The sequence below is a fragment of the Electrophorus electricus genome, chromosome 16 (assembly GCF_041902795.1).
Source record: "Electrophorus electricus isolate QZ-2024a chromosome 16, ASM4190279v1, whole genome shotgun sequence".
Lineage (NCBI taxonomy): Eukaryota > Metazoa > Chordata > Actinopteri > Gymnotiformes > Gymnotidae > Electrophorus > Electrophorus electricus.
In genome coordinates this window covers 2000894-2283874 of record NC_137512.1, presented here as the reverse complement: position 1 = coordinate 2283874, position 282981 = coordinate 2000894, and the positions used below count along the sequence as shown (strand labels likewise).

Genomic DNA, 282981 nt, shown 5'->3' with positions numbered 1-282981 from the left:
TTGATCTTCACCAGTTCTGTATTTTCATGAGATATTTTGATTTAACTATCCTAACTGGCAGACCCCACTCCTGGTAGCAGAATGTGTAAAGCAGTAAACGTAGCCAACACAAAATGAGAAATTAAAATTCTGCACTAAATCAGTCTAATCTGGATTCGATCTTAGCTCAATGCTATGTATATGGGAAAGTACAACAAAAAGGAACAGAATTTTAAATGAAATATAAAAAAAACAGCAGTAGCTATTACTGTATGTGACTGCAAACACTATGTACTATTCGCTCACCTGGTAGAAAGTTCTCCTAGAGCTGTTACTGCTTTACTGTAAGTATTTAGACATAGAATTCTCATAAAATAACATTTCTGAATGTTCCATTTTTGAACATTTTACATTATAACTGTCACTCTCAATACAATTCATCAGCACTCTGACCTAGACCTAAAACATGAGTAATATGTATCCATAGGTGCTTATGTGGATCTACTGTTGAAAATGTCAAGGTAAATCTTAATGTTCAAGAGAATAAACACAATTTGTCATCTGCTGCAGCAAAACGGCATCTTAGCCTCCCCTTCAATGTTCTATATGATAGGCACATGTATTTTATGAAGGAATTGCCTTATGCAGAAAAATCTAGTTTAACCATGTAAAGGACACTAAGATAAATTAAGAGTGTAGAGTGTTGGTTAAAACTTTGTTATATATGTGTAATATTTAGCAGGATATTAAGGGTTATACACATCGGTCTACTTTTGTACAACACTGTCTTCATTATGCATGTCTGTTGCATGCTGTAGATATTCACTACCACCATGGTGTGCTGGTCATTAGCATGGGTCTGGCACTGGCTGTGTCTGTAGTCTGGAATCTCACTGTTTGCTCCAGCAGCTGGACAAGGAAGTGCTGCAAATGTGAGTTAATTCAGGTCAACAAACCTGTCAGTGATTTATCACTTGGTAGAATATCTGACATCTGTTTCCCTTTTTCATGACTTTCAAGGCAAAACAACCCAGTCAGACAACATCAAAGAGGGAGAGAGACCACGAGGCCAGGTATGCTACTGTATGCTTGTTTCACTGTACCTGGATCAGTTTTCATTTAACCAAATTCACCCAGTTGAGTTGCACTTTTTTCTTTGCTACCTACTGGGCTGCAACACAACTTCCCTTGTTTGTGTGAAAAGGATCCTGGTACTAAAGAGGTCTGTTATGCTGCATTACAGGTCTCTGAGGACAAGATGCAGAAAACAGGGCATCAACAAAATGAGTACACCCATGTGAGATTCTGGCCTGTTTGAGTGCAGGCCAGTTATATCACAAAACAGGCAAACTCATTTGGTTCACTGATAAATCAGTCATTCTCAACTACACCATCATTCACAAAATCAAAGTTCTCAGATGGAGACACCTGTAATTCATCCTACAAAATCAGGCCCTGTTCAGACACACCACACTCTCCCGTCTGCTCTGTGAGAGAGAAAACATTGTCTGTCTGTACATGGCTCAGTTCAACAACAAACACAGACATATGTCCAGATAATTTGTGTTTACACTTGATGTATATGTGGATAATCCCTGTCTCTATTGTCATGCATGCCCAAGTGTACTTAGGTTGTACGACACAAGTGCCAACACAAGCCAACCCCTGACCCTTATGTTTCTATTCTGATAATAACATGGCCAAGTTTTCAGAGTAAAGGTTAAGGGCCTGTGAATTTGTAAATATTATTATTAATCTAAATTAACTTTATTTGAATAACTTGTGTGTCATTTTCTAAATTAATGAATATTATATGAACACACACACAAACACATGTATGAATGTGGGCATAAGGTAAGTTAGCAAATATGAATTAATTTAAAATAATAATTTATTAATGTAAATAGCCTTGGAGAGTTAGAGATCAAAATAGATTTTTATGAGAAAGGCTGTTCCTTTATAAAACACTTGTGGCTGTTATAGAAGAGAAAGCTTCTATGATGATCACTTTATTTAAAGCAAAGAGGCACAAAGATACTTGCTTGACTTGGCTGTTTTTGGGGTTCCTGACCCTTTTCCACTACTGGTAGGCTCTATTGGGTGGAACTCTCCATGTACAAAATTGCTCAGAAGGTTTCGTTTTATTATTATTATTATTCAGTTTTCTTTCTTTCTACAGCTCAGATTGTTAATGGTAGTGTTAGAGTGGAGTGGACCTTTTTATAGCCAGTAGCAGAGTCACTCAAAAACCAAACCATGCCAGATGGTATGTGATTGGCTAATGCTGTAACACAGTGGGGTTCACTATTTTATGGAACACTATTGAAAATATGACAACAGCCAGACTATCTTAAAAAGGTTTTATTGTGTATGTTGTCTCATATTTAATTTTAAAGTAAAAAACAAAACAACAAGAATAATATTCTGGGATTATGAACTATGGAAGTCTATGTTAGGATTATGAATTGTAGAAGTCTTTGTAAGATCTGTTTTGCTGGTCCCATCTGTAACTCCACAACATCTTTGTGGAATTTTGTTTTAGAATCTGTAAACTAGCGGCAGCTGTAAAGGAATTATCAGAAGTATCTGAAAGGACTAATCAGTGGTTGTGGATGAGGAGAGCAGGTTAGTTGGGGAAATAAATAAACGTGGAATGGCTGAGGCCTTACAGTGTTTAGAGCAACATTTTCCCAAAACTTAGCAGATACAATTGCTGTTTCAGAAACATATGCTGTGTAAAGTATTTAAAATCATATAAATAAATCAATCAGATCTACATTAATAACAGGGATGAGGAATTAAATATTACTAATTCAATATAAACAAAAATGATAAATTGAGTTCTTGAGGGAAAGAGGAAGGTGTCACGGTATGGCCCCTCCCCCCGAACGTCTCTTTGTGTGGGTGTGTGTTCGTCAATGTGGCCACGCCCTCCCAGTGTCTCACACCTGCTCCTCATTGTGTCATTAGTATACGTGTATAAATGGTTATCGTTTATATGTCTGTATTGTTTGAACCCAATAGTCTGCGTGATATGTCGAATGTGTTATATGTGCAAATAAAACGTGTATTCTTGTTTATGCGGCTCGTCTCCGTATCCTGTTGAACCACCTGGTCACAGAACTACCGACCGACGTAGGATGCCTGGGAGAGGAAGTAAACAAAGGAAGGGTAGGAAAGGACAGAAACGCCCTCCCACAGCCCTCGCAGGGAAGCCCTCCATATTCCTGGGAACACTCCTGACTCCCACAGCAGGGGAGATTGCCACTGGGGGAGTTGGGGGGTGCCCTGGGTGTGGTCCAGGTACAGACCTGATGGGGTCATACAGACTCACGTCGGCCTAACGGGACTGGTACAATGATGATCCCCCAATGGAGGTGGAGGAGGTCCTCTATGGGGATTCACTCACTGCATCTGACATTCAGTCTATTGTCTCTGGGAACGACGAGCCTCCGGCATCTATGATGCCGCCCAAGGCTCTGCCCAGGAGGTATCGCCTAGGCTCAAGCAAGCCAGCCCACGCAACATACCTGCAGGTGACCTCATTCGAGGAGGAAACTCCCTTCTGTAGGGCTCACAGCCCTGGAACCCGTGTACCCGTACCGAAACTGGGAGTGTATACATCCCTTTGAGTATTGGTTTCCTCTAAAGACTCTGCCTTTAATAAATTGTCACTGCCAAGCAGTGAGACTAAAACATTATATTGTGCTTTATGAGATGTACACTATTCACAACCTCTGGGCAAATAAAAAGAAACTATTAAAGAAAAACAATGTTGAACAACATCATAACTATGTGTATACTAATTATTAGATCTGAGCACCACTTCTAAATGTGATTGGGGCCTGATTTGCTGTTGGTTGTTCTTGCTACTCTATAGGAAATAGAAGTGCAGATAATGATCTCTCACCCGAAACAGGGTGGTGGAGGGGTGCTGGTTGGATTATATTTGGCCAGAGGTGCTCCACTCAAACCACTAAACCAGTTCTATCACCTTATTGCGAGAACGCAGTTTTAGACCTTGTGGTCACTGTGAATATAGACATAGGAAAAAACCCACAAGTTTAGACTGATAGTGTCTGATAATACACTTCCTATAGGCCAATACAGAGGTGAAACTTTTTTAACCAAAATATTCTAATGCTCAGTGTTATGAAATACATACAAAAAGAAAACAGTGCTACAATAATACATTTCCAGTAACATGGGAGCTCCTATATTAAGCTTGTACTAGCAGACACCAAAATGGCTGTAAATGACAGATACCAAAAAATTCTGCAAAAACACTATGACCCATAACAATAAAAAATAGTAAGCACACTTACAAGGAGATTGAAACACAGCAACATAATCTGCCTAAATAATCTTGTCTGTGTAATATAGATATTACATTATGAAGACACTTATACTCTGCTCCTGACAAATGTGTTATTAAATCTTGAGTGCTTCAGGCTCACAAACCTTAGAGCTGTCACAGCAAGAGAGTCATGCACATTTACTCACACACAGACACACACACACACACACACACACACACACATACAAGTAAGTATAAGTAAGTAACATGAGTCTCATCCACGTTTCTAGGAGTCCTACTCTGGGTTGGATGAGTGTAAGTGTGTTTAAAACCTATCTGGCACAGAAGCAAACCAGGAAAAGTCCCCCAGTCAGAATAGAGCTTCTCTTTCTTGGGAGGAGGGGCATAAAAGGGGAAGTGGTCAGGATGTGGGAGGAGCCACAGCCACCAAAAGTAACTGAGAAATACACTACTCTTTATGGAAAAGGTACGGCTTCTCAATGGTCAAAGGTTAACAGAGCCCAAATGACCTCTGGTGGCCAAACAGATTATAAAAGGGGAAAAAAAGACCTGGGCCTTTTGTTAGTTGTGTTCTAGCGATTATTCTGATTTCCAAGATATAACTTTTAATTTTTCACTGCCAGCTTCATCCTGGTTCCTTAGGTTATAATTCCACAACACATGTAAGTTATTTTCTTCAGCCACACCCAGCCCCACTGACACTATTAATGTGTGATCAGTGCCACCAGTTCCATGTGAGCTCTACACTCTAAACCTCCAGCAAACACAGTGTTACTCTACATACATTTACCCACTGTACTGCCCCCATGCAGCCAATCACTTCATAACCTATAAAATCCATCACTGGTCTCCCCAGAAACTAAAGTCATACCCAGCCACACTGACACTGTTAATGTCTATTCAGTGCTGACTGTTTCATATAGATGTGATGAACTACACCACCAAGTATTCCCAAACACAGCCGTTCCATGCTGGTCTCCACAGTGACTAAGGCCTTGTGCAGCCTCATTAATACATTTAATGCATGTTCAGTGGCACTGGTTCTATTTGCATTATGCATTTCCCTGTCTAGCCTGTACTCTCCTCACCCACAATCACTGACTAGTGTGATGGAAATTATTATTCGATCATGTATTATCATGTGATTCATATATAATCATGTTAATCCTTTCTCTATGTAATCCTATATGAATAGTTTAGTCTGCACATTCTGTCTTTGTATATTGTGTGAACAAAACGACTGCTGAATCAGCTGCTTCGTGATCTTGCATGTGTCGTGCGACTAATGCTGATAAAGAGGAACTAGCAAACTGTGTCCGTCCTGGTGCAACAGAGCATCCTGGTATGTGCAAAAGTGTTTAGCGCGATAAAGAGCAGGAAACGGGTAAATAGGATGAAAGGACATCCCTTCCGGGATGTGAAGTTTAGGTATAAGGAGCAGAGCCAGTCTACCCCTTTAGAGCCTTTGCTTTAGAGCATTAGCTCTCACACAGTTGTGTTTTGTATGTCTTATTCTCTTTATTAAATTACTCTTTTAATCACATCTGACTTGCTGTTTATTCAAAATTCCACCACACTAGTCCTTTCAGCTACTTCCTATAATTCCTTCACAGCTACATTTAGTTTAAAAACCCTAAAACCAAATTCCATAAGCAAAGATGTGGCAGTGAGATGTTGCAAACATCTGTGGTACAGCATTATCCAATCATGTTCCACCAGGTCCAAAAATGCCAAAAAGAATCTGCATTCAAATAATCTGAACTGTATAAAAAAGAAAAAAATAAATAATAATAATTAAAAAAAAGATTTAGAGCAAATTTAAATACTATAAACACTATTCTCAAATCACCCCTTTCTTTCAGTGGTGGTCTGTTACTTTAATTTATATAGACGTTGGGCTCAACATGTTTTAAAGAGATCAGACACTGCAGGTTGCCAAAAAAGGTTGTAAGAATACAGGACAGAACAGGACCACGTGACTTTCGCCAGCCAATGAGGTTTTGAGTCATGAGACCTGAAAGCTCATGAAGTTTAATTAGTTTGTCAGTTGCTTTTTTTCAAATCGTCTCTTCTGAGGTCTGAGCGTTACTCTGCAATAATGATACCAGTCTGGATACTTATATTTTTGAGCTACAAGACATGTACGGTTCCAAATCTTTACCAGTGTTTATAAATACATCTGTTACTGTACTTTATGATGTTGGATTAATAATCAATATACATTATTTGCTTTGGATGAACTTTTGTCCACATTTTTTTCATTATTGACTGGTTTTAATTTTATAGGTCCTATTCAAACTACAAACGCTGCTAAACAAGAAGTCATAAATTTACCTGGGAAAAATATCACTCTTAACTGTACATTGAAAATGATATCCAGTGATGCTGTTTACATTTGGTACAAGCGAAGACTGAACCAGGAGCCTCAGCAAGTAGGAAAAATGAAAACAAATAAACAGGCCATATTTTCCTCTTCATTCAACAACTCCAGATTTACTATCACATGGATTAATAGCACAAATGTTTTGACTATTCAAAATGCTACGACACATGATGAAGGAATTTATTTCTGTGGAATACCAAATGCAACAACGGTTCACTTTTCCTCTGCTACATTTGGCTGTGTAACAGGTAATTAAATGTTTTATTTTAAACTTCTTAACACTGGATTATAACTAAAGCACCAAGCACTTATTGTTTTAATATCAAAACTACAGATGTTTTATGAAGAAGCGAATTAAAATCCTGAATAAACACAAAGAAATTTCAGTCAATAAAGTGCAAAGTGATATAAGATACAAATTTTATAAAAGCACCTGCTAATTCTTTAGTTGTGAAGTTGTTCAAGCATGTGAAGGAACCCAAGATGAACTAAGAGCTGACACTGTTTGTGTTTTATTGATGAGGACAAAAAGCCAAACTAACAGAGTCTGATTGTGTAGGACACTGCAGGTTGGATTCCTCAAAAACAGACCAGTCAAGCAAGTATCTTTCTTTTGTCTTTTGTCTTTAAATAAAATGATTATCAATGTTTTTTTTTAATATCATTCAAGTTTCTGTACGATAGTCGCAAGTCACAAAAATCTAGTACAATCATCCGAATATCACCAAGAAAAACTAAGATTGTACAGTATTTGTATTATATTCATCAGCCTATCAAGAGTAATCCACATTAGTGTGTCAAATTTCAGCATTAGAGTCAGTTCCCCAAGGAATTGTCAACTCAAGGCTTATATTGGAGAATAATTATCTGAAAAAATAAAAAAAAACAAAATTATTATATATAACACTTTAATTTCACTTTAATTTTATATTCAACTTAATATTTATAAAAATTATTTTACAGTAAATCTTGTAGTGATCTGTCTTGGAGCAGTGCTGGGAGTGTGTGCGGCTGTTATCATTGCTCAAGCTATAATCATTTGTAAGATGAAAAACTCTGAACACGGCAATGGTAAGTGTTCATAAAGGGTAGGGGGCTCAGCCTATTCTAATTCATGACTTCATACTATTTTTATCTTTAAGAAATATTGAAATTATTGATAAGAATTTTGCAACAAACCTGGCATACAGGTAATGTTCTCTGATCCAATACCATTTAATTCTGTATTCTTTCCCTAACCACAGCGAGACCTCAACAAGGTAGTGTGATGGAGAAAACCACCAGTCAGGTACAACTTATGCAATTGTGTTTTCAAGCCATTAAATATATAAATATAATGCTTAGCAACTAGCCAATCATAGACATGACAACAGTAGATGTTACATTAGCTACTTTTTTTAATTAGCATAAAATGACATGCACCCCATATTAGAAAAGTCCAGATTTGAAAGTAAGGATTTCTATTTAGTGATGTGGGTCTACCGTGATAAAATATGCTGTATCTCACATTATGAATATTTGTTTAATTGCTTTGTTTCAGACAAAGCAGACAAAGCAGAATGATGAGCTACTATAATATTAGTCTAATCAAAAACAGTATTAAGATCTGTAAATCTTAAAAAGCAATTTACTGACTTTTATCAATTTAAATCTATGACATCTTTTACTAAGAATGTTTCTGGCTCAGCTCAGCTTCCTCTGTTTCATATCTGTGGAGCTGAAATAGTTTATAGCTGTAGTCTATTTATGGAATCACTGACACACATGCATGAAGTTATTGTGGTGGAGATGTATGAGACATGCAACACTGCACTGCTGTAGAGGAGGAGGAGAAGGCAACTCACTGTCTCTGTGTTTCAGACTAGTAGTCATATTCTAAATAAGGATACGAATGACAGTAATGTTCACTAAACAATGTTCATTTCCACAGCCACATGATACTGAAGAGCTTAATTATGCTGCCATTCATTTCAATGAGAGGAAAACCAAAAGAGGGCAGGTGAAGAGAGGACAGCCTGAATACATCATGTACTCTGAAGTGAAACGTTCAGGTCTTACTGACTATCATCTAGATTATTAGGTCTCTTCCCTTCTATAATCCTAAATGAAGTCTGGATACATTATCTCTTTACTGGCACATTCAGTGTTGTAAAGGAGGTGCTGTGTAACTCTGTAATCTCTAAATCTTTTCTCTCCATTCATCTGCTTTCTCATCTTTAAGGTATGTTGTGTTTCTGTTGGTTGTGCCACATTTGTCTTAGAGAACCACTGTGCTCAAAAGTGGGTGACAGATAAAGAATATCCACAATGTTATGAAGCCCCAGATTGCTGATGTAGAATTAAAAGAAGATTAGGTTGTGTGCCGTCTATGAAAATGTGTTGTTAGGATGTTTTAGTAAAGTAGCGAAAGGTCGTGATTTTTCATTCGTGATGCTTTGCATGTTCTATAGGCTGAACCGGACCTGTAAATTGGAACTGATTCAGATTAATAAAGAAAAAAAATGTGAACCAAATTTAGTCCAAAGCAAATAATCTAGAGATTAGTAATCAAGGTTTAGAAAGTACAGTAACAGTATTAGTAACAGTATAAAGTACAGTATTATCATTTATGCCTCTTTATGTTATAATATTATGGAATATTCTAAAGCATGCACGTTTTTAAAATGATCATGGTCCTTACATAAAATCCTGAATAAATACAAATAAATTTCAGTCTATAAAGTGCAAAGTGATATAAAATACACATTTTATAAAAGTACCTGCTAATTTTTCAGTAGTGAAGTTATTCAAGCAAGATGAACCCAAGATGAACTAAGAGCTGACACTGTGTTTTATTGACCAGGACAAAAACATGGTCAATAAATAAAGCCTAACAGGCTGTCAGGCTGACAGTGCAGGACAGTGCAGGTTGGATTCCTCAAAAACAGACCAGTCAAGAAAGTAGATTTTATTGTCTCTTTGCTTTAAAAAGTGATCACAGAAGCCTAGATTTCAAGAGTAATTTGCTTTTTAGTACAGATGCATATATATTTGTGTTTGTTTGTGCTGTTGTTTCATTTTCCCTAAAATCTCAGAGTGACACTTGTATCCTGCTTTGTATATTGCCCTGCGCAGTCACATAAGTTATGAATGATTATTTTGTCTGTAGTTTTTTCTTTAAAATGCCCTGTACCTTTGTACAACACTATCTTTGGACAACACTATGCATGTCTGTTACATGCTGTAACCTTGTTACCTTTGCTAGCATTGCAATGTTGTGACTTTGCTAGTATTGTTACCATCCAAGCATACACTCTGCTTTCTAGTTTTGACTGTCTCTCATCTTGCACTGTACTTCTGTGGTCTGTTGCCCGGTGAGGTGTCAGCTCCCCCTGTATCTCCTAGGAGGGAGGTCTGGGTAGAATGTGCACATACCTACATTTTCAGTTGTTGTTCTTTCTGTTGTTCCAGTCGAGTTAGGATAGCTGTTTAATATTTCAGTATAGGCGAGTCTACACCGCATTCCAGAGTATTATGCAAACTGGATTTATGTGTCATAAAGATTTAACTTTTTGTTTTTCACTTAAACTCATGGATGGTATTGTGTCTCAGGGCTCTTTGCATCAATGAAATCAATCTCAGACACCTGTGATAATTAGTTTGCCAGGTGAGCCCAATTAAAGGAAAACTACTTAAGAACGCCGTGCCACATTATTAAGCAGGCCACAGGTTTCAAGCAATATGGGAAAGCTAAAGGATCTCTCTGCTGCCAAAAAATGTCAAATAGTGCAGTGCTTTGAACAAGGTATGAAAACATTAGCTATTTCCCGAAAACTTAAGCATGATCATCGTATTGTGAAGAGATTTGTGGCTGATTCAGAGCACAGACGGGTTCATGCAGATAAAGGCATAATGAGGAAGGTTTCTGCCAGACAAATTCATGGGATTAAGAGAGCAGCTACTAAAATGCCATTACAACACAGCAAACAGGTATTTGAAGCTGTTGGTGCCTCTAGAGTCCTGCGAACCTCAAGAGACTTGCAGTTGTGCATAAACCTACTTTTCTGCTAGCCCTAACCAGTGCTCACAAGCAGAAACAGTTGCAGTGCGCCAAAACATACATGAAGAATAATTTTCAAACAGTCTTGTTTACCGATGAGTGCCGTGCAACCCTGGATGGTCCACATGGATGGAGTAGTGGATGGTTGGTGGATGGCCACCGTGTCCCAACAAGGCTGTGGCGTCAGCAAGAAGGTGGCAGAGTCATGTTTTGGGCCAGAATCATGGGGAGAGAGCTGGTAGGCCCTTTTAGGGTCCCTGAAGGTGTGAAAATGACCTCGGCAAAGTATATAGAGTTTATGACTGACCACTTTCTTCCATGGTACAAAAAGAAGAACCTTCCGTAGCAAACTTATCTTCATGCATGACAATATCATGCTGCAAAGAATACCTCTGTGTCATTGGCTGCTATGGGCATAAAAGGAGACAAACTCATGGTATGGCCACCATCCTCCCGTGACCTCAACCCTATTGAGAACCTTTGGAGTATCCTCAAGCAAAAGATCTATGAGGGTGGGAGGCAGTTCACATCAAAACAGCAGCTCTGGGAGGCTATTCTGACATCCTGCAAAGAAATTCAAGCAGAAACACTCCAAAAACTCAAGTATAATGGATGCAAGAAATGTGAAGATGATATCAAAGAAGGGATGTTATGTTAACATGTAACTTGGCCTGTTGTTTTTTATTGAAACGGCTTTTGATTTCAGTAAATGTGACCTCTGAATGCTGCAAGTTCAACAAATGACCATTTTCAGTTCTTTACAACCTATAAAATGTTTTGAAACTCTGTTGTGCATAATAATTTGGAACAGTGCATTTTGAGTTTCTTTATTTTTGAAAAAATACTGTTATCATTAGGAGGTTTGTTCAATAAAATTTGATTTAAACTAACGGTTAATGACTTGAAAATTATACTGACTGTCATTTGCATTGACCATTTATGAAAATCAGATAAAAATATAATTTGCATAATAATTCAGAAAGCGGTGTAAATTGTGTTGTTTTTTTTGTTTGTTTGTTTGTTTTTTCTTTGGTTCATAACCTTACTCCTAGGTCCGCAACAACCACCACCCACCCACCAAATAGAATAACAAACAGACAATTCAAAAGAATGATCTATGAAATAAATTTATTATTTTTATCGTGACATGAGCAGTTCCTCCATGTTTGAAAACAAGATAAGATTTATTAATAGTGTGGCCTCAGGGTGAGATTGTCATAAACAGAGCACAATTTGATTTTTGGATCCTACATTTACATTTCTTAGGATCAGTCATTTGCCCCTTATATCTGTACATACATTTTTCAGTAGAGTGTGCAGAAGGATCAGAAGCACAGATAAGAGCACATCATTAGCTTAAGCTCACTGAATGCTCGGGCATGTGTAAGCAGTCACATTATCACTTTACCATCATCTCACTACCAGCAAATAGAGCTTCATATTTAAGAATCCAGCACCGACTCTCAGTCTGTTTGTGCTGAACACTGTGATTGCAAAAGCCTGTGTTGATTAAGGAAAGGAATGCATGTGCATGTCATTGATGTCTGCATATTAAACAACCAAATTATCAAATTATAGACGTGGACGGAGACTATGCATGGGATTTAAATATTTCTAGTCAATATTTTCCCAAATAGAAATTAAAACATTTTACACACTGTGAAGCAGAACTGGTGCTGTGTAAAGGCAGTACTTGCTAAATTTGTAAATTATGCTCATCAGCAGGGCAAAGAGATTTAATCAAATAAGATTTGGTCAGTAACAGTAGGACATCTGATGTCAGAGTACATGTAGTCTTGAGTCTGTTCTTTCTCCCTGTGATTTCTTCCAGTTTTCCTCTTGTTAAAACGCAGGGCAGCATAACTCAGCTCCACACTATTATGGTCCTATTGCAATGAACACAAACAGACTTAGGTTGTGCCTTCATTGGGACGTTTCACCAATCTGTGCCTTTGCTGTTACCTGAAGCAGGGTCTGGAGGGCATATCTACAAGTCATTTTAAAGGTCTGTTCACATACAAGCAGGCTTATCCATCCATGTGCACTCCAGCCATATGATCTGGGTGAAAGAGCTAGATGAAATAGCTGGGTGTTGTCCTTCATTAATATGCTTAATCAGCTCAGTAAGCAGAATGGTGCATCACAAAAATGGCACATATGTCTGTTGTTTTATTACTTGCATGCTACAGAGCATGAACGTTGTGAGGTTCCCACTTCACCTAACACCCTTATATATTTTCCTTCATTACAAAGGGGACTACAACTAGATTCAGCTGTACTATAAAAAATTTAGTTCTACAATTAAACTTTCTCCTGCCATATAAATATTGTAACTGTAATTATAAATGCATGTTTCCTTTACTCACTGTAATTGTTGCTGTCAGTTTGAACATGCATTGTGTTTTTCTGGGATTAGAACTTGCAGAGAGTGGAGTTGAGCTCCTCAAGGTTCCTTTCTATTTTTTTCACAAAAATATTTCACTTTTGACCTACCACTTTTATCTCCATGCTACCTCTGAAACTTGAGCAAAACAAGTTTCACATAGCATAACATTACTGCTTTTAAATGCTTTTAAAGTGATAAGAGCAGACCAGAGCATTCGCACACATTTCCACAAAAAAATATTACAAAATATGAAATTACAATGTATAAGATATACCTGATTGATTTTTCTCACTGTAGCAGTGCTTTGTTTCTCTGGAGGAAAAAACAAAAAAACAAACAAACATCTATCTGGTTTCACTATGTGTAGTGAATATATATTTTACCTTATTGAATAAAACATTGCACATTGTTTTTTATTGACATATTTAAATATATGGTTCTTAAAATACATATAATTCTAAAATGTCACATATCATTTTTTTTTTCAAACGGAGAAGGCATATTCAGTTATTTTAATGAACACTTACCACTGCTGGGTCGACAATTTCTCCATTTACAAATTAAAATGGCTTGAACAAAGATCACAATTACACAAACTCCCAAAGCTGCTCCCAGCCAGATCACTGCAGGACTCACAGTCTTGGCTGTAGAAAAGGAATGATCACAAAACAGCATGAAGTGTTACTATTCTTGTGGTAGTGTCAAGGTAAAAAGCTGAGATAGCTCTAACACATTAATCATAAATAATCTGCAAACACACAAATAGGCCACACGTGATCTTAATCTGTTTGTAAATATCAAACCAATTGAACAAAATAGTCTTTGGTGTCACTGAACAGCTCAGTGCTGCTAATTAACAGAATGATGGATTTAACGACTTCAGTTTGCACAACACTGCATTAATGTTAGCCTTATATTTAATACTGTGACTGTATTTCATCACATGACCAATGAATATAGAATTTTAAGAATTTCATACAATAACAAAAAGTATTTAGATGCTTACTCAAATCTACTGTCGTCCCATTTCCAAGAAGGATCTTGCCACAGGTGGCCACAGCGCAGTAGTAAGTGCCAGTATCAGAGAGGCTGAGGACACTCTTGGAGAAGTTGTACACACAGCTGTGTGGAGAAGAGCTGATCTCACACTGATGGCTGCTGTTGTGATGAGTGTAAATGATTTCAGGATGGGAGTCTCCTGCAGCAGCTCTGAACCAGAGCACTCGGAGTTCTGCTGTTCTCCTCTCAGAGAGGACGGTGCACTGCAGAAACACTGACTCTCCTGGGGGAACCCTCCCCAACACTGGACTTTGGACCGCCGATATGTTTAAATGAGCACAACCTAGTTGAAAGGATGTAAATAATTTTATACATATTTGGACCATTAAGGTACATCAGAGCATGCCATCAACTCTGCATGTATTTACTGAAGATGAATATTTTATACATAACAAAATGTAGATAAAAATAATAAGCAAAACAGTCTTATTGCAGAACTAATATCATCAAAATTAAAATGTCTTTTGTAAAATCACATTTTTCTAAGAATAATAGAAAATTCTCCAGTTAAAATTTCTACCTGCATGGCTTTAAACACATTGAATTAGGGGTTTGTGTTGTTTTACCTTTCACAGTTAAGAATGTTCCCATGGAAAATGTAACTTTTTTCCAGGTAGACATTCCATAGAAGTACATTCCTTCATCACTGATTTTCATATGAGGAATTGTAAGTGAAATGCCACTCGAGATTCTCTCCAGTTTGATCCTGGAACTGTGGAACTCAGGTGCGACTTTAGCCTCATTTGTTAATATATTTACCACCTCCTGAGGCATCGCTCCCATTCTTTGTTTGTACCAAACCATTAAACTGCTGTGGTCATTGTCTGAAAATGTGCAGTTAAGCGTAACAGCTTCTCCTGCCGTCACTGAGACAAATGATGGTTGGTAAGACCCGACAGATTGAGCCAGAGCTTCAAAATAAATGTAAGTTAGATGAGCACAATGGGAAAAATTAAAAAGTTCAAATAGCTAAATATCTAATAGCAATTACTCTAAAGAACAGCTTCTATAAAGCTTTTAAGTAAACATGCCTTCAGAACTTACATATTTTGTAGACAGGTATAATAAAAATCCAGAGTGGAGTCATTCTTAGATTGACACTTGGTCAGACTGCTTGGAAGTGGTTAGATGTTAAAAGCTCTAAATAGGCTTTGCTTGTTGGACTCACGTCATTGGTCTCCACATGTCATGAGACCTCTTTCCTCCTGCATGTTTGTAACACAGCTTGGCCACCAGAAGTCAATGGTGAAAAGTGAAAAAAGCTACTCTGGTAGAAGTCTTGTCTTGATGTCACGGAACGCTTGCCTCCCCCAAGTCACGTGGTTGGGCCTGCCATGTACAGTGGGAGGGCTGTTCTATTCATCACCACACCTGCAAACACCTACACCTCTTCTGTCTAAATGTATATAAACCCATGGCAAAGAGTGTAAAGTGTTGGTTATTGTTGATGTAGCGTGTGGATGTAACGTGTTGATGTTTCATGGTAATGATCCATGGTAATGTTATAAGTTTTCGATATTGTTAACTGTGTTCATGTTAGTTTACTGTCAACCATTTCATGTTCGTATTAACATTTGTAATGCTTGTGAGTGCCGTTATCGTTCCATGTGCATCTGTAAATAAATGTATGTCCCAGTCGCAGGAGTCTGTGGGTCCTGCCCCTCGCCTCGGGCCACCACACGTTACACTTGAACATAGGAGGTTTATTACAATAATTTTATCAAAAGAAAGAATTAGATGCAATTGAACTGGGATAGAAAAATACACATATAATAAATAAAATAACACATGATTGACTTAAGAAATCTATAAATATTGTAGAAACTGAAAAAAATCTGTTTTCATGTCACTTGAGAAATTGTCTGGTTTAAAGATGCCATACAGAAATATCAACTGTTTCCCGAGCTTAACTTTGTATTTATGGATGTTTACCATTCTTAAATAGTCACACTGTGAATCACTTTATCTTGGCAAGTAAAATCTTTGTGGCCATTTCAAGCTTTCAAGTTTTTCTCAGGACGGATATATTCTGTGGCACTTTACATGTACATCATCAACTGGAAATATGAATCTTGTAGTTTGTTTGTTAATGGAGTCAGCAAGTTTAAAACAGCAGGAAGACTACACAAGCATGTATGATAAAGACAGGAGCATGTAGGATAAAGTCAAGGTTACACATTTACAGTGCTAGGTGCTCAGCAAATATAGCCAGAAGCACACCACTGACTAAAACCATGTCTCTGAAAAATCACTTTAGCCATTGGTCCAAATATTTAGACTGTACAAGAATGGATGAGTGTCTACAAAATTAATGCAATTCCAAAATGGTAAAAAGCCAAGCACTCTCATAAATAAAGAGTTGTATTCTGTTCAAAACTTCTCTATATAGTAAACTTCTCAAATTTTTGCTATATAGTAACATAGCAAATACTGCAAACTTTTACATCAAAACTTTGTTCCCTTAGAGACTTAGGTGACCACTCAGTGATAAAAACTTCTCATTCATTTTGAAATGAATGATACATCTGTTTATCGAAAAAATGATTTAATGATCAGAAAGCCAAACAATTGCCTTTTGTAGCCAGATGTTATCTTGTAATGAAATCAGACACTGGGAGAAAACTGTGAGAGAAATTTGCTTAAATGTAGGTGGGAACATAAACATATTTGGGTGGGGACAAACTGAGTTTTAAATTTGTAAACTAAACCAACACCTCATAAAAGAAGTGCTCAAAATAGGGATGTTGACTGAAACAGTCAGATAGACTGACATTTGTTTCAGCTGCTTGTTTGTTTTTTGTAGCTCTGTCACACCTCCAGCAGAACTTTAGCATGTGTGCATATAGGTCTTGTGTTTGAGTCTTTGTGGGTCGATGTTTGAACCCAATAGCCTGCATGCTATGCTTGTATAAACGTATGTGTTTGTTCGACGAATTCGTCCCCGCATCCTGCTCAGCCTCTTCAGCACAACTACATACAGTGACAGGAGGGAATTTTAGGCAAGTTTAGAGGAAAGCCTGTGGACCTCACCTTGTCTGTGGGAGACATTTTTGCAGTGAACTTACAACACATCATTAAATGTCTCCAGGCGTGTACTCTTGTTACGTCTGTTTCTATGAGATTATAAAAGCCTACCACTCACTTCCCTCTAACTTCTCCACAAGGTACAGGGTCTTAAACTGTACTCTTGCTGCACTCCTTCAGAGATAAGCTTCATATAACACTCGCTCTCCAGTACAGAATGTCCCAGTAATGATGTACATAGTATTGAAGGTTTCCAAATTATGTTTACTTAAGGTACAGCTAGTAGAGAGCTATTAGTTCATTGGTCAGTAACAGTGGAGTACACACAGTCTTCAGGCTGTCCTCTTTTTTCTCTGCCTCTTGTGGTTTTCCTCTCATTGAAATGTAATGCAGCATAATTCAGCTCTGAGGATTGAGGGTCCTGTGGGATGGGCATAGGAGGTCAAACAGAACCAGTGACACTGCAGTGTAACTGTGACCTTGATTCTTTCATATATAAAGACATGGCATGTATGTACGGCTGTGTGACTCATACCTCTCTCACCTTTTTCCTTATTATAGCAGCTTGCTTAATTCTCACTGTAATAAAAAAAGTGCAATTCAATGGCTAGATTAGGATATGTTGTCTCCTTTATCCCTTATAGCAATTATCTATTTAGTAATTATGTATAATGTGTCACGGGAACCCCCCCCCCCCCAAGTCACGTGGTATGGCCTGCCGCATGCAGAGGGGTTCACCCATGTTTGTAGCCACACCCCCGTGAAGACACGCACCTGTACCATGTGTGTTTGTCTATTTAAACCCCCATCAGTGCATGGTCATTGTTTGTCTGCTGATGTATGTAAAATACATAAGTGGTCATTTATTAGATGTGATTGTAGCCTCTGTTTAGTTAAATGTATAAGTCATGTCTGTCGTTAATGTTGTGTGTGAGTGCCACTGTTCTACATGTTTTATGTCAATAAATGTTTCACATCGAGGGAGTCTGTGCGTCCTGCTCCATGCCCATCGCCACTCGGGCCAGCGACAACGTTACATAATGAATATGAATATGAGATACATATGACCACATACAAATGTAATTTAATCTAATTTAAGGTGTCGTATAAGGTTTAGCTACATGTTAATAAACACTCACCACTACAGTGTTCACAGTTTCTCCTTTTGCAGATTAAAACTGCTTGAGCAGAAATGACAAGCACACACACTCCCAGAGCTGCTCCCAGGAAGATCATTACTGGATCCACAGGCTTTGCTGCAAGACATTAATTCTGAAAAAACTATACACAAAAGAACTTGGGATAAGGTCAGACACATAAAAAAACTGATATATTGGTGGTTTTAACAACATGTACTTTATCCACAAGGCTCTGCACTGTGTGATTTAACCAGATATTCTTATTATTCAGTACAAATAAAAGGGATGTCAATGGATTCTGTAAAGAATTCTAAAGACACTGTGCATGTTTGTATATTGATGCGGCACGGCTCCCTCCCCCCAGACGTCTCGCTGTTTGTGTGTGTGTGTGTGTTCATTTGCATAGACACGCCCTTCCCGTGTATCACGCCTGTTCCTCGTTTTATGTCGTTACTGTGCATGTATATAAAGTTTTGTTCTGTCGTTGATATTTGTCCGTGTTTGACCTTACGTTAGCCTTTGTGCTGCACTGTCTTCCTGTTGTGTGTTAAATAAACGTCACCATGTTCTACACGGTTCGTTTGTACATCCTTCCAAGCCTCCCGGGTTACATGTATGAAGATTGTTTTAAAAAATACATATTAATTATAATATGTTTATTTAATTATAATCATTTTTATTTAATTATTATAATTAATATTGTAATTAATATTTTAACAAATATCACATCAGCTTCACTGCCCAAAACAAAAGCAATTAAAGTGTATTAGTGGTAATAGTAGTGAAAATCATTATCATCATCATCATCATCATCATCATCATCATCATTATTTGAAATAGGTAAAGTAAAATTTAATGTTGCATTTACATATAAAAAACGGAAAACCTAATTGGCAAATGTACAATACCAACATCTCAAAATGTACTTCTCATGCACATGTAATGCATGGCCCTGTTGTACATGTAGTTTAACTCACAAATAAAGGAGCTGTATATTTTATCTAAGAGCTTAGGCGTTCTCAATTTTTCAACAACAGAATAACTGGTTTTGCCTGTCCACATGTGTTTATAATGTCTGGTTTTGCCTGTTCACATGTGTCTATAATGTCTGGGTTGTGTTTGTAATGTCTGGCTTCTTCTGTACATGTTATTGACATTAATGTTTCATTTACTTGATGTGCTGTTCTAAACTTTCTTAATGATTCCATCAGCTTGTCTTACTGCCAAATACTGATACTACAGCAACACATCTGATGATATTTGTGGAAAATCCTTCAAGATCACATTCACATGTCAGTAATAAATGTGACTTACTAACATATTTAAACACTTACTCAGACTCACTGTCGACCCATTTCCAAGAAGGATCTTGCCACAGGTGGCCACAGCGCAGTAGTAAGTGCCAGTATCAGAGAGGCTGAGGACACTCTTGGAGAGGTTGTACACACAGCTGTGTGGAGAAGAGCTGATCTCACACTGACGGCTGCTGTTGTGATGAGTGTAAATGATTTCAGGATGGGAGTCTCCTGCAGCAGCTCTGAACCAGAGCACTCGGAGGTCTGCTGTTCTCCTCTCAGAGAGGACGGTGCACTGGAGAGACACTGACTCTCCTGGGGGAACCCTCCCCAACACTGGACTTTGGACCACTGATATATTTAATTCTGCATGATCTGTTCAATATATTAAATGTTTATAATTAAATGTTTATTGGTCTAATGAACATGGAAACAAAAATACTGGACTTTGGTCCACTGACATTGTTAATTCTAGATTCCCTTTTTGAAATAACACAGACTATTTAAGATCCCTTAGACATATACAAGATAATATACAAGAAATTACCAATAACAGTACCTTTTTATAATATTTTAATTGTAGTATTTTAATAATTTCGTTACTTATAAATCTTATAATAGTCTTATATTTGAATAGGAGTAAACTACATCAGACAGTGTAGTCAGTAGTCCTTACATGCACAAATCACATAGTCGCAATATAAAAAAACACAAAATTTGATATATATAATAGAGCACAATCTATATGTACCTGTGTAATACAACAGACTTGAGATAAATTTATTAGGCGATATCATTCAGAAAGAGCAGAGAATGCATGAAATTCTACTATTAAAGACATAGAAGAATTTGTTTATTACCTGTCACAGCTAAAAATGTTCCAGTGGAAAATGTGACTGTATTCCAGGTAGACATTGCACAGAAGTGCATTCCTTCATCTTCAGCTTTTATATGTGGAATTGTCAGAGAAATGCCATTCAAGATACCTTCCAATTTTAATCCTGAACTGAGAAATTCAGGTGAAATTTCAGCATCTCTCTTTTCTAACATTTTTCCAACCTCCTGAGGTATCTCTCCTGATCTTTGTTTGTACCAAATTACAAGATTAATACGAGAGTCATGTGGAAATGTGCAGTTAAGTGTAAGAGCTTGTCCGGATTTCACTGAGACAAACGATGTTTGGTAAAACCCCACAGCTTGAGCCAGAGCTTAAAAAAAAAAGTCACATGCAAAGTCAGATGAAGTCCAACAAGGGAAGAAATAACAAAGGTTTACTGAACTCATAGACTCATCAAATGTGTTCATTTATGATGACTAAAAACATCTGACAATCTGTAGCCCTCTTGTAAAACATCAGTTAAGTTTAAACTTACGTGTTTTGCAAAGAGATAAAATAAGAATCCAGACTGGAGTCATTCTCATAAAGGACATTACTGTTAATGAGGAGACAGCACTGACATTGTTGGCACTTGCTGCAAGATGTTCAAGATGTTCACCTCACTGGGCTCCACAAGTCACGAGATCTCTTAACATTTTCTTTCCACCTACCTGTTTGTAACCCAGTTTGGCCACAAGAAGTCAGTGGTGAAAAGATGTCAAAAAAGCACTCCAGGAGATGTATTGTCTTGTGTTGTCTTGTGTCATTTATACAATGATTACAATTGTAATATGATTAAAATTACAATTACAATGTATTACAATTTATTACAAATTACAATTTAGTTAAATTAAAGAAATTGTAAGAAAATGCAATTGAATCATGATAACTAATTACATATATATTACATATGTAAAGTATTTTTATCCTATCACATTACAGATCTTTAAATAGGCCAAATATATAAATATCAGAGGCAAAAGCAGAGAATAGTAGCTTTTTTCCGGTAGCTACTTGTATATTCATGAATGTTTACTATTCTTGAATAAATACTTTTTGTTGTTGTTTTGTTGTTGTTGTTGTTGTTGTGTCCCCAGTTGTATGTAAACAAGATCATCAATACATTTAGTTTGCAAACTTTCCTTCAAGACCTCTGTGTCCTGGATCACTTAGCATGCTATATTGAGCTGATAGTGTGCTGATAGTGTTAGATTGACTGTCATTGGAGTTCATATGTTTAAATCAGCATAAACACTGCAGAACTGCCTATGATGGTAAACATGATATTATGAGATTATGAGATTAACCAACAATACAGATTTACATCTTGGGCTAAAGCAATAATATGTTTAGTACACAATACATTAAAAAACATTCTAGTTCAGCAGAAATACTTACAATATACAAAAACAAATATATAGCCACAATTTATTTTGATGTGGGTGGCATGAAGGAAGCAAGAGGTGAAGTTGAACTTTATTTTTCATAATCTTTAAAGTAGCAATGACGAGTCTAGGTAGTCTCCAGGATCGGAGCAGCGTTACACCAACAGACGATCGTGGTTCTGTCCACTAGTGCGCAGCGCTGTCCCTCCGAACCTGTAGGAGTGTAAATAGGGTGCAGTGTTAAATGAGCCACAGGTGTCTCCTGTCAGAGGACAGGTGATCGTGAGTGGGGAAGGCAAGTGGTACGGTCCTGGTCTGGAGGGGGTGTGTCTCTCCCAGTAGGGGACCCGTCTACCATGACCATTAGATAATTCCAAAATAGAAAAATCCCGTGTGGTCAAAAATGTTTTATATTCATGTTTTTGTTCATTTTCTTTTATTCTTTGTAACGATTGCACACCCACACACACAGAAGAAGATCCAATTGTACCAGGTTTTATTTTCAGAAATCAAACAGATCTGTGGAATCAGGCAGGTAAGCGAGGTCGGGTTGGTCCAGGGTCGAAACACGGGGCAGAGTCTGGGGGTCTCGGTATCCCACATAGTGTTCGCAATACTTCTCGATGTGAACGCGGGAGAGGGAAGCTTATAAAGGGAGGCAGTAAAGAGGCGAATGAGAATCAGGTGTGTGCTAGAACACTGGTGAGTCAGATCTGGGGTGAGTGGGCGTGGCTGTGCAGGGCTGAGAGTGGTTACTGGGGTTCATAACATTCTACACAACTTGACTATAATAAAAATATTGCTCCAACAGCAAGTCTTATTTGAGAGAAAAAAATAATTTCTGTCAGTTTCATTTCTATATATTACAGAAGCTTTTCAAATGTGAGTGCATTTAAACTACTAAGACATTTTTAATTATTGTAGACGATAATTAATTATGTCAAGTTTGAAAACCTAGTAGAGATACTGATGCATCTGTGTGTGTATTTTGGAGGTCCCACACTAGCAGTAGTGTCTTGGCAGCTACGGCAGCGTTCATGAGTGCTGTTATGGGCATTGAGCTCAGCCTCTCAGTTTCCTTATCCTGCTGCTCTCGACCACAAACCACAGAGGCCAAGTTACAACTCTCAGAGCAGCAAAAGCACACACATGACCTACAACAGTGTCATAAGTAGCATTACTACAATTCAGGATCGCCCACTTCCACATCAAACCTTCATTGTCTTAAAAATGTTGGCGAGAACATGAAGAATTCCAGAACTCTCATTTCATTCTGATTCGCTGCCTCTCTTTGTAGTACCATCTACTGATTGGCTGTTCTTATAAGAGCTTTCCTGTCACTTCCCATTCACGTGCTCCTCCTCTTTTCTCTGTTGAGGTCAGGGAAGAGCTTTCACTCCCTGAAGACTAACACAGAGAGACTGAGGAGGAGCTTCTTCCTGCAGGCCATTCAGGCTCTGAATCAGGGCAACTGATGGAACTGATGAGACTACTCTGTATATGATAACCATGATAACACCACAAGAAACTGTTAAAACTAAAAAAAGGGAAATTGTAAAAACTGTAAAATTGTAAATGGTAAAAACTGAAAAATTGTACATTGTTTATATGCATATTCATACATTCCCTCTTCATTCTTTATTCATCTGGGCATATTTATTTATTCATTAATCTGCATCTGTTGTCCTGTTCTGTGTATTTTATGTATCTCTCCTCAGCCACGGTCAGAGCAGTCACAAAAAAGCATTTCACTGCCAGTTATACTGTGTATGACTGTATGTGACAAATAAACTTTGAACTTTGAACTCCTCGTGTCATCTTCTAAACTGTCCTATAAGAGCTCTCCTTCAGAGAGGCCTCACATGCTGCTAATGATGTGCTGTACATGGGCGGCAGAATTTCCCCAAACTGTTCGTACCTGGGGAACGAGTGACAGAGAGCTAATGAACTAGTTTATGGCCAGTAACAGTCGAGTACAGCACTTCAGAGTACACGCTGTGTTCAGGCTGTCCTCTCTTCTCCTGCCCTCGTCTGGCTTTCCTCTCACTGAATTTTTTTGCCAGCATAATTCAGCTCCTCAACATCGTGGTCCTGTATGGAGTGCACATGAAAGGTTATGAAAGCACTGTTTGAGCCACAGGATTGCTGCTGTGACTGTGATCGCGACTCTTCATGTGTACAGGTGTGGCACATGTTCACCTGCCTGTGCATTACCTGACTGGTGGGTTTCTTTTTTGAAGTGTCTTGTTGAGGTCTCACTGTAGTGGGACAAAGGGAAATTCTTTGACTTCTCACTTCCTTTTTTCAATCTTTTTATTAAAACCACTTAATAAGGAATCATTTTGAGCAACAAATCCTTTCACTTTCAGGTGTTGTATAAGACTTAGGTGCAAAGCTTTAATAAACACTCATCACTACGGTATTCACAGTTTCTCCTTTTATGGTTTAAAACTGCTTGAGCAGAAATGACAAGCACACACACTCCCAGAGCTGCTCCCAGTAAGATCGCTAGAGGATCCAGAGGACTGGCTTTGATATAAAAATGAGCAAAACTGTAAGCAGAAGCACACATGTAAGATCTCAAATGTTCATCCAGGAAGCTCTTTGTGCAGCCAACCTCACCATCACAATCATCAAGTGTCACCAATAATCACAATCATTATTTACTATTGGATCACTACAGGATCCACAGGCTTTGCTGCAAGACATGAATTCTGAAAATACTGTTGCCTGAACAATAGATTTGGGTGAGCTGTTGTTAAGAGGTAATAATAATAATAATTATTATTATTATTATTATTTAATTTTGTTGTGGCTTTTTTAAATATGTGTGTAGTCATATAACAGAGACTGTGCAGCCTGGAGACAATTAATTTTAAGTGAACATCATCAACACTAAATAAGAAGTGTTTCTATGGTCTGTACTGAACACTACAGAACTGTCCATGACAGCAAGCAGAAGGGCATATAGGCTAATACCAGCAGCACTGATTTACAGCTCTTTGTGATGATCCAGCACGTGTCATATGACGGTCATAATCAAATGTCTGCGTCCCTCTATACCAATACCTCTTATCAATACTAATGTTCCATACCATAATTTCTCTGTAAAGAGCTGGTTCTAAAAGATACAAACAGTTAATCCTATTGCAGAAGTCTGAGATTATAGCATGTCTGCTGATGGTATACAATTCACATCATTTTGATCCAGAAATGATCAAACATTTGTGTAAAATATTCAAGACCACACATGTAATAATACTTAAAAAATATCAGAAAAAACCTTAGAAATTTTATTTCTTTGTGAATAACCCCAGTAAATGTAATTCTTACATTTAAGCATTTAGTTGATGTTGTATACCTTGAAGTTACTTGTGAAAACATCTTAGTAACATATTTAAACACTTACTCAGACTCAATGTTGTTCCATTTCCAAGAAGGATCTCACCACAGGTGGCCACAGTGCAGTAGTAAGCACTTAGAGTATCAGAGAGGATGAGGACACTCTTGGAGAGGTTGTACACACAGCTGTGTGGAGAAGAGCTGATCTAACACTGATGGCTGCTGTTGTGATGAGTGTAAATGATTTCAGGATGGGAGTCTCCTGCAGCAGCTCTGAACCAGAGCACTCGGAGTTCTGCTGTTCTCCTCTCAGAGAGGACGGTGCACTGCAGAGACACCGACTCTCCTGGGGGAACCCTCCCCAACACTGGACTTTGGACCACCGATATGGTTAATTTTGGATTGCCTTTTTGAAATAACAGAGATTCTGTAAGGTCCCTTATACACACATAATATACTAGCAATAGCCATGTACAGTACAGTAAGAGCCATAAACCAATTTATAGTAAAGCAATCTAACAGAGCTCTCTGGAGGTCTTAACTTATTTACTTGTTTTAAACGTTATTCAGCTTGTACTGCAGTCCAGACATAGTTTTGACAAATAAGTCATTGCGTAACTACAGAAAAGTTGCTATCCAACCGTTCAAAAGAGAATCCAACTCAACTTTAAATCAGTGTAAATAATACATAGGATGTACGATTCTCTGGTAATTTTGCCATCTTTAAAGCACCTTATAAAGAAAGGACTTTAACCCTAATCCACGATGCCATAAAGGCTGCCAAAGAGCTCTGGTAGAGATTACTGCACTGCACAGACACTGCATTTTGTGCTAACAGCAATAAATAGTATTAATAAATGCACTGTATCATATCTTTAGTAATTATAGCACTCTGTCAACTAAATCCTGAAGAGGGATTTAAAAACAGCAAGAGTCATCTGACTTTAGATGAAAAAATTAGATGACTACCTGTCACAGCTAAAAAGGTTCCAGTGGAAAACTCAGTGGTTTTCATCAGAACTACACCACAGAAGTAAAGTCCTCCGTCGTCTTTAGCAGCATGTAGAATAGAGAAGGAAATGTTGGTCTTAGTCCTCTCTAGCTTCAAGTGTGACTTATTGTACTCAGATGAAATGATGACTTCCATGAGTGGACTCTGTACCGCAATGTTGAGAATCTGCACCCCAGTCTGTTTGTACCAGACCATGGATTCTGCACTGTGCTTCTTTGCAACGGTGCACTGCAGAGACACTGACTCTCCTGGGGAAACCCTCCCCAACTGTGCACCACTGATATATTTAATTCTGCATGATCTGGTCAATATATTAAATGTTTATAATTAAATATTTATTGCCCTAATAAACATGGAAACATAAAATAAGCTATTTCTTTTCTGCAAATCATATTTGCAAAAAGGGTTCTATAATTACCTCTGATAACTTAGGGATTTTTTCTGTACAGAGTATTATTACAAATGTGTAAAAATTATCCTATAAGAAAAGCATCTAATAGTGGTTGGATAAAATTTATTTGCTTTATTACCTGATACAGTCAAAAAGGGTCCAGTGGAAAATGTAATTTTGTTGGACAGAAGCATTCCATAGTAGTATGTTCCTTCATCATCTGTAGTAGCATTTGGAATATGCAGAAAAATATTGCTCTTTGTCCTTTCCACTTTAAAGCCAAATTTGTTGAACGCAGGAAAAATAATAGTGGCATCCATCCATGCTCCCTGCATTCCAATATCCTGAGGCATTTGTCCTGGTATTTGCTTGTACCAAAGCATATCTTCCCCACTGTTTTTCTTTCCTGCAAATGGGCACTGCAGTGTGACAGATTCCCCAGGCTTAGCTGAGACATATGGAGGCTGATAAAGTGTCAGAGCATCTGACTGACCTAAAAATGAGGTTTGACCTGACTTAGCTGAGCAAGCATGACAAATCTCAAAGAAACAGATCTAATAGTAACTCTAAAAAGCAACAAAATATTTGCAATCTTTTTCTGTGAAAGGTTTGTAAAACTTACATATGTTGTGGAAAGCCAAACTCAGAATCCAGACTTGGGTCATAATTGTGGGAGAATCGATGGCTGCTCAAAGCAAAATGCACAGATTTAACCAGCTGACAAGAGTATCAAGGGCTTCTGTTGCTGGAGCCATTAAGGTATTGATCTCATTGGCTGACACAAGTTCCTGTAAATTTCCCATGTTCTTCTTGTTACCCACATTGCCAAGCAGAAGAATGGAAAAAAAAAACAGCAGTAGAGATGCTACTCTATGATGTGTTTTCTTAGTTAATTTCTATGTAAACATTCTCCTACATTAAATACAACCGTTGTGGATAAATGTTCTCCCCCTTAAAACTGTAGTAAAGGTTTAAAAAGGTTAATTTTAAAATAATAGTGTTTTATTATTTTTGTTCTCTTCCTTTTAACTCATCCTATCAATTATTTTTGATCATTAATTTTATTTATCTGACATAGCACAAAAGTATAATGATGACAGTGTAACACGGTGACAATTGCAGTGGTAATAGGAACAACCCTGAAGAACAGTCAAATGGAATTTTGTTTTTTGGGTTTTTTTTTTGCTTTGCTTTATTTTTGTATTAAATAAGAAATGTCAGAGATGACAAGGCCAAAGCCCCCAAAAAGCCCTAAAACAGGCTCTACTACCCAGGACTGTCTGTGAGAGAGACGGTTCTGCACCAGTTCTGCACAGGATGCCCCCTTGCAAGCTTCTTTCTGTAATATATGCAAGCTATGCACACTTATATAACATCTCCAGCCTAACATCTAATGATCATAAGCAAATTCACCTTGATGAAATTATTTTTGTCTATTTCACTCACTTTTCTACTAAATTATACTATTTCAATACTATTATACTTTTATTTCAGTTATTCCATTTGAGTATAGTAGTCTGTTGTAAGGAGGGTAGGTAAAGTAGGATGTGGGGACAAGTTTCATAAAGTGCAGACATACGTTTATTACCATACAAACCACCAAAGACGTAGAACACAGGCTATCATGGTGAAACACAGACACTCGTCACACATAAACAGCAGCCATGTATACACGCATACTAATGACACAACAAGGATCAGGTGTGGAACACAGGGAGGGTGTGGCCACATGGACGAACATATACACACACAAACAAACACACATGGGGAGACATTGTGAGAAGGGGCCATACCATGACATCTGTTTAATCCCTAAGAAAAGCAGCACTTTAGAACAATTGAGAAAAATAGCTGTTTGGCTTGTGTTTAGTTGTACTAGATTTGATGGCATGAGATTTTTTCATGTCAGTGCCCAGTGGGAGAGGGGTCAGTTACAATTTTACAAGTATGTTTCAAGACTCTGCTGTCCTGATTAATCCACTTTGCAGTCGTAAGGTTCGATTTGTTTCAGCTGCTTTAGTAAGAGGCATGCTTTGCTCTGCTCTCCTCGGGTCACTGGATGTAGTGGAGTCCTGGAACTCCATGGGTAGAAACCACAGAACCATTCATTTTAAGGAGGCATGGGTAGGGGGCAATCTATCTAAAGCCTACATCCACCTTACTTACCAACGTAAGGACTTTAGGGTGTTGAGCAGAAGGTTGTTGGAGCTGCATCATCACACAACACACCAACACACTACTTGACCTCCTTTACGTAGGCAGACGCATCACATCTGGTTCTCGGGCGAAACACTGCTGAGGGTGCAGTTGTTGGTATAGGGACTGAAAAGAGAAGGGGCCAGAAAACACAAAGTGCAGGTACATCAGTACTGAGGATCAGCAGACCTGATGTGTGTTTTCTGAGCCACACCAGCTGTCTTCATGTCTGTCAGGAAGCCTGGCATGGACAGATGAGTTTCAGAGTTTAAAAGTAGAAATGGAACTATTGCATGTATGCCTGGACTGTCAGCATGCTTTAACATGTAGTTCAGGCCCAGGGTAACGGCATTATAAACAGACTCTTGTCTTAAAAAAAAACAAGGGTTTAGGAGGAAAGCTGTAGTCAGTCCTGGAGGCCTCTATGTACTTTTCTTGTGTACTTAACAGTACATTGGTTTTCAATCTATAATAAATATTTTCTTTTAGCCTCTTTATTCCCCTTTACTAGCCTGTGTGTGGCTTCTTTGTAGTCTAGTCTTTCCTGTTTTTTCTTTGCCTGCATTCAAGAAAGTCATGGTTTGTCATTACTGTACCCATGTTCTAGTCAGCTTTTCTTCCATTTCCTCTGTCAGCTTGGTGTATTTGTACAGCCTGTTTATTCACACATGTGAAGACATGGTGTGGATTATAAGCAGTCCACTATCAGTAGGCCCTGGTTAAATTTTACTGCTGGGTTGCCAAAACCAGTGCACTACTGTAACATCTCTATGCCCACACATGTATTTCTTTTTCTTCTTTCTCTTTTCTTATATCGCCATCTATCCTTACTCATAGGTGGATTAAAGCATCACTCATGATGACATCACATGACATGACATGACCCAAATCATCTGGCCAATGCGCACACAGACTCCTGACATGACCCAGATCATCTGGCCAATGGGCACACAGAGTTATCAACAAAAAGGAAGCGCTCCACCTTTAATGGCAGTCTGGAGGGCTCTGTTAGGGGCCATGAGTGTCCTTCCTTAGACCCTCAACCCTTGAGTGTCCTTCCTTAGACCCTCAGCCCTTCACCTCTGCTTGTCCACTTGTCAGTATTATTGCCGCATTTTCTTTAGCTTTGTTTATTCATGTCAGCTTTGTTACATCTGTCATTTGATTAGTCTTGTTACCTTTACTAGCACTGCAGTGTTGTGACTTTCCTAGTTTTATTACCGTCCAAGCATACACTCTGCTTTCTAGTTTTGACTGTCTCTCACCTTGAACTGTACTTCTGTGGTCTGTTGCCCGGCGAGGTGTCAGCTCCCCCTGTATCTCCTAGGAGGGAGGTCTGGGTAGAATGTGCACATACCTACATTTTCAGTTGTTGTTCTTTCTGTTGTTCCAGTCTAGTTAGGATAGCTGTTTAATATTTCAGTATAGGCTAGTCTACACCGCATTCCACAGTATTACACAAATTGGATTTATGTGTCATAAAGATTTAAATTTTTGTTTAACTTTTGTTTTTAACTTTTTGTTTTTCACTTAAACTCATGGATGGTATTGTGTCTCAGGGCTCTTTGGATCATTGAAATCAATCTCAGACACCTGTGATAATTAGTTTGCCAGGTGAGCCCAATTAAAGGAAAACTACTTAAGAAGGACGCTCCACATTATTAAGGAGGCCACAGGTTTCAAGCAATATGGGAAAGAAAAAGGCTCTCTCTGCTGCCAAATAGTGCAGTGCCTTTAACAAGGTATGAAAACATTAGATATTTCACGAAAACTTAAGCATGATCATCGTACTGTGAAGAGATTTGTGGCTGATTCAGAGCACAGACGGGTTCATGCAGATAAAGGCATAATGAGGAATGTTTTTGCCAGACAAATTCATCGGATTAAGAGAGCAGCTGCTAAAATGCCATTACAAAACAGCAAACAGGTATTTGAAGCTGCTGGTGCCTCTGGAGTCCTGCGAACCTCAAGATGGTTGCAGTTGTGCATAAACCTACTTTTCTGCCAACCCTAACCAGTGCTCACAAGTAGAAACAGTTGCAGTACATAAAGAATAATTTTCAAACAGTCTTGTTTACTGATGAGTGCCGTGCAACCCTGGATGTTCCATATGGATGAAGTAGTGGATGGTTGGTGGATGGCCACCGTGTCCCAACAAAGCTGTGACGTCGGAGGTGGCGGAGCCATGTTTTAGGCCGGAATCATGGGGAGAAAGCTGGTAGGCCCCTTTAGGGTCCCTGAAGGTGTGAAAATGAACTCGGCAAAGTATATAGAGTTTATGACTGACCACTTTCTTCCATGGTGCAAAAAGAAGAACCGTACCTTCCGTAGCAAAATCATCTTCATGCATGACAATGCACCATCTCATGCTGTAAAGGATACCTCTGTGTCCTTGGCTGCTATGGGCATAAAAGGAGAGAAACTCCTGGTATGGCCACCATCCTCCCATGACCTCAACCCTATTGAGAACCTTTGGAGTATCCTCAAGCAAAAAATCTATGAGGGTGGGAAGCAGTTCACATCAAAACAGCAGCTCTGGGAGGCTATTCTGACATCCTGCAAAGAAATTCAAGCAGAAACTCTCCAAAAACTCACAAGTTCAATGGATGCAAGAATTGTGAAGGTGATATCAAAGAAGGGATGTTATGTTAACATGTAACTTGGCCTGTTGTTTTTTTATTGAAACAGCTTTTGATTTCAGTAAATGTGACCTCTGAATGCTGCAAATTCAACAAATGAGCATTTTCTGTTCTTTACAACCTATAAAATGTTTTGAATATTATGTTGTGCATAATAATTTGGAACAGTGCATTTTGAGTTCATTTTTCAAAAATACTGTTATCATTAGGAGGTTTGTTCAATAAAATTTGATTTAAACTCTAACGGTTGATGACTTGAAAATTATACTGACTGTCATTTGCATTGACCATTTAGGAAAATCAGATAAAAATAGCATTTGCATAATAATTCGGAACATGGTGTATATTTTGTTTTTTTTCTTTGCTTCATAGCCTTCCTCCTAGGTCCACAACAACCACCATCCACCCATCGAATATAATAACCAACAGACAATTGAAAAGAATGATTTATGAAATTAAAATAATAATTTTTGTGACATGAGCAGTTACACCACGTTTGAAAACAAGATAAAATGTATTAATACAGTGTTGCCGCAGGGTGAGATTATCATAATTATCTACAAAATGTACAAGCAGAAAAGGAATTAACAGAGCACAATTAGATTTCTGGATCCTACATTTACATTTCTTAGGACCAGTCATTCGCCCCTTATATCTGTACATTTTTCAGTAAAGTGTGCAGAAGGATCAGAAGCACAAATAAGAACACATCCTTAGCTTAAGCTTACTGAATTCATCTTTACCACTTTACCATCATCTCACTACCATCAAATAGAGCTTCATATTTAAGGATCCAGCACCGACTCTCAGTCTGTTTGTGCTGAACGCTGTGATTGCAAAAGCCTGTGTTGATAAAGGAAAGGAATGCATATGCATGTTGATGATGTCTGCATATTAAATAATCAAATTATCAAATTATAGACGTGGATGGGGACATTACATGGGACTTCAATATTTCTAGTCAATATTTTCCCAAATAGAAATTAAAACATTTTACACACTGTGAAGCAGAATTGGTGCTGTGTAAAAGGCAGTATTTGCTAAATTTGTAAATTATGCTCGTCAGCAGGGCAAAGAGATTTAATCAAACAAACTTTGGTCAGTAACAGTGGGACATCTGATATCAGAGTACACGCAGTCTTGAGGCCGTTCCTTCTCCCTGTGATTTCTTCCAGTTTTCCTCCCGTTAAAACGCAGGGCAGCATAACTCAGCTCCACACTATCATGGTCCTATTACAATGAACACAAACAGACTTAGGTTCTGCCTTCACTGGGACGTTTCACCAATCTGTGCCTTTGCTGTTACCTGAAGCAGGGTCTGGAGGGCATATCTACAAGTAATTTTAAAGGTCTGATCACATACAAGCAGGCTTATCCATCCATGTGCACTCCAGCCATATGATCTGGGTGAAAGAGCTAGATGAAATAGCTGGGTGTTGTCCTTCATTAATATGCTTAATCAGCTCAGTAAGCAGAATGGTGCATCACAAAAATGGCACATATGTCTGTTGTTTTATTACTTGCTACATGCTACAGAGCATGAGCGTTGTGAGGTTGCCGCTTCACCTAACATTCATTACAAAGGGGACTAAAGTTAAATTCAGCTCTACTATGAAAAATTTAGTTCTACACTGAAACGTTTTCCTGCCATACACATATCGTAACTGTAATTATTAATGCATGTTTCCTTTACTCACTGTAATTGTTGCTGTCAGTTTGAGCATGCATTGTGTTTTTCTGGGATTAGAACTTGCAGAGAGTGGAGTTGAGCTCCTCAAGGTTCCTGTCACTATTTTTAGGACTCGTATTTCACAAAAATATCTCACTTTTGACCGACCACTTTTATCTCTGAGAGCCATGATCTAAGCTTACCAGAATATTTGCACACATTTCCACAAAAAAATATACAAAATATGAAATTACAATGTATAAGATATACCTGATTGATTTTTTTCACTTTAGCAGTGCTTTGTTTCTCTGGAGGGAAAAACAAAAAAACAAAAAATATCTATCTGGATTCAATATGTCTAGTGAATATATGTTTTACCCTATTAAATAAAAGATTGCACATTGATTTTGTTATTGACATATTTAAGCATATGGTTCTTGAAATACATATCATAATTCTAAAATGTCACATATCATTTTTTTTTCAAATGGAGAAGACACATTCAGTTATTTTAATGAACACTTACCACTGCTGGGTCGAGAGCTTCTCCATTTACAAATTAAAATGGCTTGAGCAAAGATCACAATTACACAAGCTCCCAAAGCTGCTCCCAGCCAGATCACTGCAGGACTCACAGGCTTGGCTGTAGAAAAGGAATGATCACAAAACAACATGAAGTGTTACTATTCTTGTGGTAGTGTCATTAAACTTCAAGGCAAAAAGCTGAGATAGTTCAGACACATTAACCACAAATAAACCGCAAACACACAAATAGGCCATATGTGAGCTTTAATCTGTTTGTATCAAACACTATCAAACACTGTGAACAAAATAGTCTTTGGTTTCACTGTCATAGGACGCTCAACCCCCCCCCCCCCCCCAGTCACATGGTACAGCCTGCCATGTGCAGGGGGGAGGGTTGAGTCCAGTTTGTAGCCACACCCTGTGATGGCATGCACCTGTATGGGGTTAAGTGTTAGTGTGTGTCTGTCTATTTAAACCCCCATCAGTGTGTGCCTCACCATTGGTTATTCTTTGTTTCTTTTATGTTATATGTCATTAAATGTTTCACACGTTGGAAGAGTCTGTGCGTCCTGCTCCACGCCCTACAGTACCCAGGAAGCGTTAGTCACTGAGCAGCTCAGTGCTGCTAATTAACAAAATTATGGATTTAACGAGTTCAGTTTGCACAACACTGCAGTAATGTTAACCTTATATTTAATACTGTGACCGTATTTCAGTATATGACCAATGAATGTAGAATGTTAAGAATTTCATAGAATAACAAAAAGTATTTAGATGCTTACCCAACTCTACTATCGTCCCATTTCCAAGAAGGATCTTGCCACAGGTGGCCACAGCACAGTAGTAAGTGCCAGTATCAGAGAGGCTGAGGACACTCTTGGAGAAGTTGTACACACAGCTGTGTGGAGAAGAGCTGATCTCACACTGATGGCTGCTGTTGTGATGAGTGTAAATGATTTCAGGATGGGAGTCTCCTGCAGCAGCTCTGAACCAGAGCACTCCGAGTTCTGCTGTTGTCCTCTCAGAGAGGACGGTGCACTGCAGAGACACCGACTCTCCTGGGGGAACCCTCCCCAACACTGGACTTTGGACCACCGATATGGTTAATTCTGGATTGCCTTTTTGAAATAACAGAGATTCTGTAAGGTCCCTTATACACACATAATATACTAGCAATAGCCATGTACAGTACAGTAAGAGCCATAAACCAATTTATAGTAAAGCAATCTAACAGAGCTCTCTGGAGGTCTTAACTTATTTACTTGTTTTAAACGTTATTCAGCTTGTACTGCAGTCCAGACATAGTTTTGACAAATAAGTCATTGCGTAACTACAGAAAAGTTGCTATCCAACCGTTCAAAAGAGAATCCAACTCAACTTTAAATCAGTGTAAATAATACATAGAATGTACGATTCTCTGGTAATTTTGCCATCTTTAAAGCACCTTATAAAGAAAGGACTTTAACCCTAATCCACGATGCCATAAAGGCTGCCAAAGAGCTCTGGTAGAGATTACTGCACTGCACAGACACTGCATTTTGTGCTAACAGCAATAAATAGTATTAATAAATGCACTGTATCATATCTTTAGTAATTATAGCACTCTGTCAACTAAATCCTGAAGAGGGATTTAAAAACAGCAAGAGTCATCTGACTTTAGATGAAAAAATTAGATGACTACCTGTCACAGCTAAAAAGGTTCCAGTGGAAAACTCAGTGGTTTTCATCAGAACTACACCACAGAAGTAAAGTCCTCCGTCGTCTTTAGCAGCATGTAGAATAGAGAAGGAAATGTTGGTCTTAGTCCTCTCTAGCTTCAAGTGTGACTTATTGTACTCAGATGAAATGATGACTTCCATGAGTGGACTCTGTACCGCAATGTTGAGAATCTGCACCCCAGTCTGTTTGTACCAGACCATGGATTCTGCACTGTGCTTCTTTGCAAATGTGCAATGAAATGTAACAGTTTCACCCAATTTTGCTGAGATTAATGATGGCTTCTGGTAAAGATCCACAGCTTGAGCAAAGTCTAGAAAAAGAGTTGACGTTAGACTGAACTAAACATCAAAAAAGCTTTTGTGAATTTTGTTAAACATGAAAATCTAGAATCAACCTACAATGAAAAGGTGAACGTCTAGTACATTAAAAGGGCAGTAAAAATTACTTTAGAAGGGCAGTAAAACTTACTTATAAAGTTCCATAAAATAAAAATCCAGACTTGAGCCATTTATATTTTTTACTTGGTCCTTTACCTTTGCTTTAAGTAAATCTCCAAATATTTGAAGCCTGCTGCCCTCAGACAACACGTCCCATTGGCTGTCACAGGTCACATGCCAATGTCACATTTCCATGCTCTTTGGGCACCAGAGACCAGTGTTGAAAAGAGCTTAGATAGAGATATGCAGAATACGAGTTCTCTCACTTGAGGTTTTTTGTAAAAATGTACTCATCAGAATCCATTTGAGGAAGAATTTTAAAAAGTTTATTTAAATTAAAAATGTTGAATTGTGTTTTTAAATTATAATGTGGGCTAGAGTCCAATGTTCCATTGAATATTGATTTGAATATATTGTTCTAGGGCAGTTGCCCAATCCTGACAAATGGAAAATTAACACAATAACAATTTCACCCCCACCATTTCAACAGTTTAGGGTGTGTCATGCTTTAACTTACATATTTTGTTGATTACCAGATGACTGTCTTTGGGGTCTGTCTTTTGAGGCCAAACAGGCAGCTAACGATGGGAAAAGCATACTGTAATATTATCGGAATTAGAATGTAATACTGTATATAGAAAATTATATATTAATTACAATAAAAACATCTTGAATCTTGTGAGCTTTCACTTGTGTCTCATTTCATAGGGTCAGTGTTCCACAGACCCAGAGGAGGAGGTCTGAAACCATTTCAGGTAAAAGCTTTAGCTGAATGCATTACATCAGCATATCTTCAAATAGCTCAGATAAACATAAAAGTAGCTCATCAGAAAAATAACTTGAAAGGGAGGATAGAACGATCAGCTCTCATGTGCTGAAGTACTGATGCAGCCCACGTTAATGCAGTGTAATGTTTTAGCCCAGATGGCACCCACCTGCATAAGAGCTGACTTTTTTAAAAATGCTACTCTTTTTTTGTGAGGTGTTTGATCTAAAATAAAATATCACTACAAAATAAAAGGAATAACTCCGAACAGTAATCCACATGCTGTCCCAAACAGAACATGATGAAATTAAGATTACACACACACACACACACACACACACATTTATTAACATGAATAATTAAAAATGTACTTTCTTTTCCTTAAAAATATACTTCAGTATCAGTAAAAATATTAGGAATTGAAAATACTTAGGAAAGTACAAATTAAATGTTTAGCTTTCTAAGTCACTGTCACGTGGGCGGCATAGAGGAATTGTGAGTCGAAGTTGCACTAAGAGGTTCTTTATTTTCCATTTTCAATAAAATAGCGATGACAAGTCTAGGTGTTGTCCAGGATCGGAGCAGTGTTACACCAGTAGACGAGCGTGGTCTTGACCACTAATGTGCAGCGCTGTCCCTCCGAACCTGTGGGTTTATAAATACTGCGCAGGGTTAATAAGATGCAGGTGTCTCCTGTCAGAACACAGCTGATTATGAGCGGGGGAGGCAAGTGATACGGTCCTGGTCTGACAGAGGCGTGTCCCCCCCGGTAGGGGACTGGACTACCGTGACAGTCACTTGCTAATTGTTCTATCTTGCTCGCTTTCTTGCTTATCTAGTAGCTAAGGCAGCTAACTGTAACTAAGGAAAATTGCTATAATAAAATCTTAACTACAGCTAACAGAATTATCTACTAAACCAGTAATATTTGATTAATTATCACTTAAATTCTTAAGCGCTGTATGGGCAAAAAGTAATTTCCTAAATTAAGTCATCCTTATTTATTTATAATAAATGCTTATTTCTTATATAAGTAATCCTTATTTAGTCAGCTTTTTACCAAGTGTTTCCAGAAATTGAGTGTGCATAATGAGTGAGAAAACACATGGGAAATGTAAGTTAATGAACTCGTCACTATTTGAGAGTACAAGCTGTTTTGAAGTTGTTCCTTCTCTCCATGTTTTCTTTTCTTATTGGTTTGCCTCTCACCAAACAGTAAGGCAACAAAGTTCAGCTCCAGGACATCCCTGTTCTGTGGACGATAGCAGGACGGCTTATTTTAGACAAAATTGTCTGAACTGTAGGACCGTTATTGCACCTCATTGTGACTCTGCAGCCACAATCCTGATGCTAAAACATCTACCAATGATGTAAAATATATTTTGAGATAAATAATGGTACTTCATAGGCTGAATTTGTTACCATGGTATCTTCTGGAAGTCTTACTGAAACTGAGAATATCTTTATTTATGTCACGGTACGGCCCCTCTCCCCTCAAGCGTGTGCATGCCTGTGCGTGTCTGTGCGTGTCCGTATTGCCACGCCCTCTTTAACAATGGCTAGAAGAGCATTAACATCAACAATGACCAACAGCTCTGCACACAATGACGAGGGTTTAAGTACACAAAAACACACAAGGTGCAGGTGTGTGCAGGCATGGTTACAATCAAAAACCCTCCCACTGCACGTGGCGGGCCAAACCACGTGATCCGTGAGAGGCGAGCATTCCGTGACACCCACATAATCATACATATGTAATTAACCCGGAACTGAATAGTAAAATAGGAGTAGGAACATTACAATAATTAAAATGTCAAACATTTAGTTTACTTTGGGTATGATGTAAACAAACGAATAATAGATTTATTTTAAGTTTATAAAATAACTAAAGGCATAGATTTCATAAATATAATGAAATGATAAAACACTACCTGAAAATATATAATGGATTCAAATCCATACTCAGATCTATTGGTTTTCCATTGCTAAAAACAAAAGTGTTCACAAAATGTGTTCACATGTGATTCACATTTCTGGGCTCCTCTGCACTTCTACACATGATTTAATGTTGTTATGCCAACACAACAAAGACAAAATAATTATAAACATGAACAAGGAAGCACATTTGGTTTGTATTTTGTATATTAAGGTACAGTAATAGGTGATAAGAAACAATGATATGGTTGATGACTTTAAAAATAGTAGTATAGCATTGGGACAATTATGTCCATACACATACATCACAAGGCCCAGTAGTACACTTAGTTTAATACTTAATATTTACTACAATGATACAACAGAATAACTGGTCTTGCCTGTTCACATATGTCTATAATATCATGGTTGTAAACTTCCATGATACTTGTCTTGCTACCAAATCCTGATACTGCAGCAGCATATGTGATGATATTTGTGGAAAATCATTCAAGATCACATTCACATGTCTGTGATAAATGTTGCTTGCTAACATTTTCTAATATATTTAAACACTTACTCAGACTCAGTGTCATTCCATTTCCAAGAAGGATCTTGCCACAGGTGGCCACAGTGCAGTAGTAAGTGCCAGAAGTGCCAGTATCAAAGAGGCTGAGGACACTCTTGGAGAGGGCGTACACACAGTTGTGTGGAGAAGAGCTGATCTCACTCTGACGGCTGCTGTTGTGATGATATATTTAATTCTGCATGATCTAGCTGTGTCATGATATGCATGATCCAAGTCTGTTCCTGTGACTCAGATGTTGGACCAGCCTCCAAACCCACCACTGGATGCCACAGCCGTGCCTCCAGACCCCCCGGACCCGCTGCCGCTGATCACCACATCCGCACCCCCAGACCCACCACTGCTTATTGCCACAGTCGTGCCCCCAGACCCCCCTGACCCGCCGCCACTCACTGCCACAGCCGTGCCCCCGGACCTGCTAGTTCCTGTTCCTGGAGTGGAAGAAGCCACTTCACAAGTCCCTATACCTCATGCCAGGCCTGTTCCCATGGTTGCTCCTGGAAGTTCTGTAGAGACACGGACTCTCCTGAGACAACCCTCCCCAGCACTGAACTTTGGACCACTGATATATTTAATTCTGCATGATCTAGTCAAAATATATTAAATGTTTATAATTCAATATTTATTGCCCTAATGAACATGGAAACATAAAATAAGCTGTTTCTTTTCTGCAAATCATATTTGCAAAAAGGGGTCTTGTGACGTAAACAGCACAGAGGAAGCGAGAGGCGAGGTAGAACATACTTGTTCTTTATTTTCCATAAGTTCTCTATAATTACACAACCTGGATTAGGTTATAGGTGATAGGCAGATCTAGTTTAGTGAAAAACCTGGCTCCTCTCAGCTGTTCCAATGCTGCTGGAACCAGGGGGAGGGTATATGGGTACTGCACCAACAGTTTGTTGAGGCCCCAATAGTCCATGCAGGTTCTTAGGCCCCCGTCCTTCTTCTTTACAAAGAAGACTCTGGCTGAGGATGGAGAGGTAGAGGGATGATGTACCCTTGTTCCAGAGCCTCCGTGATGTACTGGTCCACCGCTTGTTCCTCCTCCTGGAAGAGGGAATAGAGTCTGCACCTGGGGGGTTTTGCCCCCTCCTTGAGGGTTATAGCACAGTCCCAGTCCCAATGGGATGGAAGCTGTGCTGCCTTCAAGGGTCTAAATACCTGCGCCAAGTCCTTGCGCTCTTGGGGAATGGAGATTGGTCTATCGGCTCCTGGGCTCTATATCGAAGTTGCTCGTAGCAACATCACCTTGTTCGCGAAGCACTTCAGGCTGCATAAGGGCGCCCACCGCAGGACTCGATTCTCCTTCTAAATCACCTGCAGGTTGTGAGTCATCAGCCATGGCAGCCCTAATGTGATAGAGTGGGAGAGGGATGGAAGGAGTGAAAAGCTGATGCACTCTGAGTGTCCATCTTGGGTGATGAGGAGTACACAGGGAGTGACATGTGTGATGTAGCCAGAACCTACCGGGCCCACATCCAGGGCTTGTACGCTTAGCAAAGAGGGTAAAGTGATTGCCTTAATCACCAACCTCTTAGCGAAGCCCCAGTCCATGACATTACTCGAGTCAGCTAGGGCAGATGCGGAAAGCAACCTAAACTTATATGACACCTCTCCCGGCAGTTTAAACATGGAGCGAGATGGGGAACAGCTCACCGTGTTGTTGCCTCTCCACTGATCTCCCCTCTTGGGCTGTACCCCTGCTGCATCCAGCTGCATGGGCCCCTCCGGGTTGTCGTTCAGCCTGGTGGGTCCGGTTACCTCGCATAGTGGGGAATTCCATTGTATACACTGACGTTTTTCTTGGAGGAGGCGGTCGTACCTAATGGCAAGGTGAACCACCTCGTTCAATGTACTAGCCTCCTGCTTGCAGGCTAGCTCAGGCTGTAGTTCTGCCATTAACCCATGTACAAAAGCGTCAGTCTACATGGGTTTGTTCCACCACGTCCCTGCTGCCAGAGTCTGGAACTCCATAGCGTACTCTGCTGCTCTGCTGATCTTAATCCCTGTTTTAAGCGTAGCAGCATTTGTCCACAGAGCCTCCCTTGGCATGGATGGTTAAACACCGCTCACATCTTTCCCATGAAACCCGCGTAATCATTCAGTAATGCCAAATTTTTAGTAACCAGATCCGCTTCCCAGACGTGAGCATTACCCGTGAGCCTGGAGATGATGTACGATGCTTTGGCACAATCGGATAACTACAGCTGATAACCGAAAAACAGTTTGCAATGCACTATGAACCCATCGCAGGTTTCTGGATCTCCTCCATATGCCTCTGAGGAGGCAATTAAGCCTCTTACCCCTTCAGGTATAGAAGGGCTGGCAGGGGAGGTAGTTCATCCCTCAGGGCTCAAGGCCAGGCGGTTAACAAACTGGCTGAGGGTCTGCACCATCGATCGAACTTCCCCGATTTCCTGCTTTTGAAGTGGCACCATCTGAACAACCAGCAGGGGAGTCCAGTCAGGACTGCTCGCTTCACTTCCTGAAGGCTGCACATTTTGTGATGTAGGTGGCGAGAGGCGAGGTAGAACTTACTTGTTCTTTATTTTCCATAAGTTCTCTATAATCACACAAAACAATTCCAGGTTGAGTATCCTTGTGGGTAGCATTTGCACCAATGGGCACTGAAGGTCTCGTCCGCTAATGCGCAGTGCTGTCTTTCTGAACCTGCAGGAATATATAGTGTATAGAGTATATTATTACAAATGTTTAGAAATTCTCCCATAAGACAAACATCTAATAGTATTTTGAATCAAATTTATTTGCTTTATTACCTGATACAGTCAAAAATGTTCCAGTGTTAAATGTAATTTTGTTGGACAGAAGCATTCCATAGTAGTATGTTCCTTCATCATCTGTAGTAGCCTTTGGAATATGCAGAAAAATACTGCTCTTTGTCCTTGTCACAATTAGTCCCTCCCATCTTCCGGGTTCCATGTTTTCCATGTTTTGTGTATTTTAGTTCCATGCCATAGTTTCATTTTATCCACGCCTTCTTTGATTGCTTACACCTGTCCCTCGTTTCCAACTTAAGTTCATATATTTAAACCCTGTCATATGCCCTGTGTTTTGGCTGTTCATGCTTAGGTTCATTATATATAAATGCTTGTATGTAAGTTTGTACTCCATGCCTTTGTGTTTCTTAGCCTTTGTTATAGCCTGTTTTCCCCTGTTAGCTTTCTTGTGTTTTTGTTGATCATGTATCCCCGTGCTCTCTGTGTTGTTAAAATGACCCTGGACTGCTACAATGACTCTGGTTGTGGATTTGCCCATAATAAATCTCCACACATGCATCCACCTCCTCACCACTCATGTTTACAGTCCTTTCCACTTTAAAGCCAAATTTGTTGAATACAGGGAAAACAATAGTGTCTATCCATGCTTCCTGCATTCCAATATCCTGAGGCAATTATCCTGGTGTTTGCTTGTACCAAACCATATCTAACCCCACTGTTTTTTGGGGTTTTTTTGGGGTTTTTTCTGTAAATGTGCACTACAATGTGACAGATTCCCCAGGCTTAGCTGAGACATAGGGAGGCTGATAAAGTGTCAGAACTTCTGGCTGGCCTAAAAATGAGGTTTGACCTGTCCTAGCTTAGCATACATGACAAATCTCAAATTAGATCTGTGTAGATCTAATAGTAACTCTAAAAGTTTCCAGCAACAACATATTGTTCCAGCAACAACATATCATAAGTCTGTGTGCCAATGGGCACACAGACTTATGAGATGACCCAGATCTCCTGGCCAATGGGCAACACAGAGTTATCAACAAAAGGAAGTGCTCCACCTTTAGCGGCAGTCTGGAGGGCTCCATTAGGGGCCGTGAGTGTCCTTCCTTAGACCCTCAGCCCTTCACCTCTGCTCACTTGAACACTTGAACACTATTATTGGCACATTTTGTTTAGCTTTGTTTATTCATGTCAGCTTTGTTATATCTGTCATTTGATTAGCCTTGTTATGTTTGCTAGCATTGCAGTGTTGTGACTTTGCTAGTATTGTTACCATCCAAGCATACACTCTGGTTTCTAGTCTCTCACCTTGCACTGTACTTCTATGGTCTGTTGCCCCACGAGGTGTCAGCTCCCCCTGTGTCTCCCCCTGTGTCTGGTTAGAATGTGCACATACCTACATTTTCATCAGCAGGTATTCTTATCGCCAAGATGGTCTATTATATAGGTGGACACCACAGCCTGGATGTTTTGTACAGTGTAGTGAAGGGTAGCGGGTAGATTTCTTTGTGTTTATCCAATCTAGTAAAGATAGCTGCTTAGTATCACAGTATAGGCTAGGCTGGATTGTTTGATTTTCTTTGGTTCATAACCTTCCTCTTAGGTCTGTAACACACACCCAATAGAACAACCATCAGACAATGCAAAATAATGATCTATGAAATAAATAATAATAATAATCATGTTGTGACATGAGCAGTTCTGAAAAATCTAAAATTTATTAGTACATTGTTGCCTCCAGGTGAGATTATCATAAACATTTACAAAATCTACAAGCAGAAAAGGAATTAACAGAGCACAATTAGATTTCTGGATCTTGAGAATGCTTTAGAGTATATTACATGAGAGGTTCAATGTGAAACCACTCATAACAAATCTTGACTGTCTACAGTACATCTATATTTCTTAGGACCAGTCATTCACCCCTTATATCTGTACATTCATTTTTCAGTAAAGTGTGCAGAAGGATCAGAAGCACAGATAAGAGCACATCCTTAGCTTAAGATCACTGAATGCTCAGGCATGTGTAACCAGTCACGTTACGTAGACATAGATGGGGACATTACATGGGACTTAAACATTTCTAATCAACATTTTCCCAAATAGAAATTAAAACATTTTACACACTGTGAAGCAGAACTGGTGCTGTGTAAAGGCAGTACTTGCTAAATTTGTAAATTATGCTCAACAGCAGGCCAAAGAGATTTAATCAAACAAGCTTTGGTCAGTAACAGTGGGACATCTGATGTCAGAGTACATGCAGTCTTGAGTCTGTTCTTTCTCCCTGTGATTTCTTCCAGTTTTCCTCCCGTTAAAACGCAGGGCAGCATAACTCAGCTCCACACTATCATGGTCCTATTGCAATGAACACAAACAGACTTAGGTTCTGCCTTCACTGGGACGTTTCACCAATCTGTGCCTTTGCTGTTACCTGTCACAGGGTCTGGAGGGCATATCTACAAGTCATTTTAAAGGTCTGTTCACATACAAGCAGGCTTATCCATCCATGTGCAGCCAAAAGAAAGAGCTGGATGAAATAGCTGGGTCCTTCATTAATATCTTTAATCAGCTCAATAAGACAAATGGTGCATCACAAATATAGCACATCTGTGTGTTGTATTATTACTTGCAGCTCTGAGAATGCTACAGAGCATGAGGGTTGTGAGTTTTCCATTTCACCTACCACCGTTATACACTACCTGGCCAAAAAAAAGGTTACCACCTGAATTTAACTAACCAAACAGGTAGGAGCCTCCCATTGGATAATTACTGCATGGGTGATTATGTTTCAGCTGGCAACAAGTTATTTAACCCTAACTAATGCAGTGAGTAGCTTCTCATTTGTTAAACAACCATGTCAAAAGACACATCCTGTGGTCGTGGAAAAGATGTTAATCTGTTTCAGAAGGGTCAAATTATTGGTATGCATCAAGCAGAGAAAACATCTAAGGACATTGCTGAAACTACTAAAATTGGGTTAAGAACTGTCCAATGCATTATTAAAAAGTGGAAGGACAGTGGGGAAACATCATCTTCGAGGAAGGAATGTGGTCAGAAAAAAATCTTGAATGATCGTGACTGGCGATCACTTAAACGCAAATCCTAGAAAAACAACAGTAGAACTGAGGGATATGTTTAATAGTAAAAGTAACAGAATTTACACACACACAATGTTAAGGTAACTCAAGGGATTGGGACTAAACAGCTGTGTAGCCTTCAGAAAACCACTTGTCAGTGAGGCTAACTGGCAAAAACAGCTTCAATTTGCTAGGGAGCATAAAGATTGGACACTGGAGCAATGGAAGAAGGTCATGTGGTCTGATGAGTCCAGATTTACCCTGCTCCAGAGTGATGGGCACATCAGGGTAAGAAGAGAGGCGGCTGAAGTGATGCACCCATCATGCCTAGTGCCTACCATACAAGCCTGTGGGGGCAGTGCTATGATCTGGGGTTGCTGCAGTTGGTCAGGTCTTGGTTCAGCAATGTTATGTGCCCAAAGAATGAGGTCAGCTGACTACCTGAATATACTGAACGACCAGGTTATTACATCAATGGATTTTTTCTTCCCTGATGGCACGGGCATATTCCAAGATGACAATACCAGGATTCACTGGGCTCAAATTGTGAAAGAGAGGATCAGGGAGCATGAGACATCATTTTCACACATGGACTGGCCACCACAGAGTCCAGACCTGAACCCCACTGAGAATCTTTGGGATGAGAAGACTTTGCGCAGTGGTCCAAATCTCCCATCATCAATACAAGATCTTGGGGAAAAATCAATGCAACTCTGGACAGAAATGCAAGTTGTGGCATTGCAGAAGCTTGTGGAAATGACGCCACAGTGAATGCGTGCTGTAATCAAAGCTAAAGGCAGTCCAACGAAATATTAGTGTGTGACCTTTTTTTTGGCCAGGCAGTGTATATGTTTTATTACAAAGAGGACTACAATTAAGTTCAGCTGTATTTATTTCTACACTGAAACGTTTTCCTGCCATACAAATATTGTAACTGTAATTATTAATGCATGTTTCCTTTACTCACTGTAATTGTTGCTGTCAGTTTGAGCATGCATTGTGTCTGGGATTAGACCTTGCACAGAGAGATCTGAGCTCCTCAGAGTTCCTGTCACTATTTTTAGGACACGTATTTCACAAAAATATCTCACTTTTGACCGACCACTTTTATCTCCATGCTACCTCTGAAACTTGAGCAAAACAAGTTTCACATAGCATAATATTACTGCTTTTAAATGCTTTTAAAGTGATAAGAGCAGACCAGAGCATTTGCACACATTTCCACAAAAAAATATACAAAATATGAAATTACAATGTATAAGATATACCTGATTGATTTTTCTCACTGTAGCAGTGCTTTGTTTCTCTGGAGGGAAAAACAAAAAAACAAACAAACATCCATCTGGTTTCACTATGTGTAGTGAATATATATTTTACCTTATTGAATAAAACATTGCACATTGTTTTTTATTGACATATTTAAACATATGGCTCTTAAAATACATATAATTCTAAAATGTCACATATCTTTTTTTTTTCAAATGGAGAAGGCACATTCAGTTATTTTAATGAACACTTACCACTGCTGGGTCGACAATTTCTCCATTTACAAATTAAAATGGCTTGAGCAAAGATCACAATTACACAAGCTCCCAAAGCTGCTCCCAGCCAGATCACTGCAGGACCAACAGTCTTGGCTGTAGAAAAGGAATGATCACAAAACAGCATGAAATGTTATTATTCTTGTGATAGTGTCAAGGTAAAAAGCTGAGATAGCTCAAACACATTAACCATAAATAATCTGCAAACACACAAATAGGCCACACGTGATCTTTAATCTGTTTGTAAATATCAAACCATTTGAATAAAATAGTCTTTGGTGTCACTGAACAACTCAGTGCTGCTAATTAACAGAATGATGGATTTAACGACTTCAGTTTGCACAACACTGCATTAATGTTAGCCTTATATTTAATACTGTGACTGTATTTCATCACATGACCAATGAATATAGAATTTTAAGAATTTCATACAATACCAAAAGGTATTTAGATGCTTACTCAAATCTACTGTCGTCCCATTTCCAAGAAGGATCTTGCCACAGGTGGCCACAGCGCAGTAGTAAGTGCCAGTATCAGAGAGGTTGAGGACACTCTTGGAGAGGTTGTACACACAGCTGTGTGGAGAAGAGCTGATCTCACACTGATGGCTGCTGTTGTGATGAGTGTAAATGATTTCAGGATGGGAGTCTCCTGCAGCAGCTCTGAACCAGAGCACTCGGAGTTCTGCTGTTCTCCTCTCAGAGAGGACGGTGCACTGCAGAGACACTGACTCTCCTGGGGAAACCACACCCAGCACTGGACTTTGGACCACTGATACTTGATAGTTATCATTTTTATTTAAATATCCTGTTAAGAATAAAATATATAGACATTAAGACACAGCTATATACTCTTTACTATATACACATTTAGATTTTCCTACCTTTGTAAACAGCATAAGTCATAAAAAGTAAACTTTCTGTCTTACATGCAACAAACTATAACATATTTCAACATTCTTTAACATATTTCATATAAGAAAATATACACTTGGTTCATAACATAATAATGCACAAAATGTGCAAGTTATTTGAAAATTATTTTGGTGTTAAAATGAATTAGGCCTTTAAGAAAAAAAAGGTTATAGTGGCCAAAAGGTATAACTTCTTACCTTTCACTGATAACAATGCTCCCTTTCCAAACACAATCTCAAACCTTCTAATGCCACAGTAATACATGGCTTCATCTGAAGGTTCAATGCTAGAAATGTTCAAATGACAGAACCCTCTTCCCTTCACAACAGTGAACTTTGGAGGTTTAAATTCACTGTAGTAAGAGGAAGTCTCTACTGATTTCTGAGTCATGGCCATTATACGAGGCTCCTGTCCTGTTTTTTGCTGGTACCAAACGATGGGATCGGTGTTGTCCTCTTCCAGCAGAAAGCACTGGAGAGTCACATTCTCTCCAAATGCAGCGGTGGTCACAGAGTTCAGCTGATTGACACCTTTTGCCCAAAGAATGAAACCTTGGTTCATGCCAAAGGTAACTCTATAAACCATGTGCAAAGGAACTTATTTGTGCAGCTGAAAAAGACATGTATCTTAGGAATGCATGTGCCTTCGGCTGAATAGGGCCTAAAACATTACTGAACGTGTAAATATTGCTGAGAGAAAAACTTTGAAAAATGTAGCATAATTACTGCAAAAGCAGATGGTACTCACCTATTTCACTAGAAAGAACCGCAGTGAGACACATCAGGACCATTCTCCAGATGCCCAGGTCCTGTTGCATGGTGTGTTTGCTTGATAAAATGCCGAAAGGTCAAACAGCTTCATAAGTTGACGTAACTTATTTACATCACATACTTCCTGTGTTTTTCCTCCAATTAGAAACTGTAACAAAAATGCTGTACAGTCCCCTTAAAAACATTTTTTTGTGTCATATGTTGTTTCAGTTCTTCAAGTTAAGTTTTTTATTATTTCACACATTCGTGGGATAAGAGCTCTTGGATAGTTTTGTATAATAATATTTATTAGTATTTCGGACAAATTTATTATACAGTGGCAAACTATCATCATTCCACTGAAAACAGAGCCTTTCTCAATACTTCCAGTAAAAAAATAAAACAAAAAAAAAAAAGAAAGAAAAAGATTCAGCTCATTTTTTCGACATCACAAAAATGGCTTTAACCTATCATGGTCCAATATGCTAATTAGGATGCAATGTAATGGGTAAAATATGCATAACATATTAATCACATGTCCCAGATCTTTAGGGATTACATAAAGTCCTATCCCATAACTCTCCCCATTTCTCTTCACTACCCATGAATGAAACTCACTTTGAAGCCCATCACATCACAAACATTCATCAATTAGACATTAGAAAGTATGAAACATTAACTGCTACCATAGTGACCTTCCTGGTGACCAACTGGTACTATATAGCACTACTGATACTATATAGCACTACTGATACTGCATGTTCAGTGTCACCAGTTGCACATAGTTTTACATGTAAGTTTTACTGTAATCATACAGCCAAATAAACACAGCCAAACTAACACAGCTGAAAATCAAATCAGATCTGACTTGGTCTCTCTGGTGACTAAGGCCAGCACAAACACCACTGGTACTGTTAATGCATGCTCAGTGTCCCTGGCTCCATCACTGCACTACTCACACTCAAACTCATTTACCCTGTACATACATTAAAACACACCAACAGTACCATACATGCATTAAGCAACACCACTGTTCACCTCCTACAACTAACACCACCTTTATAGTCCCACTCTACACAGCTATAACTTACTGCACTCATTTATATTTCACCCCCAACTTCAACCACAGCAACCAGCTAGCACTTTTATCTACATATCTACCATCTATTTTCATCTGAGAACTCCAACAGTACAGTTTTATCCAGCAGCCTCTCAAGCTAAACTCCAGCAGGGAAGGACTACATGCCTACTTGTCTTTATCGTTACTGGCATACTATGTGATCACCAGTCGTTATCAAATAATGCATATTTCATCTTGTTCATATTTTGTGCTCAAATGGAATCATTAATTCAATGAAATAAACTTTGCTCACCCTCTGAAAACAACACCATGTCCTCGGAGCAATAGGTCCAATACACAAAATTGCCTATCTACAGTCAGTTTCCAGTCTCACAGTTTATCCCACTACTGGCACTGCTAACTTGTACTTACACACTAATCCTCTTTCTTTCTCTCACAAACCTGATAGAGCTTCTTCACACTTTTCCTCCTGCATTTGAATAAGCAATCGAGTAACTGAATTTACTCAGTTGCTTTCTCTCTGTAATAGGTCTTTGTATTTCTGTCTGTTGTTAATACTTAACAGAGACCCAGTTCCTTTGCCTTATCTGCAGAATACCAAATCGTACCATTCCATAGTCATAAATAACCATACCTTATTTATTCAACTTATTTTTAGTCTCATTTTCAGTCCATTCAAACAGTATTAGAATCAGAATCAGAGTTATTATGTTTTTCTTAATACTTTAATATTATTGAGTTTTCCAAACTATACCCATGCTCGAACAATTATGAGGTTCATTTAATGTGAGTAGTTGTCAGATTGTCAGGGGTATTAAGATGTGACAATTACTGTGGTCAGGATCTCTGTTTGCTAGCAGTAACATTAACTAGCCTTCAAACCAGATGACAAATATCATGCATAATGTTTAAATGTAAAGCCGAGTCTTATTGACAATGTTTTGTCATATTTTGACGTGAGTCGCTCCTATTATGCTAATCACAGAGAATGACGATGTAAATCAAAACTAAAAAATAAATTAAAAGACTGAAAGACTGAAAAACTATACCTGTCTACTTCAGAGTTAATGTCAGATGTAATTTTCAAATTTGTTTGTTTGTCTCTTTTCTTAAAACTTGTAATTCATTTTCATTATATTTAATTTGACTATTATACCTTAGTTTTAGTCATGTTTCAGTGACTGGAGATCAATTTTAATTTTATTGTAATTGTATTATCTTTCATTTGCATTCAACTAGTCACAGGGCAGAGACCCCACACACATGAGCACCAATCTCAGATCTCGATCATCCCACACCTAACAGTCCTTCCAATCACATCCTGGTTTACTTTCATCAGAATACTGATTATCACTTACACACACCTGTTTCCAAACCCCTCCCCCATACTTAAAGTCCTCCTCCACATGACACTTCAGGTTACCTGCTCATCCAGCCAAATACCTGAAGCAGGTCTCTGTGTTCTTGTTATTTTTGCTTGCTTTGTCTTGCACTGAATTAAGCCAGCTCATTTGAATTTTGCTCATGCATTGTTTCTGTTTGCACAATGTCACAATTTTCATATTTAGTCATGTAGTCAGTTATTTTACCTTGTCCAAATTATGCTTACCTTGTCCAAATTATGCTGACCAGGTCATACAGAGTTAAGCTAATCAGTGGTAGATTTGTTTAGAATTTATTGTTTGTGGAGTTTTTATGTGGTAGGTGTTCAGAAGGCAAAAGGAATACAACCACCACATATTCCAGTAGGTCTGAGCTCACTTTTTCGGTTCATCAGCATTTTATTACATCATTATTAGAACCGTGCACTATTAGTCGACGTGAGGCTTGTTTTGGATTGATGCTGGAATTACACACTGAGCTGCTCTCATGATTCCTTCATCCATGTGAGAGCTGAGATGTGACCTGAATGGGAGGCAGGGTGGTGTTTTACCAGATCAGTTGTTGAGACTGGGAGAGTCACTGCTAAACTGAGACTGATAGCTAAGAGACTCTTTGTATCATTTTCTTCTCTTTTTCACTCCTCCACTGCCTCCCTCTCTCTCCCTCTCTTTCTCTCTTTCTCTCTCTCTCTCTCTCTCTGTCTCTCTCTCTCTCTCTCTCTCTCACTAAGGGGAACAATAAAATTATAAAAAATTATACTTGTGCATGAATGTTCCTTACATTTGATCTAAATGCAATTAGTCAATGGAAATATATAAATGTTAAATATATAAAAAGTAATATCTGTATAAATAGCATAAATTATATAATTTCTGCATGTATTATATTTATGAATATATTGAATTGTTTGTTATATCACAGTCCAAGTAGTGTTTGGTAATGTATGTCTTTTCAGAAAATAGTGTTGGTGTTGGTGTTGGTGTGTGGGGGGGGGGGTGTGAGCATTCTTGGTTTTACATTATTTCTAAATATCAGTCATTGAGAACATCTGGTTTTCAAAATGTTGAAAGGCTTTTAAAAGCTTTCAAATGTACATTTTTTTTCATTCTCCATCTGATTTTAATTATGTTAATGTTGTGTGTGGATTTTATTTTATATATATTTTTTAAAGCTTGTGTGCTACACTACAGTTTTACTACCACTTCATCTTTAATTAAAGTACACTGCAGGTTCTTCATGGAATATTCTGCATTTCTACATACTTATATACACATATGTATGCATATTATATATATATATATATATATATATATATATATATGTAATGGGATTGGCTGTGGGCTTGCGTGTGCGTGTATATGAAACCCAGGCTTTGATGTGCTAGTGGTCACCCCAGGTTTGTGTGCTGACGTGTTAAGGCTGTAGTTGGTGGTTTCACAGCTCTGTGCTGGTCTCTATTCTTTGCTCCCTCACCCACCCTCTATACCAAACAGTTTCTCTGCTTCAACTCAGTAGGCCACTTTGACCACCCCACACGACTTTCTCAGAACAACAACCCATGTTTCCCCCGTCAAAGTTTCCACAGGATGCACAGAGCTATTCTTAAAATGATCGTTTGTTTCAGAAACATTTCAGATGCTAAGCTGATCTATAATAAACAAAGTGAAAGTAGTTTTTGCTTTGAGCTTCACAGTAACTTCGATGTTTGGGTATTTTGATCGGCTAGGTTTCTGATAATTCATCAGATATCTTTTACTTCCTTTTAAGTTCTTGCGATCTTATTTTTATATATTAATTCTTATGCATTTAACCCTTAGCTGAAAGAGAACATCTAGCATGCGAAAACCCACTTGGGTTAAACGTTTAACGTATTTGCGAGAATATAATTAAATATCAAAAGTAAAAGTTTAATTCCTCATGTTTGAGTGGGAGTTTATTTCAGGGACACATGATTCAATGTGGGCAATTTATTTCTATCCAACCTATTTCTAATTTCAAATTACTATACTTAGATTTACATAAGGGAGAATGAAATTGATTAAATAGAATAAAATAGATCTCTTTTAAGTGTAACAGGCTAACAGAAGAAGTGCATGAACACCTAAAAATATTACAGCAGGGCATTGGTAGATTACTTGTTCTCTTCACCACCATTTTTTTCGTGTGTGTGTGTGTATATTTCTGCGCATGTATGTTAAGGTACATTATTGAATACCCCACTGCCCATGGGTAACGGATAATTATACACGCAGTTTGGAACTAGAATTGTGCAATATAATTGACTACTGAAACATGACCCTTTGTGACAAAACAAGTCTGAAGCAGGATGTGGGGATGAGGCACGTTGAGACAAATGTTTTATTTACACAGAACACCTACACTTAATACACATGCTAAAGTACATCAAACACCGACAAACATACGATGATACACGATAGATATATATACACACTCGACGATTACACACAAGAAGGATCAGGTGGGCGACAAGAGACAGTGTGGCACTACAGACTAACAATCACACGCACAGAGACGTTTGAGGAGGAGGGAGGGGCCATATCGTGACACCATTAGTCTGGATAAGTCATGTCAAGCTTCAGATGCTCTTTCATAAATAAGTACAGGCAAGGTTTTGTAAATATATCATTTTACCTCATTCTTCCATTGGACATTCATGGGATCTGTTTTTGGGATGAATTGGCAAACATTAGAGACTCAAAAAACAGACAGACAGACCTGCCAACAAGGTTTGCAACAGCAGACAGATAGACCAGAGTGTTGATTGTATTGACTACAAGATGACTGCCACACACACAAGTTCTCATGTGTCTCGCTCACTAGAAAGGCCATATGTGCCTTCATCCAGAACTCAGTTGAATGCTGGAGTTCAACTCTAGAAGCCAACTTATGAACACTCGCCAGATTCCCATAAAGTGTGATATATGCCAAGATGATGAACTGCTGTTCTGCATAGAAGTATAAATGGGGCTACATTATAACATGAATGGTGATCTTCTTAAAAACAGAAGCGTCACCATCACCCGTTCCGCTCAGTGCTCAGAGTCTCATGGCCTCATTCCTGTTTACTAGACCAGCGACACTCAAGCTGCAGGGTGAATAATACAGAGGAAAACAGCAAATATAACTGACAAATGCACACACACACACACACACACACACACACACACACACACACGCACACACACACACACACACACACGCACGCACGCACACACACACACACACACACTCACACACACACACGCACGCACACACACACACACACTCACACACACACACACACAGACACACACATACACACTCACACACACACACACACAGACACACACACACACACACACACATACACACACACACACACACACACAGACACACACAGTTGGTATATTAGTGCAATAAATATAAACATGAAACAACAGATTTATTCAGATATAAAAACCAAAGAACCATAAGAATGGTTTTCTAGTAATGATTATGCAATACAAAAAATATCAAAGATAATTGCAGTATATTAAATAATGAATATTATAGAATATTATGGTATATAGCGCAACAAAAACATTTACTTACCTTTTACATGTATGGCATTTGGCAGACACTCTTATCCAGAGCGACTTACAAAAGTGCTTTGTCATTTACTCATAGAATACATCCTAGTACTATACAGTAGGTTAGAGTCCAATATACTAATATACCAACACTGTAGAAATACAGGGATACATTACAATACACAATACATTACAATGAGTACTAGAGTTTCAGTTACTCATAGGAACAGGATTAGCAGTCATTTAAATATTCCACAAATAGTCTTCAGTCTGTGTTTCAGGACTGCAAAGAGACTGTGCTGTCAGGACAGCCAGTGGAAATTCCTTCCACCATCTGAGAGCCAGCACAGACCATGTATTAAGATATTTTATCTAAGGACATGTCTTGCTTTAACTCCCTCATGACTGACCCTGTGCATTGTGGATTAGTTAGTTATGGATTTGTTTTATATATGTGATAACAAGTGCACTCGTGTAAGTCTATGCAAAACACCTTCGGTGCAGACTATGCAGATAAGGAGAGATTGACTTTACTCACACAGAGCTACTCCAGTTCATCAATAGCTTCTGTTAAGTGTACTCTCAACTCATGAATGGTGATGCATGGTATGTTAGTGTCTAAGTGTTAGTTACACTAAAGGTATGTATGTACTTTAATTAATGAAGCCCAATAGTATAATACATAAAGGTTTTTTTTATTTATTTATTTTTATTAGCATAATATTATTTCAATATCATGTTTCAATCATTTATGGTCTATTAGTTTTTACATTTATCTGCTGTTTCATGCTTATCAAGTCAATATGTGCACTGTGTGTGTCTGTGTGTGTGTGTGTGTGTGTTACAGTTATTGTGTGTGTGTGTGTGTGTGTGTGTGTGTGTGTGTGTGTGTGTGTGTGTGTGTGTGTGTGTGTATTTAACAGTTATTTTTGCTGCTGCTTTCCTCTGCATTGTTGACCCTGCAGCTTGAGTATCTGGTAAACAGGAAAGTGGCAGCGAGATCTTGTCACTTTTGCAGTGAACAAAAACCACACCGATTGTTCCACTCTGATCTTCTTCTGTTGATAATTTCCATACTGTCATTCTACCTTTGGAGAATGTTTCTCACCAGATATCGCTGTACTCATGAGACATCACTGTACTCTTGTTAATAATATATCACCCCCCACTTTTTAAGAAACTTTTTTTAAATACATAAACTGTATAATCAATTTGCTGCTTGTCTCTCTCCATCAGTAGTGCGTTTCTAGCCACTGCTGTACTCTGGATGTTTGTGGATGTTGGACCACACTCATCTCAGCTGTGATGCTGACATGCGCAAAACTGCAGCACTAATGCTCCTGACACTAGAAAGAAACTTTTAAGAAACTAACCAATGATGACTTGCACAGAGGATGATTGACAATCTGCTGTTAGCACCAAATGGTCATTGTTTGAACATGCAAACGCATTGTGTGTGTATGTGTGTGTGTGTGTGTGTGTGTGTGTGTGTGTGTGTGTGTGTGTGTGTGTGTGTGTGTGTGTGTGTGTGTGCACGTGCGTGTTTTAAACTTTTAATGGATTCATTCATACTGCTAAAATACAGTTTTGTTTATTATTTACTATGTAGACATTTGTCTCCATATATCTCTGTGTTCTGCTCAAGTAGGCAGTAGATCAACACCTCAGCCTCCCTCAGCTAGGCTTTGCTCTACTAATACATGTAAAAGACTCTCACACACCCCACAAAGGGTGAGAGTTTTGGACTTCATTTATACTTTTTTTGAGAAGGTAACATACAATGAGGGTAAAGGTAATTTAATGCTTTGAATGTAGCCTAATATAAAATACATTTTGAAAGCCTCTTCCTTAGCACAACCTGTATATTATCAGAGTGGTTAAAGCTTCCTACTCTGAAACTCCAGAGCCTGTTCTGGGTTCTAAAAGATGCTTTTCTGTTGCATAGTTCATATTTTTATTCAAGGTCATATTTTACTCACATTCTAATGCTTTTGAAATGATTAGTTGTTTTAGTGCAGACAGTTAGTGCTGCTTTTAAATGTTTCTGTCGAGTTTGGTCACGTGCATGACAGCTAAGAGCAAAGAAAAAAAGAAGCAAAATCATGTGTCCACAACGTTCAGAGTGTAAGGTCTCACCCTGCGTGTGTCTGTGGAACAGCAGCTGAACAAAACTCGGCCTGAACTTCCTGAAAGTGTTGACAGTTTTAAGGTCAAAGCTTGTTTACAGCAGTAGCCACATCATTTCTGAAACTCTTAATCAAGAAGTGCTTATCAGTTGAAGTACATGGAGCTTAGATCCCACCTTGTGGTCATATACTGCATTTGCTATTCTTACATGCAGTTGTTATGCAAGTCTTTTAATGAGTGTTCTGAAGAGATGTCATTCACTACACTACTCTTTGTGTTATACTGAGGTCTGGTACAATTTGGGTTAATTTTTTTATTTTTTTTTATTATATATATATATATAGGACAGGAGAAGAACCTTATGGGGATACACACAGCCCTTTTCTGTTTGCTGTTTCTTCCCTTCACTGAGTTTAGCAGCTCTCTATTTCAAACTAGACTAAAAATGCTCCCACGTGCCTGTTTAACACATCTTCTGATGGTATTGGCTAATATTTGCATTTTTATTTGTATGTGCATGTGTGTGTTTAGAGCTTCTTAACTCACTTAAGTCACAGAAGAATAAACAATAAAGAGAATAAAGGAGAAGGAGAATAAAATTGAGTGAAATGGAGGTTAACATAGAAACTAAAAGTATAACCAGCATCTACTCTGCAATGCAGCTCACGGTCTTCTCAAACCTGTAGAGTAACAGCTCTGTTTCAGCACCATGGACAGAGACACATCAACGCTATGATGCATCTACAAAGTCAAATGTTATAGAAATTTACCAGAAATCTTTGCAGACACTGAAATATTTCCACTCAGCCCACACAAGCTCTATCTTACACATGCAGCTTCAAAACTGTTATTTGTGAGTTAAAAGTAAGAATGAAGTAGGCTGGAGGCTGGAGTCATGGTGCCAGCTGGTGGTTAGGAGTTAAGATGGAAGATCTGATGGAAGATCAGAGAGATTGTTGACATGTTATGCGGTACAGTAACACCACCAAGGTCACAGATTGATGAGTAACAGGGAACGAATAATAAATTGGTTAAATAAATAAATAAATGGGTGATACTGGCATGTAATCGAGCGGTCTAGCCGTCTGCTGAGGTGTGGTCTGTCGCACCATCAGTACAGTACTGAGCAGTAACAGAAGGAGATACGAGGAAAGTAAAAGAAACAAATGTCTTCTGTCTACTTCTTTCTTTTTTCTCCACTTTTTGTTTTTGAATTTTCCTTTTCTACTTTCTGCATTTAACAGAGAAGGAAGGGAGAAAAAATCCTCCCAACTAAAAACAATAAGAAAAGGAAGCTTCAAAAAGAAAGCACTCATGAGGATTAAAACTTATAAGATACTGTTTTGACTTATGCAACACTAACAGCAATATGTTATAACATATGTTATGTCTGCTGGATACACCAAGACTTAACAAAAGTAGCCCTTTTATTAACACGCAATCACCTGCAGGCGATCACACTGATGACTGATTTCCAGTGCGTTGTCTTCCTCTGGTGGCGAGAAGGTGATCATACACCCAGTCAAGAATACCTCTCATGTCTTACTGTCTGATATATTAAGTGATTGAACAGTCTTCCAAAAGATCAGAGAACTGCTCTATGTTGCTAAGATACATAGAAACATCAAAGAGAACATGAACACTGGTACAAACATTATTGTATAATGTATTCCAAATGTCTTTTCTGGCCAGCCAGTCACCCACAATTCTGTGCTTTGATTTGCATAGTTGTTTGCAAGCTAACGCTAACCACCACATACCACTGAGAAATATGTGTCTGTCTCTTTCTCACAGACACAGTATATTAGAGGATTGTAAAGTAAGATCCTGCTTGTTTGCTGCACAGAGACAATGTCAATAAAGTTTATGCTTAATTAGTATGATTATGATAACTCTTACATTCATGATGCGTTCTAAAACGTTATTTTTGGTTCTTCTGTAATGTATATTATGTGTGCTGGGGACATTTTTAGAATCAAAATTTAATCTTTAATTATTTGAAATCTTACAAAGGCCCCTCTCAAACACATCTTCATAAAACAGTGTTACCAAGGACCCTCCCAAACACATCTTCATAAGACAGTGTTACCAAGGCCCCTCCCTATCTCATCTTCATAAGACAGTGTTACCAAGGACCCTCCCTATCTCATCTTCATAAAACAGTGTTACCAAGGCCCCTCCCTATCTCATCTTCATAAGACAGTGTTAGCAAGGCCCCTTCCTATCTCATCCTCATAGAATAGTGTTACCAAGGACCCTCCCTATCTCATCTTCATAAGACAGTGTTACCAAGGACCCTCCCTATCTCATCTTCATAAGACAGTGTTACCAAGGACCCTCCCCATCTCATCTTCATAAGACAGTGTTACCAAGGACCCTCCCTCTCATCTGCAGCCTAGAATTCAGGATACACCTCAGTTTACTCCATCTGTCATCCATCTTTGCAACATCCTGCCCATGTTTAGGGATATATGAAATATATGGATTTATGGAATTCATGAACCTTTCTTCCAATTAGCTCCTTGTCTGTATCACAGTTTTGCAAAAAGGGAAACATCTAATTGTGTACTTGTATTATTTTCTTGATATAATATTTTCTTGCAGCAAGTGAACAACCAAGGATAACACAGTTCATCTGGATAATGTTCTTAATGTTCTAAAGCACGATTGTCTTTATTCTTGTTTGAGCATGAATCATAGTTCCTGTCTGGTTTGTCACCCAGCATATCAGCAATGAAACAGTGACCTGTTCAGTAGTTCGCTCCACAAACACATCACATGATCTGTCGTTTTTGATGTCGAGGGTCCACAGGAAATTCAGATCTCATTGTGTCTCTTCTTAAGAAGTAGCACAGCTGGCAACATGGTCTTTATTTGGCTTATGATGATTTTTAGCCTCAATCAAACTTGTAAGTCCAAATTCCATTTTTTTAATATATTTTCATCCCATAAAAATCATATCTGTGAAAAGGCAGCTCCAAAGGTTCAGTTTGTTTAGGTACTTCTAATGATGGGATGAATATTTGGAGGAAATTCTCTTTTAAGTGTTTTTCTGTTTATGATGTTCTAGGTCACACCTACTCGGCGCACCTCAGTCAGCCTGCTTCAGTAGTGGTAGCTAAATCTGGTGATAATGTCACTCTACGGTGCTCGTTCCCAAAAGACTTCAATATTTACTCTATGTTCTGGTACAAGCAAAAACCAGGCAAGCAGCCGTATCCTGTCGTAACAGCACGGGCAGTCAGTGACCCCATATTTCATGACGAGTTTAACAGCTCACGTTTCAGGGTCAGTAAGTCAGAAAGCAGTCTTTTTCTGCACATCAGAAATGTACATGTCTCGGATGAAGCGGTTTATTATTGTGGAGTACTGATGTTCTTTGAAATTACGTTTGGAAATGGGTCACTTTTGACTGTCGACAGATTCACTACTAATGGTAAGATTACAAGCCGATTGAGTCTTTATGTGTGTTTTTAAACATGGAAATTCATAAAGCTCTCTGCATAATTCTGCACAACTAGTAGATATTAGATAGCAGCTTTCTTTACTCAGATTTACATTGTTTTCCAGGAGACAAAACAAATCATCTTATTCCAATTGTCATCTTCCAGTTTGGAGTAAAAGGCATCTTAGGGATATACATTACATATCTCTGCCTTAGGTCTATAGGAAATTAATGTATGTAACTTTTTATAATCTGTGTGTTTAAAATATTTAAAATATGTAGCATTTTAAAAGTTGTACATACATACACACATATAAACATAAACATGTATGCATCTGTCTGTCCTGCACAGATCGGATTTGGATCAAAGATTTGAACGACTTTGTCTTTGTTTGAATTTGTCTGTTGTCAAATGTTAAGGGTGAGTCTAGTTTGTCTAATGAGTTCATAAAGTCTTGTGGTGAGTCCTTTAGTAATGAGTGTTGTCTGAAGTCATAAGGTAATATTTCTCATCACTTTTATTATCTCAATTTTTTGCAGTAAATTTCTCTTTGAAAATCTGCAACAAGAAATCATTGTTTAGTATGTAAGCTTAAATTACATTAGACTGACACAGGGAAGTAAATTATCCAAGAAAGAGAAGAATCATACTTTGTTCCTTTTTCTTTATCAACCTCATCTGACAATTAAAAAAACAATAATGTTCATATTTGCAGAAGTCAGCTTTGGTTATATCCATGGAAATTCATTAAAGGTAGTTTCATAAAAAAATTATTTGGGGATTAAAGGTAACATATCCCAGTCCACACTTAACCCCTTCTAGTTATTGTGTAAAATCAAATCCAGTTCAGTTCAGTACACTGTTCAGTACACCTGAATGTCACCTAAAATAAGTTGTTCTAGACCACACATTTTCTGTATTCACATTTGCTGTGCTAAAACACTTCCTGAGATACATGATTACTAGTGGACTACTTAGTGTGTGTGTGTGTGTGTGTGTGTGTGTGTGTGTGTGTGTGTGTGTGTGTGTGTATGTCTGTGTGTGTGTGTGGCAGAAGCCAATTAGAAATGCCCACAAAATAATAAGCCTTAATATCCCAGTGTTATACATTTTGCTCTGTCAAACTACCGAGTGGCACTGCGTGATGTGCATGGAAATGTGCATGGAACTGTGGAGACTTCATCAGAACCTACAATTAAGATTTACATTATGTTTCATTTGTAGAGTTTGGAATTATAATCACAGTGATTCATGACAGTTACCTTTTTTGCCAGTGGTGGTCTAATATGATTTTTTTTCAGGAGTCAAGAATGAATACTAATCAAGAGTAATCTTTTTATTACAAACCAGACAGACAGTAACTGGTAGGCCCTTCGATAACTTAAAAAGCATAGCCCATAACACAGAATGCCATGCATTTAACACAGTCATTTTCTAGGCATGTTAGCTGGCCTTAAGCATGAACATAAAATATGTAATGATGCCAACACACACACACATTCTCTAAACCATTTGATTAAAAAGATAACCCTAATAAGTCCTGTTATTGAAGCCAAAAGTGTTTATTGTTTTATCTCCCTTTGGATTGGTTGGTTTAGCTTCCATGGTTACATTTGAGCTCCACTTAATGTTAATTGGTAGGAAATTTTAAAATGCAAATATTTTCTAAAATTAGCATGCACATTTGTGTAATGTATATTTAGAAATGCTCAATTAAATGACAGTGGTCAGATTATTCAATGCTGAGCTTCTGTGAAATGGCTACATTTATAATTATTATAATATTTATCTAGAAATAATTGCTTTTTCGGGATACGTCTGAAAATCTCCCAGATCATTTTATACATGTACATATACAACAGAGACTACTAGATTAACATACATGTACATATACAACAGAGACTACTAGATTAACATACATGTACATATACAATAGAGACTACTAGATTAACATACACATACATACAGCGGGTGAAATAAGTATTGAACACGTCACCAATTTTCTAAGTAAATATATTTCTAAAGGTGCTATTGACATTAAATTCTCACCAGATGTCAGTAACAACCCATCCAATCCACACATGAAAAGAAATCAAACCATAGATGTCTATAAATTAAGTAATGTGTAATAATGAGAAATGACACACTTACTGAAATGTGTTTAATACTTCGTACAAAAGTCTTTGTTGGTGACGGCAGCTTCAAGATGCCTCCTGTATGGAGAAACTAGTCGCATGCATTATTCAGGTGTGATTTTGGCCCATTCTTCCACACAAACACTCTTCAAATCCTGAAGGTTTCGTGCACTCCTTCTATGAACTCTGAGCTTTAGTTCCTTCCATAGATTTTCAATTGGATTCTGGTCAGGTGATTGGCTGGGCCATTCTAGCAGCTTTATTTTCTTTCTCTGAGACAAATTTAGAGTTTCCTTGGCTGTGTGTTTGGGATCATTGTCTTGCTAAAATGTCTACCCTCGTTTCATCTTCATCATCCTGGTAGATGGCATCAAATTTTTATCAAGACTGTCTCGGTACGTTTGTCCATTCATCCTTCCTTCAGTTATATGAAGCGTGCCAGTGCCATATGCTGAAAAATAGTCTCCAAACTTCACTGTTGTTATGGTGTTTTTGGGGTGATATGCAGTGCCTTTTGACCTCCAAACATGGTGTGTATTATGGCATCCAAAGAGTTAAATTTTGGTGTCATCTGACCAGACTATGTTCTCCCAGTATTTCACTGGGAGTTGTTGAGCAAACTTTAAACACGCTTCAACATGCTTTTTTTGCTTTTTTTTTTTTGCAGATTAGTTCTGCAGTAAATAATTCATTTATAATTACAAGTCTAAGATGTCTAAGTGGTTGCTATCATGAGCACAGTATTAGCATACTCAAAACTCAATAGGGAACATTCAGTATATCTTGATTTTCTTCTTTGTTTATTTATTTTTGTTTTAATTGGTTAATCTCAAAACAACACTTCATTTGCATGAAGAGAGCACAATATCAGATGCTACAAATCTGAGCTCACAAGTGTGTTTATCATGTGAATGACCAAAGTGACCACCACTGAGCTGTCTAAACTGTCATCTCACCCCATAAAACCCTGGATGTTCTCTTTCAATCATTAAGTTTTGACTGTTGTTTGTTTGCTAAAATTTGCAATTTATTTTAGATCCCAGCCTGGATTAGTAGAAACATAATACACCTGGTAAGGCCAAAACAGGAACAGGAAAAGCTGAAGTTTTCCTGACTACCTAACTGAACAAGTAAGTCAAGTATGTGCATTTTCTCACATATGCAGTGGTGTACTGTTGTTTCCACCCCCATGTTCACACCTCCCACTCACTATTAACCATCCCTCCTCCACGCTCACAGGTCACACTAAACTATTGCTTCTGCTCCATGCTGTGGCTCGTATGTTTGCTTGTTGGATGGTTATTAGAGGGTCTGACCATTTGTTTGAGGAGACACTTGATTGGCCTGGACCTGTTGGACATAGATGCACAAAGGTTTCTAAATAACAAATACTCTCATTACACAGTATTTTTGTACAATATTTTAGGAATTTGTTAATTACACAATGAACGTTCATATTTTTACATCATGTTCGTCATTCAACATAAACCCGTCTTATGTCAGTTAAAATTACACATCTGTGGCCTCAAAAGGAAGCAAATTATTATGCTTGATTATCAACAGATTAATTTTGAAATTGAAAATCTCTCTTTTAAGATAAATTATTTGACCAGAGACTGTTAAGTGAACCATTTGAACCACGCAATGTGACGCAGGATAGGGCATCAGCTTTCGTACTGCAAGTTCCTGGACAATACATAATCCTGAAGTTAAACCTGGAAAAGAACAATAACCAACAGGCTTGGCGGGGGTTCAGTTGTCACGGTACTCTCCCCAATCTCCTGGAATCCAGACAGCAGGACGTGCATAAGCACCTTCCTCCGGGAAGTCCATTAGTTGCCGAGGGAGTAGCGTCCTGTGGTGGTTGGTCATTGTGTAACGTTGGTGGCCCGAGTGCTGACGGACACGGAGCAGGACACACAGACCCCCTCGTCTGTGAAAGACGTTTATTAACATAAAACATGGACAACAACAGTGCCACTCACATACAACATCTACGGAGAACATAACTAAATAATGAACACTAAACAATGAACACGTACACATCAATACGGGACAAGCACAAAACCACATTACTGCTACAACGATGTGCATATAAACTGATGTGAACACAAAGTAGCAACAATGACCAACAAACGAGAGCACACATGGACAGGTGTTTAAATAGACACACAAAACCTTAACATTAAACCCTCTACACGTGTGTGCAATCGGGGGCTGGTGTGGTTATAAACAGAGACACAGTACATTTGTGAATCCCCCTGCATGATCCGGGCCATACCATGTGACTTATGGGGAGGAGCAGTCCGTGACAGAAAAACATTGAATGAGATGTTTCCTGGCTTCCTTTATAATGGTCTCTACAAAATAGCAGAATGAACAGTGTGAAGAGGAAAGGTGATTTAAAAAAAAAACAAAAAACTGGCCCACACTTATTAAAATACTCATCATTACTCAACTTTGTCAACTTTGACACTTTATACAACACTAAATCTATTTATACAACTGTATGTTTATGTTCAACTGAGTGTTGTACTGTTATGTTCTTTGACCAAATATTTCAGTGTCAATGAATTCTGGCCTGTATTAGTAGAAACATAATACAACTGGTAAGACCAAAACAGGAACAGGAACAGCTGAAGTTTTCCTGACTACCTAGATGAACTCTCATCTGTAACAGTGAATGATCCCAAAGGTTCCCAAATATTCCCAACCTTCACTGATACTTATGAAAGGGAAGGGAGCTAATAATCTAGATGATAGTCAGTAAGAGCTGAACATTTCACTTCAGAGTACATGCTGTCTTCAGGCTGTCCTCTCTTCACCTGCCCTCTTTTGGTTTTCCTCTCATTGAAATGAATGGCAGCATAATTCAGCTCTACAGCTGGGAATGAACGTTTAGTGAGCATCATTATGAGTGATGTTGATTTACAATGTCTTCTCATCCAAGGCAGTGCATCACATGCATGTTCTATTGCTTAAGTCAAGTATGTGCATTTTCTCACATATGCAGTGGTGTACTGTTGTTTCCACCCCAATGTTCACACCTCCCACTCACTATTAACCATCCCTCCTCCACGCTCACAGGTCACACTAAACTATTGCTTATGCTCCATGCTGTGGATCGTATGTTTGCTTGTTGGATGGTTAATAGAGGGTCTGACCATTTGTCTTGAGAAAATATTTGATTTGCCTGGACTTGTTGGACATAGATTCTCTGTAATATAATCCAGAGTCTTTGTAATTAGTACATGTAGGTGTATGCACACACAGCTTTGTAAAGTAACAAATACTCTCATTACACAGTATTTTTGTACAATATTTTAGGAAATTGTTAATTACACAATGCATGTTCATATTTTCACATCACGTTCGTCATTCAGCGTAAACCCATTTTATGTCATCTAAAATGACATATCTGTGGTCTGAAAAGGAAGCAAATTATTATGCTTGATTATCAATGGCTTAATTTTGAAGTTTAAAATCTCTCTTTTAAGCTACATTCTTTGACCAGAGACTGTTAAGTGAACCATTTGAACCACACAATGTGACGCAGGATAGAGCATCAGCTTTTGTATTGCAAGGTCCTGGACGATACATAATCCTGAAGTTAAACCTTGAAGAACAATGACCAACGGGCTTGGCATGGGTTCAGTTGTCTCGCCATATGCATATACTCTAGATTCCTATGGTCCTATTCCTATTACTAAAAAGGGATGGTTAGCCCCTTCCAGCCAATGTCTCCATTTCTCCAGGGCTAATTTAATTGCCAACAGTTCGCATTCTCCTATCCCATAATTTTGTTCTGCAGGGGATAGTTTCTAGAAAAGTATGCCATTGGATGTCCCGTTACGTCTCTGAGAAAGTATGGCTGTGATACTGATGTTAGAAGCATCAGCTTCTACTATAAATGGGACCGTCAGATCTGGGTGTCTAAGGATGGGAGCCTTGGTGAAAGTCTCTTTTAGTCTGACAAATGCACTCTCCGGTGCTTGATTCCAACCAAGTTTATTAGAGGACCACTGAAGTTTCTTATGAAGTGTCAAAGTTTGCAAAACCCAGGAAACTCTGTAGCATTTTGAAGGTAGTGGGCAACGGCCAGTGAAGGATGGCTTCTATTTTTTTTTTTTTTTGTCATCCATTGTAACTCCCCCATTGCTTTCTACATACTGCAGGAATGTTGTAGTAGTGGTATGGAACTCACATTTCTCCCCCTTCACATACAGTCCATTCTCCAGGAGAAGTTTCAATACCGATCTAATATGTTGGATGTGTGTCTTAAGGTCGGGTGATTAAATGAGGATGTTGTTGATATAAGCAATAACATATCTCCCTATTACCGTTCGAAGGACATCGTTAATGAAGGCTTGAAACACCAGTGGTGCGACGCTGAGACCGTATGACATCACCTTGTGTCCTTTTGTGATCCGTATAAGGTTGTAAGCGCTACAGAGGTCAAATTTTGTGAAGAATTTTGCCTCTTGTAACTGTTCATGGGCGACTGGGATGAGCGGTAGTGGGTAAGCATACTTCTTGGAAATCAGGTTAAGGTTACGGTAATCGATGCTGGGGCATCTCTTCTTTACAAAGAAGAAGTCTGATGCCAGGGGGGGAAATGGATGGCTGAATGAAACCTTGCCTCAGTGCCTCTTCTATATACTGACCCATGGCACTCTCCTCTTCTTGGGAGAGAGGATATATGTTGCCTTGGGTAAGGTAGCACCCTCCAGGAGTTCAATAGAGCAATCACAGGAATGGTGAGGGGGCAACAGGGTAGCTTTCTTCTTGCTAAATATGTTAACTAGGTCCTGATATTCTTGAGGAGAAAAAACAATCCTGGTCATCAGCAGGACTCTCAGTCGTAATGGTGCAGAGTTTAAGTGTGGGTAAGGTCAAACAGTTCCTATGACAATAAGTCGACCACTGAGATATCTCCTTCTGGGGCTGTGATATACTGGGATTATGTTGTTCCAGCCATGGAGGGCCCAGAATGACTGGGAATGATGAAGCTTGTAGGACAAGAAACGAGATGAGTTCAGAGGAGAGTGCACTGGTGGAGAGATATGGTCCCATCTCCTACAGGTGAACCATCCAAAGCGGCCCGGTCAAGGGTCTTGGGTAATGGCTCTACAGGGATGTTCAGGTCTTGTACCAGATGGGCGTGAATGAAGTTGCCGTCTGCCCTGCAATCAAATAGGGCCGTTAAAATAGGTGATAGAGTGTGAGAGCCAACATAAACTGGCATCATAAATGACTTAGCAACCATACTAAGTTTGTGCTGGGTCACAACCTGAGCTTGTGGGGAGGAAGTCTTGCTTCCTCTATGATTTCGTGACGCATTACGGTTGGGTTTCAGATGACATTCCCTGACCAGATTACCTGCTGATCCACGGTAAACACATAGACCTTCTGGGAACCAGCGCAATCACTCCTCCTCAGATAAGTCACATTGCATTGACTCCACCATGCGTCCAAGTCTAAATTCTGATCTAGGACTGGGATGGGGGTAGTTGGCGCAAGTATTACCGGATCTCCATGGTCTTCGTTCCTGGAGGTAATTATTCAGATGGATTGCCAGAGCAATAAGTTGGTCCAACTTGAGCTCATCATCCCTGCAAGCAAGCTCATGCAAAACCTCAGAATTAAGGCCATTTCTAAATTGTACAATTAAAGCTGCTTTGTTCCACCCACTACCCACAGCTATGGTGCAAAATGCGTGTGCATAGTCAGCTACAGTTCAGTTGCCTTGGTGTAATTTGATTCTCCTTTTGCTCTTTCCCTCGTGTGCGTGATCAAAAACTGTCCTAAATAGAACGATAAACTCATCGTATGAAGAGGTTTGTACACTCTCCCATATGGCTGTAGCCCAATCTAGCACCTTGTCTGATAGATGAGAGGTAAGGAATGACATTTTCTCTTGCCTAGAACAGGGGGAAATTCTATTGCAGTATATAGAGCATTGTTGCAGAAAACCACGACACCTTTCAGGGGAGCCATCATATTTCTCGGGCTTACTCACTGTGAAGGTTGGCTGAGAACTGGTGACCGTGGCAGCTGAAACCAGTGTGTGGATTAACCAGGTAGAAGGAGTCATCATCTGTAGCCTGGAGGTAAATTCCCTGAGACAATGACTGAGTTCAGACATTTGTGTTTGTTGATCCGCCTGTTGTTTAGCGAGCGTGTCCATAGACTGCGTGAAACCCTCAGGCACCTGCTGGTGCTGATTGAGTAGCTGACCCTGGTTTGTAAGAGCCTCTTTCAATGCCTCTGAATCCACCGTCTGCATGTTAGTGAAGTATTCTGTGACGTGTCTGACAAAATCAGATGCTTGCAGATATGAAACAGGAGGTTGATTTATTCGTAGTTCAGGGGTTTTGGAATAATCCAGGATGAAGACCAAAAGACCATATAAAGGGACAATCCAAATCATAGAGAATATAACAGTCTGAGTCAGAAACCAGAAGAGCAATCACAAAACGAACCAGGCAGAAAATCCAAAAGGGTCAGACAAAATACAATAACAAGGAATACAAAGACAGGGTACGGTACACAGAAAGACCATCCAAAATAATGCTCAGTATGCTTCAGTAAACTGTCAGCAGTACTTTGCAATGAATGAGAGTTTGGAACAGTCTTATATACACCAAGAGTCAGGACACACAGGTAAGTTCAATATTCCAGTGACACTGATCTGATTGGACGCCTCTGATTGGCTGAGTCATTGACTGGGTGATGAACAAGTTGCTGGGTATTGTAGTCTGCTAGGGGATCTGGTGGTGTGACACATAAAGCTGTCTATATTTATTTATGCTTTAATAGTTTTAATTTGATATACACATTTTTTCTTTCATACTTTCCAAACAACAGATGTCATCTATGCATCTAACATCATTTATCTTAGAACTAAATTAGTTGTTGTTTTATTCTTTTAACATTAGTCATTTGTTTGCACATATGTACATATATGTGTGTGTATTGCAAAATGTCTTCAACACTCGCAGGGTAAAAATCTTCGACACTCGCAGGGTAAAAAGCTCCAACATTCACAAGTTGGACAGTAGAATAACTCAGCAAGACGCGTCTCCTGCTCGGCCGAACGGTCAGGAACAGCGCAGAACTCCAAACTGACCACATCCTCGGGAGTTCCAGCTCTTTTTATCTTGGGCTCATATAATGCAGCATGACTGAAGTCTTTAGCATGCAGATCCTTTTGGAGCAGACAAGAGAAGTCACACATACACACACACACACACACACACACACTCACTCATATAAGCATACAGAGACATAATATATTATATTACAAATTATATTACAAATATATTCATCCTCTCCATACTTTAAATTAAAAAAATTAATTTTATATATATATATATATATACACACATACATATACACACACACACACACACTATGGTAAGTAAATTGACCCACACACAAATGTTGATTTCAAAACTTATGCTTCATGATGTGTTTATATAGGATAAATAGATTGTGCAGATACCCAATGTATTAAGTATAACCCAAATGCTTTGTTTTGCACAAAATGAGTTTACAGAGAAGTGCTGATGCATGACATATCACAAGAGCTTTTTTTCTTTAGGTAAGTCACAGGGCCAGGCTGGGTTTCCCAATATTGATAAATCTTTTAGATTAATGAAGCACTTTATGAATGAGATGTGAAAAACATGTCTTAGTTTTGTGAGTGGTTCCTGAAAGCCTATAGAGTTGCTAAACTCTAAATTGAATCTGTTACTCCAGCAGTCTGTAGGAGCAAAGCAGTCAACATATTAGCTACTGCCTGAATTCATGTAATACAGATTAGATTTTACTCTTCATATTTCAGTGCAATCAGCAAAAGAACCATACGGGTAGCATACCTGATCTTGAAGCCTGTCTGCCTCTGGAAAAGCGTGTGTGACAAGATGAGATTTTACGCCTTGAAATCCATTGAGAAGAAAAGATGCGTCAGAGCCATTTCATTTGTGGACTGTTTTTTTTTTCACCTGAGTCAGCTCACCTCGGCAGTTCTTCCTTTTCCAGTTCCATAAGGTCAGAGTGACGTTGCAGATCACAGAGATCCCCAGTCCCAGTCCCATACCAACAACAGGCCAGAAATGCATTGGACACTCTTGGAAAGAGAGACCGGTGATTAGCACTGAGGAATGGCAACAGGTGGCCACAGCACAGTAGTAAGTGCCAGTATCAGAGAGGCTGAGGACACTCTTGGAGAGGTTGCACACACAGCTGTGTGGAGAAGAGCTGATCTCACACTGATGGCTGCTGTTGTGATGAGTGTAAATGATTTCAGGATGGGAGTCTCCTGCAGCAGCTCTGAACCAAAGCACTCAGAGTTCTGCTGTTGTCCTCTCAGAGACATTGACTCTCCTGGGGAACCCTCCCCAACACTGGACTTTGGGACTCTAGAACACTGATATGTTTAACTCTGTATGGCCTAATCAATATAGTACAGAATGTTTAAGATCTTTGTTGATCTTGTTTCCACTAATACATTTAGACTAACAAGGACTACCTAAGAAAGGTCAACGTGTTCATGATACAAGTACGAAAATCACTCTACTGAAAAAAACATCAAATCAAATCCCAATATTTAAACTCATTCTCCTTCAGAAGTCTTGCTTGATATGATGTATGTCATACTTTGAAGAATTATTATCTTAACGTACGTTATAATTGCTGAAAAAATGAATTGATTACCTGTCACATCTAAGAATGTAACATATGAGAACCTCATCACTTTCAAATCCATCATTACGCAGAAATACATTCCTTCATCGTCTTCAGTAACATGTGGAATTGTCAATGACATGCCACTTCTAATTATTTTGAACTTGGACTTATCAAGCGGAGGCGAAGCCGTGGCCTGCCTGCCTGTCAACACTGTTCCCACTCGCTGGGGGTCCTGGTGCTTTAGTGTTTGCTTGTACCAGGCCCACAGAGCCTGTCCAGACTGTGCTGTCAGACTGCAGTTAAGGGTGACATCTTCACCAGGCTTAACTGAGACAAATAGTGGCTCAGAAAGGTCCAAAGTCTGAGCAGGATCTATACAAAGAAATTGCCAGAGGTAAGTCAATAAAGAGAAAAAGAATTTAAACTAAGTTAAAATAATAATAATAATAATAATGCATCATTAATTAAAATCACCTATTGCTGGTAAGTTCAAACATTAAGGGCAATTGAAAAAAAAACTACTTACTTGTTTTGCAGAGATATAAAATAAGAATCCAGAATGGAGCCATCAGTGAAAAAGAAACAAACTTAACATGAGAAAAGACAACATGAGAAAAATGTCAGAAAGCAGCTGAGAGAAGCACTAGATTCTATTAGCTGATTGGTGGCAAGAGCTTAAATCTCATTGGCTGGCAACAGTCACAAGGTCCTGCTTTGGGTCTTTGTCATATAACCTTGTCTGGTCATCAGTGGACCATTGGTCTCCTTTATATGGAATTTAAATATTTGTCATTTGTAATTTGAGATCCCTAAACATGCCAAGAAAGTGCTGTTATGGAATAGGAAGATTAAGTGATATGATGTGCTGAGGGAAATTAACAAATTAACGTAATGACATATACAACATCACTAGATAAGCCATAATCAACCCCACGTTACAGAAAGCTACACCGCTACATAGTTATGCTCACAGCTATACTATAAGTATTTAATTTTTAAAAATGGTGATTTTGGTTTGTGTCAGGTCAACAACACTGGCACTCTCACATTAAAACAATACCAGGAAATGTAAACGCAATCTTCAGGAGAAAGAATAACAAAAACAGCTAACTGTACAGGTTTTCGTCCTGTATACTGTACGATAAATACGTTTGTCATAAATATCAGTATAACAAAGTGCTCAGTGCAGCAGGACACATATACAGGGCCAACTTTAACAAACTCAGCAATCCACAGTCTTATAAAGAACAGAGGCTGGCTGAGTTTACCTTGGTTAATACCAGTTACTAGTTAATAATTTTTTTTAATGACAGTGTCAAGCATGTGCAGCTATCTGATAGTAGCTTGACGCAGGTCACAGGGACATTGTATTATTAGCGTACTGACAAGTGTAATCACCCCTTAAAGACAAGTATCTGCTTCATAACACAACTGTGGCTTTGATATTATGATTATCTTTTTTTACATGCTAAGAATTTTAAAATTTGATTACAAATGTAAGATTACTGCATGCCTTTCATTGCAGAGCAGGATGTCCTTTCATTGTCTTTGGTAGTATTAAGGATATTCAGATAAACGCCACATGTAGTCTTCACTTTTACTGAATCTGATGAGATTTTGGTTTATCCATCTAGCACTTATCTTACTTCTTGGGGCTCCTGCATCAGTCATTGCTGGTAAAACACCTATTTGAGTCATCTCATCACTGCACTGTCCATGTGTCACTAAGAGTACCACTTCTGCCTACCATAACTGAGATGGCTGGTTCTCAGTCCACTGATGTTACTCTGGGTTTGAGCAGGAATTGTACAATAAAAATAAATTTGGTAAGGGACAACAGGACAAATATTAAACTCATGCAAAGTAATAATTGCTGGTGATTAATTCAAAATTAGTAAGTATTAAACAAAACAGAAATTACAACCATTAAGGACAGATGAAGATATAAAGATGAAAATCTCTTATATGCCTTGTACAGTAGTAAAATATTTATTCAGAATGGAGACATTGCCAAAAAAGAAGTTAAGCAAAACAAAGGTAAAGAGGAAGTGATTGACAAACCTTTGCTGGGCTCATGAGTTCATTGGTTGGCAAACGTCACATTGTCATTCTGAGGCTACTTGTGTTATAACCTCTTTTGGTCCTGAGGTAATAGAAAGAGTGTTTACAGGAGAAAAAGGTTTAAATGTTGAATTAGAAGTTTCCTATCTTCCTTTCTAATGGTCTCTACCAAACATCAGAATAAACTGTGAAGAGGAAAGGGGCATTTTTTTAAAAACTGGCCCACACTTAAAATACTCATTACTCAAAATATTCACATTTTGAGTGATTCCCTACATCAGTGGCTTTCACTGGACCTTTCAAATGTGAGCTTTAGAAGTTTGTAAGCAACTTTGATACATTACACATCACTATGTTTATGAGTGTTGTACTGTTATGGTCTTTGGCCAAATATTTCAGTGTCAATGCACAACTCTATGAGTGTTCTCCTCAATTAGATAGTTAGTCAGTTTGCTGTCTGCAGAAAACTACAGAGAGCCTCATAAGTCCCAGTCACTGTACATATTTTAATCAGACATATTGTGCCATGCTTTAACATTTGCTTTAACATTTTAACATTTAACTTTGCATGTTACCACTCATGGACAGCAAAAGGCAATATTTACTTTGGTCTGGGGTATTACTGCCAGAGGTTAATTCAGTTTGTATACAGTCTCTTATTAACTGCCCAACATAACTACTGCCAATAAGTGCCAGTTCAATCTCCCACAATCAGTGATACGTTGGTAATGTGTTGCCTCTGTTCTGTCCTTCCTCTGATCTTTCTCCTGTGTATGGTTTTATCACCAGGCTGCGTCTGTCTAACTTGCGGCATGTCAGATTAAAGCATTGGCGTTTGTTCATTAGTGTCACTCCACGTCTTGCGTGCTTCTACATCTGTTCTTCTTGTTTTTAAAGGCGTTATATCTTTTTTTCTATCCTCTGTCCACCCCCTCCCCTCGCCCAATGTGGCTTCTTACCACACCTGTGATGACTCTAAGTTGAACATCCGCACCCCCACTGCTGAACGCTGTTGTCTGCCACTCTGCCTCGCCACATCCTTCTCGTAGTCAAACATAACACCATGCACTTGAGCAATTTTCCCCAGTACTGCAGAGGTTGCGTGGTTTTGTTTTGTTTGGGTTTTTTGGGGGTTTTTTTGCGTTTTAGTTGCCCTGGAACCTTCACACTGGTCAGAATATAGAGAGAATATTTCTCAAATTCATACTTAGGCGCTGCGTCTCAAAATTAACATACAACACACACAAGTGTGCGCTTCAGTTTAGCGTGTATACTGCCACCCAGTGGTTGAGCAACTGGAACACCTTGCCTTGTTCCCACAGCGACGTTTTGCATGTCAGTACATGCATTGAAAGACATGATAATTGGCCAATATCTATTCCACCCTCACTGACATTTTATATCTAGATTATTGCTTCAAAAATACTTGAAGAGTTACTGTCTTCAAGGGCAGTTTCGCTGTGTGCTCTTTCGTTTTCTCTGCGTTGTTCAAAGTAAAATATATATTAAGTTACATGAGAACCTACCGTGACTCCCAGACTGCTGGAACTGAAGCAAATCACCCAGCATTATCAATTACGGACTAACATATACTTTCGCTCCCTTTTTTTCGGAGGCAGATACCTTTATCCTGCATTCCTGCCGCGTCGGATGAGTATTTGTTTGTTTCTCTGTTTTGAGAGCAGTGCCGTAGTAATATTGCTAATATTGCTTAACAGTTTCATTTACATGTTTTTGCCCCTACGGTTATCTTTGGTCATGCCAGATCACAGCATACTAAGGAAACATCCCCCGTGTTGACTTGAATTAACCTACATAATTCAGTATTTTATCCCTACTAATAGGATCCCTGTTAATAAACCAGTGGTGATGGTGTTGGGTTTAATTTGTTTGACATAAATCATAATTACTTGATTCCTTCGTGATGTAATAGAACCTGCCACGTTTTTAAAAATATATGTACTACTGTAACTGTCAGTAAACCGTGTAAAGCCCGATACTGCTGCCTGTAAACCGTGTAAATACCGATACTGCTGTCTGTAAAACCGTGTAAAATCAGGCGTTGCTGTCGGTAAACCGTGTAAATACCAATGTTGCTGTCGGTAAACCGTGTAAAGTGCGGCGTTGGTGTTTGTAAAACCGTGTAAAGTCCGGCGTTGGTGTTTGTAAAACCGTGTAAAGTCCGGCGTTGCTGCGCTTGATATGCCAAAAAATGAAGTTAAAGGATGGGGTTATGTTAACGTATTTGGATTTTGACACTGACTATTGTCTCCTTTCAGTGAGAAACGTTCAAATATTATTTGATTATTTCCAAAATTTGGATGCTCATAAGAAAAACACCTTGAATGGTACGATCCTTATTAAGATTGCAGATTCATCTCGTATCTTTTCTACTTGCTCTTCTTTTCCTTCTTGTTATTATTTTGTATTATCATCCAAAATAATCTATTTGTAAACATTTGTATGGAACAATAGCATGAAGATACCGCTGTATGTCATGTGTACGATATGTGAAGGACACGGTAGCTGCTGCGTGTGCCCAGTGGGACAGTGTGCTCACGCCAAATCATGAACAACTTTGTAATTTGATCTGAGCAATTAGCAATTAGCACGAAATCGGTCTTAAAAATGATTGTGACTGAACCCAAAATACAAGCACACGCATTCTATTTGTTGTAGTTGTTGTTCTGCCTAAATGCATGGCCTGACTGTCATCCTGCCTCCAGATGTGCAATTCTACCATTTCATGAGACATGTGAGCGACCTGGGCAAGGAGCAGATTATGATGACCTTTGACCTGCTGGACTGGAGTGCGAGTGGAGAGATCAGCTTTGAGGCTTTCCACCTGCTGGCCTGCATCCTGCTGTGCTGCGAGGTACAGGAGAGTCTCGCTAGCCCTGCACTCATTCCCACAAGTACCAGAACAGCAGCACCTCCATGTAATGCCACTAGAAACAGAGGAACAAGGAGCGGAAATCGCCTTCCATCTATATATACTCTATATATTTAATCTCATGTAGTAGAGTAGAAAGGGGTGTTTTTTTTGAACAGACATAATGTTGACTACCAAAAGCCATTAAAGTCTATGGGTAAAAATCAACCAACGTGAGCGTGAGGACGATGGCTCTCAAGTACATGGGCATTATTCAACCATATGTAAGTCTGATCAGTGCAACTGTAGAGCTGCATCTAGAAACAATGCTGGAATAATAAGCAGAGATAGAAATAACAATATGTTGGCTATATCAAGCCACTGTTACTTGATATAATATTATAATATCTGACGTGACATCTTATGAATCAGCCTTCTGTGTTTGTGTCTGGAGCAGTACCGTGTGGAGAGGGAATTCATGCATCACCACTCAGCACACATTTTCGAGCTGCTGGACACTCAGGGCAGTGGCAGCATCAGACGGGCCGAGCTCCAGGCGTTCGGTTTCCTCTTCAATGTGACAGGCAACGTTCTCTACAGAATCATCGATGAATTAGACATCCCTGAGGTACAGCTGAAGGGGAAAAACATCTGATATACAGTATATACTTGCAACAGAGTTTGACAAGAAATAAATGTAGAGCATCCTGGTGAACACTTACCCTGTTCTCCACCCCTCCAAAAACAAACAAATAAACAAATAAAAACTACTATGCACGGGGAGCAAAACCTAAGTGTTCTAGTATTGGCAAACAAGTGGCCTAGTTGGACTGGGTGAGCTTCCCCGTGTCTGTGGTGGGCTTATGGTAAACTGTATCCAAAACTTGATCATCTCCAGATCCTGTACTATAAGGAGTATAAGATATTTGTCATGGCGTGTGCTGAGATGAAAGCGGAGGCCAACAAAATGAGGAATAAGAAGACAGAACATGAGAGAAGCAAGCAGCATGAGTGCCAGCCACCAAGACACCTGACTTAACATGACCACGCTACTGAACATGACCATCCTACTGAACATGACCACGCTACTGAACATGACCATCCTACTGAACAACACAGACAAGGCCACTTTAGGTACAAATCACAGACAAATAAATATGTCTATATACTATGTATATTACCTACAGTGAATATAGAGTACCGCAATTCCTCCTCCCAAGATTTGTGGAGTTATTGTTCTGTTAGGATTTGTTGGTTTATGAATGCTACTGTCCAGTATTCCCAAACGAAGATGGCTTTCCCCTTTGGAGTCTGGCTCTTCCCAAAGCTTCTGCCTTAATCCCCACAGGAAATTTTTCCCACCACTACTACCTTTTGCTTGTTAGAGGTCTACACCTGGATATTGTAAAGCATATATTGCCTCAATGTCTGTTAATAGTGCTGCATAAGCTGTGCTGAATTGAATAAACATCCTTCCTTCTGACCATACATGAACGTCCTTTGAAATAAATGCACATATATCACAGAGGAAGAGTGACAATTCCCCATGACAGTAAAAGTGAGAATAAAGACAGCGCCAAAAGCATTTCCCGGTGCACCAGGCCATCCATCCCTGAAAACCTTTGTGGCCTTGGACACGTACAGATGAGGACAGCAGAATCACACTCTCAGCAGCATAACAAACCGGTTTATGAGTGAACTTCAGCTTCCACAGACAGGGGTGCTTGAAAGGGCTTTACTCAGCTCCTAGTTCATTCACGGCATTTGGCTGACGCTTTTATCAAAAGCAAATTTACCATTCTGACCGAGTACAACTGGTTAAGAGTCTTGCTCAGGGACACAACAGTGGCAACCTGGCAGTGTTTGGGCTTGAACCGGAACCTTCTGATTAATAGTCAAGTGCCTTAACCACTGCCTTAGTTCTTGCTGATTCCTCAGGGTAAGGAATCAACCGGATGCTTTTGTGTTACTATCATATGTCCTCACAATTGTTTCTAGTCTCATGGCATATGAGACTACCATAAAGTTGTTTATTTTAAACTTTGCTGCATTCAGAACTAGAAATATGTCAGGATCACACTCACACGCACACGCACACTGTTCACACACTATTCAGATACATGTTTTTCCTATTCAGGATATCAAAAATAGCACTGCGATTTTCACAACTGAGCATACTGCAAGAACCCCTGTAAAAATGTTTTCCATCTTATGGCTTCCATAATGCTCATATAAAAAAAACAGCCATTAGTTAAAGGACAAAAAAGCCTTACACTCACACCATATACTTACAAGTCCTTTTGTGTCTAAAATTCTGAGTGACTGTGCAAATAGTATCTCCTCCCATACGATGTCCAATTCAGCTGCATAGTGTCTCAGGAGGACTTCAGTTGCAGTTCCTCACATCAGTCAATAGAGGGCAGTGTAATAAAAAGTGCTTAAAAACAAAAAGAAAAAAGGAGAGAGAGACTCTTTCTAACACAGCCAGACTATGTGCTTCTCTTCTCTGTGCCCCGAGGTCCCACTCCCCCACAGGAGGCTCCTTGACTAGCTGTGCCCTGGCGCCGGGTCGGGCGGGGCAGGCGGCTGGCTCACGATCACCTGGACCATGTAGTCGCTAGGGATGCACAGCTCCTGCAGCGTGCTCCTGTCGGCCAGCGGACGGCCCGAGAAGAACCATCGCTGGGAAATGGCTGCCACGCCCTCCTGCGCCTGCAGACGCCGCTTCATATGGCAGACGGAGTCGGTGGAGCGCACGTCCAGCCGCAAGTCGCAACCGGTGGAGAGGCGCAGACGCAGAGGACAATCCTCCCCCGCCTCGGCCGGGGCCTCCGACGGCTCCGGGTCGGTGAGGTCATCGGGGTCATCGGGGTCGCACTCGGCTCGCTCCTCGATCATGTTGACAGGCTGGGAGAGGCAGTAGAGAGGCAGCTGATAGCGGGTGCCAAGCTCATCATAACAGTCGGAGAGGACACCTGAGAGATGGAGAAAGAGAGAGATGAGAGATGGAGACAGAGAGGGAGGGAGAGAGTTGGGGAGAGGGAGAGGGAGAGAGGGAGGGAGGGAGGGAGAGGTTCTGAAATGAACTACCACACATTTGTAAATGTCCAACCTTCATTCACATTCAGCTTGATGAAAATTCAGAGAGCCAGTGCTCCTTTGCTTATTTCTTTTCAAATGTTAATTCAGAAATATCCATTAAATGATATCAAACTCAGCCTTCAGTGGAAATAACATCATCTGGCGTCCACTAGATGGCAGTGTTAAACAGATACATTAATAATCATTTAATCAACCAGAGTGTCAAGTGTTTGTTTAAAATCCTGTTCACACTTGGCATTAACATGGGTCCAGGGTGATCAAAACATAACAGGCCAGCACTAAGTTTAAGTGTGAACAGGGTACAGTGTGTCTCAGAGACCCATTGTAATCTGATCACTCAAACCACTTTTGGAGATGGTCTGGAACGCATCAGTCCACATTACATGTGCAGTGTGAACAGTTCTGATGCGTCCGACAGCAGCACAGTACCATCCATGTCACCAGTGTCATAGCTCTCGCTGGAAAATGAGCAATAATTAGGAGACTGTTTGGAAATCGTACAAGATGACCATGCAATTGAAAACTTCGCACCAGACCAAACTGGAACGGGATCAAAGGTTCACAGGACATTTCTGTCTGAAAACAAAAGCATCAGCAGAGTGTCGTAGCAAACATATGTGGCATTTCCTTCAATGGAAATGATGTAAGAAATCCAATCCCCAGTGGTCACTTGAGACACATTCAATACAGCAGGTGTAAAGGTTTTTGGCAGTCCCTTATGCCCAAAGACGCATGTTAACGCCAGGTGTAAACAGGACCTCAGACACTTTAGAACGCATTTTCAGAATATCCTTAGAGAGTCTGACAGTAAATCTGCCAGTGTGATTTTTGCTTCAAGGGTTTCTGGCAGAAATGTTTGAGTCAGAAAATGTGGTGGTAAGATTTCACTCAATAAAAAAGAAAAAAAAAAACTCTGTAAAAGCGTTAGGATTCTCACACACAGAGGATTTCATGTATTAATCACGCACGAGAGCAACTGCAATGAGATGAGCAGAGAGGGAGAGTAATGGAGAAAAAGGGAGACAAAGAAAAACTGGAACTGGCCAAGTTTTGTGGTGAAGACGTTCAGACCCTCAGGAAACCAGCTGACAGTGCAAAGCTTACAAGCCACCATAAATGTTGTTTAATGAGCCACTGAGTCGAGACTGTCTGTGAAACACAGTTCAGCACACCCAGTAAACCGTGTGCTGTCTGCATAGCTCAGTTCAAAGTAATTCAGCTGAAGCTTTTCTACACAATTAAAAAAAATAGTCAAAGCATATTAAATCAGAGCTCTCCCCTTGATCAAACACTCTGTGTGAATTCAAATTGTGGGAGAGCATTTCCATTTGCATTTGTGTGTGTGTGTGTGTGTGTGTGTGTGTGTGTGTGTGTGTGTGTGTGTGACCTGCCAGTATGAGGCCTGGATAGTTATACCATGCAGTTTTGATGAGCAAGCATATTGTAACACACACGTACACAAAAACATACACCTCAGATAAAAGCACCTCCCATACTTCAGTACCAGTGTTGTTAATCTGAGTACAGTATTTACACATAGAGTTGGGTACCAAACTCTGGTACCAGTGTGGCCCCAGTTCCTATATGATTGGTATCCACTGGATCGAATCGCAACATAGTTTTCTGTGTCTCGTTTTAGTGCTCTTAAAGGGATAGGTCGACAAAAAAATAAACATTACATTATTTTTTAACTTATCCCAGACTTGCTTGAAGTCCAATTTTTGCATTTAGTTTATTTTTGTTGGTGTAAAACTAATGTAATGGTGCTACCACTGGATGTCAACAGCAGCAATAACAGCTTTTGTAGATAATGCCCACAAACTTCTCTCAAACTGCTCAAACCCCATCCAACATTTCTATTCACTTTTATATTTCACAATGACTCATACTGCATCCTTAAACATATCGACTGGCCTGTGAGACCTTTGTTAAGACCTGAGTGTGGTTTGAGAGATGTTTGGCCATGTATTTTTAAAGGCTGTTTACTGTTGACCTCCAGTGTTTGTTAGCAATGTTGGTTGTTAGCATCTTTTGTTCTAAACTAAAGAAGCAACATTTGGACTCCAAATATGATTTGCCAATTGACTATGTGGACCAAGTGGAAAATCATGTAAATTTAATTTTTCACAGACGTACTCCTTTAGCTAAGCAGTTTATGCTTCATAGATAGAGTCCCCTATATAGAGGCAACCATGTTTAAAATAAATTTAGTACAGAATATCTGAAATCTCCAGGCCACTAGGTGCCAGTATAGTGGCTGTTTCGCAACGTGAATCACAATCTCTGGGAAAACCACTGCATTTAAAGCGAGAACACCTAAAATTTAATGAGGCCTCTGGTGACACAGATACACCGAGGCTTGTGCATTAATCACCAGTTTGTTTGAAACCAAGCCATGCACTTCAGCAGATAGCGTGAGCATCCCTGGCCCAGGCAATGGGGAGACAATAATTTTAAAAGTATTCCTTCTATTTTAAAAGTATTTTCTGGTATCAGAAAAATAAGCAAATACTCAGCCAGCACTACTCACATGTCACAATCGGTGTCGCTAGGTACGATTGTGAGGCTATAGACTAATTTCTTAATTATTAATGATACCTTTTCCCCAACTGCTGTATTCATTAACATGCAATCCTAAAATAAACCTACAGCGGCCAACTGGGGAAATGTACATTAGCTCACAGGAAATTCCATCTACAGAAAAGAATACAAACTGCAAATCTGGGTTAGCAAATGTTAATACAATTTGCCACGTCTGTCCCACATCTCTGGGGGAGTGTGTCCAGTTTGGGGGAAAGACGGCTGTTTTTAGAAAACCATTTTGCACATCTGCTATTCCCATCTGATCTAACAAATCTAGCCTTGAACCCCTAAAATGAGCATCTTAGCATTTGGAGCTTGTAAAACTCACACTGAAAAGTACAGTGAAGCAGGCTGGGTTTTCCCCCATTTCGTCTGTCTGTACAAAGGAGATGAGGGTGAACAGAAAGCAGGAGTGGAGCTACGTGATGAGGCCAAACCCAGAGGACAGAGTCATGCTATGTTAATTTACTGTTTTAAAGCCAACAAAGCTAATTTTACTGCTGGTTTGATGAGGCCTGGTGCACCTGCAGGGTGATAGAGTCGCCAAACAAGCGGTGTCCTTGCAAACAGCACAGCATCAAATTCAATTTAACAAAATCGAATCATAAATAAATTAAAAATCAATCACAGCTTAAATGTGATTTGTTAAGAGCAGCAGAGAAATCAGTAACCTACATATGAAGAGGTAAAATTCTGTCTGGTGCATTTCTGATAACACCAAAAACAACTAAGCATGTGCCAAGCATGTGCTACAGCTAAATGGACTCAAGAGAAGTGGCGTGTTGCGATCACTCCCTGGTCATTACCTAGTCAGACCAGCTCACAGTCATCCACAGATCACACACACCGATCACATATGAGGTCTCAATCGCCTGTCTATTAGCTTATTCTCATCACCTGGCTCTTGTTTGCCTCTCCCTGTTTAAATTCACAGGTCCAAGTTCCTGACGCTCCGTCTTCAGACGTTCACTTTTATAGTTGTTTTCATTTGGGTTTTGTTTCTGTGATTTGCTTTATAATTTGTACTGGTTTGCACTTGCACCTCGCTCTCTAACTCACTGGTGTCCAGCATGTCACAGCAGCGACCACAACAGGACTTGGGATTCGCCTGAGCAAATGGGCAGCTCAAACATGACATGGTTAGAGGATATTGCATTTATCAGACTTCAGGAATGTCTGTGCATTAAAGGATTCTGCATGAGCTTGTTAGATCTTTACCCAGGTATCAAGGCGGCAACATTTAAATAACGATTCAGAAACAATGTGTTGTGCAGCAGCAGAAGTGTGATGGAGCTTGGCGGTACCGTGAGGGAGGGTGACGCCAGCCCCGTCGAGGATGGCCTGCGCCAACTCGTGGTCTCCACTCTCAAAGGCATGCGCGGCAGCGCGGAGCGCGTCCCAGATCTCCGTGCGGCCGTCGAAGGCGGGCGCTGTGTCCCAGAACTCATCCCTCTTACTGAGCAGCTGCCCGTCCGTCATGGGGTAGTCACTCTTCCACTTGGGCCTGTCCCTCCGCAGACGTTCATTCCTGCCTAGAGCCACTGGGGAGAGGGGAGAAGGGAGGGCGTGGTGTGAGCCAAGCGTCGGACCTGCTGGACAGCGGCAACCCAGCGCACCTCCGGCTTAGAAGCAAAGACAGGAATATCGGCTAACCTGATGTAGACCAACATTTACTAAACAGCAAAAATAAACTATTAAAATCACCAGTGCTGAACTAGCTGAAGTTCAGTGATTAACACAACAGTGATCAACATAGATTTAGGACATGCAGCAGGACTGTCTGAGAGCAAATGAAAATGCATGTGCTTTGTTGCTTGTCTGATGAGAAGTGCTGTTTGTAACTAGAATCACGTGACTGCGGTGCAGTGGAGTGTACAGTAAATGAAAACACCAACCGTAACCTTTTGCAATGAACTAACTGCAGAGGTAAATTTGCAACTTTGTTTAATGTATGATTATTTGCACAACACAGACTGCTTTCTCTGCACAGTCCTGATGGCTGTCAGTATCAGAGCAGCGTAATAAACCATGCTTAAAGAACTACGGCAGAAAGCCATGTATGTATGTGTGAGTGTATGAGGAGTGTGTGTGCGTGTGTGTGTGTGTGTGTTTGTGTGACAGAAAGAGAGAGAAAGAGAGTGTGAGTGGGTCCAATGAGAAAGAGAGAGAGAGAGAGAGAGAGAGAGAGAGAGAGAGACAGACAGACAGACCCTAAAAAAGGTGGCACCATGAAAATATATCAGTATCAGCTTTCCTACCACTGCACTTGAAGGTATAGTCATAAAACAATGCACACTGACGTGCTGCACACATGAATTATTCATCGCTGGAGCCGCAAAACTCAGAATGGAGACAATAGCAATAACAGTGCGGCGCTCAATATCAAAGTGACCTGACTCGGAACAAATGGAGGATAATGAAGCATTTGTCTGCCTGGCTGATTGCTTCAGCTGTCAAGGCGAGTGAAGTAATTTGGAGAGGAGCTCGTTGTCATTGCCTGTTTGTGAAGACACAAGAGACCTCTGGATGGGGAAGAGACTTTGCTGGGGAGGGCTACTGTTTCCACTGTCTGCACTGCTAAGGCGGATGTCCTCCCCAAACCACTAATGCATGTGATGCCCTCTGTATATGCAGTGTCAGCACACAACGCACAGCCGACAGAGTGCTGCCCCCAGTGCCAAAGAGTTCCAGCTCTTCACCTAGACCTGGCACCTGGTAGTAACTGCAGTTATTACATGATTTAGTGCCTAAGGCAAAGTTCCGTTGTGTCATGGCATAAATCACCATCGACTGTGAAGACTCCAACCGGGCTTTGGCCTAGTAATTCCACCTCTGAGCAGAGTGGTTCAGATGTGTTTCAGATTTTTGCTCATATATGTCCTTGCTGACAGCCTATTACACATTAAAATATGAATAAATGATGTATACATTAATACTGCGCATGCACGCATGCACACACACCTGTATAAGATTTCAGGTGAGTAACTGCAGTGTACTGTTGTAAGACATGTAGAGTTATTCAAAACTGTGGTGAAGTACACAAGATTTCCAGAGAAACAGGACATTTCAGACAGAGGTCCTTCATCACCCGTGCCAGAGCTTTCAGAAATACTTTGCTTGTACAGGTACTGAAGGACCTTTGTCCTGTTTCTCTGGAAACTTTGTGTACTTGACTACAATTATGAATCTCTCTCTCTCTCACACACATTCACACACACACACATACACATACACACACACACGCTCACACAATCACTCTCTCATGAGTGCAAACAAAAACCCAGTGCCACTATTCCCGTGTGCGCATAGACAAAAAACCCAGTGCATATTCCCATGTGTGCATATAACCACAGATCTGTGGTTAGTCCTTACTCTCATTTACCTCACAGTGTTTACTGAGTTACCTTCTTGATTACAGTATTTATGCAACTTTTACAGTATCACATGAATGAAATCTTGAATAATGAAATCTTGAATGCATGCAATTACACACACACCCAGTAGGAGCTTCTTTGCAGAGGTCTTTTTTACACAACCTTCTCTATAGTTGGTTTTATGAAGAAATAAAATTGCAAAGTATGAAACAGAAGCTTCATAGTTCCTTTTAATTAGTACTAGGTTGCAGCTGTTCTCTCTTTCTAATACAAATACAACGTTGGTGTCTTTTGGCATGCAAGAGTAATGTAATAATAATAATAATAATAATAATAATAATAATAATAACAATAATAATAATAAAGAGTAATGTCTATACATGTTTACAGATTCTTAACAAACCTACAGGTAATGGAGCAGTTATGAACCTCTGAAACTCGCCCAAAAAAAAACATTTTGCAGACGCCCAGGATGGAGTATAGGCAGCTCTAAGACGTCATTGCCAAAAGTTGAGCTAAGAACTTATACGCCTAGATACATTTATTAAAAATTCATGTCTGATAAACATGGACGCTGACATTCAGCTGCAGAACAACCCAAGATAACCAGTTCAGATAACCAGTTCAGATAACCAGTTCGAAGGAATTAGAAGCTGTCAACTTTCTCGTGCAAACTACACCAGTAGTTTCGGTGACTAAGATCCCGTTAGCTATATCCTAACGCATTCACTCACGTAAGGAGCAAGAGGTTTCCCATCAACAAAGTTCTGGCGACACATCCGTCATGGGATGCATGTCAGTCATGCATGAAACTATGTATGGCCTAAGAGATGCACAGCCTACGAGACATCCGCTAACCGCTGCTGGGCTTGACGCAAGAAAATACAGAGAAACCTCTCAAAGAAAGAAGGGACATCGTACCTCCTGTTCCGCCAGAGTTTAAATTCAGAGTGCCAGAGGAGTCATGGTGACTACCCAAACAGCCGCCCATGGGTGATCCGAGCGCGCTGCGCACAGGCGCTCCGTGCTGCCGCTCCGGTCCCCGCGCCACAACGCAGTCCGCACGGCGCGAGCATCACCGGGAATAGGCGGGGGAACCGACACCGTCACGAGGTGACCGCGCAGGGCGAGCGAGGCGCACTTGCTGACTTTAATGCATTTTAAGACGTTAACAAATAATTTATATTACAACCTCCCAAGTTAAAAGCCAAGTTATTTCCTGTGACGACTTTTTAGAATTAATAAGCGTTTTCTTTCAGACATTTTGGCTCAACCGAATGTAAACTTAAATTATTTCCACATTTATTATGTTTGTAAGACCAGTTGAATAATGTTTGTTTATTTATTTATTTGTATTTTTATTGTGTTTTCTCCCTATGAGTTGCTATCTGTATACTATAATATAAATGCAGTATTTCCACCAGAGACCGCCATTAAATCACGCTTGAGCGCTTATAAATGTCCTTAAGCAATCACCGGGTGTCGCTGTGCCACTGTTTTATCTCGTCGGTTTTAGTCATGCAAATATTTCACATGACAGCAGTGTACTGTAGTAGGTTTACTGTTGTAACTGCTATATACATGTAAAGAGTCCTGATAGTCATTACGTTTCATTATGTACTTCACTGAGAACTTTATTTCTGTCAGGTTCCACACAGTCCAAAGATATTTCATATATGTTAAAACTTCCTCACTTCATCTCAAACAGGTGAGTCAAAGCAGTCCCAGAACAGAATGTTTCATTGATTCTCCGAGTCTGCAGACCAAGATCTGTAATTAAATAATGATAAAATTATTAGAATTGACCTCGCACTGACTCAGGACACCTGTTGTTATTCCAGTCAACAGGTTTTGTGTGTGTGCATGTGTTTGTGTGTGTGTGTGTGTGTGTGTGTGTGTGTGTGTGTGTGTGTGTGTGTGTGTGTGTGTGTGTGTGTGTGTGTGTGTGTGTGTGTGTGTGTGTGTGTGTGTGAGTGTGTATGTGTGAATAACATTTGTTGGTAATTAGCTGGTAATTGGTGTCCAAACCAAATCTCCATCCATGTTCCAGGGTCCGTTATAGGTTACCGCTGGTAACAGCTGTACCCATTTACATCAGTACGTTTAGTACATTATTATACGACATAATGGCAGATCAAACAGGTAGTATGGACCATTACACTGGTTTAGGGGTAGCGTACGCTGAAGAGTGCTTCTCTCTTTGGAGGAATGTGAGCCACACTGCCTGAAGCAAAGGTTCCTTCTGAAGCAAGACAGGGAGAAAGGAGGGCAGGTAAATGATGCAGCTGCTCATTCACTATGCATTTATGTAAATGATACAGGTAAATGATACAGCCTGCTCATTCACTATGCATTTATGTAAATGATACAGGTAAATGATACAGCCTGCTCATTCACTATGCATTTATGCAAATGATACTGGTAAATGATACAGCCTGCTCATTCACTATGCATTTATGCAAATGATACTGGTAAATGATACAGCCTGCTCATTCACTATGCTGACTGTATTGGTTTTTATTCATTCTCTGACTGTAAACCTTCTGAAACTGTCCAAGCACTATGAACATATTATTGCAATGACAAGCAGGCAGTTCCAGTTCACCATGCTCCCTACAATACCTGGGGCCATGAGGGCAGAGAGCAGAGGAAGAAGAGGCAAAGGAGAAGAAGAAACACCACAGCTGAATAATAAAAGCTGCCTGTAAAAGAGAGGAAGATGTGATATCACCCTGTCCTAACACTTAAAGAGGAAAACCAGGGCCCTTCAATGTGTAAAAATTGTTTAATCAATGAAGGGTCTATACCTGAAGCTCTAAATAGTTCTTCATTCAGTTTTTGCTTCTGGCACTGAACTGTTGGCAAATCTTTATGGTATGCAATATGCTCACATGTCTGTCATGGTACTTTGATTAAGTATGTCTGAGAATGACAGCTTTGACCTCGTAACCAACAACATGACAGCAAGAATGTACAATGATTGGTGAGTAAAGGGAAAGAGTGCGAGAGAGAGAGAGAGAGAGAGAGAGAGAGAGAGAGAGAGAGAGAGAGAGAGAGAGAGAGAGATCAGGCGTATGTAATTAAAAAGTTTCCCATAAAAATGTTTCCAGGCAGCAAATATATACAGTGTTTGCTGTGCCATTTCCTTCTCCTCATTAAGAGAACACAATCTTTGTTTTACAGGGCTCAGAACTGTTGAGGTGTGTCGCCGTTTAATGCTGAGGGTGTGAAGAGGATGTATCACACACTCACAGACTGAACACACCAGCAGTCAGGGAGGCTCACAAGACTCGAGTCAGGCCTGTGAAAGGACCTTTCTTTTATTATGCATCACCTCTTTAGTGTATATGCTTCTCCTTCTTCTAGTCTTCATCAGCTTCAGGGATGTAGCGCTCGAATGTTCATAGGAATAATCCATAAAACTAATCATTGCATTTATGGAGATGAGACAAACATGAGAATTGTAATACTTTTAGTTAATACAGTGCAGATAAAAAGGGTTCAGGGTGAGGATGAGTGGAAAAGAGATAAGGGGAACTTTTTTCTTTTTTGTAACCAGTCTGCTGAATGGTGTAAAACATTGAAGAAAAAAAAACATTGATCATGTGTACCATTGCCCACTTTCTTCTTTGTTCTAAGTATAATATTCAGTCATTACGGTTACTGGGTATTACCTAGCAGAGTCCGGACGCCAGATGCTAGGTTCGGCAGGCGGGCCTGTTTTACAATCAATATCCTTTTCAAGCAAGAATGAGCCGAAGGCTGTGGAATTGTGTCCGTGGGCTGCCTGAGCCCTTGAGATTAAAGCCGAATCAGGAAAGCACTGCTTGTCCTCCACAGTATGCAACCCTCTTTCACCACCCAACATACGAAAATGCGACTGCTCATACAGCACAGACTATTCCTACCGCAACCTAGCAGCTTGACCTGTGGCCTTTTCTGTTTCTACTGGACATGAGATGTCCACACCTCACATGTGCTTTCTGCACTGCTCTGTTGATGTCTCTTCAGTCCTGCTACTGCAGGTAAACAATGAACCAAGACCTCAGTGGGGTCTTGGACTCTATGCTTTTTGTACTGATGAGGACTCATTCTGTGAGTAAATGACAAGGCACTTTTTTAAGTCGCTCTGGATAAGAGTGCTAAATGCCATGAATGTAAGTGTGAATGTGCACAGGCAACAAACATTTGCACTGAACAAGGAGTACTTTGCACTTCCTACAGCGATCTTCACTTTTTACACAGCGTCCACACTTTTCATGCACTTTTCATACTAAAAATGCATGCAAACATCTCTTCCATTACGTGAATAATTTTGGATGCACTGTAACCCGCTCGCCATACGCTTCTAATGAGGAGCTCATCCAGGACATCCACATAGCAAAGAGGCATCTGAGTGGCAGATGCATTAAGCTGACTCAGATCTGGGGAGAGAGATGTCAGGCATGTAACACACTCAATGCAAACAAAGCCTGTGAACACACGTGGACTGCCTATTTCGCTGTGCGCTTCCTCCAAATCCCACCATCACGGTTCGCGCCGGGCAGGTTGAGTGCGTGAGGGATTTTAACGAAAGGGTCTCCTGGCTGGAGCTCATTAAATGCCATCAGTGCCGGGCCACATCGCCTTCTCCTGCTTGCCTGAGCCACAGAGCCCATGACCGCAGTCGGCGACAGAGAAAGCAGCACCACAGAGCGCTCGTGCATTACCGCAGCCCAGGTGAAGTGCTTCATTTGCAGCCCAGGTTCAGATATGGACCCAAACGCATTACTGTAATGCATAACTAAGAACAAATATTCACAGAAATCATAATTGAAAGGATCAAACACCTCACAGAGATATTGAAGATTCCCTGGTGGTGTATTTAGCCTTGTTTCCTCAAAATAGAGATTGCGATCTGCCATTACTGACACATGTGAGAAATTCTCTACTCTTGATACATGTAGAAACACTGATATTACTAGTAAAAAAAAAACAACTTGAGATCACAGGACTCAATAGACAAGACTGTAGAACGCATTATTATGTTCTATAAAAGAGGCATAACAGTAAAACAGCAATGAGATAAAAGTCTTACTTGTACCAGAATTTCCTTCATGGCATCTGATGTCATATCAGCATTTGAATGTCTTGTTTTAGCCAAACATTCATCATTATTAAATCCTCATGCATCCTTGGTCATTTTAAACATTTTTAAGATTCAACACGGCTAGGGTTTACCTCAACTTTGGTCAGTGCTTTAGTTAAAAGTGCACATTTCTTTTTAAGATATCAGGTGGGTTTGTTTCATATGAGCACAAGGTGTCAACCAGCTGAGAGCTCTGCCATTTCACCACTAACATTCAGGAACTGTGCAAACTTGGTTCACACAAGGGCTGTGGAGTGCCATCAGAGACATACAGTTGTAGTAACATTCCAAACATAACCCCGTACCCTAAAGAAGTGTCTGGGGTGAATAACAAAATGGCCCTCACAAAAAATCCAATGCTCCATTCAGAAGCATTAGACCTTGCCTAAAGCTGACGTAAAACACACTCTCATGTCTTTGCGTTGGCTTGGCAGAGCCAGCTGAGCTTATGATGGAGTCACCCAGAGAGTGGCCTCATGTGTTCCCTAATGAGCCTTTCAAAATGAAATAGGTCACTGGGATCCAGGGAACGCGGAGAAGGCACGAACATCAAAAGGACTTATGGGTAGTGCAACTAGGAATGGCTTGTTGTTTTCCGTCTCCCACGATGGCATGCCCTTGCAGTGCTCTCTGGCTCAGCTAATCTGTCCTCAAAGCTCCGGAAGATTCTGCGAGCATTTGCGAGCACTGCTGATGGAACATATAGTAGAGTGAGTAGTGTTTTAATGTTTCAGCAGCCTCTTGAGGTCAGCATCCTGCTGTATCATCAGGAGCCCACGCTCTCTGCAATAAGTAAGAAGACCTTATATGGATGACTGGCAAGCAGTCCTATTTCATATGATTTAATTGTTTCAGCCTTTGGCCTGTGATGCGTAACAGTAAAAGGGCCGATGCTGGGACCGGGGCCAGGTCTACTGTCCCCTGTCTGAAAGCAGAAGCCAACCCTGAAAAAGAAATAAAGTCTAATTGTCCAATGCTTTTAAGTCTGACAGCTTTGGCTCTGTGCCTGTTTTTTTGTTTTGTTTAGTTTTTTTCCAGAAAGTAAAATTTCTGAACACATTTTTGATCCTACATTAAGTGGCTTAGAATGCTGAATTTTGTTTGTGGTGCAAAAGCATTAAGAATAATGATGACCTCCTCCCGTGCTTGCAACGACCATACGAACATGCACACATACCAATCATGATGTGTTCTTGTGTGAAACAACCAAGCCAATCTTGAAAGGGGGATTTTTTACAAAAAACCTTTGACATACACTATTTCTATAACACAAACAATCTATATGTGACAAACCCCTCAACCAACAAATTATCTTGCATTTGCAAATCTATTTTATATGTATATAAAAACTAAAAACTTGAGATTCTTCAGAGGTGCTGATGGAGGAGTGTGGTGAGCAGCAGTAGCGTGACAGCTTCCTGAGTCCTGGCACAGCGCCTAATCCTACAACGCTGCTTGCTTAGGTTTAATGAGAAAACACACTTCACATTTCTACATTTACATTTAGTCATTTGGCGCTTATCCAAAGCAGTTTACAAATCCTTGAAAAGCAGTGTTAGGCAAAGTGATAGAAAGTAGACCAAAAATCTAAAAGTACTCAAAAACAATTTTTTAGGCTTACTTCATCAAGGCAAACCTAGAGCAAATAAACACAAGAAAGTGAAAAGATAAAGATTTGGCAAATGCCTAAATATTCTATGTGTATTTCTATCAACAAAGTGCATATACATAGACTGACAGTATTTGAATGAAAGATGCATCAATCAGGTCTGACCAGACAGCTGTGGTGAGTCCTCTGAACAAGAGGAGGTCAAAGATGGGGCAGTGAGGACCGGAGAGGGAAGTTCATTCCTCTTCAGAGGGGCAATAGCACTAAAACAGCAGGATTTAGCCTTGGGAGGAGGTGAAAATCTTAACGACTCCTCCCAGCAGCCATGAAGCCCTAAATAATCTAGGCTACTGTGCAAGTCTGTAGATCTGAAGAGGTTTGGAGGTCATCTGTGACTGGCCTCTACAAGGGTTTGCCCAAGGTTAGCCACTCCATGTGGTATGTGAGAAAATAATGCTACTATGTTGAAATGACATATTTATGAACAATGACTGGAGATATTGGCTGTTACCATAGAAACAAGTGGACCTTATAAGGCATACGGTGGAACTTTCACATAAATAACTAGTTGCTGCTTGAATGTTTTCTCAGTCCGAATCAGTATCAAAATCACTTGGTTCACCAAGCATACTCAGTACACAGGAATTTAACTCAGCACAACAACAGCACAAGAACATAAAATCATATGCAACAAACATATATGAAAACCAATAGAAGTACAGATGAATCAATATGGTAAGTACAATACTTCAGTGCAACTTCACAGTTAGGCTAAATGGAACAATACAAAAATAGCAGTAATCTAACATGAGTGGATAAAAGTTTCAACCAGGTTTCAAAACAATTGCCGATCACTTTATATTATGCCCCTTAGGAAAGAACAAAAGGTTGTACTGTGTAGATCCAGCCAGGCATTTGGTTTTAACTGTAGTAATCATAAAACCATTCCACTAAAACTTTGGTTTATTTATCATTGCAAATGATAATCTTGTCATAGCTGTGCAATTTGTGGCTCATTTGTTACTTGTGAACTGCCTATCAAATATAAGATAATTCTACCAATATAAGTCCAATATAAGTCAGCATTGTGAACAGAAATTACATGAATTCTGACAAAAAGAAATGATTTCTTCTTCTTTTCTGAGGGAAGAGCATATCACATGTAATTGTGAACAAGTGCAAGAACTATATGGTTAACCCTTCAGCCATGATCATCTGGTTCTGGAAAATGTTTTGTAGGAGTGTAGATCAGTTCCACCTTATCAAGATTTAAATGCCACGTGTCATGGGTGTCCATTCAAGAAAAGATATCTGAAGGGGACTTTCTTCTGTGAAACACAGCAGGCTGATGAATGGCGAGAGAACTCCAGTTATGTATCAGTGTAGATTGGGTAAGAAAAGTCATATTAACTGATCACTGAGCCCAATAATTTAGTATCCACAAAGAAAAAGTAGGACCAAGAGCAAGAAATGACCTCTAAGTAACAGCACTTTTAAGCGTGTGAGACGTTTTAAAATGACCCTCTTAATGATACATGATACATCCGACCTTATACGAGAGCCAAGAAAGGGCACAGTACATGATTCCAGGATGCATGGACATTAATATTTGCTTAGTTCAGCTGAATGCCAAGTTTTGCCAATATTTGCTGATTTCAGCTGAATGCCAAGTTTTGCCAGTATTTGCTTTGTTCAGCTGAATGCCAAGTTTTGCCAGTATTTGCTGAGTTCAGTTGAATGTCAAGTTTTGCCAATATTTGCTGAGTTCAGCTGAATGCCAAGTTTTGCCAGTATTTGCTGAGTTCAGCTGAATGCCAAGTTTTGCCAATATTTGCTGATTTCAGCTGAATGCCAGGTTTTGCCAATATTTGCTTTGTTCAGCTGAATGCCAAGTTTTGCCAGTATATGCTGAGTTCAGCTGAATACCAGGCTCTGAGATCAGATCACTGGGTGTGCAAGTAATTATTCTCCTGTGATCCTTTCTGTCATTTTGTCTTCCTCTCTTTGTCTTATGTGACAAAGTAAAAGATTCATGATCTAAAAGGCAACGTTCTTATCTTCCACTGAATAAAGAGCAAGTATTACGAAGGGCTTAGGTCCCATAGTACAATAAGAACAACGGCCTAGGCTTTATATTTAGCAAGGATGAACTTCCTAAAAACGTCCTAAATTAATAGGAGCTTAAACATTCTATAAGTATATTTCTATTGACTAAAGTGCATACGGATTGATGTTTTATGGTGCTAGAAAAGACACACAGATCAGAGTCATGACCATTTGTCAATTATGGATTATTCAGTAATGTTACAAATAGTATAAGATTTTTGGACATCTCATAGATTGGACGAGGTAGAAGTGGTAAAATAAATGACTGTTAGCGGTTTGAACTTTAACAACTACTTTTTTAATGTAACCTTAAAGTTAGCAGAGTTGAATTTGATAAAAGAGTGCATCCATCTTTATAGAGTGACTGAAGGACTCGTGGATGTTGGGGACCCTCGAATTAAAATGTGTTAAAGTCTTCTGCAGTAAGAGAGGATATGGGTGGGGGGGGGGGGTACGGAGATTACAGAGAAAAATTGTGAGGGTCAGAAAAGCATATGGTAATCTTGGCTTGAAAAGAAATGTTTCTTTACTGCTGTAATGGAATGAAATTGGGGGTGGAAATTATTTTCTGACAGGTTGCCAGGTCCACCGGATTTCCGTCACTTCCTCTCAGCTCTGCAGAATAATATTTTTGGGAGAATGGGAGGGACTGCGAGATGAAGGTCAAGATGGTTTCGAGATGAGAGGACAAAGTGACACCGGAGGTGCAGAGAGATTTAAACTGAGTGTGAAGGCAGAACTCAGATCGGCAAACAGTTCTGAAAAACTGAGAGTTTTGTGGGAAAAACATGAAAGAGGAGAGCGTTTTAAGATTTTGTCTGAAGCAAACTGGTGCAGAGGAGGAAGAGATAAGGTTGAAGAAAATGTTTAGATAAGTGTAGTGGTGTAGCCTGGCTGAACCAGGGGTCTGTCGTCAACAGGAAATGAGCAAGAACAAACTCTTTATTGAAGTCACATAGAAAACCCAGAGCCAATAAAGATAAATATGTAGAGATAGTAACAAAATTAAATTCAAAAACAGACACAATGTTCTGGCAACGAGGAAAAAGACCAGGAGGAGTTCATCAGCAAGCCTGTTTCCCTACCCTTGACCCTTGACTTGAATCCCTGAGGTGTGGGATTACAGGCAGGCGAGGTAGGGGCCTTCCAGCTGGACAGGGGTCCTCCAGAAACCTACAAGGATGAGAGTAAAAGATGACGCCTGAGTATATCATCAGTAAGACACCAGCAGAGCTCAGCACGGTCCTTCTGCTCCTGGCCTGACGGACTCCTGCACTGGAACTGCTCTTGCATCAGTGCCACTGTCTGGCCATGCAGAGATGCTGCTGAAGGATGGCTGCTGCTACAGAGCCTGTCCAGCAAACAGAGTCCATCCAGCAAATAATGCCTGTCCAGCAAACAGATAATTTAGCAGGTAACTGGTTAATGGGGACCACCCAAGGGATCTAATGTGCAGTGGGCAGGTAACTGGAGCACCCCTGCCTCTAGTGGTAGGCAGAAATGCCAGATGCCAGAAATAAAGTGTTTAGGTTTACTTGTACAGCTACAGCATTTAGCAGATATTCTTTTGCAGAGTGCTTTGTTGACACCATGGATCTTATCTTAATGCTAGCATTAGGCCAGTGTCTAAAGACACCATTAAGATAGAGGAATCGAAGAGACAGAGTTGCCCTTAAGCAAAACAGGCTGCATTTCTGCTATGTTACTATGGGCATTCCAATTAGAAGGATCCTTGAAATACAGCCAAGAAAGATTTTCAAAGATGCAACTGGTGTCTGCTTTCTTGGCATCTCTCCACATATCAGTTGTTAAGGCTAATCTCTATATACCATACATACTACATACATACTTTTTTCTGACAGACAAGGCACATTGAGGGGATTGTAAATCCAGTTTCACCATATCATTTGTTGTCCAGAATCAAAAACATTTAAATTTGATGTTCAGTAAGGATAACTGACAATTATTAATAATGTACTTAGTAACATTTCTAATAATCTGTACACATTTTTCTGTACAAAACAACAGTGTTATGGAATCATTAAAAAGGTCTATCAGAATCTTAAATGCATTTTTCTTCATTTTCCTCAGTATTTGAAATGTTAAGTTACTCAAGGTTTGGCTGAGACTACAGCAGCAATGAAGTGGATTTCACAGAAAGGCTTGAAGTAATACATGAATTAGGAAAATGAATCAACAGAGAACCTTATGCACTTGCCACATAGATTAAAAGCCCTTATGTCAGTCACTGATGAAATTATTTTCCTTTAAATAGACTGGAAGCATGAAAAAAGCAGCATAAATACTATGAAGAGAGAAACTCATATATAATTATTGAACCACAGTGGCAGTGAAGCATCGTTCCTGCCGTTCATGAAACGCAATCATGGCGTGTCAGTTTGTATGCTGGATATTTCTTTCTTGTTTTTCTCCTTTGAAGGTGTTTTTTTTTAGATTGCCTAATTTCCTTCCTCTCTCTGTTTCCTGAGACATAATAATAATAAAAAGTATTAGTTTAGTAATTTTGCAACAAAATCGGAAGTTGTCTGACCAAAATAACATTGGGTAAACTAAAGACATTACTTCCCCATTGCAATCTGTTTGATGGTTTTGCACATGGCACTATACAATAAATGCAGCACAAAAGTGCATTTTATTACATATTGGACTTTAATGTTGTCTAATGAATATGAAAAGGACTGCAGTAAAATTAATGCGCACACACACACACAGAGAGAGAGAGCTTCCTCTCTTGCTTTCTTTCTCTCACACACAGACAGAGAAGAAAGAGACAGAAGCAGAGAAGAAAGAGCTCTTTGAGGCCAAAAAGAGTACAAACTCTATTTTCACATCCTCGAATAACAAACTCTGCATAGACCAGTGGTACTTATTCCATTTGTACCTGTGACAAAGACGTGAATATACTTCTCTGTTGCACTGCCGTCCGCTGATGTAATGTAAGATGCAGTCACTAATAACTTTCTTACATTCACAGAGACAGAGACTGCTTCATCATAATCTCGTTCACATCGTACAAACAGCACATCAGAGAGGATGCAGAGATGCAGATTTATTTAAATGAATGCTATATTAGTGCTTCAATTTAATGAAAGATTCTTTTGCATTTAGAAATCTCAGAAATGATTAAAACATGAATTATTCAGTGAAGATCTTGTCAAGGCAAGGCAAGAAAAAGTGTTTGTGTTTTAAATGCTTTTTGTGAAACTATATTGTGAAGCTGAAAAGAAGGGAAAACTGCATACAGAAAACAAATGAATAGTAGGATTGTATTATAAACCTGGCTTTATAAATATAGCTTTATAAACCTGGCTTTATAAATATAGCTTTATAAACCTGGCTTTATAAATATAGCTTTATAAACCTGGCTTTATAAATATAGCTTTATAAACCTGGACTTCAATAGTACCAGCACCAACTCTCTTAGTTATTATGACATAAAGCAAATCTGTTGATGAGAAACTTTCTATTTACATATTGCTTCCCGATCAAAAGAAACAGCAGTAAAAATAAATACATTAAAGCAAGGAAGTCTTAGTTTACATGTAATTTTAGTTTAAAGCTTTCTCCCACACATCAATAATTCCATAACTATAGACATGTAGGGGGAAAAAAAACAAACACTTTTTGATGACTGACAACCTTTCTATAAAAAATGTTGGCGTTGACAGTTATGAGATCAGATAGATGGATTGCAACAATAGGCAAATGCAACCTTATGGATATTGGCTTGCAGATATTTACCATGTGGAGTATTGTGAGCTTTAGAGAATTGCTTATTTTAGATATGGACATACAATATACATGTGCCTATAAGAAGTTGAAGGGTTTTCTTTAACCCAAGGTTCAACAAGAAGATTTTTTTTTTCTGGTCACCATTTTCATGATGAAATTTCCTGTGTCAGAGGCTAAGTCGTGACATTTGACACTCATTTATTTGTGGACTTTCAGGAGTGTAACGTAAAAGGTTTGGGTGAACTGCAATATAAGTAGGAGAGCATGGTGACACATTAATGTCTTCTCAGCCAATATTACGCATCTTATCCATGTAATATCCATATTTGGTGTAGTGGAATGGCACGATACAGCCCCTCTCCCTCAAAGTCTTTGTGTGTGTGTGTGTGTGTGTGTGTGTGTGTTTTCACATGGTCACGCCCTTCGTGAACTGATCCTTGTTCTGTATCATTATCATGCGTGTATTTAAGTCTCTGGTCTAGTCATGAATGTTGATGATGTTTAACCCCGATAGCCTGCAAGCTACATTTTCTGTGTTGTGTATGCTAATAAACGTGTGTCTCTATTTTCCTCAACTCGTTCCCGCATCCTGCTCTGCCTGCTCAACATTACATGATTTTTTTCTCTTTGTGAAATTTGTGACACCTCACCTTGCATAACATCATTTATGTAAATCTCTCACCTCACCCAGCATGCAAATTAGCAAATCTTTTGTGCAGTCATGAAAATGTTATGAAAATGAAAATATTATGCTAAAGACATAAACTTAGTAAAACTAGATCTGAAAATAGAAGTATGCATACAATCGCTGGCCGCTTTATTAGGTACATCTGTTCAACTGCTCATTAACACAAACATCTAATCAGCCATCGCATGACCGCAATCCAGTGCATTTAGACGTGGTCCAGACGACAATCCAATGCAGGTAGACGTGGTCCAGACGACCTGCAAAAGTTCAAATGGAGCATCAGAATGAGGAAGAAAGGGGACTTAAGTGCTTTTGAATGTGGGATGATTGTTGGTGCAAGACATGCTGGTGCGAATATTTCAGAAAGTGCTGATTTACTGCAATTTTAACATACAAACGTCTATAGGGTTTACAGAGAATGGTCAGAAAAATAAAAACTATCCAGGGAGCTGCAGTTCTCTGCCTTGTTGATGCCAGAGGTCAGAGGAGAGTGGCCACACTTGTTCAAGCTGATAGAAAGGCAACAGTAACTCAAACAACTGATGTGTACAGAAGAGCATCCCTGAATGTGCAACACATCAAACCCTGAAGCAGAAGCTACAGCAGCAGACGATCACACCAGCTTCTGCTCCTGTCAGCTAAGAACAAGCAAGAACAAAAGACTGAAAAAATGTCGCCTGGCCTGATTCGATGCAATTTCTCCTGCAGCATTTAGATGGTAGGCCCAAACAGCATAAAAACATGGAACCATCCTGCTTTGTACCAACAGTTCAGGTTGGTAGTGGTGGTATAATGTTGTGGCTGATATTTCCTGTTTCTGATGTTATCATGTCAATATGGATCAAAATCTCTGAGGAATGCTTCCAGCACCATATTGAATCTACGCCATGAAAAAGGCAGCTCTGAAGGAAAAAGGGAGTCCAACCCAGTACTAGCAAGATATGCCTAATAAAGTGGCCAGCGAATGTTTGTATGTGTCATTAGTAAGTGATGTGTAAGGAGCTTCTCCACCCTTTTGAGCATCACATCTTTCCTGCTATTTCTACTTTTCCTGTAATCACTGGGCCTGTTCATTTTGCACTATCATTCAGTCTCCAGGAGACAATGTTTCTGTCAAAGCAAATCCATTCTTGCAAATACATGTGTAAATAAAGTGACCAAGAGAGGTAATGAGATGCAAAAACTACATAAAATTGACTACATGAAAACTAGATCAAATAAAACCTACTATGAACCACTAGGGAAAGATGATTCCTCTTTGTTGATAATGAAATAAATGGTTACTCTCATAAAAAGATTAAATTCTTTGGACCAAATGTGAAAATACCATTGAAGTACAGTTTTTAAATTCCCAACAAATTACTATTGGCTGTGATCCACTCTGCAGAAAGTGCTTTGTTTTGGTCTCAAGGCAAGTATTTTGTGTTGTCGCTCCCTTCCAAAATGTTTTATCTCTTTTGAGTTAATGCCTGGCAAAACGGAAGTCCCCTGCGACTCAGACATTTCAGCCGTCTCTAACGAGGTCAGCCATAACCGCCACCACTGTCGCTGCTACTTCTTTAGAAGTGATAACAGGAAAAAGCTTCTCTACAGCTGCTTTGTGGTTGCACCCAACCGATATCACGCTTCCTATCGCTCATTGTTAGCACTTTGGAGGACCTGGCACAAGGTCTACTGAAAGTCCCACGCTGAGCACAGAGCACGACTCCTCGTCTCTGCCGTCTGTCACTCACACGCGTGGTCTGATTAAAGGAAAGGGGACAATGCCAGGTGACTCATCCCAGCGTAAACAGGAAAATGCAATTTAGCAGGGAATTATTGTCCTCACACAAAAACACAAGTACTAGCCAAAATCATTGGTGTTGTATGAGTCAAAATTCACACTGCTCACACTGTTGGGTGCATGGAAATGGTTTCAGACCTATCTGGAGGGATGGTCCTATCAGGAGAGGATCCACATCCAATCCATCCAATCCCAGGGCTCAATATTAGGCACTATTCCCTTCTCTTTGTATAGTCATTCTCTTGGTGATGTAATATCTTCTCGTGGCTTCTCTGACCACTGCTATGCTGAAAAAAAAACAATTATTTCTTTCCTTCAAACCCTCCGAAACGCAGGTTTTCAGACGTATCTCAGCATACTTTATAAACGGTCATTGTGTCATGGATGACAGCCCACCACATCATAGGAACTTCCAGCCCTTACTGTGACCTCATACTTTCCTTTGAGAACTCCTTGGTATCACCTTATAAAGCTGCTCGTAGCATGGGCATAACTTTGGACAACCAGTCCAAAGTTGTCCAGACAACCGAGTCCACTGCAGTCTTCAAATGCAGAATGAAGACCCATCTATTTGTGGACACTTTCAATGACCACTGATACTGCACCTGTGTTGAGTAACTGAAACTCTCGTACGTATTGTAGTGTATTGTTTATTGCACTGATTATTTTCTGAGATAGAGATTCTGTATTTTGTACTTCTAGGCATCAGCATTGATCCCTGTATTTCTACAGTATTCTAGTTCATTGGTATCATGGACTCTAACCTACTGTACTGGCTGTCACAGAGCACTGGCCTCCCGCGAGTCACGTGGTTTGGCCCGCCATGTGAAGTGGGAGGATATTTGTTTGTGGCTACACCTACACACACCTGCACCGTGTCTTGTCTTTATGTATATAAATGCGTGTACTTGTGTGCAGGGTGTTGGTCATTGTTGACGTAGCATGTTGTTTGTGTGGTAATGTTTGAATGTAAATTTCATAACTGTTCGTTTAACTCATGTTAATGTTAATGTCAGTAGTTGTTAACATCGTCGGTGTTTGTGTAGTCTGCGTTAATGTTCACATTGTTTGTGTTACACGTGAATGCCCAGTTGTCATTGGTGTTTTGTGTTATGAAATGTCTCACACATCAAGAGTCTGTGCTCGCTGCTCCACGTGCTCCAGCACTTAGGCCACTGCATGTTACGCTGGCTAGGATGTATTGTATGAGTAAATGATAAAGCACTTTTGTAAGTCACTCTGGATAAGAGCATCTGCCATTTTCCATAAATGTAAAGTAAATGTAAATGCTCGATAGGCTTAGCAAGGTGGGCTGTAGAACTGTGGTGTTCACATTGTTGCAGGTTTGACTGCATTTACTGTATTTTCAAACAAAAACACAATATGATTAATTTCTTAATTCTGAACTTTTTAAGACAACCATTGAAGTCCCTTAATAAACATCAATGGGGCAAATTTAAAATTTTAATATTAAAATTAATTTTCTTCTACCCCCTCATTTGCTACATTACATATATTGTATTAGCTAAGATTAATTCATATTCATGAATTATTGACCTCACACTGAAAGATATTAGAAAAGTCAGTAGCGCTAAAGAACAGAACCATGACATATTTCCGTTTCAGTGTTGAATGTAAATACAGTAATATTTCCTCCACTTACAGAGGAAACATCTACTGCAGTGTTCATACTCAACCCAGCTGATGTAACCTTTGGCCAGGTTTTCTGACAGGGCAAAATGTATCTTACACTGCTAATTATAGAAAGTACCATGTTCACTCCTGTATTTATTATATATGAGGGATAATCAGGGAATAGCTGACATCATTGAGGCATTCTTTGTAAATGTAGCATACCACATTGTAAACATACATCATGAAAAGTAACATTTAAATCACAATATTGTACATTTTCAAGAATGACTCATAAATTAATTTGTTGAGTGAATTTGAGGCAGCTGGCACCAAACATGACACCAGTATTTACACCAGTATTTAAGCCAAGCCAAAGACATGGAGATCATGTAATCAATGTCCACCTTAATACAAGCATTTTAACTAATTAATTCAATGCTGCTGATCACCACATTTTTATTAGTTTCATAAAAAAGATTTTAAAAACATTCTAATGAATTCATACAAAACTATTGAAGGACTTTTAGGGGATACTTTTTGCTTTTGTTAACAATGACTTTGCTGACTCATATCAATATAATTCTGGGATTCAGTCATGACAACTAAGCAAATTTTGAATTTAGCACGACAAGATGGCCTTAAAAACAAAAAGCTTATGAACAGCAAGGAATGAAAAAAAGAAATTGAGCAACAAAAGAAGAAAAAAGACAAAAAGAGTGTTTAAGCTGTGTGGTGTTTAAGATGTGAGTGTTTAAGATGTGTGGTGTTTAAACTGTGTGGTGTTTAAGCTCCATTCACTGCATGTGATCTCCCCAACCACAGTCACTGTTTATTAAACACCGCCAAATGGCAGCCAAATCTTTGCACTGAGCAAGGCAGGTGCGTCTATTTCAAAAGGGCCGTCTGTTTTTGTAAATTCTGCTTTTGAGTGGGTATGGCAGCTTCATACTGCTCTGAACCATAAGGGTTCCACAGTGGCCGTGTAGGTCATGTGATTTGTAAAGAGCTTTCTTGGAACTGTGTTCTGGATCAAGTGGTAAAATTGTAATATAAAATGATAAAATAATAAAATAATAATAACAAAATATATAATTATAAAATGCTGAATACCTGAGTGGCTAACACACACATACACACACACACACACACACACACACACACACACACATTCTAAAACACAGAAACATGCACACACATACACATATACAGATATACACATAATTTTGCATTCATTTATATTCCAGTAACAAATTTTGCTCACATACATCTGCCACACCTTCTTGGTTCCACATTCATTATAAATCTACAGAAACAGCAGTGAAGACATACACGAGTGTTGTTATGGCAACTTCGTTGTGTGAGTCTCTAAGCTTTGCAGGACATGGCCCCTGTTCTCTGTTCCCACGGAGCGAGTAGGAGCACTCTCTCCACTACAATGCCATTCACATCACAACTCCTTAGCCCCGGTCATCCTGACCCTCCACCCAAAGCCAGGGTCCTGGCCCCCTGCTCCCCGCCAAGAGCAGTAATGTGTCAACAGTGCTGCAGCACAGACAGGTGAGCAGGTAGCATGGTCTTCCTCCTCTCCTGTACTCAGTTCCCGGTCTGCCCTTTTTTTATCAGAGTTGCTCTTGACCAGTGAAAAACGGGATCTTAGCACGGTCATTCTCCACCTATGTATAAATCTGAACCAATGATTCTTTACCTACAACAAGGTTATTCTTTCAGTGCCAGACGAGTCCCTCAGCATGGAAGGTCTGTATTTCTAGCATTGCTGTCTGATGTTCTCCAAAGAATGAGTCATTACATGTCCCCAGTCAAGTCCTCAAAAGCCAATAAAACTGACGACCTCTGGAGGAATCTCACACACGTAGGTTGTGTAAAGCCCATCCAGGTACGGATCTGTTGAGATGATGGTTTCAGAAGGTTACTCCCATGTGCTCCGTGGCTCTGGGCTGGGCTCCATGTTGCCACATGTTCTGGAGCATGGACATCTCTTGTCTGGTCATCCAGGCTGGAGTTGTGGAAGGGAAGATGCATGCCAAATAGCTTTTACTGAATGCCAGAAGCAAACGCCTCCATTATTCACTCTTCATATAATTGAGGGGAAAAAAATCCCTGAGTTATATGAAGAGTGCTGAAAAGCGCAGGGACAGGAGGCCAAAAAAAGAAGATCTCTCCTGATAAATCAAAGCTCACTTCACCGTATTAGGTGAAATACCTCTGAATCATGTAAGGCAATGTACACTAGACTCTTTAAATTATGCACTTAGTGTAAACTGTTTACCAGTAACTGAATGGTCGCCAATGTTCTCATGCAAAGTGGAAAAGGGCAAGATTGTTGCAACAGTCCAGATCTTTCCTGCACATTGCATCTGAAAGTAATTTTCTTCCCTCGTGGAACATGAGAATGCTGTGATACATGGCTAGTTCCATCCAGCTGAAGGAATACGTGGTGGACGAGCTCTAACATCTGTTCACCTGTTTCCTGGACACCTGAAAAGAATTTGCAGAATTCCCAAACTTGTCTCGCGCATTAAAGTGTGTGTCGAACCAACTACAAATAACATGCCATGAAGTCTCCAACCCCTCATAAAAATACAAAACAATATCTGTTTACATCCCCTCCTTTATCGTACAGCTGCTACTAAAAGCAGATCTGCCAGTGTACTTGAGTCCCTTTTATAAGGAAACTGCTTTGCGATCATGAGATGTACATCAGCTCTTTCTATCCATTGCTGAGTTACATTTTTGTAAATTGGCAAATGTGTCTGAGATGCATGCCCACACGGCACAGTGGACATCCCTTACAGAACTGTAACTGTGTGGAGGATTTTAATTGTAAGAGATTTAAGAAATGAAAACACCTCAGTAGAGAATTTTGCCAACCTGATCTTAGAATGTGTTCTCATACTACATGAACTGAAATGAGGTATAAAACCATTTTAAAAATTATAGTACCTCTCAGCGATTCAATCTCAAGGATTAAGATTGACTCATGAAAGGTCTTAAACTATGAATAACTAGTTTTTACCAACAGTTCCAGTGCAACAAGGAGCTATTTTAACCTTACCTTAAAGAATCTGTTGGCAGAGGGACCCTGGCCCTGAAATCAGGTGTAAACTCCTACAGAGTGCCGAGCCTAACATCATTAGACCCTCTAGAGTGAACATGTTAGAGTGAGCTTGTTAGAGAGTTAGATCCTCATAGAGTGTGAACATGGACCTTTAAAAAATGTTACATGGAAATAAATACTCTGTCGCCATACAATTACTTCTTCTCTTCTTACTATTGGCTTCCTATTTAAACAACTAGTTTCCATAGTTATCAAGTGCAGAAGGTTGCCAATAGCATGGCTAAATTTAAATGCATTTCAAACCATGCTGTGTCTCAGGAGATTAGGCAGTGGCATCACTGCTGGGTTGAAAAATACAATTCTTGAGACCCAGGGCTGGCTATGGCACAAAAAAGATTTCCATTGGGATATATAAATTATTTCAGTGTATAATGCAGGTCCACCAAAATTTGATATGTCAACATAAATAAACACACAAACAAAGCCAGGAATTGTGCCATATGTACTGAAAGCAGTTTTAAATAATTCCATTCCAGCTCACCCCCAGTGCCAATGCCTGAAATCTTCTTCTAGATAATCTGTGTTCCCCTGAATAATATGTGTCCCCTTGTGTTTCCCTGGATAATCTGTGTTCCCCGGTGTTCTTAACAAAGCATATCCTTTGGGATTAGATTGGCAGTAACCTCAGAGCTCTGAGGATTTGGCACATATCTTTTTTTCCCCACCGCAAGCTCACAGTGTAATGGTGAGCGGTGAGGAGGTATACACATGCGGAGAAGAGTGAGATTTATTAGCGGCAAATCCAAAATCAGAATTGTTGTAGTTATCCAGTTATTAACAACACGGAGATCACGGGGATACAACCAAAACACATAAAGGCAAACAGGGGAATCAGGCTATAACAAAAGACGCTAGGAAAACTCAGGGCTAAAAAACCTGAAGGAGTACAAACCAACATTCAGGCATTCAATACAACCAAACACAATTAACCTAACAACCACAATGAACGCATAAACGCAATGAAATAAACACAATGAAGTCAACACAGAGAACAGCCAAGACACAGGGAACACAACAGGGTTTAAATACATGAACTAAACGAGGGACAGGTGTGGAAAATCAAACGAGGGTCAGAGAAAATAAAACTATGGCATGGAACTAAAATACACAAGACAGGGAAAACACAGAACATGGAAGCTGGGAGGGACTAACTGTGACACACAGATCATTCACTTCCTACCTCCAGAGCAAGGCCTACAGCAGCCTTTCAAGTGAACTGTAACTAAAACCTCTTACTGCCTTTTGAGCAATAAAGACGTAACAGCTGGCATGACATTGTATGTATATTAGGACTTGGGTTAGGGTTAGGGTTAGGGTTAGGGTTAGGGTTAGGGTGAGATGTTGCAACCATAATGACTCGGGGGGGTCGTGACTTCCCCCATCTTTTTCCCTCTTAATAAGAATTCCATGCTTCTCTTTCTCACAGTGTTCCAGCCACACCTAGAGCAGAAGGGGGGAACCCTACCCCAGGCTCAGGTTAGGTCTCATACTTCATTCCTGCCTGGGCGACTGGCTGCATATATTGATTGTAATTGTTCATGTGAATGCATCTGTCACAGCGCATGCAGCGCACAGACCTCACAACCTCTTAGGAAACATCTTAGGAGATACGCATGTGTAAACTTTATGCCTTTCAAAAGCATTTGTAAGAAAAAAACATGCATACAGCACAGGTATTTCAGCACAGGTATTTCAGCACAGGTATTTCTGCACAGGTATTTCAGCACAGGTATTTCAGCACAGGTATTTCTGCTGTATCATATTACCTTACAGCAATCGTTTCATGTTTCTCTCATTAAGGTACACCAGGCTACCTGAAGCAGGTGAGCTGCTTGTGTCTCAAAGGCACATGGCACACCTGCCGTGCACCTGCTAAACTGTTCGCCCTGCACGGTAGCGAGCTCACGGCACGGTAATGAGCTGTTGGCATGGTAGCGAGCTCACCGCGTGGTAGTGAGCTCATGGGATGGTCATCTGGTATTCAGTACTCCCTGGCTCTAGATAAGCACAGGAGTGTCTGGAGGAAAGAGCACACTGTTCTAGTGTGGGCATGTGGAAGTTGAACGTTATCAGTAGAGCAGTTTGGATTCTCAAGAGGTCTTAAAGATTAAGATAGCGTTAAAGAATTAGCAAATGGTGTCTTCAGATAATATTTTGTGGACAATGTTTGGAGAAGTTGCATCTTTTAGAGATTTTCTCTGTACTTGTTTACATATGTTTCTCTGGGGTTTTTGTTGTATTGTTGTCTTTTGTTATTCAAATTATGCAAATAAAAAATGTCACAGGCTGGTTATCTTCTAAGCACTACTGTACAAACAGTTACTCCATATCTAAAATAATGCTTGTTTAATAAAAACAGCAATAATGAGAAAGTACTTGATCACAACTTTTTATGCTCATCAGCACTTGTAGAATGTTTGACATTTTGGAAGAGCTAATTGAAGGTCAGCCACATGAAACATTTGCTGCAAACGAGAAGACGTTAACAACAGTGTTGGTATTTCTGAGGACCAGTGGATAGTCTGTGTGCTGGCAGACCCTGTACAGAACTTCAGTGACTGCTGCAATCACGTTTGACTGGCATGCTAATGTAGTGAGTTGACAGCCTGTTTTACACCATTTAGCTACCTGGCATACATGAGGATTCTATGGGCAATGTTCTATTACAACAAATGCAGTTGATAGACTGGGAGAGGAGAAATATAATTGCTATCTTCATATGACAAGATCATGTCATGACAAGAGAAATCATATGATGTCGTTGGGCCAACTGATGAGCGAAAACTGGCAATGAGTCAGTTAACACGAACACAAGCCTAACAAGACCTAAATCACCTGTGTTTAAATAAATACCTAAATCACCTCTGTTTAAATAAAGACCTAAATCACCTCTGTTTAAATAAAGACCTAAATCATCCGTCTTTTGCACAGTCAGCAAAAAATGAAGTGGAAAATGGCCAGTCAATTCTGCTGCTAAAAGGAACGTTAGCACTGCCCGAAAGAGTTCAGGCTGTGCGATGCTTCTACAAACCACAACCGCACCTCAACCTTCAGCTTTGAAATTTCTTCCACCCTCCGCCCCTCGTTTAGCTGTTTTCACAAATGCAGTGTTGCGGAGATGCACTGTTTCCTCTGCTGTCAGACAGCAGGAAGCAGTCTCGCCCACCCCCATGACATCATGCAAATCAGAGAGCTGTTAATGTTGAGGCAAACAACATGAGGAGAATGAAAGAACTACTGACAGGGAGGGCTGCTAACAATCTGGAGCAGCGGAAATCAGGTCATAAAGATGATCACAAGATAATGATCTCAGCAGACAAGAGGGAGGCGAGGTTGTGTGACTCCAGTTATATAAGGAAACACACACACACACACACACACATATGCAGACACAGATACACACAACCCCTCCCAACACATACAAAAATAATTTCAGTGATCTGCAGTAATGTAAACGCTCAGGTCAAGATACAAACTTCATATTTACACTTTAAATTACTGTCATAACTTCAGTCAGGCCATAAAAGGAAAAAAAATGTAACACACAGCTGTCAGAAAAAAAACCAAACAAAAAATAAACAAAACACAGATTATGTTTCTGTTAGTCTGCATCTGTCTGTGTATTTTCCTTTCTTTTCTAACCAGACATGCAAATATGTCCTGTGGTCTGGGTTCATCTGACCTCATTAGTGATGCTCATTTACATACTTTAGACATCAGATATGCTCCTGCAAACACGTCCCATGTGGGCCTATCAGACGTGAGGAAAATGGTGAGAGAGTTAGTAACAGATTCACCTACAAACCCTGGACTGGTGGATAGACAGGGGATTTTTTTATTTTTTAAGTAAAAAAATAATGCAAAATTCAGTCAGGTTTAATTTAGAATCAAAACCAGAATCCCTTTTACTTATCACTGACAATACTGACAGCTATACACAGGCACGGGGCAAGAATTTATATTATGTATACTGTAACAAAGATCTAACACATGCAGAAGCATGCAGCTTGGCATAGCTGAGTCCTGTAAAGTTATGTAACAATGATCGAGGTCTAAACCAACTTTGATCCTTGTATCTACATTACAAAAAACATTTTCTAACACAAATGATTATTACATTTGTGTGTGTGTGTGTGTGTGTGCGCACGTGCGCACGCATGTGTGTGTGTGTGCGTGTGTGTGCGTGTGTGTGCGTGCATGTGTGTGTGCGTGTTTGTGTGTGTAGGGGGAGGGTAGTTGTGTGGGAGGGCCAGTGTATGTGAACACTCACATGTGTGAGCTTGTGTGAGGGGGAGTGCATATGAACTGACACACGTGTGTATCTGTCTGTGTTTGTGTGTGTTTTGGACAGAGCATGCCACCAAAGGCTTGAGAAATAAAACAAAGGTCATGGCACTCAAATGGTCAGTAAGACAAACCATTTTCATTCTCCCATGGACCTCCTATAATCTCCTAAAGTCGCACCTACTAAAATAGACTGCAACTCTATTTCAGGTAACTGCTAAAAACTGCCCAGAATAACTCAACACGAGGCTTCATTACAGTAACTGAGAATAAAAGTGTTACATTACACAGCTGTACATGATGTGCTGTAATATCATTAACAGGTATATGTAATGGGGGAGAGAGAGAGAGCAGAAACATTAGACTTCCCGTTTATTCAATTTCATTCCGGCTGAAGTTCTACAGTGTCAGTGTTGCTAGAGAATGAAAACACCGTTAGGGGTTTTTTTCCTGCATAATTGAGCTGAACGATGACGGCTTATCGTGTGTGTCTTGCCCTCGGGACAAAGCCCCAACTTCTGCAACAGAAGCGGTGATGTTTCAGCCAGCCAAGGAGTTGACTGGGAGTCTTGTGATTTTTAAAATTTTACCTTCTTATTCATGATGTTCTGAAAGTTTTTTGTTTTGTTTTTTTACCCGTGTTAACAGGGCTTTATTGTGAGTACAAAACCACAGACTACCCTAGCTCATGGTCAGAACTTTATACACACGCATTTCAAGTGACATTTTGTGAGAAGCCCATTAGAGTACACACACCACAACACTCCAGGGTTTAATTCATCAGATGGAGGTCTAAATCATTAATGTTATCTTAATGGCCATCTTAAAGCAACTGTTTTCCATTCGGGATACAAATCAATATCCGCACACCCCACGGCAACATTTGTCTGTCTGAGGTCTCGATGTTCTTGATCGTGTCCCATTCAATGTAACAATATTAAAGTGCTTTATATAACTCTCCTAATGAAGTTCCTACACACCCTATTACCATAACTCAATTTAGCCTTTTCACCCACAATATAATCAATGGAGCGCCATGGCAGTAGGAGGAACTGAACAGAATCAGAATGCTTTGTTGTTGATGCAAAGCCCAAATGGTACCTGAACTGTGATCAATGATGTGAACGATCTGGCTGATGGTATTAATTCAGGATATCCTTTCCACTGGATTATTGATCATTCCCATCAATGGGGTATTGTTCACCACTGAGTAAAACAGATCAAGCCCCCAGATCATAAAGCCAAATTAAAACGACCCGATGACCAGTTTTTTTCAGGGGTCACAAATCATTGACAGTCTGTGATCATGACCTTTTATGAAGCAGCTGGTCCAATACGTTGAGGGAAGGAATCTAGAAAATTGTGTCTGTGGACGCTTTATGCTTGAGTTTGTGCTTGGGACTTCAAAAACAGTGTCCAGATAAATTCTTCTTTTTAGATGAATATGCGATAATACTTGTGCAACGTTGTGTAATGTTACACATACCCTCATTTTTGTTTCTGTCATTCACAGAGAAATATAGCATTTTGTAAAAATAGTAGCAGGTTGAGAGCTCAGTGCTTGCATAAAGATAAAAATATCTACTCAATGAAGGTGCTGCTCAAGTGATCAGATTATATAATCTGATCATATATAATCTGATAATTAGTTTGTGTAAACCATTTCACAGAGAACGCAAAGCTCTGTCTTCAATCTTGACCAGCGGCCTAGTCTACAGGTGCATTGTGAGTAGTGAACTTGTGAGACATGAAGGTGTTTGTGTTTCTGTGTTTGTGTTACTGCCACAGGGCTGTTGCCATCAGACCCATCTGGGTGTAAATCTCCCCCTAGAGGCCAGGCTGAAATCTGAGCAGGGAAACGGCACATTAATATCACGGAGGCGCCCTCCGTTGTAGCACTCCATTCAGGCAGGAAAACTGCACAGGATAGTTTACTGAACGCCTCAGGTCCACGTCACTGCTGGACCTCCACATGCTTCCTGCTTGCCTCCGCTTAATGGCACATGGCATGCCCTCTGAGTGGCACTTCACGAAGGCCCAGGCTTAGTGGCATGTGGCATGCCCTCTGTGTGCCAGTTCACAAAGGTTCAGGCTCAGTGGTGCGTGGCATGACCTCTGCTGCTGAGCTCTCACAGAGAAGAAACCAAGACACGAGTTCCTCAGCAACTGCAGATCTATTTTCTGCATGTCTGTGCTTGTGATGCAGAGAGGGAGGGTAAAGACGGAACTGGGCTTAAGGGCAAGCTGTGCTTCTGTCTCAACTCATCGTTCTGTGTGTGTGTGTGTGTCTGTGTGTGTGTTGGGGGGGGGCAGGATGACAACACCTTGAACTATGCTTTTACTTGCTGGAGGTTGGACTCATTGGGCTCCATGCTGCCTTTGATATCCGAGAGGGAGCATGTGCGACATCCCTCCTCACGAGCGATGCGGCACTCCAGTTACACGGATAACAAGAAGATCAGGCATACCTGAGGAGCAGGAAGCATCCCGTAGGTCCACTGCAACATCCACCACGCTCGGCGAACACGGCATGAGCGCGGCACGTTTTAACATGACCGTTTAAACGATGCGGCTGACGGCTTCGCCTGGGCTGACTGAGCGTTGCTGTAGCGTGGGAGCACAGCCTTCACGACAAAAGTCAAGGCAGGAAGTCACTTCCCCCCCTGCAGTACATCAACACTGAGACAGACATACTGAGAAGTGGAGGGCTGTCACTAAATTAGAAGTTTGTCTAAATCCTTGAAGAATTCTGAATAAGGCATAAGATATGAGTAAGGTATGAGCTTGCTGGATTCTATCTCGATGAAAAGAAGAAAACAAAATATGGCTAATGTTCTGAAACCAAGTGTAAACATTAACCCACACAAATGAACAGGTTTCAGAGGGGTTACATCTGTTCCTATAAAGCAGTTTTGCCCTTCTTTAAACAACATTCATATGATAAATAAACACTTAAGCCATAGATAAAACATGCATGTCCCTTTCTATTTGCCAGGATTTGATCCTCAGAGTTTTTGGCATTAAATGTGAGCGTAGCGAAGAATCCTCTTCCCACATAATCTGGTCAGTATTTTTTCAGTTCAGTAATGGTGGAGGGCTTGTGACAGGCTCAGGAGAAATTGTTTGGTTTGTCAGCACATTTCTACAAGAGCCTGGCAACCATGAGGCAACTCACTTCCCATAACCCACCATGTGTTACACAGGGCGTTAAAGATTAGATGCTTATGTGAAATTTCAACCTTGTAAAAGAAAAGGTCATAATAAGGAGTGAAAAGGTTTGCCATATATTTACTATTGCCTTGACATTGTGCTATTATAGATTGTTATTTGCTATAAATCCAATGGACTGAATAAACAGGGTCAAAAATCAGATCCAAATTTGGGTAAACTTACTTGAGTTTAGGCTGAGCAAGACTAGATGTCAAGTAGCGTATACTACATGTTCACAGCTCCTGATTTCAGTTACCACTTGGCAACAGTTTGGCACAGGAAATGCTGGCATTTCCCTTCTGATTCATTAACAAAATTAATGAAAACCATCCATGTGGAGTAAGAAGGATCCAGAAGTGTGGGGGTTTTTGTAGCCTTTTAAAAGATCTGATGCTGTTGCTTCCTATGTGACAGAAAACTGTAGATTAACATTTTAACGAAACCTTTTTGCAACATTATGAGGTGAAAGGTTAAAATGTGAGACTAAAATGTGGCATTCACCCTTAGCCATGTGGTGTTGTCTGTGGCTCAGAGAGTGGAAATGAACAATCAGTTTAGAGAACTGGAACCAAAAACATGTCACGACACAAAAGCAAGAACTACACACATCTGCCTGGAGTGACCCTCGGAGGTAGGGAGTTCTTCCCTGACACATGCACCACTGCACATAGCCAATATCAACCCTGTATTTAAAATATGGCACTAATTTGCTAACATTTTTGAAAGCAAATATTCAACTGAAGTTTAAATCTATAGTCTTTATAAAAAGCTACTACTGTTGCATTTTTTTACTGCTATGTGTAACTCTCATGCACTTTTTAAACGTGTATCTTTTAATCTAATGTTATTCGAGGTATATGATGTATATGATGGTTATATATGATGTATATGATGGTTTACAGTAGTTCATGTTTTGGTGAAACTGCTAGTAAGTACTAGAACTGCAGACAGACAAACAGACAGACAGACAGACAGGCAGGCAGGCAGGCAAACAGACAGACAGACAGGCAGGCAGGCAGGCAGACAGGCAGACAGACAGACAGGCAGACAGGCAGGCAGGCAGGCAGACAGGCAGACAGGCAGGCAGGCAGGCAGGCAGGCAGGCAGACAGACAGGCAGACAGGCAGGCAGACAGGCAGGCAGGCAGGCAGGCAGGCAGACAGACAGGCAGTGCTGGGGCTGGTGGAACTGCTAAAGCTGCTAAATTGCTAAATGTCAAGAGCAGAACCTTGCACTTAGACCTTCCCCTCCCCTCCAGCTTTCATTGTGGTAACACTTAGCATAATAATGGACTTAGCTGGATTGTTTACCATGCAATTGACATTTCTCAACAATTTGAACATGAATAAAATAAACTTATGTTCATTGCATAAGTATTCACCCCCACCCCCCAGATCAATACTTGGTCGCACCACCTTTTGCTGCAGTTACAGCTGCAAGTCTTTTAGGACACATTTCAATCATCTTTGCACATCTGGATCTTGTCATTTTTGCCCATTCTTCCTGGAGCAATTGTTAGAGTTTTGCAGATTGGTTTGTGGATCATTGGCAAATGGTCATTTTCAACCCTTGCCAAAGATTCTCAGTCAGAATGAAGTCTGGGCTTTGACTTTGCCACTAAAACATTGAGGTTCTTGCTGTTGACCCATTCCTTTGTAGCTTTAACGGTATGCTAACAGTTCTTGTCTTGTTGCATGGTGAACCACCATCCTCTTGCAGACTGGAACAGGGTTTCTTCATGGAGTTACCTGTATTTGGCTCCAGTTGGTCAGGACGTGCTAATGAAAACCATTCCAAGAGCTAGATGCTGCTACTGCCATGCTTGGCACTGGAGGTGCAGTTCTCAGTATGGTGAGCAGTGTTTGACTGGGACTACAGGCAGCAGTTTACAACAAGGCTGTTAGAGGAGACCACCTTTCCAGAGATTTGCTGAGCCTCTGTGATGCCTTGAAAGTTTACCCCAAACAATTCCCATTGACTTTTCCTATAAAGTCAAGCTTTGTGCGATGTCCAGGACATAGTTGGCCTACATATAGCTTTTCCCATTAGAGCTGCAGATCTCTTCAGCTCCTTTAGAGCAACCTTCAGCCTTTTGGTTGTTTCTTTGATAACTGCTTTCCTTTACTGGTCACTTCTGATGGATGGCTTTGTCGAGGCAGGGTTTTGGCTTTGGCATATCCCTTTCCATTTCATAATAATGGATGTAATGGCGCTTCATGGAAGCTTGCAATTTTGGGATTTCTTTTTTATGATCGATACTTTTCTACAGTTTTTCCTAGGCATGGTCTTCATGATGTTTGCGCAGGCATGCTGTCAAACTCTGGTTCCGCCTATCACAAGGTGTATTTATAGTGAGATCATATGACTGCACAGACGTGGACTCTATTCAAATAATTAGGAGGTATCTGAAGGCAGTTGGTTGCACCAGAACTAAATTAGATCTTTTTACAGCAATGGGAGAGAATACTTATGCAATCACAATTTTTATGTTTTTAATATGTGAATAATTTTGAAACCTATAGTGGTTTTCCTCATACTTCAATAAATACTATGGACCATGTTGGGTAGATTCATGACGTATAATTACCATTCATTTCAATTCCAAATCGTAATGTAACAAAATGTTCAAGGGGGAGAACACATATGCAAGGTGTTGCGAGAACTCTGTCAGGCCATGGGTTAGCGAGTCAATACTCATCCAAGTCCATTCCCTCCTAATGCACTTTCAAAGAACCGGTGCGAAAGCGGGGATGGAAGCAAGGCCCTATGGGGGCCGGTTGTTTGTGGATTAGACAGATCGGGATGTTCCCTGCTGTTGGCGTGCCTCACTGTGCTGCAGCCCTGCTGGCATCCCTGGACACTGACTGCAGGGTTCAAGCCTGGCTATCTAACGGCTTCTCCTTTTCTTGATGTTCCCCGTGACCCTCAGCAGGACTGACCCTTCCATTCACAGGCGGCCCGAATGACTAAGGGCCCATCAACAGACTGGGGAGAAGTGTAAAGAGATCAGAGAGGGAAAGAGGGATGTGGGAATGCAATTTTTTTTATTGGTTTACCTTAAGCTTGTACATATTGGTGTTTCTGCAAGGACATAGTGTTGCAAATGTTCCTGCTTTCTACTGAAGATGATGCATAAAGATCTGGTTGCTCACTCCTGTGATCACTACAGCTAAGAGTGATAGTGACCCACTGTTTCCCTCAGATTCCAGATACTGGATCAATAGCATAAACGTGTTTACCATTATTGCACAATCGGGAGTGTGGATAAGATATGGACATGAACCTTCAACTAAACCTTTCAGCTTTCAAAGTTCAATGATATGCATTTTTTTTTTGTATGTGATAGGTTTGCATTCTTAGCATTCAAAAGAGAGAGCAGCTGAATTCCTTGGTCAAAGGACCTTTTTTTACATGGTGAATAGAAAGGTGACTGATTATCACTGTTAATACAGCCTTTGGGTCATGTGACTGCCCGATATAAGTAAGACAGCTGAGACTCTGAGAGCAGACATATGCAATACACTCATGTTGTTCTTAGCGAGGCAAGCAGACCTGATCCACCAAGCAGTGTGTATGTGTAGGCAACACATCCAGCAGTGTGCATGCATAGGTAACACTCTGCTTTTGAAAGACCTCAGCTGAAATCATACCATGTGCCCCGTATCCTGAGCACATCTAAAGATGCCTCGGCTGTGCAATAAAGCAAAATTACATTCATCACATTGCTTAAAAATGCAGGTAGAACGTGCATTGTTTACCTAAATAGAGTTGGTAGCCAGTAGTGAAAACATGAACCCAGGATGACAAATTTCATTCCCTCTCTCCTTCCTCACTGCCTGTGCAGCACTGGAGACCAGCCAGTGCTAACAAGATGCCACAGCAGACAGGCCTCAGAAAACAGGACTTTAGGTCCTACTCTCTCATCTGACACTTCAGGACGGCATAGTGGTCAGAGGAGTTCCCACGTGAGCTTATGAAGCGCCTAAGATTCACGTCATGTGCCCTCCTTTAAACTAGCCAAGCAGAGGGGCAGAAGGAACTGCAGATAAAAATGGATTCAACGCAGAAGGAAATGTTCCAGGAAGGCTAGTAACCGTGAATGACGTCAGTTCTTGTGCTGCCCGTTCTGCATGGCTGCTTTTAGAGTCAAATCTTTTGAGCTGTATCTCAGGCTGTTATGTTTACCTCTTGGTACTTGCTACTTCATAAAAGCATCTATCGCACAGTTTAGCTCACGGTCAGTCCCAAAACTGTTACACCAATAAGCCACTATGCCATTATCCTTGTGGTTTTGATCTTATTAGGCTGAATCCTAACATAAGGTTGAATGCTTCATTAATACAAACCATCACTTTAATCCAGCATAATTCAATTTATCTGAGTGCTTGGTATTCTAAAAGTAGAGCATTTCAAAAGCCAGACCAAAAACCAGTCCGTAGATTTTATGGAAAGCACATAATCTGTAATGGGTCCAGTTATGTGATGTATTGTCATTTCTGCTTAAGGATCCATGTCATACAATCAATCAACACAGCATCCATCTCCTGGAGATACTCTGCATTAAGATGTGTATTGTGTATGCATCTAAACATGTAACATTACATATTATAAACACATTTTAAAATGAAGAATAAAAATGAGTAACAATTGCTGGATCCCATGCAGTAACTTATGACATGTGCATCTTTGTCAAAACATCCTTCCTATCCAGCAGTCTCATTATGAGGACAGTAAATAAATATCACACTTAAAGCCTTCCCAGAGAAATAAATGCCAAGGAGCAGGGATTAGAAAACATGTATTGAAGAAAGTGCCCAGGCTATCTGATAATCCTTCCTCGTCTTAGTCGATGCGAGTCATTCTTTTCCCGTGGGTCACAGCTCAGCTCCGGATTCTCAGACCAATCCTAGTTTAGACGGCAATACCATTCTAGCGCAATGACTGACAGCTATCAGACTGCCAATACGATACTTCCTCGTCCTGTCTGCACTGTAAAACAGGCTGAAGGATGAAGGGTCAGGACATTCTCTAGATCTGTTCTGGTTAGGAATGTAGAAAAGTACACTACTGCAACGGGATTTTTAAGCAAGAGCTCTGAATCACCTATGCACTGCACGCCCATCACTTCCTCATCCTAGGAAAGCTAAGTCTCTTTCAAAGCTCTCTTTCTCTCTCTCTCTCTCCCTCTCTCTCCCTCTCTCTCTCCCTCTCTCTCTCCCTCTCTCTCTGGTCTGCAGTGCATCACTTAACTGAGTCAAGTATCAGAGACAACATTACTTTCTGTTGTACGTTCAAACATTGTGACTATTTTCCATTTCTCACAGACTCCTTCACCCAGATAAGCTTCCAGAGGCCTGATGTCCTGTGTAAGCAATGAGCCAAAGAAATGATAAGGATTTGGAATAAAAGAAATGCCTTTTTTTGTAATGTGTCATCCACGTTTTTCTAGGTCAGAGAACAGTGTGAGTTTGATGGTGTACTTATTTACATCCTCCTGGAGACAGAGAGCCTGAAGATTGGGCCTTATTCTGCCTGGAGGTACAGCGATGCAGAATGGATATGAATGTGCTCTTGTGCTAAAGCTGCATGACAGCTGAGTCAATAAGTCAGAGCTGAAGTGCACTGAACCCTGCCTTTACATGCTCTCAGTGTGCGATGCTCACTCTATATCGGGAGTATTCTCCAAGTTCTAAAGGTGGGCATATCGGTTTGACCACTTTTATTGATGAAAAGTGTGGCATTTTAAATGGCATTTTAAACGCCGAACTTGTGGCAGTTTTAATCATGCCCGACTGCAGTCCAGTTGTTTCTCTTGAGTCTTACATCATGTGCATTTGCCACATAATAAATGTCTGTTGAGAAAGTAATGGTGCAGGTCATGTTCTATAGGCAGAAGGTCATGTGCACAAGTACTCAGACTCACACCACAGTGCCTGGATATTCTGTCCCACCTCACAAGAGCACGACTACGTAAAACACGGGTTCTCGGCTGTCTGTAAGCGTTGGAGAGCTGCTTGCAACCTAACTACAAAAACAGCCATGGAGTTAGTGGAAAGTTATGAAGTCACTGGAAAGTTATGGAGAAGGATGGAAGGAGAAGCCGGCGGGTGGAGAAGGGGTCAGGAGCAGGGCGTTAGGCGTCGGGCCGGCCGTGGAGGCTGGCGGAGGAAGGTGTCTGGGAGGCAGGATAGTTCCGAAGAAGGCGGTTCTGCCGTCTACCAACACACAGGAAACAGGAAACAACAGCATCAACGCCGCCGCCTTATTCCTGTACATTAGCTCCTGTGGAAACAGAAAAGAAATTTGGACGAGGCCTTCTCTCACACCGACGTCTGCTGATATTGTACAGCTCCCCCGTCCTCCCTGTGCTGTGTGTCATATTATAGCTACGGACCGCATGCATGCATATTGATTGAGACAGCGGGCACGCTGCTGATCAATGTGATCATAGGCAAACGCTTACCCAGTATCCAGCTCTGCGGAGGCGCAACGTTATGGCATGAATAATGAAATTCCAGAAAAGAGCTGAAGATGAGAGCCTGGAGGAGAGCAGCATGCATAATGTAAGCCATCAATAGCCCCTGCTCTCTTATGAAGCCCGTTGCTATCAGTGCAAATGTGTGGAGGTTATTCCACGCTCGTTCACGTTTACGTGTGACAAATATTGGCACAAAAGCGAAGCTGCTGGCAGCAGAGGCGAGCTCTATTATCACACGTCGCTTCCCAGGAAAGGCGGTGTTTAGAGCCGCTTATTTATTGATGTACCCATTTAGATTCTCACCATTCAGCTGAGATGGACCTACTATTGAAAACGCAGCTTCTCAGACAGACGTGAAGCACTAGTGCTGAGACTGAGAATCGTTCTCCTCTTCACCAGCATCTTTAATGGGAGTACTGATCAGAAATAAAGTTGCAGACCTTAACATATGTCACTATCAGACCTGTGTCAACTGTGGTGGCACATTGCTGTTAAAGGTTATTCCTGTAATATACATCTCTTTTTTTTTTTCTGTGCTAATAAGTTCAAGTCCACAGAAGATCACAGGAAGATGGATTTTACATAAAAATGTAATTATGTAATCTAGGAAAAGACAAGTTTCGGACATAAATGTTCAGTTTATTCCAGATGAAAATGAGTTTATATTGTTTTTCTTGTGCACATATGATTTATTGTGAACAGTTTCAAACTTGCGAAAAATGGCTTTACACCAAGCAAGCTCAGCTGTTGTACTAGGAAGGACCTTCCTAGAAAAGATTAACATAATCTGACTTGTTTGTTTACTTGACTTAAATCATCTGAGCAGGAACACCTACTTATGAGATGCTTGTAATCTATGGCAAACTGTTAAAGGATTCTGAAGGACCTGTAACACACTGCAGGTTACATAACTCTGTGCTCATAAAAGTAAACTTGTGGCATTGACGTACACAGGTTAACACAACAACGATTACATTTGGAGCTCATATGGTTATCACTCCCTCAACCTAATCACTACAGGCTCAGAGTAAGTGCAGGAGAGTGGGCGTGAGGGATTGCCTACACTTAACAAATGCTGTGACTTCAAGAGATACAGTCCAGACGAATATTACCCAGTTATCCTGCGCGAAAGCTGGAGGATATGGATTCATCCGGGTGTTTCTGAGCACACAAACACAGATCTTTCAGTGACAGAAAAGTTTATGCCTTCACATTCTCTTCCTGTGCTTGTTATGTCACTCGGGTTTCACCCATAATGTCTCTTTCACCACTTTAACTTCCTTCTTTAGGCCTGAGCCTTACTTTATACCAACAGGCTGCCCGTGGGATGGTATGCAATATGGCAAACATTTTTTTTAGAGCTTGTCAGAACTTGTTGCATCATGCATGTCCATCTTCAACTGACAGCTTCAGTGTCAGCTGAAGCCAAACCAACACTTGCTGCCTTTCTATACTCATTAAAGACCAAGACCTAAGCTTGTCAGGAATGTGTTTGTTTGACCTATATTCTTTTTTATTACTATTTTAAGATGAAATAACCCACATTCTCTCACTTTATTGAAATTAAGAATTTTAAAATAATAGGTAAATATTGTTAAAGTTTTAAAATGCTGTTTATTCCCGCAGTCCAGACATGCCCTATGTGGAATGTAAGATACAAGAACAGCCCATTTTGAAATTAATGTTGCCCTAATTCACAACAACAAACTCATTTACATATCTCTGCCTACAGCAGTTTAGCCCCACCCACTTACATTGCAGTTCTGAGGTGTGTTTCTGCATGGAGTGCTTTTTGAATGAGGCAAAATACAGGGCAGCTAATCAAACAAAGCTAATTAATCTTACATCCATCTTAAAGGCACAGTACCAAACAGCCTGTTTAATTCTAAGGGATAACGAGTGGTTGTAAAATGGTCCTCAGTTAATTATGACTTTTTTCAGAACATAAAGCCACACAAATGTTGTCAGGGAAAAAAAAAAGAAAATGTAGGATATGGGCCCTTTAATACGAGCATCTGTCAGCTGGAACTTTACAACCACCCGGGCCCGAAAAAATCTGCCACTCAGGGTTTTTTTTCAGGCATTGTGAACTCAGGCATGTAAGGACCAATCAAATGAGGGCGTTATGGAGTACTACTGAATTACACTCTGATTTAGGAATGCTGGCCTGTGAGGCATGGATTGAAACAGCTTTGAATTAGCCCACCAAATGCACCTGTAGCTTACAGCTCCAGGGACCTGCTGCGCGTAGGTGGGCAGGGATGTTATTCCATACTGAGGGTGTCTCAGTTACATCATTCTCATTTGTTCTCCTGCTGAAATCGCTGGGGGCTCTAATGCTGGTCACATCAGCATGCAGGAAAGCCACAGGAACCGATCACAGCCAAGGCATGCAGTCAGCAATGACTGCTGGGAGCGCAGAGAGCCACCACGTCATTCCATTGAACATGCTAACCCTGTCAATCTCAGCCAGAAGGATTCAGAAGGAATCTGAGAACACAGGACTAAGAACTAGGGAAGACTCTTTATTTCCAGTTTGTGAATGTCAGTCAGACCATTATGGCATTGATAGCTTTGGCAAAATAAAATAATTCTAGAAATAGCGAGAAAAACCGATAAGCATAACTGCAAGTCTCATGAAAACAGATTTTCACGAGACTTGCAGGGCAACTGCAGGTCACTGGTTTGGGTCAAAAATATAAAGAAATTCAAAGAGATTCAAGAAATTCAAACAGGGCATTTTCTTGAAGTGTATTTTCTTGGAGTGTGTTTTTGTGGAGTGTTTTTGTACAGTGTGTTTTCTTGGAGTGTGATTTCATGGAGCGTGTTTTTATGGAGTGTGTTTGCTACCACCCCATATTTTCCCTGATAGAGACCTTCCTTGTCCTGCTTTCTCTGGCTGTGTTTGTACTAACGTCGCTGGGAAACCATTCACTGGAGCTGTGATGTCCTCTTCCTTCTTCACACTGAAGCTACAATGCATCGGCAAATTACCTAACCACAAACACTCTAATAAACTAAGGAAAGCAATGAAAATATAGACAGGCTTCCATTGGCAAACATCACTGCCCAGAGAGGACAAGCTGTGCTCCCACTGCCACCTGGGATTGGTGGAGACAGAGCTGACTGGGTGTAGCAAATATGAATCAATTATTAGACCATTAAACTATAGGAACCTTCGCCACATCTCTCTTGAGTGTCTTGATTGAAGCAATAAAGAAAAACTGCATTACATATTAGATTTGTGGCTTCTTGTCACAGACTAAAAGAAAAGTTTTTTTTATTGGTCTTTATTGTGGATGTCTGTTAGATTCTTGTTTGTTTCTTTGGCTTTAATTTAACTTATGTGTCTTGTATGCTAATAAAGTGCTGCTGAATTGTACTGAAATGAACTGAGAGAAAGAGGGAAGGAGAAAAGGAGAAACAGAAGAAGAAGAAGAAGAAGAAGAAGAAGAAGAAGAAGAAGAAGAAGAAGAAGAAGAAGAAGAACAACAACAACAACAACAACAACAACCTCTTTCCAGATCCTGGAGGTCTTTGTGTGGGGCCACACAGTGTCCGTGCCAGCACCAACCCCACAACCGAGCCGACTCCACACACAGCACATCAGTCTGCCCATATCACAACCTTTTATTTGTCCCCTTTCCCCTGTGTTTTGCAGTAGCTCGCTGGCCAAGCCGACCAGAAGTGTACAACTGTGCTTTGGGCGGGAACATCAGAGAGATAAGCGGGAAATAAGTCCACTTTCCTCACAGTGCTGTCCACACATTCAGCGCAGAACTGAGGCGTATGATAACGGCACGGGCTGCAGCAGAAGAAGGCTGTTTGGCCTCACTGCATTGGTCCGATCCACAGGGAGCACAGCCAGCTCTGATAACGCTGGGAGCAACAGTGGCCAAACGCAGGCCGATGGCGACATGCCAAGAACATGCACCCTTACCAAGCAGAACACTCATTCCCACCAGGAACTCTGAAAGTCCAGACATATAAGATATCTATTCCTGTTCAGTTTACCTCTGCACTCATTTGAATATTTATTTTAAGACACTCTTTTGAAAATTTAAAGATGCATAGAACATATCATACCATAATACTTCAAATGAGCATGTTTCAAATGCAAATCCCGCTTATGCAAAACAAACACTGGACTGTACCGTAAAGGTTTTGTCTGATTCAAATTTATGCCTCTAATTATGCTGAAGCCAGATCATCTTACACTGAACATTTCAAAGCGAGCTAGGTGCTAACCACTTCAGCTCATTCATTGTGTGGTATTATCGAGATCGAAAGCAAGTAACTAGCCAACAAGGTAAGCCAAGCCAACTGCTAGCAAGCTCCAGGTCACTGACTAAATATATTAAGATGTTATAGCAAGCTTATTTACGCAGAGATTCCTTTTATTTTCCTGTCTGGGTCTCATTCAGAGAAATAGCCTTTGTTGTCATATAGATCTACAATATAAAATGCATCTTTGTCAAGCCATTTGTCACTTAGCAAAATTTACAGTTAATCAAGAAGCCATAATTGGGAAGCTAACTACCTCAGTTACCTCAGTACGTAAGTTGTCGTTTAGTTATTCCACTGACAAAAACTGGATAAAATCACATAGCATTGTTAGCCAGCTGCACAAAGATTCTTGATATTGTCTAAGGTTGGAGCACTTGTCCCAACTTGCCCAGGATCCTGTTAAATATTAAGATTACATTTGTCATTGCTAAGTACAAGGCAACGAATGCATTCTTTGCACATTCTTCTTCTTCAGAAGCTGGGGTCAGAGCATGAGGTCAGCCATTGTACGTCACCCTGGAGCTGAGAGGGTTAAGGGCCTTGCTCAAGGGTCCAACAGTAGCATCATTGCAGAGACACGATTTGAACAGACAACGTTCTTATTGGCAACTGAAAGTCCTGCTCTCTAGGCTACCACATCAGTTCTGGCTGTGAAATGGGCTAGCGTATGCTAATGTTAGGGTCATACATTTTAATCTGTTAAGACTTTAATGCAACAGCCCAGGATTTTTGGAATTGGTCTGCATTACAACTGTGTTTTGCTTACAGAGCAATAAAGTTTTATGCAGTTTCAGGAAGAGAGTTGGAAAATCAGTTAGATTCCATTAAAAAAAATTTTTTTAGTCAATGAGAACACAGGAATTCATGAATTCTATGGTTCCACAAAAAGCAGGTGAAATAAGTTATTTATTTTCTGTTAGTAGGATCTGGTAGATCTCTTATCAATAAGAGAGAGGTGTTTATTGATGCCAGTAATATAAAAAATATAAAGAAATCTTCCACTTGCATCAAATTCACTTTTCATGGCATATTTCTGCTTCACATAATATATTAAACAATTCAATTTTATTTAACTTATTTGATTTATTGGATACAGTAAAACTTGGGTACTAAAACTCTACATTTAGATGTGAAATTTTTCAGGACAATATAAGCTACAATTTCAAGTGTTATCACCTTCAGAGTGATAATGTCAAATATGATATATTAAAACTTGACAAAGTTGACACAAAATACATAGCATGAACTAACATAACCATACTAAAAATCCATTTGAAAGTCCAGATTAGAAGGGTTTTGTTTTGTTTTTTTGTCTGATTTCCTTTGTAGCTATGCAATCAGTCTGTTCAAATGCAGAACAGCCTTCACCTCTCACCAGGCATCTCATTGGCTACAGATCAGCTGTGATGTCATCACAGAACGTTATAAGGGCTCTCACAAAAAACCTACGAGCCACATTCAATGGGGGCGCAGCCCAGTGGAGCAACTGTGCTTGTGAAAGAGAGGAAAAGAACGAGAAAGAGCAACAGAGTGCAAATTACCGAGAAAGAGAGAGAAAGAAGAAACAGGCAGAGAGATAAAGAGCTGGAGCATGTAAGCCCATATTAGGGGGACCTCTTTAAGGACTTCTGCAAAGTGAGAGTTTTCTTAGTTTGAATGGGAAAAGATAAAGGTGGAACATGGGACTTTATTTATGAAGGTTTGTGAATGATTTACTTTTGATCTGTTAACCTTGTTTTTCTTTCTATGTGTTTGGCTTTCTATGTGTTAGGGTCTCATTCTTGTTTGCTATTTTAAATGTTTTATCCATAAATGTAGTTCTTTATTTCATTCATTTATCTTTTGTATTTTCTTCCTTCCTCCCTCTCTCTCTCTCTCTCTCTCTCTCTCTCTCTCTCTCTCTCTCTCACTCTGTCAGCTCATGGAAACCACACAGACCCCTGTTTCTATGAACTCTTCTGCACTGGTGAACATTACCGGCTCACCCACCTACCCTGAGCTACACATGGTCCTGTTGGGCATCGCCATGTCCATACTGGTCCTGGCCATCGTCTTTGGCAATGTGCTGGTGATCTTAGCCATAGCCCGTTTTCAGAGGCTTCAGAATGTCACCAACTGCTTCATCATGTCACTGGCCTGCGCCGACCTGATCATGGGACTGGTGGTAGTGCCCTTTGGTGCCATCTACATCGTTCGCAACACGTGGCACTTCAAAAGGTTCTGGTGTGACTTCTGGACTGCCACTGATGTGCTCTGTGTGACAGCCAGCATTGATACGCTCTGTGTGATCGCCCTGGACCGGTACTTGGCCATCACGTCGCCTTTCCGTTACCAGTCCCTGCTGACCAAGTGCAAGGCTCGAGTCGTGGTTCTGCTAGTGTGGACTATAGGCGGGCTCATCTCCTATCTGCCCATTTATTTGCAGTGGTGGATCTCTGATGACATCGTGGCAGAGCGGTGCTATAACAACACCACCTGCTGCGAGTTCCACACCAACCGCACCTACGCCATCACCTCCTCCATCATCTCCTTCTACATCCCCCTGGTGATCATGGTGTTCGTCTACAGCCGCGTCTTCCAGGAGGCCAGGAAGCAGCTGAAGAAAATAGTGAAGACCGAAGGCCGCTTCCACCACGATGGCGGACAGCAGGATATGTGCAGCAGAACTAGAGCAGATGGCGGCGAGACCCGGGTCACCAAAAAGCCCAAGTTCTGCCTGAAGGAGCACAAGGCTCTAAAGACTCTGGGCATCATCATGGGCATCTTCACCCTCTGCTGGCTCCCGTTCTTTGTGCTCAACGTGGTGGTGAGTGTCCGCGAGGTGGAGGACATAAAGGTGCTTTTCCGAATCCTAAACTGGATCGGATATGCCAACTCGGCCTTCAACCCGCTCATCTACTGCAGAAGCCCAGAATTCCGCTACGCCTTTAAGGAGATCCTGGGCATGAACAGGGCACACCAACCCAACAAGAAGCCGTGCAACAGGTGCGGGTACAGCGGGCACAGCTGGCAGAGTGAACAGCAGGCACGGAGCAAGTGCTGCTCGGAAGACAGTGACCTGGCTCATGGGAAACCAGAGAAAAAGGAATGCGTGTCCACGGACCGGACCGACTCAAACGGAAACTGCAGTACATCCATCACAAACGTACCGTGAGTCACCTTTAAAAGCCCCAACACATTCCACTGAATCTGCTTTGCTAAATGTCCAAGGCAAATACAAGGCTCCACATCAACAGGTCCTCCTGGTGAGTGGACATGGGGCGAGGGTGGAGCCGGAGACATTTCAGGGTGGAGAGTCTACACCTTTTCAGTTTTAGGTTTTTCAAATTTTTTCTTCTATCATCTACCTCACTGAATATTTCTCTCCTGTTTTCATATGTTGTGTTTTATTGTTTGTGTTACACTATTCCACGACATAAATCAAGAGAAGAGCAGAGGGAGCCGAGTCTGGTATCCAGTGTGCATAAATGATAATAATAATAATAATAATAATAATAATAACAATAATAGGCTTTATGTGGTCAAACAGATATTAGTGGTTAGGGATGTCGTCCACAGGCTGTTGCTGTCTTTAACCCTTCTGTAGCTCCTCCTTATTGAGTCACATTCTATGGAAGTCTGCAGAATAAGCAAATGTATTAAGCAGCTCATCATTTTTGCTTTATTTTTCATTTTGAAATATTTCAAAGGAAACAGTCTGTTGTAGAGTACTGTTGGGTTTTTTGTTGTTGTTTGTTTGTTTGTTTGTTGTTTATTATCTGCTGTTGTTTGACTAAAGAAGCATTTTGAATACCAAACTGATCTTTCATTGCTCATAAGTGATATGAGGACCAGCTGATCCAGAATCAGCCCTTAAGCAAACCCTGGGTCAGTCCTCAAGCAGACCTGGAGTCAGCCCATAAGATGACCTGGGGTCATGCAATAAGCTTAAGGCCAATGCCTGTGTCTTACCAACAAAACATTTTTCAGCTCTCAAATACAGTGCAGTAGTAACTGGTCACTGATACAAGATTTTACTTTGTACTCCAGTCTGTAGTTTTTCAATAAAAAACACATCTGTGAGGGTAAAGTACAAAATGTCCTCTTTTATTGGAAAGATATATATATATATATATATATATATATATATATATATATATATAAAATTTTAATTTATTTATTAATGTTCCCTCCTTTAAAGGGTTCAAAGTAATAATGCAAAGTAAAAAAAAAACTGGTATGTTTGGTACTTGGTTGCAAAATCTATTGAGTAGATTATCTGTGTGTGTTATATCTGGTAATATAGCCATCATCCCTGCCTTTGTCAGCAGTGTTCTGTTTGCTTGTTTGCTTGCTTGTTTGTCCTTCAATATTATTTTCAGAAAGGCAAATGCTCAGTGTGTTTTTAGTTACTTGACTAAATTAGCCACTTACAAACCCTGCACATTTTGCCCCTGAAAAAACTCCAGATTACCTTTCAGAACGATGCCTTGGCTCAGCATAATGCCTAATGGTGAAAGCATCCTCCTTTGGGTTTTGATGCATTTGGTCAGTTAATATTCTCCTTTAGACTAGCTTTGACCAGCCACTTGGCACTCAGATCATTAGAAAAATACAATTGGGTGAGTTCCACGCCTGCTCACTCAGCTGTGGTTTACAGAGAAGATGCTGTTCTTTCGGCATGGAGTCTCTCCGTCTTTTGACACTTCTTTCATATGTCCAAGATACAGGCTAATCCTCATCTCATCTGTCCATCACATGTTCTACCAAAACTCGACAGACTTTTCTTTGTTCTTTTTTTTTGCAAGCCGTGACTTGGCCTTGTTAATCTTGAGGTTTAAAAGTCTAGTGTAATTCCCTTTCATGTTGGGTTATTCTTGCATTTATTGTAGTCTCTGACACTGTGTCTACATACTCTCTGTTCAAGTGAGTCTCCACTTTCTTGTGTGCTCCTTTAAAATGGGAGGTCTGTGTATAGAGTGTAATACCTACACGCGTCACCTAATGTGGATGTACATACCCTGATAGTCTGCACTTTAGCCTCACTGTCGTTATTTCAAATCCCATGTGGAAAGGCAAAACAGAAGTGAAACTGTACCATAGTTCAACTACTTATGGACACCACTATGTCTACAGTTACTGCTTACATCTGCTGTTACTGCTCAGATACTGTCTGGTTCTTTCCTTCAGCTCCAGGCTGCTTTTCAACCTCTTGGTGGGCACAAGTATAGCAGCTGCCAAAACTGGACTGCGTCCCCCAGGGGAATGTTCTTGGACCTTCCGCAGCTGAGTAAGGTCCAACAAAACAACGTATAAATACCCAAAATTGTGTGTTTATCTAATGGCCAAAAACGTTATTGGGGACAGATTATTGAATTAGGACGTCCTGAGTTCCTATCTTCAGGTGATGTGTTTAACAAATGCAGATGGAGCACTGCAGAACTCCCACCGTATAGCCCAGATTCCCATAATGTCTAACTCGGTGTTCTGTACATGATAAAAAAAAAAGGTGTATTTGTGTGGATATTTACAGTCTTTGTGGGCTTTTAAACTGTGCATGTCTCTCAGTTGTGGTGAGGCCAATGAGCAGTGTTGAAACTGTGAACCTTGTCCTTTTAAAAAAAAAAAACCTCCGTACTGTATTGTAGTTTGTGTGACAGTAGTTCGTTTGATCTTTTTGCTCTCTTGTGATGAAGTAGTACCTATCGTCCTGCAAATAGCTTAACGCCAAAATGTTGTGAAAAATTTGTTACTTGTCTTTAATGGGATGTAATTGTGTATATTAACCGGGACTGAGGTTAATGGTCCATTCCTCTGGAGACCGCACTGTACCACTGAGAGTGTGCATGACGCATATGATAAATGCAGATGTGTGCTGGCGTTATTTCGGAGAGTGAATGAGGCAGCTTACACTGCACCCTTCTGGCAGTGTTGCAGTTTACAGATACGTCATGGCAGCAGCTCACATTATGTCTGCCCCATAATGGCCTGTGTCATATCTTTAATGAAGTATAACCTGTAATCATTGCCATAGCTTTGGAAACAGAGTAGAATATTTAGTTAGAACTCATAAACTATGCATTTTTGCATCCTAAACAGTCAAGTAGAAAAACAAGCTGCTGATATACATCCATATACAGACGTTTTGGCCAGTGAGACGAAATCATGAAGCCCTTATTTGATCAAAGCTTTAAGAAGTTGGTCAGATTCCAAATTTATTCCACCTTTTAAAAGTAAATCGGCCTTATTTGGTTATTTCTATGGGATGTAAAGTAATGGAGAATTGATGAAATTATGTAAAAACTGCATACAAAAATAAATAAACCTTTATGAAGAGTAGTGTTATAGTGAGATACAGCTACTGGTGCTTTTGTCTAAATTCTCCATCTTCTCCTGCTCTCCTGTGTGTACACACGAGCCCCTAGACCAGAGTACATGACAGCATAACCAGGACTCAGTAAAGTGTCATGCACGCTGTTCTAAACTCCATCTTCAGCAGAGCCAGCCCTGAACTTCAATTCACGTGTCTATAGCTTAGTTTGTCTGAAGGGCATGAAGATAACAGAGTACAGTTTGACCCTCTCACTACTTCCTGAAAACCTTCCAAACCAGCTTAATTCATGGCATATGTACCATATTTAAGGTTGTACCAGTTCAATGTTTACTTGTGTTTCTCATTTGAGATCTTTTCACGCAAGACTTATCACTGTCTTTTTTTTTAATTGAATATGTTCAAAAATGTTTGTTGTATAGTATAATATTTATGACATATGTGTTACAACATTTGACTTCAATAATAAATAATGTATTTAAGGCATTCCATGAAGCAGAAAGTCTTTTGTCTGGGTGGATAAATAATTTCTGTGAACACTCGCCAACTTTGTGATGGAGCAAAATGAGGACATTCTACAGCTGTTTCTTTTTCAGCATAGCCATGTCTGTATAGCGCTATGACAAGGTATTTGAAATGGAGTCCTCACACCTTGCGAGGTGTTAGGTTAAATTTGCATACCAAACGTTCCATCTCTCAGAACATTCCCCACTACAGAGTGTTTGCCGCTCCACGCGCGAGTCAGTCAGCACATGTCTGCTTCGTCGCTCCATCTGTCTCAAATCGAAAAATACCACCCCACCCCCCCCACGCCTCCAAGAGTTGGTCTGCACTGCTAGCATTAGGTTATTTCAGTACAGGAAAGAGAGCCAACGCCATGTGACTGGAATGGGCTGTGATAATATAAAATACTTCCATCCCACGCTGAACCATAGCAAAGCCCTGGATTCCATCAACGCTCTTTCTCATTCACCTCAGCCTTCGTGTTTTATCACTGCAGCCTAGATCCAGTAAAGCAGATGCCATATAAATGTCCAGAGAACTAGCTGAAGGCAGCAGGTTTTGCTTTAGAAACAGAATTTGCTCTTCTTAGGAGGAGAGAGGTGCAATTCTACTAAGGCACAAACTGATACAATAATGATCTTGTGACCTTTTAGGAATGAATGTAAAATATTTATCTCGATTCATTGATTCCCATGCACAAACAACATCATTAATCTGAATGAAAGGCAAATTAAAGTGTAAATAAGTCATCAGATTATTAGGCATTAAGATGGGTGCATAGCACTGGGAAATATATCAAAAGTATAATAGTTTAATATTGTGTTAAATAATCTCCCACTTTATCCTGTACTCTAAGCTGTTTCAAATACAACAGCCCCACCTTAGAGCAAGGCAGCTTCAAGCTAAGCCTCCTGCTGAAGAAGGGAGGACTCTCAGAACAAAGTAAACAGTGTTGACTTAAGTTTAAAAGCACTGAAGTGCCCGTGTTAAATGGGAGATTAGGAAAGAAAGGCAGAACTGTCTAGGCCACTGGACACTTCAGCTAGAAAAACTTGGCTCCAAAGCTGACCACGTACCCCAAAAATAAATCAATAAATAAACTAAGGTAGAAATACTGAGAAGTAGAATGGAAGACCAGTGAGCTATAGTCTATAGAGGAAGACCAGTGAGCTCTACTCTGTAGAGGAAAACCAGTGAGTTCTACTCTGTAGAGGAAGACCAGTGAGCTCTATTCTGTAGAGGAAGACCAGTGAGCGCTACTCTGTAGAGGAAGACCAGTGAGCTCTACTCTGTAGAGGAAGACCACTGAGCTCTACTCTGTAGAGGAAGACCAGTGAGCGCTACTCTGTAAAGGAAGACCAGTGAGCTCTACTCTGTAGAGGAAGACCACTGAGCTCTATTCTGTAGAGGAAGACCAGTGAGCTCTTCTCTGTAGAGGAAGACCAGTGAGCTCTACTCTGTAGAGGAAGACCAGTGAACGCTACTCTGTAGAGTAAGACCAGTGAGCTCTATTCTGTAGAGGAAGACCAGTGAGCGCTACTCTGTAGAGTAAGACCAGTGAGCGCTACTCTGTAGAGGAAGACCAGTGAGCTCTATTCTGTAGAGGAAGACCAGTGAGCTCTACTCTGTAGAGGAAGACCAGTGAGCTCTATTCTGTAGAGGAAGACCAGTGAGCTCTATTCTGTAGAGGAAGACCAGTGAGCTCTATTCTGTAGAGGAAGACCAGTGAGCGCTACTCTGTAGAGTAAGACCAGTGAGCGCTACTCTGTAGAGGAAGACCAGTGAGCTCTATTCTGTAGAGGAAGACCAGTGAGCGCTACTCTGTAGAGGAAGACCAGTGAGCGCTACTCTGTAGAGTAAGACCAGTGAGCGCTACTCTGTAGAGGAAGACCAGTGAGCACTACTCTGTAGAGTAAGACCAGTGAGCGCTACTCTGTAGAGGAAGACCAGTGAGCTCTATTCTGTAGAGGAAGACCAGTGAGCGCTACTCTGTAGAGGAAGACCAGTGAGCTCTATTCTGTAGAGGAAGACCAGTGTGATGCAAGTATGTAAGATAAAATGCTGGTCCACTTATAAAAAAGACTTTAGCTGCCAAGAGCTGTCAGAAAGGATATAGAACGAATACACTTCAATAACTTACCTGCTAATAAATGTGTATGTGTGTTTGTGTGATGAAGTGTGTGTGTGTGTTTGTGTGCACGCACCAGTTTGCGTGTGTCTAATTCATTAAGCTGTGCTCCATACCCAGCTGTTAAATAAACACAGCTTAGCCCCAAGGAGCACTGCGGAGAACAGTCTGCCATGCTGCGACTGCCCCTGCCTTAATGACTGTCAATAAATCACACCCAGTTAGCAGCCCCACTTCCTCCCATGCTCCTGCATGAGAAACCCCACAGAGCCAAGACAGATGCTGCCATGCACACAGGCAGACTGGCATGGTGCGCATTTTACATCTATTAAATGAGAAGATGTGGTTATTATTTATATGCACCGATTCGATAATTTAATTATTCTTCTATTCTGGCTATGCTCTAAGCAAGCAATTAATACATCACATTTAGCTGCTCATTTCAAATTAAACCACTGCTGCAGCATAGACATTGACACCGTGCCCATCACTGGAAATAACTGCACACGAGGAGCGCTCACTCATCAACATAATGTCCATACTGATAATGTCTCGGTATAGATTTCCCATGACTCATGCCATAGTTCGTGCACGGCCCATGGTTCTCGATACAGTCCCGTCTATCACGGCCCCATTAACTTTAAACTCTCTCTTAGAGCAAAATATCACTACCTTGCATTTACTCCCACTAGGGATGGCCTGTTCCTCCGCACCAGGTGTCCTGTCCTCTGGGTACTCAGCAGGGCTGACACTCGCCGCCGGCACTGCCAACCTCTGAGGTGGAGGGTTAAGGCATCGGAGCTGGCTTGCCTTCTTCCCAAGAGTCCATGCTTGAAATATGTCTCCCCAGACAAACAGCTCACATCCGCATGTGCTGTTTTCTTTTCCCACGTTTGCTCTGGACATCTCCTGCTTTGCATGGTAGATGTATGTCATGCACTCTCTGCAGCTTGCATGCACTGCAACACATTGCAGCTGCACCATTTAGGCGTAGGCAAAGGAGAATATGGCACCTTCAAATCCTACTGGTTCTCTGACCATGTAATGAGCATGCAGAAATACACGATACCCATACATGGAGACTGTATGGAAGTATGTCAGGTGAGAACATTGTCATAAGCACATACCCTAATGCAAGTGACAAATTAGCATATGCAAATATCAGACAAGTGCCCAGATGATTGTGAAAACATAGAAGCACATACGCATACACACACACAGACAAAAAAATAACAACCAGCAAAGTGGAGCCGAATGAGATGCCACGGCAGCACTTTCACAGGGGTGAGCAGCTGCTTTCATTGGCCATTTTCTCCAGGAAAGAGCCTGTGACTACCATGGGCGCTTAATGATTTTGCCATTACAGTAATTCGGTGTCTTATTTCCAGCCTGTGAAATGCGCCGTCGGCCATGTTTGGTGCTCCATGCTCATGCTGCAGGGACAGAAGGAGAGAGTGCGAGTGCCGTAACTGCGCAGCCTCACCAGAAGCCAGGGAGCACGAGCTAACCACGCTTATGAGTCATCAATGGTGGCGAACATGTTATACTGCCACCGAACAAACAACCCTCCACCCAAATCAGGCACACATCCCAACATCTTCCTGTCGAATGAGATCCTGCGTCACGTGTAGCACTGCATGAGGCTTTTTCTAAAACCCAGCAAGGAGACCAAAAACAAACAAAAAAAAGCATTTCGCACGTCGTCATTTAGATTCTACTTGCAGAACGCGTAATGGGGGGTTTGTTTGTCAAAATGTAGAATCGCTAAAGGGCCTCATCTGCAGGTTTAATAATGAATGACTTACATCAACTATATCTCCTTTTGTTCAAGGATCTCAAAGTACTTTACAGAGTGACTAATTTCCTGTCTTACTGATGTACAACACAGAGATGGCACCAGGAAATCTATGGACAGCTTCTGCGTGTAATCACCGACGCATAATGCATCAGGATAAAAAGATCTGATCACACACACATATCCTGCCTGATTAGACATTAGTCTACATCTGCCGCATCATGGTATGACTCGCCATAGAATTTTTTTTTGAGTCTCTTCGTATTGCCATAATTATAATGCTTTTAATATTTCTCAAAGGAGATGTGATACTTGGTTTGTTTGATCTGTGGAGATGCTACTGCATTCACATCATGAGAGGAATGGAATATATTACTGGGCAACTGGTGGAAACCACGTAGAAGCCCATTTGAAGCTAATTTCACATGGGGACAACACGAGACACATGGAAAAGCCAAGACTGCATTCATGAAAGAAAGAGAGAGAGAAAGAGAGAAAGAAAAAGAAAGAGAGAGAAAGAATGAAAGAGAGAAAGAGAGAGAGAGAGAGAGAAAGGAAGAAAGAGAGAAAGAATGAAAGAGAGAAAGAGAGAGAGAAAGAAAGAGAAAGAATGTATTCTTATAATGATTCAAATGCAGTATCTTTTATGCTGATTACCCATCCAAAAATGTACCTTGTTTCCCACTTCTTGTATAACATGTGATATGAAAGTCCAGGATAAGATAATGTACATAAACAAGTGCACTGTTTGACATCCCTTTCATTCTTTTGGCTGGCTGTACATGTTAAAATGTAGCCTAGGCTGCGCATGGTTATTGTTGTCACTTAAAGACACAGACTCCGCTGTAGTTCTGGCTACTTCTCTCTCGCTCTCTCTCTCTCTCTTTCTGTTTATACCATGGCGACATGCCTCATAGTTCTCACATACTTACAATGCTGTGGCTAAGTAAACAGAGGACAGAGACTGATAGTTATACAATGTCATTAGCGAACTGGCGATAACGGCAGGGTTTGTTAGGGCAAATCTGAATGTCCATCTCCCACTACACTATAAAAGCCCTCATATGTAATTTAGTAAACATCCTTTCATGCAGCATGACAGGAAAATCATTCGGTATTTAACGGATTAATTGAGGTTAGTAAAGCAATCTGCCGCAGGAGGAGACAGCAGAATGTGTTATTTATCTGTGGACTATGACTGAACGCTGGGACCTGTGGTGGACCCAGAGTCATTTCAAAGCCACTAACGGGTGTAGCAGACATTAATAAGTAATCGTTACATTACCCGAACACGCCACACATCAATAAATCTTGCAGGGCCCAGTCGAGAGATGACGGGTGGCTAGAAATGGCCGGCGAGGTGAACAGAGTCACAAGCCTCAGAGCTGCACAAAGACACAAATGCTCCTTTGATGGGTGAGAGACGGTGAAGTGAAAATGACCTGCTATTCTCATGTCCTGATTTGCTGACCATGAGCGAGTCAAAGCAGGTTACAGGTTGTCCTTTGTTTTTCTTGTTATTGTTATAGTACATTTGTCGTGAAATGTAAAATGTATCTTTACATAAGAACACAATAGCTGATAGTGGTTTAGTATCTAATCTGGGAAAACTAGTTCTCTGTTTTTAAATTTTTAGTTTAGAGGTGCACCAACAATGAAATTGTGATACACTGTTTTTAGTGGTACACTCACCATGAATGTGTGCTACAATATAGAGCTGGTGGAAGCTGTGGACTCTGAATGTAAACATGTATAGATGTTTCATTAACTCATATGTTTGGATATCACCATGTATCACTAGCATACAGTGGATTCAGAAGCTATTCAAACCGCTTTACAAAACGCTTTACCCATCAATGTACACATAATCACCCAAACTGGCTAAGATAAAAAGGTTTTTATAGACTTCTGAAAATGAATCACAAATCAAATCCTGAAATCTCTTATTCACAGAAGTATTCGGACACTTTGTAGTAACATTTTGGCAGCAATTAGAGCTGCAAGTCTTCTTGGATACATTTCCTCAAGCTTTGCGCATCTGGAATGGGCAGTTTAGCTCACACTTTACACTGTACAGACGATCCTCTTAAGCGCCATCAGACAGGATGGTGAGTGTCTGTAAACTGCCATTATCAGGTCTCCCTAGTACGGGTTTCCACCAGACATAATGCCGTTCCACACAAACAGTTCTATTTTCATCTCCTCCGACCAGCGAGTGTGCAAGCTTGCTGTCATATGCCTTTTATTCAACACTGGCTTCTGTCTTGTAACTTTGCCACAAAGGTCTGGTTTATGGAGTGCTGCAGAGATGGCAGTGTAACGTTTCCAACCGGAACAGGTGATAGGCAGAATACATGTGCAGGTGGCAGTTTATTAATGGAGGAAATACACGATGACTGAGGGCAAAATAACGGGGGCAAGGAGAAAACACTGAGACAAAATGATACACAAACTAAGCAATGGTGACGACAGTTTGGTTTAGTTCATTGTAAAGTCTCTTGTTCCTTAGCCAAGCCACAGAACTATTTCTCATAGTCTTTATTTCTCATAGTCTTTGCTTTTCATAGTCTTTTTTTCTCATAGTCTTTGCTTTTCATAGTCTTTATTTCTCATAGTCTTTGTTTCTCATAGCCTTTGCTTCTCATAGTCTTTATTTCTCATAGTCTTTGTTTCTCATAGCCTTTGCTTCTCATAGTCCTTATTTCTCATAGTCTTTGTTTCTCATAGTCTTTGCTTCTCATAGTCTTTATTTCTCATAGTCTTTATTTCTCATAGTCTTCGTTTCTCATAGTCTTGTAAATGGCTCTCATGTTGAGCGGGCGAGCTGAAGAGCACATGGGGGGTAAGATGTCTTAAAAGCAGCAGCAGTCCATATGCCTCCAGTCCTCGGTCATATATGGGTAGTGTGAGAAGAACGGCCCCAGGTGTTCTTGTCCAACCTCATCATCCAACGTGCGGTTAAATTTCATCCTCGGCGACTTCAGCGCGGTCTCACCGTGCCCACGCCACATGACGGAAGTGTGAGATGTGGAAGGAAAGGTTCTCCTCCTCAGGTAACATCCTTCTTCCTCACTCCTACATGAAACCGCTTATTAGCATACCGAAACGATGCAGTTGTCAAAGCAACCATAACATTTGGGCGGCGCCGCATGCCGGTGGGGGTGACAAGCCCTCTTGGGTGTCATCATCTCCAGCACATCACAGCTTTCACGGGACTCGAGCAAATCAGGAGATTTAGATGTGACCCCTGTACAGGCTCACGGAGCTGTAACACTAGACCTCCTTGCCTGTGGTGAGCAGAGTAGAAGCCATCAGGTGGTGATAGGAGAATAATGTTCCAGGAATAATGAGTGCTCACAGAATCTAAACATAGGAGCCGCTGAGATGATATGATTACCGTTCTTCTCCACAAAGACACGGCAGTCATTACAGCACAAAAACACTGCCGATTTCCCCCGAGAGGCAACACGGCACATTACCCACTTCCTCCTTCCCCTCTTGATCTGTTTTTTGACAAAAGCTTCATCAGAAACAGAATGTGCGTCATCTCAAGCCAACAACTGTGCAGTAGTATTAGTGTTTGAACAGTGCCAATAATAATAATAATAATATTCACAAGTCAACAATTGCGTGCACCTTTAAACCATTAAAATTCAAAAACACATTACAGATCACAATGTTCACATTGTTGTCATTAAAGGTTCCAATATATTCCTCCATGTGCAGCACTCCATGTCGATAGTCTGGAGCAAGGGTACATGTGAGCGTGCCGAGGGCTCGATTGTCCCACGCTGAGTGAGACATCGAGTGGAAACGTGGCCAAGCTCATTAGAGTGCTCAACTCCCGAGCTCCGAGCTCAGCCTTTCCCAGAGTCCACAAACACCTCCCTGCTCCACAAACACCTCCCTGCTCCACAAACACCTCCCTGTCCCTCTGCTTCTGCAGCAGGGGGGATTCGTTTAGCTGAAACTGAAGCTACTTCAACGGTAAGTTCCACGGAGTGAGAGCGGGTTCCTAGGTCCCGCCTGGTCTCCGTGGGACGGAGGTGTAGGAGCCAGTGGTGGAGGCCGAGGATGTCAGCATGGGCCATGCCGACCTCCAGCTGGTCCTGGAGGCAACCAAGTCACTTGTCATGCGTGTCACACGCTCCCTACTCAGAGAGGCCCGTATCCAGGAAATAGAGCTGTGTGAACTGTCTGAGTTTGGGGGTCAGTGCCAAAGCGCCATTATCCAATGGTATTGAAGTGTAAAAGCACATACACACACACATGCCCCCCCACAGACACACACACACACACACATATACAAACACAAAGGATTCTGTTAGCACAGAAGTTTATTTTAATCTGGGATGTGGTCAAAGAAAATAAAATCTTCTTTGAATAATAATCTCCGGTGGTCATGAGGTTGTTGTGTGGTCCTACTATGTATGCTAGATAGAATGTGAGCAGTGCAGTAGAAAAACATTTGCCCTATCGTTGGGTGATTGTTAGCTCGATGCCCAGTGATGCCATAGTCGTCTGTGGCGGAGAGCCTGAGAAAGCAAATTGCCTGAGCTCTCAGGGAGGAAAGGGTGGCATACATGCTCAATACATTACACTGACACTGGTCAATCATGGGCGTCTGTGCGCCGTGTATCAGAAAGGGGTGGCTTGTGCTAGAGAGTGTTACTCTGACCCCTGACATTACATATGCTGTAGCTTAGAAAGATGCAGTGATTGGCTGCATGTGGCCAGGAGGAGGCATGTGACAGGCCTCACCCTCCCTGACTGGCTGATTTCATGTGATGGGGGAGGCATACCTGATTGGTGGGAATTGAATTTGACTAAAGGGAGAATACTGGGGGGGGGGAATCCAAAAGCAGAATAAACAAACAAACACACAAAAATCCCCTGCTGTCTATTTGCCGCTGTTAGAGTAATAAATCCTACATCATCAGCTTTGCCCTGAACTTTCTGTTCTTCACTATTAAAATCAAATATATCAGACTGCCCAGAGAATCCTGTGCCCAGCCTGTCCACCTTCACCTTCTCACATTAGGCTAAATAATGCAAAATAACTGTCTACCGTAGCTACACAGCTCTGTCTACATAGCAGTGGCTACTAATACAAGTAGCTACAAGCTACTCTGGTCCCATAGATTCACTATGCAAATGCACAGAGCATATGGACAACTGAAACTCATAACAATTAATATATATACACAACATCTAATTGTTTTTGGTATTTTGATACCAAAAACAATTCTAGTGTCATATGCTTTTAGCTTTGATGGTAAGAGCTGAGCTCATTATGGCAAAGCAATAACAAATTTAGGCTTCTGCCGTTTAAATTAGGTACGTTTAGATACTGCATGTCCAGACAAGGCCTGGAAAACATCAGGTTGAACCACTGCTAGGGTCTCCTCAGCAGCCTTCCCAAAAAAGACCTTTAGACACCCATAATTCAGAATGCTGTTGCTGGAATACAAACAAGGATAAGGAAAAAGTGAGCATTTTGGTCCAATTCTCCGCTACTTACTCTGGTTCGCAGTTAGCTATAGGATCGATTCAAAAGCACTGCTGCTTGTTTATAAATCATTAAATGGCTTAGGATCCAAATACATCTCTTGGCATGGTAGAGGAATACAAACCCACTAGCCTCTTAGATCGATAGAGACTGGTCAATTCTTAGTGCCTGGAATTAGAGCAAAGCACACCGAGGCCACCTTTGGTTTCTGTGTTTCCCAGTGCTGGAACAACTCCCAGAAGACCAGAGGTCCAAATCATAGACATCTTTAGATCTAGATCTCAAAACATATCCAGTTTCCTGCAGCCTTGATTAAGATTTTGATTCAGTTTTCGCTGAACCTCCTTTTACATTAATGCCTTTAATTTTTTATTATTTACTGTACCTTTAATCACACTGTTTGTTTATGTATGTTATTTCTGATACTCATTCGCCTGTATGAAAAATATTGTCCGTTTCCTGTGTGTATGAGTACAGTTATAAAAATACACATCACCTGTACTTGCCATGCCTTTAATCCACGTACTGCCGTAGAGGGCTGACGTGTTAACTACTGGTTTGCTGCTGACTGTACAAAGTGTTCTTATATTTACAGCAGACTGGCATCAAAACGCCATGCTCATGTTACTTTGCAGGCTAGAGCACAGGAACATCCTGTCCACCAGTTCTGTGAGTCAGGAACCTGAAGCCTGATAACAAGTAGAGCGGCCCTAGCACGGGTAGTAAAGGAGCAAACAATGTAAGAGATTTTTTTTTTAAAGATAAGAATTGTCTGTGGTATTTTATACAAAGGAGATTTTTAAAAAGACAGCCGTTGATCTAAATAGTGAAACTTAATGATCATGAATGTTTAAAGGTTCTAGACAGAGTAGTGGAAGAAAAACTAAAATTATATTTACTACTATTATTATTAGGAGTAGTGCAAGTTGTAGTAGTAGTAGTATACTCGTAAACATACTACATATACTCGTACATATACTCGTATACTAATTATAATGACAACGATCTATAAACTTGTAAAGTAAATCAGTTTGCTCAGGCCTGGTCTTATTCCCGTGTCAGTAAGAAAGATTGACAGTCTCGACTGCCCTCTAGCGGCGATTATTAGGAACTGTAGTTTCAGTCTAATTTTAAATGGACTTCCCAGTGAAGTCCAGTAAGGTTGATATAATGAACGTCAGAATATGTGCAGTACAGTGTAGACACGCCATTGCTTTACTACGGAATTAAAGGTTAGTCGTGATGAATGACTTTATCACACAGAGTGTTAGGAACCCACACCAGGCTGTTATATAGCTGTGCAGCACGATGCATGGTGACATAGAGACAACATAGACAAAAATATCAGAATTTAGTTTGGGTATTTAATGGTGACTTTAAATACGTCTGCTTTGAAAACCATTTAAAAGTAGAAAAAATAATAAAGACTGATCAATTTAACATGAAAAAAGATAATACAGATAAAGAATAATAAAGAATCAACAGGCATATTTACATATCCATAGCATGAATTTACATGTCCATATCATATATTTACATATCCATATCATATAATTATGCTAATGACCCTGAAAAAAATCAGAGTTCTCAGAGAACAGAAAATATTTCCTCCGATATTTGAAAGAAATGTTAAATATATGACCAAAACTAATACATACAAGACATTTAAATATTTCATTGTCATAATGAAGCTCTCTTTGTGGGAGAAAGAAATTACAAAGACAAGCAAACCTGCCCAAATCGGTTCAGTCAATACTTTGCATGCACTGACCACTGTGGCTGGTGTGGTTTGTCAGATTAATGCTGCTGGTGTCCTGTGAGTCAGGGCTGCTGTCTTCTGGGTGACCAGCGTCCATTGGATCTTCTCGGCTGTGGTCAGCACACTCGGTCTCCGTGTGTTCGGTCTGTGTCTGGTCAGGCGCAGCGAGACTAATGTCTTTCACGCAAGTGTCGCTCCTGCTGCTGGACTCAGAGCAGTCCAGGTCAGGGCGGGACATGTCGGGAGACTCGGAGTCGGAACGTTCCGCGTTAGCCGAGTCTTGCTCGGAGCCACAGCACCCCGTGTGGTCAGCCAGCTCCCCCTTCAGACTCTGCGCACTGGCCATGTAGCTGTGGCTCAGCTCAGGGTCGGGTAGATGGTTGGCATGGATCTCTGCCAGTTTCATGTAGATGACGTACAGGGCGCGAGGGCTTCCTCTGTCTTCTAGTGCTGCTGCCAGAGCCAGCTGGAAATAGCCCATGGCATCGAACGCGTCCTGAGGAGCAATCACAATCGTCTCAAGGAAATCTGGAGTCATGTTGCTTGCTTTCACTGTCATGCATAAATGCATCTTTATGCAAAAATCATCATAATTTATGTGCAGGATCAGTAGGATCCTGTAGGAGTGCACCTGCAGCTGTGATGGTTTATGAAAGGTCATGTGATGGTTTATGAAAGGTCATGTGACGGTTTATGAAAGGTCATGTGACGGTTTATGAAAGGCCATGTGACGGTTTATGAAAGGTCATGTGATGGTTTATGATACGTCATGTGATGGTTTATGAAAGGCCATGTGATGGTTTATGATACGTCATGTGATGGTTTATGAAAGGCCATGTGACGGTTTATGAAAGGTCATGTGACGGTTTATGAAAGGCCATGTGACGGTTTATGAAAGGTCATGTGATGGTTTATGAAAGGTCATGTGATGGTTTATGATACGTCATGTGACGGTTTATGAAAGGTCATGTGACGGTTTATGAAAGGTCATGTGACGGTTTATGAAAGGCCATGTGACGGTTTATGAAAGGCCATGTGATGGTTTATGAAAGGTCATGTGATGGTTTATGAAAGGTCATGTGATGGTTTATGAAAGGCCATGTGATGGTTTATGAAAGGTCATGTGATGGTTTATGAAAGGCCATGTGATGGTTTATGAAAGGTCATGTGATGGTTTATGAAAGGCCATGTGATGGTTTATGAAAGGCCATGTGATGGTTTATGAACGGCCATGTGATGGTTTATGAAAGGTCATGTGACGGTTTATGATAGGCCATGTGACGGTTTATGATACGTCATGTGATGGTTTATGAAAGGTCATGTGATGGTTTATGAAAGGCCATGTGACGGTTTATGAAAGGTCATGTGACGGTTTATGAAAGGTCATGCTCTCGGCACTGTCTGCATCTCACCTTCAGCTTGTGCAGCGTGAAATTGGCCAGTCGGCTGTAAACTTTAACATAGTAGCGCGCCTCCACCACATGCTCCAGGACAGCAGGAGACAGGGACAGAGCCTTCAAGTAGTAGTTCTCAGCCAGCTCGTACTGCTGCAGACAGTAGTAGACGGACGCCAGGCGATGGTAGGCCACCCTCTCCTGCAGACTCGCACCTAACAGGAGGACACAGAGAGTGATTCGTTAATCAGTTCAAAAACAAAGAAGGGCAAAGGGGAAAAAGAATGAACACTGGAACTTGAATTTCATTTTTTTTTCACATGTAGTGTTTGTGTTATAACTGCAGGGGGCGACATAGTACTAGGTTTGCAAAATGAATTTCCCTGAGAAATTCCCAACATGCTAGAGAGTGTCGATATGCTTCATAGTCACATCTATGTCAAAACAAATGGCTATGCATGTGATATGGGAGCCAGTATACTGCAGCTGATGAAGAGTGAAGGTTAGGGGAGGTGTGGGGCTCCCGTACCGGTGCTGGGGCTGATCTGCACTGCGAGGGTGGCATACTGCAGGGCCTCCTGCTGCTGGCCCTGGCTCAGAAGCAGTTCGGACAGTTTATTCAGCAGCCTGAACTCAGAGTGCACGTCCCTGATGCTCCTCGCAAACGGCAGCGCACCGTCCTGCACACACAGCAGACACGCTGGTCAGCAGACACGCTGGTCAGCAGACACGCTGTCACTCCCCCGGCAGCGCAAATGCAGTTAACACCTCAAGTCTGGATATTGGAGCTCAAAAGAACCACGCGCGCTGAGGTGAGTAGTGAACACGTGAGGGGAGTAGTAGATGTGTGAAGTGAGTAGTGAACACGTGAGGTGAGTATTGGACACGTACTCTGAAAAACGGCAGTGCTGCCATTCGGTTTCTTTGTCCTTTGAAGAAGACGTCTCCGGCCTCTTCGTAGATGTTCATGGTGAAGTGAGGGTCATTCATCCTTAGCGCTGTTGTCACTGCTGCCTGCAACAATTGGTTTACAGAACAGCTCAGCAGTTAAGGTACTGGACTAGAAATCAGAAGGTTGCCAGTTCAAGCCCCTTAACCCTTAAAGCTGCCACTGTTGGGCCCCTGAGCAAGGCCCTTAACCCTTAATTGTGCAAATTGTACTTTGTAAGTTGTAAGTAACTTTCTAAATGCCAAAAAAATGAAAATGTAAAATTTCAGATAATTGTCAGGTTCTTGCAAGAACTGCTATTAGAGTAGAAGACGTAGTCAGATGCGATGCTCTAGTGCCTGTCCCTCACCTGGAGGTACATGTCAGCCAGCTCGTCCTCCTGAATCAGGTAGTATATGCGTCCCACCTGGAGCCACATCTCAGATTCCTCCTCTCTCTTCCCCAAGTCTATGGAAATCCTCAAGCTTTGCTTGGTATAATCCAGAGACTTCCTTGATGACCTAAAATCATTAATGCTTTGTAGTATATTGCAGTTTGCTAAATTCAATCAAATTCGTGTTAAATGTTAATGATATACACATATATACGCATGTACATTATTACAAAAAGTCTGTAAGTTTCAGAAAAGTAGTACGAGAGTGCCAGCGTGTCATCATTAGAAAAATTCACGAGGCTGTCTTACTTCTCGGTGTTGAGTGAGAGGTAGAGGCTGCTCAGGATCTCCAGGTACTCTCCTTCCTGTCGTTTATCCTTCATCTGTCTAGACAGACCCACACAGTGCTCGTAATAGATGATGCACTGCCCATAGAGCAGCAAGTCGGCATAGAGGCGACTCAGCCTCTTTGCCACAACCATCTGACCTGTAACAGAAATGCGACCGTCACAGTTTACACTTTAAGGTCAGATGGATAGTTTGAGATTTTCGCATGTGATGAGAAGAAAAAGCTCCAAAGACCCAAAAGGGAAGCGTTTGCCCGACTCACTGTGCAGATTTTTGGCGCTGATTGCGATCAGAAGTCCCAGCTCATAGCAAAGCCTGACCTCTTGACCTCCTCGTCTGTCCTTATAGCTTCTGCCCAGCCACAGCAGGGCCTGCACATGCTCTTCATCCGATGGGCTGTCAGGACACTGGAAGAGGTGCAGGGATCGCATCAGGAATCTCTCTGCCAGGACTGGAGCCCCTACAGACAAAGCAAGGCAGCCCAGGTTCGACAGGGCCAGCGCCTCGTTATGCTTGTTCCCGCTCTCCTGCGAAATCTTCAGCGCACAATGAAAGCTCCGCGCCGCCTCCCTAACATCACCCCGTTTGCGTAGGCACAAGGCCAGCAGGTTATGGACCACTCCGCGCTGCGTGGGGCTGTCGGTCTCATTAAGAGACTGGAGAAGGGGTTTCAGAGTAGAGAGGGCCCTCTCTGGTTCATTGTTCAGCACCAGGAGCCAGGCCAGCAGCACCGATGCTTCGAAACCCTCCTCCTCATTCACACGGCCTCCGGCCTGCACGGCCTGCTGGGCGTAGGGCACCGCCTTATCCAGGGCGCCGTACTGCTGGTACACATTGGCCAGACACAGGCACAGATCCCTCTGGGTCCTCGGGTCCTCTCCACAGCTGGCAATGGTCAAGGCTTGTTGCAGGTAAATGACAACCTGGGCTGGGGGCAAGCTGCTGCCTTCCCTCCACTGAGGATTCAGCCTGAGTGAGTTCTTAATAAACAGCTCCACCTTCTGGAAGGCATCATCCAAGGAATGGTCCTGGCCCGAGTCTAGGCTGAGGGAGGCCAAAGCGAGGTAAGGCAAGTACTTTTTATGGTACAGCCTGCACAAGATCCAGTTAAGGTCCACTGGCCCTACGGGTCTCTCTTCCTCTGCTGAGAGAGTGATGGTGAGGAACTGAAGTCTCTCCACAAATGGCAACGCTTCCTCCACCTTCCTCTGCAGCAGGAAGAGGCGAAGAACAAGATAGCACGTCCTCGCTTCCAGGTGCCGGTCATTGTCCACCACGGCTTTGCATAGAATCGGCTTCAGCAGCTCAAACTCATCCAGAGAGCAGAAGCTGTGGCAGGGAAGGCAGAGCATGAGAGCACTGGCTTTCTCCAACGTATCGGGGAGCTTATCTGTCATCCTCTGCTTGAGGTAGACGGCGGTAAGGTTGGTGTAAAGAGCGATCAGCAGCGCTTTGTCCTCAAAGCCATCCACGGGGATCTTCAGGGCCTCCTCGTAGTAGACCCGAGCCTGCGAGTACTTCAGCTTTTTGGCGGAGAGCCTGCCCAGAAGGAAGCAGGCCCGGCGATGAGCCCACAGCAAGCTCCCTTTCTTTGCTCCTTCCCGCAAACTCTCCAGGTGCAGGAGCACCTCGTCCTCTGGAAGGCCCTCGAACACCGTGTCAAGGAAGGAGTAGGAGAGGTCATAGAGTGCCCGGAAAGAGTCCTCAAAGTGATCCAGATTGAGGAGGGTCAGAATGGGGTCGACACACTCCATCTCTTCGGTTTCCCAGACGCCTTCGTCCACGTAGTTGGGCGGGTCCTCCTCATATTCGTCCATCTCTCGGAAAGTGTCCTCCAGGTTGAAGGAGAGCACCTCGTGATCCCTTTCCAGGTAACTCTGAGACGTGTAGAAAGACGGGCGTGGGGAGGAATGGTAGGGAGGTGTATCGCTTTTCTCCGAAATGGTGGATATAATGCTCTTCCTGGAATCCACTGGGGGTTTCTGTGCTGGGAGATTATGCAAATCAAATTCTCACTGAGTTTTTGAAATATCACATAGTACAAGTGCATGTGCACATGTGCTTTGATGTCATAAATCCAAGAGCAAAAGATTACCTTGGTTTCTGATATAATTGAAATCTGAGCTGTCCAGTCGATCTGTTAACGCATTAAAAGCAGCATTAACCAAAACAGCATTAACAGAAACAGCATGCAAATGAAAATCATTTCCCCCTTAGTAATGTCAGGGGATTTCCAGACAGATGGTGCTTGTGTTTCCCACCTAATCTGTACACAGTGCTGATGTCAGTGGAGAAGAGTTTGTTCAGCAGTCCAGTGTGACATTGTTCATGGCAGGGGTTAAACTGCGAGAGAGCCACTCTCTCCTCCTCGCTCAGAAAGACCAATTGTCTGTCGCTGTGGAGAGACAAACAAAGGCATCGTTATCAGCCGCGTGACTCTGACCTCTTCCTCACACCATGGCATAACTGCACTCGCCCATAGCCCCCTGCCAACAGCCAGGGACAGAGAAACAGATACAAGGTCAACTGAAAAGACGCGCTTGTCTACTGGGTTGGTACACAGCTAGTGTTGCTTTGCTATTTCCCACTTACATTCCTTTTTATTTACTTATTTTATCTGTGGCTGTCGTATCTTGGATGGCTGCCGTCACAAATAAGAATGTTGTTCTCAATGACTAGCAAAATGTACATAAAGTAAAACATTGAAACATCTACGTTTTTGTGTGCTGAGGGGCTAATGGATTCAAACGTTTTACTGTACATTGAGAGGGAGGTCATTTGTTCAAGCTTGAATTATTACGTATTATTACTTTTTTATTAATACTTATTACTTTTATTTATGTTTCTTACAGTGGTTTGATATTCTCAGGTTTCACGTGGGTCTTGTGGACAAACCCTATGTGTCCACTGGAGAGGTGTCGTCCTATGAACAGGTTCATGGAACTGAGGAGCATGCCGTCCACCTCTATCAAATCTCCTTGACTGAAGTGCAGTTCATCTTTAACTGTCGGATAATAGTCTACTATTGCCACACAGGTGCCGGTTACTGCAGAAATAAACATTACCAAGCAATCAAGATGGCTCGTGCTCACAGAGTAAATATTCATGGTTAATTTCAGGAGTTAATCATAGCATTAGGAGTGTTTAGCATCAATGCCTCACCTATAGGCTGGTCAAACAGGCCTTTTGCAGATGAGACCCCTCCCGCATTGCCTGGGTACTTCCTAAGAAACCACCTTTTAAAACACAAAGTACCAATTGTGTCACTCTAACAGGGCAGTTATAAGGTAGACAATATTCTGCCACGCTGCTCGGTCACCCTGACCGTGACTCCTGATAGCAAACCCAGCCCCGCCCGTTCTTCTGAAATCTACCGTGCTGAGATTACCATAACGTGTTGAGGTGAGGACAGTCGGGGCACTCACTGGTAGAAAGGGTATGGCAGGGGTTGCATGATGTGAACAGACACCAGGCCATGTTTGCCACTGGAGAGCAGTGTGCCCTCCCACACCGTCTCATGCCCGGTGTCTTTCACCATGACAAGGTCGTTCTTCCTGTAGGCCAGTTCCTCTTCCTCCTGGGGGAGCTCATGAGTCAGCAGAGCTTTGGAAAAGAATGAACCTACAAACAAAATCATAAAAGCCTATTTTATTTATTGATCGCATTCTGTAACTGGATTTTGTTTTCCCCCCATCATCCTGTCCTAGGCGTTGGGCGGTTCAGCGAAATAAAAACGTTTTCTGAGTGGGCCGAGGTTTAAATTCTTGGAAAACATGGAATTCTTGGAAACCTCTGGGAGCTCTAAGTGTCCTTGCTTTGCAGCCCTGGTGTATTCATGTTTACTCCTGAATCAGGTGACCAAACAAAGAGATTTCCCCATTATACACAGAGAAATGAAAAGTGAAGTACGTTCTTCCCCCTAAAAGCTGAACTGCAGTACAATGGTGAAGTGACTCTGACCCTCCTGCAGAAGGAGTCCCAGGTACAGGCGCGCCAGGTGTTCTTCGTCCACAGTCACACAGATCTCCACATCGCTGAGCATCACAGGGTCCAGCCAGAAAGATTCATCACACAGGAAGTTCTCCAGGCACCTTGCTACATATCCTGAAATCACAAAAGCACGCATCAAAAAAAAATCCCACAACGCAAGGGCAAGAAATCTGAAAATTTGAATGGAAGGTTAATAAAATAGCGTGCAGCTGGTTTACCTAAAGCCAGGTACGTGGAGAACTTCCAGATTTCCTCCACGGTCTTGAAGGTGACAACAAAGTGGTCTTTTTCCGCATGCACTGAAACCAACCGCGCGGACAGATCCTGGAAGAAATCACATCGACTTAAATCCATGGAAAAGCCAGCACAGCTGTCTGGCATTTCATTCCCACATTTTGCACGGTTACTTTAAACAGCTGAATGACATCTTGGCTGTTACTCTCGACGACCCTCAGTCTGGTGCGCAGCGCCTCCTGCAGGTTACTGTCAGGTTGCAGCGTTGACCTCCTCCTCCCCCTAAACAGCAGTAGCACGTCTGGACCACACAGATAAAGCAAAACCAAGTCAGACGTCTTGTTCAGGCAAGGCAGTGCATCATCGTCATCGCACAGAAGCACTAAATCATATCTACTTTGGAAAGGACTTTGGATGTAGCCGTAATTATGTTATGTCCTGCATTGTCCTGTATTGACAGCCTTGCAGTGACGGCATGCCCCGCCCCCTCTGTGAGCAGTTAGATCTCTGCTACTCAGGACTTCTGAGAGGATATGATAACGCTGAGTGGACACATCAGGGCATTAGCTGGGAGAGCTCGTTAAATCACACATGCCATTACTGTCCATTACTGGCACCTTCGTTCTCAGGTCAACCAGACGGAGAAGCCCTTATGGAGGTACCTGACGAGAAGCGCTCGCCCACGGGCAGGGAGATGGAGCTGGTCTTGCTGAGGGTTTCCTTCCTCTTCCAGTAACTCTCTCCAGTGATCCCCTCATCCTCCACCTCCACCTCACTGTGCACTTCCTCCTCTCCTGCGCCAGACAGAGGAAACTGACCTCAGAACAGCGGGAGTGGAAACAGCGCCGCGTGCTGCGCGCTCGGCTACTGATCCGGTCTCTGACCCATGCCAGCAGCGGCTCAAAGATGAACCAGTTCTTACAAGCTTAAGTTAACGAACTCATGACTTATTAAACACAACGACAAACGTCTTCCAACTTCCGCTCACATGTGGTAGCCGCAGCGCTGACCGGTTAGCACAGCGGTCAGCGTATCAAAGCGGCAGTAGCAATCATGCAACTTCCTACTGAGCAAAAGCAGGAATTGATGGCAGCGTTGCGGCAGCTCTATAAATATCAGTCTGCTGTGTCCTCAGGATGGGTAGACCTTCCCAGTTTTGTCCATTGTATAAAGAGGATGTTCAAATCCAGCACAAGTATATCACACAAAAGCTATGAACTCTGATGTTAAGTTGTGTAGTGTATTAGTTAATATTTTAGTTCAGTTAAGGTATTTTTCTTGTTAAGTGCATTTGACAAAAATCAATCCAGTAGCTTCAGTCTGTGTTCGGGACTGTGTTCTGTAAAAGTGTTTGGTGTCGATTGTCAGTGTCACCTAATTCCAGGTAATTTACTCTTACCAGTGGCCATGACATCATTTCCTGGAATGAGCTCATTGGCTCCGGTTATTGTGTATGGGGGCTCGTCCCATAAAGCATCAAGTCCAGCAGTTGATATGTCTAAGGAAAGGGGAGGGCCGTTAGTTAGGAGTTAAAGCACATTAACCTTGTGAAATCTAAAGACGCCTTGAATCAAAAAGACATTAAGAGAAAAGGTGAGTTTATCACATCTGGACGGGCACCAAGAGAGCACCACAGCCTGTTCAGGGGTCAACACATGTTAGACACAATACACTCAGACAGAGGTGCATGCACTTTATGGTAAACCCATTTAGAAACCATTAGGGTTCCAGTCATGTCAACACAGTCTGAACCTGGACTACAAATTGATGCGATTTTAGGTGCCAGTGATTTGAGATTCGTTATACTCACACGATCATTGCTGATAGCCAAAGCTTCAGTCCCAAGCCAGGCAAGTTGGCAATGAATAATGCATCATTTAAAAACAGCCCCAAACAAACGTAAAGCAACGAAAAGATCCCATTAATCACGCAGGAGACACACCAACCCATTAGCCTGCATGTCACAAAGTTAGTCAGAACAGTGCAAAGAGAAGAACACCAGCCATATCTCTGTGGGCATTACCTTCATGGATAACCCTATTACCCATTTCGCACTGCAACGCACTGACGTCGGCCTGTGTAAGTGTCTCTTCCTTCTCATGGCAAAAACCCTACAAGAATCGGGATGAACACCAACCTGAAAGCAAGAAGCAGGTTCTGAGACAGGAGACGAGGCATGAGCAGCACCCGCATGCCATGGCGTGGACGATGAACCCGCCCGCTCAGAGTCGCCGGGCCCGGCACTGACAGGGAGCCGCGTTAGCTGCAGTGAATGTTGGCCAGCAGAGAAGCTGTTCTCTCTCTGGAAGTGCTTCCCACCTCTCTCCCTTTCCTGTGCACTCTTACTCTCTTTGCCGTTGTGTCTGCATCTTGAGTGTTTACTCTCTTACTCTTCATATCCGTCTCTCTGTCTCTCTCTCTCCCTCTCTCCCACTCTCTCTCTCTCTCTCTCTCTCTCGCTCTCTCACCCCCTTCCTCTCTCTGGCTGGTCTGTGCACTGTGTGAATTTAACGTACAATGCAAGTCTTGCTCTTGGCATGCTGGTGTAGGTTGGTCCGTGTCACTGCATGCCAGGCATGTGTGTGTGTGTGTGTGTGTGTTTGTGTCTGTGTGCGTGTAGGAATTCTGTAAAATGAGTGCTATGGTTCTGGCTGTAACACAATAAAACTAAGACTACAAAGACTACAACCACACTGAGAACAGCACAGCAGGCATCCCGATCCCAGTGTGTGAAGCGTGTCCGTCTCTAATCTCTGGATTTCTATTCCTCCTCTCCAGAGGCAGCACTCATGCTGCCAGCTCCAGGCCAGCCGTGCCAGCATCTCACGGTGCCCACGACAATCAGCACTTCCCATGCCAGGACATTCTTATTATTTTTATCCAAGTTCCTGTGTAAACCTCCAGTGGCAAGTGCTGGAGAGGAAGGATCCGGATATTTAGCACCATCTAGTGGCTTCGGTGCTCCACGGGCGTGTTAGTGGGAAAAGATTGGGAGCGCATTCAGGAGATGCCAGCGTCACTGTAACACCTGAAGCTCAACATACGACTCTGTATAAAGCGCAAGGTGAACATCACCCGACTGTCCTCCCAGCTCCTGAAATGAGCCCGACACTCTCTGTCTTTCTTTCATTTTGCTGACTATGTCTAAGCGGTACACATATGTGTCTGGAGAGGACAGTGATCTCCACTCTCAGCGGATGTGCCAGAACAGAGTCTGTTAGGAGCTAATGGAATTTGTGCTGGTCTTTTTCCAGCTGTAAATAGCCTGCAGCTATATAGCAGCACATCTCTAGAACAGCGTCTCCTATTTGACTGTCTAGTCAGCACAATCTAATAAAACTCTGAACGGCTGTAGAAGTTCTCAAGACAAGCATTTTATTATGCTTTTATAAAGTCCTTTGAACTCCAAAGCAGCAGTAAAGTCGTGCATGCAGACATAACCTCCAATGCTGTATATTAGAGTACCATATGTTACAATTACACATTATTTCTATTGTAATGTTGGCGGCATTATGACTGTGGGAACTGTGTTTTATCAAAGACGGACATCTCTAACATCCATCAGGGATAGGAAATCTGTTCCTCAGCTGTGCCACTGTCAGGGAGAGAGAGGGAAGCATTGTAACCTGAGCCCAGACTGTAAGCACTAAGTTTAGAATGTCTCCCTCGTGGGCCAAAGTGTTCTTCTAACTTCACAAGCCAGTGAACAGGGACTGAGAGGCTAACCGCTAGACTGGATCCAAGCTAGAGATGAAAGACGTTGTCTTTATGTTGTGATCTGAGACTGAGAAAGACGCAGATACCGCAGCACTTGAACCGGCGACCGGCAGAGGAAACAAGAAAAAAGTGCCAAAGTGCCAAAGTGAAAGCAACAGCTGAAAACATGTGACCAGGGCTGCTAACCTCTGCCGACACACACTAAACTGATCCTGCAGCAATGAAGTTGAAACAAGATTCAAGCAGAAGAATGTAGGCAGAAAAGAAGGTGCGCTAAGTGCACATGCAGTACCTCTGTCCCACACGCTCCTGCCTGGCTGGCCGTCGTCCTTCATAAGAGCGCCGGAATGCAGTGGAGCGCAGCTCCAACGGCTAGAAACTGCTGCTCCTCTGGCAAGCTCCCGTAGCACAGTGTGAGGGTGTGTGTGTTTGTGTGTGTGTATGTGTGTGGGAAGGGGGTGCGTGCGTGCGTGCGTGTGTGTGCGTGTGTGTGTGTGTGTGTGTGTGTGGGTGGGTGTCGCTGTCACATGTGTGCTGAAGAGAAACCAGTCTCTGCTCTGAGGAAATCTCCACCTCTAAATCTCTCGCTCTCTCTCTCTCTCTCTGCCTCTCTCTCTCTCCCGCTTTCTCTCTTTGACTCTTTTTTCTCACTATCTCTGCATTCTCTTTTTTTATTTTCTCATATCTTATTTTTTTTAAACTGTTCTCTCCCTCAGTCTTATCATTCGTCCCCTGGCCTTTCCCTTGCACTGTTCCATGCTCTAAGTCCGTCCTCTAGGTCAGGTCAAAGGGACCTGTTTAGGTTCTCGAGATACAAAGGACGGAAACAAATCAAATCTCTCGTTCATAACATTTCAATCAGACAAGGCATACAGGAAGAATTTCAGACCCAGGTCTTCATATTCCTATCATACCACTATAACAGAACCATACAGGAAGGATTGTTTCTACACCTGCAGTCATAATGAAGCAATCTATCAGGTTGGACTTGTTCTCCATACACCATAACCAGAGCCAGCAGACGTGACAATCAGTTTAGTCATTCCACCCAGACACGCCCGAAAACTTGCATTTTGAAGGTGCCTTCCCTGCGTAAAACGCACGCCTGGTTAGGTCTGCATGCCAGCCGTGCTCCTGCTAAAATTTCTTCAGTTCTTCCCGTAGCACCTTAAATTATCTGTGACATGAACATCCCATAATATTCTAAGCATATTTATGGTGTTTCACAGCAGCAAGTTTCCTTGTGCTGCACCTTGGACTAACCCCCACTTAACAAGCGACCTCTGCTCTCAAAATTCCTCCACTTCACGGCTTTATCTGCCTATTGGCGGGGCAGGTAATAGCTTGTGTCCCAGCGCGCCGCCATTTACCGGGTGGTCAAACATAAACCGCGGAACAGATCACGTACTGCAAAGCTTCTTGGTAAGCCATTTGAAAAGTGGCCCCTAGCAGGCGTGTGGAGTAAGGCACGCGTCTGTGTGCATGCTCCGTGAGAGCATGCGGTCCGTGTCCTCACAGTGGAGTGGACAACAGAGGGCTCAGTCACTGACCACTCATGGAACTATAATATATAATATTCCGCATTCTGTATTCCGTCAAATGAGGTGCGGTTTTGTTGTATTGATATGAATGATGGCGCACTAGAGCAAAACAGATAGTCATAATATATATGTACTTCATAAGGGGGCGCGTGTGACGTAATTATGCAGTAGATTTATAGGAACTGTATTTGCTCGTAAAGGTTACCACTTGAATAAAGGCCCTAATGCCTACAGGAAATCCGGTTTCCTGTTGTTCCGGATGATCCTATTCCAGCACAATGGCCAAAGCCCACCACGGCCGCTCTTCGGGCATTCCCCAGCCTTCGCAAACACATTCCCACAGACTGCACCCTGTCAACATGACAGCCACAGCCAGACACGAATTCACTTCATCGAACACCCATCGGGGAGAATTAGCACAGGTGGATGTGGGCTTGATGAATCCCACTGGAAGTACAATAAGTATGTCAGAAGGATTTTTACCATCCACAATTGCTGATCACAGTCTTGCTGAAAACAGTCTTGTCCACATTGCAGTGTTTCAGCTAAACATGAAAATTTGATGTAGACACTGAAATTCTACTTTTAAGTCAGTAAGCCCAGCAAGGCTCATTGCTTCTGGGTTACAATCCTAAAATCAATTAGGTCATATGAGGATTTCAGTTCAGATCCATATGAATCCCTTTCCCCCCTACAGTGGGTTTCTACTTAAACCTGATCAGAATCTGAATCCATAGCGCTCGCTCTCTCTCTCTCTCTCTCTCTCTCTCTCTCTCTCTCTCTCTCTCTCTCTCCACTGGGGGAGTATGGACCAGGGTTAACTGAGGAGGAAACGTTAGAAGGTGTAGAGTCATCATAGCTGAGGGTGGGGCATCATAGCTGGGGGTGGGGCATCATAGCTGAGGGTGGAGCAATGATGAGCACCAGTTCACCTGTCAGACCTTACAGCGCTGTTAAAAATATCTGACATGCACTCAGGCTGAAGAGAGAGAGAGATGCCTTCTTGCATCCCCTTGTTGTTCCGTTTGCTATCTTCCAGAGTGCCTCAGTGTTTCTCAGGACTGTGCCCACACTGCATAAGTGAAGAGTAGCATTAGTATAACATGATGAGAAAGAGCAGAACCAGCAGGATAAAGGACTGCCTGGTTAAAGTGGTCCTAGAAGCCACTCCACAGGCAGGCAAAGACAGAAAAGGGCTTGAATACACGTGCTGGCTGTGATTAGGGTGTCTGTGTTCTGCATGAACCTGAACAAAATACTGCATGTGGTTAATGGCCAAGAAGCTGTAACGTAAAAGTTTATGTGCACGGATAGCTAAAAAGCTTTTCTATGCTTTTAAAAAGCCATTTTGGGCATGGTTTATGCTTGCCTACTTATGTCTCCTCAATTTTATTTCCATTCTTTGACCTGTGCTAAAGTACAATGGTCGGATGGAGACTGTTTCCCCCATATAAAACTTTTTTTTTTTTTTATAAATAAAAACAGCTGATTTGATCAGGTCAAATATGCCACGCATAGCAGACCTGCTGGGCTAAAAATTTAATTTAGTGAAACAGCGCCCTCTGGTGTGTTGTACAAGTAAGTGAAATAGTAATTGTCCGTGTGTTTGTTTCCGATTTCTCACTCGTATTTAGAAAATATACATATAATATATGCGATATATTTTGAGCTGAAAATGTATTTCATTTTGTTGTAGGATACTAAATAACACAAAAATAGAAAGATGGATATTAACCATGGCACATTTTAAAGCACTGTGGAATTCTAGCATCTATTAAGAATGTATTAATTTATGATAGCAATTTACCGTTGTCGTTGTTTGCTGTGTGACCTTTTCCCCGCACGGTGTAGCCTGATTTTTTATCTAATTGTGTTTATTCGGACCGCGCAGGAGAGGGCGCTCGTGTCTGGTCCTATCCGTGAGCGCGGCGTAGCACGCGCAAACCCAGCCCTCTCCGCCCGTCTCCTCTCTGTTTGCGCGAGCCGCGGAAACGCGCCGTTCGGATCGTCCGCCGCCTGACGTCACCGCTGCGAGGATGCGGGCGAGCGCTGGAACGCGGCGGTGACCTGCGGGAGAAGCGAGCGCGAGCGCGGACCGGGGCGACACCACGGCTCGCGGTCGCCACGGAGCGCACGGGGTTTGGGTTCCGCTGCGGGCTTTCGGAGGCGATGCCGGGAGGATTTGGGAGCATCTACATTGCATTCGTTGGTAATTGGGTTCCAAGTTCACTTCGGGTGCTTTCGCGGAACTTCCACGGGGGCAGTGGGGCTTTGCAGGAGCAGCAGTGCCGCCGGACTGCCTCGGGTGCAATTGTTCCAGAGCCATGAGCGCAAGCGGTGAGTACATCGTTTGCGTTTCGGAGGAGAGGCTGCATTGTGGCCAACGACTATAAATAAATCATCAAGAACGAGGTTCGTGAAGTGAGTCACGAAAACTGCCTATTCAACTGGTCTCGCGAAAGCCAGGGCACCGGTGGCACATCTTTCACCGTCCTCGCGCTCAGCATGCCCGTACTTTTACCTTTAAGTATTCAGGTGTTTCGATTTTTCGAGAAAAAAAGTTTCTGTACACTCGCCCTTTTTAGAATGGCCTGGATTCTGATCTCTAAGCATTTTCTAAAACCTCATTGGCGAGTAGCAGCGGAAAGTCGCTCCGCCGTGTTCCGTTTGCGCACAGTGTGGTTCTGTTGAGGTCACGTTTGACTTACGCTTTTCCTACACACACACATATTTTAATGAACCTTAATGGCATATGTTGCATATTTAAATGTCATTCAATGAATGCTTTCTGAAGCTGGAGTTGGATGGAGGTTTGTGGTAGAGAAAACTGCTTCCCGTAATATGTGTCCCGCTATAAATGCTTTGGAAGAGGTTACGCATGTGACTTCTGAGGTCAAACCTCCTTCACGCTTATCAGGTGTACCGACGTCTTTACGCATTGACTTACATTTACATTTACATTATTATATGACATATGTTGAAGGTTATCGTTCAGTCGAGCGCAAACGCATACAGACACACACATACACACACGCACGAACACACACGAGTACACGCACAAAAGGACAGAGAGAGCGAGAGCAGTCAAGTAATCTTTGGTGAGCCACTCTCCAAAGATTGGTTTATGTGTGTCTGTCAGAGGACGTTGTTCTGGCCAAACGTCAAGGGCACCTTCATCTTATCTGATAAACAGTATTTTGCTGGGAAATTTTCAAACTGAACATTTTCTAGCTGAGAAAGGCAAAAGAAAACTAAATCGAGGACTTTGTTTGTGTTTTTATATTAAGCGAGGCTATTCATCGCTTCCTTCCTGACACCTTGGCACTGTGACATGCTGGCATGTTCGGCGTCAGGCCCGGGCCGTCTCGCCCCACAGTGCCACACTGCCCACTGCTCACCTGGAGTCTGCCACTCACCAGCCCACATTCGCATGGAGAGCCAGTGTTCCCTGCTTCAGACAGATGTGTGTGGGGGGAGATATGTGTCACACACACGTACAGCTCTTCTTGGTCCATTGGATGGATCGCTGTGCTCACCACTTTACCGGACGCGTTGCATGGCTGACGGAATAAGAAAACAGTATGAGCGCCTCACGGGGAGCAGGACGAGTCAGAACGTGAGCCCGGACCAAACACGCCGTTTCAAATCCATCAATTCCACTACGCGCCTCACGCAACGCACTACAACTACACGCCCTCCTTGATTTTGGGGTGTCCCGTTAGTCTCATTCATTTTTTCCCTTTAATCCGTTTCGTTGTCTTTTCTTTCATCTCCTTTTCTAATAATCACCCTCCCGCATCACTGACCTTCATTTCCAGGCCACCGTATCTTTCGCGAGGAGTCGTTACCCAGGCATGCAGATGGCGTGCAGCTCTCCGGCTCACCTGCGGCCCGGCTGAGCGGACCCGCGGCGTTTGGGCGCGGGCGCCTGGCCTGATGGAGCGTCTTCCGCCCCGCTGGGTGCGAAAGCCTGGAGCAGCAGGAATGCTGCGTAATTACACCCGGGTGCTGCGTCCGTTTCATCCGCTGCCCTCTCCATATCTTCCGCTCGCTACTTCCCGCGTTCCACGCCGCTGCAGCACTGCTAAGGATTCAGGATTCCTGCCTGCTGAATTTCTCTTTCTTTCCTTGCTTCATTTGGGCTTTTTTTTCTTTCCTATTGATGAAATAGGGTTGCTTGCACCAAGGGAACTGTGGTAAAATAATCAGGAATCAATAACTCATCACTTACTCTTAAGTGATTGTCTTTGGGATGCCATCCAGTGAGGATGGTGGAGATTTTCTGCCTGTCCTCAGCGTTGCTCGGAGAGAGAGAGAGAGAGAGAGAGAGCGAGCGCATGAAAGAGTAAGAGACAAAGATGTAGAAGGAACTTGGACTCTGCTGCACAGATCCCTTTGGCGAAGCGCGACGCAGAGGAAGACGTCGGCACACGTTGACAAAGAGGAGTGACTCTGGCCACGTCGTTGGGGCTTGCTCCCAGAACCTTGTCCGCAGCATACAAGTCATGAAGTTGGCAGAGATCCAGGGTTCGCAGTCTCCGCTCTTTGCACTTATCGCACTCATTTAGTGCTTTTTTCCCAACAGACTGGAATCGGAAGACTGTTTTATCAGGTACAAAACTCCTGCCATTGAATACACTTAACGCCATGTGTTCCTTGCTTGTCTTCTGATTGCATCTCTGAATAACAGCTTGAGATTTGCCTGCATCCATGACCCAGAAGTCTCCTGGGCTCTCACGGAATCCGTCTCCGCAAGCAGAGGGGAGCCCAGGCTGTACTCCATACTCACAGGCTATGGAACATTCATAATTTGTCTTGACACTTGTGTCAGCTTAGACTCAACAATAACAATAACAATTAATAACAATAACAATGCTTTTAGCCTGGAGTCCTATAGTCCTATAGTCCTGGAGTCCTGGAGTCCTGGAGTCCTGTAGTCCTGTAGTCCTGGAGTCCTGTAATCCTGGAGTCCTGGAGTCCTAGCTCCACCTGTGAGGCTGATAGCAAACATGGCTTTGGTAGATACCATGTACTCTGATGGACCAATCAGTGCATGTCAGCACATTCCTGAGACTTCTGCTGGGACTTCCAGGTAATGCTTATTTAATTTGCAATTTTGACCTTCAGAGTTAATGAGGCCTACAGATAACGAATTTCATTCAGGAGCAAACCTACTTCATCACAGCCAATCACTCATAGATAAGAGCGGCTATGCTAATGAAGTGAGCGCACAGGTTACAGCTCTTTCTGAATGTACAATTGCACACTTGCAAATATTCCCACAAAATGTTTTATTATAGCCTGATGTTCTAATGAACCGTGATTGTGTGTCTATGTTTAACACTGCTAATGGCAGTCAGTATTCAGTACAGTAAACTGGTCCTGTCTGAGTCTGCTGTAAGCTTTGTGGTGTTGGCTGGGACCCACAGACGTTGTCTGTCCCACAGACGTACCATCCCCACCGATTTAAATACATTTAAATAAATAATTTTTTAAAGATTCTTCGTGACATCTTCCTCCTCATTAGCGTTATGTATTATTTTCTGCTTTAAAGATATCAGATGGCTTTAAAAGTACCCGATTTTCCAAGCAGATTCCTGGGCAATTAGTAGGAAGTGTTATTTATTAGTTGTCTTATTACCTCGCTGTGCTTTTCACCGGAGAGACAGCATCGGCGTATCTCTGCTGAGGCCAAAAAGAGAAGTGCCTCAACTTCTCAGTCATTATCCCGGTTCTGTTTAGGGTCTGTTTCTCTGGGAATATGGTGCTTAATTAGACTGGAAAAATGTCTACTTTCTCTGGGAATATGGTGCTTTTCTGAGAACCCACGGGTGTGGAAAGCCTGGAGATACTGATTTGTTTGTGCTTACTAGAGGTAGAGCGCCTGTCTAATCTTCATAATTCATAATACACTCCCCATATGGCACTCACAGGATGTGGACTCAGATGCAGATTTATGACAGAGGCGCTCGCGGAGCTCTAATAAGCCGAAAACGCGGAGGCTCGTGCGGAGACGCTAAAAGCTCATTGCAGTCGCACGCCGCGTCCTTAAGCGCGGCTAATTGTGACTGAACCGCAGGGAGTGATGTCATCTCCGCTGTGCAGTCAAGCAGTTCAACGAACACTCGTCTCAAAACCCTTCGGCCGAGGGCATTACTAAAGCCAAGAGCAGCCTGGAGGCTAATGGAATCCCTTCAGGACCGAAAGGTCACGGCTCATTCTGCCTGACCTTGGGTTTTGCCTGTCCGAGTGAGCGTCCAAGCGGCAACACTTGCTGTAACGGTAAATCACCACTAGATAGATTCTTGTTAGTAGCGGGCACACTGCCACAGAGTAAACTCTCAGAATCGGACTGAGAAGAGGTCAAATCCTACACAAATGGTTCCTACTCTTAAAATAAAAGTTTGCAATAGAGCTTTATGATTCGAAATGCAACCGTTTCAACCTATTTACATTCTTTTGATAAAGTAAAACAGCTGGTGTACAAAGATTTTCATGAAAATGTTTCCCCCACTGTGTCTTTGTGATCGTCAGTCACCATTTCTTGATCAAAAAACTCAGAAAGCTCCCGTTCTTTCACCACCTGTTATATAATATACAACAACAGGGTACATTTTTAAATATGCCTGCTGGCTGTTGCTAAGCCTTTACAGAATAACAAAATGAAAATCAAGGATTGCTCGTGCCAGTCCTGTTTTATATATCCCGCTGTCGTCTGACTGGGCCCTGTGTGTCCTTAGTGGTTAACACCGCACAGTTGCCCGGTCATGTCCCGTCATTCCCAGTCCTCCGTGAGGTGGACAGCGGGGAGATGGCTCAGTCCAGGGCAGGAATAGCCCAGTGCTTATCACCTTACACCTTGGGCCTGATGTCACTGGCCATGTGCTAAATAGTGCTCTTTAAAACATAGACTAACATTGCGATTATAAATTAGAACGCCTTTGTGCGATGCAGAACAAATTTGTCACTCCCGTTTCTTGGTTACCCAAGAAAATAAGCATTTAACAGGTGTCTTTGTGGAGCTGGACTTGGAATCTGAATTGATTTGTAATTTGAATTAGACATTTTCATATTCAAAGCCTATGCAAAATGTTCTCTCCATGTTCTCTCCATGTTGACACAACAGTCTTCTGCATGTGAACTTGGAATTTAGGGGCCAATTCATTTAAGTGGGATTAAAAATCTTAATCCTAAACCACTCACACACACACACACACGCACACACCTTTACACCTGCTCATACTTGGGTACGACAGTGCAAGTGTGAGGGGAATGCATGCTCCGTGTCCTGTGTCAGCTCTGTGGGTTATCAGGGATTATCCAGCCTCCCAGCCAGAGACCCCACACTCTCTCTCTCTCTCTCTCTCACACACACACACACACACACACACACACACACACACACACACACCCCTACACCTCCCTGCCAGAGACCCCACACTCTCTCTCTCTCTCACACACACACACACACACACACACACACACACCCCTACACCTCCCTGCCAGAGACCCCACACTCTCTCTCTCTCACACACACACACACACACACACACACACACACCCCTACACCTCCCTGCCAGAGACCCCACACTCTCTCTCTCTCACACACACACACACACACACACACACACACACCTCCCAGCCAGAGACCCCACACTCTCTCTCTCTCTCTCTCTCTCACACACACACACACACACACACACACACACACACACCCCTACACCTCCCTGCCAGAGACCCCACACTCTCTCTCTCTCTCACACACACACACACACACACACACACCTCCCAGCCAGAGACCCCACACTCTCTCTCTCTCTCACACACACACACACACACACACACACACACACACACACCCCTACACCTCCCTGCCAGAGACCCCACACTCTCACTCACACACACACACACACACACACACACACACACACACACACACACACACCCCTACACCTCCCAGCCAGAGACCCCACACTCTCTCTCTCTCTCTCTCACACACACACACACACACACACACACACACACACCTCCCTGCCAGAGACCCCACACTCTCTCTCTCTCTCTCTCTCTCTCTCTCTCTCTCACACACACACACACACACACTCACACACACACACCCCTACACCTCCCTGCCAGAGACCCCACACTCTCTCTCTCTCTCACACACACACACACACACACACACACACACACACTCACACATCTTGCAGCTTCACTCTCTGCGCATCATGGCGGCGAGACTCTCTCACACCCTGCAGTTTATTCACTTTGAGCTGTCACCGCTGTTTATCTGTGTGACAACTTGTAAGCAACTGACAGCTCAGTCACTCAAAATGCTCAGATTCTTTGGTCGATTCATCTCAGTTTTATGTCACAAACATTCGCTGCTTGAAACACAGCGTTTCGTTCTGAGTGAACAAAGGAAGGCGAGGGGTGTCGTGCCTTAAGATAGCGCCCTCTACTGCCGGCATGTTGGATTTGCGCGTGCCTGAGCCCCGAGGGCCTCGCGTGTGGGCGAGGACTACACACGGCACTCTGAGAACAATGCAGTCGATGCTCCGGTTCAGGAGCAGGCCCACCAGGAGAACACACGGACACAATATTGCCAGTGTGAGCACGAGCTGGTGAGGGAGAATATCCGTATTAACGGGGCATTGCTCCTCCAGCTGAGAAGAGGATGGGTCAATGGAAGACAGTGTTTTATTTGTCAAATGATTTCTTGAACACAATATCCTGACTTTTTTAATAATGGTTCTGAGTGACCTTGCACTACACAGTACTGCAGGGTTCCTGGACCAGAGCATAAGGGATTGATCTTTAATCTGTCGAGTATAAAGGATAGGTCTTTAATCTGTGGAGCATAAGGGATAGGTCTTTAATCCGTGGCACATAAGGGATAGGTCTTTAAACTGTGGAGCATAAGGGATAGGTCTTTAATCTGTGGAGCATAAGGGATAGGTCTTTAAACTGTGGAGCATAAGGGATAGGTCTTTAAACTGGAGCATAAGGGATAGGTCTTTAAACTGTGGAGCATAAGGGATAGGTCTTTAATTTATGGAGCATAAGGGATAGGTCTTTAATCTGTGGAGCATAAGGGATAGGTCTTTAATCTGTGGAGCATAAGGGATGGGTCTTTAAACTGTGGAGCATAAGGGATAGGTCTTTAAACTGTGGAGCATAAGGGATAGGTCTTTAAACTGTGGAGCATAAGGGATAGGTCTTTAATCTGTGGAGCATAAGGGATAGGTCTTTAAACTGTGAAGCATAAGGGATAGGTCTTTAATCTGTGGAGCATAAGGGATAGGTCTTTAAACTGTGGAGCATAAGGGATAGGTCTTTAAACTGTGGAGCATAAGGGATAGGTCTTTAAACTGTGGAGCATAAGGGATAGGTCTTTAAACTGTGGAGCATAAGGGATAGGTCTTTAATCTGTGGAGCATAAGGGATAGGTCTTTAAACAGTGGAGCATAAGGGATAGGTCTTTAAACTGTGGAGCATAAGGGATAGGTCTTTAAACTGTGGGTCACACAGCAAAACAAGATAGTTAGTTGTTAAATAATGTATTTCATACAGTAAAACAGTGTTTAATGGTATTTGTCTATAGGTAACAAGAGTGGTCAACAGTATAGGCTGCCTGAGTAAAATGAAATCAACACATATTTTACGATTAGATAATATTTTCATAAACCACATTGTAAAGGTGAAATTGCATGTGCTGGAAATCCTTCTTACTTTTAATTTTTTTGAAATGCTAAGTAAAAGGACTAGAGTGCTGAAAACATTACTGAATGACTAATGAAGACCTCAGAAAAAAGACCTGATACTCTCTTATATGGGTCAGTGAAGCAGGTGTTACCATGAAGCAGGTGTTACAACAGGTGTTACCATGAAGCAGGTGATACAATGAAGCAGGTGTTACAACAGATGTTACCATGAAGCAGGTGTTACCGTGAAGCAGGTGATACAATGAAGCAGGTGTTACAAGCCAGTTTCCTACTCGATCCTATTTCCTTCTCCCAGTGGAGACTGTTCCCTCAGCCATCACCAACGGTGTCGCTAGGATGGTGTTTCCAGCCTGCGCTGGTGAGTTTGCACGCTGGATGTTCGTGCCGGCTGTCGCCTCCCCGCCAGCGTGCTGGGAGTGCTGGGAGTGCTGGGAGTGCTGGGAGTCCCACAGCAGGTGTCGCATGACAGTGGTGGAAACATAGCAGTGGAGCAAACAGGAGGAACGAGGCTCCTGGAAGTCTGCAGTGCTGGGGACAATTAGTGGTGTACCAAAACTGGGAAAACTGGGAATGTGTTTGTGTTGGAACAGGGAGACTGGGGAGGAAAAGTTTGTGCCATATCCAGTGAAGTGAATTCCACAGGTTTTTGCAGACCAAGTGAAGTCACAGCAGTCTGTGGAAGTGATACTGAAACCCATCTTTGAATCCCCATATAATTGTTTATACTGCATGTACTTTCACGTTTTAGACAATTTCCCAGTTATATAAAAGTTATATAAATCCATTTAAAATAAAGAGGCGGGAACACTTGCTGCAGTGGTTTCGCTATAATTGATTCATTTGCTGGAAAAATGTATGAGTCCTTCTGATGAATCTTTAATAGGATGGAAATCAGCACCAAACCTTCCGACATCAATGCAGTCAGCATTGAGAGGAGAGAGAGAGAAAGAGAAACTCAGGGTTTAGGCTGCATGCAGGCTCTTGCCTCAGGCTTCAAGTGCTTCATGCCATATAGGAAGGTGTGCTCACTCAGGTCCTTAAGGGCCAGAGTCCTGCTGAGGTCGGGAGCGTCTCTGCTCAAGCACACCTGAGTCGACTCATTTCCAGGTTTAGTAGGTGTGTCTGTTTGGGGGAATCCAAAAGCAAAGGATTTAGTGTGCCGTCTTTCTTAGTGAGCTGTCTCTTTCTCGGTGTGCCATCTCTCATAGTGTGCCATCTCACTTATTGTACTGTCTCTCTATGTGCTGTCTCTCCGTGTGCTGTCTCTCTCAGTATACTGCCTATCTCAGTGTGCTGTCTCTCTCAGTATCTGGTCTCTCGCAGTGTGCTGTCTCTCTCAGTGTCCGGTCTCTCTCAGTGTGCTGTCTCTCTCAGTGTCCGGTCTCTCTTGCTTCCAGCAGTGCCTCACCAGCAGGGCTCGTACGGCAAAGAGCGGAGCAGAGAGCAGAGCAGAGAGCAGAGCAGAGAGCGGACCTCCAGGCCGATCCTGTGCTTCCGCTGCAGGGAGATCTGCAAGGGGGAGGTGGTGCGTGTGCAGAATGTCCACTTTCACGTCAAATGCTTCACCTGCCAAGGTAAGGCTGTTCGTCTCCACGTACCAAGTCACTATACTAGGCCAGCAGAGTAAGGTCACTCCATCACTGCCAGTGACGTTTCATACGCCTGGACAGTGGAGCAAATCTCTCCTTTTTCTTCTCCTGGAGTCTTAATAAGAGACCAGCACGGTGTGGACGTACGATCTGTTTTTCCTCGCTGAGATGTTGGAGTGGTTGGGGGTGTACTCGTGGGACTCGGAGAGTGTTTGTGTCTTGCTCCCAGGCTGCCTCGGGCAGAGACTTGTTGCGTGGTGAGAACATCGACTATTGCCTCAGCTCGATTAATTGGCTACGGCTTTTTCAGCAACAAACACTTTGGTAAAACTGAATGTCACGTCCTTTCAGGTTTCTTGTTATGAATGAACGTGTATGATGCATTTTTATATTTGAAACGGCTCTAAAATATCCACTTAAATTTGGAGGTCTCCCCACAACTGTTGAACACATTGTCAACTTAAGAATTGAAGAGGTCCCAAAACTTAAATTGCACATTTAAGACACTGCAAGAACTTTACAGTAGATTTTGTTTGCTATTGTTCCTGCCTCCAAACTGCCATTTCCACACGGTATCTGCGCTGCATTGGAGGGGTTGCTGTGGTAACTGTGTGACGGGGTACCCTGGCCCTGGTTGGTGGTTATTCTCAGCAACGCTGTCAATCCAACAGCCAATAGCAGTGTTCTGTTTCGAAAACCTAGAACACAAATAGTGGGGTGTGTGTGTGTGTGTGTGTGTGTGAGAGAGAGAGAGAGTAGAGAGAGAGAGAGAGAGAGAGAGAGAGAGAGGGAGAGGGAGGTATGGGGGTATAATACCTCCCTATAGTTATTGTAGCCATAGAGACCTTAGAAGACATGAACATTTTCGGTAATAACACTTGCACCCTTTAGTCTTCCCCATAGTGCTTCCTTACTTGTAGACTTGCCTGTAGTAAACTTTGTCCTCAGCCCTGACCTGGACTATGTTGTTGTGTATGTCTTTGATTTTTGTAATCAATATCTGATTGTCAATTTCAGATCCATATAGGTAGTTCTGATAAAGGTCCCCCACCCCGGACTGTACTAATGGTGTGTGTTTATTTCACATTAGGTTTTCTGTTTCCACACGGTTAGAGACATGGGTCGAGTTCTAAATCTCGATGATGTGAGAAAAGAACCAACACTGATATTATGGTTAGGGCATAACCATGTCCCACAACTGTCTGCTATTTATACTGGAAAGAACTCTGGTACTGAAAAAGTTCTTGTGGTTGTGCACACATGTGTGAGTATGGATCTTGTACAGAGAGCTGGTATCTACTAGGAACCATTTCCACACCTACTAGAAGCTGTTTCCATATTTACTATGAGATGTTTCAACATCTACTAGGAGCTATTTCCACATCTACTAGGAGATGTTTCCACATCTACTAATAACTGTTTCCCATGGGCAGTTTGAACAAGCTGTAGCATGCAGGAGCAGTTGAAGGTGTTACAGAGATTTGAGGCCAGCTGTTGCCAAGGACACACTGATGGCTAATGCATTTAAGTGAGGGGTTGCCAGGCATTCTGTATATCTGTATATCTCATATCTCTCTCTTTCAATCACACACACACACACACACACACTGGTGTTACTATATTTAATATTGCCCTGTGTAACTTTAGCTGTATGCTGGTAAACTAGCACATACACCCAAGTTATTTCCTCTCATATTATCTGGTCCCAATTTGGTCTTACATTTTGGTCTCTACAAAGAGAGTAAAGAAGGACACACACACACACACTCACACACACACATACACAGAGAGAGAGACCCACACACACATAGCCAACCCCCACATTACTATTAAGCAAAACAGAGTTTTAAGTAGCATTTCAAAGTGGAGCCTGTGGACATATGAAGTGAAGGTTTGCCCACTCGAGCTATGGAGGCGTGGCCACGCTCTGATCTCTACCCTGTAATACAGGTCTGGTTATTTATAGTACTCCGCATGGCATGACAGTCTGCTACTCATCTTCACTGCTCTTTTTCCACTTTCTTGTAGTTTCTGTTCTGTTTGTGCGTTCCTCTGTGTTAGCGTGAAGGAAAATACAGAAATTGCTGTGTTGTAACTAGATGTTATAAGTAAGCAGTGTTGATTCATTTCTTAAACTAAAATGATATATTTGTCAAGCAGTTGATTTACCTGTCTGACCCATTTACTGTGGTGTGAGTAGAAAGCAGCTTCAGGACAGGTAGTGTCAGTATATGAGTCTGGAAGGAATTATGACTGGGATTTAGAGAAACTGTAAAATGACATTTGGTCTCTTCTCCTGAACTCTCTCCCCTTCTATCTCTCCTGCTGTCTCTCTCCCCTGCTATCTCTCCTGCTGTCTCTCTCCCCTGCTCTCTCTCCTGCTGTCTCTCTCCCCTGCTCTCTCTCCTGCTGTCTCTCTCCCCTGCTCTCTCTCCTGCTGTCTCTCTCCCCTGCTATCTCTCCTGCTGTCTCTCTCCCCTGCTGTCTCTCTCCCCTGCTATCTTTCCTACTCTCTCTCCTGCTCTCTTTCTCTGTCCTGCTCTCTCTCTCTCTCTCTCTCTCTTTCTCTCTCTCTCTCTTATCCAACAATTATCTCTCCTTTATTTTACCAGCTCTTATTTCCAGCAGATTAAGGTACTGGATTTGAACTAATTTTTTCCACACATTGGCCATTGAAAGACTTGAACATTAATCACTGTGATTAACCTCCTATTTAAAACCATTTAAAAGCAAGCAATTAAGACAGAAGTGTAATTAGAACCATAAATGATAAGAAAAGGAGGATGAGAAAATGAACCCTAATAAGTATCTGTATTAGAGCCGAAGACAAATTAAAGATCAGTGAGAAAAGGCAGCGTCTTATGAAACCGTACTCTCTGCGCTACGCAATCAGGCCCTGGATTACGTCATATATGCTGCACTTTTCCGGTGAGTTTTCTTTTCACTTGTTTTTCGTTTTCCTACGAAACAAGCCCTGTCTTTACTCCGACCTTTGACCCTTTTAGAACTAGACAATACAGGGAATGCTGGTTTTTCTCATGGTTTTGCTTTTGAAGTACAAAAATAATCGGCACATCGTGAGATTTTAAAACTTCCCATGATTTCCAGTTCCAGTACGTACTTTGTATTTTCTTTTGTTGGACGTAAGACCCTGCAGTTTCAGCGTGTGGTCTGCCTATGCATGAACCTGGATTGTGTTTCTGCAGGCGGAAAACATTCTGTCATGCTATCCCAATGACATAATAACCACATTTCCTTCTCTGATTCTGAGGTTTTGCTCCAAGTTTCAACCAAAGCATTAGATATTTGAGTGGCTTGATATTTGTGTCTGGAGACTCTGTCTGTGTCCCAGAATACATGTGCTTTTGCGCAAGCTAATATTGTCCTAAATGCCTTTGAAGTAGTATTCCTAGATAAAAGGACTATCAAATCAGCCATCAGGTGACATATTACCCCCATCTTGTCTAAAGAGTAGCTTCTCTAGAGAAGTGAACTAGACTAGTGCGCTGTTTAATTTTCAGGAACTTAAGTTACAAATACCCTATTTCACTGTCTCCTTGTCTTCTTCAGTTCGGTAGCACACTGGCATTTGCTTTTCCTCTACAGATTAAGTTTGTCCAGTGAAGTGAGACACTCATTAGAAGAAGAGGGGCGCTCGTTAAGGTGCCCAAAACCGAGGAGGGTTCTCAGAGAAGCTCGGGGGTAAATTTGCTGTGTAAGGCAACCCTTTTGTGACAACCACGTGCCACTGGGAACCATGACGCACACGCCACACTGACACATCAGCGCAACACGCCAGTCAAAAGAGAGAAAATAAAATCCGTCTGAGAATATGGCCTGGCTGGCATCGTGCACTGGCAGCGTTTCACATCTGCGGACCGCGCACTCTTGAGTGACTAGAGAATGCTGACGTTTCAAGTGCCGTTAGCATCTACTTGGCTGCACGTTCCACATGAACACGGGCCCCGCAGGCTTAGAAACCCAGCATCTCAATCGGAGACATAGAAAGACGCGATTAAAAACTGTAGATAAAGAACAATAATGACTGAAAATCTGTGTTCCATCCAGTGGCCCGTCTCGAGCCGAGAGTAGAGCGGACCTAACGCGATCTTTATCTGTGATTGTAATAACCTGAGGCAGCAAGGAAACAGGAACATCTCTTGGAGAAATATAGAGAACATTTATTTTTCTCCCCCTCTCCTGTCTGGTACTGTAGTGGAGGAGGAAGAGGGAGCATGATGGGAGCTTCCAGTAGCTATGGCAACACATGCTTGTCCAATCATTAAGCACATGCAGCGGTTGCTGGGGAGACATTCTCCCACTGATGAAGGGCTTGACAGCACGGTAGCGTCGATGCGGTAGACGCAGAATTCCCTCTGCGTGTGCTGAGACGTTGGGGAAAGGAGTCACGCGCTGCCAGGAGTAGGATGTTATTCCGGAGTGGTTGTAGGATGCTTTACAGGGCATGAACACTGCATGAGATTCTGGGAGAGATTTTCAAAAGGATACATTTATGATATTCTAATAATTTGCATGGTCTTCCATGTCATTTTTATGTCGAGATAATCTCGCATTCCAACTGGACAGAAAAGTAAATATTGTAACACCTGTATAATCTATAGGATGTTTTCATCCAACAGATCGCAGAGTTAAAATAAAAACACTGAGAAAAGCAACACAGAACCAAAGTGCTGCTGTGATGTAGGGCAGAAAAAGACCCATCAGTCAGACTTCTGCCTCGTTGTTTTAATCAGGAATGACTGCACCATTAGCAAGGTCAGCGAGTTAACAAGATCACACTGACAGTTTAAACAGGGACAGGTATACTGACAATACTGCATTATCGCACGATCACAGAAACCACTGCACGAGAGAAATCAATTCTGGTCTTAATTGTATCAATGTATCCCTACTGCTTTTAAAGGGAAAGAATAATTATTCTTCTTCTCATGTATATTGTGGTTAGAAAGCTTGGACCATTGATCCTTGTGTTGTGTTTAAATGACGTGGACTTGTTGCTTCTCAGAAGTGCGTTCTTTTTCTGGTCCCCTGGGTCCACTGATCCCTGCACCTATTGGCTCGGTGGAAGGTCAGGTAAGAGCCTGGAGAATCTAATTTGCTCAGTTATTCTGTGTGTCTCTCTCTCCACCCCCACCCCGCCAGTCCTTTGGCTTGGGTGGGAACAGCGCTTTAATAACGGATGATGAGTAGCTCGTTAGCGTCAGCGTGGTGAGAGTGGAGTGGGGAGGGGCACCACAGACTGAGGGCCAGGCGCTGACGGTCGTGTGGCTGAGAACCTCGACGTCGGCTACCGGGGTCGGGTCACTGGCTCTTGCTATATATTCATTTTCCACTCGAAGTGCAAATGGCCTTGTCCAAATCTGGCAACCCGAGCAGCAGCTGATGGATTAGGGGACGACTGGTCTCGGCAGTTAACGTACTGTGGTGGGTGATTTTTATCAATGTAAAGCCCACAGGTGAGTGTGAGGTTCTTGTGAGTTAATTGGATTCAAGATGAAAAAGTGGATTCTGGATCAGGTCATACAGGTGTAGACTAATATACTGGCATGAAGTAACATAGGAAACCTTGCTATGTTATTAAAATCTTTCTCGTGCTGTTTTGTGGTAGATTTGTCTTTATACATAAATTTGGCCCAACTCATCACCCTCATTTTAGACTTGCGATAGCTCGAACAGTAGCACACTCAGTAGCTGTGTGGACTTTATTTTGTTCTCTATGAATCCGAAACTGCAATCAAGTGCCAGAGCCGAAGCTTTATCTGCAACAGGCTCTTATGGACAGAAAAAACAAAAGTGAAACAGGACAAAAGTGAAACAGGAATATAATGAACCAATGAAACTTTGAATCTAAAGGGACACGTGAGGACATAAACAAATGCTTCACCTTGTAACGTTATAAGGCGGACGTGGACACTGAGAAGAGGGAGATTTTAGGGGCAAATTCAGAATCAGAGTCGTAATCACAGTCCAGGGTCCTTGGGATGTAGAGAGGGTTACAGACGGAGGGGAATGGCATGGCAGTTTTGTTTGGCAACCAAAGAGATTTCCAGTGGAAGAGAAAATCCAGTCCACCATCAGTCCAGCCAACGGGAGTGTGTATCTATCACAACTAGACAGCCACTGTGTCAACATGGTAGAGCATTAGAGAAGATTCCCTGTGACAGATTAATGTCTGTACAGAAAGTAAATGCATTCAAAAGATATGCAATGAAATATTAATGTGACTCCCGTTCTGAACAAATCATTTGTCTGTCCAAATACTTGGTGTTGGAGATACATAGTGTCATAAAACTGCTGGTAAACTGGTCTTCAAATGGTGGTTCAATGGTAGTTCAATGGTGGTTAAATAGTAGTTACATGGTGGTTCAATGGTGATTTAATGGCAGTTAAATGGGTGTTTGTGACTTTTCATCAGGCCCATACACTTTTTTTTGCCCAAATACTTTTTAACTTCCACTTCTGCTGTTTAAAGCCACTTAGCACGACAATGGAGAAGCAAACGTCACAAATATGTCGGGCGAGCATCCTTATCATTTCAGTAGGAGCGCAAGAATGTGTAGCTCCCACAGCAGCATGAAGGGAAAGACTGATGCTTAGACCAAATGCCCTACCGAGCAACACCATCTGGATCAGAGAGAGAGAGAGAGAGAGAGAGAGAGAGAGAGAGAGAGAGAGAGAGAGAGAGAGAGAGAGAGAGAGAGAGAGAGAGAGAGAGAGAGAGAGAGAGAGAGAGAGAGAGAGAGAGAGAGAGATGTGGCTCTGACAGCCTCGCCTCACTTGTTTGGAGAGAGATACGCTTATAAAGGCACTAAAAACTAATTGTGCCAATTGTTGAAAGAAAAGATGGAGATCTAAGGGTAGGGTGGTAATAATAGAGTGTGGAGGGATAGTAATGGGGGAGAAGGGTAGTTATGGGAGGTAGAGGCGGTTACAGAGGGAGGGCTATGGTGGGGCTTTTGTTCAAGGAAGCCCTGCAGAAGGGAATGTTAATTGCGTCTTTTGGCAGCTGATTAATGCCAAATCAGTCATACCCCCTGCTGTAACTAATCAGCAGTATTTTAATGGCCCCAGTGCTAAGATGCAGACGCCTTGATAGAGAGAGAGAGAGAGAGAGAGAGAGAGAGAGAGAGAGAGAGAGAGAGATGCCATAAAACAACACATATCAGTAGAAATTCCAATGCAAATTTGGCTAAAAATATTTGAATCTGTAATTGAACTGATTGCCCTGTATGGCTGTGAGGTGTTGGGTCTGCTTACAAATCTGGAACTCAGTAAATGGGACAAACATCCAATTGAGTCCCGGTAAAAACTATTTTTTCAGTAAAACTATTCAGTAAAATTATTTAAAAGGTGCATGCAGGGCAGAATTAGGCAGATCTCATTAATAATAACACACTAACACTACACTAACACACACTAACACTACATCAACAAACACTAACGCATTTACAACACAGCGACCCCCACTCATAGTAACACTACACACTAACACTACATAACACACACTAACACTATACACTAACACTACAATAACACTACAATAGCACACACTAACACATTTACACATTTACAACACAGCAACATTTACAACACAGCAACACCTACTCATATTGTTCAGGACCAGAACATAACAAACTCAATCAGAATCAAGCAAATTACAAAACAACTGAAATAAAATTACCATGTTAATTTCTTCATCCAAGCTTTAGCAATACAAGTGTGAATATTTGTCATAATGCACCATGCCAATAACGCACCTTTGAATTGAGAGCATGAGTCTCACACACACACACACGCACACACACACACACACACACACACACACACACACACACACTGTTTCACAGAGAGAGAGAGAGAGTCACTATAGCCCACATAGGCCCCTGTGTGATTTTATCAGGTAGATGTTGCAGCACTACTTGAAGACACTTGTTTATGGTTTTTAAATTTTATTTATATATTTATACAAATATATTGTTTCATGAAACTGTAAAATAGATTGCCTATTTCCGTATATTATTATTGTGATATATCATGTGTATTTTGGTTGTTTGTCTTTTTGGGCTTCTTTGCATGTTAATGTTTGGGTTTGATATGCTTGTACACAGATTGTGCACAATGGATCTGTTTGGATCAATCAAGTCCCTGTGACTTGTAATACGATGTTTGTATGCACTCAAAAAGAGGCAGATCTTGCCAACATATGGTCTTGATTGAAGACAGAGCAAAGCACTGTAAGCTTTTTTTTTCACAGACCAAGTCTGCTACCAGATCCGCACCAGTCAGAACACACACACACACACACACACACACACACACACACACACACACACACACACACACATACATATTGCAACCATTAAAAACATCACTTACAAAGATTTGTGGACAGGTTCAGTAGCCCGTCAGCCCGTTATTGGTAGCAGGCAAACGATTTGCATTTTTTGACTCATAATCATTTATTTCTGTTGCAAAGTTCTATGTGACACCAAATTACTGATAAACACACAAATAACCAATCCAGTATCTCGGGCTTTTGTAAGGGACCCTGCTGTCTCTAGGGCAACTGTGGAAGGTTCAGGTTTCCTATGGCAACTGTGGAAGAGGTCGTCCCTCCCCAACACTCGTTCAGCCAATGGTCTGCTGTTCATAAATGCTGGTATCATTGCAGAAATGGGTTTTATTTTATTTTTTTCATTAATTGCTGCATTTAAAGTGAGAATTAACGGTTTCCTTCGGTCCACGTTGCTCAATGAGAAGTGCATTAGCTAAACACCAAATGCATAAAGTGCATTTTTTTCTGCTCCTTTTTATGTTTTATGAAGATTGAAATGCATGTGTATTATTGAGGGTCAAAACTCGTTCACGACTCGACACTTTATTTGCCACCTAAAAAAGGTATTGAAGAAAAATCTATTTTTACTAATTGCACACGTCACACAGTGTGCCTGGTGTCATAGGATTCAAACTTCTCTGACTGAAAGGTCTAATTCTGTATAGTTTATTTTAATTCATATATACATCACAGTCTCTGAATGTTTACAGAGGCTTACATCTAAAGGTATCACTGCCTCTACAGCAGACACCAAGCGTGATCTTCAAGTCTGCGTTCTTGTTGTTTGCCTTCCTTTCCTGCACAGCGGGACTGACAGGTTTTGTTTCGGGTCATGGCACCAACGTGCCACCTCTAGCTCAAATGCAGGGCCCTCCTCATCGTGACCGAATGGTACAGGAAGTGAACAAGAAAAAGTTCTGCCCCTTGGCCTAGCATCAGTAGCGTTTCAGTGAAGCACTGTGAACATTTGCTCTTGGTAGAGGCACATATATTCCAACCATCGGAACTTGAATTATCTGCTCTAATGAATGCAATCAGAAGGTACCGGGGACTGAGTCGTGCTCTCTGAAACAGTCCTTCTCATAACAGCCGGACGAGGGCCAGGGAGCGGGGACAGGATGAGCCACAGCTCAGCGGCTGGCTAACCACAGCTGCTCGGAGAGCGCCGTGCTAACGTGCAGAAGGTGTTTGTCTTTTCTGCAGAGACGGCAGGAAGAAAGCACAGTGATGCTAAGCAGGCCACTACTAGCTGAGGCAGCAAGAAAATGTACAACGCTGATGATTCTCAGTGTTTATATGTTATCTGACAACTGCAGCAACCCAAACTGAAATAAAACAGCATTTTGAATGTTGAATGTCTGAATGTTGTAATTTGTTCAGAATATTCCGTGTATTTTTGCTTGTTAAGGCCAGTCATCTGTAGGGAGAGGAACATTGTTAGGCCTCTCTGAGTTTGCTGGGATGAAATGTTCCTGAGATGAGGGGATTGGCTCTTCTCTCTTTCCTCAATTAATCCCTGAATGTGATTTGCTCTGAAGCTTTCTGGAGCATTCTGGGGCTCAGCCCAGCTGGATCATTTGAAATGCTGTGCCATTGTTTTGTGGTTTGTAAAATGTGGTTGGCATGGAATCTCACAGACACACACACACAAATGCACAAACGCACGAACACACACACACACGCACATGTGCACGCACACGTGCACACACGCACAAGAACACATACACACAGCTGCAGCAGCTGTGCTTCTCTTGCACGTGTGATCATATTACCAAAGGTTGCAGTGACTTTTATGAAAGTCCCTGTTCGGTGGCTTTCTGCGGGCTGTGAGATTGTGCTCCACGAACGTGTCTGGCTCATGCAGTCAGTCATCGTCTCCGTTTGCAGTGCGGTTATCACGTCTGTTGCCGTGCCCTTTCTGAGGCTAGTGTGAGGGAGAAGCCACCAGGTCATTCTCTGCCATAAAGGGTGCACAGTCCTGTGCGCAGTCTTACCCGAACACCAGCATGAACCCCCTCTCTTCTCTGCAGATAACATATTCTGTTAGCATATCACTAGGCCTGTCTCATCCCATATGGTACATCAAATTTACTGTCCCGGTTCTACGGTTATGTGACACCGTTGCTCATAAAAACACCATCGATCTTTTATTACTGCACAGTGGATAGTTCTCAGTCACATAACCCAGTCTGGATTAAATTAGCCCCAGAGAAGTGTGAGTGTGTCACGCGCTTAAGCAAACATCAGTAAATCTGAACCGAGTCGATGTCGAACAGACGCAGCATCTCGGTGTTGTGCAGGACGCCATGTGTTCCTTCAGACTTCTTCAGACGTGACAGGCTGCACCGTCCGCCGTGTCTTGCGTTTACTCCTAAATTGTTCAGACAACCTCCACTTCAAATCTCTGTGCTGACATGCACACTTTAAATGACCAATGATTTTGTTATTAGATAGATAGATAGATAGATAGATAGATAGATAGATAGATAGATAGATAGATAGATAGATAGATAGATAGACAGACAGACAGACAAACACAGACAGACAGACAGATAGATAGACAGTTCACTATAACACTGCCAATGCACACAAAATACTGGTCAGTGCAAATGATCCAGAATTATGTCATTGTTAGCCTGCGGCCTTTTTACGTAGTGATATAATTGTGGATAATTTCCTTGACTAAGGAACAGTCTGTTCATCAAGAAGATGCTTAAATAATTTAGTAAGAGCAACATTAGACTGAAAAAACCCAGTTCCTCAACACCCTTGTCCTGAGCCCTCAGGGTCTGGAGGGTTGTTTGGGAGAGGTGTGCTGATTGGTCTTCAGTCTTACTCTCAATACACTGTTATTGTTATAAGGTTCGCATCAGCAATGCCAGACCTCACCTGGAATCAAGTGGGTGTGGGAAAACGGCGTCCTCTCTGCTACCCCCATCCCATCATCCTGTTCCATTCCCAGCATCCCTTGCTACTCTTTCATAAGAAAGGCGTGACACGTTTGAGCGAAGGAGTGAGACGTGAGTGAGATTCGACGAGAATGAGGTTTCACGAAAGAGACCGAGCGGTGAGCCGAGTGGCAAAAAACCGTGACAGGAAAAGGAGACAAGCGGAGCGCCTGTGAGACGTGCTCTCCTGAAGATGGAGGCTCGTGTGAAGCACTGACTTGATGCTCCTGTCGGCCTGAACATCTCACGACCACACAGGGATGGCTGAAAGCGCTCACTGAACTGCGCAGAGTTAGCTTGCATTTTTACAAGTTCAGCGAAAATGAACAATATTAACATTCCTGGGTTTTGTTTTTCCTGTGATTTGAGCATCATTCTGGCTAATTTAGCTATAAATCTAATCATGTGTTTGTTATTGTCTTTCAACTACACATTTAAATACCAAAGTCAGGGGCTACAGAGATGGGAGTGAGATGTACAGAAACATATCTGTCTTCCTTTTATGCACTTTTGGTTGGTTTTAATCATCTATAATGATAGTCTCCCTCCTGTTGTCGTTCTGAAAAAGCAGGAAGGATTTCATCTCATGCCATCTTGTGTAATTTGCTTTTATTGCCGCTAATGGGCTGTTTGAGCTTCGCAGGTGAAAACCTTGCGTCGCGTCAACATAACCTTCCTCTACAATATCTTCGGTGACACCAAAACGAGTCGCACGTGTAGCCGGCTTTAAATTAATGATTTACGCCGACACGTTTTTCAAACGGCAATCATGCCCAGTTCTCGGAGCAAAGAGAAGCCGTCGTTGCGGCAGTGACGGATGCTAGACGTGAGCCCTGCCTGTGTCTGTGACACTGGGCTTGAGACACCTGCTCAGAGGAGCGGAGGAGGAGAGTTATGGGTCTACGGCGAGAGGGCGAGCATTCAGGATCAGGATCTGTTTTCACACACTGACCATTCCAGGTGTGTCCCAGCAATGCCAGTTTACTCCATTGCTAAGTGATTATAACAGGAATTGGGATTTTCACACACTGCTCTTTTGTGTTTTAATACCTATTCCAGTACTTGGCATACTTGAAGATGATCAGTGATATATTTTGTATAGAGATTCATGATTTGTGCTGCATCAAGGCCATTTTTAGATAAAACGGCAGTTGGTCAACATCACAATCACTAAAATATAATTACATTTTACATTATATTTAAATATAAACGAAATCCCCTCTAGTGCACGTAATGTAAAATATTATCCAATAAGCAGGCATTGGCTGACTGGCAGAATCACTTTCTATTGCTTTCTATTGCTTCACCCCCACCCACCCCATCTCTCTCTCTCTCTCATTAATGTAGCCCACAACTGTACCGAGCCAGTCAGATCTGATCTGTTTTGTTCACTGCGGACTTTACACGTGTGCACCCGTGACATCCGTTTCCCACCTCGTCTTGTCGGGAAGCCCAGCGAGAGCAGATGGTTGGTTTTTGTGAGCTAATTTGACAATCTAACAGTTCACTTGTTCGGGTCACGTTGAAAAGTCGATTACGTCCACAGGTTGTGTTTGCTCAGAAGTCACCTCTGTCATTACTGCTGGTGCGTACAGCTGAATTAGCCTCAGGCCTTCTTCACAGATAGCCTTACCTGCCCTGCCTGGAGATACAGAGCACTATCACAGTGCCCGTGCATGTCCGTGTGTCTTGGAGGCCGCTAGGGTTAGTACAGGGGTTGATAACTCGATTCCCTAGTTGAGCAGTGCATCACCTACGACCTTTTCACAGAGACCGTGTTGTGTCAGCTCTGAATAGTTATGCTTCCATGCCTTAAGAACGTCATTAACGGCAGGAGAGAAAGTGTGCAGTCTGCATGTGCGTTTTCCACAAAACTGACTAATATGTGCTTCCGAGTAAGGCTCGTCACAAACACTCGGCCATGTGTGGAAAATGTTGGGAAGCTCTCAGCAGGAAGCGTGGTCAGCCTCATTAACATCACACGCACTCCCCATCACGGTAATGGAGGCAGCTCTGCTTTCACTTCCTGTATGCTGTTGTTGCCAGTTAAATCAAGCCGAATTTTGCACAATATCACTGTGATTCTGTTTGCTGGATGTTTATCAAATAATTAAGATAAATGTAATATTTGTAGGTTTAACAGAGCAAAATAGATAATGGCTGCCATTATGTTGTAACTTCATCAATGATGTAACACTTAGCCATTTATTGAATGATTAAGATTAATTTTAACGTTAAATGCCAGTCTCCAAAGCATACACAACCAGGTAAAGTGTGAATACTCAAAAATGGAGTATTACTGTAGTAATGGACTATTACTGTAGTAACACTCATTTCATTCACTCATTTTTCTTTACTTGCAGGTTCTCCCATTCCCAGATTACCATTCCATCTCCCAAAATTCACCAAATGAGGAAAAATAAACCCCCCCACCCCCCAAGCTTACACAGCAACTCTTATCTTGCTTGGCGCACAGAGGGAACAGAGACCCTTATAATCCATAACTGCTTCTGCATGTGTTTATCGTTTGCGCTAGAGCGAAAGACCAAACCCTCCCCCCACACTAGACGAGCGTGATCCGTTTCAAATGACCCGGGGCGCACGATGGGCGCTCCTTTGGGCGTCCCCGGAGGAGTTGATCTCTGTGCGGACCCGCAGGACTGTCAAGCTGTAACTCACGCCTCCTTCTGCCCTTCCCTCCGCAGTGTGCGGCTGTGACCTGGCCTCTTCCGGATTCTTCCAGAAGAGCGGAGAGTACATCTGCACGGCAGACTACCAGCGCCTCTACGGCACCCGCTGCGACAGCTGCGGCGACTTCATCTCGGGGGAGGTGGTGTCCGCACTCGGCCGCGCCTACCACCCAAAGTGCTTCGTTTGCTCCGTCTGCAGGTGGGGGTTCCCGCCACGGCCTACCAGGGGAAAGCCCTGCGCCAAAAAGAATCGGTTTCTTCCTGTGATACATCCGTGTAAGGTTTTACGGCAGCTCAGTGTGTTAGGATCGATCTCTGCTGTGCCATGTAGCTGCATGGAAATAAAATGCAGAAACATGATAATAATGTTGTAACGTTCGGAACGATCAAAGCTTTTTTCTCAATTCATTTATTTTATAATATTTATTTTCTGATCTGATGGTCTTTTCTACCACTTCACCTCTTTACACGGTAGAAGTGTGTCTATGTGTCATTCATCCAAAAAGTACATCAAATTAGGCGAAAGAACCATTAATCATTAAGACCAAACTGAAAGCGAAAGGTCAAAGGTTGTGTTGCTGCCGGCTGTTGTGGCCCTCAGTGATCACTGAATGCAGCCGGGGACTGACACTCGTTACCCTGTAGATCGCTGAGCCCTTTAGGCACTAGCAAGTGAGCCTCTCTTCTGTTTATGAACTTGAACCCGGAAAGCAGAAGGGATGTGGTGTTTGATGTTCTGCTCTGTTTGGGGTTAAAAGGGTTCTGTCCTCCAGGAACACGTGGACTGAGGGAGACGTGATGGAGCTCGTGTAGAGAACAGCAGAGGAAAAACACTTTCTGTCGCTCTGTGGGTTCTGAAAGTGGGACAGTGGAGTGGATTAGGAGATTTTAGGTTTCTTTTACTGTCAGTGGGTTGGTCCATGCTCCTGTGTTACCCACAGAGATAGATATGCACACACACACACACACACACACACACACACGTGGGTCTGAATATAGAACTGTCACGCATTCTGCAAGAGTAGAAAAACACACCAGAAGCCTCGACAGCAATGTGGAAGATTGGATGGCAAAGTAAGTGAAGGAGAGAAACCATTACTGGTGTTGAGTAGTCAACAGAGACACCCGGACAAGAGGACAGAGACACCCGGACAGGGAGACAGAGACACGCAGACAGGAAGACAGAGACACGCAGACAGGGAGACAGAGACATGCAGACAGGGAGACAGAGACATGCAGACAGGGAGACAGAGACACGGAGACAGGAAGACAGAGACACGCAGACAGGGAGACAGAGACACGGAGACAGGGAGACAGAGACATGCAGACAGGGAGACAGAGACATGCAGACAGGAAGACAGAGACACGGAGACAGGAAGACAGAGACATGCAGACGGAGACAGAGACACGGAGACAGGAAGACAGAGACATGCAGACAGGGAGACAGAGACATGCAGACAGGAAGACAGAGACATGCAGACGGAGACAGAGACATGCAGACAGGGAGACAGACAGGAAGACAGAGACATGCAGACAGGGAGACAGACATGGAGACAGGAAGACAGAGACATGCAGACAGGAAGACAGAGACATGCAGACAGGGAGACAGAGACATGCAGACAGGAAGACAGAGACATGCAGACAGGGAGACAGAGACATGCAGACAGGGAGACAGAGACACCCAGACAAGAGGACAGAGACACACGGACATGAAGAAAAAGAGCGGGAAAGATGAACTGTTGTTGAGGAGCGTTGAGGGTTGGAAGGTGGTGGAATACTCACGCTCGCCCTTCCCATGAGCTTCCCCTTCCCCATCGCTGTAGTCGGCCTGCCACCTGGGGAGAATGTGGGGACTTCTCGGAGGTGCCAGGCTGGAGAGAGAGGCCAGCCTGGCACCTGAGCACCATTACTCAGATCATCTCTACGGCACCCGCCGTTTCCTGCTGGGGACGATGCAAGCCAAGCTGATCTGCCTGGATACTGAGCTACGTCCACAGCTTCTGCTCTTCAGATTTTAAAGTTTATTTGCGGGGCTTTTGGCCAACTCACTTTTCAAATAACAATCTGGATCAAATGACACTCTCTCTCTCTCTCTCTCTTTCTCTCTTGCTCAGTCTCTCTGTCTCTCTCACCCTATCTATCTATATGTTCTTACATTTTCTTCAAAGAGTTGTAAACCAGTCCGCTTCTTCCTGGGCCCTAGCAATTTCAGGCCGCTAAAGCAAGCCTGTTATCTTGCGATTGTACTTAGAGTGTGCGCTTTAAGCTCAATTCTGCAGGAAAATTAGTTCCACAAAATTGTGTGTCCACCCCCACAAACCCCCCACCCTTTCTCGTTACTCCCATTAGCAAACATGGAAGAAAATTAGCATCTGATGAATGTAGACGAGGAGAAAAAGCCATTTGCCAGAAGGGGCCGGAATTGCTTTATTTTAAGCTGCTGCCACAGGGCGCTAAGGATGGACATGCTTGGCAGGAGTAGCCTGGAACACTTATCAGCCCAGCCATGCTGGAGCAGGCAGCGTGAGTCCAGTGCTAAGCTCTCCCAGTCGGAACTCGTGCTTCCGGAAACCGTACCACTACTCATCCGACACTTCCAGTCCTGAGTTCACGCCGTTCCAAGGCTGTGCCGGGGTGCGACATGCTGTAGTCTTTATTAAAGTGCCAACATTTGTTCAGATGTGCATGTATTACTCAGCTAATGGAGTTCAGGGCTCATTAGGTGTTCAGACGCTGGTTGCATCGAGGTTGCTGTTGAAGTAAGTGGTGTCCATTAAATATGTAAACAATACATTTTTAATATGAAGAAAGTGCTGACATGACAGTTGGCAGTTAGTATGTGAGGGGAGGTATGGTAGGTAATCACACACACACACACACACACACACACACACACACACACACACATACACACACTCTCACACACACACACACACATGCACACACACACACACATACACACACTCACACACACACACACTCTCACACACTCACACACACACACACACACACACATTTACCCAAAGTGTTATTTGCAAGAACACACATCAATATAGATGACATGCCAAAGAACACAAAATGTCATTACATATACACGGAATCCCTGAAGAGAGGCGGCAACGTGTTAAGAAAATCTCCAGGACAGGAGGTAGGTGGCTTCACTGCGCTGAAGGGAGATGGGAAAATTGGACTGTCTGAAATACCTGTCTGGAAGATACAAGAACCTTTAGCTTACCTGTGCACTCCTGACATACTCACATCGAATGTTCCTCCCTGAGACACAGAACGTCACCGCCTGCCCAAACTGAGGGGCTGTACAAGGCACTGCTGCTCTAAGCAAAGAGGTTAGGGTTGGAACAGTGTGTGTGTGTGTGTGTGAGTGAGTGTGTGTGTGTGTGTGTGTGTCGTGTGTGTGTGTGTGTGTGTGTGTGTGTATTGAAGTAGTCTTTAATGTGCAGCCATGCCTAACGCTGCCAGGTGACTGCTATATGCTTTTGGTGCCTTGTTTGCACGCATGTATGGGTGTGTGTGTATGTGTTTATAAATCAGGGACAATTGTGGGAGAGCATACCATTTACTGGGCTTTTCAGAAGACCTGTAGGACAGTAATCCAGCTAACGTGACGCTGGGGTCACGGTAGCAGCTAAACGTGCTGTATAACCGCAGACATGCGGTGCGAGCGGCCTCTCTAATGGACTTTCTCTGGAGCAGCCTGCGGTCTGCACAATGTCCACAAACATGGAGGTGGACGTACGAGATTATCGCGCGCCGCCTCTGGAGCACCCGAGCCGGGTGCATGGGAACGCGCTCGGGGGAGGGCGGGATGCACCTGCTCGTCCATACACGTGGACACATGACACTTTGTGTGTATTCGTTGTGTACTCTTAATGAACTTGTCTCTTTCTTGCCGTTGTAGGAAACCTTTTCCAATTGGAGACAGAGTGACATTCAGTGGCAAAGCGTGTGTGTGCCAGCAATGCTCACACCAGCTCGTCTCCTCAGACGAGCCCATCAAGATTCATGGGCCAAGTCGTAAGTCACTCCCAAACGAAAGCGGCCATTTATGAATGAAGTGTCCTCTATAGTACTGTGCAGTTTATTCTGAATTATTTATCACGCAATCAATTCTAGACGTTTAGAGGAGGCTCACCCTAGTAAAAGTCTGAGTGGGAGAATAGATCATTAAACCAACACTAGGTTTAGCTTGTGTGTGTGTGTGTGTGTGTGTGTGTGTGTGTGTGAGAGAGTTACTTCAATGGTGTCTAATCTATCATCATTTGTTTTTCAGCCATGTGTTTTTCATTATTGGCCTATAACAGCAAATCAGAGCTTTGACTGTCAAACGTAAATTCACTTTATCCCCTGTTGCTACTCCCCAGCAAAGGGAGAAAGACCGAACCACACCTCATCTCCACCCCTTTGCTGTTGCCCTCGGGGCTTCATGGTTGTGTGTAGCTGGAGTTGTTGCATGGGTTTCTGGGAGATGGGAGAAGCTCTTAAGGCTGTGGCGTGTCAGCGGCTGAGTCCTACAGGAGTAGGAGTGGGTGGGGGGAGTGTTTGTCTGTGAGTGTGTGTGTGTGTATGTGTGTGTGTGTGTTTGTGTGTGTGTGGCCAGGTCGTTGTGCTGGGATTACTCCCACCCTAAGCCCAGATGAAAACAGGCTGACCTTTCTGTACATGAGCATCCGTCTGCTGTAATGCTTTACACACAGTGACCTAGGAGTGTATGTGTGTGTGTGTGTGTGTGTGTGCGTGTATGTAAATACCACATGATATGATATCTGTCAGTTTACATGAGCAACATCACAATTCACCGCTATTGAATTAATTTGACAAACGGTGCGCGAGCCAGGCGTTCAGTATAACTTTACAGAACTCTTTCTCTCTGTCTCCTTCTTTCCCTCTCTCCTTCTCTCCCTCTCTCTCCTCTCTCCTTCTCTCCCTCTCTGCCTCCCTGTCTCTGCAGACTGTGCAGGCTGTAAGGAGGAGATCAAACAGGGTCAGTCTCTCCTGGCGTTGGAGAAACAGTGGCACGTCAGCTGTTTCAAGTGCCAGACGTGCGGGATGGTCCTCACGGGAGAGTACATCAGCAAGTGAGCGCATGGTCGTCTCTTCCGGAGCCCAGACTGGTTCTGACCCGGTTCTGACCGTGCACCCCACCCACTCACAATGCACTGTTGCCACTTTTGATTTACAGCTCCAGCTGTGGTTTGGGTTTGCCGGGGGTTTTTTTTGCAAGAGGCTGTTTGTGCAACTCCTCTGATCATTAGGCAGGAATGGTTTTGATGCGGTACAGAGTGCACCCTCTTACTCCTTTTTAGTTTGATGAACTGTGTTTGTTGTCTGTTTTCTTCAGGGATGGGATCCCGTACTGTGAATCAGACTACCATACCCAGTTTGGAATCAAATGTGAGTCCTGCAGCGGATATATCAGCGGCCGGGTCCTGGAGGTGAGAATGCTAGGAATGCTCAGACAAACGTCTGCTGTCTGCCTAGTACAAGACACTGGAACTTGAGCAGTTCACTTTCATGCAGTTTGCTTGTGTTCTGCCACTGGGGATGATTGATGAAGGGGAGGGGGCGGATATAAACGTTTCATGTCTCGGTTTTGTTAACCGGGCCAATTTGGGGTATGTTACCGCACACGTACACCTGTGCAACAGCATCTGTCTTTGCTCGGGCAAAGAGAAACCATTGAGACCGAGTGAGACTGATCCATCGGCGGGGAGAGGCCAGCAACTCCGTCTGTTAAAAAAGAGATCAAAGGCGAAACGCTGGAAGATGGAACGGGGGATCCCGGAGAGACAACCGGATACAAACCATAATCTGAAACCTGCTCTAAAACATGTTCCCAGCAGGCATTCACTGTCTTTACCATGAGCAGAATACCGTGAGGAAAGAATACCCCTCGGGGGTTGGAGAGTGTTGGGTGGGCAGTCAGAGAGAGAGAGAGATACAATAAACTGTTGCAGTAGGGACTGTGTACGTGAATGAAAAGACAGTGAGGATCGTGAGGGAGAAACACTGCAGAAGGGAATGACCGTAGTGTCACTGTAGTGAAGGCCCGTGTCCCATGAGCTCTGTGGAGCGTTTCGGAATGATGACGTAATGTTCCACAGTCTAACGCTCCAATGATGCTGTCCATACCGTAGTCTCGCTTTTCCGGCTCCCAGGGGGCAGTGTGCACTCCTTGCCTTAAAGAGAAACTGACAGAAAGACCAAAGTGGCAAAGTGTTTGAGGAACAAGAGAGACAGAGAGGGAGAGAGAGAGAGAGAGAGGGAGGGAGGGAGAGAGACATAGAGAACGAGTAGGAGATGAGAGACACAGAAGGAGTGGGAAAGAGAGAGAGAAACCGTGCATCACCTTCACAGAGGGAGATGTGTGTGGCATTCAGCATGATGACGTAGTTTACGAGAGATGATCGCTGGGCAGCTCAGACAGTTCCAGACCGATGAACCTTAACAGTAATATGCATCCACACACCCACACACACTCACTCACACTCACTCACACACACACACTTACACACACACACACACACACACTGACACACACCCCCAACACACACACACACACACACACTCACACACCCACACACACGCACACACCCACACACACTCACACACACACACTCACACACCCACACTGACACACCCCCCAACACACACACACACACACACTGACACCCCCCAACACACTCACACACACACACACTGACACACACCCCCCAACACACACACACACACACGCACACACACACCACACACTCACACACCCACACAAACACACACTCACACGCACACACACTCACACACCCACACACACACACTGACACACACACTCACACACGCACTCACACGCACACACACTCACACACCCGCACACACCCACACACACACACTCACACACACACACACACACACACACACACACACACACACTGACACACACCCCCCAACACACACACACACGCACACACACTGACACCCCCCCACACACACACTCACACACACACACACACACACACTGACACACCCCACACACACTCACACACACACACTCACACACTCACACACACACTTGACACACACACCCCCCACACACACACTCACACACGCACTCACACGCACACACACTGACACCCCCCCAACACACACACACACACACACACATGCTCACACACACACTCACACACACACACACACACACACACACACACACACACATACACACACATTGACACACACACCCCCCCCCCACACACACACACACACTCACACACATACACACACATTGACACACACACACACCCCACACACACACTCACACACTCACACACACACACACACACACACACACACTCAGTGCTCTTTTCCATGTCTGAGTGGTTGTTGTGAAGTGCCATGTTCTAGCATGAGTTGTTGCCTGGTTATTTATAGCATGTAGGACACAGTCTGATTTATCTTTATCATGCCTGTTTGGTTTGCACTCGGTGCCTCCTGGGAGGCTCCAGTGATGCATCTCCTGTCAGCGTTGAGTGATTGGCAGCTCTCTAATTCCTGGAGCAGCCCCTGCTACTCCCACCCACCTTTAGCCTTGCTCCGCCCACCCTCCTTAATGTCTCTGCTAGCCCCGCCCCCACATGTGTATTACACCCCCAAATCTCCGACCGGCTTCCTAAGCCTATGTCGAGCTCGAGCTCACTGTACAAACTTTCATTTGAAGAGCAGTGGGGCGTGGTGGAGTTGGGCTGAGGAGGAGGAGACCTGAGGAAGCAGCCAATCAGCAGCAGCACTGTGGGTGGCCTGAGGGAACAACCAGGGGAAGCCCAGCCTCCCAACTCCAAGCTCCGGGTTTGCACGCTCGGATCATCTCATGAGCACGCGCTCATCTCGGAAAGTGGGTCGAGGCATCTGTGGGTCATCCTGGAATTAATGCACGTGCAGTCTACCTGACGCTAGAGTCCACATGAGGCTTGTTGAGAGGGAATCCCAATGTGAAAGAGCTCAGATGTCCGAATTCTATAATATAAAAATAACCGTTTGTAGGATAGAAGCTTGAATAATATAGTAGGCAGCCAAGCATGTCCTGGAACTGCGTTACCCTTTAACGACAACCAAACATGCAATACTGCCTCCATAATAGCCCAAATCCTGCCCACCACACCAAAGATCCATCTACTGGCCATTTGTGATAATATTGTTCAGTAAAAACACGAGATTTTCCATTCCGCCTTGGCCATTGCTAGCGGCTAGGGTGCTGGGTGGGAGACATATCCAAGAAAAGGGAAGAGAAAGGAACTTCACTGAGGCTCGAAATGGAGTGATGACATAAGAGAAGGGTTGGCCTAGCAGGAGGGAAATCTCTTAATGCAGGTGAATCAGATTATTGAGATTACTGAGATTATGTATCCAGTCAGCCTATGCATGGAACAACCTGGAAAGCTCAGACTCATTTAGGTTTCATGTCAATCTCAGTTCCTCTAATTCCCGTGCTGTCCAGCAGAGATGGAGATCATGGCTGTAATGAGTGCTGTGGGTTGTGCTGGAGAAGAGGGCGAAAGTTGTGGGAGTGTGTGGGAGTGTGTGCTAGAAAGAAGCTACAGGCTGTCAGTGCTGTAACTACACACAGGCAGTCAGTGCTGTCACTACAGACAGGCAGTCAGTGCTGTAACTACACACAGGCAGTCAGTGCTGTAACTACAGACAGGCTGTCAGTGCTGTTACTGCATGCAGTCAGTGCTGTCACTACAGACAGGCAGTCAGTGCTGTCACTACAGACAGGCAGTCAGTGCTGTCACTACACACAGGCAGTCAGTGCTGTCACTACAGACAGACAGTCAGTGCTGTCACTACAGACAGGCTGTCAGTGCTGTCACTACACACAGGCAGTCAGTGCTGTCACTACAGACAGGCAGTCAGTGCTGTCACTACAGACAGGCTGTCAGTGCTGTTACTGCATGCAGTCAGTGCTGTCACTACAGACAGGCAGTCAGTGCTGTAACTACACACAGGCAGTCAGTTCTGTCACTACAGACAGGCTGTGCAGTGCTGTCACTACAGACAGGCTTTGCAGTGCTGTCACTACAGACAGGCAGTCAGTGCTGTCACTACACACAGGCAGTCAGTGCTGTAACTACAGACAGGCAGTCAGTGCTGTCACTACAGACAGGCTGTGCAGTGCTGTCACTACAGACAGGCTGTGCAGTGCTGTCACTACAGACAGGCTGTGCAGTGCTGTCACTGTTAGAACCAGTGCTCTGCTGAAGCTGAGACAAGGAGAGAGAAGCCCAGTATTGGAGCTCGTTAGCGGTAGTGCTGTAGCTCCTGAATTCAGAGACGTGAGCAGGCTCACGGGGACACTTCTCTCAATTATGACGGCTGGAAATTAAGCATCACGGAAACGCTCGAACGAGGCCCGTAATGACCGACAGGCTCGTTAACCGCCACTGCACTGATGGAGTCTCTCCTGAGCAGCAGAAAAAAACGAATTAAAGTGAAACTTGTTGCTTTAGAAGATGTCAGCGGCTGGAATGTGCCTGTTGCGGTTTACTGCAGCCATTATAGCACTTATCATTGCAAGTTTTATAGAGGGGAAGAGGGAAAGTTACTGCCTGCACGTGTGACTGGCGACCAGACTGGTTCCTTCTAATACTGTTCCACTTCCGGCCCTCCCCTTCTACCCTCTGCAGGCCGGCGGGAAGCACTACCACCCTACCTGTGCCCGCTGCCCCCGGTGCCAAATGATGTTCACGGAGGGGGAGGAGATGTACCTGACAGGTGAGGAAGAGGTCAGAGAGGTCAGGCTCCCTACGCCCACGAAGAGCCAGTTCAGTGTGAAGAGCCTGAGAAGACCTGAGCTCTCTTTAGCAGAGAGCAGAGTGCTTCTCTCTCACTGCTGCAGCTGGAACAAACTCATAAGGGCGTGTGCTTTTTCAACATGGTGACCTCAGATGCAGGGTTATAGATACTCCCTTTTGGCAGGAACATGGCGGCTCCGAACAGGAAATGTGTTCACGATGTCGTATAATTAAATCTTTCTCCAGTGCATCATCTGACTACATCATGACAGATTTATATAATAAGTGGTGTTCACAAGTACTAACCAAGGTTGGTAATACACGACCTCTCTGACACAGAGGCTCGTTCAGCTGAGACTAATGTACCGTTAAATAGTTTTCAAAGACTCATACGATTGCCTCAATGTTGCCTGTTAGGCATCTGCGTGCTCCGCCAGCATCACTGTGTGGGCTCACGTCTCGAGCATGTGTGCGTCTTGTCTCACACACTCTCGCTGAGACGATGAGGCAGCAGCCATGGTGTGTATCATGCCGCGGGACGGGGGTGTTTAGTAGTCAGCACGGCCAACATCAGCTCACAGCGTTATTGACACGGTGGGGAAGGGCCTTGGGTAAACATGGCAAGTAAAAGTGTTGACACATCTAATTGAAATACAGCCACTAAATCGAATTACTACAGATGAACTGGCTGGAGCGACCGGGGATCCATAGTGGGCAGAGATCCCAGCACAGGACACTCGGGGGAATGGTGTGAGTGGTAGTGCCAACATCGCCGCGTAAGGCCCAGTCTAACTCAGACAGGAGGCACAGACTAGTGCAAAACGTAGGAACGCACCACTGCAACAGACGCAAACATGGCGCAGACATCACAATCAGAATGATGGTCACTTTGGCTAACTTGGCAGCTGAATAAACCTGGTGATTGTGTGTTTGGCAGCCGAATAAACCTTGCGAGTCTGTGTTCGTCAGCCAAATAACCCTCACGAGTGTGTTGTCAGCCGAATAAACCTTGTGAGTGTGTGTGGCAGCCAGATAAACCTCACGAGTGTGTGTTTGTCAGCCAAATAAACATGAGTGTGTGTCAGCCAAATAAACCTCACGAGTGTGTTTGTCAGCCGAATAATCCCCGTGAGTGTGTATTTTGCCTAGATAGGAGCGCGCGGGTCAGGGTGTGATCATGCGTCTGCCTGGCAGGTTCGGAGGTGTGGCACCCGACATGTAAGCAGACGGTGCGGGCGGAGAGGAAGCTCCGGGCACGGCGCATGTCCGAGACCTCCATCTCCCCTCCAGGCTCGAGCGTCAGCTCCCCCAACCGGGTCATCTGTGTGAGTAACCCCGCGAGGGCTGTGCACTTCTTTCTAGCATTTGAAGCAAACACGGAGATGGTAGGGAAGGAGCTCCACAGAACATCCTTGTTTCCGTAATCCTGCGGAAATACCATGGAGGGGAATGCCAAGCAGTGAATTAACCTGGCACAGAATTGCTTTGCGAAAGCCTGAGTGGGCTCCTGCTCAGCAGCGGTGTGCTGCCACGTTCACTGGCACGCGGCCATCACGGTTGTGTTTGTGTAACCATGCCAACATTACCATGCATATGCAAATAAGAGCAAGAGTGTCTGGGCGTTTGATTGATGTCCCCTTTGAGCTGAGTGTGTAATTGAAAATGCCGCGTCAGCATGCATGTGGTGGACCCCCACCATCCCACCCCACCCCACCCCCACCCCCACGGTGTCCCGCCGAAGGTGACGCCGCAGTTTCCTGCTTAGAGTGGCACGCATGTGGAAGCGTAAGCTATGAAGATGCGTGTACTGCAGAACTGTCCAACGGGGCCAGCTCTCAGCTCCTGAGAGATCCTGGATTGTATCCTGCCGATCCTGGATTGTGTCCCGCTGATCACAATCCAGGCTGGATCCCGGCATTGCATGTGCACGGGTATCCCGCTTCGGCCTCCGTCGCCGACGGCAACAGAGCGATTAGTATTGTTTTCACTGTGGTTTTCAGGCCTGCACATGTTTCCATTGCATTTTGACACGTGTGAGTTTGTGTGTGTGTGTGTGGATGTGTGTGGATGTGTGTGGATGTTTGTCCTGTGTCCCTTTCCTCAGGCCAGAGTGGAGGACGACATCCTACGGTACAAAGAACTGGCTGCTCTACCTAGAGTTAAGGCCATTTATGATCTACAGAGGCCTGAACCGCTGTCATATCAGCCCTACCCCATATTCTACTCTGATGACAGGCTAGAGCGTCTCAGCTACAGGGAGGTACTGCACTAGCAGGACGCTAAAGCCACACCTTCTTCCTTTCCCAGCATGCTGCTTGTAGCCTTACAACAGCTGCCCCAGCTTAGCATACCCAACCCCGTTGACCCATCTTAGCAGACCCAACCCGGCTGGCCCAACTTAGCAGACCCAGTCCGGTTTACCCAGCTTAGCAGACCCAACCTGGTTCACCCAGCTTAGCAGACCCAACCTGGTTCACCCAGCTTAGCAGACCCAACCCGGTTTACTCGTCTTAGCATACCCAGCCCGGTTTACCCAGGCTAGCAGACCCATCCTGGCTGACCCATCTTAGCAGACCCAACCCCGCTGACCCAATGTGGCTGTCCTAGCCTGGCAGACCCAACCTGCCTAACCCAACCCGGCTGACTCAACGTGGCTGTCCCAGGCCAAGATCTGTGCTCCCTCCTATCCATGTGCCTGCTCACCGTTTGCTGAGTGCTGACTGTGCAGAGTGGACAAGTGAATGTCATTGTGTAGTTTTTCATCTGACGCATGTTATGCTATTGGGGATGCATCGATATGCAAGTTCTGGGACCCTCCAGCTAACCTGCTCTCATATCTGCCAGGGGTGGTTTTGGATTACATACATGCTTGCATGTAAAGGCTACATGATGGATACCACAGTTGTTATGGCCCCTCTGTGTTTTAATTGAGCACAGCCGCTGATCACGTGAGCGCTAGGCGTCATTGAAATTCTGATCGATAGCGTTTGTTTTCTGATACCAGAGTTGCACCAATTTTATCATGCATCCCTGAATCCTGTAGTGTCATCTTCGTTCCTGCTTCTGGCTCGCAGCTCCTACGGCACTTGTCTGTCTCTCCTCACTTCTCCAAATCGCGTTTCCATCATCGGGTTGCGCATGGCTCATAAGTCCCGAACCGCGGTCGAAGCATTTTGCTAACACTCTGTACATGCCGTGCGCCGGAATCGCTGCTGTACGTATCCTTCTGTCTAACAGAGAATATGTTCCTCCCACCCGACCAGTCTGCAGTGTGGGTAGTGAACTGATCATATGCGTACGTAACTGCAGGAAACTGTGTTACTGTGTTGTTTAACACGCTGTTTTAACGCGCTGCAACACGGCAGCTCATGCTCTTTCACTTCCTTTACACGTAACACAGACTAGAAGAAAAAGGGATGTTTGCCTTAGCGTGCCTGTGAATCGCTTTCTCTCTTTCTCTCTGCCCCTCTGTTGCTCTTTACCTCCACAGTCCCTGGGCACACTCTCTCCCTATTCTCAGGTAATAACCCTTGGCCTGAAAGCTCGTACGTTTACCAGTGTGACTAGTGCCGTGAGGGGGTGGTGCGTCCTGCTCGGCGTGCTCTGAGGACGCTCTGTATGTGGGCAGGACCTGTGCGACGGCGTGGAGGTAAGGCGGAGGAGGTCGTCCAGCCCCGGCTACGTCCACTCACCTGACTACGGCAGACAGGGCTCGTCCCCCGTCCTGCCTGGCTCCCCTCAGCACTGCTACAGATACGGTGAGCTGCTGACCCCCCCACCCCCGATGAGCGCAGAGCTCATCTCGAAGGAGCTGTGTGTGTGATGTTCTTGGCCAAAAAAAAAAAAAGACGAGAAGTTTTATACAGGAGTTATTTTAATCTCTGAAAATTTTGTGTAAATAAGTGGATAATTGGATGGCAAATAAATGTTTGCTTTCCATAGCTTAATTGATTTATTTTATTTTATTTTGCTGCATTTGGCACAGTATGGCTTTTCTGTTCTCACTGAAATCCATACTGTCCCTTGCTAGCACGCGGATCGTCCATTCTGATTTGGGTTCTAACTCAGAGTGCCCAACTTAGGGTGGGGCTGTTCTTCATTCATGCTCTGGTTCTGTCACTGTCATTGGCTGGGGGCTTGGGGCAGGCACTGGGAGTAGCAGGAGTTCACCCTATTACCCGCATCTGGAAGGCAGGTCCAGCACGCCCACCACAAACCAAGCACCCAAGCATTTCCATGTGCCAGGTAGGCCACGCCTCTGCTCGCATCCCATTCGCTGCTCTCTCCCTCTCCCGTGCTTAGCCAGGATGCTATTTGCATTTACATTCGTTTTCTTTAACGGCTCTCTTTTCAGACTTAAACGTTAAGTTAGCTATTTAAAATGTTCACACTATGGCTTGCCCTACAGTCTGTCTTCTTCAGTTCTTCCATACGTTTCTCACCCATAGTGCCCATATCATCCATATCTGGCTGCCCGCGCCTCCGTCCCATCATGCTCCTCTCTTCCATCATTCACCTCTCGCCTCTCTTTCTCTTCCCAGTGACAGGGGAGCCCAACATCTACCGGAAGCCTCCCATCTATAAACGACATGGTAGAGTGTGCTCGGTGTGACCCCTGCTCCTCTCTGCCCCGCTCCTGGGGTAGCTGTGGGAAAGATGCCACAGATTAGCTGTGTTGGCACGGTCTACCCTAATGAGTCCCAGACAGGGCTGACTCCTGCCAGATCACCGCACTATACAGTTTAGTTGCCCCGATTTAACAGTCAGCTTGTCAACTCCGTGATAATTAGACAACACTATTCTTAGTAGGGGATGTCAGTAAACAAGACTACAGGAGTCATGTGTCCTGTTGGGTGATCTCTGATCATGACTACAGAAGTCGTGTGTCCTTTACAGCGATCTTTGAGCAGTCTGCCTGCACCGGACGTCAGCTTGCTCACCGGCTCTCTGCCTCCCCATATGGCGTGCGGCTGGCACGGTCTCGTCCCTCGTCGCAAGCATGCTTCACGAGGCTCGCCGAGGCACGACCGAACTTTGTCGACCGTGCCTCTACCTGCCTCGTTACGTGCTAGAAAACCCGCCCGCGCAAAGCTAATTAACCGCAGTGCCCGAAAAACTGTGTGTTTGGGTAGATGGCTAGATGTTAGTTAGACTGCACTCTCTTCAGTAGTACCAGCCTGGTTGCTGTGAGGTTTTTCAGACAGACTGCGTGAGCGTCTCAGCTTGGTGACGTCTTACGTGTAGGAATTTAAGTGATCTACTCCTATAATCGATGTATGACTTGTATATCATGGATATGGGAACTGCGTAAATAAATATTTTGTTTTGCCGAAGATATCACACCCTTTTCAGTCCGAGCTGTGTTAATTAGGGTCCTCTCAAAACTGCATGAACACAGACGCATTTCCTTTCAAAAGCGATAATAGTGCATCTTTCCCTCTTAAACGCATGCCAGTGTGGAAAGTATGTGTGTGTTCTGTTATGTTCTTGTGCAGTGGATGTATGGTGCTTTTTCCCTGACGTGTGTGTGTGTGTGTGTGCTATGTACAGTTTGTGTATTACGGGCTTGTGGTATTGTCTCATTATCCATCAGATCAGTGTCTCCTGCCAAAATTCAAATACACACACGTCAAAAACACATAATTATTTCTACAAAAATGTGAAACCAGAAGGGTATGAGATTTCAGAGCACTTTTTTCTATGATAACGTAAGGAGCAGCTGAACGTGGGCCAGCTGAGATTGCCTTCAGTTCTGAGCTTAATGCTTGTTCTGGTAAGGGAACTCCTCTGACAGCATGTGCTCGGCTGACACAGTCGGTCTATATCTGTCGGCCCGAGAACGCGTGAGCATGAGTGATGATGTAGGTGACCATGTGCTCGACGTCCTGACCTTGAGCCTCGCAAACCGACAGAGGAAATTCTATGAGCCGAACAGAACCAGAACTGAAACTGCATCGACAAGCCTGGGGTCCAGCAAACGACCCGCACACAGGTACAGGAGCTCCTCTCACTGGGATCCAGCAAACAGCTCGCACACTAGTACAGGCCTTCATCTCGCTGGGGTCCAGCAAACCAGGGCAAAGCTTTGGCCGAAGCCACAAACAGGCGGCAGTGCGTTACATATGAATGAACAGCTGCCGATGAGCACAGGCGGTTTGCGTTTTATTCAAATACCACAAGCCTGTAAGGAATTCTTTCACAAATCCGTTTGGTACCCATATGGGGGACCTGCATATATAACTGACAGAACTCCTGCTACCATAAGGATGTTTGCTCTGCTCTGTATGCAGACCACAGTGCCTGCTGTGTTCATGTTGACTGCCTTCTCCTCTACATGGGTACCAAACATAAGGTCCACTGATGGCTCCTTCTGGGAGGCAAATAATGCCTGTTTTTTGTTTTGTTTTTTTCCCTTTCTTCCCGTTTTATCCGTTAATTTCAATTCCCTCCGCTCTCCTGCCGTACTTTCTCTGATCGACCGATCACCCCGTAAGTATTCTCCCGCCCTGCGGCCTCGTACACTGCCCGTCTCTGCCTGCTGTCCCTCCTGTGCCCACGTCTGCCGTGTTTCTTTCTGTTCGGGACAGTGTTCTCTGCCATTAATGTTACGTTTGTGCTGTTGGCGTGTAGCCTCGTGCTGATCGGAGTTCGGCGGGTGTGCGTTTCATTTTGGAATAGCGCTTAAAGAGCCGTACGTGGCGTCGGTGCCCGGGCGCGTGGCTGCGCTTGGACAGGGGCTGATCCGGCTTTAAAGCGCTGCTTCACGTTCCCTGTGGCGTTTCTTCCTCAGCCAGGAAGGAGGTCATGCGTCATGGCTGTAGCGTACGCCCGCACGCCGTCTGTCTGCGTGTACATTTCACCCACTGGGTCCCAAAGTGACCCGAGGTGCGGGCCGGAGGCTGATCTGGTGCGCTCTCTCTCTCTCTCTCTCTCGCTCGCTCTCTCTCTCTCGCTCTCTCGTGTCCACACAGACAATCTCAACTCAGCCACCAAGAGCAAGACGAGCGAAGACCTCCTTCACTCCTCCCAGTTCTCAACAGCATACTCCCCTGAGCACTACCTGCGTTCCTCAGCCGAGTTCTACCAGTACGCCAGCTCCCCGAGACGTACGTGCCGAGAGCAAAAATTATGAGTGGCTCTGATCTTCTCCAGCGGTGTGGCCCAGGCTCGAGGACGCAGGCTCCTGGAGAAGAACAGATTATACTCAGTACAATGCTGAATTCATAACACTCAAGTTGGAGCTTTTGGTTTAATGTTTGTTTGGTAGTCAGTTATGCTGAAGTGCTCCATGAGAACAGAATATTTTAAGTTTTAAACATTTAAAGGCTGTTTTGTGTATAAAAGTGCATAAACACACACTGCTTTTCACTGGAATTTAAAGATATTGCCTTTGATGCTTCTTGGATCTTTTAATCACTGTCTTCTCTTCCGCTCTTTCTCTCTCTCTCTTTCCCTCTCTCTCCTTCCTGTTCTCTCTCACTCCCTCCATACCACTTTCTCTCTCAGCTTTGCGTGTTCCTCGGAGAAGGTTTTCATCAGGAGGAGAGGAAGATGGTTGGAATCACGGTCTTCAAAGAGTATGCCCTGAAAAAAATCTCTCTCTCTCTCTCTCTCTCTCCATCTCCATTCTGTCATACCTCACTTTGTATCCTCTGGGCTTTTTCGCTCTTTTCACTGATAAAAATTTAACTGCGTTTTGATTCTCTGATTCATGGCTGATGGGAAATGACCTGTCAGCTGTAAAATGGGAGCGGCTGTACTTTGCTTTTTTTAATATTTTTGGAGTTTGTAATCCAGAACTCTCTGGTTATTCTACTTATTAGGCCTTTTATGTGCCCCTACACACCCACACATACACACACCACACATACACACACACACACACACACACACACACATACATACACACATACATACATACACACTCACACACACACACACACACACACCACACACAGACCAACGCGCTCTCCCTCGTCCTCTCTCTCCATCCTTCTCTCCCTCTCCCTCTCTCAGATCCAGGGTGGCATCGGCAGGATGATTCTGAAGGAGGAGATGAAAGCTCGCTCCGGTTCCTATGACAACGACCCCTGGGGCAGCGCTCGGAGCTCCCGCAGTGGGAGCAAGGAGGCACTGCATGGCACGACCTACAACAACACCATCAATGGTTGTGAGTGTCTCCGCCCCCTCCTTTGGGTATGGGTGGAGACTAGAGGAAAGGGGGTGGGGCTTCTGTGTCATCGGGGTCTGGATGGACAGCACCACATCACGGGGTGGCATCATCACTCCACCAAGGGGCGGTGGGGGACAGACATCGCTGTACGATTGTGATGGCACATTATTTCAGCAGCTTATATTCAACGCTGCTTGCAAAATGCAGGTCTGAGTCCCCCGCCCCAAAAAAAGTTTCTGTACCCACATACTAGCAGTGAGGGTGTTGACAGCACATCTAGAACAGGCGCAGTGCGGATTCAGCTCCCTTCACAGTGCTGTTTCCCAGGGCTGTGGGGGGCCTCCGAGCTGTCGCGTTAGCCCAGGCCGGTGAGCGCAGCGTTAACCTCACAGGGCTCAGGTACTATGGAGATCACTCCAGTAGGCCACGCCCCCACCTCCACACCTCCCTCCGGCTTTACCATCCGTGCACTTTATGCTCTCTCTCTATCTCTTTTTTTACATTCTTGCTCACTGCTCGCTCTATTGCTTTCACACACACACACACACACACACACCTTCTGCCTTGTTTACCTCTTGCAGGATTCTAGCAGCGGCGTTTTGGCAGAGCTGTTACAGTGTGATGGAGTCGGAACCGTACAGAGGGACTTGGGCCTCCCACTTCTGGGCATAAACTTCCGTTCACTTACACGGCTCTGTTCTTTTCTTCCTCTCCTCTAAGCACCACTATATCGCAGTTCTCTCTCTCCCTCTCTCTCACCCCTCTCTCTCTCTCTCTCTCTCCCCCTCCCCCTCTCTGTTTCTCCCTCCCTCTCTCTCTCTGTTTTTCTATCTCCCCCTCCATCCACCTCTCCCTTGCCATCTCTTGCTGCTGCTCAACATACAAACACATGACTTTAATATTTTTCTTTTTATCATTCATTTTATGTTTACTCATTCTGTCCTTGTTCAGATGAACATTAAAAACTGATCCGTGAGCACATTTCCAGTGTCCCTGCATCAGGTAGCATGTCCACTCAAAGCTTTCCCCCAATCCCTAAATTCACCTCATCTAGTTTTACTTCTATTTTATTTCATTACAGAAGTGTTCTCGTTGCATTGATTTGAAACAGACTCGGTGCGTATTTCCTGCGTGTTTGTTGTTGGTCTGTCACTCTTCCTCTCCGGTCCCTTCCTCTCTTCACTTTTCTTTTTGTGTCTTGCTGGCCTGTTTCACCGCTCATTAAGCACTTTGATGGTCGTGGACCCACTAGGTTGTTTGTTCCCGGCACACACAGATTTCTCTGAGTTTCTCGGGCCATCTGTCTCCACAGCCAAACGTACGACTCCGAGGGCACAGTGTTAATCGGCAGTCCAACGCCGCAGAATTTTCCTGGCCGAGGGACCGTTAATAGTCAACATGCTAAACAATAAATGTAGAATCTCTTCTTTGCAGTGATGTTTGAACTGAAAGTCAACAGCGATCCTCCTTATCCTGTCCCACACTACATGAATGAAGTGCCATAGCCCACCCAATGGCACCCTCTATCGACTGTGGTCTGCAGGACACCAAATTTGCCTCCTCTTGAGTTCTCGCGTTTGGCCATATCCACCCTGAGCGGCTTGATCCGGACACGTTTGCTTTTGTAGTGGTACAGACGCTACGCTGAAGCCTGTTCTTTCTGTCTCTCCTCAGCACCCCAGGCGTGCTACCCGGCCGAGAACGGTGAGTGAGTCCGCGCGTCTCTCCTCCGTACCTGTTCCAGCCGGAGAGCCGCGGGGGCCTTAACGGGACAGCGGTAGCATTAGAAAGAAGGCAGGTTGCGTTCCGTCTGCCGACGGAGGCGGGCGGGGCTTAGCTGGGGGCTCGCGCTTGCGGAGGGAAATGTGGGTCCCGCGAGCGAAGCTCACGGTTTGCTGGTGGATTTGGGAGAGAGCTTTGTGACTAGCACCCCCTACTGTCCACTCTTGAATTTAGACACTGCTGAAGTGTGCTGATCTGTACGGCATTTCTTTTGTTTCAGTGATGAGTGTAATCAATTCTCTTGCTCTTCTCCAGACTACATATCCAAATCAGCCTCTTTACCAGGGTACGGCAGGAACGGATTACACAGGGTAATGATTCCTTCATAACAGCAGCTGAATAAATACAACTGCACTGTAGCCTGCGATATTTCAAATTCACAAAATTGATTAAGTTGCCCTTGATCTTTCATGGTAATGTTTGTTTTGTTTTGGTTTTTTAGCAACAAAATACAGATTACTTTCAATATGACAGTGGCAATGCAGTCAACTGGGGAATCAGAGGTTCGTTAAGGCTGTGCTGGAAAATTACATTAAATTACAAATGGGATACTTTCAGCAGGGTGCATGTGTGTTCTTTCAGCGTGTGTGTTCTTTTCTTCTGCTAGAATACAAGGTGAGCATGCCTGCTTCTGAAAGTATCCTACCACACACACCACCTCAAAGCAGAAGCTCTGGCTGGGGGCCGAGGAAGCATCTGGATCATAGCAGTCACCACACCGGACCGTGTGGTGCTTGAAGCCAGCATAGAGGAATCAGTGGTCCGGGTCACGGGGCAAGCCCTCGCGCCGATCCCACGGGGCACTCCGAGTGAGCCGAAGGTCGTAAAAGGGACAGGGGCCTGCGCAACCTCTGAGCGAGAAAGTGCCCGCGCTGGCCGTAGCCAGCTTCCTGTGTTTGTCACAGCTACCGTGTCGCTGGGTTGGAATGAGACTCGCTGGTTCGCTTCTCTTTCGTGAGAGGAAAGAGGTTGAACAGGGCTCCTTCTTCCTGACAGCAGCGGCACGCTTCCACCGAGCCCCTGCGGAAAAACACAAACCACAGTCCAACATGCACAGACTAAGCATTTTCAAGTAGCAGCGGCCGCACAGCAGTTAGTTATGACCTAACGTGACCTTTACCAGAGAAGGAGAAACGCCTCACACTTCAGGCCAGCACTCTGCTCTGATGAGGTGGGAAGTAATGTAGCACATAAAGTTGCATCGACTCCCTTCTTTGCCTCGAGCAAGGCATGGCTGACACTACAAGTGTTGGTCTCTTTGTGGATACGACTGTGTGTGTGTGTGTGTGTGTGTGTGTGTGTGTGTGTGTGTGAGAGAGAGAGAGAGAAAGGGAGAGAGTGAGACAGAGTAGGAAGGAAAGAATTAAAACAATTCAAATGTACCTGTGTAACTTTGGCAGCATCACCCAGTAGCTGCTGCATTGCTTAAATCCAGTGTTTGTTAATGGGGTGCTCCCTGCAGGTTTACCCATATGAGGCTCTGATTGTGACCACCAGGGGGCGAAACAGGTTGCCAAAGGACGTGGATAGGGCGAGACTGGAGGTGAGTCACGTTATTGTTTCTTATCATGCAGTCCATGCGCAGCTCAGTCATGTATCATGAAGTGAGTATGTTTTATGGTGGCAGCATACTGTCGAGCCACGACGCTCCCAGCTTCTCCTGACGTCTGATGTCACTTGTGTTTCCCAGAGGCATCTCTCTCCCGAGGAGTTCTACCAAGTGTTTGGGATGACCATGGCTGAGTTCGACCGACTGGCACTGTGGAAGAGGAATGAGATGAAGAAGAAGGCCAGACTGTTCTAGCGTCTCTGCCCTGCGCCACACCTCACACCCAACCATACTCACACCCTGCCTGAAGAACACAAGCACTCTGCCTCTGTATGTGGGTCAGGAATGTCCTTAGTATTAAATCGTCCAGTAAGAACAGGGGAAGAAGAAAGACACACAAAAAAGAAGGAGGACAGACAAATGAGTGGAAATGGGGAAGAATGGGCAAGACCAGATGTCATACTTGTTTCAGTACTTAAGTGTTGCTTTAACACATTTGTTTTAATTTCCCTTAACATAAAGACGTGAGAGTTTGCCTTCTGTTTCTGTTGAGTTTGTGCACCAGCAGCGTGGCTGGATTATCTAGAGTAATCTAAATTAACACTAGGTTAACCACGTAATCATAGTTTTGTTGTTATTCAGCATAAGTCAGCAGGATAATGCTTTTTCTGGACGAAATGCAAAACTGACTGCACATGGCTAACTTAAACAGCCCACAGCTGAACTAAACCTGATGGCACACAGCTAACCTAAAGTAAAAGAATTAGACTAATAGAAACATTCAGGCCTTTGCATGTCTATGGAAACCAAAGTTTGACTGTTGTTTGTGATGTAAAATGTTTAAAAAAAAAATTAAAGGGCACTACCAGTGCTACTGTTGGAAAGCCCCGGAGTCATAAACTCTGAGTACTGAAAGTAAATTTTATTTTAACTAGAGGATTACTAGACCCAGTCTAAAGAATGTGGTGCGCCATCCATAGAGTTTGTGATGGTAGAGGTAGGTATTAGTGGCTAGCGTACCTTCCTTACTTGGAACACTAAAGTAGAATATCGACATACATTTCACACACTATGAACAGAGAATTAAAACATGAACAATGAACAAGGAGGCTGGGCTGCAATGTTTGCAAATGTATTTCCTATCTTATGTCTTGCATTGTTTCTGTTTACTCGCATTGAGTTTGCTTGTTTGTTTGTTTGATCAGCGGCCTCTGTTTTGGCCCACCACTCTGGGTTGTTGTATTAAGTCGGTACTGCTACGTTATTTCACCTGATTCATTTAAGCATTGTTGTACAAGGGTTTTTAGGATTGTTTGGACAATCAGAAGGGTTATGTTGTGTAAGTTCATTTTACTAGTGTAGCTTACCATCCATCACTGCAACAAATAAAACTGACCACAATTGCACTTAATTAGGACCTAATATTGAAGTCCATAATGCCAAGGGATAATTAAGTGTGTCGTGTAGATGACATTAGTTTTGGACAGACAAACAGGTGGAAATGTCGTTTCGTTTGTTTTGCGTGTACCGTTTACTGCCCGTTATAAAACGAGAGGGGAACGTGAGAACATATTTTTGATTATCTTTTTTAAAACTGTACAACTACCTATCTAGCTAATTTGATTTATCTGTCAGTGGGGTTTCAGCAAACTGTGTACATCTTGTATTTAAATAAAACCTTGTTTCTTGTCTAAACGTGTTGTGTATGCGTGTTGAAGTCGCACTCCCGGCCCTTAAACCGGCCTCGTTACGCACTAGGACCCAGGGTGCTAGGGCAGGACTGGTCTGGTCCAACGAAGGTGCGCGCGCTCCGGAGCGCGCTCGCTGTCACACACCCCGGGACAGGCACGGTGCAGCGTTCACTTCAGGGACTTTGGTGTGATGATGCCCCATGGAGGCAAACGGTAGAACATGTGAGTACCCATCTGTCCCGTTTCACCAGTCCGAGTGGCGTTTGATGCAGCTTTGTTTTATTTATTTATTTGTTTGTTTGTTTTTGTTTGTTTATTTATAGATTATCAACAGGTTTGTAACTTTTCATGGAAAATACAAATAGCTTAAATCTAGAGAAAGAAGTCAAAAGACTGGTCAAATCAAACAGGCTTTTCTCCACGTTAAACTGCGTGTGGATGTGACGTGCGCTTCTGTGCTTGGGGACTCATCCCGGTCTCTCCTGCATTAGTAATATCTAGTCCGCGTTCGTGGGCTGCCATGTAGGTGAAACGTTTTGCTACGTTTAAACCGGATCTGCACCGCCGCGTCTCTTCACCTGCAGTGTGAGCAGCTCCCTGCGTGCTCAGCTGCCTCTGTGACACGCGATTCTGTTCTGCAAAAACACCGATTTCCTCTCCAAGCCGTTCTCACGCGCCTGGCCTCGGTGGAGAGCGCGAGCTGGGCTTAGTTGTCAAGCTGCCCTTTCGGGTTCCGCACTTGGCGTTTTAGTTTAGACGCAAAGCCTGTCTGCAGGAGCGGGCCGTACCAAGACCCCCACGCGGAAGGATTCAGGTTTGGGGTCTTTGAAGTCCCCCTGCGTCCTGGAAGGCACCTTTATTCCGCGCGCTGCTCTGCGCGGAATGGCGTCGCTACACTTCTGCACGTGCGGGAGCTGAGCGCCTCTTTAAGTGTTTTTCCTTCACAAAGGCGATCAGAAGCTTCTGGTCATGGTGCTAAATTAAGTCAGCTCGCCCTGGCAGAGTGCTGGAACAAACGTTCGGCGTGCGTCAACTTTCGGATCTCCTGTAAAGATAAGAAAGTGAGAGCAAACAGTAAAATATGTATTTATTTTTATTTTATTCTGCTTAAATGGTCAAAGAAAGATTTATTGTTGAATATCAGCCAGGTTTTATTTAATGTTGTCACTATAAACCTTTTATGGATCTGACGTGTACGTGGACGAAACGGATAACTCTTACCACGTTTGAGCAGAGTTATTCACACGCTGGTCTGCTTTATGTCTCCCGTCATTAGAATCTTTACCCACCAATCAGTGTTCCTGAGCAGCACCACCTCATCCAGCAATTCCTTAGCCATCTGGGGGGGGGGGGGGGGGGGCCTATAAAACACACAGACACACAGAGAGAGAGAGAGAGAGAGAGAGAGAGAGAGAGAGAGAGAGATATGCCTTGTTAGACACACGGCGCTAGATACCAGACACATGAAAGTAATTACAGTGCAGATCTCAAATACAGTAAACGTCTCTGAGGTGTTTCCCAGCAGTAGAACACTCTGCGCAGTCACGACAGAGCTGTAGGTTCCTGCGTCCTGTCACAGGTGCTTTCTCACTCTGCCTGGCGACGCCAGTTACACAGTACACGCTAAAAAAAACAAAAAACCTATACTGTTTCAGCCTCTGAAAAATATGGAGTTTAGCCAAGTAGAGCCATTCTCTCCCTCGGAGGGCGAGTCTATAAACACAACCAGAGAAAAAACAAAAGAGAACCGGAGAGTGCGAGCGAGTTGTCCTGGCCTCTATTTTTAGCAGCAAAAATGTTGTTTTTTTTTGTTTGGTTGTTTTTTTTTTTTTTTCTGTTGCTGGAATGTATGGGCTGTTTCCTCCTGTTGTTTTGAAATCATCCATCAGGTTGTGGTAGTTGTAGTTATTTCGGGTCTCTGGTGGGCTTCAATTCCGTTAATAGTGCATCAGTGAGCGTCGGTGTGTGCATCACTGTGAATCAATAAACCCAGAGCTGCGTGTGAGCAAACACAGCGGAGTGTGAGATGCTCTTGCATTCTGATCCGTCTTGCATTATTGTACCAGGTAGGCGTGAAGGGGAATATAGCTCCCCATGGTGCCATTTCATGTGTGGGATTGTCTGTTTTTTGGGGGGTTTTTTGGAAAGCTGTGCTGAATCATATGTATTGTTTCCCTGCTCTTTCGCTGTCAGGCTACAAGCAGATGGAAGAACTTAGAGTGTCAAGAACAAAGATCTCCTGTCTTGTAAATCTCATAAGGACGCGTGTGTCAGACATGTATGTAGTAGACAGCAGCTCTGCTCTCCAGTCCTGCACCTTGCACACAGACACCGCTGAGTCCCTGAAAGCCAAGCGTGAAGCAGGCTAGCTCAGTCAGGAGCAGCAGTGCGTTCTGTCTCCTGGAGCGTCTGCGTGTCTGAACCGGTCCTGACCGCTCCTCAGAGCTGTCCGGGAGCACAAAGCAGGCCATTCCCTCGGGATTACGAGGAGGCCACACTAGGATTAATATGTGATTATGGGTTAACAAGCCATGGCACATCGGTGCGGAAGTCTGTCAGACCTCGACGGTGGAAGTTCTGGCTGTGTGCGTTTCTGGGCTTGCTGAGTGACGGCCTCGGCTTCCAACAGTAGTGTTTGCACTGACCGTGTTTGTGCGCCAGATCGCCGGTCTTCTCACATCATGGGTTCAGCAGATAAACACACAGTTTGAGGACAACACCCGTATCCCGTTGATTGGCCTGGACACTGCTTAAGCACCCAATGTTTAAGACCGTTACTCTAACCTCCAGTCGAGTGCTACTGGCACGTCCACACATCCGTTTCCATGGCTAGGTTTTTGTTGTGTCCGGGGGTTGCCAAGGAGATATGCTTGATCTTGCATACGAGCTCCTGCCCAAGGGGTGCTGTTATCAGAGACACCAGCCGGGCCCTGGCGTGGGTGTGAGTGCACTGGGCCAGGGACCCCACGCCGGCTGGATGATGCCACAGGTGCAGAGAGGGCTGGTGTGACGGGTCTGATTTAGTAACGCCCGCCCTGAGCAGTCCTCTCATTAAGACCCAGTAAATCTGACATCTTGGGGCGTATCCGAAGGTGGAACCGCGGAAACTCGCTGTGGCCGTTGGTTCCTTACGAACCTGCCCGGCTCATGGAAGTGATTAATGGATCTTCCACGTTTGGCTTGGTGGAGCGCCGCCATGGTGCTGCTGGAACTTTGTGCCTGGACATTTTCTCGACATCTCCGCTCAATGTGCGCTTCCTCTCCGAGCTGATCTGTGAGGACAGGGTCATGCCTGCTTCCCAGTGAGGGGAAATCCCCTGCCGTCCGAGTTTAATCTGCACGCGCGCACACACGCACGCACGCACAGTTCCATGGACATCCTTTTCCATGAATATTCCCCGACAAAGCCTCCAGTCTTTTTTGCAACCGCAGTGTCGGAGGGGTCAGGACAGCCTTAACAGTTTGGTGGAACACTAGTCCTTCACAATGGAGGGAGCAGTGGTCAACATGGAACATAGCTGATGAGTGAAATCATAGGGGGTTCTGGGTAATGGGCAGCATTAATTAGACAGCCACGACTGAAGGCGTTCTTTGTCCGGGAGTGTGCCTGACTCACCCTAATCGTGTGGTGAAGGCGGTATGAGGGGAGTGGGGTGTGGGGTGCCGGTGGGTCAGGGGTCAACGTCATCCGCAGCCAGTCGCCTCTCGTTTCCGCGCTCGTCTGTCCCTGCCGTCGGCACTGACCTCCGCCCTCGCCGAACTGCCCTGGAGACGAGGGTGAGTTCCCCCACCTGCCGGGCACACCTTCCACAGAGCTCCACTTCCCCTCTGACTCCTTGGAGCCCTGTAACAGCCCTCAGTCTACTGGGTTACATGTACAAAACACACACCAGACACTGCTGGACGCGCTGGGATAGCTTGTAGCTGGACAAGCGGCAACCCGGTACACGTCAGCGAGACGGAGCAGACAACCTGCTGGATTCATCCCGAACATTCTGCTGCGATCTTGTAATCTTCTCCGCGGGGTTGGGCGCGGGCCCTGATGGTTACTCGTGCTCGTGCGCGTGTGGGTGTTTGTGTGCAAACGTCTCCGCTCACTCAAGTCTAATATAATTTTGCGATGAGCAATCGGGTTGCGTCCCCCGGCTGTTCGATCCCTTCCACGTTAGCCAGAGCTGCGTCAGGGTTTCTCGCATCACACGAACAAGGCGCTCGGCCAAGTTTAACAAGCACTGGAGCCCCAGGCCTCGACGGGGAGCGAAGTGCTCGAGAGATCAAAGCTTCCTGCGCCCCGCTGAGCCGAGGCCGGCCTCCAAAGTCGGTTAAGGCTCAAACAGGTAAGTGGGAGTGATGGGCCCCGTAACTCTGCCCCCATGTGCGTAGTCGGGACGTATACAGTGACCTCGAGGACAGCGAGGCAACTCAGCCCCTCAGTGGCTATGCTGGGGTTAATGGCCCCACCCACCCTGCAGTGCGCCGTCGCGATGGGTAAGGGGGTGGTGCTCTCTGTGGTGGACCATCTGTAGCGGGCAGCATGCCTCGAGTTAATGTGGAGCCATTCCGACTTTGTTTAGCCTTGCTGATGTGGAACAGTGCAGTCGTGCAGCATAAGAGAGTGGAATTGGTTCTACCTTACGATTAGTAGACATTTGGAAGACCTTTAGATATGCATCTTTGACATTCAGATGTGCACTGAGCACTAAGGCTTTAAATTAATACATTTGGGAATAAGGAACCATAAAATAGTGGATATTAAGTAGCACCTTTAAAAAAAATAAATAAATAAATAAAATTTAAAAAGTAAATAAATACAGGCATGCTTTTTGGCATTAAGTGTGTGCATGTGTGTAACGCTTTATTTTATGATGACCTGAAGCATGTTGTCATCCATCATAAAACAGCAGGAGTATCTGTAATTTCCTTTTTCCACACATTGTGCACCTCCTTTAACATAGTATGTCTCAAATTGCATCCAGAGAACTAAGCATTTCCACATGCTTACCTGCTACCTTTCCCCCATGTGTGTGTGTGTGTGTGTGTGTGTGTGCGTGCGCACGCCCGCGCACATATTTTGGGGGGGGGGGTGGTGCATGGATGTACTTACGTACTTGATATAGTCATTACTCTTTAGCGCAGTGGGACTGTACATGTTTTTTTTTTTTTGTTGTTTTTTTTTAAAAAGGCAAATATAGGTCAGGTCTCACTGTCTCCACTGCTGATACTAAACGAGTCGACATGTAATTGTACTTGTGCAGGAGCAGATTAACAGCACATTAACCTGACTGAGTGTCGGGAGCAGGAAACGGAAGCCAGAGAGTGAAGGTCAAAGATCACCGACTCACTCACGTCTGCGGTAACGAGGATGCGCTAACCCACGGTGATGCACCACAGTTATCTGCATGAGTGGATGTTTGACCTAAGAGAGTGTGTGTTGTTTTCAGATGTAGGCTGAAGGTATCGTGGTATTGGCAATAGTGCAGTACTCACACAGAATGACAGACTCTCTTCTCCGCAGTCAGAGTGTCAAAAAAAAAAAGCTTTTATTTTGTCAGAGCTCTCATTGTGGGAATTTCAGCGTCACGTCAGCCACGTTGAACCTGGCTCTCTCTCTGCTGCGGATTTTTTTCAATGCCATATCAAAATGTGCCTGGAATTCCTGGCCGATCGTGGTGGTTATGAGCTCGCCTGTGGTTCGGGGAGGATTAGTGTTGGAGTGTGGAGGAAGGCACCCGTTCTGCCCCGTCAGAGAACAGCGCCATCGCGTTGTCTGTCTGCCACCTGAGTGAATCACTGTGTCGTTCCCGATGACTGCGTGCGATCACGTAGCGTGATAACCTCACTCCGTATCTCTGCGTAGCGTCTCCTCTGGGTTACTTATGTCCGGCGCAGTGCAGGCATTCATCAACAACTCGTAGGGCAACGCGAACACTGCAAACCCACAGGATGTCCACATTTGATGAGAGACGCAGGGTTCGTGTTTTAGACCGCTCTGTCTCACTATTGACTTTGGAGCACTTAGGCAAGATGTCATCCCTCAAATCCGCCGATGAATAAAGGGAACCTGTGGGGGGATCGCACGGAGAAACCCGAGCCTGACCAATGCCGCCCTCCTCCGGTCGGATCCGTGGCGTTTATCAGGGATGGTGCACAGCTGCTGGGCTGCTGGGCCGCAGCGCCGGGCCCAGTCACTCCGGGCGCGGTTCGTCCACACGGTCCCAGCAGGCTTGGCTTGTTCTCGCCGGGACGCTCGTGGTGCCGTGGGCGCACGCATCCTGACGGGTACCTCCTGAAGAGATCATGTGTCGGAGAGATCTGTGGCTAAACCATTGCAGCCCTGTTCACTGTGTGTCAGCTCGAGCAGGCTGCAGAGTTCAGTAACCCTTCGTATGCTGACATCGGAAGAGTGAGCTGTGGTCTTCTTTACAGCAGGCCGGAACTTTAAATCATCGTTAAAGTCTTTGCCGGCATTTCCAAGACTCAGTTAGTGAATTTAGCAGCGGCCTCCCTTATCATGTTCAAAAAAAGAATAAGCGTCAAATTATATTTGAAACTTGTCCTAGTAAATATGTTACAAGTTTGGTACCTGTGGTCATTCCAGTAAATAGTCTGCAGTTAGACTCCTGTTGTTCAGTGTTGTGCGAGGTGAGGTCTCAGCTACCATCTCTGCATGTCTAGCGTATGGCTCATCTTGCCGTGTGTCACCTTTCCCAGTATCCGGACAGATCTTAACACGCCTTCAGGAAAAGACACAGAAGTGCTTTCATGCTTTCAGAGGCAGCAAGATGGACCTGCTGATAAAGAAAGTTTATCCAAGCACACCGGCAAGGGCACGCACGAGAGAGCGAGTGTGTCTGCGCACGAGTGTGGTCACATGCACGCACACACGCAAGTGTGTTGACGTGTCCAGACCTGCATGGCAGGCTCAGGCGTTTGTGTCTTTGGGCTGGAGCAGCATGGACACGCCGCGGAGCGTCGCCTCTGCACGCGGCACACGCGGGGAACAGAAGCGAAGGCTCCCACCACCGCTTGCCGGAGCCCAGGAGAAGGACTGCCTTGGGTGTCACTTATCTTCATCACTAGAGCTCGTCACTGTGGCGCCGACTGTACGCGGAGCAGAGCAGCACAACGTAAATGAGACATCTGAGCAGTTCTTATCACACAAGGCTTTCAAATAAAGCTCGAAGCTGCCTCCCACGTGCTGTGGTGGACAGAAGTGCCGGTGCCAAGGGCAGTCGGAGAGGAAGCGCTAGTGGAAGTATACTCCAGGCCTGCCTGGGCTGATGGACAAGTCAGGCATTGGGGGGTGTGGGGAGTGTGTACACAGGGGCTGTCCCGGTGGGGCTAGGTGGGGCTTAGGACTGAAGACTGGGATTGGGTGGTTCTCCTAGTCTCTCACACACACACGCACGCACTGTTAACACCCTCCCCCAGTTCTACCTTGGAGCAGAAAGGGAGGGTAAATTCCCCTGTTGCAAAGCTATCCTCAGTTACCTCAGAGAGAGAGAGAGAGAGAGAGAGAGAGAGAGAGAGAGAGAGAGAGAGAGAGAGAGAGAGAGAGGAGAGAGGGAGAATGAGCAGGGGAGGGAGAGAGGGAGGGAGAGAGGGAGAATGAGCAGGGGAGGGAGGGAGGGAGGGAGAGAGAGAGAGGGAGAGAGGGAGAATGAGCAGGGGAGGGAGGGAGGGAGGGAGAGAGAGAGGGAGAGAGGGAGAATGAGCAGGGGAGGGAGGGAGGGAGAGAGGGAGAGAGGGAGAATGAGCAGGGGAGGGAGGGAGGGAGGGAGAGAGAGAATGAGCAGGGGAGGGAGGGAGGGAGGGAGAGAGAGACGAGAGAGAATGAGCAGGGGAGGGAGGGAGGGAGAGAGAGACGAGAGAGAATGAGCAGGGGAGGGAGGGAGGGGGAGAGAGAGAGAGATTGACCAACTTGGAGAGAGAGCAGGAGGGGGGGAGGGATTGAGAATTAAAGGTGATAGAAAGACAGTTAAACTAAGTCACTGGTTGTCTGACTCAGCCCCGGTTCACAGCCCCTCTGTCTCTGACACAGTTACGGGGCCTTTGTGGGAGCTTGTATCACTTTCTTCAGTCTGGTGGGAGATGGTGGTGGGACCGATTGCCTCTTCTGCAGCTGTTGCTGGTAGGTGGATTGTTCCTCATTCTCATTTCGTTATTCACCTCCATGGCACTGGTGTAGTACAAGACAGAGCAGCACGTGTGTTTAAACACATTTGATGGCTTCGTTGAAGACCTGTTTTAACTCCTTTCTCATAAAGCGCGAGCCACACCTGCTTCAGCGAGCGCTAGTCCTTCACGGCTGGGTGTAAGGGGAGGGTTTTGGTATCTTGGTTCTCACGGCTGAGCGAATTGCCCTCTCATGTTTCCCGTCCTGCTTTTGGCAGCGTGGAGGTGTTTGAGTGGAGCTGGAGGTGAGGAGAGGAAAGTGGCTGGGCTGGACTGAGCTAGACTGGGCTGGACTGGGCTGTTACTGGGCTAGACTGAGCTGTTACTGGGCTGGACTGAGCTGTTACTGGGCTGGACTGAGCTGTTACTGGGCTGTTACTGGGCTGGACTGAGCTGTTACTGAGCTAGACTGGGCTGGACTGAGCTAGACTGGGCTGGACTGAGCTGTTACTGGGCTGGACTGAGCTGTTACTGGGCTGGACTGAGCTGTTACTGGGCTGTTACTGGGCTGGACTGAGCTGTTACTGGGCTAGACTGGGCTGTTACTGGGCTGGACTGGGCTGTTACTGGGCTGGACTGAGCTGTTACTGGGCTAGACTGGGCTAGACTGAGCTGTTACTGGGCTGGACTGGGCTAGACTGAGCTGTTACTGGGCTGGACTGGGCTAGACTGAGCTGTTACTGGGCTGTTACTGGGCTGTTACTGGGCTGTTACTGGGCTGTTACTGGGTTGGACTGGGCTGGATTGGGCTGGACTGGGCTGGACTGGGCTGGGCTCGCCGGTGAGCCCTGTCGAGTCCTGAAGAAGCGATTCAGCTGAGCAGAAACTTCCTCTTTTTCTCCTCCCAGAAACACAGCTGCAGACACCAGTCTCTGATTCCTCAGTCCTGCTTAAACATCCAGCACGCTGCATTTCTGCTGGCACAGTTCATGTAAAGTGAGGTAGAAAGTCTGTGAGAGGGAGTGAGGGGGAGAGAGAGAGAGAGAGAGAGAGGGAGGGAGAGAGGGAGGGAGGGAGGGAGGGAGACACTTTGGACAGGCTCAAGCCGAAAGAGAACAACAAACACCCCTGTCGTCAGCAGGTTGGCTGGATGCGCCTGGGAGCGCTGGTGTCGGGTTTCGGTTCGCAGCGCCGTGTTCTGGAGCACGTGGGCAGGTTCTGGGAGTGTTCCTCCAGACCCATGTTGTGCTTGGCTCCACAAGTGACCCTCCACAGGTGCAGCTGCAGATAAAGAAGTGCTCGCCGCCTTTGATCGCTTCTAGTGGGATCGCGCCGCTGTGGGAATCGTACGTGCTTCACCACACCGGTGTTTCTCTAAGCTGCTTGGAGCTCTCCCCGAGGAGGCCTTTTCATTAAGGAGCTCTAACGCACTGTGTATCCTGGCTTTGCTGATCCTAGACCTTACTCAACAATTGTGCCACTTAAAAAAAAACAAAAAAAAACAGATTAACTAAAAAGCCCTGACATCTGGAGAATGTTGCGTTTCCAATCTCTCTGCCTGTATTTGATACACTTGGAAGTTCAAATGGGCGCTTGTGTGATTATAGTGTTGCATTGTAAGTCGTTACCTATCCTCAGAAGCCAGAAGACGCTCTCTGGTCTCTGTTACAGACAGATGTCTAGGATGGATTCCCAATTACAGGATATCTCTGGCTATATTATAGCGTTCACACTAGGTTTCACGCTAAAGTATCCGTGGCTAATGCATCCCGCCATGCCTTCTCTCCTATACCAGCATGAACGTAGCTCTCCTGAAGCTGCGTGTAGGACGATTGAGATTTCCAGCTTGCGGTTTTCCAGAGGGCATTCCCAGAGAGCATTCCCAGAGAAGCTGCCAACACTTTACCCACTCCCAGATACTGTTGCATATGTATCTTCTTCTCAGCCATCATCAGGGTAGGTTGGTAAGGGGTGCGTGCGTGTGTGCACGCGCACGCGCGCGTGCGCGTGTGTGTGTGTGTGTGTGTGTGTGTGTGTGTGTGTGTGTGTGTGTGAGATGGCAGGGGCTTGTGTCAACAAGCCTGAATAGAGAAGTTTAAACATTCAGACTTGTGCAAGAGGTACACACTCAGGTGGGAGTCTGCCCTGGAGACAGCAGAAGGGCATGACATGAGGAAATGATGTATGTTTGTCGTGAGTCAGCACCAAACAAAGGGGGTTCTGCTTTGTGGCATTTGCACTGAAAAATCAAGCGGATCTAGATCTCATTCCAGATCCACTGACCTACATGTTTTGATAAATAATTTCCAAGCATATGGGTGTGTGCAAGCAACTGTGTGTGTGTGTGTGTGTGTGTGTGTGTGTGTGTGTGTGTGTGTGCTACCACAACCCTTTCACCTCTCCCTTGGAGAAGTCGATGTTGACTCAAGGGGTTGTGTCCTGTATGGATGCCTGCATGGCTGCGTTACACTCACGACTCTCTGGGTGTTGGGGGGTGTTGGGCTCGGCTGGGCTGACTCTGAAGTGTGTCCTTGAGAGCTCTCATCCTCTGTGCTCTTTTACCATCAGGTACAAATCATTGCTATTAAGGTGGTCTCTTGGTGTGTCTGACCAGTGTTTTCAAAGCGGGGATTGTTTTGGATTGAAAACGTGGAACGATTCAGAATTTGCACTTTAGAATCTGACTCTTGTCACTCTCACCCCCCCCCCATCTCTGAGCGAGTACCTTTTCCACGGAGCTGGCATATGAAATCGATTTGCGTCTTGACCCATTGCCTGTTTATCGCTGTGAGCCCCCCAGGTGGCCCCTGAGGTGGACGTGTTGGCCGGGGTCTTGCTCGCGTCTGAGCCAAGCTGTCCAGCTGCGTGATGGACGCAGATGATCGGCCTTTCCTTCAACGCTGCTCCACCATTCCATTCCCTTCTCTCCCAGAGAGCGAGTGAGAGAGCGAGCGAGAGAGCTGAGATTGTGCTGTTGGGGATGAGCTCACGTCCACTGAGTCGCAAGGTGTTTGCCGAGCGCGTTTATTTTCCCCCGAGAAAGCCGGGGGTGCGCTCACCCCTCAAGGATGTTGATGAAAATCTGATTTATTATTCCACTTTGTTCAGAGTCCCTCACGAACCGGGTTGGTGGGTTTGTCTGAGCTTGAGGTGCATACATGGGTTTTTTGTCCTGTCAGTTCGCTTACCATGCAAGTTCATGCACAGGTCCTGCGTTAGTACTTGTGGATATCTTGCTACGGCTTAGACGTGATGACCGTGCAGCTTGTGGGAAACAGCACCTGTACCCTTCTCTCCTGGTAGCCATGGTAACTGAGCTACTCGGCCCAAGGACTGAGGGGTCCTGAGAGCCAGATCTGAGGAGTACTTGGAGGACTGACGTTGAGGACGGTGTGGGGGGGGAATACCACGGTGCAAAGGTCCGAGATTGAGAGGCGTCTAGGTGTTGGTCTGCTGGGTTTGAAAGCTGGGATCTCCGTTCCAAACTGCAGGCTGTGTGCCACAGGTTAGAGGGCATGTCTTAGTTCCCAAGTTGGAGCGTTTCAGCTATCCCAGCAAGCCAGATCCAGTCCATGCAGAGAACTGGATGAGAACTCTGGCCCACCTCTCAGGGAGGTACTGGAGTCCAAACCCGTTCCAGTTTGTAAGCCTGCTGACCTGCTGTCATCTTCCCAGCCTAGAACTCGGACTCTTCCCTGGCAAGACCGAAGCCGCTCTTCAGAATATAATGTTACAGAGAACCCTTCACCTTAAAATAGTCGTTAAATCCAGACTATTCATATTCTTCATGTTCACAGGTGTGTTTATTTGTCTTGTCATGCTATGATCGCCGGGCACTTGTGGACAATCTGATTGAGCTGCTGTTGTGACGGATGTGGACGCGTTGTATTGTCCAATGACCTTTGACCTTGAACTTTAACCCTCAGCGATGGAGCTCTTGGTGACTGAGCTGACCGTTCTGCTCAAGCTGCTGGATCACGAGACCTTGAGCTCTGCCACCGAAGAGAAGAAGAGTGCCGTGAAGAACCTGCTTGCACAGTTCCAGCCCACAGGTGGGTCACATAACCATGAGTAGTAATAATAATAATAATAATAATAATAATAATAAAAGCGAGAACTGCGTTACCAGTTTTTGCTCACTGGCACATGTTTAGTTTGTCTGTGTTTCTCCCTTCCTCTGCAGTTCCTGGAACCGACTACATGTACATGAACACCTCTGTCTACAGAAACGGCACCAGCTTTGTGGAGTCCCTCTTTGAGAAGTTTGGTGAGACCGGTGTTGACGTGTTTCTCTCAACACGCCCCACTGCCACGCACAAGGTCGCGTGTTTCAAGCTTTTCCACGTCTCTTCCAGACTGCGACCTTGGTGACTTGAAAGTGGAAGCAGAGGAGCAGAATAAAGAGCTGAACCAAACGGACCGAGCAACTCCCTCCAAACCCGTAAGGAACGGCCTACTCAGAAATATTTGGTTTCTTCCATTTTGAAGCCTAGTCCCTGAGGCGCTGATTGTGTTTGAGGGGGAACACAAGGCCTCATGTGCTGGGTCAGGGTGAGGCAGGGCTGGAAAATTAATATCTAACCACTGGAGATCCTCTCCAGCTGCACGGCAGACCCGGGGCCAGCGCACTATTCTCAAATCCGTCACCGTACCGTGACACTTTCCAATCAGCCATCTGACCGATTCCCTAAAGATCCATGAGCGCTTAATGAAGGCAAACACTCTCCCAAGTTTTCCCGCGTACACCCAGTGTGCGTGTGTTTCCCTGTAGGGGTGCGTGTCTATTATTGATTGCTTGTCTTTATTAAAACAATGCTCATGGCCGGAGGATGCCGACATTTCGTTGCACTCTTTAGGCGAGCGTGCGGGTTCTCACTCTGATGTGCTCCAGGGGTCATATATCGTTGCTATAGTGCTGGTTTGCCAAGTGGTGAGCATTTGTGTGGGCGAGCAGATTTGGGGCCACTCAGGTGATCTGACGCCTCTCTGTTTGTTTGCCCAGAGACGAGCGCACACGCCTCCCCCTCTGCCCAACACGCCTCCGCCGGAGGACTACTACGAAGAGGCTTTACCCCTCAGCCCTGGCACTCTGCCAGAGTACATCACCAGTCGAGGTGGGTTATACCCCCCCCCCCCCCCCCGAGAAGTAGCGGGCGTTTCCGTTGCCCGCAATCCATATGTTCTGTATCTACAGAATGACGTCTAATGCAAGATCAGAGTAGCCGTCCTGTAAGTATTCGTGAGCCAATACGTACTCACAACTTGCTTTGTTAAAGATGTTTATAAGAAACACGTTGTACATGTATAGCCCATCTGTTATCATGTACAGTTGGCGTTAGCTAAACTTTAGCTCCGTGCCAACGGCCAGCTGACCGCTGTTAGTGGGATTTTGGGGGGGGGGGGTAGTGGACCTCTGTCAGCCTGGCAGTGAAACTCCCAGTGCGTGACACATTCATACCAGAACAACAGTCAGCAATGGTCCTGTGGTCATAAACCGATAAGGGATGAGCGGAGGTGCGTTGGGTGACAAACTATGCAAGGCAGCGGTTTTATTGTGTGTGTGTGTGTGTGTGTGTGTGTGTGTGTGTGTGTGTGTGAGAACCTTGTGAGTTTTTGTCTTTTTTTTAACAGAGGAATGTGACTGCTGTTTGGAATGTGACCTCTACCCTCTGACCTTTTTTAACCTTTCTAGGTAGCTCCAGCCCCCCTAACTCCATTGAGGATGGATACTATGAAGACACAGAGCAGAACTACCCCACTACCTGCACGAACAGTCACCGCAAAAACTCCTGTTAGTGTACAACTAGACCATCTTAGTGGTGAAGGTACTGGACTGGTAACCAGAAGGTTGCCGGTTCAAGTCCCACCATGGCGAGGATGCCACTTTTGGGCCCCTGAGCAAGACCCTTAACCTTCAATTGCTCAAATTGTACTCAGTCATGATTTTAAGTCGCTATGGATAAAAGTGTCAGATAAATGCCGTAAATGTAGAAATGTGTTTAAGGGCCTCCTTTCGGTGGTTTATTGAGTGCTGAAGTGTTCAGTACTGTATGACTTGATGGTATCCCTCTGATGCTCAGATAACGATTCGGACGCTCTGAGCAGCTCCTACGAGTCTTACGACGAGGAAGAGGAGGAGAAGAGGCAGCGTCTAACCCACCAGTGGCCATCGGAGGAGAACTCCATGGCCCCAGTGAGGGACTGCCGCATCTGCGCCTTCCTGCTGAGGAAGAAGCGTTTTGGCCAGTGGGCCAAACAGCTCACTGTGATCCGGGAGAACCGGCTGCAGGTGAGTCACGATCAGCTTTGCTCGGGTGTGTCGCGTCTCCTTGGCAGACAGTTAAATATGTAAAAATCAAATGAAGCTGTGTCTGAAGTAGTCGGGAATAGCAGAGACTGAAATGCGTTAGGAGCTACTTGGGACTACACAAGTGTGCACATGATGACCAAAGCTGAGCGTTCCTAGGTGGCCCTAGAGCAGTGGCCATGTGGTACTTTTTGGTGTGTCCAGCTGTGTATGAACCTGTGGGGAATTATGGGTATGAGCCTGTGGGGTTGCTTGCTCCCATTTCAGTGCTACAAAAGCTCCAAGGACCAGTCCCCCTACATGGATCTGCCACTCAGCCTGTGCAACGTCATCTACGTTCCCAAGGACGGGCGTAAGAAGAAGCACGAGCTTCGCTTCTCCCTGCCAGGCGGGGAGGCCCTCGTGCTGGCTGTACAGAGCAAGGAGCAGGCGGAGAAATGGCTGCGGGTAAAACACGTTCTTCTCCCCACGCTTTAGCCGGGGCTTCTCAGGTCAGGCACACACACACACGCACGGCGTTGTAGATGGTTTCTGAGCATAAGCCAGAGACAATATTGCACAAGAGAAGGGTTCCTCCAGAGGCACCCTGTAAGGTCGCTGACTGTGCACGTGCTGGGGGCAGCTGATGTGGGAGTTCTTCTTTGTGTTTCTAGGTGGTGCGTGAAATCAGCAGTCTGGGGAATGGCCTGAACAGTTCAACATCTCCCATGACGCCCAGAAGGACCGAGTTGGACAAGGTACAGTGGGTTGGTCACATTTCCTGCGTCTCCTGAACATTTCATCCACGTTCCTGGATAACGTCACACGACATACACTGGGAGGCCCTTATGACTTAGTAATGTTTTTACAATCCATTAGTTATCCAAAGTGATCTCACAGAAACCACCATGCTAATAAACAAATGAATCCCTTTCTGCAGAATCTACTCACGATGCTGATAGCAAATGTGTAGCATCTACTGACCTCAGGAGCACGGGAGAGTTTCTCTCTGCCTCTCGTGGTTTAATTATGTCTCTGTGTGCAAACAGGCCGACGGAGTGGCAGGGAGGCTAACTGCTCTGAGCTCACTCACCATCTGCTCTGATTAAGGGCTTTCACACTAAAAGCAGAAAATTGTTGTTGGGCAGCTGTAAATAACGTGTGAAGAGTAGGAAAGAACAGTTGTTCCAGAGAGAATGATGTCTGTTATGGTGTGTGTGGTGTGGCTGCCTCCGCACTAACCCCACTGCCTCCGCGCTAACCAAGCTGCCTTGGCACCAGAGCGCCGAGACTTGCGTTTTCTTCCCCTTTCTAACTCATTCAACCCGAGTCCACACAACATGAACTACCCTTTGGATTTAAGGATATGTAATATATTTGTCTGTAATGGCTTTCCATCCCTCAGAGACTGTCTGCTGAGAAACCCGCGTCAGACTCGGACACCGTGCCCAGCGGCGAGTGTTGCCGAGACGTGGGTGAGATGCTTTCTCTTCTCACCTTTTCCACTGCTCGTTACCGTCTTGTGTAGCTTCTCTAAGGAATGATGGATTCATGCTCACATAATGCTGTTAAAAGGCTTCTATACCACATAATGACAGGCCTTGCACAGTCCAAACACTGGAAACGGTTGAGAAGGGTATGTGTGTGTTTGTGTGTGTGTGTGTGTGTGTGTGTGTGTGTTTGTGTGTGTCCTCACTGAATGCCCAGTGAAACAGCAGGACTAAATTCCTGTGCAGTGACATGAGCACTTTCTAGTGATCTAGTGACCTTCAGTGTCGAGAGTGAGAGACCCAATGGCTCACAGTAATAATTTCAGCCTGTGTACTCAACTACAGTGGCTATGTATGCTCAAGCTGTGTGTGTGTGTGTGTGTGTGTGTGTGTGTGTGTGTAGGTAAAGTTAAGCGCGGTGCTCTGTCAGAGCTGACTGGCACCATGAGCAGAGCAGCAGGGCGTAAGATTACCCGAATAATCAGTTTCTCCAGAAGAAAGCCCCCTCTCCCAGGAGACCCCCGATGGACATCACCTGAGGAGAACCCTGGCTGTGGTGAGGGAGCTTGTTCCCGTCTCCCCGTCTTCAGTCCAGAGCTCATACCCTCTTAAGCTTCCACACTGCTTGAACTTCAAGGTGTGTGTGTGTGTGTGTGGCAGGTTATCTGAGCATTCTGGTGAACCAGTGCTGGAAGGAGCGCTGGTGTCGAGTGAGCTGTGGCTCCCTCCACCTGCACCAGGAGCAGGGTGATCCGCGGAGGTGCCACGCCCCCATAGCCCTGCAGGGCTGCGATGTCCTGCCAGGCTTCGGCTCCAAGCACCCCTTTGCTCTAAGGATACTGCGAGGGAGCAGCGAGGTTGCCGTCTTGGAGGTGCAGAGGCTTCCCACGTGCACAGTCGGGCAATTCTGTTATTTCAGCTGCTCATTAAGCGTTGCGGGTGGGGGGTGTTTGTCAGGCCCGCGGTTCTGAGGAGATGGGCCGGTGGCTGGGGGTTCTGTTGGCAGAGACCGGGTGTTCTGCTGACCCAGAGTCCCTGCACTACGACTACGTGGACGTAGAGACCATCGCCAACATCCGTACGGCTGCCCGACACTCTTTCCTGTGAGTGTGCAACAGAAAGGCGCGGGACGTGGCGAGACACAGCCTCAAATGCAGCTCGCCTCTGTCTCTCTCTCTCGACGTTTAATTTCTCTTTCCTGTTCAGATGGGCGACCTCCACAGAGTCCAGGACATACGACGAGGTCCCTTGTGAGGAAACACGGGTAAGTAGGTGTTGTCCCCCATCCATTCAAGTGAACACACACACACACACCGTGCTCAGACTCCCGTTCCGAGACCCCAGGTCAGCCCCCCAGTCAGAAAGGTTCATCTCCTACTTGGGTCTGATGTTGCTCCTAATTCTCCAAAACAGAGGTTCCCCTTTGAAGTGTGCGTGTCGAGCGATGAAGAATTAAGCTGTCTACCCTCTCTGCAGCGGTCCAAGATCATCACAGCCCTGCTCACCGGCCCAGATCAAACACACGATGCCGCATTTCCGGTTCGCATGCGGAAGTGTGGACCAGTAGAACATCTCTGTGCTCTCGGGGTGCCAGTGCATGCACTCGGCTGGGTCTCCAGAGAGAGAGCAGTGTGTGATGGCTCTCTCCCCAGAGGGGGCAAACCTCCGCCCCCCCCGAGCGGCTTCTTGACCCCCCCCTGCTGACCCCTCCAGCTCCATCAGACACTGCTCGTTACCCGACGCGTCGCTACATGCCCGCGACACAGTCGACGTGGTCGTCTGTTCCTCGGGAAGACGTGTTTCTCTTTCTGTGTCTCCCTGCACAGCAGGAAGGTGAGAAGCTAGGGGAACAGCAGGATAAGAGCAGGAACAAGCCCCCGATCACCCTCAAACGCCACGGCCCAAGTGAGTCACGCCTGCTGCCTGCATGCTGTTCAGAAACACACACACACACATAAAAACTTCTTTCTGACGTGTTGCCATTTTCTCCACCAAATCATACTCTATATCCGTTATCTTCTGTGGGTCAAGAGTTCTTTATAGTGAAATGCAGTAATACAGGGAGAAAAGTTCTGAGGACCTGGAGAAGCGTAACAGGAATCTCTCCCGCGTTTAAAGCAGTCGGGGAGAGTTCCCGCAATGCCACTTCAAAGGCCTCCCCCGTCCGGCCAGGCAACCCGACCTTTATAAGCCTTTTAAATTTGATCTACAGCTCCCTTTACGCCGCCCCTCCCCTCCGGGCCTGGCAGAGGTGCCGAGAGCGCCGACACCTTCCCGAAGCCTCGTTGCGTCTGACCCTTGATCCCTTCTGCCCTCCTAGGCGCGAACCAGTATGGGAGGTACGGGAAGACGCGAGCCGAGGAGGATGCCAGGCGGTACCTGAGGGAGAAGGAGGAGCTGGAACAGGAGCGGGACAGCATCAGGAACGCCCTGGTCTCGCTGCGCAAGGACAAACGAGAGGCAAAGGCCAAGCTGAAGGGGGCAACAGGTCAGACAGGCTACAGCGGCCTCACCGCTACGCGACTCAGGAACTCCGCAGTAGCGGAGATTTGTACAAGGTCGTTTTTGTTGACGCACACGTTCTGTTTTTTGTCATAATGTCTGTTTTTAAAAGCATCATGTTGCTTCCCGTGGTCTACACTCATCGGATCTTTTCAATAACTTCTGAATATTTCTTCTGCTGCCTGAATCTTCATCTCTGCTGGCTAGCTTTGGCGCCCTCTAGAGAACACTTGTGAAACAGCCATTGCAGTCCAGAGAACACGTGTTGGACAGCTGATGCTGACCGTGAATCTCTGAGGGTCTCTTTCTCTTGACAGCAGTCAGGCCTAAAAAGTTCTACAATATTTCATTAAGTACTCAAGACTGAAAAGAGCCCACAGAGGCAATAAAACGTTTACTGCTGTGGTGCAGTCGCTTCTGCAAGCCTTATGACAGCCTGGGGTTAGTGGCGTTAATGCTGATGGCATGGGGTTAACGATGTTAATGCTGATGGTGTGGGGTTAGCGACGTTAATGCTGACGCCGTGGGGTTAGTGAAGGTTCATGGACACAACGTGGGGTTAGTGAAGGTTCATGGCATTTGTCTGTTCAGACAAACAGCAGCGGGCTCTGGAGGAGCACGTGGCCCATCTGGAGGAGAGTTGCCATCTGAAGGAGGGCCAGCGCGTCGACCTGGAGCTGAGGCTCACACAGGTTAAGGAGAACCTGAAGAAGTCCCTGGCTGGGGGGGTCCTGGGAGCACCTGCACAGACCACGCCCTTGAGCAAGGTAAAGCGTGGCTCTCCGAGGAAGGCCCAACCCTTGCACCGCTCTGAGGAGTGATTGTGTGAAACTGATGATGGCACGTTGCGTCATTTCTTTTGCAGAAGACTCGGCAGCCTGAGGCACAGTACATTGAATCCTTCCTGCCTGTAAACTGTGCTTCCGAAATGCGCAAGCGACCCTCCTCTATCTACACATCCGCAAAGGGAAACGTCATGCAGAAAGCCAAGGTAAAACTGTGCACAGACCCAGACTAAAGCAATCACTCACAGCATTACTGATCATGTGGAACAAGCAATCAAATAATGCAAGAGGCACAATGTTCTGCATGTCAGCATTAAATATAAACTGCCAGTGAGGTTTTAATGGGTCCCATCAGTTACTTTGGACTCATCCTATCAGAAAACAGTTTACAGTATAATTTTCTGCTGAAAATAAATTGGCAGTGTGCTAGAATCTGTTCATTGGCCAAGACATCTGCTTCTCCACCAGTTCCTCCCACAGTGTTTGTGCCTGGCCAGCAGAGGGTCCTTCTGGCTCTGCCGGGAGACTTACATGCTGGCTGCCCCTTCTGTTACAGGAATGGGAGTCTAAGAGGGGAACCTAAGAGCAAGTGGTGGTTGGCAAGACATCTTGGACCGTGTCCCTGTGTTAAAGTGAACAAGAGGACATCCCTAAGGAGGAAAATGCGGCTTCGTTATAGTGTGTGTCGTACTGCTCATCTTGGTCTGCATTATAGCAGAGAAATCAGCTATACATGTGAGGAGATAGAGAGTCTCTGAAATAAAACAAAGTCCTTTTCTTCTAGCCAATCAAACCAAATAGACTAGATGACAACAGAACTTTCCCGTCATGTCATCTTGTTAGGAAATGTGTGGTACATGCACCTAACCAAACTTGCTTCGCCTAATATCGGAGTCAAATCCATTTGTGCTTTAGGGTGGAATTTCCTCTAACGCACAGTGACGTTGTGCCCTCTGCTGTGGGTCCTATAAGACCAGTTCAGAAGAAAAAAAGTGCAGCAGGAGTTAGTGAGCGCCTTGTGCAAGTGTAGTGTGATTCCTGGATTAGCAGGACAAGGGAGGTTTTCAGAAAGCAGGGAGAAGAAAGTTGTGTATGCAGAGGTAAGCAGGAACATGAGCCAGTTGGTTTTGTACTCAACCACTTTGAAATGGTGACCCTCTGCAGGGATTGTTACTGCTGTTTTGTAAATGTTCTAATACCTGACACCTTTTACTACCTTAAAACACTGTCCACCAATCTAACCTTTAACAAAAGTGGTGCTATTAATATTTGTACCTTCTGACAATTTCATGCTCTCCTCCTGAGCTGTAACAGTATTCCTTTAAATTATCCCATGATGAGTCCTTATTGTTTTGCACCTATTCACCCCCTGCCCCATCTGTATCACAAAGACTGGCATTTTAATGTGAGCAACACTTGCACTTTATTGTCTTTTGACAAAGATGAATTAAACATTTGTAATAAATGTATGGTTTAAAGGGCAGCTTCATTACTGAGTGTACGGACAGTTCTATAAGAAGTGATCATTTCTCCACCAAGCACCACTCAAGAGCCTGTGCCCCGAGCCTGCACCTGTGCCACAGGCTTAGGCAGTTCAGGACACAGGTACTAGCTACACAGCCTTCAACCAGCTGGGTTTTCATTGCTAGGGCAGATAGCAGTTTTTCTTAAAAGTGAGGTTAGTGCACAAGCCATCCTCAGTGCCCAGCTGAGGGTGCTTAGTTCTAGTCTGGTGAAGGTAGACCACCTGTAGCATGTATTCAGTAGTGGTACTGAAATGTTTGCTGCATCTCAGCTGCCAAGTTAGGGGCAGCATGGTGGGCTCTGAAAATTGCTGAACTAAATTAATAAAGGGACAGAACAGGACATTAAAACCCAACAGAACTTTTATTTAAAAAGAAAATATCAAGACAATGAGAGACACTGAGCCTTAGTCCCACTCAGGAGGCAAGTCCACAGTCAGCTCCTTGATCGTTTCCAGGAATGCTTCCCGGTCATCTCTGCAGTCCTCTGTACAAGCAGAGAGAAAGCATCAAGTATCCTTTTCACCAAGCCCACTAAACTCATCTAGACAAGGGTTGGGCACGTGAATAAGATACCTGAAGGAAGTTTAAGAGGAGATGGTGGCAATTCTGGAACAATCATATCCTCTTCAGGCAATGCTAGAGACCACTGCAATCTTCCCAAACCAGCTAACGAGAAGCGGCTCAGACAGACCTCCTCCGGTACGCTGTACGATTCAAAATCTGAGGATGATCCATGAAGCCAAACATTGAATCTCAGGCCAAGGACTTACCAGGCACGTTAAAACATTCTGAAAAGGCCTACCACTTGGGTTGTAAGGGAAGCACGTCTCAATCTCTGGATAGTCCTCACGAGCAGGCTGAGGGGGTACTTTACACTACAAACAACAACAACAACATTAATAATCTAGAGAGGGAAAGAAGTTAATACCGCAATATTTCAGTAGCTACCTGGGCTTCAAGGGGTTTCCGCCGCACTTCAGATTTGTGTGCCGCTGCCGGGGTGGCTACAGCTTTGTTTACTGTTCCCAGAGCTTTGCGGGCCGACTGTGCGGGAGCTCCAAGACGCGTCTTTACCGCCAGCGGCGTTTTCAGACACGGCTCTGTAAAAAGGGAGTAACGCTTAGTTCACAAACGTGGCTGAAGTGAGCACACACACACACACACACACACACACACTTTAGGAGCTACAGCTAGGTAAACGTGTGTACAAAAGCCAGCGGGGCCAGGTGAGCGTACCGGGCGCGGACTGGAGTCTCTGGCGAGATCTGCTGGCCGGAGCGGTGAGAGCTCCATTCTCCTGGTCCAGGTGAATCAGGACATCCATCACGTCTCACTATTGCCACCAAAGACATTTACAAAACGCTAGTGACAGCTAACGCCCATCAGGTGTAAACGTACGAGCGAAAGACATGACCTGATCTGCCAATTTAATAAAGAAATAAATGCCATTTATCCATTAACTACATAACCGGCGGGGCCAGCATAGGTTTACTCTAAGACTTGCGTGATTAATATCGAACAGCCGTGTAGAGCTCAGTTATGGTGTAGCTAAGCTAACGCCGCACCGCCCTGCTCATACGACTGCAGCTCATTTAAAAGGAGCTGGTCGTGTAGTTAGTGTTTTAAAGGAGCTGGCTATGTAAAGTTAGTGTTATTTATTGCAGATGTCAGCCATGTACGTACACTGAAGCCGTCCAACCTCTACAGGAGCTAGCGGTTAGTTAGCTAACGAGCTAGCTTAGCCAGGCTGCTTGTTTGAAGAGGTTAATCGCACGAAGCAATTTTATGTCAGGTATTGCAATAAAAGGAATCATTTAACCGTTCGCTTACTGTGACTTTACTCGAGCTCACGCTGGTCTGTCGTCGCAAAAAACGTTTGTTATGGTTTTTAAGGTTCCCGGTTTTAAATGGTAACCTGCCTCCTGATTGGCTGGTGCTCGGGCCCTAGTTCTTCTTCGGTGATTCTGTACACTTGGTCGTTGTGGTCATACTGCCACTGTGTGGTCAGGCCTGCTCTTACCGCAGGCGTGGAAGACACATCAGTGTGCGGACGCGAGGTTCGTTAACGTGATTTAAATAAAAACGACTATATATATATATATATATATATATATATATATATATATATATATATATATATATATATATATATATATATATATGCACAGCTGATGAAGGACAGAAGAAAATTCCAGGTAACTGCGGACTGCAGTAAAAGATGTAGAGAGGTTTCTAGAAATGTTTCGGACAGAGGCCCTTCACCAGCTGTGCAAGAAAAAACTTCCCATATACTTTTTACTTTTTTGTCATGTCCATAAGCAGTTCTGATGTCATGAGATCGAGGCGCTGCAGTTGCTCTCCACAGCTTGGATCCCACCAACAAACATGTACCCACAAAGTGTAGTTAATGCATCAGAGAGGCCATAAGCATATTTAGTGTGTGGGAATGTGTGTAAGCTCATATGGGAAGTTCACATGGGAAGCTCACATTTAATGTTGCGCATTTGTTTGAATCCTGCAAGCCCTGTCAGCTGGCATGGGGTGCAGCAGGTAAAGTGAATGGCTTCATGGCTCTGTCCCCCGATGGCAGCAATCTACTCTCATTGACCACCGAGGCGACAAGCATCCTATCTTGAACATGTCATGAATTCTTCTCTAAGTAGGACTCTCCTCTATGCAGGTAATCAGGACACAGCTGGATCTCCAAGAATGGCATTGGTCTGGTGAGCTTTAAAACTAAGTCATTTTTCCAGTGATTTTCCTTCACGTTATGAAATAGTCACTATACTGACACCTACGGGCCTGGGTGTTTCAGAAAGTGTGTACTAAATCTATTTTAAACATGGCTACCTCCATGTGGGGACCCAGTGTACACAGAATATACTGGTTAATTTGAGGACTACAAAGCAATTTGATTCATTTCATATGAGGTGCACTTTATTTATTATTTTTACATTTCTTTCACTATAATCACTTTAATAAATGTTTGCAGGTAAATAACTAAATACACATGACATTTCTAGGGTAATAACAATCAGGTTTCTGTCACCCTACTTTGTAATATCTGACACAGTGAGATTCACATGGATTGTTAATTTATGATGAAACCAGCAGCACGCTGAGGCTCCTGCAGCCTTTGTGTGAGTTCATGGGACCATTACTGCGAGTTACTGGGTCCAGATAAGCATTACTGTGTGCTTTGAGCCTAACGCCTTTATTAGAATATCCAGCCCTTCCAGCCGGTGGTTCCTTTGTTAGAGCCGTCGTTACTGCTGCGGAGACGAGCCACGCGTGCTCATCCTGTTAAATGAAGAGGTAATACAGCCAGTAAAAGATGTTGACCAAGAGGAACATCACTGGGAAGAAGGTGCGCGCGTGCCTGTCGATGTTGTGGGGATTTTCCACGCTCATCACAGACACTGCTTTGCGCGACGCGCGTTTGACCGAGGACAGGCCACAGCCATTGCTGGTCTGCTTCCCCATTGGCTGCTCTCCTTTGCTCTGCACGGATTGGTCAGGTGCCTCTTCCTGGGTGTCTTGAGGCGGGCCCTTGTCAGGTGTGGCAGAGAGTACGAGCTGGATGGAGCAGTTGCCGTTTGACTCATTAAACTCCTTCAGCAGTTCCTAAAACCAATCGAATGATATTTAGATTTTAGTAATATGTTTTTAAAAAACCTATAATATACAGGGAAATACATGAGTATTTGCCATATATGGATTCTCTACAGCTAGTAACAAGTTCCAGAAGATTCCATGGAGTAACTGGAGGTCCTATTTACACAACAAACACAGTACTTCTCCAAATATATCAGCAAACAATTAGAAAATTCAGCCAACCCACTAACATATTAAAATATATAAAATCTTCTGTATTGACAAATGTCTAGTATCAGGTAGGAGCTCTTGGCGCCAGAACACTCTGAACTCTTCACGGCAGTTCAGGAAGGTTCTAAAAGTATTCCTGTGGCCCAAACTCTGGCCCAAACTGTCCCCAGGGAACCACACAGTTAATGTCTGTTCCTGTGCCAGACACTACTGCTGGACACCTCCTCCTCTGTGTCAAACAGACCCGTCTCTAACTTCCACTGTGTGGGCTGGGGTGTCATGTTGTGTGTCCCTGAAATGTGCATATAGGCTGTACATACGTTAAGGTTTTATTTCTTATCATCTATGGTTTATGTCAGCACTTTATTTGTTTATTTGAATATATTTCACTATATATTTTTTAGCACATTACAGTATGATTTTGGTATTTAGGGGGCTGCACACAGGCTACTTACTCTTTGTACATCCACGATGGTTTGGTGCTGCATGGTGTACAAGTGAGCACAGGCGTATTCCAGCAGCGCGCCAAAGATGAAGGTCAAACAGATGCCGAGGTAGACGTCTATGGCCTTGATGAAGCAGTTGGCATTGGGCAGCGAGGTCCTGGCACCCATCATGAGTGTGGTCATTGTCAGAACAGTAGTCACTCCTGTCGAACGCACAGATCAGAGCAAGCAGGGTGAGGAGCTTGGCACCATTGACTGGGTCGTGCTTCGCGGCTGCGCTTTCTGTCGCGAGTGGTTTGAAGGGATGATGGCACCGGAGTTCATGGAGGGTTTTTATCCTCACGGTCAGGCATATGTTGGCTTAATAAAGAAAGGACAGGTGAAGGAGAGATACTGACTCAAGACCCTCACGAGACCCACCAGACCCCCCAGCCGACGTCTGTGACTGACCGATGCACGTGCGAGCAGGAACCGAAGACTGGCTGATCCAGAAGGACACCCAGGACAAGACCACCAGCAGGATGTAGGGCACGTAGGTCTCCAGGATGAAGAAGAGGATGTTCCTCTGCAGAAAGAAGTACAGCACCAGCTTCGGGTAGTGCCCTGCGCGGGAACGAACGAGCGGCATCGGCCGAGGCTCACGGGACACCCGCCCCGCCCATCTGGGGGGAAACTGCTGATACGCTTTACCCTTTATGTGCGCGTTAAAGAGTATTAAAGATGCTAATAAAAAAGAAGAAGTCTTTAAGTGTGAAACTGCAGATGAAAATGTTTGTGTAGTACCTGTCTCATGCACTGCCTCAGACACCGAGGTGTAGTAGCTCTCCACGCTGTACTGTGCCAGACGGAGTGTGCCAAGACCCTTCACTGAGTCATTCCCTGGAGTCCAGGAAAATACCACGTCCTGGAGATTATAGCCCCCTGAGCTCCCACACACGCAACACACACAGATCACGTGTTCATAGATCACGCGTTCATACAGCACAGTTTTAGTCCAAACAGTCAAAATAAAGAACATAAATGGCAGCCCTGTTGTACACTAGGAAGTGTATCCTTCCACTTACAGCACTCCAGCTGCAGGGTACACGGCTGTCTGTCCGTCGGGTACTTGGTAAGTTCCATGTTGCAGGCAATAGTGGCTGTAATGCTGTGTAGAGATGGTGGTAAAGAAGTTTCATGGGGCTTTCAATCTGTGTTTGTACAAGCTGTAGGCTCAAGCTGTAGATACCCTTGTATAGATACGCTGTCTGGATACCATTGTCTAGAAACCCTTCAGCACACTTTGGCTGCACTGTTATTTGCTCTGACCCTTTTCGAAGGCTCTTTGCAGGAGTAAGTCGGGCCTCACCGGAGAGCGTAGAGCACGGTCCCGTTGCTAAAAATCCGGATGAGTCTGTTGTCCACGGTGACATCGTGCAGGAACGAGCGCTTGGAGTCAGGAATGAACGTGTCAGGGATCCACAGCAGGGAAACCAGGCGTCCATCCAGACTCGAGCTTTCATTGCCGGGGAATATCAAACGGGAACCTTGCCAGCGCTGTCTCAGGAATATAGTGGCTGTGCAGTCCTAGAGAAGATATTTGTGGCTATAGACCAGGTACCTTTATTCCATGCACGGTTATTTATGGATGCCATACATTTCTCAGATTGCGTGTTTTAATCTTGTGAGGAAAAAAGTGATAATGTTATTTACCGTATTGATCTCAGAGATGGCATCACTGCTTGCAACATCCAGACTCATTCCAATTTCCACGGGGCCTTCTGTGGAACACGGAGGTTAGGTTACGGATTCTGAACAACACTTAGTGACTAAGCCCTGATAGTGGTACGTGTTTTGTAGCACTCTCACAGTTTGTCAAATACTGGAGGTGTTACACGTGTCGGAGAGCTTGACTATGTACAAACCGTTGAAGTTGGGTCTGAGATAGCAGTTATAGCCCTTCATCAGTTTCTGGATGGTGGGCTGCAGCTGGGACGTATTCCATTTTTCTAAGTCAATCCCATGAAAGCCCAACTCACTGAGAGACAGAGAGAGAGAGAGAGAGAGAGAGAGAGAGATGAATTATATGTGATGGTCTAGTGTTTCTAAATGAGCATCTACATTAATATGTTCACTCACCAGTTGGCATGAGTCACAAAGGGACTCAAGCAGATGAGAAGGGGAATCAGCATCGTTGGATGGTGTCGGACAGCGCCTGTCTAAAGACAAGACCCGCCGTTAGCGCCCTGGCGCAGGCGTGCTATTGCCGGCTATTGTGCATTCTGAACTCTCACCACACGGTGGCAGCACCACACCAGCCTGAGCTGCGCTCACTGTAGCGCGCCAGTGCAGATTACTCTGTTGGAGATTACATCTCTGTTACAGATTAGATCTGTTACAAATTACATCTATGTCAGAGATTACATCTCTGTTACAGACTACATCTCTGTTACAGATTAGATCTGTTACAGATTACATCTCTGTTGTGAAGAAAGCCATTTTACAGCACTTGTCTTTTTCTCTTCTCCTCAGTGGCTTTTATAGCAGTGTGATGGCAGCATCTCTCCCTCTTGGTGACTCTCCAATTACTTCAGACCGGTTACGATCACACACCCATGTCTTGCTTGCGCCGCTCGTGATTCACGGTAGTGCCTCGTGCCTGCGCCTGCTCGTGGCATTTACCGTCAGTCTGAGCTTCCCGATTCCAAGCCCGCTCGTGAAGCCAGCGTTACGGCTCCTTCAGCTCCCAGGAGATGAGAGCAGGATCTCAGAAAACACATTATGTGTGCCGGGAATCACAGAATCTATCGGGAATCATTTCAATCACTTAACTATTATTTTGCTGATTTGTCAATCAGTAAGTTAAGGAGAAAAGCTTTTCAAATCAGACCTGGTCATCTTTATTACGTGTTTGAAAAGAATCTCTTATCTGATATCACCCCTGTGACCAGTCTTCCTCTCAGGAGGTAGTGAGTTATCTTTTTTCCCTGCTGTTTTGAGATTTCTTCTTGTGCTTCCCATAGTGCCCAACTCTTGTTCTTTTTTTTCCGCATCCTTCCATCCTCCTTGTCTTCCTTTGCGCCCACGGCATGTCTCCCTGTGCGGAAGCGGGAGCTGGGATGGGAGTGCTGCTTTGACCTTACCTCTGCTCCTCACTCTTGCAGCCTCTGCCCCGTTTCCCAGGGTTACCGCGGCGATGGGCCTTCAGACAAGTGTGTCCTCCTGGTCCTCGACGAGCAGTTTGTCCCTCTGTATCCTGGTTTGTTCTGTCAGGTTCCCCCTTGCCTCGGTCCAGGTCTTTCCTTTCCCTCACAGCTTCTAGAAAAATTCCCGCTCTGCCTCCTCACACCCCACCTCTTTCTCTCTCTCTCTCTCTCTCTCACACGTTTGTTTTTTGTCTCAGAGGTATGCAACAGCATCCTCAGCCCTCCAGCAGGACATCCTCACCGCTGCCTGTGCCCCTAATAACTCAGGGACACTGGCGGTTTGAATGCCTTGGTGCTGTTGGGTTTGCCCTGGTCTCTTAGCTTCTTATTCACTGCCTCCATCTTTCGCTATCATGGGAACATGTATGAGGAGAAACACATCCCGATACAAGTGGCGTGATGCTGCACAAGTCTACTCTCCCTTTAATGGACACACACGCTCTAATGGAAATCTCGTAGCTATATTGACTCATCACCTGTCTTCTTGATGAATTTGTAAACTTTACCCTCATTTCTACTTCGCCACGCAACATAAAATATTATCTTAAAAAATAGAAACGTCTTATGTAGGCAGCAGGTATATCTCAGTCAGTTATATTCCTGATTATGATATCGTTTTTAAATGATTGCATTATTCAGCCCGTTTATCTATATTTTTTTTACTAAATTAATGTTGTTTATAACAAGCAGATCTTACTGCATCGGCGGGTATGTTTACTTCCTTCAAGCATTTGTTTCCTAAAAGACATAACAGCTGCTAACGTGGTCTAATAATTTAAATTCATAAGATTACGTAAATGCTAAATAATCTTGAAATAATTCTGTATTAATCCCATAATGAAAAATGTATATTGATACATTCCACATTTGTTCAGTGACTTTCTGGTTTCTGATATAGTCATGCTCCACAGAGCTCCTTACCCACTTCTCCTTGACCACGTGTTCACTCCTTATTATTTGGGTGGTAGACAATAACTAAAGTACTCATATGTTACATTTTTTCTTTTATATTTTTCCTTGGTGTCCACTTACAATGTTTGTGTGGCTTTATGTTCCAAACACAGTAACTGTAGATTTTTCTTAATGATTTAAGATTTTTTTTTCTTTATGTATTGCAGTAACAGGCCACACACCACTCACTGTAGTCTTCCTGCATAATCGTGCTCCTTGAAAGCAGGTCTTTGTGGTGGTTTGCAGCACCGTCGTGTGAGGAGCTGTTATGGTATCATTCCTCGTACTTGGCTGGGCAGGGCGGTGCACTGATTTGCGAGGAGACCACAAACATCCGTGGCATGTTTCTGTGGTACCGTCCCACCTCCGCGTCTTTGGGACGAGGTTTTTCAGGGAATAGTTGCAGTCACAGACAAGATCAACACGTATTGCACTCACACTGTTGCAAAGACCCGATTGCATCTGCTTAGCGAGTGAGATTTAGTTACAGTCTCACTCTGTGGCTACAGTGTTTGTACTTCTGCTAAACTGGTCAGATTTGAACCAAACACTATAAATTGAATCAGGGTTTTTTAAAATTTTATTCACAATACATTGCATTCTTTGTAAGTTTGTAGATATTTAGTGTACAGCCTTAGGATGGACAGAGTAATAAACCAGAGGTGGACAGATAGCACTATTCACTATTATTTTCCTTTTCTTCTTACACATATTGACGTTGTCGTCCCAGACCAGAAACCTTGGCCCTGGAGCTCTGAAGCACGGTGATTCCATCTTTCTAGATGTTTCCAGATGTTTCTCTCCTTTCTGTCCTCATCGTGGAGCTCCTCTCCATCTCCCTCCAAGTCCTGTTCAGCTGCCCTTTCTGTGCCTCCCGCTCTTCAGGATTCCTCAGAAGAAAGCACACCTCAGGTCTCTGACAGAGCACCGAGTATAACTGCTGTGTCTCAGGACACGCAGCATCGTGCCAAATGCTTTCCCCATACGCTATTTGGACACCTCCAGCAGCCTTGGGCCAGCCCGGAGGCCTCTGTGAGTCGTGTCTGTTGAGGAACGCCACCTGTCCAACTCTTTATGGCCTTTATGACTGTCTAACGTCAGTACTCCCTGACCCCTCTGGGTCAGCCGTTTGTCAGTTTATTGCTAGTTTATGGCTGTAGCTGCCCATGGTGGGCAGGGGAACTGCCACAGCCCTGCAGAGCGATCAGAACCCTGTAATTAGCTCAGTAACAGCGAAAACAGGTAAGACACACTTCTGCAGGACCTTTGACAGCTCAGTAGCCATCTGTTGATACCATATACGCTACAGAGTTAAGAACGTTTAGGGATGTCTGCCTTCTGGCCGTATGTTATGAACTGGGGTTTGCAGCAACTACAGTTGCCTTAAAGGATAAGCAACCGCACTTTAAAAAAACATAGACAGAGGTGGTCATTGATGCAGTCTGATTGAGTGGCAGAGAGGTTTTGTGAGAAAACACAAGGACGTCTTGATGGGCAGGGATGAGGTGTGACCTGCACGGAGCGTTTCTCCAAGCCCAACCAAGCCCAGCCTTCACCTCCTCCAGCTCCACTGTCAGACTTGCTGACACACCTGTTCATGAGTGGTACCTGGTGACCACGCCCAGCAGGTTGGACAGTTTCAAACCATATATCCAATCAAGCTGGAATCCCATCGCATCGAATTTAAGGTCCTGGGCTCAAATGAGGATCGAATATTGTTTTCTCCTTAACATGCCTCACACTGCATCAGTCTGAGACTCATGGGACGTTGTCGACAGCCCTAGTCCCAGCTCCACACGGGCCTGCAGACAGATGCTGGGCGTATTCTAATCGTCTTGCTCTTATCTGTGTGTCGTGTTGTTTTTCTGTTTGAGAGAAGGCTGCCCCGTTGTCTCAGTGTTTTCTCTACTCTTGGCTTATGGCAGCTGGCAGTTCTCTAACTGTGTTACTGCAGGTCAACGCAGCCCACACATGCGCTAACAGGACTGAGATGTCCTCACACATGCAGCATTTCCTGAGGTGTGGTGTGGTCCGCCCTCCAGCAAATTATGATGTCATTTTTTTTTTTTACCATTTTGATTTTGTGGACTGCTACTGAAAGATCACAGATGCACTCATATATATGCACTGGCCTGGCTCATAAAAAGATGGATTACAGTTGTTTTTTTTCTGTCTTCTTTTTTCCCCTCTCAAATTCCCCATTTTTCTGTTTCCTGTATTCCTTACATTCTTTTTCCTCTCATTCTTTCTCACTTTGTCCTCGTGCATGGCAGCTGCCACGTCCCTGAACGGTGAGTGTCTCGTCATGTCAGTCTTCCTCTCACACAGCCCCTCCTGCCCAGTCAGAAAGGACGTCTCTCTGTGTTTTCATCAGAGGTGCATAAGCATTCCTCGTCTCCATGTCAACTAACGGGACGACACAGCAGTGGGAATTAGTGCGGGATTAGCCCAAAATGGACTTTATAAATGGCTCGCTATTTCAATGGTTAAGCTAGACCTGGAGCTCGAGCCTTTGGGAACCTCAGCTGGGCAGCTGGGGTTATCCAGGGACAGCATAATGTAGCAGCGGGCCGGAGGCTAGTGCCGATGTCCACTGCCCTCGCTGCACCCATGACACATTCATTAGTTACTAATAAGAGCTGCAAAACCACCTACACTTCCCTAAAATGACTTTAGAGCCAACAGCAACCACACACTTATTTCTAGAGCTGTAAAGCCACATCCTGTCTCTCTGGGGAAAGCAGGGTCATGGTCTTCTCTGCTTAGTCGAGTATAGAGAGCAGAGAAGCCCTGGTGTGACAGATGTTTGCTTTTTCCTTCTTAGCTCCATGATTGAATCCACATTTAGGGGTAGGCATAGAAGCCTAGAGCAGGAAAAAATGATAGAGTTTAAAAAATAAGACAAGTTTTAAAAGTTTCGTAGGATACAAGTCAAAATTGTTTTGTCTGTGAAAGCTTTCAGTGAACAAGGTTACTTGATCTGTATGTTAATTTGTACATTTGAAGGCATTTCTATTACTCATCTAAAGGTTTTCATCACTTCAGATGAGGACTAGAAACGTTTCTCACATTTAAGACTCAGAGGGTGATTCATACTTACGATGACGTGAAGCTCGTCGAAGGCACGATACAGTAAACAGAGTAAATAGATAATGATCTGTGAACAAGATAATCAAATATAGGCTGTTATAATTTAATCAGGGACTTAAACATGTTTTTTATCTATCTTTAACTTTTTTAATTTTATCAATACATTCTCTCAGTGTCGGTCATCTCCAAGTCCACCCACCAGCTAATTCAAACTCCTCCAACTTGTATGTCACCACCGAGCCAGAAGACATGTTTGTCTCACACACATGTAGCCAGCTGCCATGGGTTTTGAAACCAGGGCAACAAGTGTGACATCGCTGGGGATCAACTCACCCAATGATGGAGCAAGAGGTTACTGTGATGCCCAGAGGCATCGTCTGCACGCTCCAGTGGCTACTGGGTTCTGGGGCAAAGGAAGAGCAGCCTCAGCCCATGGATGAACTGGCAAGTCTTATCCCCTTCGCCGGACCCTTTGTGTGGGTGTTGAACATGGACCTGAACAAGCCTGTAATTCAGCCCAAGGTCCCCTTCACGTCTTCTCAGGCACATTCCAGGCACAGAGGTACAGGATAGAGAGGTATAAGGTAGTAAATGGAATGTTGGGGTAGGAAGCCCCTACACAAGAAGGTCATGTTGTATTCATCAGGAACAGATAGACTCACCCGGTTTGCTCATCTGATGGCGTAGAGCAAGTCGCTTTGGACAAGGGTCTCTGCCAGACATTGTTAATGTAAGTGTAAATGTAAACGTAACAGGCAAAGGAATCCTTTTGGGAGTTGCTGAAATGATATGAGTTGCTTTAAAGATGCTGTCAAGAGTTGTTGCTGTTGGGGTATTAGCTGCCGGTTCATGATTCTTGCCTAGAAGCCTCCATTTAGTCTTCTGTCACACAGCAGATGCTCAAAATATTTGAGTGTAAACGTATGAGAGTTTATTTCAGAAAACAATAACATCAGTGAAGCTCCAGAAGGAAGACAGGTTGTTAAGAATTGCATGTGAATTTAAGAAAAGAAGGAGCAGAGGCCTGCGCTCAGTACACCACTGAGCAAGTGGATATTGCTGCTTAAATCATGCGCTGTTATTTATTAAAAGGCAGGTCGGACCTCTTAAAGGGTGTCTTCGTGTCTCTTCCTTCTAGAAAAAAAATGCACAGATCAATTCAAACCTTACATAGAATATGTGATTATGTCTGATGTGCAAGTGTCATCCAGTGCAGATTTCTCTTGTTGCATCTCTGTTTGTGTTCTTAAAAATCCCAGTGCACAATGGATAAATACTGTTTTCTGTTTAATCCAACATATCTCATGTTTATTTATTCGGATTGTCTCTAGAATTGTCTGTCTGTTCTTTCAATTTCCTTTCAGTCTTGTTGAAATGTGTTCCCATCACAGTTTGTGTGAATCACAGTTTGCGTGAATATAGTGGCAAAACTTTTCAAAGACAGTTCTTGATATTTTGGGGATTGCTTTTTGTTTCCTTTTTCCTGTTTATTTGTTTATTTCTAAACCTTGGGGTTTCTTCTTTCTCTCACAGGTGCACATACAAGCATGTCTTTCACCCTTATCTTCGAATGCATTATCACGTTTTCCTTCTCCTTGTGTGTTGGTGGAAGTCTTCAAACCAAATCACTGTATTAACGGACTGTTACCTAGCAACCAGAAGTCAAGGTTAAAATAACTGAAATCTTCCTGTTTGTCTGACACTTCATATTCTCCTCTGGATTAATATAGGACTCTCTCTCTCTCTCTCTCTCTCTCTCTCTCACTCTCTCTCACTCACTCTCTCTCTCTCTCTCTCTCTCTCTCTTTCTTCATCTAGGCGTTTGTAATTCTCACACACTTAGATTAGTTTTGAAACCCAGTTTGAGGTGTATATTATGCTTAAGACCTCACATGTATATTAATTAATTCCTTCAGCTCTTTTGCTAATTGTTTTGCTCTCTGATTTATGTCTCTTTACCTAATTAGTTTTCGTTCACATTGCTTTGAATTGTAGTTTTCAGCATTTTCATATTCATGGGATGGCATCACGTTTTAGTGGAGCACAGTCCCTCCTTTGGTAATTTGATTCATTCAGTCCAGGACTGTATCTTCATTTCTTGAAAATTTCAGACTCTTTCATTGATTCTGTCTCTTATAGTACTACCATAGAGCTTCTTCTTAATAATAGGCAGCCTTGTCTCTACTTCTCACAGTGTATGCCCAGTTCTTCTGTACACTGTTCACTCATGTCTTTTTATCAGACATTCGGGTACTAGAAGGCAGTTCTTCGTAATCAGCCTTTAGCTTGTGCATGGCCCTACAATGTTGAATTCTTTGCTGATTACATGTCTGTTCCACAGAGACTGGATGAAGTATGAGACCTGAGAAATGTCCAACAGCAACAATCCATTTGAGGATCTCGGGGGGGGGGGGGGGGGACCATCGCCTTCACATCTGTCTCTGCTGAAGCCTGCGATCTGTCTTCTTCCCTCCTGTGCAGGGACCCGCTGATGTACAGTAATGGGGGAACAGGATGGCGTGTGGGACCGACTAGGTCATCCCCCGGGGCTGGGAACACACAGCACGGCTATGAGCAGGCCTAACCTGCATGCATCACTGCACACTTGCTCCCACACGGGGCATGAAGAGCCGTGAGATCTGAAAGGTCAATGGCCGTGTTGTCTGGACCTGCTTTCTGGACGTGCTTTCTGGAGCCATTTCACAGGAGATGGTGCAGGAATTCAGTGGTGGGCATCAGTAATGAAATGTACCTGCAGAGATGCACCAATCTTCGTGTCTTGTTGCAAGATCCCTGTTGTGAGAGATTTGATATGTTATGGGGCATTTCTGGAAGACATCTCCCTACAAACACTCACTTTTGTACACTGACAAATAAACGTGTATTCTACCTTGTAATACCAGCGGCAGTCAATCTGGATCGAAAGACTGGCTTTGTTATTCAAACATGTTAGTTAGTACATTCCCCGGAGACATTGTTCCTGACTCCAACTTCATGACTTAATAGGTTAATTTGATTAAATTTATGCATGTTATGCCCGTAGTTGCTATGGAAACCCCTGGCCCCACGCACCCAGGTCATAGTCCAGTGATTCTCAACAATTGAAATCTCCTGCCCTCTCCTCATAACGTTTACATTTCAACTTCTGCTCAAGATCAAATGTCACCGGTGGCTTTTTGATCCTGCTGCACGCGCGGCTGCAAACACCTCTGGACCGCGTCAAATGTACAGGCCGTAAAACGCTGCTTCGCTGGGTTTTATCCACTCGCTTCGTGGATCTGAAATTGCTTCTAAAACGCACTGGACGTTTCTGTTTGCTGGTGTATTAATATGTCAGCAACTGATATTTGCAATCGGCGATTCATTGTTGGGCGTAACGGCTGTGAAGTGTGTATGCCTAGCACGGAGACGAGCACGGGTGCGTGTGTTCTCGTGCATCTCGCCTGTGCGTTGCTTATAACCACTGAAATATCCAACATCGCGTTTGACCACGAAGTCGTGGGCAGTGTAGTAGTTCTAACAGTACAGCTAAATAACGCTGCACGCGGACTTGACGGCTCCAACCACAGGGAGGTGCAGCACAAACATTCCAGTGTCAGGCTGTCGGTCCCCTCTTCCAAAAACGAACCGTCTGCGAGTCGTCATCTTATCTGGAGAGTTTTCATAATAGAGCATTTTAAAGGCATCACTCACTCGGCTATCTTGCATACTGGGATTCAGGCTATGACACTGAGACAACCTCTCACCTCTTATCAGAAGTAGCCCCACACTCATGTTTGATGCCATAAATATATGTTTGATGTATGTATTTGTTCAGATTACATATTCTAAATAAATGTGAAGTGTGAACAGAAGCAGAAGTACATGGCCAGCTACCGGCACACAGCAATGCGTGTGCAGTTCTGTATTTGGTTATGAAACAGCTCGGGCTGTGTGTGTCACCAGCAGCCAGCACTCTCTGGGCTCACCAGTCACTGCTCAACAGTCGTGTCCCTTTGTTTGCACCATGTTGACATGTCAAATATTTTAGGGTGAAATAACAGAACGATCCAACACAGTAAAGCGTGTTTGTTGTCTCCTAATACTATTTCCCCTAAATATTCTATAAAAGCCCTGGGAGATGACAATTTAGACAGACCTCCGTGGCGCCTTGGGACAAGGAATAGCTTGCTAGCTCAGCCCAAAGAATATTCTCCCTGGCTTTTCATCTGAAGACCTCTATAGACTATCGGAACAGAGGAGATCCAGCAGAATCTCGGACGAACGTAAGATCTGCAGATCACCCGAGGATGAAAAGGAAGCAACGGGCGTAATTCCAGATGTTGGAAAAATATTTCTTTCCAGTCCTTGTCCTATTTAACCTTGAAATTTTTTTTTTGGTAATGGTTTGGCCACAAGTGCAAACAGGTCTCCTGTGTGATGGATCATTTCAGGAACGGAGCGATATCGTTTGGTTTAGCTATCGATCAAAAAACCAAAGAATCTGCTACTATATTCTGGGAGTGTCTTAAAATGTCATTTCGTTGTGTGTTATAATAATTCATTTCTAGCTTTACAATAAGGCGTAGTTGCTTTAATTGGTGTCATGGTTTAAGGTAAGAATGCGATCCCTCAGTTCCTCTTCTTTGCTCATTGTCTTTAAACCTCCTTTCTTTCTTGTCTTTAGACCTCTAACGGGTATGAGGGCATCGCCGGAATCTCTTCTCCACAAAGCACGAAGGACAATGGCCAGTGAGCATGCTCAGGTGCACGAGTGTGTGAGGGAGTGAGGTGGGCCAGGGGTTATGTTGACCGTGAGCCATCGCAATTCAAGTTGGTTGGTCACTGTACGTAAGTTCCTCACTTAATGGCTGTGGAGCGTGTGTGAATATTTACAGACAACAGAGCTGGAACTGAAAGCACTGTCTCTGCTGTCATCTCTCTTCCTGGAGTCCTCAAACCGAGTTTAGTAAACACGGCTAAAAGAGCCGTACTGTTTAAGTCACAACACTGCAGCGCGTGGTTGCTGTTTGGTGTCACTCTGGCTTTGGGGTGATTTGCCCCTTTGTCATGATGATGTCATTCAGAGCAAATCATGTTCTTATAGGCTTGTGCAAACAAACCGGTGTTTGTTTCGGAAAAAGCAAGAAATCTCAATGGTGTTTTGAACTTAATTAGCTCTCGTCGAGCTCCTGACAGGCCAGTCCGAGCTCCACCCTGCCTTACCTCTCCATCTTGATGGACTCTGCCATGGCTGTTTGGAGTTTATGGTGTCAACATTGCACAGCATGTACCTGTGACCTGAATGTCACCTGTACTTCATCATCTGATCCACAGTATAGTTTTGCACTGCAGATGTTGATCCTCCTGCACACGTACAAGGGCTTGTCTAAATAAAGTGCTAATGGAACTCCAAAAGAGGGTTTGAAAGGGGTCAAGGGCATCTCTGCTCACAAAGAAGCTTCTGAACAACAGTAACTATTGCATGTTTCCACCTGCCCATGTTCGACACTGCTAAAATAATTAAAACCTTACTGAGCTTTATTGTCACTATGCCTACATGGCTGGAAATAAGGGAATGGTCCATATTCCAACTGTTCCTGGTGAAATATTCCTATTCCAATTTACACTGTATAGTTAAACATATATGGACACTCTTCCTAATGATTGAGTTCAGGTGTTTCACCCACACCCACTGAGAACAGGTGTACACAGTTAAGGACAGTCATGTCATCTCCACAGACAGACACTGGCAGTAGAATGGGTCATGTTGGAAAGGTCGGTGACTTTAAACACCCCTGCCACAGGTTTGCCCTGTTCTGGGCACCCCGGTTAACTGTAAGGGTTATTATACTGCAGTGGAATTGTCCAGGCACGACAGCTGCTCAACCCAGGAGTGGGAGAGCATGCAGACTCCCAGAGCAGGGCCACTGTGTCCTGAAGCATCCTCCATACTCATGCACATGGCTTTGGAATGAAATGTCTACCAAGCTCCCACAGGACTGAGGGTCTGGTGTTCACATACCTTTGACTGTATTGTTTATTTGGAATTCCCTGTTGTTATTTGAAATATCATAACTGGACTAAATTGTTTAAACAACACATGCCTTACTGAGAATTATTTCTTGTAGCTCTTGGATCATAAATGTAATAAAATTTAGCAGCTGTTTAACTGGGTAATCGGGTAATCATATGATGTATATCTGCAAACACACAAACACACACACACACAGAGAATTCCTATAGTAATAAGGGCTGTGACCCCCAAACTGGAAGAACAGCTCCAGCAGATCCCAGGAACAACATCCAAGATCTCCCTCCATCCAGAAGAGTACTGTCATGAACTTTTTGAAAACTGCATATATATATATATATATATATATATATATATATATATATATATATATATATATATATATATATATATATAATTTTTATTTTTTTCTCTCTATATTCTTAAATCAGCATCTCTACATGTATGGCTGTCATTCCATTCCAGTGTTTCCTGAATCCAAACACATTGGCTATATTCGAAATAGCCTACTACATACTGTATACTACATACTGCATACTGTACTCAGTATATACTGTATACTACATACTGGTCCCATTCTACTTATTTACATGTGTTAGCATTTGGCACTCTTATCCAGAGCGACGTACAGAAGTGCTTGTCATTTACTCATAATACACATCCTAGCCAGTACAGTAGGTTAGATACCAAGATACCAATGAACAAGATTTTAATGAACTGTTGAAATACAGGGATCACTGCTGATGCCTAAAAGTGCAACACACATATAAACTCCATAACAGACAACAATCAGTGCAATAAACAATAAACAATACCCTACAATAAGTACTGGAGTTTCGGTTAGTCAACATAGGAGTAGGATCAGTGGTCATTTAAATATTTCACAAATAGATGGGTCTTCAGTTTGTGTTTGAAGACTGCAAGGGACCCTGCTGTCTGGACAGCAAAATTCGTTCCACTGTCTGGGAGCCAGGACAGAGAATTGTTTCGTCTTTCATGAAGCATTACAATAGTTGCAGTAGTCTAGCTTTGCCTATTACAAGACACTGCACAAGCACTGGGCAGCTCCCTGTGAGAGAAAGGCCCAAATCCTTTGTATGTTACAAAGGAGAAATCTGCAAGACCGGGTACTTCTTGAAGAACTGACTGAGTGATCACCTCAAACAAATCTTATTTAACAAGAAGTGTGAAAGATTGGTGGAGAACATGCCCAGAAGTGTGAAAGCTGTTCTTGAAAATCAGGGTTATTCCATCAAATATTGATTTCTGAGCTTTTCCTAAGTTAAAACATTAGTATTGATTCAATATTGACCTGTTTTCTTTACATTATTTATTTAGTTAGTTAGTTACTTAGTTTGTTATTTTTACCAGTTGCCATTTTCTACAAATACTTGCTCTAAATGAGAAAATGTATTTTGTTTTAATTTGTAAGTCTATAGTTGACAGAAAAAAAAAGAAAAATCTTAATTTTCCTCATACCTATAAATAGTAAAAAGAGAGAAACTCATTTTTTCCAGAGCTGTATATGCATAAACACTGTGTGGTGCCTGTGGGGTTTTTTTTTTTTGTGTGTGTGTGTGTGTGTGTGTGTGTGTGTGTGTGTGTGTGTGTCTATCTATCTATCTATCTATCTATCTATCTATCTATCTATCTCTCTCTCTCTCTCTCTCTCTCTCTATATATATATATATATATATATATATATATATATATATATATATATATATATATGTGTGTGTGTGTGTGTTTGTGTGCGAGTGCATGTGTTTAATATATTGTTAATTTGTTTATTTATAAATAAACTAAATCTATCAAGTAATTCTTTCATATGTATACAACATTAGAAACAATTTATCCTGTGTATTAACATTTGATGTCTACTACACTATAGTCTATTAATTGTACACTACAAATAAATAACAATAAGTTCGATAATAAATAATAATAATAAACACTAATAAGTTCAAATTAATGTTAGTTGTATATTGGGATTTTGTAAACTGCATGCTTCAAATATTTTTACCTTCCCATGAAGTGAAAATCCTTAAAATAACAATGTAATGGCAATGACATTACTACTTTTACAGTAATGGCCCATTAAACTAGAAAGAACGTCTCAGAAATATACTGATATATACAAAGTCTTCATGATGCCAGTCACTCTTTGTCTTTATGCTGTAAGTACATCCTCCTGTTCCACTCACAAGTCTTTACTTTGTATGTTATCATGAATCTTGGTGAACCGTCCAGTTAGCAAGTCTTAAAATTATTAATATTATTTGCATATTTATATACCAAATTACTCTCTTTGTTTTTGCTAAATTTAAGTTATATCTGACTATATCTCTTAAAATATTCATGTTGTCATTACAAGAGAGCTGGAGATTTCTTGGAAAGTACTGATTAAAATCACGTAAAGTAAACGTCTCCACCGAGGCCGTTACACATTCTTCACCATGGCTTGTGTTCTGTTAATGTGCGTGTGTGTGTGTGTGCGTGTCAGAAACTGTCACTCAGGAAGGTAAACCTGTGTTTTGGCTGCTATGCCTATGGGCTGACTCTTTGGTCTGCTGGTCAGAACACACGTTTGAGGCCAAAATGTAGTTGCCTCCCAAAGTCTTCGTCAGTTTGTATGTGCGTGTGTGTGTGTGTGTGTGTGTGTGTGTGTGTGTTTACACATGCCACACGACAGGCAGCAGGTCTAGTTGTACATTTATAGATTTAATCATACCATTCTGTTGATCAATATTTCTCCACCCCTGTGGCATTAGAAAGCATTTCTTATGCTCAAGGAATAACTACTGTGCCTGGATGAAATGTAAACATGTATTAAAATAGGGACCTTCCCCATTTAGTGGGTGAAACTGTCTCACTTATTTATTTTTTGGATCACACAACAAAAAAAAAAAGAATGACAGATATATGAGTAACAGTTGGAAATTTGCATTATTTCAAAACAGTTTTGATAGGTTACAGCTTGCAGTCTAAGCTCATTCTTTTCTTTGAAAATTGTATCTGTACCAGTGTGTTTGAGTCATTATTTCTTTTGGCACATTTAGTGTCGGGAACGGAACGCCACATGTTATGTCTCATCCTTTCAGCTGCGTCTCATTAAGACTGACAGGGCAAGACGGGCATACGTGTAAGGGGAATCTCTGATGTTGGCACTTTGTGTGCAGACAAAAGACAAGAAAGAAAAAGACAGGGAAAGAACAACTATGATGCCAAGCGCATTTGACTAGACCCATATTATTCTTCTCTTTCCATGTCCCCAAAACGCTTGTTTTTCCCTCAGAACAGTGCCACGAGATAATCATCTCCATTTGTAGCTTGGAGTTAAACAGGAGCCACAGTAATCAACTCCCACATCAGTCTCCTGCTTTTCTGCCTGTAAGTATCAGGTTTGTTAGGAACTGTTATGCAAAACAGTTGCTATATGATCCGATGTGAAGTCTTAGTGCAGATCAGTTTCTTGAAGAAAACTTTGCGCACTGCCAGCTAATAACCATCGAGAAGATCCACATGATTACTGTTGCGTCAAAAAGACTTAGAAGGCTTTTTTTCCCTCCCAACAACTCAGTGAAAGTTCACGATTAGTCCGCTTCATCGTGCGCACAACTCAGAAGAGTCCATGACTGGTGTAAAAGCACACACCCATAAATGCCCACACCCACCCACACACCCACCGCCCACACCCACCGCCTTACAATTAGAGCAGTGCTCGTACAACTGCCCCAGGGTTTTGACTACAAAAACAAGTCAGGGGTCTCCGAGCCAAAACTTCACTATGATCTAGATAGTTTTTTTTTCCCCCTTCAGTTAGAATTAGAAGTGCTGCCTGTGTTTAGGGATAAATAATATCCTTAAGGTATTATACAGAAGGGGCACAAGGTAAAAAAAAAGGTTTGTAATCTTCCACGCATTGTGTTCTCTGCACAGCAGGTAGGTGTTGATTCTGTACGCAGAAGAAAGGCTGAACGTTTCTTCTAGTGTAGATCGGAGCAGCGTGTCAAAGGGAACCAGTACCTCTGACATATTCGAGAACATCACGGGAGTAACAAAACTGAAAAAAAAACCATTTCCCTTAAACTCCATATGCAAAATGAAAGACTTTCAGTGAAGGGATCAGTAGGTCAGTAAACTGACCTCAGAAAAAGCAGCAAACACAAACATCATTTGTCACTGTGTACACCTCCGCTAGCAGAAAACCTGCACACTGCATCATTTGGGACGTTTCTGGCAAGCACACAGTCGAGTGTCCCTTCTACCCTGTTTGTAAGTTATCAGAGCTGCTGCCTGCTTTGTGCAGCCAGCACTAGGCCAGTCTCAGCTTCTCTGATGCCTGCTTGTTTTTTTTCCTCTGAACTCCTTCCTGGATTGGACAGGGTTTTTGTCAGCTAGCCTACATGTAATGTGCGGCCTGTTACTATGTTGAAATATCAAACAGGCTACAGCTAAACCCTGTTGTAGTCTCTTGGTCCTGTAGGAAGCAAGGTCAGTTTCAGCGACGGTTTCTGGCAAACCCTGGCTCTGAATTTAACAGTTTTTTTTCCAGGTCTGTGGGCATGTCAACGTCATCTTCATGTAAGTGATCTGTATTCATGTAAGTGATCTGTTGTGCCTATATTTTTGGGCACCTTGAACAATTAAATCTTCAAATTTCAGTGGAACATTGACATGGTGAAGTTTATCAAATAATCATAATAATCATCTTGGTTTCTTTCTGTCACTTGAATAACCCATTTTACAAACGCTTTAAATGCTGCAATGTCTAATGCTCCAGTTATATGCAAACCAGGGTAACAGAGTTCAAATAAAGAAGCACAATACATTTATCACACTAATGATTAAGCATGTTCAGTTAACTGTCCCCCATTCCCTGGAGGGCTTTAAAAAGGAGGGCGTGGACAATTTCTGTTTAAGGTGATTGAAGTTTTTTTTCTTTCTGTATTTAATAATTTATGAGCTTTTTTCCTTTGCTCACCTCATGGTGATTGACTTTAACACATGGCCTTGTCTGAATCAACCACACACACACACACACACACACACAACCACACAAGGTTTAACTCTGTTCAAAATTCAAGCTTAATTGTCATACTTAATCATTACTTTGCGCATTCTTGTATAGGTAAAATAGTTATTCATATTCATTCAGGTTAAAACCAATACTGTACCTAAGAGTGCAGTGTCACCTTTTCGAGCTGTGATTCAGTTTTAAGATGGCATAATGCTTTAAAAGGTGTGGGAAAAACAGACGTAGCGTATCCTGTCTGTGCAGGATCTGAATTCGCGCAATGGCAGCGTCTCTCGTAACAGCACACGGTCACGCTTTATTAATCATTCCTGACTGCCAAATACCCAGGGTCAGCAGCACCCTTTCTGATCTGGAGACACTTGGAAGATAATGCTGACTGAAAACTGTCATAGGACTGGAGAAGCAGGTTTTTCCCTGCCTCCTTAAAGATCGTCATTCTAATGTCATGTTACTGTGATATTTTTCTAATGTGATGTTATTGTGATATGGGCGATGCTTTTCTAATGTGCTGTCATTCTGTATAAGACTGCTGTCTCACTTTAAATAAATTATCTTCTCCCGCAAAGATGCACTTTAGTAAATCATTATCATGGTCACCATTTAATGAAACAGGACATTAATTCCTTTATTTTACAAAATCATAAGGTGTTACATAAAATTCTGTTCAACGTTCACTTTTACCCTGACAAGAGACATCATCACTTTCAATTAAACAAACAAACAACACATAAGCTAAAAAAAAAAAAAAACGGCCAGTATCAAATTAGTTGTAGAATGAGTCCTACACCACACACAGTTTCTCTAAAACGACTCTGCCAATTACAGAGCTTGTTTTTAAAGCCACATTCAGTTTTATTGCAGGTGCTTGCAGTCGTGGTGATAGGATCAGTGAAGAGACATGGGTGGAATGGCATGATGTCAGCAGCAGACCTGCTGGTGGAAAGGGCCTCTAGGAGTGTCACGCATATCATGTGCTGACTTATCAGTTCCTGTGGGAATCTGCTCTAATCTCGCACTCACGGGACCGTCTCACAGTTCATCCACACCAGTCCACTGATAGTAAGCATGTGTATGTGCGAAACTGTGTTTTGTTTTGTTTTTTGGCCTTTTTTTTCGGTTGGATGTTTTGTTTTGGTTTTTTTTCCCCTCACCAGTTTCTCGCTGGAGTTCACCGTACAACTCGTTGTCTATTCTTTATAGAATGCTGACTCCTGTCCAGTCCTCTTCACACCTCTGTGCCTTCTCGGGGATACAGAACTCCAGCTGAGCTCAGCCCGTTATAGAAGTGCCCGCTGAACTGGTTGAGAGCAGCGCTGCTGTAGCCCAGAGAAGAGTGGGAACCAGAGGGGGAGATGGGAGGTGGGGGGGGAAGAGAAGATGCCCAATCAGAGACGGCCGAACCAGCGGAGTAGGAGCTGAAGCCCGCGCCCTGGGGGGCCCTCTGCGTCCCCTCCACCGGCAGGCTGAGGGAAAGGGGGCGGTTTATGGGGTCTCCTCCTCCTCCTCCGATCTCCACCGGCCCAGCCGCCACACCTGACATCTCCGTCAGGAAGTTGCTCAGGCAAGGGGAGGGCCCCGCAGACGGAGAAGAAAGGCCCTTCTCAGGAGAGGCTGAAATGTCAGTCGCTGAGTTTTTAGGGCTCCTCCCGCTCCCATCCCCCGACTCCGAGGCGAGAGGGGCGGCAGAGCCGGCCTCTCCTGTGAGACCGTCTGACTTTCTCTTCCTCTTGCGCCTGAAGTTGCCATTGTCGAACATCTTTTCGCAGTTTGGGTCGAGGGTCCAGTAATTACCCTTGCCTTTGGAATGTGAGAAAAGGAATTTATATGAATTGTTGTTAATGTGATACTAAGCAAAAACAGCCTTCACACTTCCAAAAAAAACCAAAAAAACAAAAAACCCCAAAAACCATGTACCTCAACGTTTAAAATGATTAAAAATGGCAAATATATACAAAAACTCTTACCAGGGTCGTCTTCATCCCGAGGAACCTTCTTGAAACAGTCATTCAATGACAGGTTGTGACGGATGGAGTTCTGCCAGCCAGCTTTACTCTTGTTGTAGAAAGGGAAGTTATCTGCTACGTACTGGTAGATCTGACTGAGAGTCAGGCGCCGGTCTGGGGCTCCATGGATCGCCATCGCAATAAGAGCCGAGTATGAGTACGGAGGCCTGACTAGCTTCATCAGATCTTCTTGCGAGGGCATGGAGAACCACCCCAGCTCTCCACCAGCTCCACTAGGGCCCCCCGGACCTAGGTAGGGCCTCTGCATGCCATAGTGCTGAGGCACAAAGGGGGCACCTGCAGGGCCTGGTGCTCCACCCAGATATGGGGAACTGCTGATCCCGGTACCGTTAAACCACAGGTAGGGGTTGGGAGACGAAGCGGCGTATTCCCCAAGGTCATACGAGGACGGGTTGGTCCTCTGCGGACTCGGCAGTGACGGAGGAGGGTAGTAGCAGTCACTGTAGAGGCTCAACTCTGGAGGCTCCTGTCCCAAGCTGGGGAACTGAGGGCCGCATCGGGTAGGAGACTGACTTTGTTCGTATGATGTCATGACGAGTGCCTCATACGGTGCTCCTTTCTGGAATAAAACAGGTCAGGCGGCTCTGAATGCGATATGCTGGTTCTTCTGCTATATTACAGTCCAGAAATCTTCCTCGGTTCTTACTCTTAAAGACTTATTCCCACCTAAGAGGTCCTGCTTCTGGCTTGTCCTTATTCTGCCATCGTTTGTCCTTGCACTCTGTCATTGCTATTACCTGTCCCACCTGTTTTATTTACGCATACGTGGTACCGCCTTTCTCTCTTCTCATTGGTTGCTTTCCCTTACTAGTTTTTTCCCTTTCTTTTTAATTCTTTTGTCTGTTCAAAGACATGAAATTCTTCACTGCTTGAGGCGCTGATATGAAAACTTTATTTTAAACTTCAGGTTTTTGAATTTTGCTTTATGATCATATCATTATATGAATATGTAGTTAAGATTCAGTATGAAAAGCCCCAAAGCACATAAGTAGTTTCCCTTTTTTCTGACATTAAGAAATGTTCTGCAAAATAATAATAAAAAGATGAACTTGTACAGTATACAAATAAACTTATTCACCCATGTGTTTGATGAAACATATTAGATTATATATAAGGCAGTTTATTTGAGCTCTGAAACATTGGGAATTATTTCAGTGGCAAAGCTAGAAATACACAATCAGTATTCCTATCAAGATGCTTAAAGGAATAACTAAACCCATAGCAACCTAACAGCTACTGACGCTGATCTGTAGTGGATGGTCTAAAGTTAATCTCCCATATGCACTAGATAGAGAATAAGCTGGGGGGGAAAATGGAATATTCCTTTAAAAGAAAATTCTAATGTTTTTCTAAAAACTCTTCTTTCTATACTTCCTGTACTTTTTTCTCACTTTGGATTAACTCTATTATAATTAATTCTCCAGTATCACTTACGGTATTCTCCAACAGAAGGGCTGTTATTTTCTTCTTATGGCAAGACATGAAAAAGAACAGCACAGCATTTAGCTCTAGAATTTGCCTTTGTAATTATATATCATTTGCCTAATTTGCGTTTTTTTTTTTTTTACTGGTCTGCATTCTGAAGTGTTGCACAGTGATTGTTTCCACCGCATCTGTGCACGTGAACTTTATTGCGTAATCTTTTTATAATTTTTACTTTTAAAATATGATCGGTCAGCATATATTACAAGTTTCAACAACTTGGTTATAAAGACCTTTTGCCCAGATCAGACAAAATCCAATACATAATACAGAATACAGAAGTGTATCTGTATTCCTTTCCGCAGAGCTGCTCACCTGGTGTAGACATATCGGGTGCAGCCTTCTTCCCAGCACACATCCCAAACTTTCTCCAGAGAGATGCGGGCTTGGCACAGTATTGACCAGCAGGGGGGACCGCCTCCTTGGACAAGGTTTTCGTACCTGCTTAATACTGCAGAAACGCTGAAAATATCTAGTTGGTGATTGCAGGAGATAGTAAAGTCACAGAAACCTTTTTGCCCTCGGAGTAATTAAGTGATAGCCAGCAGGACTTATAGACGGCTTAGCCGCGGTGTTATTGAAATAGACTAAAGGAGGAACTTGGCCCTTTTTTTAGTTTCTTGTTTATGCAGTAATGATTAATCTTAGTCAACAGTTGAATATAAAGCGTCATAGTCCCTACAGCAAGTCAGTAAATTGTGTCAAGCTACCCGACCCTTTTACATTTGGAGGGCAGGGTTCTCAGTCTGGATAAACATCTGACCTCCAAATAATGTCTTACATTTCTTAATTTGCATGTTATTGAATGACACAACAGCATGTTGCATAATGACATGAACATTTTTTAATTTTTCATAATATACTATAAACCCTTACAAATTGATAGCCAGCCTCGGCTCCGTGTCGCGAGAAGAAGGCGCGTGCTCCTCGGAACGCCTCTCGTGCGCCGCCGCGAACAGTTAGCTTAGCTATTAGCTTAATTCACCTTGGAAAAACTTACATGCACAAACGCTTTTAATTACTGAGACATTAGCGGCAGTACACAAAGGTTCGGCAAAGGTAATGTGGTTTCATATTTAATGGTTCATGTGTGGCTCGAAGTTACCATAAATCGTTTGAAACAATGCGGAGCTAAATTAAAATTTAAATTAAAGCGGCCAGTTAGTTTGGTAGGTAGCTAGCGAACTAAAATGTGTGGTGGTCGTGTTTTATACTTCTTATTGACTGGACTGTGGAAATATACATTACTTAATAATAAATAAGGATTAGCTGGCTCATTTGGTTGTATTTGAAAAGCCAGCATATTAGCAAGCTAGGTCAAATAGCTACTGAGGCGGCTAACTAACGGTCAGACAACCGCCAAACCGCCTCAGAAGAGGAGCTTCGCCTCCCTGGTCAGCCACAGCGTCTGTTGGTTTGTAGATGGTTGACAGCGCTTCGTCGGGCGAGCTGCGTGAGGATTTTGATCGGGAAAATTTACAGCTCAGCAAAGACTTGGATAGAATGACTGAACGAGTGGAGAGTATTGCAGGTAATGTTAGACAAGCTGGTTCAACTTTAGCATTAGCCATGTAGCTGGTCTCAGTTGGTCTTTAACAGCCGGTTTCTTATCTGCTCATAGTGGATTTGACGTGGATGGCATACGATATGGTCGTACTGCGTACCGTTCCACAGCTTACGAAATCCCTCAAGAGACTGGAAGATGAGTACCTTCTGTGTAAATCTGTAATCAGCGGCTCCGCAGAAAAGGACAATTTAGACGCCCTTTCTAAGATTGTTGACCAGAAGTCAACCCAAGACTAGATGATCTATTCTGTATACACTGTATAGTCAATGTAAAAGCTGATTACTGTGTTTTTTTTCCCCTTGGCATGATGAATTGTAGCTTCTTGATGATATAAAGGTAAAAAATAAATAAATAAATAAATAATTAAAACAAGAGTGCAGTGAACCAGTCATTGGTCTCAGAGCTCATCATGGTGCATTCCATAGTTGGCCGCGTATTTGCATTTTATATGCTTGCACTTAATATTTTGTACCATAAGACTGATATGTATAAGAGAGTGTGGATAATATAGCATAAACATATGGGGGAGGCACATTTGAACGGTGTAGATGATGCAGCGTGAGGAATAATATTTTATGAGCAAGGTGTGTGCATCACCTTGGGCTATTAATTTGAATGTATCTGTTTTTATGGTCTCTTATAGATGGAGAAAATGGAAGAGCACAGCAGCTCTTTTGATCTGGATTACATAATTGTACAACTGGAGTCCGTTTCTGAGACTTTGCATCAGTTGGAAGGTGTGAAAAGGAAATGCAAAACTGACCTGGTTCTTTCACATGTTAATCTTCTGCTGGCAATAGATAAACAGCATCACTATTCGTTGTCTGGTTTACTGATTTGGGGAAGAAACAATAATTAAATACCTGAGACTTTATAAAGATGTAAACAATAATAGGCATATTAATTATGGACATATTTAATACATTGCTAAATGCTGTGAATCTAGTTTCCAGAAAATCTCTAATCTGGACATCACATACCTTAAACAAATATCTGTATTATATCTGTACAGGTATGAAATGTAATCATCCTTATAAGACTCATGGTATCCAAAATTGACTTATTATTTAAACATAAGGTGGGATTTTAGCATTTACAAGGTGGGATTTTGGTTATGTATTTATTATTATTTTTAATTTGATAAAACCCAGCCTTTTTTGTGGATTGAGCCTGCTTCAGTGCATAGCTCAATGCAGCACACAGTTAGCCCCATAGAAAGACTTGATAAGAGTATGACCGCAGACTGCCCCAGAGACTGAAGTGTCTTTAGGTCACTTGGTGGCACTTTCTGTTATGGTGCAGCACATCACAGGTTTACAAGCTGCTTGGAGTGAAACTCCTGTTACACTAGTGATGTGACCCAGATCAACATCTGCTGATGCCTATCAAACATGGGGGGGTTGCTGTGGAAAAAAGGGAAGTAAAAAAAAGGGTGGGGGGGGGGTAAAATTTAACGTCAATGCTGGTACATGACGATGTGGGGTTGACACTCACAGAAAGACTACTGCTCTAGTGATAGTACACATCCACTTTCTGCAGAATATAGATGGGAAGGGAGGGAGAGAGAGTGCCTCACCTTCAGGAATATCTGAAGAAAGGTATGTTGGAAAGGCATTTGGCAAGATGTTCTGTAATTACATCTTCTGCCATGGTATTGCCATAAGTAGGGGAAGTCTGTCTATTTAGCTATCTAACAATCTTCATTTATTTATTGAAAGCAAAATTTACTCTGCCAAGGGCTGTGGATATGTGAATTGTGCATTAACACAAACATAAGTTAGCAACATATGCGTTTATACCACTATTGGTGTCATCCGATTAATGTATCATTGTACATTTGTAGTTATTTTCCACATAAATGCAGAAGGATACAGATTTGCTTGATAAGTTCCTACAGTCAATTGTGAACTGTTTTCTTTTTCCATACCGTTCTACCATTGCGGTTCACTGCATTTTGCAAGGTATATATTGATGCAAGGGTTTTATAGCACATATTGTGAACTTTCTCTTGTATGTAAGGGTCCCAGGGGTTGTTTGTGGTTTTTGCTTACACAACCTTGGATTTTTCTTTATTTGCAGTGAAGACTCAGTTACTGCAGTGTAACCTAACTGTGTGTTTCACCCACCCTGACAAGACAGCATGTCTGCACTGTGTTGTACAGGACTCTGCAGCCCCAGAAGTAGAGAAGTGAAATGGTGTACTGTTGGCAACAGGGTATTTGGCAACAGGGTATCAACTGTATTTTCAAATGTATTTGAATTAGTATTTGTAACTTCTGTTAAATTATTTGTAACATCTTATACATACAAACACAAAAATACAAACGGTTTGTTGGGTGTAAAAAAATTAAAATGTACAAAAATTAAAAGTACCAGATACAAATGATCTTTTTTACATTATTTCCCCCAAAAGGAAAAGCCCATGCAAGTGCACTATGAAACAGGAATTTAAACTAAAGTTTGCTTCATTTTGCCATTATTTTTTGATTTTTCAGTACATTTTCAAATAACGTACGTATTAGATAGCATTAATAGCATGTATCGATACAAGTCAGTTGAACTCCTGTAAGACTATAATTTGTCTTGACTAGCTCTTTTCTTCTGGTCCTCTGAACGTGTGCAGTCTTGCTTAATGCCTTACTGGGTGCAGGAGGCAGCACTGATGCTGAGCTCCACTATTGGGGTCCATGGCATCTATAAGCATGATTGGAGTGTTGACATGGTGCGAGACGATGTCTCTCACACTAGGGAAAATCTGTGGTACAAAGGCAATTGTTACTCAGTCGGACATGCATAATGCATTTTAGTTGCAATTAGTGATTGAGAACACCCAAATCCATTCTACTTCTGTAGTATTGTTGATTTTTTTGTTTGATTGTTTTAAGTCGGGGTAAAGGATCTGATTGATAGCTTTGTCAGCTACTTACCTCAGCCCCCATTATGCCTGTACCCAGAGAGTAGCCGTGGTCGTTTCCATGGAAACGAATCTGTACGTTGTATACTTTGTGTTCATTCAGTACCATGAGTGTATATGGCTGTGCTATGGCGTTCGTAGAGCTGTCTCTAATGAGGAATGCGCCGTTCTGAACACGCATTTGAAACAACACTGTTAACAGAGCTGTTGATAACAGTGGTAGAAGTGTGTTAAACATAAAATAAAAACCCAAGTGTGAGGTGTTTTTGTGCCACTGCTGTACCGTGTTTATTTTAAAAGAGCACATTGTGCTGTAATAACATAACTAAAATGTTGATATGCTCAGGTGCACACACACACACACACTTGCATCCTCAGTGGTCCAGCTACCCTAGGACTCACTGTATTTGACAGATTGGCATTAAACAAGGTCATACCCACTAATTTCCATATCATTTCTATTTCCCATTCTGACCTTTTTTCCTATACCTGATTAATAATAACAATAACAACAAATTATGAGTGTCGTGTGTGTGTTTGCCCCTCAAGAGACAGGGAAGACACACTTCAAGCCCCTTTTCTGTATTAGCACCCAGATGTTGGAATAAATTTCCATTGCCTGTTCGTATAGATGTAGACTGAACAATCATTAGCTGCTTCCCTCATTCTCTCAGTCATTTATTCATTCATTTCAAAAACAAAACACTTACCTTATATATTTGTCTCAGAGAGCATTCAGCTTCTCCTCGGGTCATTGGCCCTACATACCACTCTGGGTCCATGTCCTGCATCAGATATCCATATTCACAGGTTTATTTTTATATTTCTCTTTATTTGTTTTTGTTTATGACTGTTATATTAAAGAATGGACAATAAATATCAGGGCTTAGTGGGTTTCATTTTTCCTTTGTTTAAATAAACGATCCTTGTGCCCTGCACAAACTCACATTACAATACTGCCATCTTGTGGTTGTGCAGGCAAACAACACGTCATTTAGACTGGCGTATACATGTATCTTAGATGGAATTCATCTGAAGTTATTAGGACTGTCAAAGAACATTAAATTGTGTTGTGCTAATGAATAGAGGGGTAAGAACTTGCCTGATTATTAGAAGTAAATTGCGCGGATCTGTTAAAAATATGAAAAGGTTTTCACATTTTTTAGTGCTGTTCTCTTTCTTCAAAACATTAAGGTAAGAGTCCCCATGATTATTAAGCTAGTTACCTTGATGGTGATTTTGGTAACCCTGTAGCCATTTGTAAGTTCATTGTGGCTGGAGAGAAGCTTTTTACTGCAGAGGGTGGTCATTAAAATACAATTGCAATATTTTGTAATGTCACATACATATAATTTTTTAAAAAAAATTCAAATTGCATGAATAAGTATGTAGAAAAACGATACCTAGTTTTTCTGGGACTGTTTTGGAGAACCATGTCGAGCGAGGCTTGTTCCTGCGGTCTATGTTAGGTCCAGATCCAACAGGCTTGCCTGCAGGAATGTGACATTCATCAATTAAAATACATTAAAAATAAAAACCCTGGAGAAGGAAACAAACCATACCTACATTTAGAAGAGGGTGTTATGGGTCTTTGTGGGTGAGAACCAGGCCTCGGAGAGTTAGCATCCAGAAACTAAAGACAAACAGGGAAACATAATTTGTCTCAGTGCCCAATTTGCGGTATAACTTTTAAACAATTAATTTCCAAATGAATATTATAAAATATATAAATAAGTCTCATTATGTTGATTTTTAAAAAATACATTAGCTTGGCTCTTTGCAGGGGGAGCCAGTGTGAAGCCTGGCCGCTGGGGAAGTGCAGCTGTCCGGCCTTGGCCTGGAGTCTCCCGAATGCTATCTACACTCACACAGAGACAACGACAGTAGTGGATAACAAGGCAGCTTGATGGATAACGATTAAGTGGTGCAGGCCTGAGGTATGTTCCAGCGTGTCGTAGAGTCACCTATGTAATGGCTGTTGTTCAGTGGCCTGGTAGCACAGCAGTGGCTCAGTGTATCAGTGGAGATTTCGCTAGGAGGTAATTCATATTCACAATCACTGTTCACTGCTTCGTGGTCAAGCCCATCCGACACTGCACATATGTAGTCGTCCTCAAAATTACCACTGGGTTCATCTGGCTCTTCATAGTCTGGTTCACTGTCCTCATCGTCCTCATCATTCAAAAAAATAAAGAAAAAGAAAGGTTGTTCTTAGAATAATGTGCTAAATTTAACTTGAGAAAGGATGACAACTACAGACTGAATTTATTTGATGATCTTAGAATGAAGAAATACAAATCAGAGTGAGACTCACAAACTCGTCTCTTTGCGAAGTCTCAGGTGTATGTACAAAGCCTACTCAAAGAGAACAATGAAGATAGAACTATTATGAATTTACTATAATAATACATAAGTAAATAAGCAAATAAATAGGTGACTTAGGGTGTGAATACGTGTTATCGCCTAGTGTTAAAATTACCCTGCATTGGAAGCTGTGACGGTTTAGGTCTGCAAAAAATGTAGATATGAATATAAGAATGTTAGTAGTTAGACACAGCTGTGCTCTGTGCTTCTCGCCTTAAGTGTGTCGGCATTGTTAAGCTCACCGATGAAACAGCCCCTTCTTTTTTTCCCCCTGATTAATCTCATTGATGATCTTTGTGATGAGTCTTTAACAAAGAAAGAAGGTCCAAATGTAAGTGTAAGTATTCGGAGAGAGTTATCATGTCATCATGTTCTCAGGAAAAGTGATGGAGAGAACAGCAATCGGTAAATAAAGACTCTCTTTTTGTGATGCCCATGAGTGAGCATTAAGTAACTTCCTCTGTTTTAGCTTTTCAGTACAGCATTGTGCTGCGTCCTGCTTCCCTATATCTGTTAAAATATGTTTACGCCTTAATTCTTCAAACTTACGGCACATGAACTTTGGGAAACTTCTGAATATCGATGTATGACATTGCCTGGAGTGATAAAGACAAACAGTGTTAGGGGCAGCCTGCTTTTATTCTTCTATTATCTCTGTTCTTATTGCTTATTGATAAATGCATAATAAAAAGAAAAACAGACAAATTAATAGGCTTAAAGCCCTTAACACAAAGCTGTGTACATATGTGGACTAATTACAGTAACTAAGCAAAACTGATACATAAACATTCAGAAAGTACCACATTCATTACATTGTTTGTGTGAATGACCAGTGTGGTAGCATGCCAGTTAGTGACTTAAGACAAGCCCATATCATTCATATATATCATATTTATATAATAAATCTGTGAATATTTAATTCAGTGTGCTTATGCTCTCTCTCTCTCTCTCTCTCTCTCTCTCTCTCTCTCTCTCTCTCTCTCTCTCTCTCTCATATATATATATATATATATATATATATATATATATATATATATATATATATATATATATATATATTTGTGTGTTTAGAATGAGGCATGTTCTTATAAACTTGAAACTTTAAGGTGAGAAAACGTCTTACTAAGAACTTTGAACCATTCATGCCACTTCTCCTCACCACTGTGTCGCAACCAGACAGCCTCATCTACGAAAGAAATGTATCAGATGTGTGCTACAGTTGAAAAATGCTGATAAACACATGTGCTGTAGTCATAATGTTGAAGAACACATGTGCTGCAGTTATAATGTTGAAGAACACGTGTGCTGCAGTTATAATGTTGAAGAACACATATGCTGCCGTTATAATGTTGAAGAACACATATGCTGCCGTTATAATGTTGAAGAACACATATGCTGCAGTTATAATGTTGAACACGTGTGCTGCAGTTATAATGCTGAAGAACACATTTGCTTCTCCAGCCATTTTCACAGTTATCATCACACACCCTCCCTGTTGTGTGAGAGTAGCAGGAGCTGATAACAGTTTTACATATGTAGAAACATTAAAAATACCCACAGTTAGCTTCAAATAAGGACAAATGTGAAGCAAAATTGTGTACAGTGTAAGATAATGTATGTAATATAATGTACTATAGTTTAAACTCAGTGTCAAATGTAACTCTTGTGTGTTTGTTTCATGATCTCTGTTGCCTTATGAACTTCTACAAACAACTGGAGCCTGTAATGCCTAACTCTGCATTCTCTGTTATAGCAGCGGTGACCGTTCTTTAGTGGGGCCTAGTGTCTTCACTCAGACAGTCACAGTTTAAAATCATCTCACAGCACAACATCTGACAGTTGGATCTATTTTATGTGTATTGAGACTTTTACTCCTTTCAAATCGGAGACTTCAGATCTGTAAGACTTTCCAGTCAGATGACGTTTTATAAGATACTGTTCCCATCCTGAACAAAACAGATACGTGCCCTTCACTGACTTATTGTACTGTGTGATTAGAGTTTACGTTGTGGCATTGTGCACATATAAACACATCACCATACATCAGAAGCAACAGATGATTGTAACACTCCGTTAAACAGAGTGTCCTGACGTTAAACACAGTGTCTGTGAAACACGGTGTCATGATGTGTAGCTGTATTCTCATCTCTACATATATAGTACTTTTTTTTCCACAATGCACTGTGGAATGAAAAATGAAATAGTTCAACTGAGGGATCATACTCACTTTCTTCATGTAGTCAGCCAGAGTCTGTGAGTCCCAGCCCATTATTTCAAACTTAGAGGGAGTGCTGTCCAAATTCATTGTGACCAAGATAATTTTCGTTTGTTTGTCTGTTTTGTTTGGTTGTTTTTTTGTGTGTGGTAATCTCAGTTTACTGAGGCAAAAAAGAAAGAGGGACAGGTGCAGACACGGTGAGATTACTCTAACCGGTGAGATTACACGGTGATATTACTCTACACAGTGAGATTACACGATGAGATTACTCTAACCGGTGAGATTACACGGTGATATTACTCTACACGGTGAGATTACTCTAACCGGTGAGATTACACAGTGATATTACTCTACACAGTGAGATTACACGATGAGATTACTCTAACCGCTGAGATTACACAGTGATATTACTATACACGGTGAGATTACTCTAACGGGTGAGATTACACGGTGATATTACTATACACGGTGAGATTACTCTACTCGGTGAAATTACGCTACACGGTGAGATTACCCGGTAAGGTTACTCTACCCAGTGAGATTACTCTAGAGTCTTACTCTCCCTGCGTTTGCCCATGCTGTTGGCAAGTTTGAGTGAAAGAGTGTAGCGTGCGCTGATAGCAACAGTTCTTACCACCTTCCTGAAGTCAGTGGCTTCAAAAGAGGAAGTGCTTGTTCATCAGATATAGAACACCCCACATTTAGAACTGCATAATGTGAAATGCCGTCAGGGTGTATTTATACATGTGGATGTTCAGACCTTATGTTTCATATGAATGCGGGGAAATTTGTCTTAGGTCACAGAGAGCCACTTTAGTCCTGCACAGGCATGGCACCTCTGAACAAGTTATATACACAGAAATCGGCACGTTGACCTACTATGTTTCTGTACGAGAAGCTTTTCTCAAGCCCATGGCTATAAACTAAAAAAAAGAAAGCAAACAAGCTGAGGTGTTGCATCCAGACAGGAAGATAAAGGCCAGCACACAGAGGTGTGTTTGGTATTAGCCTACAGGGCAATGCATTCATGCATTAATGCAGGCAGAGAGGCAGAGCAAAGATACAGGTCAGTTCCTCATCTGCACACAGCCCAACAGATGCTATGCTTTGTCTTGACAGTTAATTTCATGTGTAAGCCACAAGAGAGCTTCCCAGGTTCACAGACACTCTGACTATATTGAAATACTGGATACATTTGCGAGAGTTGTGTGTAGGGAGCGAGACATGGGGGGGAAAGGCCTAGTCCAGACATAACAGGCGAATTGGTTTAGATGGGCAGAGTCCCATGTGCAGCTCAAAGCAAACGTGCATGCAGTGCACATCACCCTGGTAAGAAGGCCAGATAAAAAAGGTGCAGCCCTTTTCGTGTTTAAACCACAACTCCCCTTTCATGCACGGCCTACACCACACAAAACCAGGGGAGCATGCGAGAATGGAGATGGAGGCCAGCTGCAGGTCCCATCCGTGTAACACCAAGGTGAGAGTGGTGCGGAGACTCCTCCCTCCCTGCAGGACTGCGGGATTCCCATTGACCGGAGCTGTTACCCTGGGGGCCTTTACACAAGACTGTTGCCTCACGGTTTTAGCCAAAGGGGTCCCATAAAGACAGGAGGGGCCCTCTTGTCCAGCTGCACAGAGGAAAGGCTGACCATCAATGATGTGAAGGACTTTATGATGTTATAGCAGTATATTACTAGCACGTAGACATAGACATAAAGTTATATCAGGTAGCCTGTCTGTTGTTTGCCTTAGAATTGCATCTACATTCTCGATTTACAAATATTTATTTAGAGATGGTTCAGTCATTTTGCTGTGCTTTTTAAAAAATGCACCAATGAAGTTGCAGATGTACAAAACAGGGTTTTTTTTTCCTTTAATGACTTTTAGACAAAGTATTGAATAATTATTTCAAACAATAAGAAATACTCAGCTAAAATGTATACTTCTCTCCCCAGATAATGCTCTGATTTAGTATTTGTACAACAGTGAATATCAAAAACAATTTTAAAGTAATAAGAACCTTGTTCCCAGTAGACTTGTACTGTATCACAGACTGACAGGCAAGTTGTTGCTTTGGTTGTGGGAGTGGATGTCACATCAGTTGCTTCTGATCAGGCGACACAGAGCAGCACACCTTTGTCATGCGCAAGCTTAAAGGAAATGGGCCCTTTGTGGAGTGGAGCAGGCCGGGTTGACCCTCAGCGCTAGTATTTTTGAAGAGGGTAGAAACCAAAGGGGATTGCGGGAGATCACAGTCTGATTCCATCCATATGAAAGGTCTGTGAGAAAAGGGGAGGGGCTGGTGTAGGGGGGGCGTGTCTAACTTAGATGACAACATGGTGCTGTATTTAGTGGGATGGTCATTTTGTTCCCCATTCATTAGGTCACAGCAGGACAGCCTGAGAAATACATGGTACCCCTGAAGGCAAACAGGCAACCTGGAATACCCACAAGCTTCCCGAGTTTACAGGAAAAAGAAGGAAGGACAATCACTTTAAAGAAATGCGAGCATCATTGCATTTATTCTTTAAAACCAGGGCCTCTGCTAGCATAAACACTGTTGAGGCCCAAATGCGCAGTCAGTGTAACGCCAGAGCTAGTAAATCCCCCTCGATTACTTTTTAAATCTTATTTAAGTACTCTGAATGTCAGCAGCTGTCTATATTTAAATGAAAATCTCGTTGCTCTTTGGTAGGGATCACTTTGATGAGGCTTGGTCAGGAACATCTCAAACAGTTCCACTTTAGTAGTAGTAGCACAGTGCATGGTGTATATATGGTAAACTGCATTTTTTTATATACAAGTGAGCACTTTATTACATACTATACTGTAGCTGTACCTGATAGGCCAATAGTCAATGAGACATACAGTCAACTGTAAAGTTTAATCCAGTCCTCTGGACATTGTAATCCACTACTCTGCACCACAGTTGTACTGTTAAGTCTGTCGACTGGCTCTTATCTTGTAGATGGGGGTATGTTGTATTAGTCTTTACCTGGTTCCTTTATGAGTGACCTGGTTTGGGCCCAAGAGCACATCATACTTCATTATATATTTTTTACTGTAAATACTGTTTATGTAAACATGTGCATCTTTGTTTATATATACATACACAAAATATCCAGGCATCTTGTGCCTTTTAAAAAAATCATTAACTGAAACATGGCACAACTGCAGAAAACAGAGCAAATTAACATCAGTTGATCAAGTACACAGAACTGATGTAAAAAGGACTGCTGTGTGTGTGTGTGTGTGTGTGTGTGTGTGTGTGTGTGTGTGTGTGTGTGTGTGTGTGTGTGTGTGTGTGTGTGTGTGTGTGTGTGCGCACGCACGCTTGTCTACCATGTAACAGGAGACCTTATAAAAACTAAACATTGTGATAATACCCCTACCACATGCTTAAACAAGTCCTGAATGGGTTTTTAAATTAGTGCAGCCAAGGAAAAACAAAACATCTAGGTGATGCCCCCTTCTGCTGCCCCTATCTCCTTGGGGTTCAGACCCCCCCTGGAGCCAATATCCCATCATTCATCAGGCCAGACACACTGGAAGATTTATGACATGTCCCACTGTGCTGAAGAAATTAACTATGTATTAGGGGAAGTTGTCAAATTAGGGTACAACTCTGGTATTAGATGGTTGGGAGCTACATGCCATAATTAGGGTTCCCTGGTTTTAAAGTGACTTGGCCTGTGATTGGCCCAAAGCTAAAGATAAAGTCACTTTTCCTTTACGAAGTATACTGTCCTGGTAGTGTAGTTTAGTACTCATACCTGCATATTCTCCATTCCGTCCAGATCGTAAATGAATTGAGATGCATTGTACTGACTTGTTTAACTAGGTCTGCATACACCAACCCAGCATTACCACGTCAGACTGCGATACACAACATCACTGTGGTCTACATATCAAAGTAACGCCAAACCAGCCAGAGAAACGCCCAGTGCCAAGTGCGAAGACCTCCACGTTGATCTCATCAGCTCCGTCCTCTAAAGAGTTTCGCTTGTCGGTATTAATCACGTGAACCCTCGCTACATTTGTTGACATGTCTCGCGTTGAATGTGGACCGGAAATGTGCAAGTCAACACACAGCACCACATGATCTTTCATTTAATTTATTAGAACATTTTTAAATATACATTTTGTTGTATTTACACAAATTAAGTATAACCTGTGAGTTACAAATATTCCATTACTAAAAAAAGTGCAAGCAAGCAAGTCGTCTAGAGTGTTCCACTGTAACGCGCACATGCCATCAGTTATTTTGGTCCTCGAACTCTGCGTCGTGTGTGGTGACCGTGGCTGCTTTGTTTCCTACTGCAAACATGCTTCACTATTACCTGTGAGCAGTTTTCGCAGTTCACCGTGCAGCACCAGTGAAACCTGCAGTTACAGCTGCTCACGGTCTCTGTGCGCCTCTCCTCCACGCGCAAGCCGCACTCGTGGCACAGTCTGCGGCAGCTGCGCTTCTCCCACTGTGAAAGACTGTCCCCATGTTGCAGACATTCTCTGCCTTCCGTGCCGTGCAGCCCGAGACTCGCGTTTCTGGCGCAGTAATCCGGAGAATCCTCCAAGTATATGAGCTCGGATCTCGGGATGGCGCTGAACGCGTCGGCGATGGCCCCGCGGCTGTCCGCGCTGTTGCCTGCGCGCATTCGTCTCCTGTCGAACTGAAGTTTCTGCGCTTGGTCGTGCTTCACTTTCAGGTAATTTCCAATCTCGCGGAAATCGGAGAGTTGCATCCAGCACGTCTGCACTGCACAGCTCTCGGACATACCGTGGCACCGACACACTCTTTTCATGGTTGCCTTTACTGCCTGTAATGCAAGATATTTTACGATATAGCCAAATGCATACAAACGTGTGGCTTTATGAGCTACGCTATACCTCATAACCTATAATTCGTAACTCATAACGTATATCTCATAACTCATAGTTATAACATTATAACTCACCAGACGGCCGGCGGCGTTGTTATGAAGATTGACTGCGGCTCGAGCGTCATGTCCGGTCTCTACTGCGTCCACGTACTGTTTGGAAATCCTCTCTCCAAAGTCAACGTTATCACCGCAGCCTCCCCACAGCCATCCACGACCTCCTACACATCCGGATGAATAAGATCAGATCTACAGCCAGCAACATCTGACCGTCATTGCGCTATGCGCTAATAAATGCTTTCAGATGCTGAAAAGATTCGCGGTCGGTGTCTTTCTTGTCTCTTTACGCATTCTTACCAATTTTGCCATTCCTAGAGTTGTCACATCCACAGTTGTCCAGGTCCCCGAGACTACAGTTTCTGGTTAGCGTGTACATGATTCCAGCTGTGCTGATGGCGTGGACGAAGGAGGTCTCTCGTGTGGCTTCAACAACAACAACAACAACAACAACAACAACAACAACAAAACCTTTCAGGTGGGTGTAAAGTTCAAGGTACGCGTCGATTTCTTAGTTTAGCAATCCGTTACATTTGCGCATCTTACCACTTCTGGGGCCTCTCTGATTGGGTAAATGAAGAGCGTTTTCCGGGCAGTTCCACCTGTCCCACGCAAACTGATATTTGCACTCTTCTATTCCGTTCTGCGCGCCGGCCAGTACGCTAGTAGCGTAAGTCAAATACGCCTGCCAGTGGGAGAGTGTGTCGCTTAAATGCAGTCTTTTAAAAATTAATTTATGTTAATACTCAGCGTAAAATCCCCCGCGCGTTCTCTTTTGAGTAGGGTTGTGGGGTTTTGCTATCGTGCTTTCAATACGTTTTGAAAAATGAACTTACTTTGGGACCAGTCACGAGGAAATTGTGAAGTGCCCTAAAAGCAGAAGAAAGAAAAGCAAAATGTGAATACAGTTGCGTGATCCAGGATATCACACTAAATTCTAAAAGTTCATGAAAATGATTGTCCTTACCATGTATGTCCTAGGAGAGGCTTGTGCTGCACGAAAAAAATAAAAGCCCAGAAAAACGAATTAATCATTTTTCTGCCTTTGTGTGGTCACTTTGCTCCGCACTCAAACACCGCTGTATGATCTGGCGTTTCATTTCAGATTCGTTTTAGACATTTATACAGTCCACATCAAGGGCCATCGGGGGATCACCTTTTGTTAGGGAGTTCGTGATCCGCGATTGGTCCACAGCCACTGGGAAACTCCTCCAATGAACTTCAAAGGATGGACGTTTACAACTGTTTTCTCTGCGATCGGTGATCTTCATTCATAAACTGGTGAGGGTTTATTCTATGTACAAACCAACACACTTTCTCCAATAAAATTATTTTCTTTCTACTTCTGAGAAAAAAAAACCTTATATATATATATATATATATATATATATATATATATATATATATATATATATATATATATATATATATATATATATGTGTGTATATATGGCGACTCGAAGATAAATTACATATTATTTAATCATATTTATGAATACAAGGTGTCACTGATACTGACTGTCACTGATATATTTTTTGAAAAAAAATTTTAGCCCCATGTGAAATAAACACTAGCAAGTAATGTCTGTCAGCGAAACAGGAAGGTTCATTATGAATGAACCACGATTTACGACGATTTTGGTCAGAAACAAACCCGGTGATCTGAACAAAAAAGTGCAGATTTAAAACAGAAGTACTGAACAGTCTATCCAACCGACAATGGAAAAGGGTAGGATTCAGGTTTTGTGTTGGCTAGGTTTATCACTTTTTTCTGATGTCAGTGTCACGTCAAAATACTGTCGGCAATAAAATATATTTACAAATATACATATTAATATTTAACGGGGGGTAATGAAAATCATCCGCTGCGCGTACGATGTCTCCGTCGTGAAGTGTTGTGCGTCCGACTGCTCTTTTTCCTCCTTGCACAAAAGTGCTTTGACACGATTTGCGTGCACTGCTCACACTTGACCGTGCAGCACCAGTGGAACCTGCAGTTGCAGCTGCTGGCGGTCTGGATTTTCTTCTCCTCCACTTTGAGGCCGCACTCGTGACACAGCCGCTTGCAGCTTCGCTTCTCCCACCGGGACAGGTTCGTCCCACTCTGCAGACACTCCCTGCCCTCGGTCCCGTGCAGCCCGAGGCTCAGGTTTCTCGCGCAGTAATTAGGTGAGTCCTCCAGGTGCACGAGCTCGGTGCGCGCGATTGTGCTGAAGGTGTCCGCGATCGCGCCGCGGTTGTCGGCGCTGTTGCCCGCGCGCATTCGCCTTTTGTCCATCTCGAGCTTTTGCGCCTGGTCGTGCTTGATTTTCAGATAGTTTCCCACGTCCCTGAAGTCGGACAACTGCATCCAACATGTTTGGATGCTGCAGCTTCCGGACACGCCGTGACACTTGCACGACCTCTTCATCGTTGCCTTGACAGCCTGAAAAACGAGATTAAAGTTTACTGCCGTGTCAGTATTAATCCCTGTGAAATAACGGCATGCCAGAAGATACACTTGGCCCTCCGACACGAAAACGGTTAACATTAATTTAGTCACTCTTTGTAAATATTGCTGTGGAGAAGGAGATTTACACTCACGAGTCTCCCCGCCTCGTTGTTGTGCAAATTCACCGCAGCGCGTGAATCGTGACCATTTTCCAGCGCGTCTACGAACTGCTTGGAAATGTTTTCCCCAAAGTCCACGTTGTCACTGCAGCCGCCCCATATCCAACTCAGACCTCCTGGGAACACACACACGCGCGCGCGCGCGCGCACGCATTTGCATTGCAGGGCATCACCGTTGTGTGCATCGTTTCTGCGTCAGTGTCTGTTGATTTTGGCTTACCAGTTTTGCCAGCTTTTGAGTCATCGCACCCACAGTTATCGAAGTCCCCCATGCTGCAGTTTTTGGTCAGCGTGTACATAACTCCTGCTGCACTTATGGCGTGCAAAAAAGCGGTCTCTTTTGTGGCTGAAATCAAAAGAGATTATCAGAATAAAGTTTTCTTTTTCTTTTTCTTTTAAGTATATTTTCTGAATGAACTTAGTATTTTGATCAGTTTTCACGTTAAATGTTGAGGGCCTCAATGTGTAGGCTAAGGGCATGTATTCAGAGTGAGCCCGTTCCGATTGATCTCATGTTTCTCATGTCTTTTGTGTATGGCGTGGTGTAGGTTTAAAAGTAATTTCGCTTACCACTCCTTAGTCCTTTTTGCGTTGATAACTGCAATTCACTCTCTGGACAGTTCCACCTGTCCCACGCAAACTGATATTTGCACTCTTCGATGCCGCGTTGGGCGCCTATTTGCACACTGCTTGCATATGTCAGATACGCCTGTACACGGTAAGAAATAAAGGCGTAAATAAGAGAACATAACGCCAGCGCTTCGAGATGTTTAGTGCAGAGCGGTTCATTCTGCAGCAAGAGCTGTCATTGTACTCATCACTTACCTTGGGTCCGGTCATCAAGAAATTATTCACTGACCTGAAAAGGGAGAGAAACCACGCATCTTTAGAATAACGTTCAATTAGAAATCAGTACATTAAAAACAATTCGAAGTCATTTTTTTTTTTTAAATCCCCGTACCATGCCATTGTGGACAGCACGTGACAGCAGCTGGACAGGACCAAAGATGCGAGGATTTGCAAAGAGACCATTGGCGCGAGATGTCCAAGGCGTGAGTAAGTGCAGTATCCAGAAACAGTTCGAGCCAACTGACCGGGGGCCTGGAGGATCACGGTATTTATACCTGTCGCCAATGCTGAGCGACATGCTTTTTTTCAACCTTTGACATTTCACTGTGAAAAGACGGAGAGGAGGTCATCAGAGATGTAGTAAATAACCCGTAGAAGTACCTACAGCTCAGCTTCAAAGCAGATACGTGTAAGAGCCCCTCGCCATTTACCGTCTGCCCCAAAAACATTATCGTCATTATTATTATTACTGGTATTATTATTACTCTTATTATTATCAGTAGTAGTAGTAGTAGTAGTAGTAGTAGTAGTAGTAGTAATAGTATCAGTAGTAGTAGTGGTAGTATCGCTGTTTTGTTTTGTTTTTCAAATTAAAGTTAAATAAACTCGTTTTTTTTTAGAAAGAGGATGGAGTTGGGCGGTGTGTTTGTGTTGGATATTGCGGTGTGGAATGAGCCACACATTGGAACATGTTCAGCTAATGAGTTACTTTGTCCATTGGAGGGACTTTGCATATTGGAGGTGTTGTGTAGTACATCTGGACAGCTGGAGGTGTTTCGTCCATTTGGACATTGCAGTGGTTGTTGATTGTCGAATTGCCTTGATCTTCCCCCAATCACACAGCAGTCTAACTTTTCTAACTGCTTTAATACTTTTAGCTTCAAATCTTTCACCCAAAAGGTCTCCAGTTTTAGCCCTGTGACGTTAAACTGGATTGAGATGGTTGTTCTACGTAGTTTACAAGCATTCATTCATCAGAACACGCTAAAGGCCATACAAATGACACGACGCTCACGGGCACTTTGACATGCGAGCGGAACCCGCAGAGCCTGGGGGCGAATGCATTGCGAAGATGGACTGGAGTCGGTGGAATTTAAAGGCCCGAGCTGCTTATTTAATCATATTGGGAGCTTTTTAAAATCCCCTCCGTCTGAAGTTGCCGATAGATTTTGAGCATGCTCTTAAAAGGTACTGCTTATGCAAGCAGATGATAACTCACTCCTCATATGGAATATATACGTAATATACATAAACTATACATCGAGAAAATTAATTTATCTACTTTCGATTATGTTTGCGATTGCTTAATACTCTATGGAAATGTGACTTATTTTGGTTCTCGTGGAAAGATTAATTGTTGAAACTACACGTTAACATCGAATTTCGAATCAAATCATCAGCCAATCAAAATCCCCTCAAAACAACATTTATTTGATGGCCGAACAATGGCCAAGTACTCGAGCTCCTCGGCTGAACCATTCCAGCTCGCGCCAAAACAATAGTGGGACGTGCAAGTGAGGATAATCCCCACTAATTGGTCATCGGCGACATCAAGTCCTGAAACCCAAACTCCCACACCTACTTGTCAAAAAAGAAAGGCTTGTTAAACCGTGATCTTTGATGCCTTGCGCGTAAAACCAATGCATGTAAATGAAAACACGCAGATGTCGGCAGCTATCATTTTTGAATGGATTTATGGGCCAGCAAACTAAAAAACAGACTGCCCAACGCGATGTGATCCTGCGCACGCCTAAAGCCCGTGCAACGAGTCTAGGCTGCGCGAGGCAAATGAAGGCTTGTAGACCCAGAGGAGCTGAGCTGAACTTAGAGACTCGGGTGCAAACGATTATGACTAACGCTGATGGGAGTCATCGTGTGCGCCACTTGGGTATCATATTGTAAAGCAGTTTTAATGAAATCTATTTAAACGAGTTTAATATGATACCTTCCTGCGGACACGGCTTCTTTGCTCATGCCCAACGGGGACCGCGCAGGGGCCCGTCACTACTTTTCCAGCGTGCATGAACGTTAACGCGTGCATTAGCTTTTGGTAACCTTTCCTTTTAAAGAACGCGATTCCTGTTAAGTGCCGTTTGTGGCAGCGTTCATTGCGAGGTTGTATGCTGATTAGGTCATGAAAAGCCGCGGAACTGGCGTGGCGTGGCGCTGTAGGCGCTTCCAGGCCAGACGGACAGGTGTCGCGCACGCCCGGACCGCCGACGCCAAGCATGCCCGCGCGCCACAGCCTGGCCTTCAAAGGGGACCGGCGCGCGTCTTCTCACACCTCGCCAGCACGTAATAAGACGGGCTGCGTCGGGGAGAGAAATGTGCTGTAGTCTAGTCCGGAACGGTCCGTGCGTCGTGATACCCCGACGGCATCTCTGCTCATGCTTTTTATGAGGATAAAGCAGAATTCCTTTCTTAGCATTCTTAGACTTTAGTGCGCAACGACAGTGTAAAAGGAGTTTAAGGGCCTTAAAAGTTGATGCAGCATTAGTGCCACCTGCTGGTCATTTGCAACGTCACCGTATTTCCACGTGATTGATCTGCACTGGACCGAGAAAATATAATGAAAGATTTAGTTAGTAGACGGTCAGTGAACACATGATGTGGTTGGCGCCGATAATTCTATTATCTTGTGATGACCGTTTGCATTAATTAGGGGAAATTGACACCTGAGAAAATGCTGCAGAAAGTACATATCTGAGGAAAATCTTTTTTTTTTTTTTTTTTTTGTAGCATATGCAGCCAATTCTATTTTTTATCTTATAAAGTGTTCAAAAATATGCAACATATAAATGAATGTACTACAATTGTTTAATTGTAAGTACTTTTATTATCTTTTACCACGGTTTAGTGTGGGTAACAGCAGGTTTCAGAGATTACCAGTCACATACAGTACTGTGTTCACATTTTACTTCATGAAGAAACGTTTTTTAGAAAATTAAGAAAATGCCCCATTGCACCAAAGAGAATTTGCTGTAAGATATTTGCACCCTGTCTTATTACACCCCGTGTCATCTTCACCCTCTCCTAGGCCTCAGTGGCTCCCATCGCCATAGTAACCATGCATCACATGGGGCAGTAGCACCCATTAAACTGAAATAGGAAATGTAAATAGTGGATGGTTCAAAGTTCCATCAGAGGAACATCTGTTGTGCTCGGCCGTCCCACGTTCGGTCGGGTCAGGGGCTTGCATCTCCTTTCCTCTCCTGCTCGATGGCTGAAACACAGAGAGGCGAGATTGGGCGTCGTGTGCGTCAGTGAACAGAACGGTACTGCCTTTCTGCATCTCTGTCAGGGAGCGTGACGCTATTGCCAACACGATCGTCATTCTGTAACTGGCTTTCTGTCGGACATGCCCAGGTCTGCACTGCGGTGCTGACGGAGGGTTCGGAATGAAGCTGAACTGGCAGCTGTTTGCTGACATGCGAATGCGGGGCTGGTGTGTGCGGGGACATGCGCTGAGCTCACTGTCGGAAAGAGAGAGTGAGAGAGTGGCGTGGTTGCCATAGCAAAGGAGGACGGGTGGGGCTAAGTTAGAGATGGAGAGAGAGAGCGAGATCAGAATGAAATGAGTAAGCTAACAAATGAAAGACGCAGAATGAAGATGTGGGGGAGAGAGAGGAAGAGAGAAGGAGAGAGAGAGAGAGACAGAGAGAGAGAGAGAGACAGAGAGAGAGAGAGAGAGAGAGGGAGGGAGGGAGGAAGAATGGACAAAGCCCTGCAGCTCGAGAGAAACAGTGAACAGTACTCCATACCACACCCCGTTGGCCGGAGCTCCCCCTGCATGGGCAGGGTTAGGGTTACTGCAGGTCACTCACTCTCTTTGGTGGGCAGGGGGTTCTTCTCTTTTGTCTCGGTCTTCTTCAACTTGGTTTTGTCAAACCTGGCGATCTCAGTGAGGTCTGGCTTGTCAGACATGTTTGCTGTCAACAAAGAGGATACGTTGGACTGACAGCTGCAGAGAAGTGACCTTCCTTTGTCTCTCGAAAGCCTTGTTCTTGGGACAGCCCAAAATATGAGCCCCAATAAAATGCCATCATCTTACATTGGACAACACGGATGATTTCGATATCTGTATTTCTTTGTCACATTCCTATAAAGTGCACATTATTGTTTTAATACATGTAGATTGTCACAAAACACAAGAGCTCTGTCAGAGGCAAATCCAGATTTCTGAACAGCCATGAGGTATCATGTATGTTATGAGCTCTCACATCACACATGTGCACCAGACGCCCTCCCGTGTGTGTGTATGTATCACGCTCCGGTCCCCTCCGCCCGCCTTCCGCTCACCTCTCCCCTCCCCCCCTCGCCTGTCTGCCTCTCCCGTCTCACGTGCGGCTCTTTGTTCTTCCTGTGCTGTTTCCACCCCTGTTCTCTTCCCTCCCCCTGTCCCTGCCGCAGGGCTCGCCTGTCCTCCGCCGTGTGTCCGGGCCCGCCGTGGCCCTTGGCGGAGAAAGCCCAGGTCTGACGTCCCTGCCGCCTTTCCTTCCCCTCACGCCTTCGTGTCCCCGCGTGGTTCGCCTCCGCCTGCCTTCCTCCGCTCCCGTCTCTGTGGTTAGCAAGCCCGCCCTGCCCCACTCCTGCTGCATGCACGGCACAACGAGCCTGCTTCCCTGGCGCCCGGTAGCGCTCGGCGGCGGAGAGCCGAGCTGAGGAGGAGGAGAGAGGTGGGCTTACCGTTTGGCACAGAGGAGATGATCCACAAGCAGGGAGGGAGAGAGGCTGCGTGTCCGTCCGCGGTGTCTGCCGGCGTTGGTGCTTCTGCGCCTCTGTCAGGGTGTGGATTTATCAGACAGAGGGAGAGGGGGAGAGAGAGAGAGAGAGAGGGAGGGAGGGAGGGAGAGAGAGAGAGGGAGGGAGAGGGAGAGAGAGAGAGAGGGAGAGAGAGAGAGCGAGAGGGAGGGAGAGGGAGAGGGAGGGAGAGGGAGAGAGAGAGAGAGGGGGAGAGAGAGAGAGAGAGAGAGAGAGAGGGAGAGAGGGAGGGAGAGAGAGAGGGAGGGAGAGGGAGAGAGAGAGAGAGGGAGAGAGAGAGAGAGAGCGAGAGGGAGGGAGAGGGAGAGAGAGAGGGAGAGAGGGAGAGAGAGGGAGAGAGAGAGAGAGCGAGAGGGAGGGAGGGAGAGAGAGAGGGAGACTGACCAATTCAACCTTCTTCTTTTTTCCATATTCTTGCTCTTGTTCCCATCCTGTAAGGAATCATGATGTAATTTAGGGAATGGGGGGTTACAGCATGTGTCTCTTACTAATGGGGCTCAGGCATGTGCTGTGTGTGTCAGTGTTCAGAGGGGTGTGTGTTTTTGGCTAGAGGGAGAGCTGCAGGCAACATCGAGTGTTATGTAACAACAGCACCACATGTTGTGTTATTGTGCGCATATCATTGTGTGTCTGAGTGTGTGCTTGTGTGTGTGTCTCTCTCTCTGTGTGTGTGTGTGTGTGTGTGTGTGTGTGTTTGTCTGTGTGTCTGGTGGCCGCATGGTTGGGGGAAGGGCTGTAGTTGAGTGCATTGAGTGCATTGCAATTGTGTACAGCCTGAAGCATGAAACATGAGGTGTCTGCATGGACCATAAAACGTTACTTCCATTCAGTTATGACACAGTAACTCCTGTCTGCTGGGGGCTGATCACGAATGGTAGAAAAAGATTCCAGAATATATTCGTTTTAGGAAATGCTAAGTCAAATAAAAATGCTCACACACTCTCTGATCACACACTCTCTTAGTTTAGACGGCAAGGGTGGGTTTACGTGATGATGATGGCATTTGTACGCTTACATCATCTTCTGAAGATATGCATGAGCTAAGAGCTTCTCTCATCACAGTCATTCGTCAGGTCAGACAAATCACTAATTTTCAGATTTGCAGGAGAGTGTCTAGCCATATACTCAAAATAAAGTGGGTATTTTTATGTCCCCATAAAAGCCTCTCTCTCTCTCTCTCTCTCTCTCTCTCTCTCTCTCTCTCTCTCTCTCTCTCTCTATATATATATATATATATATATATATATATATATATATATATATATATATAAAGAATCCTTTGGTGCCATCTAGTGGTAATTTCATCATCTAATTTTAAAATCTCGCTATGGCTAAAGGTTTATTTACCATATGTCTTAACCGGTCAGATACCACACACTGGATAAATTATTCAACTAGTGAACATTCCCGTAAAAAAGATATTTGTGGCACAATATACAAAAAAAATGTACTATTTTCAGTGAACTCACTTGGAGCTGAGTGTATTGTGACGTTTTCTTATTCAAGGCAGTGTGAATAGACAATAACATTTTTTAATAAACGCTGTGTACAGATGAGTGTTCAGAAAAAGGATGTGTGCACAGGAATAGTGCAGGGAAGATGCAGACTACTGGTAGATCACAAAGCAAAAATTTTGCACTTGTGAGGTAGCTAGCGTTGAGGACGGATAGAAGATCGCTCTCGAGTGACATCTGGGGTGTCAGAATATGGATGGTTCAAGACTGAAGAAGGTACAAGAGAAAGCTTATGAGCATGAGGTCAGAGAAGGGCTTCATGATGTCCTACCTTTGGTGGAAGCTGATGTCATTGTTCTGTTAGGTGAGGTCTTTAGGTCGTTAAGATATTCTCAGAGACGGGAAACATTTAGCAACAAATAATAATCTTAAAACTATTTGTAAGTATAATAAGAATTCCACTTTCAGATAATAATTGCAAACATAGCATATAACATTAAATTTTTCCATTTTTATTTTAGAATTAAATCTTAGTCATTATTAGAGTAATTATTATTTATATATTAGACATAGTAGCTTTTGAAATTAGGCTGTACTATATATTTCATGGTGAAATTATCCACAATATTCTGCAGAAGTCTGCATTATGTGGAAAAAAACAAAACTTAAAAATAAACTAGAGTGTCTTAGGCCCATGCTGAAATAGGATTGATATGGTTACGCATTGCATGGAGAGGGAGCACAGCATGATTTGCAAATGTCTGACATGTGCCTTATTTCTACAAGTGAGCTTTAAGATATGTTTCCATTTCTATGTTCCTGCGTAGCACGTCTTGCTATTGCAGCACATGTAACAAAACCTGTCAGACCTGACATTAAAGCTTGGACCCATTTATCAGTACTCTGTACTGGGTACCCTGGGTACCACAGATTGTCTGTAGACCTCTAGTCAATTTGCTAATGTAACGCCTTTTGAGAAAAACAGATGTTCGATGATAGTTTTGAATAAAATGAATAAATAGCACCACCTGCTGGACAAACTCGTTAGCCATTCCAAGTGACTAGGGATATTTTCCTCTTGAGGGGCATACCACAAGATTTGTTTATGAAGCCAGCATGAGGTTTTCCTAAATTATGTATTCATTCTACATGCATCAGGATCACTGGTCACATGCAAAAACGGATTACGCTGCTAGACTGCGGATCTTCAAATGATGTACAGCGCCAATTATGTTTCATCCACATGTAAAAGAGTCAATGTTCTGGCACACATTGCTTGAAGATTAGCGGTTATGCTAACGCACGCAGAAAATATAGGACTATTCTCAGTATCACTTGCTGTTTTCTTATCACCACATGGCAGATAACGCTTACCTGAAGTCAGCAGTTACACTTCTTATTCTTAAATTATTTCTTCATTTACACTGCATGAATTATGTGTACTACCCTATGTTCTGTTTGCTCCTTCTGGAGCATATGTGAGCATGCTGTCAAGCTGACCCACTTGGAGGAAGCAAGCAAACTGCTGACAATGAGATTTAGATATATTTAGATCTATTTTGGCTGTTCCTATGGTGGTATACTCCAGATTCAGGTGCATTTGGAAACAAATGACATGAGAAAAGGGCAGTAATGTTCACGATGGCATTCAGTGCGTTACTCAGATGCTTTCTACAGAGCTTTAGGCTGGAGCATTAAATCAGAGCTTCTTAGAAGAAGCTTCTTAAAAATGTGTGACTAAGCTATAGCATGCTACGTGCTACTGACTGCAACTTAATGGAAGAATAGGGTCACGGCTCTGTGTCTTACACTGTGTGGAAAACCTTCTGCCGCCTGAGTGGTGTCCAAAACAACTGCTGTTGTTTTTAAAAGTAACTTTCACAAGTACTGTTATCTGTAGGAGGTGTGATGTCTGCATCCAAAGCCATAAAGCTTTTAAAAGAACAGTGCCCTTCCTTGACCAATAGCAGCCCAGTTCCCCCAGGAATCCACTCTGACAGGGTGTTTTAAGTCTCCCAACAATGAACAGGACAAACTTTTCTTCGCTGTTTTCAGCGTGTTTTATCGTCAAAGGTGAACTGAAAACCATAAAAGCATTTCAGCGTAAGGGACGAGGAACGACCTCGTGGTTTCCATTGCCAATGTAATCATTAACCTAATCATCAGAACATAAACTAGATGTGTGTTGGCTCGGGGAAGCAAACCTCTGACAAGAAGATAAATTCAAAGACAAAAATATGACACAGAATGAATTGAGCTGCAAGCTTAAAATCAATAATTTGTTGCTTTGCTTTGACCTTCAGTACAAGCTGAGATGCAGTTACTGTGCAGGCCCACAGAAGCTGCCATGTTTCCAGCACCACTCAGTGATGATACAAACCTCATTCTTGCTGAGCGTGGAGACACCGCAGCCACAAAGGGATAAACTCACTTGGCAACGATGTTGAGATGCTCTGTGCCATTCAGATGCTTTAAGTACTCATCAGGTTTTCTAATGTGTGCCGGGAAAACATTTCCCTACATCACGGCCCTGCCTCCACCAGCCTGTACGAGTCTGAGTCTGAGGGAACATTCTGAGTTCCTATATTAAAAATAGTAGGCAGTGCAGTAGGAACTCAATGCAACAAGTCAGTCCACCTTTCATTACTGAAATTCACATATTTTATTTTTTTCCATATGTCAAATCTCCATCTTTATTTTTGATAAACTCAGTTCTTCCCAGCACGGAGGACACCAGTGCACATATTTCTGGAGAGATGTTCTGGAGATGATGTTAATTGAGAGATGTTAATGTAGAGATGTTCTAGAGAGATGTTCTGGAGATGTGTTTTGGAGAGATGTTGATGGAGAGATGTTCTGGAGAGATGTTCTAAAGAGATGTTCTAGAGAGGTGTTCTGGAGATATGTTAATGGAGAAATAATGGAGAGATGTTCTGGAGAGATGTTCTAAAGAGATGTTCTAGATAGATGTTCTAGAGAGATGTTCTAGAGAGATATTCTGGAGAGATGTTCTGGAGATATGTTAATGGAGAAATAATGGCGTTAATGCCATTAAGACTTTTTTTTATCAGCTGGAGGGGTTGTGTTGCTCTATCTTTCTATTTAAAAATACCCCAAAATGTGCTCTATTTTATTAAGATCAGGTGACATACTTTGCCAGATCATAGTTTTTCTTATTTCTTCTTTAGAAACTCTTGCATGATTGTCAGTGTGCTTTGGGTCATTACCATGCTAGAATATTCCCAGCCTGCCAAGCAACTGGAGTCCAGGAGTCATCTTGTCAGCCAGTATTTTGGTATATCCGCAGGTATTCATGGTACCATCTATAAATGTCATCTCCCCAACACCTATTGCACTTGTGCAGCCCAAAGTCATCACACTCCCCGCTCTGTGATTCACTGTCAGAACCGTGTGCACACTGTGGTAGTCCTGGCCATATTTACACCAAACATTCTGCACTCCGATGATCTGAGTCACATCCATTTGTCTTGGGCTCATCGGACCAAAGGATGTGCTCCTTATATTTGTCCGCATTCCTTTGATCTCCTTGGTCTCTTTTGTGTGAGGAGTAAATAAGGTTTTTTTTCTTGGACAGCATCCATAGAGGTTGGCTTCATACTGTCTCCAGTTTCCACTAATAACCCATGTGCCCACTCTGAGCCACTTGCCGGTTTGCTTTTCAGTGATACCACCTGATTAGTTAGTGGAACTGTGGTTTGTTCTGTATCTCCTGATTACTAATGCAACTGTGTTTCAACAGATGTTTAGTTGGTGACAGATCATCCTTTTCTGTCTTTGTGAAGTTTCACAGTCAGATTTTTCAGTTCCCCTGGCAATACCTTTCTATGTGGAGCAGCAGACACAGACAGACACACAGGCAGACACTCTATGGGGCCAAAATTGAAACTGTTTTAGTGTTCACAGCTTATTTTAAAACCACGTTCATGCAGTTAGGCTAGCTGGAAGGCACAGTTGCACTCAGTTTTGTTTCTGTGATCACAATTTCTGTGACAAGTGTGTCTGCAATCACAGGTATGTTCACTTATGTTGCATCGAGTTTCTATTTTGGGCCCATTTTTCCAAATATTTGGCTTTCCAAAATATTTGATTTTGATCGTTAATAAGCAAAAAATATTGCAGTTAGAATCTTTGTTTTACCTGTCAAATCACTGCGCTTTTTCTGCGTCCAGTGTTTTCGAGCAGTAATTTATTGATCACTTGTAGGTAAAACACAACTGCAGATATTAAAGATAATATACAATATAAATGTATTTTAATTATTAATGCACTATGTGCATCAAGGAATTATTATAATAACAGGCTAGCTCTATAGCTGTACTAAGCATTATTAATGCATATATTTATATATAGCAGACCCTTGTGTTTCTCAGTATGTGTAGTGAGGGCTCTAAGGCAGATTCCAGCTGTGATGTTTGTGGGTCGAAATGAGCCGAGCTGCTCAGATCCCTCAAGCCAGCGGTATGGTGAGATCTGTCCCTCTAACCTTCCGTCAGACTCCAGACTCCCACCATTAACCTTTATGTTGTAAATGCTAGGTGTTGGGTCAGAGTGCGTCTGATAAGGTCAGTCGGACATATTCCGTTTATCCGATGGAAAGGCCAGAGGCTCGGTAATAATTACAGCATGGGGTATAGCAGCCGCTCAGGTGTCGAAGCGGCCATTACGGCCTGTGGCCACCAGGTGGCAGTAAAGTGCCAGTAAGTAACTACACTCTGGTTACGGTTACGCTCTGCAGGACCTTGGTACCTGTCATGGTCGTCATACTGACATTACATGCCATATAAACCCAGCTACATGTCAGCCTTTTGGTTAATTTAAGCGTTAAAAGATTCTCGTAAACCGCAAACATTAAATTGCAGTGATTAAAAACATATAAAGTCGTAGATTTTTAAAATAATCTTGACCTGGGACCATACTTTTAGCACGCTTGAACGGAACAAATTGGACATTGTTTGAGAAACTTGCAAAAAAGAAGTCACGTAACCCAAACCCCGGGAAAAAACAAAAACAAAGCGGACGTGTTTGCCTTCCACTGTGACGTCACAAACGTTGAGCCCCGCCTGCGAACGTTTGGTCGCGCTCTTTCCGGGGGCCACTGTGGCTGTGTGTTATCCGTCATTAACCCTAATAAGGTGGATAACGCAGAGAGCTCCCAGACCTGAGCGCTCTGGTTGGTACCTGATGTCTGTCTGAAGCGTTTCTCAAGGACAGGATTAGTGGCTAACGCAGCCGGGCCCAAAGTACCCAACATAAGTGCACGGTACAGTTGTCTTAAGCAAAAAGAAGCTGGCATCACAAAATCAGTGTTTTATTTGTCTTTTACTTATTAATTTGATGTATGGAAGCCAGTGTTTCTGTATATTATATTTGGCCTACAGCATTAGGCAGACACTCTTATTCACACGCACACACAAACACACACACACACACACACACACAAACACACACACACAGATTAAATATGGTTTGTGTTGTGGGATTGCTCACAAACTCTTGATGCTTTCTGTGTGCATGTAGAATTGTTACCGTGTCAGTGACTGGCAGTCAGTGTCTGTCCTGTTCTAATTGCCAGGGTCTTGCATGTATTTCTGTGTAAGTCCTTACGTGTGATGCATGATCGGGCGTATCAGGTGAGTTGCAGGAGCACCACAGGCCTTGTGAACGGTAATCAGGTTCTCTTGACAAAACAGCCTGAGCTATGGAGCAGATGCAGGAGAATTTAAGAATAACGAGCCCAGACCCAAGGTGACCTTGAGGTTGACCTTGCAGAACTACTGCAGGCTGGGGTCATCAAAATCATAGTGCTGTGCGGCTGTTGGGTTTGGCGCACTGGTAGAATAGTGCTGTTCACATGCTGAACAGACAAGCAGAAGGCTGAACTAGACAAAAGGGCATCTGTGTTTACACGCAAGGCTTGGGCAAAATAAAAGTCTGGTGGCATTTAAGAGATCTGAGAGGCCACCATGTCTCACCATGTCTTACCCTCTCTCACCCTGTCTCACCATGTCTCACCATGTCTCATGTTATCTCCCAAATCCCCTTTCTCTCTCCTCTTGCTTCCGTGGAGCCAAGTTCACTGGAGTGAGTGACGAGTATGGAACAGTGTACCTCACATCAGTACATGCTGCTACAAACCACACACACACACACACACACACACACAGACACCCCACCCACACACCCACCCACCCACACACACACACACACACAAACACCCCACCCACACACACACACACAGACACCCCCCGACCACCCCCCCACACACACACGCAGACACCCCCTCCACCCACACACACACACACACAGACACCCCCCCACCCACACACCCACACACAGACACACACACAGGCACACACCCCCCACCCACCCCCCCCACACACAGACAAACACACACACACACACACACACACACACAGACAGACACGTGAGCTATGTTGCTATTAATAAATGTAATATGATTTGGCCTGGGCTAAATGTGCCTTTTGAATCCACACTACAATAAATGCTTCCTCATAGGGGACAAATGAGATTATAGTCTGATTAGCCTCTCAGCTACCGCGTGGAGGAGTTTGTTCAGATAAGCACTTGAAAGCCTCTTCCTTGTGCCTCTCTCGAGTCCACACCCCAGAAGGAGGCTGTGTAAACACAGGATCGCACTCACAAGGATGACCTAGTTAACTTAAGCGCACACCGACAGGGACTGAACAGCACAGAAAATGCTGAATGTGTTAGAAGACACACACGTACACACACAAACACACAACACAACACAGCAAATACATAGAACTGAGCAGATGTACAAAACACAAAGAAATTGTCACTAATTTGTAAAAACACCTATGAGGGTATATAAACATTATCGCTATTTCATTTTGTCATTCAAAAAAAATGTGTTTCAAGCAGTAATAAGCAATTAATATGGTTTTATTAAAGTAAAATAAATGATTTGATAAGGTAAAGCAAATTTATTTAAAGAAATTTTTCTCATCACTTGAAATCTCATAATCGTCTGACTTCTTATTGGCTAGTTTAACAGTTTGATGTCCTGCTAGTGTGATAATGGTCCTCGCTTGCTTTCTGCACACTCGCTCCCTCGTGTTCCTGTGAGTTGCTGGGCCCTCATGCACACTTTATTTAAAAAATGTTTAAGCGATTTCATGTTTCCACATAATATAGTCTAATCCTGTCTAGGAGCTAACTGGAGATTTTCCTTGCAGGCTAGTGGTTGGTTGTGTTGAATGTTTCAGATGTTCTCTGATTGGCTCTTGAAAATGTGCTGCACGATTCCATGGAAACGGTCCATTAAGCCTAAAGGTGGACTCGTTGTGTGTAGCACTTTGGTAGCTGCCTGTGCTTTTAAAGAACAGAAATAGAAACGAGAATGACCAGACGTGGTGTACAACGTATTTACTACATGTAAAAACAAGTTTGGGTTTTTCAGATAATCTGCTGCTTTGTGGAGGCTTATCTGCAGAGTAGGTCACAGGTGCACTGCATATAGCTCCGTTATACACACACACACACACACACGCACGCACACAGACACGCACGCACGCACACACACACACACACACACACACGCACGCACGCACGCACACGCACACACACGCACACACACACACACACGCACACACAGTTTAAAATGCCTTGTGTTATGTTATGTGTTTGGTCATGAACTGGTTGTTTATAGCTGTGAGAGTATTGATTTATGACACTCACTGTGTGTGTGTGTGTTTTGTGTGGTACAGTACTGCTGTTGTTGATGATAGACAGATCTGCTGCACATGCTGCTTTCCTCCAAACCCTGACAGCGTGTGGCACAGGGTGACCTGTGCTTTGAAACACTAAGATAAAAGCCCCGAGCGAGACAGGGACATTTCACACACACAACGCAGCTCGGCACAATGAACAATGGACAATGAACACGCGTATGTGTGTGTGTGTGTTCTACAGATCCCAACCCTCTCAGAATCACAGGGCGAGTGTGTGTGTGTGGGCGGCTGCACGTGTGCGTGTGTGTTTTAAGATATTTTTAGTGGTTTTAAAGGAGCTCAAGTCTGCAGCTTTTGTCCTTGTGAATGAGGAGGTTGGAGGAGGAGCAGCTACGTTTGCGATTAGACTCGCACAGGTACGGACGTGCAGAACTACTGCAGGCTGAAGCAGACAAACACCTCCCTCCCTCTTTATCTTCCATGGCCAGCCTGTGGAGAGAAAGAGAGAGATAAAGAGTAGGGGGGAGAGAGGGAGAGAGAGAGAGAGAGAGAGGGAGAGAGAGATAGAGAGAGAGGGGGAGAGAGAGAGAGAGATAGAGAGAGAGAGGGGGAGAGAGAGAGATAGAGAGAGATGGAGAGAGGGGGGGAGAGAGAGAGATGGAGAGAGGGAGAGAGAGAGGCTCCCAAGGTTGCAGACTTAGGTATTTCTTCTCAGCAGCTTAAAACATCAAAGCCTGTTTGCATGTCCCTCCACTAACACCAGATTTAAAAGTAAGCACAAAATGTGCTTGGAGTGAATGCAGTGAATTTAGATGTGGAAGAGAAAAATCCTGTTTTTTCACATGTTCTGGCAACTTTGAAGCCAGATACCAAGCCAGAAAAAAAAAAAACAGGCAATAAGTCTAAATACACATGTCTTGTCCTTAATTGCTTCCTAATGATATTTTTAATTATAGTGTTCTAATCTATGCATGAGATGGTACATGATAGATACCTACTAAAATATATATTGCATTAGCACACACTCGAGGGTTTATGATGGGAGAACATTTTGGAACTGTTTCTAGGGTTGCCAGATTGCTTCCAGGCCCAGTGTGTATGGGGTGACGTGGGGACACCTGGTCTCCACCTGGTCTCCACTCGGGTGGTGCAGTAGTTGACAGCAGACTCAACGGAGGCAGGCGACAGACCGTCAAGCACAGGCACCGCTGCGGAACTGACATGGCTTATTCCTCAGCGTCCCCGCACATCCCCGCGTGTCCACTAATGGACTCAGCTGGCTCATACTGCCCCCCACATCTCTTACATGAAAGTCCTGTTTCGGATGCTCCGTTGTCTGCAAGCTTACCATGCGCAGTCAAATCATTAACATTGCATTTATCAAAGCCTGCTCGACACTTGTGTACATACGTGTTTTAAACGTCTCTTGAGTCCTTCCACCTCCTAACCGAGCAGTGGTACAGGACTAAGACGCCTGTGTACTGGTGTGTAGTGTGTTGAGTGGACATTAAAAACATTGTGCAGTGTGTTGATTGTAAAGTGTCCTCGGGTGCTGAGAAAGGCAATACATACGTGTAATTTCATGTCACGTCACATCAAAGAGCTGTTAGGCAATTTCATAATGTCCATAATGTCCAGAGGAACCCGGCACAGTGCGTGAGTTGGAGCACCAAGGTCAGCCAAGGTCAGCCTGGATCATCAGCAAGAGACAAAGCAAAGCAGGAGTCCGTTAGGAGGAACTGTGCCCATGCACCGTCACCATGGCGATACTGGCACCGCGCTTGGGGACATGGTCAGACCCTCAGAGGAGAGGCCAGGTGATGGCTTGTTGTTTCTTACCGTGCCGACAGGGAACGCGATTGAGGTCGGAGGTGTTGTCGCGCGACCGATTTTGTTTCCGATAACGGGAACGCCCAGACTCACGCTCAGACTCACGCGTGTACAGCCTGCACATGCACGAGCGGGTTATACGCGGCATTCTGTGCTTCCGGCCAGGAATGCAGAGTCTCTGACATGTCATTGTCCTCGGAGCGATCCGACAGCTGAGATTCCCTTGCTGAGCGTCCACCCCTCGCTGGCTGGCTGTCATCCAGCACTGAGCAGCCTGTAATTGGGAGAAATTGAGCGTTAATAACACGGAGTCAGGACATCATGTGAAGAAATATGGGGAAGAAGAGAGCTCTGTGATGATGTCACATGTCCATTTTCCTCCTAGTTCATATAATGCCCTGTCACGTGATGCCTCATTGTCTTTATGTGCAGTTTATGTGCAGTTTATTTGCAGATTATGTGCAGGTTATGTGCAGATTATGACTCCTTTCTGAGCAGTCTGGGCAGATAAGGTAATGAGGCTAAATATGAGTTATCTTCAATCATTTATTTTGAATGACTGTGTTGTTTGGACTTTGTTTGCAGTGTTTGCGGTATGTTTGATGTGATTGTACGTTTGGGCCTCCTCCTTGTCCTTAGCTAATCATTAGACGGGATGTTTGGAGGACATCGGGACTCCTGAAACGGTCACGTGTTCAGGACAAACTTAAAAGCATTTACAAAGTAATTTCTTCGAAACAGAACCCTACAGCGCTGGCATCGTTCACTCATACTTATGCAAACATTTATGCTCCTCTGTCCAGGCCCAGACATTTCTTAAATGGCTCTTGCTTAATAGTCTGAAGGTCAGTGGACTCCTTTTTAAACATAATTTAAGCAATTACCAATAAATGCACTCTAGACCTCGCCAAAAGAAGCTTTATCTTGCATTATGTCTGAGCGATTTTAACAACAGTGAAATGTCCATCGATTTCTTAGCATCGGTATAAAGATGAGGTAAGGATGACCTCTGATATGTCTGAAAGTATTTCTTGACAGAATCACTGATTTGGAGGAAATCTTGCTCACTGTAGTCATTTAAAGAGCTCCTTCCCTTTGTCTCAGGAGAGGTGGAGAGTCTCTGCTGGGATCAGGGCATTTGCACAGCGGCAATCCCAATGATGGTTAAAGAAGTCACCGCAGCCTTAAAACGTTGATGGTCGGCATATTCCAGGAAATACTCTTTGTTACAACGCTACTGCCTGCTCACTGTTGCCTGATTCTGTTACTTAATAAAGAGATTCTTAGAGGTTGTTTGTCAACAACAAAACACTGCCCTCAAAATGTCTATGTCCAATCTGTGCACGTTGTTTCCGTGGAGAGAGGCAGGCTCGTCGTCATAACACTCACACCAGGTGACGTTCCAATTTGCTCCGGCAGCTCGGGGAAGGGAACACGGGCGTTAGCCGCTGACGTAGCCGCACTTTTCTGCGCCAGAGTGTTTCCGGGACTGAAGTGGATTAGGCCCCTTTACAC

General features: G+C 43.3%; 20 protein-coding genes and 3 long non-coding RNA genes across 66 annotated transcripts; 8 read left to right on the top strand and 15 right to left on the bottom strand.

Moving 5' to 3' along the window:
* The first annotated feature begins 7586 nt into the window (after positions 1-7586).
* On the top strand, positions 7587-9097 carry LOC145651726 (uncharacterized). Its single transcript, XR_014117668.1, has 3 exons — positions 7587-7751; positions 7925-7968; positions 8611-9097. It is a non-coding gene; the product is annotated as an uncharacterized LOC145651726 (long non-coding RNA).
* Positions 9098-11830: 2733 nt separating this feature from the next.
* LOC118242259 (uncharacterized) lies at positions 11831-14968 on the bottom strand. The gene is made up of 4 exons (XM_081699339.1): positions 14685-14968; positions 14112-14494; positions 13633-13749; positions 11831-13417 (listed from the first exon to the last, which is right to left on the bottom strand). The coding sequence occupies exons 1-4, from the start codon at positions 14966-14968 to the stop codon at positions 13218-13220; spliced, it is 984 nt and encodes a 327-aa protein (XP_081555465.1). The 3' UTR covers positions 11831-13217.
* Positions 14969-17486: 2518 nt separating this feature from the next.
* On the bottom strand, positions 17487-21101 carry LOC113568821 (uncharacterized). 4 transcript variants are annotated; one of them, XM_035531986.2, is made up of 6 exons: positions 20996-21101; positions 20483-20830; positions 19662-19997; positions 18328-18444; positions 17724-17767; positions 17487-17609 (listed from the first exon to the last, which is right to left on the bottom strand). In XM_035531986.2, exons 1-6 carry the CDS (start codon positions 21051-21053, stop codon positions 17487-17489), a joined length of 1026 nt encoding a protein of 341 aa, XP_035387879.1. In that variant the 5' UTR covers positions 21054-21101. The 4 variants fall into 4 exon arrangements, 3 of the variants coding, with proteins under 3 accessions (XP_035387879.1, XP_035387880.1, XP_035387881.1); XM_035531987.2 differs by having other exon boundaries at positions 17733-17767; XM_035531988.2 differs by having other exon boundaries at positions 17511-17609; positions 17733-17767; positions 18328-18469.
* Positions 21102-21293: 192 nt separating this feature from the next.
* LOC113569069 (uncharacterized) lies at positions 21294-27306 on the bottom strand. The gene is made up of 6 exons (XM_081699338.1): positions 27252-27306; positions 26769-27122; positions 26196-26276; positions 25294-25632; positions 24099-24142; positions 21294-23975 (listed from the first exon to the last, which is right to left on the bottom strand). The coding sequence occupies exons 1-4, from the start codon at positions 27292-27294 to the stop codon at positions 25433-25435; spliced, it is 678 nt and encodes a 225-aa protein (XP_081555464.1). The 5' UTR covers positions 27295-27306; the 3' UTR covers positions 21294-23975; positions 24099-24142; positions 25294-25432.
* Positions 27307-31923: 4617 nt separating this feature from the next.
* On the bottom strand, positions 31924-35898 carry LOC113568445 (uncharacterized). Its single transcript, XM_035531990.2, has 6 exons — positions 35846-35898; positions 35340-35687; positions 34441-34776; positions 33660-33776; positions 33404-33441; positions 31924-32694 (listed from the first exon to the last, which is right to left on the bottom strand). The coding sequence occupies exons 1-6, from the start codon at positions 35883-35885 to the stop codon at positions 32545-32547; spliced, it is 1029 nt and encodes a 342-aa protein (XP_035387883.2). The 5' UTR covers positions 35886-35898; the 3' UTR covers positions 31924-32544.
* A 7627-nt stretch (positions 35899-43525) lies between these two features.
* LOC118242261 (uncharacterized) lies at positions 43526-48179 on the bottom strand. 2 transcript variants are annotated; one of them, XM_035531984.2, is made up of 6 exons: positions 48098-48179; positions 47548-47880; positions 46896-47243; positions 46416-46532; positions 46164-46201; positions 43526-44173 (listed from the first exon to the last, which is right to left on the bottom strand). In XM_035531984.2, exons 1-6 carry the CDS (start codon positions 48165-48167, stop codon positions 44024-44026), a joined length of 1056 nt encoding a protein of 351 aa, XP_035387877.1. In that variant the 5' UTR covers positions 48168-48179; the 3' UTR covers positions 43526-44023. The 2 variants fall into 2 exon arrangements, with proteins under 2 accessions (XP_035387877.1, XP_035387878.1); XM_035531985.2 differs by having other exon boundaries at positions 47548-47959; positions 48098-48163.
* A 10846-nt stretch (positions 48180-59025) lies between these two features.
* LOC113587191 (EF-hand calcium-binding domain-containing protein 9) lies at positions 59026-77785 on the top strand. Of its 4 annotated transcripts, XM_081698905.1 has the most exons (6): positions 59026-59168; positions 62877-62970; positions 63080-63213; positions 75319-75467; positions 75922-76092; positions 76363-77785. In XM_081698905.1, the coding sequence occupies exons 3-6, from the start codon at positions 63204-63206 to the stop codon at positions 76501-76503; spliced, it is 471 nt and encodes a 156-aa protein (XP_081555031.1). In that variant the 5' UTR covers positions 59026-59168; positions 62877-62970; positions 63080-63203; the 3' UTR covers positions 76504-77785. The 4 variants fall into 4 exon arrangements, 3 of the variants coding, with proteins under 3 accessions (XP_081555031.1, XP_081555030.1, XP_026881549.2); XM_081698904.1 differs by lacking the exon at positions 59026-59168 and having other exon boundaries at positions 62605-62970; XM_027025748.3 differs by lacking the exons at positions 59026-59168; positions 62877-62970; positions 63080-63213 and adding an exon at positions 74793-74940.
* Positions 68178-76058, bottom strand: LOC118242263 (uncharacterized). Of its 3 annotated transcripts, none has more exons than XM_081698901.1 (8): positions 75925-76058; positions 75390-75540; positions 72593-72674; positions 71058-71118; positions 70559-70903; positions 69861-69971; positions 69721-69779; positions 68178-69047 (listed from the first exon to the last, which is right to left on the bottom strand). In XM_081698901.1, the coding sequence occupies exons 3-8, from the start codon at positions 72605-72607 to the stop codon at positions 68829-68831; spliced, it is 810 nt and encodes a 269-aa protein (XP_081555027.1). In that variant the 5' UTR covers positions 72608-72674; positions 75390-75540; positions 75925-76058; the 3' UTR covers positions 68178-68828. The 3 variants fall into 3 exon arrangements, with proteins under 3 accessions (XP_081555027.1, XP_081555029.1, XP_081555028.1); XM_081698903.1 differs by having other exon boundaries at positions 69721-69743; XM_081698902.1 differs by having other exon boundaries at positions 75438-75540.
* LOC118242264 (uncharacterized) lies at positions 69070-70644 on the top strand. The gene is made up of 2 exons (XR_004776715.2): positions 69070-69443; positions 69687-70644. It is a non-coding gene; the product is annotated as an uncharacterized LOC118242264 (long non-coding RNA).
* A 71-nt stretch (positions 77786-77856) lies between the features above and the next one.
* Positions 77857-85578, bottom strand: LOC113587175 (ubiquitin domain-containing protein 2-like). Its single transcript, XM_027025718.3, has 3 exons — positions 85445-85578; positions 82454-82690; positions 77857-78439 (listed from the first exon to the last, which is right to left on the bottom strand). Exons 1-3 carry the CDS (start codon positions 85512-85514, stop codon positions 78012-78014), a joined length of 735 nt encoding a protein of 244 aa, XP_026881519.1. The 5' UTR covers positions 85515-85578; the 3' UTR covers positions 77857-78011.
* Positions 85579-124082: 38504 nt separating this feature from the next.
* On the top strand, positions 124083-129416 carry adrb2a (adrenoceptor beta 2, surface a). The gene is made up of 2 exons (XM_027025741.3): positions 124083-124319; positions 124539-129416. Exons 1-2 carry the CDS (start codon positions 124314-124316, stop codon positions 125772-125774), a joined length of 1242 nt encoding a protein of 413 aa, XP_026881542.3. The 5' UTR covers positions 124083-124313; the 3' UTR covers positions 125775-129416.
* A 10794-nt stretch (positions 129417-140210) lies between these two features.
* On the bottom strand, positions 140211-152178 carry sh3tc2 (SH3 domain and tetratricopeptide repeats 2). Of its 8 annotated transcripts, XM_027025725.3 has the most exons (19): positions 151923-152178; positions 149937-150050; positions 149313-149411; positions 148576-148707; positions 148087-148214; positions 147898-148003; positions 147650-147793; positions 147115-147310; positions 146852-146925; positions 146540-146735; positions 145951-146084; positions 145785-145826; positions 143952-145676; positions 143651-143828; positions 143318-143468; positions 142911-143033; positions 142549-142699; positions 142038-142234; positions 140211-141121 (listed from the first exon to the last, which is right to left on the bottom strand). In XM_027025725.3, the coding sequence occupies exons 2-19, from the start codon at positions 149959-149961 to the stop codon at positions 140612-140614; spliced, it is 4311 nt and encodes a 1436-aa protein (XP_026881526.2). In that variant the 5' UTR covers positions 149962-150050; positions 151923-152178; the 3' UTR covers positions 140211-140611. The 8 variants fall into 8 exon arrangements, 7 of the variants coding, with proteins under 7 accessions (XP_026881526.2, XP_026881528.2, XP_026881525.2 ...); XM_027025727.3 differs by lacking the exon at positions 149313-149411 and having other exon boundaries at positions 151923-152177; XM_027025724.3 differs by lacking the exon at positions 149937-150050 and having other exon boundaries at positions 151923-152164.
* Positions 152179-155125: 2947 nt separating this feature from the next.
* Positions 155126-201478, top strand: ablim3 (actin binding LIM protein family, member 3). 21 transcript variants are annotated; one of them, XR_014117681.1, is made up of 22 exons: positions 155127-155508; positions 164294-164470; positions 178495-178678; positions 182396-182511; positions 183446-183572; positions 183836-183929; positions 188172-188259; positions 189474-189604; positions 190384-190539; positions 191770-191799; positions 191908-192037; positions 192426-192524; positions 192821-192871; positions 195251-195385; positions 195786-195856; positions 196296-196449; positions 198127-198156; positions 198490-198545; positions 198677-198737; positions 198842-199405; positions 199697-199777; positions 199925-199978. XR_014117681.1 is itself a non-coding variant. In XM_081699318.1 (22 exons), the coding sequence occupies exons 1-22, from the start codon at positions 155496-155498 to the stop codon at positions 200036-200038; spliced, it is 2091 nt and encodes a 696-aa protein (XP_081555444.1). In that variant the 5' UTR covers positions 155130-155495; the 3' UTR covers positions 200039-201478. The 21 variants fall into 21 exon arrangements, 16 of the variants coding, with proteins under 16 accessions (XP_081555448.1, XP_081555453.1, XP_081555450.1 ...); XM_081699318.1 differs by having other exon boundaries at positions 155130-155508; positions 195266-195385; positions 198842-198849; positions 199925-201478; XM_081699316.1 differs by having other exon boundaries at positions 155131-155508; positions 198842-198849; positions 199925-201478.
* Positions 201479-201553: 75 nt separating this feature from the next.
* afap1l1a (actin filament associated protein 1-like 1a) lies at positions 201554-222117 on the top strand. Of its 4 annotated transcripts, none has more exons than XM_081699314.1 (19): positions 201554-201696; positions 213516-213641; positions 213773-213856; positions 213945-214030; positions 214592-214703; positions 215282-215380; positions 215670-215878; positions 216164-216343; positions 216550-216633; positions 217281-217350; positions 217769-217921; positions 218026-218237; positions 218323-218468; positions 218572-218629; positions 219192-219270; positions 219686-219853; positions 220459-220634; positions 220733-220858; positions 221209-222117. In XM_081699314.1, exons 1-19 carry the CDS (start codon positions 201675-201677, stop codon positions 221233-221235), a joined length of 2217 nt encoding a protein of 738 aa, XP_081555440.1. In that variant the 5' UTR covers positions 201554-201674; the 3' UTR covers positions 221236-222117. The 4 variants fall into 4 exon arrangements, with proteins under 4 accessions (XP_081555440.1, XP_081555441.1, XP_081555439.1 ...); XM_081699313.1 differs by lacking the exon at positions 201554-201696 and adding an exon at positions 209445-209605 and having other exon boundaries at positions 219195-219270; XM_035532191.2 differs by lacking the exon at positions 201554-201696 and adding an exon at positions 209445-209605.
* Positions 222118-222520: 403 nt separating this feature from the next.
* pttg1 (PTTG1 regulator of sister chromatid separation, securin) lies at positions 222521-224124 on the bottom strand. Of its 3 annotated transcripts, none has more exons than XM_081699332.1 (6): positions 224009-224124; positions 223415-223597; positions 223127-223278; positions 222981-223053; positions 222752-222898; positions 222521-222662 (listed from the first exon to the last, which is right to left on the bottom strand). In XM_081699332.1, the coding sequence occupies exons 2-6, from the start codon at positions 223500-223502 to the stop codon at positions 222583-222585; spliced, it is 540 nt and encodes a 179-aa protein (XP_081555458.1). In that variant the 5' UTR covers positions 223503-223597; positions 224009-224124; the 3' UTR covers positions 222521-222582. The 3 variants fall into 3 exon arrangements, with proteins under 3 accessions (XP_081555458.1, XP_026881546.2, XP_026881548.2); XM_027025745.2 differs by having other exon boundaries at positions 223415-223511; XM_027025747.3 differs by lacking the exon at positions 224009-224124 and adding an exon at positions 223862-224000 and having other exon boundaries at positions 223415-223511.
* Positions 224125-225147: 1023 nt separating this feature from the next.
* Positions 225148-229724, bottom strand: gabrp (gamma-aminobutyric acid type A receptor subunit pi). Of its 2 annotated transcripts, XM_035532317.2 has the most exons (10): positions 229572-229724; positions 228568-228647; positions 228354-228466; positions 228142-228209; positions 227798-228015; positions 227514-227596; positions 227233-227370; positions 226900-227052; positions 226459-226652; positions 225148-225802 (listed from the first exon to the last, which is right to left on the bottom strand). In XM_035532317.2, exons 2-10 carry the CDS (start codon positions 228618-228620, stop codon positions 225482-225484), a joined length of 1341 nt encoding a protein of 446 aa, XP_035388210.1. In that variant the 5' UTR covers positions 228621-228647; positions 229572-229724; the 3' UTR covers positions 225148-225481. The 2 variants fall into 2 exon arrangements, with proteins under 2 accessions (XP_035388210.1, XP_081555184.1); XM_081699058.1 differs by lacking the exon at positions 229572-229724 and having other exon boundaries at positions 228568-228658.
* A 15601-nt stretch (positions 229725-245325) lies between these two features.
* On the bottom strand, positions 245326-247525 carry foxi3b (forkhead box I3b). The gene is made up of 2 exons (XM_027025744.3): positions 246691-247525; positions 245326-246523 (listed from the first exon to the last, which is right to left on the bottom strand). Exons 1-2 carry the CDS (start codon positions 247280-247282, stop codon positions 245952-245954), a joined length of 1164 nt encoding a protein of 387 aa, XP_026881545.2. The 5' UTR covers positions 247283-247525; the 3' UTR covers positions 245326-245951.
* A 1028-nt stretch (positions 247526-248553) lies between these two features.
* Positions 248554-251630, top strand: syce3 (synaptonemal complex central element protein 3). The gene is made up of 2 exons (XM_027025717.3): positions 248554-249763; positions 249854-251630. Exons 1-2 carry the CDS (start codon positions 249655-249657, stop codon positions 250033-250035), a joined length of 291 nt encoding a protein of 96 aa, XP_026881518.1. The 5' UTR covers positions 248554-249654; the 3' UTR covers positions 250036-251630.
* A 374-nt stretch (positions 251631-252004) lies between these two features.
* lcp2b (lymphocyte cytosolic protein 2b) lies at positions 252005-257909 on the bottom strand. Of its 2 annotated transcripts, XM_027025720.3 has the most exons (15): positions 257305-257909; positions 256201-256263; positions 255627-255673; positions 255320-255382; positions 255193-255221; positions 255028-255068; positions 254678-254885; positions 254477-254571; positions 254280-254346; positions 254117-254203; positions 253940-254006; positions 253816-253843; positions 253424-253498; positions 252727-252882; positions 252011-252554 (listed from the first exon to the last, which is right to left on the bottom strand). In XM_027025720.3, the coding sequence occupies exons 1-15, from the start codon at positions 257380-257382 to the stop codon at positions 252429-252431; spliced, it is 1230 nt and encodes a 409-aa protein (XP_026881521.2). In that variant the 5' UTR covers positions 257383-257909; the 3' UTR covers positions 252011-252428. The 2 variants fall into 2 exon arrangements, with proteins under 2 accessions (XP_081555351.1, XP_026881521.2); XM_081699225.1 differs by lacking the exon at positions 252727-252882 and having other exon boundaries at positions 252005-252554.
* Positions 257910-261392: 3483 nt separating this feature from the next.
* On the bottom strand, positions 261393-263496 carry LOC113587179 (protein Wnt-8c-like). Its single transcript, XM_027025728.3, has 6 exons — positions 263197-263496; positions 263066-263099; positions 262776-262914; positions 262530-262655; positions 262251-262393; positions 261393-262112 (listed from the first exon to the last, which is right to left on the bottom strand). The coding sequence occupies exons 1-6, from the start codon at positions 263262-263264 to the stop codon at positions 261555-261557; spliced, it is 1068 nt and encodes a 355-aa protein (XP_026881529.1). The 5' UTR covers positions 263265-263496; the 3' UTR covers positions 261393-261554.
* Positions 261860-262486, top strand: LOC113587182 (uncharacterized). The gene is made up of 2 exons (XR_003411713.2): positions 261860-262001; positions 262254-262486. It is a non-coding gene; the product is annotated as an uncharacterized LOC113587182 (long non-coding RNA).
* Positions 263497-263688: 192 nt separating the features above from the next.
* LOC113587180 (protein Wnt-8a-like) lies at positions 263689-266133 on the bottom strand. The gene is made up of 6 exons (XM_027025729.3): positions 265801-266133; positions 265665-265698; positions 265410-265548; positions 265060-265185; positions 264813-264955; positions 263689-264654 (listed from the first exon to the last, which is right to left on the bottom strand). The coding sequence occupies exons 1-6, from the start codon at positions 265869-265871 to the stop codon at positions 264088-264090; spliced, it is 1080 nt and encodes a 359-aa protein (XP_026881530.1). The 5' UTR covers positions 265872-266133; the 3' UTR covers positions 263689-264087.
* A 2368-nt stretch (positions 266134-268501) lies between these two features.
* Positions 268502-270533, bottom strand: tmsb2 (thymosin beta 2). Its single transcript, XM_027025742.3, has 3 exons — positions 270375-270533; positions 269513-269617; positions 268502-268911 (listed from the first exon to the last, which is right to left on the bottom strand). Exons 2-3 carry the CDS (start codon positions 269610-269612, stop codon positions 268874-268876), a joined length of 138 nt encoding a protein of 45 aa, XP_026881543.1. The 5' UTR covers positions 269613-269617; positions 270375-270533; the 3' UTR covers positions 268502-268873.
* Between the last annotated feature and the right edge of the window lie 12448 nt (positions 270534-282981).

Excerpts from the sequence above, each read along its gene's own strand:
- LOC118242259 (XM_081699339.1), bottom strand. The coding sequence starts at position 14,968 with ATGGTTTGGTACAAACAAAGAATGGGAGCGATGCCTCAGGAGGTGGTA. Across the intron at positions 13,750-14,111 it reads TGGGACGACAGTAGATTTGA|CCAAGACTGTGAGTCCTGCA; the intron begins GTAAGCATCTAA and ends CCTTTTCTACAG. Across the intron at positions 13,418-13,632 it reads AAATTGTCGACCCAGCAGTG|AGAAACAAAGCACTGCTACA; the intron begins GTAAGTGTTCAT and ends TTTTTCCTCCAG.
- LOC113568821 (XM_035531986.2), bottom strand. The coding sequence starts at position 21,053 with ATGTCCTTTATGAGAATGACTCCAGTCTGGATTCTTATTTTATCTCTT. Across the intron at positions 20,831-20,995 it reads TTTATCTCTTTGCAAAACAC|CTCTGGCTCAAGCTGTGGGG; the intron begins GTAAGTTTAAAC and ends TTTTTTTTTAAG. Across the intron at positions 17,610-17,723 it reads TAAGGAAAAAGGTGAGAGAG|GACCCTCAATCCTCAGAGCT; the intron begins GTATGAGTCACA and ends CCCATCCCACAG.
- LOC113569069 (XM_081699338.1), bottom strand. The coding sequence starts at position 27,294 with ATGACCCAAGTCTGGATTCTGAGTTTGGCTTTCCACAACATAT. Across the intron at positions 27,123-27,251 it reads TTTGGCTTTCCACAACATAT|GTCAGTCAGATGCTCTGACA; the intron begins GTAAGTTTTACA and ends CCTCATTTTTAG. Across the intron at positions 26,277-26,768 it reads ACCCTTTTTGACTGTATCAG|ACGACGGAGGACTTTACTTC; the intron begins GTAATAAAGCAA and ends ATGCTGCTAAAG.
- LOC113568445 (XM_035531990.2), bottom strand. The coding sequence starts at position 35,885 with ATGGCTCAAGTCTGGATTTTTATTTTATGGAACTTTATAA. Across the intron at positions 35,688-35,845 it reads TATTTTATGGAACTTTATAA|ACTTTGCTCAAGCTGTGGAT; the intron begins GTAAGTTTTACT and ends CTCTTTTTCTAG. Across the intron at positions 32,695-33,403 it reads AAGTGAAAAAAATCAATCAG|GACCATGATAGTGTGGAGCT; the intron begins GTATATCTTATA and ends TCATTGTAATAG.
- LOC118242261 (XM_035531984.2), bottom strand. The coding sequence starts at position 48,167 with ATGCAACAGGACCTGGGCATCTGGAGAATGGTCCTGATGTGTCTCACT. Across the intron at positions 47,881-48,097 it reads GGTTCTTTCTAGTGAAATAG|GTGTCAATCAGCTGAACTCT; the intron begins GTGAGTACCATC and ends TTTGGGCAAAAG. Across the intron at positions 46,202-46,415 it reads AAATTGTCGACCCAGCAGTG|AGAAACAAAGCACTGCTACA; the intron begins GTAAGTGTTCAT and ends TTTTCCCTCCAG.
- LOC118242263 (XM_081698901.1), bottom strand. Across the intron at positions 70,904-71,057 it reads TTTATATCTCTGCAAAACAA|ATCCTGCTCAGACTTTGGAC; the intron begins GTAAGTAGTTTT and ends TTCTTTGTATAG. Across the intron at positions 69,048-69,720 it reads CAGACAGGCTTCAAGATCAG|GATCTGCATGCTAAAGACTT; the intron begins GTATGCTACCCG and ends CTGCTCCAAAAG.
- LOC113587191 (XM_027025748.3), top strand. The coding sequence starts at position 74,805 with ATGAAGTTAAAGGATGGGGTTATGTTAACGTATTTGGATTTTGACACT. Across the intron at positions 74,941-75,318 it reads TAAGAAAAACACCTTGAATG|ATGTGCAATTCTACCATTTC; the intron begins GTACGATCCTTA and ends TCCTGCCTCCAG. Across the intron at positions 76,093-76,362 it reads ATGAATTAGACATCCCTGAG|ATCCTGTACTATAAGGAGTA; the intron begins GTACAGCTGAAG and ends GATCATCTCCAG.
- LOC113587175 (XM_027025718.3), bottom strand. The coding sequence starts at position 85,514 with ATGGGCGGCTGTTTGGGTAGTCACCATGACTCCTCTGGCACTCTGAAT. Across the intron at positions 82,691-85,444 it reads AAACTCTGGCGGAACAGGAG|TGGCTCTAGGCAGGAATGAA; the intron begins GTACGATGTCCC and ends CCCTCTCCCCAG. Across the intron at positions 78,440-82,453 it reads TGGCGTCACCCTCCCTCACG|GTGTCCTCTCCGACTGTTAT; the intron begins GTACCGCCAAGC and ends TCCATCTCTCAG.
- sh3tc2 (XM_027025723.3), bottom strand. The coding sequence starts at position 150,111 with ATGGCATGCGGGTGCTGCTCATGCCTCGTCTCCTGTCTCAGAACCTGC. Across the intron at positions 149,412-150,050 it reads AACCTGCTTCTTGCTTTCAG|ACATATCAACTGCTGGACTT; the intron begins GTTGGTGTTCAT and ends CCCTTTCCTTAG. Across the intron at positions 143,829-143,951 it reads CAGCGCCAAAAATCTGCACA|GTCAGATGGTTGTGGCAAAG; the intron begins GTGAGTCGGGCA and ends TTTCTGTTACAG.
- ablim3 (XM_081699316.1), top strand. Across the intron at positions 183,930-188,171 it reads TCAGCGGCCGGGTCCTGGAG|GCCGGCGGGAAGCACTACCA; the intron begins GTGAGAATGCTA and ends TACCCTCTGCAG. Across the intron at positions 189,605-190,383 it reads CCCCCAACCGGGTCATCTGT|GCCAGAGTGGAGGACGACAT; the intron begins GTGAGTAACCCC and ends CCCTTTCCTCAG.
- afap1l1a (XM_035532191.2), top strand. The coding sequence starts at position 209,566 with ATGGTGGTGGGACCGATTGCCTCTTCTGCAGCTGTTGCTG. Across the intron at positions 218,238-218,322 it reads GCGAGGTTGCCGTCTTGGAG|GCCCGCGGTTCTGAGGAGAT; the intron begins GTGCAGAGGCTT and ends GGTGTTTGTCAG. Across the intron at positions 220,859-221,208 it reads ACGTCATGCAGAAAGCCAAG|GAATGGGAGTCTAAGAGGGG; the intron begins GTAAAACTGTGC and ends CTTCTGTTACAG.
- pttg1 (XM_081699332.1), bottom strand. The coding sequence starts at position 223,502 with ATGGATGTCCTGATTCACCTGGACCAGGAGAATGGAGCTCTCACCGCT. Across the intron at positions 223,279-223,414 it reads GAGACTCCAGTCCGCGCCCG|AGCCGTGTCTGAAAACGCCG; the intron begins GTACGCTCACCT and ends CCCTTTTTACAG. Across the intron at positions 222,663-222,751 it reads TCCTCTTAAACTTCCTTCAG|AGGACTGCAGAGATGACCGG; the intron begins GTATCTTATTCA and ends CTGCTTGTACAG.
- gabrp (XM_035532317.2), bottom strand. The coding sequence starts at position 228,620 with ATGCTGATTCCCCTTCTCATCTGCTTGAGTCCCTTTGTGACTCATGCC. Across the intron at positions 228,467-228,567 it reads TTTGTGACTCATGCCAACTG|TGAGTTGGGCTTTCATGGGA; the intron begins GTGAGTGAACAT and ends TCTGTCTCTCAG. Across the intron at positions 226,653-226,899 it reads TCCTGCTCGCACGTGCATCG|GAGTGACTACTGTTCTGACA; the intron begins GTCAGTCACAGA and ends TGCGTTCGACAG.
- foxi3b (XM_027025744.3), bottom strand. The coding sequence starts at position 247,282 with ATGACATCATACGAACAAAGTCAGTCTCCTACCCGATGCGGCCCTCAG. Across the intron at positions 246,524-246,690 it reads TCGGGATGAAGACGACCCTG|GCAAGGGTAATTACTGGACC; the intron begins GTAAGAGTTTTT and ends CACATTCCAAAG.
- syce3 (XM_027025717.3), top strand. The coding sequence starts at position 249,655 with ATGGTTGACAGCGCTTCGTCGGGCGAGCTGCGTGAGGATTTTGATCGG. Across the intron at positions 249,764-249,853 it reads ACGAGTGGAGAGTATTGCAG|TGGATTTGACGTGGATGGCA; the intron begins GTAATGTTAGAC and ends ATCTGCTCATAG.
- lcp2b (XM_027025720.3), bottom strand. The coding sequence starts at position 257,382 with ATGAATTTGGACAGCACTCCCTCTAAGTTTGAAATAATGGGCTGGGAC. Across the intron at positions 254,347-254,476 it reads CTGCAAAGAGCCAAGCTAAT|TTTCTGGATGCTAACTCTCC; the intron begins GTATTTTTTAAA and ends GTTTGTCTTTAG. Across the intron at positions 252,555-252,726 it reads CAGGCATAATGGGGGCTGAG|ATTTTCCCTAGTGTGAGAGA; the intron begins GTAAGTAGCTGA and ends TTTGTACCACAG.
- LOC113587179 (XM_027025728.3), bottom strand. The coding sequence starts at position 263,264 with ATGATTAATTCGTTTTTCTGGGCTTTTATTTTTTTCGTGCAGCACAAG. Across the intron at positions 262,656-262,775 it reads TCAGAGAGGCCCCAGAAGTG|CCACACGAGAGACCTCCTTC; the intron begins GTAAGATGCGCA and ends TTGTTGTTGAAG. Across the intron at positions 262,113-262,250 it reads ACAACGCCGCCGGCCGTCTG|GCAGTAAAGGCAACCATGAA; the intron begins GTGAGTTATAAT and ends CTTGCATTACAG.
- LOC113587180 (XM_027025729.3), bottom strand. The coding sequence starts at position 265,871 with ATGGTCTCTTTGCAAATCCTCGCATCTTTGGTCCTGTCCAGCTGCTGT. Across the intron at positions 265,699-265,800 it reads GTGCTGTCCACAATGGCATG|GTCAGTGAATAATTTCTTGA; the intron begins GTACGGGGATTT and ends CTCCCTTTTCAG. Across the intron at positions 264,956-265,059 it reads CTCAAAAGCTGGCAAAACTG|GAGGTCTGAGTTGGATATGG; the intron begins GTAAGCCAAAAT and ends GTGTGTTCCCAG.
- tmsb2 (XM_027025742.3), bottom strand. The coding sequence starts at position 269,612 with ATGTCTGACAAGCCAGACCTCACTGAGATCGCCAGGTTTGACAAAACC. Across the intron at positions 268,912-269,512 it reads CCCCCTGCCCACCAAAGAGA|CCATCGAGCAGGAGAGGAAA; the intron begins GTGAGTGACCTG and ends TCTGTGTTTCAG.